At 32.1% G+C, this 288358-nt stretch overlaps 1 protein-coding gene, 1 long non-coding RNA gene and 1 other non-coding gene across 7 annotated transcripts; 1 reads left to right on the plus strand and 2 right to left on the minus strand.

The window, feature by feature from the left end:
* Positions 1-36152: 36152 nt before the first annotated feature.
* On the plus strand, positions 36153-209540 carry Vps15 (vacuolar protein sorting 15). Of its 5 annotated transcripts, XM_075353770.1 has the most exons (29): positions 36153-36370; positions 46405-46559; positions 60805-60985; positions 77578-77727; positions 82981-83153; positions 88310-88414; positions 92557-92683; positions 105951-106126; positions 108667-108789; positions 110005-110110; positions 116787-116936; positions 118960-119036; positions 129721-129920; positions 145528-145676; positions 147717-147869; positions 148804-148923; positions 153981-154175; positions 155241-155372; positions 159343-159443; positions 167459-167569; positions 179653-179750; positions 181846-182038; positions 183703-183921; positions 185161-185363; positions 189239-189364; positions 190600-190757; positions 195244-195419; positions 204459-204676; positions 209266-209540. In XM_075353770.1, the coding sequence occupies exons 2-28, from the start codon at positions 46447-46449 to the stop codon at positions 204673-204675; spliced, it is 4032 nt and encodes a 1343-aa protein (XP_075209885.1). In that variant the 5' UTR covers positions 36153-36370; positions 46405-46446; the 3' UTR covers position 204676; positions 209266-209540. The 5 variants fall into 5 exon arrangements, with proteins under 5 accessions (XP_075209885.1, XP_075209889.1, XP_075209884.1 ...); XM_075353769.1 differs by lacking the exon at positions 209266-209540 and having other exon boundaries at positions 36154-36370; positions 204459-208257; XM_075353773.1 differs by lacking the exon at positions 209266-209540 and having other exon boundaries at positions 36154-36370; positions 46405-46538; positions 204459-208257.
* Positions 209541-218596: 9056 nt separating this feature from the next.
* Positions 218597-218714, minus strand: LOC142318595 (U5 spliceosomal RNA). Its single transcript, XR_012754971.1, has one exon. It is a non-coding gene; the product is annotated as a U5 spliceosomal RNA (small nuclear RNA).
* Positions 218715-255376: 36662 nt separating this feature from the next.
* LOC142318460 (uncharacterized) lies at positions 255377-257610 on the minus strand. Its single transcript, XR_012754920.1, has 2 exons — positions 257426-257610; positions 255377-255738 (listed from the first exon to the last, which is right to left on the minus strand). It is a non-coding gene; the product is annotated as an uncharacterized LOC142318460 (long non-coding RNA).
* Positions 257611-288358: the final 30748 nt, after the last annotated feature.

A 288358-nucleotide genomic window follows, 5' to 3' on the forward strand; every position in this document is an offset into this window, starting at 1 on the left:
CGGTCTGGTGGCCTGGCTCTTGGCCTTTGAGGCTCTCTTAGACTCCACTCAAGGACTGCCTTTGTCCACCTTCCATCACATCTTCTCGCGATGTGCCCCGCCCATTGCCATTTCAGAGCTTTCACTGTTTCCATTATGTCGTGTACTCTCGTTATGGCTCTTATGTCTTCCACTCTTTTCCGGTCCCTCCTTGTATAGCCTAGCATTGACCTTTCCATGCCTCTTTGTGCTGTCTGAAGCTTTCCTTTCACGAAATCATTTGAAGTCCAGGTCTTGCATCCGTAGGTGAGTACTGGAAAACACACTGATCAAACACGGTCTTTTTCAAGACTACTGCACGTTAGATTTGAACAATGTTGAATGATTTCCAGCCCATCCTGATTCTCTGGAAAATTTCAGGTCTGATATTCCCTCTGGTGTTTATTAGCTGCCCCAGGTAGACTTGTTGTATTCTTCCACATTCTCTAGGATGTTGTCGTCAACTACTATCTCTCCTGCAGCAGCCCATATGTTGTATATTACTTTTGTTTTGGTCAAATTCATTTTCAGACCCACTTCTCCACATTTTTCTGCTAGATCCTCGTTCGCAGTTCATCAACATCCTTAGCCAAAAGTACAATATCATCTGCAAACCGCAAGTTTTTCAGTTTCCAATCATTCACCTTGATACCTCTTTTAGACCATTCAGTTTTGGACATAGCCATCTCAAGGACCACTGTGAATAATTTAGGAGATATGGGGGTCTCCTTGTTTAACTCCCTTTCCGATAGAAAATTCTTTTGTTGGTTTGCCAATGCTGTCGAAGTTTCATAGATATTGTGTAGCATTTTTACGTATCTTTGGTCTATTCCTAGTTTAATTACAGCTTCCATGACTGCAAGATGACTCACAGAATCGAATGCCTTTTCAAAATTGATAAATGCTTTTTGTTATTAGTTTCTTATTTATTGTAACACTAATTATTATGTATAATATAATATGTAGGTTTACAGATACTCATTTTAAATGTGGTATCGTTGGGATATCAAACTTATGTGTTGTATTTGAAATTGTTACTGAAATTGAAAATTTCATTTAATAACAAAATTAAGTTAGCTGCTGTAATAGTAGAAAAACAGTTAACTTTTCAAACATGCCATTAAGATATTTGATTGTACTCAAAAGTTGAGGAAAGGTTCTTCTTTCTTCTAACCTTGTCTTGTGTATGAGATCCCAGTGAGACACATTTAAAAATGAACATCCTGTTTATATGTACAACGGGTGTCTCAATAATAACCGGTATTTTAATTTTAAAAAACTCAATTTTTGTCGACAATATTTAATACTTTTGTTTTTTATAATGTAAAGTACGATGTAGGAGGTTAAATATGGAATAATATGTCAGCCAAGTGTTCCATAGGTCTGTTGGCAGTGTCCATTCTTTTTAAAAATTTTTCAACCACATATTCACATGTCTGTCACAAGGTGTTAGATCACATGATCTTGCCAGCCAGTTCTAATATCCAAAACAAAAAATTACACGACTTGGGAATTTGGTCTGCTGCAATTGGATGGTTTCATATATTTTGCGCATAGTCTTGTTGGAATCATAACTTCCATATCCAAATCTGACAAAAAATTCACAAGCATTGCGCAATAACGAACAGCATTAACCATAATAGTAACACTAGTGTTGTTCTCAACTGTTCAACTTGAACACTGTTGAACAACTTGAACAACACTGTTCAACTGTTGAACTGTGAACTGTTGAAGTTCAAGAAAAGAGCCCGATCACTACACCAACCCAAATTTGCTTACCATATCATCATTTTGTGAATACATGAACACATTTGAACAGCTTTTGGCTTTTCACTTGCCCAAATTCGACAATTTTGTTTATTCATGATATGAACAAGGTGGAAATAAGCCTCATAACTAAAAACTTTTTCGTTGAAATTTTTAATTCACTTGGATGATGTATAATTTGTTTTTATTTCAGCAAAAATCTCTCTCTCATAATATTTATAAAAAGAAATATACAGGAGTAGTACACACTAATATATTTGGTTGATATTTACTTTATTTTTAATATACTCATAATATGATTCATTCAGTTAGATGAAAATTGGATTTTCTTCAGCAATTAATAAAATATTAATGATATGTTAATATTCTTATAATCAATAAATCTAATAAAAATGGTGGGGTTTATGTTTTTTTACTTTCTCACAAAAATGGATGATATATAATATTTTTTTTTTTTTTAAATGAATATCATGTTATGTATACAAATAAATAGACAGTTATATATTTAGATGCTATTTACTCATTTTTCATTAGAATAATGATGGATAAAAAGTTTGCTGGAAGATTAATTATCTCCAATAATACCACCAGTTTTATTCTATCAATGCAATATTAGTATTTCATAATCTTTACAATCTAATACATCAAAATAATAAAAAAAAGGGGTGATAGATTTTTTTAATACTTTTTTGCGAAAGTGGGTGATGTACACTGTGTATAATTCATTGTGGTAATTATTTAGAAAGATATGCACATTCAAGTCATTAATTTTTGTATATGTTGTTTTTTCAATGCTGATTTTAATTCTACAAAAAATCACTTTATTGTAGTTTTTGACTTTGAAGTTTTAAAATGAAAAATCAAAAAATTACTTATTCCCATAGCAGCTGAGAATAGTGATTTGGATTTGTTTGAATAATTTTGTGTTTATATTTTTTCCTTTTCGTGTGATCTATATCTAATGTTTATTATTTCTTTTTAAATAAACCACTGAAATTTGTATCAACTGATAGATTGTAAAGAACGTTATTAAATTAGTAAAAAGGGATTTTTTGCATAATATTTAATATTTCCACTACACTTATCATAATTGATTTGACTTATTTTCAGCCCTTCATTCTCAAAACTACTTTTAACACTCAGCTGCGAGTGCTAAAAATAATTTCAGAGGTACTCCAAAATGCGTAAACCACGATTATTAAGGTGACAATATTAGGAAGGGCAGGTAGAATCACTCAGATCAATTAGAGGGAGTTCAGCAAACATAATCTAAACATTCTATCGTCGTTGAAATTTACAACGCAATCGTCGAGTTAAATAATCGCAACACAGAAGTAAGTTTCTGTTGGGTCCCTAGCCACGTAGGGATTCCAGGTAATGAACATGCAGATTCAGCTGCCAAAGAAGCATGTAATCAGCCTCCTTTCACCACCCGAGTTGCTACTTCTGATTTTATTAATTATGTAAAACAATCACTAAGAGCAGGGTGGCAAGGTGACTGGACAGCTACCGTTGATAATAAACTCCGGCAGATTAAAGATTCTGTGTTGCCATGGAACTCCTCATGCCGAAAAACTCAGCGTGAGGAAGTAGTCCTCTGTCGATTGCGGATAGGACATACGAGGGTCACACACGAGTACCTGCTGTCAAGAGGACACACCCCTATGCACACGATGCAACTGCCGCATGACTGTGCGTCACACGCTCATAGATTGCACATGTTATGTGGCGTTGCGTCGTACATTTAATCTACCCAGAAACATCCGTGGTGTCTTGTGCAATGATAATAAAATTTTAACCCGGATGTTTCTATTTTTGCATAGTACCAGGTTACCGCAAAAATTTTAATATTCTTGCTTATATTTTTTATGCTGGAAGAGTTTTTTTAATAAATTTGTTTTTTTTATTTTATTTTTTAAATTTTACTTTAATTTTTTTTGGTTCTGTATTTTTGATTTTGTAATCCGATTAGGGAGCCTTTTACACTCCCTATCGGAATTTGTTAAATTTTATATAGTTTTTTTATTATTTTTGCTTTTAAGTTTTAAAGACTGTCTGTGATATTAGTTGTAAGATTTTAGTGATATTAGTTTTAAGTTTTATTTCACTTTTTTAATTTTTGTTTTTAACCTAGTTTTAATTATATAATTTGTGTTAGTTTTAAGTTTTATTTAATTTTGTTACTTTAGTTTTTAACCTAGTTTTAATTTTTATGTCAGATCCTATATGGTTTTTAGTTTTCTTTTAGTATCTTTTTTATTCGAGAATGGACCCTTTACATCCATCTCGGACTTTGTAAAATTCTATTTACTTTTGGTTTTATTTTAGATTTTATCTGTGATATTAGTTGTAAGTTTCATTAATCATTTAAATTAGCTTTAATTTCTTTTATTTTTTTATTAAAAAAAAACCGGGCGATTATAACGCGCAGGCGTTTTCGCCCTCAAAAAAAAAAATTGTTTTACATATTCCAAATGTTGACTGCCTGCACAGTTTTTTCGTTCTACCTGTCCATCTAATATTAAAGCGACTATTCCAGGATGCCTTAATATGTGGCCTATAAGTCTGTCTGTTATTTAAACTATATTTTTCCAAATGCTTCTTTCTTTATCGATTTGCCGCAACACCTCTTCATTTGTCACTTTTTCCATCCGTTTGATTTTTAACATTCTCCTATAGCACCGCGTTTCAAAAGTTTCTAATCTTTTATTCTCGAGTACTGCGATCGTCCAAGTTTCATCTCCATATAAAGCGACACTCCAAACATATTGTCAAAAATCTTTTCTTGTCGTTTAAATTAATTTGTTATGCAAACAAATTACACCAAAATGGACTCCTGCTTCGTCCATCTTTAGTAATTGTACTTCCCAAATAACAAAACTGTTCTACCTCCATAATTTTTTTCTTCCTATTATTACATTCAGTGGTTCATCTTCGTTATTTCTACTACATTTCATTATTTTCGTTTTGTTCTTGTTTATTTTCATGCAGTAGTTCTTGCGTAAGAATTCATTCATGCCGTTAATTGTTCCTTCTAAATCGTTTTTACTCTCGGCTAGAATTACTATATCATCAGCAAATCGTAGCATCTTTTTCTTTTCACCTTGTACTGTTACTCCGGATTTAAATTGTTCTTTAACATCATTAACTGCTAATTCTATGTAAATATTAAAGAGTAACAGGGATAGGGAACATCATTGTCGGTCTGCCTTTCTTATTACGGCTTCTTTCTTGTGTTCTTCAATTATTACCGTTGCTGTTTGATTCCTGTAAATGTTAGCAATCGTTCTCCTATCTCTGTATTTGAAACCTAATTTTTTTAAAATGCTAAACATTTAATTCCAATCTACATTATCGAATCCCTTTTCTAGGTCTATAAATGTCAAGTATGTCGGTTTGTTTTTCTTTACTTTTCCTTCTATTATTAATCTGAGGCCTAAAATTGCTTCCCTTGTTCCTCCTATACTTTTCCTGAAACCAAATTGGTCTTCTCCTAACACTTCTTCCACTCTCCTCTTAATTCTTCTGTACAGAATTCTAGTTAAGATTTTTGATGCACAGCTAGTTAAGCTAATTGCTCTGTATTCTTCATATTTATCTGTTCCTGCTTTCTTTGGTATCATGACTATAACACTCTTTCAAGACTGACAGAACTTCCCCTTTTTCATAAATATTACACACCAGTTGCTTCCTCACCTACACTGTACAGTAATTCTATAGGTATTCCGTCTATTCCAGGAGCCTTTCTGCCATTGAAATCTTTTAATGCTCTCTTAAATTCAGATTTCAGTATTGTTTCTCATCTTTCATCCTCATCGACTTCCTCTTCAACACCATTTTCTAAATCATTCCCTCCATATAACTCTTCAATATATTCCACCCAACTATTGACTTGGCCTTTCATATTATATATCGGTGTACCATCCTTGTTTAACACATTATTAAATTTTAATTTATGTACCCCAAAATTTTCCTTAACTTTCATGTATGCTCCGTCTATAAAAAAATTGATAATTATTACAAAAAAAAAGATTGTAACATTTAAAAACTACTGTAGAGAGACCCATTTTTCTTGTTTATTGATAATAACCATGATGATTATAACAACACATGCCAAGTCTATTGACTTTTGAATGCGCATCATTCGTCTAAATAATTGTTATGATTTTTCTCTTCAACAAAAATTGTTGTCATTGATCTGTGTCGTATTACATATACAGATACACATGAGAACTATTGTAGTATAAATATAAACATGTTTTACACCAAATTAATGTTCAATTTCAACAGTATGATAGTACAGAGGGTTTTAAATTTGGATGGTATGATAACATTATACAAAATGTATATTCAAAAAATTGTCATTTAAATATTTTTTTTTTTAATTTCTGTACAAAAATCCCATGATCTTGTAACTTGGTTGCCCAAAGGAATTAAGCACGTATTAGGTCTCTTAAAAGAGATAGTAAGCGCCAACAAGTATTGCTTTGTCGAAGTGAAGGTTAATTCCAAGAATATATATTAAATTTATAATGTATTTATTAAGAATATGTATTAAATTTAAAGGATTTTTAATTTGAAAGCATGCAGATATTAATATATCTGCATGCAGATATAAGAAATATGACGAGTGAAAAATCACATAATATAATCACGGCATAAAATTATTTTATTCTGTCTTTAATAAACGAGTAGAATTTTTGCTTTTGCATAACTAAATGCTAATTCTCTTATAACATCATATCAGTAGATTAGCTTGCTACAAGTACTTTTAAAGGTTTTCAAAGAAATTTGTACAAAAGATTGACCCTTTTTACGACAAAACATTTGCCTACCGGTTCGGCTTTCAAACAGATCATAGTACCATCCAACAGATTCATCAAATTTTCCCTTATATTCAGACAGCTTCAGACAAAAAGTCTGCTCTGCTTGTTGTTCTTGATATCTGCCAAGTCAAAAGAAGTGTAACATGCTGGCCTTTTTAAAATTAATCGACATCTACATTATCAGTTTTTTAACATTTTCAATTCTTTTTTAAGTAATAGATATTTCAAGATTACATTCAAGACTGAATTATCTCTAATATTTTCCGTAACTGTAGGCACTGCTCAAGGAAGTGTATTCTACATGCACTTCCAATATGCTTGTTCTCACAACACTACAATAGCATTTTTTAAGCGACTTGCTTGTAGTGTGTAAAAGTAATTCACAAGTTCACAGCACCTTCAAGAAGAGTTAAACAACACTGAAGCGTGGCAGAAGTTGTGACAAATAAAGTCTAATGAAAATTAAAAGTACACATTTTAGTTATGCATTTTCAAAGCAACAACTAAAGTGTTCACCAAAGCATTTTAGTGAATACCAAAAAAATTGCTTTGGTATTTACCTTGACAAAAGGCTCACATTTGGAAAAAAGGGAACAACTGAATACTACTAAATTTTGTCAAATGTACTGGATTCTAAATTGAAACTCAAAATTATCTCTGAATAACATTATTATTTACAAAGCCATCGAAAATTTGATCTGGACTTACGGCAGAAATATTAACAGAATCTAATATAATTATATTATGTATACAATACAAAATTTTACACATCATCACATTACAATAAACCACCTAATAATGTCATTGGCACCGATGAGAAACAGCTGTGAGGTAGACTTTATTTCCTTACAAATTTGAACAATACGAATAACAATGTACATGATTCAAGATACCTATAGTTACAGAAGAAATCTCAATTTGTTAACCAAAACTCAACAGTCATCCAAATGTTCTGACAGTTAATCTTTGACATTTATATCCAATTGACCTTTTTTTAAAATTCAAGATCTTTAAGAAGTAAATCCTTTTATGAGAAGTATGATGTAAATAAGAGTTAACTTTTGCTGTTGAGGTTTCTCCTTCAAGACAGTTGTAAACATTTATTCATTGTCCTGAACAAACGGATTATAGGTATCTACTTGCATTAAAAAAAAAAGAGTTTATACAGTTGTTATTTATTTCAACTACATTCTAAAATATGTTAATACGATTTAAAAAAATAAACCGCCTAATAATGTCATTTGGAACCAATGAGAAACAGCTGTGAGGTAGACTTATTTCCTTACTCAGTTACTGTCATGTCGTAACTGCTTCATGTCGTATCTGTACCAGCGAGTACGATTTGTTCTCGTATCGTGATGTCCTTGATGATGTCAAGCAGATGATCTGATACGCTGAGAGGGAGAAAATAAAAATGGTGTTGTCACAGACAACGGCAAAAGCTCAAAGTGGACCTGCTCAGAGCGTCAGGTTGATGATGCCAGCAGTTTCTGGCAGTAGCACGCTAATAATAAGATCCGCGGGAAGGATCACATGCTGACCTTCTTCGCACTGTAAAACAATGTGTTACAAGAGAAGAGTGTGGAGATGTCCTGGCATTATGTATGGGTGCTGATGAGCAATTATGAATTCGAGTCAAGGGTCATACGAATGCAGAGGATTTAAAAAACGTACTCAGAGACAGAGCCGCAGACCTACAGATTGATTTAAAACAAGAGGCAGTCGCAGGACTGTGGTCCAGCTCAGAGACTTGGACTGCGACACAACTGAGAATGAATTAAGAAATGTGGTGGCTCAAGTCATCGGTGATAAGGATGAATTTAAAATATCATCGATAAGACCCGCTTACGGTAGTATGCAAAATGCATCACTTATCACAACACACAGAACGGCAATGAAATTTATACAGGCGAGAATTTGCATATAATGGGTACTTTATAGAGTTCAGATAAGAATCTGATACTCATTACTTTAGATGCTGGGAGATGGGTCACATCTCCTCTCAATGTTACAGGCCTGATCGCACTGGTCGGTTATAACTGCGGCAGACAAGGCCATAAGAAAAGAGACTGTACGGAGTCTTCAAGGTGCCTGAAATGTAATAACGCTGGCATCAGACTGACAGCGGGGCCTGCAAGAAGACCGACTGATGAAACTGATGCAAGTCAATGCAAACCGTAGCACCTTTGCGCACGACGTGATTTGGAGAATGGCCATTGAGGAAAACATTGACTTTCTAGCGGTTTCAGAACCTAATATGAGGAGGGTGACTGCCTACACTTGGGAGGCTGATGCAGCTATTCTGAACGTATCAGGTCGGTATGCACAGATAGTTGTCTCTAGACATAATGGATTTGTTGCTGTGGAGTTGATTGAACATATACTAATATCTGCATATATCTCCCCCAACTCGGGGATGGCAATGTTTTCTGAATTTATAAGAGGACATCGCAAACCCATTGTATTAATGGGCAATCTGAATTCTGAATGTCGTGATCTGGATGATAGGATCTCGACAAGACGCGGATAAGTCATGCCCAGCATGTTTGCAGCAGTAGGGCTTGTGGCATGTAACAAGAATTGTGTCCCCACATACATTAGACGGGGTCATGACTCGATGGTAGACATAATGATGGCAACAGAAAGCATAATTCCAACTGACTGGCGTGTGCGACAGGAGGAACTTGCTACTGATCACAACGCCATCACATTTTCTGTGGCTTGCACATGGCCGGGATATACCAGAACTCCATGCTGGAAGCCAACGGATTACGAAGCCGGAAACGTGGCAGATGAGGTCTCGCAAATGTTCGACGGAAATATACAAATAACCCCAGTACGTCTTTCTGAATACTTGCAAAACGCCTGCAGACATGCAGGACAGCAGGATGAACCATGTAGATGCTGGGTATACTGGTGGTCCCCAGCAATTGCAGAAATATGAGCATCAGTACTCGTATTGAGGAGAAAAATGCAGCGGGGCATGCGTAGAACTGGTCGAATGAATGAGGGAAAGAGAAAAGAATACAGTTTAGCAAGAAAGCCATTAACTGATGCGATCAGAGAAGCTAAGATAAATGCATGGGAGACATTCATTTCTGATCTTGACGCTGACTCTTGGGGGGGAGCCTACAAGGCTGTGATGGACTTATTTGGTAGACATGTCCCCCCTCCTCTTCCTGGTGAAATGGCGATTGAGAAGATGAAGCGATTATTTCCAGTTGTAGAGACCGAATGGAGGGAGATAGTAGTAGTGCTTGATGAGCTTAAATCTACGGTAACCACCTTATATCCCAACAAGTGTCCGGGGCCTGACTTGGTTCCAGGCAGCAATTTTCATAGGCAGCCCATTACTGCCTTTGAAAATTTGCCACCATAGACAACAGCCTAGCTACCATATTTAGAAATCCACCACTGCTCAAACCCCCATGGTTGGAACAATAAAATTTTAAATAGAAAGAGTAAGGTTGCATGCACATCATATTTAAATGATGTCGATATAAAAAAATTTCGAAATATTAAACAGACAGGTTGACAAATATTTGCAGGCACTTATAAATAAAAAATTCAAAATCAACCTCAGATTCAAACCCCCAAACCTGTAGACACACATTAGTACCACTTTCAGTATGCAGGTTGGGAAGATTTGATTTAGTGTTTATCATCATAACTATTACAAGATAAATAATAAACTTGCATCCAGTCCGCACTAAAATACAATTGATTTGCTTTTATGGAAAGAAATGGTATACGATTAAAATAAAGAAACAACCTGTTTCTGTGTAACTTTGTTTATTAGATTAAAAAATAAATAATTTGTAATGTACATTTGGAAATTAATCAATAATCAATCTGCTTAAATATTTAAGTGGATGTTATAGTACATAATTCTGAAATTGTTTACATTAAGAACAAAATGTTATTTATTTATACCACATAAAAATCACAATTTATGTATTATAAACATATTTCACAAAGAATACTTAAAAACACAATTGAAAAAGTGAAAAACACAATTATCTATTTCTTACAACTATTCGATTATCTATTTCCTATCAATTCGTCAAACGTTTGACGAATTGATTCATCAGTCAAATCAAAAAAAAAGAATAATAAAATCATATATACAAATCTATTAAAATATATTGAATATATCAGAATATACCGGTGGCAACAGAGTATTTTTTTTTATTTTAGATTCTTAATTTTTTTAGGGAGGTTTTTACCTTGGGCAAAAAAAAGACAAGCAAGCAGTAATCAACTGACAGGAATTTCTATCAACCATCGGTAGTTACAAATAATGTATAGTAATTTAAACTGTCTGTTCTAAAACCAAACATGGTGTTGGATGCCTAATATATGTAAATGGAAAAGTCCATTAATGGAAACTGCCAAACATGGTTAGTGTTTAAACGGCAGAAGTTATTGCCATACAGCAATCTGTTCACTACTCTGAACATTTCTGCGAAGAGATGGTGCTTATATGTTCCGTTTCGTTAAGTGCACTTACTGCAATTCGGAACAAGAACATTAACCCACCTGAGTTGGTCTAGTGGTGAACACATCTTCCTATATCAGCTGGTTTGTTAGTAGAGGGTTCCAGCGTTCAAGTCCTAGTAAAGTCGTTATTCTTACACGGACTTGTATATTAGATCGTGGATACCAGTGTTCTTTGGTGGTTGGATTTCAATTAACCACACACCTCAGGAATGGTCAAATTGAGACTGTACAAAACTACTCTTCATTTACACTCGTACATATCATCCTCATTCATCCTCTGAAGTATTATCTGAATGGTAATTACTGGAGGCTAAACAGGGACAAGAACATTAAGGATGTCCTTATTGCAAACATCCTGTCCATTTTATATATTATAAATCGATGAGGACAGCGATGTGTATTTGTATGAACTTCAGGAAATGCTGGCATTGCCAGAAATGAATGCGCAGATGAAGCTGCCAGTACAGCAATAGTCTGTGATAACTTGGATATATTTCCTGTACGAGTGGCCGATGTTAAAAATTGTCTAATACTATAGGAAACAGGTAGAGTAATAAATAGAGAAGATTAAATACAAAACTAAATGCAGTTAAAACTTTTTTATATAAATGGAAGAGTGACGTTAAGTAAAACTCGCCGAGAACAAGAGGTGGTGACCAGACTTACAATTGGTCAAACACGAATAAGAAATTTATATTTGTTAACCGGCAAAGAAAGACCAATGTGCAGTGTTTGTAATAAAGCACTTATAGTCAAGCATCTAATGGAAGAGCATACCATATATGAGAACCTCAGTAAAGGGTTCGGTTTAAGAACTAATTTTGCTGCTGATTTGGAAGATGGAAATGAAGAAAAAATAGTTGCGTATCTGCATGCCAATTGGGAACTGATCCCATTTCGATTATTTAGACGCGGCTAGCTTTCATTTATTGCTGACATAATGGAGCAGAGTGGCCCGAGTGGACAGGGAGTGACTGGACTTCCACCACGTAAAGATACTGACCAGAAAGGACAAAAACGAATCAGACAATCGTCTTCAGAGGAGGAAATACACTCCAATAGTTTGAAGGAAATAACTAATAGGCTAGGTCAGGCAATGATACGGCATAAACAGCATTTCGGCAAGGCTATGCTCACATATATGCATGAACACGAAAGAGAGCTTAGGAGCATTTACACTGCTCTCAAGCAGCTGCAGGAAGAGACCACTGTGTGGTCTAGACTGCTACACAAGCCACTCAAACTGAATACAAGTTGGTTCCCGTGGAACCAGACATACTGAGTCTCGATTTATCAGATGAGGAGTTGATCGAACTTCTCCCACAACGATGGAACATGACGATGGTCATGAGTAAAGTAAATACAGTGACCCTCCCTGTAGAAAGACAGGCTGACACATGTCAGTTTATAGATGTTGTCAAATCCAAGAGAGCCAAGTCTGAGGGGAAAAAAGCAGGCATGATTGCCCTGGACACATCATCCATGATGGAAGATGCTGATGACAAGACATCTCACGTAAGAAGGTTTACATTTTTATACGACACAACTGACGATGAGAAACAAGCTGCTAGCTGTGCTTTGAACGCAATACACAGGGTCCTTAAAAAATCGCCGAAAGCGACCTTTATTTTGCCCAGTGGACCGTATGGCAATATTATACGGAAAATACTGATATACCTGCATAGGTCCTGTGAGGAACCTGTCTCAGTCGTGGTACCAAGGACAGACACGAGTCGTGCTTCTGCTCGTCGATCGACGCCGCCGGTCGAGGGAAGTAAAACCGTTGTCATTAAAGCACAAGGTAAATCCTATGCCGAGTTACTTAGAGTTATGAAAGATAAAGTATTCAAAGAAGAAGCAGGAGAATTCCTTTCCCTAAGAAAGGGCAGGAACAACGAACTTGAAGTAAGAATTAAAGGCGAAGAATGTGCTACCCAATTCACGTCTGTACTCCGAGAAAGGGCTGCGGAGCTTCAGGTAGACATGAGAACAAGAGGAGATAGGCGTGCAGTTGTGCACATAAAAGATCTTGAGCCTGATGTAACTGAACGTGATATACAAGAAGCAATAGTCGAGATAGTTGGAGGAGCCAAGACCTTCAAGGTCTCCTCCATAAGGCAAGCTTATGATAACACACAAAATGCCACTATAATCACCAATTATAGGGCTGCGGTGAAATTGGTGGCGAATAGAATAAAAGTGGGATGGGTGCACTGCCGTGCATACATCCGAACTGAATACGAGAGATGTCATAGGTGCTGGTCGACTGGGCACAAGAGTATAGACTGCAGGGGACCTGATAGGACTATGCTGTGCTACAACTGTGGCAGGAAAGGACATCTCATCCGCGATTGCAGAGAGCTGATGAAGTGTTTAGATTGCAACAGCGTAGAACACCGCACTGGGGGCACGATGTGAGGACGAAGATCTGATGCCTAGATTCCTATTAACAAATGCTAACCGGAGCATTCTTTCCCATGATTTAGTGGGGAAAATTGCTGAAGAGGCGGAGGTGGACTTTATTGTATCCACTGAACCTAATTACAATACAGCTGCTAGACAGGATTGGTGGGCAGACACCGCTGGCGATGTTGCCGTTATGAATGTTAGCAATAAATACGGGTGGCAATTCCATTATCGGGGTGAAGGTATGATAGCTGTAGTGTTACCGGGTATGGTTTTGATTGCTGGTTACGTTAGCCCTAATGTTGGCCTGGATATTTATGAACAATACATTAATGAGCTCCACGTTAGTCCTGTATGGTAAACCTAATAGTAATGTATTTGGTAAAGTATCAGTCACCGTGATTATTGATGTCTGGAACACTACGTCGAGAATATTCTTTATATGAATTAGGTCCGCTATCGGTCCGCCTGGTAAGAAAGACACTAACCATGTGGACACTTCCGTCATCTCGACTTGAATGAAGTGGTCTGTTGCATAACTGTCTTTTAACAAACCCTACCCCCACCATAACCAATACGATGTCTACACATACCATCAACAGTGTCTATCTTCAAACTATCGAGATATTTTTGCAACCGACTGTGAATTTCATCATAGGTCGCGTTATACGTGAACACCAATCTAACCGTATTGAAACGATCTAAATCAATAGTCGTACTCAAAGCGTGCGGAAATGCCGTGTTTATAATTTTAGTCAGATGTCGCAACGTCCTTACACGACGATAGGAGAAATAACGAACTAATCACACTGATGCGGCTATATCAATATTTCAATTGTACCTATTTACCAGTTGCATTTCCACACCACCCTGGAAGTAGCAACCGCAGTGCGTTTTTTTTTACATGAGTGAAATCTCTCCCCTAGATGCCTACTATAAAACACTCAAACCGGTTTTTATATAGTTTCTTTTCTTGCGGATGATTTTATGTGATCCACAAAGCAAGCATAAATAATATTCCCGGCATTAAGCCAAGATGGAAGGCTACAACTACAGTTGAGACCTCCAAAGATGTGGTTTGGTCAGCAGACTGAACTCTACAGCGACAGCACTCTTCGAGGTACGATAGACTCTAATGACAGGATGTTTACCTCGATGCAATTCCTTCATTGTGGTAAATTGTGCGTGTTAATCGATTCATTGCACCAATACCATCTTATGCACAAATCGTTTTTGCGCGTAAAAACCGTTCTTGGCCAATTCTTCTTTGTTGTTTACGTTTGTATTTTCAAACGATATCAAACAATCCGCTTCTCTGACCACATCCAACGGCTTTTTACACAATTTCAACCACTCCATGTAGAAACATCCGGTTTGTAACGCACATTTTCCTCTTTGATTTAGTTTATGGTACGGACAGGTAACGATGTAATTTGAATTCGGCTTTGGTGCTTCCTCTTGTATCATTCGAACATCGTTATGATATCGACGCAAAAATTCAGATTTCTCAAACCCCTTTGTGTATATTGTAGAGAACTGTGAACAATGTTTCTTCATAACATCATCGCTGTATACAACGTCACCGTACTCCCAATCTATTTTGTGATAATTTCTTTCTAACCAAGCGGCCATCCGCCTGTATTTCGATTTCAATTCAGCGCGCGGGTACGGTGAACGAAAATATATCATCATGTAACATCCGCTATAACCGACAACAGCGAGTTCTTTAACTATAAACTCACCTCGATTGCCGAGGAAGCCGTGATACTCGATAACTCCTTTCATGACCGTTGCTCAACTGAGAATGCGAGGTCAAAGATCTTAGTCCCCTTTATTATATCAGTGTAGACGTGGTGGGTGTAACCCCCTCCACCTTTTATTGTACAAATCCATCACCATCATAATTATGTACATGTAACGTTATGTTAGGTATTGGTAGTGTTTACTATTTTTATCACTGTTACCGTCGCTGAAGGTAATGCTGATGATGATGATGTAACATTCACTACTGTTTTCTTCAATGCGGTTTTGTCAATATCATCATTTAATGTTAAGTTAGGTAATGATAAACTCGTATTAGCGACGTTAACCATTGCTTTTTCTGAAGGTAATGATACTGTGGTGTTGCTAACATTGCCAGCAGACTTAATTTTTGATGATGATGATGTCGATAGCTCCTTCCATGATCGTTGCTCAACTGCGAATGTGTGGTCAAAGATAACTTCCTTAGTCCCCTTCTTATATCACTGTAGATGTGGTAGGGGTAACCCCCTCCACTTTTTTCTTCTACAAATCCACCATCATTATGTAAATTTAACGTTATAGTAACGTTAACGTTATGTTAACTTAGTAACATCAGTCATTATCATGTATATGTAACGTTATGTTAACATAGTAACATTAGTCACCTTCATATGTACATGTAAAGTTATGTTAACATAACGTTAACGTTAACGGCTGATGGGGGTGGTGTAGGTGTGTGTAGGTAGGTAGGAAGGTTAAATAGGTTGGCTAAATAGGTGTGTGTAGGTAGGTGTGTGTGTGTATGTGTGTTAGTGTACAGACTGATGTGACGTTAAGATTCACAGCTTATGTAGAACATTTTTCTCTCATTACATCAGGGAGCCACTGCAGCCGATTGGTTTAAGTCGTCAGTCAGTCGCGTCCCGTCATGACCGGGTTCGAGTCCTAGCCGACCAAGTTTTTTTCACTTCAAATATTATTTATTTATTTATTTCAAACCGACCGGTAATCAACAGCGGTACCAACCTTTGAATTAATTATTATAAATAATATTCAAAGCGACTATATTACTCAAGTTGGTATCCCTGCAAAATTTCAAATATCCTGCAAAGGGAAAAGGGAAATTCCAAGATGGCGTACGGCGCCATATTGGATTGTAGCGCCGTATGCCTATTTCCACACTACTGGAAATCATTTTTGAAGCCTAGCATTAAATGGAAGTGAAACTTATCTAAGTATCTAAGAAAAGATTAGAAGTTTTTGAAATATGATGTAATAGGAGAATGTTAAAAATCAGGTGGCTGGATAAAGTGACAAATGAAAAGGTGTTGCAGCAAATTGATGAAGAAAGAAGCATTTGAAAAAAATATAGCTAAAAGAAGAGACAGACTTATAGATATCTTAAGGCATCCTGGAATAGTCGCTTTGATATTGGAGGAACAGGTAGATGGGAAAAATTGCGCATGCAGGCAATATTTTAAAATATGTATGTAAAACAAATTGTTAGGGATGTAGGGTGTATACAGAAATAAAAAAACTGGCACTACTTGGAATAATATTCCAACATAGGGAAACTTGGAGAGTTGCATCAAACTAGTCAAATGACTGAAGACAAAAAAAAAATTAATGACTACCCTGTTAAAGATATTCTGCTTTTTATTTTTTTATTAATGGGTTAACACAAAACAACAAGTAATAGTGTGGAGAAAAATGAGATACATTATTAAACAGAGATGAGAAATTCTGATTAATTTCTTGAAATAGTAGCCTAAATTGAAATTTTTCACCTCTTCAAGTTCTTATGCCAAAAAATTACTTTTCTATGTTTATAAATAAAAATATAATTAATAATTTACTGGATCAAACCAATTGATTTTCTGTCCAATGTTAAGGTGTAAGTATAAAAAAAATACTTAATAATTGTAGATGTTGAATCATCAAAATCCTTTTTTTAAGGATGTACTAGAGTGAAAATATCAGATATCATGTCCAGGAATCAGTTTTAAACTCTATACATTAGCAATTTCAATAACAGTACTTACATTACCGATGTGAATAATTCAAATCATGAAAAGTTATTCATGATTTGGCCACAATTGACTGACTGAGAAAACATGAAGTAACTGATGTGAAAACAATACAATAAAATGTATTACAGAATAACGTAACTATTAAAATATGTAAAAATCTTTGCTATTGCCTCAGTTAATGCATAGTTATTGATTTAAAATTTATGTTTATAAATGTAATATTAAAGAAAAACAAACCAACATACTTGGCGTTTATAGACCTACAAAAGGCATTCGATAACGTAGACTGGAATAAAATGTTCAGCAATTTAAAAAAGTTAGGGTTCAAATACAGAGATAGAAGAACAATTGCTAACTTGTACAGGAACCAAACAGCAACAGTAACAATTGAAGAACATAAGAAAGAAGCGGTAATAAGAAAGGGAGTCCGACAAGGATGTTCCCTATCTCCGTTACTTTTTAATCTTTACATGGAACTAGCAGTTAATGAGGTTACAACTGCTGATAAACAAAATTTTGGGTTGGAGGCTTTCAGGGATACCAATATAACATCTAGAAATTTCCCTACAATCTTCCTATGAATTACTAAAACCGCATCATTCTTTTATGATAACCCTGTATTTATGTAACAAAGTTATTTATTCAACTTTCTTGGTTCACCCAGACTAGTGAACAAATATGAAACATTTTCAGAATAGTACAGATCAGGTAAAGATTAACAGGAGAGTATAAAATAACTAAGCCAAAGCCAAATTTTTTGCTTTGGTTTAGTTAAATCAACATGTAAATATAGAAAAATATTGCATATATAAATACAAACTTTCAGTTTGTTTAGGGAGACAGTCTTATAAAAAATACAACAGATAGAAGCACTCATATAATAATGCAATATGCAATTTTCATTATTTTAATATTTTTAATACGCAGTTTAATTAAATATTTCAATCAGACTGAGCATGTGTGATCTGCGAAAGTACTTTCACAGTAAAATTAAGGTAAGATATGTCATCTCAATTTCTGTACTACGCAGTTTATATTAATAGAATCCTCCTCTATGAATCATGAGACCTTGCTGTTGGTGAGGGGGCTTGAGTGCTCAGGGATACCGAGTAGCTGGATCGAAGGTGCAACCATATCGGAGAGGTATCTGTTGAGAGCCAGACTAAGGAATGATTCCTGAAAGAGGGCAGCAGCTCTTTCAGTAGTTGTTAGGGGCGTGAGTCACAATGACTTAAACGGCCATATCAACATCACTCAGTCCTCTGAGTACTGCACAGCTGAAAGCAATGGAAAACTACAGCTGTTTTTTTTCCAAGAAAATGTAGCTCTCTGCATTTTCACATAACAATAATGGAGGCGCCTTCCTTGGTAAAATATTCCGGAGGTAAAATAGTCCCTCGTTCGGATCTCTGGGTGGGGACTACTAAGGAGGGGGTCACCAGAAAACTAAAAAATAACATTCTACGAGTCGGAGCGTGGAATGTTAGAACCTTAAAAAAGGTTGGTAGGGTAGAAAATTTAAAAAGGGAAATGGATAGGGTAAATGTGGATATAGTAGGAATTAGTGAGGTTCGATGGGAAGAGGAAGGCGACTTTTGGTCAGATGATTTTAGAGTAATTAACTCAGCGTCAAATAATGGGCAGGCAGGAGTAGGTTTCGTGATGAACAAGAAGATAGGGAGGAGAGTGTAGTATTTCAAGACGCATAGCGATAGAATCATTGTAATAAGGATAAAATCAAAACCTAAACCGACAACAATTGTTAACGTCTATATGCCTACAAGCGCCCATGATGACGATACTGCAAGGTATCAGATAGATTATATAATGGTTAAGCAAAGATTTAGAAATCAACTCGTTGACTGCAAAACTTACCCTGGAGCAGACATTGATAGCGACCATAATTTGGTGATAATGAAATGTAGATTGGGGTTTAAAAACCTGAAGAAAAGGTGTCAGATGAATCGGTGGAATTTAGAGAAGCTTGAGGAAGAGGAGGTAAAGAAGATTTTTGAGGAGGACATCGCAAGAGGTCTGAGTAAAAAAAAAGGTAGAAAATGTAGAAGAAGAATGGGAGAATGTTAAAAAGGAAATTCTTAAATCAGCAGAAGCAAGCTTAGGCGGAATAAAGAGAACTGGTAGAAAACCTTGGGTTAAAGAACAATTTAGATTCGGAGTAACAGTACAAGGTGAAAAGATAAAGATGCTACGATTTGCTGATTATATAGTAATTCTAGCCGAGAGTAAAAAGGATTTAGAAGAAAGAATGAACGGCACAGATGAAGTCCTACGCAAGAACTATCGTGTGAAAATAAACAAGAACAAAACAACAGTAATGAGATGTAGTAGAAATAACAAAGATGGACCACTGAATGTGAAAATAGGAGGAGAAAAGATTATGGAGGTAGAAGAATTTTGTTATTTGGGAGATAGAATTACTAAAGATGGACGAAGCAGGAGCGATATAAAATGCCGAATAGCACAAGCTAAACGAGCCTTCAGTAAGAAATATAATTTGTTTAAATCAAAAATTAATTTAAATGTAAGGGAAAGATTTTTGAAAGTGTATGTTTGGAGTGTCGCTTTATATGGAAGTGAAACTTGGACGATCGGAGTATCTGAGAAGAAATGATTAGAAGCTTTTGAAATGTGGTGCAATAGGAGAATGTTAAAAATCAGATGTATGGATAAAGTGACAAATGAAGAGGTATTGCGGCAAATAGATGAAGAAAGAAGCATTTGGAAAAACATAGTTAAAAGAAGAGAGAGACTTATAGGCCACATACTAAGGCATCCTGGAATAGTCGCTTTAATATTGGAAGGACAGGTAGAAGGGAAAAATTGTGTAGGCAGGCCACGTTTGGAATATGTAAAAGAAATTGTTAGGGATGTAGAGGGTATACTGAAATGAAATGACTAGCACTAGATAGGGAATCTTGGAGAGCTGCATCAAACCAGTCAAATCACTGAAGACAAAAAAAAAAATAATATAATACTATATGGCCAGAAATTAGAGTAAATTTGAGTTGTAGAAATTTTTTAGTTATAGGTATTAGAGTTATAGGAATTTGACTGTAAGTACCTTTCTAACAAATGTGGTAATTAGTGTTTCTAGATGATTAAATGAAATTAACTTTGTTAAAGTGAAGTTGAAGTTAACACCATTTCATAATGGTGTTAACTTCATCATCCCTTTCACTCCATTTAGTTTTTTATACCCATTTATATGGATTTGAATACTAGATCATGGATACTGATGTTCTGTGGTGGTTGGTTTTCAATTAACCACACATCTTAGGAATGGTTGAACTGAGACTGTACAAGACTACATTTCATTTACACTCATACATATCACCCTCTGAAATAATACCTGAACGGTAATTACCAGAGACTAAACAGGAAAAAGAAAAAAAGTCTTTCATACCCCATCAAGTGCATTTTGTACGAATAACATCTGTTTTATTGTTTGTCAGATCATTTCCTAGTCAAAACTTACACTCTTCTTCAACATTTTCTTCAATAAATACATCTTCATTTTTAATAAAAGCAATAATTCTTTTTTAGAAGCATTATCGCCTTGTTCAATCTTTTTCATCTGATATATCTTCAGTCCAGGTATATTCTGACCTCTAACTTTTCTTTTAAATCTTGATGTGAATTTTGTTTTCTGAAAATACCATATATTTCAAAACAGCTGTCTTTTTATTAAGTATTATATGAGCCAAAATTAATTTTTCATTTTATAAACTACACAATATTAGATATAATATTTAAAGATTTACTAGAATTTTTTTCAATTTGACAACCTCTAATGTAATTAACCTTTCTAAGTAAAAGAATGATTTGTTAGGATAACAATATTTCTTATACACATCTGTTGCAACCTCATCAATGACATAGATTATTAGTATAAATAATATATTTACTAATAAAACAATTTGAGTTGTGTAATACACAACATGTTTATTTACATTATCTATATATAAAAATGTTAAGATCGTTTGTGTACGCTACAAAAACTCAAAATGTTCTGCACCGATTGAGCTCAAATTTTAGCACGATATTTAACCCGCATCAAAGATTGTTTTCATCCATTTTTAATAAATCTATCTATCTATTTTTAATTTGGAAATGTAAACAAAGAAAAACCAACCAGATCAATGCAACATGGCTGCTGTCAAACACAATGACCAAATTTCTTTGAATTATATTTAACAGCTAAAACATCTGTATTTTATTTTTAAAAAAACACCAAAACAAAAAGAAAAGCCACCAAGAAGGATGATTTACAGTAAATAAATTAAAACACCCAAATTTCTTATAGCCCAGATAGACTTAAGACTATGCAAACAAAAAAAAGTCGAAATAACCAAAGACACAGAAAATAATATCCCTACATAATGACCAAAAAATCCTTTGCTAGGTTAAATATTCACTTTTGTCTGAATTTACAGAAGGCATTTACAACGAAGCATTGATAAATATTGAAGACAAGTGCTTAGCTAATGCAAATAAAGTTCTTAGTCAATTGGGAATGCCAGCACCCACCCGAGCTGCGATTGCTTCATTTGATGTGGATTTACGCCGTGAACAGAGTTACAACATTGGTGATCTTCAGTCATATGTCCAATCAAAAATTCCCAAATTAACGCGTGAACAGAAAGGCATTTATGATCGCATAATGCAAATGATAAATGACGGAGTTGGGGGAACCTTCTTCTTGGATGCGCCAGGAGGAACGGGGAAAACATTCCTCATTAGATTGATTCTAGCAACGGTTCGATCAAAAAATGACATAACTTTAGCTCTTGCTTCGTCTGGAATAGCTGCGACATTGTTACCAGGTGGAAGGACTGCGCATTCAGCTCTGAAGTTGCCATTAAACATGCAAATCATCGAGACTCCCACGTGCAATATTTCCAAAGCATCGTGTATGGGAAAAATATTACAAAAATGTAAACTCATTGTTTGGGATGAATGCACGATGGCACATAAAAAATCGCTTAAAGCTCTTGATCGATCGTTACGAGATTTGCGTGGAAACGTTCAACCGTTCGGGAATACTTTGATATTGCTCGCAGGAGATTTTAGGCAAACACTGCTTGTAATTTCTCGATCGACACCAGCAGACAAAATAAATGCTTGCCTGAAATATTCAACACTGTGGCGACACGTACGTACATTGCAGTCGACTACGAATATGCGTGTCCAGTTGCAGAATGATCCATCAGCTGAGGTATTCTCACGACAGTTACTGGACATTGGAAACGGACAGCTGCCAGTCGATGAGACGTCTAGACGAATATCATTTCCTGATAATTTTTGTTGCTTAGTAACATCGAAAGAGGAACCGATCGAAAAAGTATTTCCTGATATTCAAATTAATCATAGAAATCACGATTGACTCAGTGAACGAGCTAAACTTGCCGCAAAGAATAAAGCTGTCTATCAACTTAATAATGTTATTCAATCCAGCATTCAAAGTGAGGAAATTACATATAAGTCGATATACACCGTTGTGGAAGTAGATGAAATAGTTAATTATACAACGGAATTTTTAAACTCACTTGATCTGCCAGGGATGCCACCACACATATTAAAATTGAAAATAGGTGTGCCAATTACCCTGTTGCGGAATATTTATCAGCCAAAACTCTGTAACGGCACGCGACTTGCAGTTAAGAAATTGATGAATAACGTAGTGGAAGCAACGATTTTAACGGGGCCTTTCAAAAGTGAAGATGTCCTCATTCCTCGAATACCCATGATCCCGACCGATACACCATTTCAATTTAAAAGATTGCAATTCCCAATTCGATTGGCATTTTAAATCACAACAATAAAGCTCAAGGTCAATCTTTAGAATTGTGTGGTTTAGATTTAGATGCGGATTGCTTCTCACATGGACAACTGTATGTGCGTGTTCCCGAATCGGCAAACCAGATAGCCTTTATATCTACGCAGACAGTGGAAAAACAAAAAATATTGTATATCCACAAGTATTGCAAAATTAAACTTCTATGAAACGTATGCTTTGTTTTGTTTCTCATCTCTCATCCATGCAACCACAATGTGCCACAGCGAAGCGTGGCGGGTACAGCTAGTTATTTATAAAACTCATTTCAGTAATTTTCTTTCATGAAATACTACATCAAATACTAGGTTTTTTTCCATGCCAGGTACGTGAAGGAATTCTTGAAACAAATATGGATTTACATTGCATTCAGTAATTCAATGTATGAGTTTTAATGTAAACCATGTAAATTGAACCATGCTTCATTGAAATAAATAATATTATATACATAAGTATTTTTTTTTTAAATTATTAAAACCAGTTGATTAATTCATTTAGTTTAATCTGGTGCTTTTTTTTTATCTAAATAGCTTAATCAAATTCTTGAAAAACACTGATTTTGTATGGTCAAAATTTTAAACTTCAACTGGCTCTTAAAACTAATGTTTTAGTAATTCTGAGCAGAAAAGATAGTTAGTTACACAATGATTTTCCAAGAGATTAGGAGTCTAGGTTGTGACTAAATCAACAACTTCAACCAACAGCCCTGTAGGACTATCAGAGTGCACATTATCCTCTCTATTTTTGGAGGTGAACAATTTTATACTCAACTTATTCAGTAGACTTGTGTCACAAAACATACCATAAAATAATTTTTATGTCTGCTTAAAAAATTTCATTTGCAGATAAAGTTCTAAATAAAAACTTACTATTCTAGAGAAAGATTCATTTTACATTTCTGTAAACAAACATTTTACGAAACAAGTATATCCTATTGTATTTACTAATACATATATTAAGAAAAAAATTCAGTTTTATCGTAGCATAACTAACTTTCTTACATATTTTTTTTGGTAAGAGATCAATTTTAGAATTCTAAGTTGTAATATTTTTGGATTACATTTGGAACTTTCAAACAACTATAATAAACTTAAAAAATTTAATAATAGCAATTTTCATTCTTAACAACAAGCTCTCCATGCCATACTAATGATAGTAAGAAATGAAGTTTTTTTTTTTATTTTTTTTATTTTTAGGGCGAAAAACGCTTGCGCGTTATCATCGCCCGGAATCTTTTATTTTTATAAAAAATAAACGGATTTAAAACTATTCTAAAAGATAAATAAAACTTACGACTAATATCACAGGTAAAAGCTAATATAAAATCAAGATTAAATAGAATTTTACAAAGTCCAAGATGGGTGTAAAGGGCCCATTCTTGGATAACTAAAAACTATAAATGGTCTAATATAAAACTTAAAACTAGGTTAAAAACTAAAATAACAAAATTAAGTAAAACTTAAAACTAACATTAATTATATAATTAAAACTAGGTTAAAAATAAAAATTAAAAAGGAGAAATAAAGCATAAAACTAACATTAATAAAATCTTACAACTAATATCACAGTCTTTAAAAAATATAAAAAAAAAAATATCTATGTAAAATTTAACAAATTCCGATAAGGAGTGTAAAGGGCTCCTAATCGGATAAAAAAAAAAAAAAAAAAAAAATCAAAAACTCAGAAAAAACTTATTTAAAAACTAAAAGCATTAAAAAATATAAGCAACGAGATTAATTTTTTTGCATTAACCCAGCACTACGCAGAAATACAAACATCCTGGTTAAAATTTCATTATCATTGCACAAGACACCACGGATGTTTCTGGGTAGATTAAATTTACGACGCAACGCCGCATAACATATGCAATCCACGAGTATGTGGTGCACAGTCATGGGGCAGTTGCATCGTGCGCATAGGGGTGCTTGTCCTCTTATCATCAGGTAATCGTGTGTGATCCTCGTGTGTCCTATCCGCAATCGACAAAGGACTACTTCCTCACGCCTGGGTTTTCTGTATGAGGAGTCCCATGGTAACACAGAATCTTTAATCCGTCGGAGTTTATTATCAACGGTAGCAGTCCAGTCACCTTGCCACCACGCTCTCAGTGATTGTTTTACACAATTAATAAAATCAGAGGTAGCAATTCGGTTGGTGAAAGGAGGCTGGTTACATGCTTCTTTGGCTGCGGAATCTGCATGTTCATGGAATCTGGAAACCTGGAATCCCTACGTGGCTAGGGACCCAGCAAAAACTTAATTCTGTGTTGCGATTATTCAACTCAGCGATTGCGTTATAAATTTCAATGACGATAGGATGTTTAGAGTAAAAGTTTTTTAAGGCTTGGAGAGCACTACACGAGTCACTGCAAATAAGAATTTTTCTATATTTAGGGTTAATGATGTTTAGAGCCTTATTTATAGCGTATAGTTCAGCGGTAAACACACTCGTAATACCGGGTAGACCAAACATATAAGTTCTCTCATTGACAACAAAAGCACACCCAACTGTATCGTTTTGTTTAGATCCATCAGTGTATACAACCGCGTCTGGTTTCATCTTGGAGAGAACACACTGAAACATCTGCTGAAAGACAATAGATGGTGTTGATTGTTTATTATATGTAGTCAGGTCAAAATTAAAATTTATGAGGTTTATTCTCCATGGAGGATATGAGCAAGGGTACGTAGGAAAGAATGACGGTGTGTCAACATTTATATGCTGCAGCAGACGCCAGGTACGGACACCTGCAGGCGCAGTACGACGTGGATGATCCTCATACTTTCCTAGATTAGGATTTTTAAAGACTGACTCAAGAACCGGGTGATTTGGCTGTCCTCTGAGACGAGCAAAATAAGATAATAAGAGCTGGTCTCGTCTATCCCAAAGTGATGGTTCACCACAGTCTACAAGTAAGCTTGCGACAGGACTTGATCTAAACGCGCCTGTGGCAAGCCGAAGGAAAGCATGATGTACACTATCCAGCATTTTAAGTACGGTTTGACGAGCTGAAGAGTAGGCGACACAACCATAATCTAAACGGGAGCGAACAAAGGAATAGTAAAAACGTATCATACATGATCTATCGGCTCCCCAGTTGGTGTTAGTAAGGACTCGCATCATATCTAGAATTTTGGAACATTTTGTTTTCAATTCTTTTAAATGTTTGACCCAAGTAAGACGGCTATCAAAAAATAAACCTAAAAACTTGACGTAAGTAGAGATAGTAATAGTCTCTCCGTTCAGAAAAAATTGCGGAATAGAAGGGTTTCGTAGCCGAGAAAAAACTACACATTTTGTTTTTTCGGATGAAAATGTGAAACCAGTAATCCTGGACCAAGCTTCAAGGTGAGATATAGTGTTCTGCAGTAGTCTCTCTGCTGTAGGTGCCGAACGGCTTGCAATGTAGATAGCAAAGTCGTCAGCAAATAGAGAGCATGAGACAGGAGCCTGAACACATTTGGTAATATCGTTTATGGCTACAGAAAATAAGGTGGCACTTAATACACTACCTTGGGGCACTCCATTCTCCAAGATGACACTATCTGAGAGCGAATCATCCACACGAACACGAGCCGTTCGGTGATTTAAGAATCCCCGGATAAAAGCAAGCATATTGCCCTTGATTCCCCATTTTTTGAGAGTGTTAAGAATACCACGTCGCCAGGCTGTGTCATACGCCTTTTTTATATCGAAAAAGATAGCGACGAGGTGCTGCCGATTTAGGAAAGCGTTTTGTATGGCTGTTTCCAGTGACACTAAATGGTCAATAGAAGATTGTCCTTGTCGAAAACCACACTGTTCTGGAGATAGAAAGCCATGTTTCTCCAAGTACCATGTAAGTCTGCGGTTTACCATTCTCTCCATTATTTTACACAAAACACTTGTTAATGATATAGGGCGATAGCTTGAGGGGTTCGTCTGGTCTTTACCAGGTTTTAGTACTGGTATAATAACTGCTTCTGACCATCCGGGTGGGAAGACTTGTTCGGAAAATAAACCGTTGAAAATATTCAAAAGTTGTTGTAGTGCCGAATTAGGAAGGTGTGAAAGCATGGAAAGGCGAATGTTGTCCGGTCCAGGGGAAGTGTCCCGTGAATTTTTAAGTGCATGTAACAATTCTTTAAATACGAATGGAGTGTTTAATTCACCAACCGAATCACCAATGTTTAACGATAATACTACTATTTGTATCTTGTACCGTTGAAAATCGTTATTATATGATGAGGTGAGAGACACCGAGCGGAAAGATTTTGCTAGACTATTTGCCACTTCCGAGGATGATGAAAGGAGTTCTCCTTCATCAATAAGACCAAGAATAGATTGTTTCGGTGATCCGAAGATTGCACGAATTTTCTTCCATACAGTAGACGTGGAAGTAGTGCGTGAGATAGTGCTCACGTATTTCGTCCATGAATTCCTCTTAGCGTCCAAGAATACTCGACGGTACACCGCTCTAGCCCTGCGATATAAATTTAGATGTTCTGTTGTAGGCCTACGATTAAATTTACGTAGTGCCTGCCGTCGATTCCTAATAGCATTTTTGCAATCATCGTTCCACCATGGAACGAAAGGACGTCTAAGATTACCCGATGTTTGTGGGATATATCTGTTGGCATTCTCAAGTATCATGGACGTAAAAGAAGAATACTGGTCGAGGATGTTCGCTCCATCGTCATACTGAGATTGGAATGCTTTATGGTATCCGTTCCAATCTGCCTTTTCGACAATCCATCTCCGTGGCCTTCTTTTAATCTCGCAGTCTACACCGAAACTAATAATAATTGGTCTATGATCACTGCCGTGAAAGTCATCACAAACCGACCAATTAAAATGAGGGAGTACATTCGGTGAGCATATGGAAAGATCAAGGTTAGATACAGTACCAGTTGATAAGGACATAAATGTGTGTGATCCATTATTCAGTAGGCAAAGGTCAAAATCTTGTCTCAATCTGTTTATCATATTTCCTCGAGTGGAGCAGAAGGTTGAGCCCCAGGAAATATGATGGGCATTGAAGTCTCCTACTATTAACGATGGAGATGGTATTTGTGTGAGGAGATTTGAGACATCTAAAGCACTGAACTCAGTGTTCGGTGAGAGATACAGATTGCAGATATGCAATTTGAAGGGAATAGAGATCTTTACTGCAATAGCAGGAATGGCGGTAGTTAGTTGAATTCTTGTAGCTGACACCCCATTCTTCATGAAAATCGCTACTCCACCACTCTCCCTACTGTCTACTAGGCAAGCGTATCTCTCGCAGAAGTATCCTCTAAGTGTAATTCGGTCATGTTGTAGAAGGTGAGTTTCTTGGAAACACATGATTAGTGGATCATGTGTGTGCGCTAGTACTCTAATATCTTCAATGCGGGACCGAATCCCTCTAACATTCCACTGAATAATGTTCATAAGTATAAAAAATAAATAAAAAAATAAATTTCGGAAATTATATAAAAATTAGTTGTATGTGATTCGGTTTTTCTTTTTTGTATTTTTTATTTTAAAGAACTCCGATGCCCTAGGGTCGGGTGGTTCTTCAACCATATCCTCCAGTATATGAGGTGATGGTGGAGGAGATTTATTTGAATGGGATGCTGTAGTTGACATCCCAGAAGAGATAGTTATGTGGGTTCCCTTTATGGGGAGCTTATTAGGTGGCTTACTGCCAGCTGTGATAGTCGCTATTCGTGGCGGTACGACTTTGGGAATAGGAACTTTCGTATGTATCATACTGTTTGATTCACTAGCTGCGACGGAGGACTTTTTATTCATTTTTGTCAGCTCTGAGGTAGTGGCTGTAAGTGAAGCTACTTGATCAGATAGCATCTGAACAAGTTTTTTAAGCTCATTGCAGGATCCGCACTGCTGATTATTAGCATTTGTAGGAATTTGTTTAGTTGTAGCGGTGGCAAAAGATACGTCTGGTTTAACCAGGTTCCGTGAATTGTTTATCTTTTTATATTCTCTACGTGCAGCCGGAAAAGACAGTTTTTGCTCCGTATAGATTTTGAGAATTGCCTTTTCTTCTTTAAAAGTTGGGCAATCTCGGGAGCGGGCTGTGTGTGGACCAATGCAGTTTGAGCATTTTTCACTTTCTTCGCAGTTAGTGTCATTGTGACCTTCTTTAGAACATCGAGCACAGATCTCCGTTTTTGTACAAGATGTTGTAGTATGACCAAAACCTTGGCATCTGAAACATCGCCGTGGGTTGGGTATGAATGGTCGTACCCGAACCGAGAGGTAACCCACTTTAATCTTCTCTGGTGGAACAGGGAGATTGAATGTTAATATAAGAGACGGTGTCGGTTCTTCTGTTCCGTTCTGCCGTTTCATTATACGTTTTACTTCAACAACATCTTGGTGGCAAAGCTCATCAACTATTTCAGAGATATCTATATCTAGAAGGTCTCTACAAAAAATTACACCCCGGCTCGTATTTAGCGTTTTGTGGCATTCTGCACTTATATTTATGCCACCCATATTACGGAGACGTAAGATAGATCGACTCTGTTCATCGTTGAATGTTTCAACCAGAATCGATCCGTCACGCAATTTCCTGATATTCTTAGGGGAGCCACTTGCACCTGTTATGGTTTTGTTAATTAAGAAAGGTGAAACCTTTTGAAGGGAGCCACCTTCCTGACTATTTCTGAGAACAATGAATCTCATATTTTTATATTTCGATTTTAAGAAATTCCCTTCAGTAGGACTTTTATCCTCGTCAGACGAAGCTGATCGAGGTCTCTTCGCAAGACTTAAATTGGTGGTTTTTTCAGATGGACCACCAACCATCATTGTGTTTGTTATTGGAACTGAAATTTTGGTCCCACGAGTACCGGCGAAAAATGGACCACTCCAGCAGAGGGCACGCGTACTGGAGCTAGAGCTAAATACATCTGGGTTCGCCCTGGTGCCCAGAGGACATCGTTCGAGACTCACTACGTAGAGCCATTCACCCATCGGCACGATTTGTTCCCACCTTGGGTTACGGTTGCGTTTCGTAAGATGTCGCAACACCACCGAGTGTAAATGTAAGAAATATCAGTGTAGGTTATTGTTGTGTAATTGTGTATGTGTGTATGTTGTAATTTATATAGTGTTCTTGGTGTAGTATATGTGTAAAATGTAAAGTGTTCCGCAGCTCATTGTATAGTGGGAAGAAAAGCTGCGGAGGCTAGGCCCGTGGGGACGCCAACCCCCAAAGTCTTAAAGAATAAGACTCCCCGTCGGGGAAGAAATGAAGTGGTTTCCTTATGCTTCTTCAGTAAATACATTGTTGCATAGCAACATGCCAAGCCCATGAAATGTAGATAATATTCAGCCCTACAAGTGACACTTTCAATTTTCTGTACATGCATCTTTATTATAAAAAACTCTTGTGAGCATTGATGTGAAATACTAAATGGCAATTAATTAATTACGCAATTAATTTATGATTATTTAATATAATTAATTAATTTATATTACTCTTTCTTTAATAAATGTGCATTTTACTCACTGAGTACATTCAGTAAGATAAAATAGTAACACATATCAAACAAAGATTTGTAAATATAAGTAGTAAAATGTAAGAGTATCCAAAAATTAAAAATAAATAAATACAGTAAAATAAAATTTTATACAAGCAAAATGGTTTATTTAAATGCCTGACTAATGTTTATATACATCCACCTTATTACAAGATGCAAGGATAAATTTTTCATTCAGTCATTTGACATTTATAGGATTGCATCATTTAGATCAGTGTTTGTGAAAAGTTTTTTTTATTTACCACTCATGTGAATTACAGATCAGTAGTGTAGCACTCAACTTAAAATATGTAATCTTATTATTATTATTATGCTTTTTACGGCCAACATGGGACCACTTAAGTCAATTTTAGTTGGATCTTTTCTGAGAAAAGCATGTTATTTTACTCTTCCGAGCTGCCCAGTATTTCTTCATCCGTTCAGATCTTGCTTTCTTTTCTTCATCCGTAAACACCCTCTTCATTGTATTTTGTCGTTTGTCTGTCTTTTGTTTAAATCTAATGCTTTTGTCTTTTAGCTTTGTAATTTTTCCAGTTTTATTCTGTAGGTCAGTCAGGGAAATTCCCAGTTCTTTCATATCTTCTCTAATTTCTTTGATCCATCCTACTTCTAGCTTTTGGAACCAGAGCTTTTCAATGATATTTCTTGACAGTCTTGTTTCCAGTGTCCTTATGAGATGACCAAAGAAAGAGTTTTTTTTTTCCGCATAGTATCAGTAACAGGTTCTATTTCTCGATATACCACCTCATTTGGCACAATCCACCATCGGCCTTTTGTTTGGTGTTTTTTATTGATACACGTTCTGACAATTCTCCTCTCTATTTTCAGAATTTTTTTGGTTTTTCTGAGTGATTTTGAAAAGGGTCTCGCTTCCGTAGGTGACTTCTGGCTGTACTACAGTTTTATAATGTTTAAGTTTTGTTTTAGCAGAAAGGCATTTTTTGTTATATGTTGACCAAGTTAATTTTTGGGATTTAATCATTTTATTTGTCCTGTTTTGCCATGTCACTTTTTCATTTAAATTATAAGTTATTATTTTCCCTAGATATTTAAATTGTTTTACTATTTTAATTTTCTGATTGTTTACTGTAATGTGCTCTATTACCAGAGGATCTATAGCCATTAGTTCAGTTTTTTCGAAAGAGATATGAAGCCCTATCTTTTGTGCTAGGTTTTGAAGGCTCATGATTTGTGTTTTGGCTTCTTGAATATTATTTGCTAAAAGAGCGAGGTCATCTGCAAATCCTAGGCAATTTAGTGTGATGGAGTTTTATGTAATCTTATATAAATATATAAAAATGAATGTTTGTTTATGTTCCTACACCATGCATCCAATTGCGATGAAAGTTTGGTGAGTTGCTGTGTCATGCCCATGAAGGTTTCTGAATTAGTTTGAACCTGCTAGTTGGCACTGGGGTAGAGATATTTCAAAAAATAGTATTTATGGTTTGATTTGGCTTATATTCAGAATATATATTAGTTATGTGAAAAGAAATATTTTTGAAAATAATGACCCCACTAGGTGGTGCCGGTGTCAAGATATTTACGAAACAAACAAATATACAAATAGATTTCTTCTTCTATATATATAAAAGGCAATGTTCATATGTGTGTTTGCTACAGACTAAAAAGCTAATGGATCAATTTACACTCGGAGGAAAAAGAAAAATGGGAAAAGGGGAAGAGTGAAAAGGAAAAAAGTGAAAGGTTAAATTTTGTGAAGTTCTGTAATGCTCAGTTTTTTCATGTTTTAATAAACTTTCAATTGTGTTCATTTAACCTACATATATATATATATATATATATATATATATATATATATACTCAAATCTAGCAATAGCAAAGTATTGCAGTGTCTGCTAGTATGTAATAAGAGTTACATCAGAATGGTAAAGCAGTACAGAAATTGTATTTTTTTTGAAAGAATCTATTTATTGTATAAAACAATCACGCATTAAAATTTTCTTATTTAATGCAGATTGTTTAATCATTTTATACAAAAATATTTATTTACTTTACAAACAAATGTTACATTATGCATTTATTTACATTACTGATTGTAATATTCTTGAACACTACAAATTCAGTGGGAAGGATGGTGCTGCATACTTGAAACAACTGAACAGATCTGGTTCAATTGAACTTAATTATATGCACAAATTTGGATAAAGATTCAGTTTATTACAGAGTTATTTTTTACTGTCACTGTAGCAGAAAATCCATTTTCACAAAGATATTTGTAGAAAATTGAATTAAAAATAATAATGCTTTTTTGGATAGCAATGGATATCATTCTGTATTTTTTTTTGTTTTTTTTTTAACCTTTAGCCAAAATTCACATAACTGTAATTCAGTAAATTCCATTTTCAAATCTCCATTGCAAGATAGTTCTATCAAATATTTTGTTTAATTGTTAGTTATGGTTCCAGGAATGATATCCAATATGAAAAGGTTTCGTATCCATTGAAATTCAGAATAGTCTTCTTTAAAATATTCTTCAAAAGTTTCAGCAAGGTCAAATGATTAATCATTTGACATTTTTTGATAAATCTCTTTGTTTTGTCATATCTGTAAATCGATTTCTGTTTTATCTTACAAACTTAAATTTAAATCATTAAGGCAACAGCTTGTCTGTCAATCAGTTACTCAGTTCTATTCATTAGGAATACCTGACCTCTGAATGAAGGTCAAATAACCTGCTTAGCACTTGTTTTTTTTAGCCATCTCACCTTTGTGTGGAGCAGCATCTGAATGTGGTCGCTGCCTATTTCAAAAAACAGTTTCAAAAATAAACAAAGGTTTAAAGCCCAAGATTTAATAAAATTGACCACTTTGATGGTCTCCTGGAGAACATGTTTAAATTGTTCAAGTATCTATTTTACTGCAAATGCTTTTCTGTGAAAGCTGCAGTGAGTGATGGTACCAGCTTGGTACCAAATACCACAGATGGTATTTGTGTAATTGATTCTTTTTTTTTTTTTTTTTGCTGGCAATACCTCTCTATTTTCCTGCTGTAGAAAAAGCATTATTAGAATAGAAACTAATGTGCTGCTTTCAGTCTAATCCATTTTCTGCAAAGAAGTCATTCAGCTATTTAAATATTTTATCAGTGGTAGTTTGTACTGATAGCTCATCATAAAGGCGTTTTTACATCTGTGCCCTCATTGAGTTGTATAATGGAAAAATGACTGCTTTTGACTGGAGTTATTAAGTTCTCTTTTATGTTTATTACCGTGCTTCCAATTCTGCGGTGCAAAGTATCATTTGACAGTAATATAGTAACTAGCTCACCATATTTTTTGCAGCAGGTAGTAAAAGCTCTTCAGCAATTGTATGTGCTTTTCCACACTTAGCTATTCTTAAGCTCATTAAGAAATACGTCTTAACTGCTTTTTGATTTCTACCTGTACAAGAAAACATAATCTTCTTTGTGCATTTCATCTCAGACAATTTTCTTAGATTTGCTTTAAACATTGAATATTTTGTACTATGGTACCATTTCCATAATTAGGATTTCATGTTTTGATTTGAAAGAGTTTAAAAGCAGATTACTCAATGAAGTCATGACTCATTGTTCACATCTCTGGTAGTAAAATATTAAAAAAACAAAAAACCCATGACACCTCAGTGTAGCTTAATTGGTAAGTTGTTGGACTGAATCAGCTGATTCCACAAATGTTGAGGTCCTGGGTTCAATTTAGCTAATTCAGTCTGATACCTTAGCATCTGAGCTACACCGAGGTGTCATTTCTTATATATTCATTGCTGATTTTATATTTATTTTTTATAGGTTATACAGATGTGACAGTAAATGTATGCTATGGCTAATATCCTTTCTCTCCAAGTAAGTCTTAACTTTTCAAAATCTTATAAACCCTACCATATGTCTCAAATTAAAATGCAATAGTCATCAGTACTGTAATCCAAGTATTCTCAATAGCTACCTTAAAAATAAATAAGTGTTAACATATTCATTTATGATAGTTCTTGTTTTGATTCAACTAAAAATAAGACATTCTGGAAAAACTCTAAATAACTATTATAAGTTAAGTAAACAATGATTAAATTATAAATTTACTTATTGCAATAAGAGAACATTTAATTTTTAAGGAATAATTTTGTTTTATTCAATTTTTCATAAATACTTAAAATGTTATAAGTAAGAAGTTAATACATTTTTTATTCAATAGATCCATTGAATTTATGTGAATTTTTGAAAAGTTTCCCATAGTTTATGCACAGAAGTTTCAAAACCACCAGATCTGTAAATTACTATCAATATCAACTTTAGACTTGGACGCTGAATTGCACAGCATTCAAAATTAATTCCCTCTGCGATTAAACGATAGCTTTCAATTTTATTAAATAGATAATCATTATCAAAAATTCAGACTAAATTTTTGTTCCATTGTATAAAAACTTCAATATTCTATTAAAAATTACGATATGGGGAAAGAAAATTGTGAACTGAAGTGATTAGAATAGGCAAAATTCAGTCTGAATTTGCAAATCGTTATTTCTTAAGATTTTCACCTTCTCAATTATAAAGAACCCACACGCATATTAACATCTGAAAACACTGACTTCCACTACCGATAGTTAAAAAAAGATTAAGGAAGATCCTTGTATAAGTTTATAATGGATCTGGGGGGATGGTATGCCTCAAGCTCGTTTTTAAGGGCAACAGGTGCCCAGGAGCACAACAACCACGCTAACTTGAACAAATATATGTTTCATTTCTGCCTGGCAGCTGATGAGTTGTGTGTCTGTGGGGAGGTCCAGTCAAATGAACACCTGATGGTTTGACTGCCCGCTCTTGGAGGGGCCAGAACACAGACCATCCTGGAACTTAGAGGTCAAGGGGAAAATTGGCCACTTATAAGCGACAAGTCAATGTGGCGAGAGCCGCATTGTCAGACCGTGTGAGAGTTCTTAGATGCGGTTGCTTTGTTCAACCGGCATCCGTAGTTTGCTTAAGGGAAAGACTCTTACCGTATTGCCATGGGAAGCTAACCCTGAGTATGGCTGACCACCAGCCAACTATTATGGCTCCAAGCACTATAAAATGGTGGACAGATACTTGGGCATTCAGCGACCTAGGCGTGATATCGAATTGCTGCCTAGACGAAATAAATTTTATTATGTATGTCATTTATATTTTTAATAGTTGTAGGGGTGCCCTTACCCATTTTAGCAAATATATGACAAGTGAGCAGTTGGGACACGTAAGCCGACGGTGTATGGCACCACGCTTAGTCAGCTTACGTTGTTAGGTAAGCTCTAGGAGCTATGTTAGTATACTGGTCGCTAAAGTTTTCGAGGTTCAGTTGCCGTTTGTGACACAGACATTCGGTCTAATACTTTAGGGCGGCAGAATGGGATGGTGGCGGGAGAAACGCCAAGCAAACCAATCGATAGTTAAAAATTTTTATAGAGAAATCGATACTATAAAAATCGAAATATCTACATCGACTGATACTTTTGACAGTGAATATTGTGTCGAATTTAACTGTTTTCCTGAAAAATTATCATAGTGTCTTGCTTTTGTTTAAATTAGAATGTTTGTGTAATGATATAAGAGCGATTGTAACTATTTAACTTTTACTTCGGTGTGTTTACAAAATGTAGTTTGTTTAAAATGATGTAAAATTTTGCTTTGTTGTCGTATTATATTGCATCTAACGTAACTTAAAGGTACGGTATGTTTTAGGATTCTTGGTGTTTTTATCACGAAGACTTGGGTTAATATAGTTTTGGTAGTAGATTTATTTTTATCACATATTTATTTTTTTTTACTGCTGTGGTATACTAATTAGTGAATGAATGATGTGAATTAGTTGTTTGATGTTATATATGGTGCTATAATTTGCAAAATGAGGTTTACTTTGTTAAAAGTATTAAACCAGCTTTATGAATTCGCATTAATCTGAGCAAGTATAGGTAATTTGAGTATTGCTGTTATAAACGTTTGTTCATATGTGTCTGTTTAAATGTAAGGATTTTTAGAAACAATTTTGTGTTTTTATCAGTTAGTATTCTTCATAATAGTTGTTTAATTGTCAGTCACTTTATCAACTGTCAATCTTTAATGATAAATGTTTTTATTGGTGTAATTAATATGCGTGTTAGTTGCTGTAACCAAACATTGTAAGCACCGTGATTGGAGTTGCTCCTGAAAATACTATAGCTATTTCAAGTAATGTATGCTATGAAAAATTAAGCCCAAAATGGCCTTAACCATGTTGTTTTTCTTTACTGAACCCTATAAACAGTTTTTTAAAGTTATTTTTTACGACCAATCTCACTATCTGTATGATTAACAGCAAATATAATTGCAGGACACCTACTAATAACACTGTTACATTGAAGTCATTAACTAATTAAATAGTAAATGAAAGTTAAAATTTATCAAATTTTAAGCCTGAACTTGGAATGAAGGTGCTTTATTTCAAAATTCAAGGCATTTTAGAGGAAACCACTAAACTTAACCAGAGCAGTACAGAAATTACACTGGATTTTAGAGGAAGAAAAATTTAGGTAGTCTAGAATAGTGTAGATTAGCGATGAAGGTGAAGCCAAACTCTACAAAACCTAGCAGAACATAACATAGTTTAGATAAGTTTTGTTTTCTGTGTGAACTGGGCTTTAAATGAGTATCTGAATAAAATAAATATGATTTGTAAGAAAAATAAATGTTACTTAGAAGTGTTTAATATGAACTTAATTATATATTAAATAGTGCTCATTTCTTATAAGAAAACATTCTCATTACTCATAGATGACTGTGCATCTGAGTTATAATTTGACCGATTTATTGCAGCAATGATTTTAATATGATTATTACATCTTGATGAAAAAAATAAACTTAGTGTAAATAGTAATTTTGACTCCTTGAACAATGACTCCCTGAATTACTGTAGTACCAGTTAACAAGGTATTACAGTAGCTGAAAAAAAGGTTTGAGAATCATTACTTTAACTGCACTGGAAGTGATTGATTAGCTTTCTGTAATGTATGAATACCCCTGAAACTGTTAAACAAATACCTCCAAAACATTTACATACAGTTAAATCAAGTTAACTTTGTACAGGAACAAAGAAATTCACAAAGAACTGTTTTTCTAGGAATTACAGCCTGTCAAACTGACAGGTCTAACATTTGCAGATTTTTTTTTTTTAAATTTGCCCTCAAAACTTGGAGGGTCTTACAATCAAGCGGGTCTTATTTTCAAATTTTTTTGTCTTCAGTCATTTGACTGGTTTGATGCAGCTCTCCAAGATTCCCCATCTAGTGCCAATCTTTTCATGTCGGTATACCCCCTACATTGTACATCCCTAACAATTTGTTTTACATATTTCAAACGTTCTTGCATGCACAATTTTTCCCTTCTAACTATCCCTCTAATATCATCTATTGCTTGTAAATCAGAAAAAATTGCCCTAGCAAATTGGGGAAGTAACCCCCGTTACGATATTTTAATTTTCATGAAAATTGTTTGTGATTCTGGGCTTTTAATTTTGTCTATTATAATGTCTACTAAAAATTTAAGACTGATTTACAGTTAACATGACTTCACTTGAAATACCCCAATATTGCTGCCTTAAATTTATTTTTCCGTGTAGTTTTTAGAGCTCTTTTCCCAATATCTGGTAACTTTGCCACAACCTTTCTTGTTGCATTTGACGAATATCAGTCCAACTTCCATTGCCGCATAGAATTCAATAACTAATTTAAATCTATCAATCAATTAATTGTTGAGCCTTGTTGATATTCAGAGTGTTTTCCATGGTTTATGCTCTGCAAAAAGTAAAAAAAAAGATTCGAGAATAATTTCACATATGATATACATTTAAGAAATCAGTTCCAACATATAATACACATTCTTCTGACCCTTGGAAAAAGATTATGGATGTAAAATCATGGAATGTAAAACACATGTGATGTAAAAATTTCTTATATGAGAGGTTCAAAAAATTCCTGAATTACATTTATTTTATAAAAATTTTACATTAGAAAATTTTGTATTATCATACCTCAAAGTAGTGTCCCTCAATAGATGTGTACTCTGCTTTCTTTTCTGTTTAGCCTCCGGAACCACTGTAAGGTATTACTTCAGAATTTGAATGAGGATGATATATAAATGAAGTGTAGTCTTTTACAGTCTCAGGTCAATCGTTCCTGAGATGTGTGGTAAATTGAAACCCAACCCCCAAAGAACATCAGTCTCCACAATCTAATATTCAGATCTGTATAAAAATATTAACTGCCTTAACTAGAATTAAACCTTAGAATTCTCGACTTCAAAATCAGCTGATTTGCGATGATGAATTCACCAATAGACCAACCTGGTGGATTAGAATGTGTACTCTTGGAATTATTCATGTGAAGGTTGAATCCCAACTGGAATCCATATCTCTTGTAATAAGAAAAAAAATTGCATAAATTATATAAATTTTCCAACATTCCTTCCTTCATATTTTAAATACAGGTATATAAAAACTTTTAAAGAAATATATCTGTACTGCTAAAAAGTATTTTTATGTCGCAGAATTAATGCTCAAGTAAAGGACTAAAGCTACTTGAATTTTGTTAAGGATATAACGAATTATGAAATTTTTCAATTACTGCTGATGGACAAACCTCTTATTGTGAATTTTTTATATCCATTTGCAACCTAAAACCAATACTGATCTTGTATAAGAACTTCTTTCCAAATTAGAAAAAACAAATTAATTATATTAGCTTCTTTCAAACTTCAGCTTCTTTCTGATTCTGAAGTGTTAACATAATTTCCCACATAAGTTTGTCAGGGACTCTTAACAATGATGATATTCCTCCATTTCTTATAAAAAGATATACTAAATTTATAACAAATTTATAACAAGTCAAGTGTTTTAATTGCTTATTAATAAACACTACATTTAAAACAGGAGTTCTTCACATTATTTCAAGTATAGTAAATTAATTCTAGTAAATAAATCTAGTATTCATCATGTCTTTATCTTTAAAGAGGAAAATTGGTTCTCAGTTAGAATTAAAAAATTACCATCCCATATCAATTTTATCATTTTCATGAATTATTTAAAGCAATTAGGAAGTTGATCACTTAGAAGATAATAAAGGAAGTTGATCGCTTAGAAGATAATAAATTATTGTCTGATAGCCAGTTTTAGTTTTTGTGAAAGTAGAAGTACCATTAATGACTTTATATCTTGTGTTGTTAGTGCCTTGGGCAGGCCTTGAAGGGGTCATAGGGTTATTTTGTGATTTCAGTAAGTCCTTTGATGTGTTAAGCATTTTTTCCTGATTTAGAAACATGCATTATGGGGTGATTGGTTTAGTGCTGAGATGATTGTAGTATTGTCTGAAAGATAGAACGCAGAGGGTGGTTACTGGTTTAATGAATTGCTCAAGCAGGTTTGGTTAGGTTGTTGATGGAATACCACAGGGACCAATTTTAGGAACTTCTCTCTTACTTGTTTATATAAATGAACTGTCTTATTCAATTCTGAAGACACAGCAGATTAATTTTTCTGTTGACATCACGGTTTGTATTACTTGGCCAGCGAATTTAGATGTGGATTAATATTTCAGTAGGGATCTAAAGATCATAAAGAATTTGTTTAAATGCAGTGGTTTGGTGATTAACTTAATTATGATTAATAAATTTTCACTTAAATCATAATGATGGTAAATCTTTTTCTGGATTACCAATAGATCTCGATTTGGTACCAGAGATTTCCTTCCTTGGTATTGTTGTAGATGAACGACTAATGTGGAAGAAACATACAGCCCAACTTATAACACAGATCAAAAAAAAAAAAATAATTTGAAACTGAGATAAAAGTAGGTGAATTAGAATGTATTTTTATGCTGAATCTTAAAATGAGATCAGTTTTTCTTCATCACCCTCAGATTTTTACTTATGGCACTTTAAAATATTGAAAAACTTTTTAAATAATAGAATACAAAAATAATAATTACAATTGAAATTCCTACCCTTATTTTGCAGTCATCGTGATGAAAACTTTCTCCTTGTTCATCACTGATGTCATCCAAGTTTAAGAAGAAAAAGTCCAAATGAGAATGTAAAAAATGAATTTTCAATGACATTCTGCAGTCTAAATTTTTGTAGTTCACTAAGTTAATTTATAAGCTGATCGTGGTTTTCAGCTTTTTTGTTTCCAAGAAAATCAGTAATGAATCTTTGAACGACTTCCATGCTGCTAGTTCTTTAGGATTCAGTTTGCTGTCAAATATATTTTTACAAATTAATTTTCTTATTTGTTATTCAATGAATATTCCCTCTTTTAATTTGACTTTACTTAATGTGCAAAAACCTCAGCTAAATTGTTAATCTCCATCTTTATCTAATGCTTTTTACAAAATTCTTCGTCAGGTATAGTTTTATGTGTAGAGGTGGTAAAATAATACAATCTGCTTTGACAAGGGGAATATTGACAATATTTTCCTTTCGTGGGGTAAACTGATTTCTTTTAACCAGTCTTTAACCATGTAGTGTTTAGCCTGAATATCCTGCAAACATAAGAAACACATATATTTTGTAAAGCTACTCGGGAGACTGAGAAGAAGCTCTATCACTTTCAGGTCAGCAATGATTTGCTATGAATGTTTATCATATTTAATGGCTTTAAAATTTTTTATATACTTTAATATGTTTCTCTCATTCCTACAGCCTGTGCTACCTGGTACCGTAATAGAAGAAAATTTATTCGAGTTATGCAACAACACTGCCTTTAAGCTTCTTTTTTATGAGTCTATAAACAAATGCCAATCATGAATGACATATTCAGTGACCAGTTCAGACATTAGCCCTTAAACATCATGTCAGGAACAAATTAAACCATCTCTTCTAAAGTATTTCAGTAAATTTTCATTTCGGTTTCTATATTCTGAAATTTTTGTTTAGTATCCTTGTTTAATAAATTCCATTCTTTAAGACATGAATCTAGGAGTTCTGAATGTTGTTTTGACAAATACAAGTCACATATTAGGTTGCTCAGTTCTGCTTGTGTAATGAGGTTAGGTTTAGTATTTGATTCTTCTGGATTGTAATTAATATCTGTTGAAGTTGAATATTCATCAGTTGAGCCTTCTGGAGAATCAGAAATTTCTTTCCAAGAAGTTGGAGCAATTGGTATCAGTAAATCAACACCATAAACTACTGGTCTCATAGCTGAACAAACATTTGGGTATGCTATACTGCTTTTATTATTTGAATTGAAACCAGTAACATTTGTTAAGCAAAATTAGGAGTCATCATAATAGTTAGTAGGCTATCACCAAATCATAGGTACGCCAAAAGGCAAATGCTCTTTTTTTCCTTTTAACCACTGGGTTAGTTTAACGTAGCACTTGATGCATGCTACATGTGGAGCCCATGGTTTATCTTGGTCTCCCAAGAAACAGTGAAAATAATGTTCAGCAGATTTGATACTGGTTTTCCTTGACTTTTCACGGTGAATTCTCCGCAAACGTAACAAAAAATATTTGGAGAACTTTTACAAGCTCAATTTTTATTCATTGTAAAATTCAAAATATTTTTTTATTAAATGTAAGTAAACCAAAATATTACAGAAATACTTACTTAATTATAAATATAAATAAGTTTTAATTTACAAATTCTTAATTACTTCATAAAATTGTTATACCATGGAGTCCAATAAAACACACATGTGCACGCGCACGAGCAGCCACACATACACACACTACTTAACATATCTTGAGGTTCAATAAAATAATACCAAAAGTTGTTCTGACAAAAATCTTTCTCTAAATTTATGGCACTCATCACTTATGAAACAATCTTATTATAAACCCACTACCACAGCTAAAGAACACAGCAAGTCATACCAAGAGCAGAACTTGTACTGAAGAAAATTTCATCACGTTGAATTACTCATTGCTTGACTCACTGACATGTCTATACTTCTCTGGCGTGACATGAAATGACATCATTCGACTATCATATATCAAATATAGGTCTACAGGACAGGATGCATCACAATATAAATCAGAAATTAATAAGCAAACGTACAAACGAACTAACTTATTGTATTGTTTGTTCCATGAATTATGGAACAAATAAATTTAAGGGGTTGTAACTTAAGAACATTACACGATGGGTTGGTTTGGAATACATATTCAGATTCATCATATAAAATACTACAAAGAACACCTACTTCCTTTTCAGTTCCAAATTTTATGTTGACCAGTTTAATGGGACTGAATAAGGCTTATTTTGTAATTTATGGATATGTATATTCATCGTTGGCCTGTGGAGTCATCTTTTAGGGTTTATCCACAGACTCAGAAATTATTCAGAATACAAAAAAAGACAGTCGACGCCATTAATCATGCCTATACATGTTATTCATGCAAGCTCAGCTATAGTCACTAAAACGTACTAACATTTCCTTATATTTATTTATATAATTTGGTTATATTTTGTAAAAACCCAATCTATTTAAATAAATATCTTGATTTGGAAATCAAAAATACAATACCTGCATAGAGATAAATTTTTATTTCCACTGCACCGAACTGCTGCTTTTAAAAAACTCCCTTGTTATGCAGATAATTTTGTAATAAACTTGCTCTAATTTTCAGAAAATCTAATACCATCAACAGTTTCAAAAAGCATCTGTTGAAATTTTTTCAGTAGAAAAACTATTCTAAAATAAATGAATGACTGACAATAACAGTTATAATTGCTGTTCTTAAAATTAATATGTACCTAGTTGGTTGGTTTGCTTGGCATTTCTCCCTCCGCCACCCCATTCGGTCGCCCTAAAGCATAAGACCGAATGTCGGTACAACAAACGGCTACTGAACCATGAAACAGTTTAGCAAACTCCTAGTCTAGCGAGCTAGCTCCTTTAGCTAACCTAAAAGCGTGATACTATACACCACTCGATTGCGTGTCCAATCGCCCACTTGTCATATATCACTAAAATCGGTATGCGCACCCCGTCAGCTGCTAAAATATATGTGACTATTAGTAAATAATTTATTTCGTCAAAGACAGCAATTAGCTGCCACGCCTAGGCCGCTGAATGCCAGCAAGTATCTGTCCACCATTAAAGTGCTTGGAGCCTTAATCTGGCTGGTAGCCAGCCATATCTTTTGGTTAGCTTCCTACAGCAGCTCGGTTGGAGTCTTTTCCCTTAGGTAAACTACTGATGTCGGTTGAACAAAGCAACCGCATCAAGGAACTCCCATACGGTCCGACAATGTGGCTCGCCGCTTGTGAGTGCCAATTTTCCCCTTGACCTCTAAGTTCCAGGGTGGCCTGAGTTTTGGCCCCCCAAGAGCTGAGCAGTCGAAAATTATGTGTTGATTCGACTGGACCTCCACGCAGACGCACAGTTCATCAGCTGCCAGGTGGAACCGAAACAAATATTGGTTTAAATTTACATGGTTGGATAGCACTCGGGCTCCCGTTGCCCTTAAAAGCAAAGGAGAGGCATACCATAACCCCCAGATCCTGTATAAATCTATACAAGGACCTTCCCTTAGTCGTGGCGTGCCATTCTTGTTGCCATGCTTCCATCGCGAGGCTGTAAAGCTTCCTCCGCAGGCGGGAGATGGGCAACTGTTCGAAATATGGAACCGGTGCATTGAGATCACCGTTCCGCTCCTTTACAGGGCCGGCTCGAAACCGTATCCAAATACCTCGGCCTCCCCTCCTCTTCGCAGTTTCCATATGACCGCCCGAACTTTCACCACTAAATCGATTGGGTGAGCCTTTTCCAATACAGTGGTAGCCTCGTAGGAGGTAGTGTTAAAAACACCAGTGCATACAATTTAGGCTCTGCGCTGGGCACTCCTTAAATTTTGAATAAGTGCTCGATTTCTTTCCAACCTATGCGCCAAACGGACGCCGCGTAAGAGGTCATACTTTCGAAGACACTTTCGAGCAATCCTCTTAAGTTTGTGCATCACAGAGACGACGTCCGCCGCTACTTGCCTAATGCGGTTGCTAAACAGCAAACTCTCATCATACAAAACACCTAGGTACTGATCAACTGGAACTCGGCTGCCTACTTACACAGCCTTTCTACTTAAAATAGGGGTTACAACTGTATGATAATTTGTTTGCATAAACTTCGTCTTGGGTACAGAAATCCTTAAATTTGAATGTCCATCCAGCCCTCTGCGGTTGACAAAGCCGCTTGCGCTCGGTCTTCTAGCTGCGGTCGTGAATTATCACGAACTAACAGGAGACAGTCATCGGCGAAAGCCTGGGCCGTGACCCCTTACGGGAATGTCAGTCCCAAAAATCCGTCGAATACCAGGTTTCACAGCAACGGATCGAGAACGGAGCCCTGCGGGCTTCCCCTGGTGACACGTTTCCACCACTAGGTGCGCACCCTTAAACAGAGCCGTGTGATCTGACAAGTAGTCTCGTACTACGGCCTGCAGGGCTACAGGAACATTGCGGCGTTACAACTCATAGAGGACAGAACTAAAATATAAGGAAGGAAATGCTGCCTCTATGTCAATAAAAAATTGCCAAAACATATTTACAGTCGGCGCTTTCCATCTCGGCACTGGCGCTTAAGGAAGGAAATGCTGCCTCTATGTCAATAAAAATTGCCAAAACATATTTACAGTCGGCGCTTTCCTTCTCGGCACTGGCGCTTTCCACCTCGGCAAGAGCATTTAAGATGCAATCCTCGGTGCGAACCCTTTTCATGAAGCCATACTGGCCTCGGTTTAGAAATGAGTTCATATCGATGCTTTCCCAGAGCCGTTCCACAACCAGCCTTTCAAGAAACTTTCCGATTACCGGCAAGAGGCTGATGGGTCGATAACTGCTGACCTCACTCCGATCCTTTCCTGATTTTAAGAGGACCCTTACCAGATTGTATTTATTTTATTGCTATTGTATGAATTTATATATTGTATTTCAACTGCTTGTAAACTTTGTCATGTTGCCTAATGTCCACCCATTTGTAACCTTACAGAATTTCTTGTGCCATTCAAGAACTTGGTTTTTTCAATATTTCTAATTGGTAATGTTTGTTTTTTTTTTTTTAAGCAAAACTAGACATCTGTACTGCTCAGTGATAGACATTTTGAACTGTGATACCTTTGTGTATGTCACATGAGTATATTTTTATACATTCTATAACAATTACATATTTTTATTTATGTAACGGAAATAAGATCATAATGCTGACCAAATTTTTGGTGTCATGAATAATGCCTTTTAACTTAATAAACAATAATTTTCTTATTACAATTACTTTTTTAAACAGAAGGTGTTGCTAGGAGGAACTTTCATAAATCACCTCTATACATTAATGAAACTGAGTGAAATTTGGCCCCCGCTACAAAATGGTTTGCATCTATTGTGTGATATGATGAAACCCAGTAATATGTTATACTTATTATTATTTATTACAGCAATTAAATTGCATTCAACAGATGCTCTTTACTGCATTAATTATTGACATATTAAGTCCACGTTAATTATTTGTAAATAGTAATTCTTACAGTTTTTCAGCTAATATTTTCATGTAATGGATTATTATATTGTTTATTAATATAATGTAATCTTATATGGAACAAAAAAAGAAAATTTTATCGTAAAATTGATTTTAAGTAAGTCAAATTTGTTTTAAAAGTAAAGTAACTTGTAAGCAAAGAAAAAATAGGAATTAAATACATTTTCTTAAATAATTATGTTTTTTTTTTTTCAGTTCCAAATTTAAAACACAGAGTTAATTAAAACACAGAATTAAATGGGGAATCAACTGGTGGGAATTGCTCCATCCCAGATTTTTCCGGTTGAACATTATCTAACAGATTTACGTGACTTTCAGTTTGATAAAAAGTATGTACATTACTTTTACAAGTAAGTTCTTTGCTTTGTTATCATTTACTGTACTGCTTATTTTATTTCTTTAAAATATGCCTTTGGTTTATTAAATATATCTGGGACACTTGAACTGAGTTGTTAATGATAATCTTATGGTGTAAACTAATAATTAGGGTAATATCAGTTGATGTTGGTGTCAGATATGAGTATGTTTGTAATTTGTACTCGCACTGTTTATGAAATATGTACAATATTTTGTAGCATTTCATCAGTAAACATTTTGAATAAAATATCAATAAAATTTACATATTACTTGTATATATGGCCCTTTCTATTACAGATACATTGTTGTTCGGTTCCTTATCACTTAATTGTGATTTGTATAGTGATTTAATAAACAAATTTGTTATTAAAATTCAACTACATTTCTTCTTTTTTTTCATTAATTTTTTTAACATTCACAAGCTGTATGAACAGCTTTACCAAATGTAGATTACATTGTTGTTATCTAGGTAATAACGTGGGATCTGGGTGAAAGGTTTATACTTCAGTTGGACACTTCACATGTCGCACAATTCCGGGATTGGAGAAGAGTAAGGTAGTCTGAGCCTTTTTCTCTTGAAGTTTCTACTTGTGACTTTTTAGTACCTTGAATGAACACAGTTTGTCCAGATTAGTAGAAGATTTTTTGAAGTAATAAATGCAAAATCAGTAATATACTGCTCACATCCTGAGGATGTACGTATGTAATTTAGGAAGGATAAGGAGACCTGAGTTTACCCAATAAGCACCTCAGTTCCATATTTTGGTCTTTGGATAGATCCATAGGAAAAATAGCTCCCACAGAGCAATTGCAAAATGAAGAAAATAAGTTCATTTAGAAGAGTGCTTTAAAATTCTTTCTAGGTAGTGGATATCCATTCTGCCAAAATTCCTTCGGGAGATTGGAAATCTTTATCCAGAACAGGAGGAACACAATAAATAATTTGTGATTATGTGTCGGCTATCCCAAAAATTTATTTTAATAAATAGGTTTTCCTTTAGGTATTAAAAAGCCACCAGAGAACAGAAGCCAGACTCTTGTGTTATGCCAAAATTGTCATTCTGCCAAAATTCCTTCGGGAGATTGGAAATCTTTATCCAGAACAGGAGGAACACAATAAATAATTTGTGATTATGTGTCGGCTATCCCAAAAATTTATTTTAATAAATAGGTTTTCCTTTAGGTATTAAAAAGCCACCAGAGAACAGAAGCCAGACTCTTGTGTTATGTAAACTGACTTGAACTTTCTTTAGTTGCACCTCTTCTCTATAGTGAGCATAAATACCCTGATCTACTAGAAATTGTGGTAGAGTGAAGAACTACTACTTTGATGGAATCTGAAGCTTACCTTTGGATCTGTTTGTCTCATTTTCTGTATTTTAATATATCTATATGTAGTTCATTTTGTTTAGATTATATCCATCTGTTTTTCTATATCCTAAATCCTTTCTTTCTGATGATGTTCTGTGAATTTTAGTTAGATGCCACTGAATCTATCATAAGAAAACAAAGCTCTGTAAATTGCCCTTAGTATTTCTGTTCTGTTGGAAGTGGGCTTTTCCTTATAGACCTGTCTGGGAAATTTTGTTTTATATCCATGACTGTACAATAGCACAACCTGGACTTGTGGCTTTGATAATTATTGAGTAAAGTTAGTTCTCATCAATTCTAATACGTACACCTTTTTGAATGTGATTGATTATATATAGCCTGTTGAGGCATAGACAATGCATAGAAAATTGAAATATTTACAAAAGCATTATCTATAATAAAAAATCTTGACCTACTTACAATTGCTATTACTGTAAGCTTGGTTGGTGCTATTCTTGATCATCATTCAAAGTTTGCAAAAAAAGTAGGATTTTTTTTAAAGATAGACTATAAATTGTTGATTTTAAAAATAACTTCACCAAAACACAGTAACAGAATAACCTAAAAAACTAATGCCAGTAGTTGACTTTTGTGGATCCCACATTATCAGTCAGTACACAATACTATAATTACATCAAACAAATAATAAAAAACTTAAAGATTTTAAAACATAAATGCATTAATAACAAAAAAAACCTTTTGAATACTTTCAAGAGTTAGAAAGTATTCAAAGTAGATAACATCCATGGTGCTTGTAAAACTCCATCTGAAGTTAGGTGATTACAGATAGACAGAAATTAGGAAACATGAAGGATTGCTATCCTTATTTACTCTTCGGCTCATAGATGACTCTGCCTATTTAATGATATCATTAATAATAATGCTTTAACAATTAATCATTTTGGATTCTGTATAGAGGATGGAGACACCATTAGTTTTAAAGAGCTTCAAATGATAATATTTTTGTAATATTTAGATGATTTTTGTAAGTTAGTAATTGTGAACAACTCATTTTTATACAAATGTTGCTAAAACATTGTAACATATAAAGATATAAGTTTTGCTTAAATGATATGCAATCATAATCTGCCTTTATGGTACATTATCTAAGCCTTTGTCTACTGATTAAGGTTGTTTATTATTATTTTGTTTAAAAAAATCCCTTTTTGGATGCAGGAAGGCGGAGGTAGATTTCGCCAGTGATGAGTAAAAAGGATAAAGAGGATAAGCAGGGGATTTCCATCTTAAAGTTAAGAAAAACTTCAAATTTACTCTATATGATAATGGTTGCATGTGAAAAACGTTTCACATGTTTAGCATTCAACAAGCCCCATCTTCTTACAATTCCAGCAACATTTTGGTCATCCCTTGCTGTAAGGGTTGTTAATATCAAAAATTGTGCCAGACAAAACTTTTAGGTAATGTTTAGAGGACTAACGACCACTTTAAACCGATTTGATACTGTGCCTATTAAGGAAGGTATGATTTTTATGTTTTCGAAACCCCATTTTTTCCACCCACTGGGCCAATGGTTGGTGATATCAAAAAACTTTACTCAGATAAATTTTAGGCTCTTATCCAAAGAATAGTAGAAACTTTAACCTTTTCAGATCATGTAGCCATTAAACTGGCTATGTACGGCGTCAGTTTTAAAACGCTGTTACAAAATCATTTTATATGGCATCTAAGTCGGTTATTTTGTTTTATATTCACAAAGGAATCAGTTTTATTATACAATTTGAACGACGTTTATACGATGTAAAATGTTTATTTTTAGACTAGAAAGAATATGACCATTTTTTTCTCAGAAATGTGCTTGTGTGTGTGCGTGTGTGTGTGTATGTGTATGTGTGACTTGCGTATTATAATTGCTATGAGGATTACGGATTTATTTATTATTTACAAAAATAGCTTATCTTACTAGCAACATATCGATGTATTGAAACACATAATAAATTATCATATACGGCATACAAAAAAAAAGGAATTTGTGGTCATAAATACGTCACTTTTACTTGAGGTCTATAAATATCTTTTCTGACAAATGATATCGGTAAACATGTAACACATCGATTCGTAATGAATAACAGTATACAGTAAAAATGGTTTTTTTGTCAATCTGAGTAGCCTTTTCAGTGGTGGGAATTTTTATAAAACGTAGTTTTCTGAATCTACTTTCACTTATACTAGCATGTTACTAATCTGTGATTTATGACACGAGTTTTTCATCATATTTTGCCCAATTTTCAGCCATATTTGTTTGAAAGTATTATTTTTAAAATCAGGAAACTATGCTTCATAAACACAAAGCAAAAAAAAAAAATTTTGCTAATAAAAAACACGGTAAAAATGTGAGAAAAAAAATTCTGCAATTAAATTATCGTAATTTTTGTACTGTTTCAATTTTTTTTTTGGTAGAGGCATAAAAAATATCCAATCGTAATGGTTTTTTTGTCAAAATCTGTTAAATCTCTTTAATATACTGTAATTTTTTGAAATATTTTCACAAGAAGGTAGCATAAGACTATGAAGGGAGGCAATCAGATACCAACATATTTTCGCAGAGCGCTAATCAACCGCGGATCATTGTGATGGGAAAAGGTTAAACAAATTCAATATTTTACTTAATAATAAAATTATAGCGATATTTTGTTTTTTCGAAAAAGCCTCCCATTTCTACCCTCATGGTCTGATTTTGCCCATTAACGAACTCAACCAAGATTTTGGATTGTTATATTTTATGTAACAATTTGAAAGTGATTGTGCAAAATTATGGCAGTTATCATGTCCACAAGAAAGTGATATATATATATATATATATATATATATATATAAATTTATATATTTCACTTTAAATGTATATATAAACTTTTGAACTGATCGTGGTTTTGATGTCTGGGGAATGTGAAACATGAAGATATGTCAAAATTTTCCAGACGTTAAAGAACAGTTGAAGGTTAGTTAAAATATTTTTTTGTTCAATAATTTTGAGCGTTGTGTGGTTTTTTAAGACTATTTTGGTGTATGTTTCTTGTTTATTTCTTTCTGTGATTCCATTCAAGCCAACTACATCTAAATCCATATATTAATTACAGCAATACTTGAATGTTAACAACATTCAAGCCAATTCCATCTAATCTGTTAAAATTTCTTTTGTATTTATAAAAAATATGAATGTTTTTATTGTATCATTTTATCCTTATAAGGGAGTAGATAAATTAACACTTTCAAACTTTTTTTTTTTGAGGAACAAGTCAATTTGAGCAAGGAATTAATATTATTATGTATATTATTATATTCTTCTGTTGAAGATGAAATGATTAATTATTCATTACTTCGAACTTTTTTCAGAATTTTTAAAGGATTCGATTATTATTGTATTATTATTATCATTATGGCTGTTAATCATTATCACATTCCTGACTGTAATGAGCAACAGAAAGAAACTATTGGTACATTAAAAAATGACCATCTGGATTTTTTTTATGCCAAAGAGATCTCAAAATATCAAGAATTTTTATCTTTCTCTCTCTCTCTCTCTCTGTGTATGTGTATGTGTATGTGTATGTGTATGTGGTGTGTGTGTGTGTGTGTGTGTGTGTGTGTGTGTGTGTGTGTGTGTGTGTGTGTGTGTGTGTGTGTGTTTGTTTGTTTGTTTGTTGGCTTCTGTTTGGCATTATATTGAGAAAGGTTTAATCTACAATCATGAAAGATTATGTATGAGGGACAATCAGAAAGTAAGTTACATCCCCTATATGAAACAAACACATATTTATAACACAATTTTTTTTTTTTATTGAATAAACAACTACATATTTTTATCTATTTTTTGATATAATCACAAAGTTTTTCTAAACACTTTTCATACCTTGTGACAAGTTTTTCAATTCCACTCTCATAAAAATTTCATCCAATTTCCTTCAACCACTGAAGAATCGCTTCCTTCAATTTGTTCATTAGCAAAACACTCCCCTCCCAGGTCTCACTTGAGACAACCAAACAGGTGGTAGTCGCAGGGTGCTAGGTCAAGGCTGTAAGGTGGTTGAGACTTCACTTCCCACTTAAATTTTTGCAGTAACTCCTTTGTCACATGAGCTGAATGAGTAGTATTGTAGAAAATCGACCCCATCGCTCAATCTTCTGAGTTTGATCTTTAATGGCTTTATACAATTTTTTTTAAAGACTCACAGTAAGAGTCGGTATTGATTGTTGTTCTTCATGGCATAAACTCACCGTAAACAACTCCCTCAGAATTGAAAAAGACTGTCAGCATAACTTTTCGAACATGTGAAAATGTTTTCACTTTTTTAGCTGTGGCAAATTTTTGTGTCTCCATTCATGTGATGCTCGTTTAGTCCCAGGAGTGTAATGAACCGCCCAGCTCTCATCCCTGGATGATTTGTTTCAAAAACTGTGGACCAGTTAGGAAATAATGTTGTAGAAAAGAAAGAGCACACACAGAATGTTGATGTCTGTGGTTGTCGGTCAACAGATGTGGTACTCATTGTGCACACATCTTTTGCTAACCATGCTGATTGTGGATAATCACAAACACACTGCCATAACTGATGTTAAGTTCACTTACAATTAATGCACCTGTTACTCAAGATCATTTCATTCACATATTCTGCATTACCTGTCGCATTTGCAGTTGAAGGACACCCAGCATACGTAGTTCGTCATTCACATTTGTTATTCCCTTTTTGAACATTTGGCACCATTTTATGATCATGGGATGTGACATTCCATTCTTACGATATACCTCAACAATTTGGTGTTGAATTTCACAACAATTGTAATTTTTTGCCCACAAAAATTGGAATTGAACACACTTCTATGCTGGATGATACCTCAAGAGGACATGCCACATTGACAATGACACTACACACATACTGAATATCTTATAGAATTGCTGCTGGGGGAGTCTGAAGACAACACAACCAGTGCTGCCTCCACAAGACATTAATATATCCCTTTTAGTTCAAGAACACGGCAAGGGTGTAATTTATTTTTTGATCCACCTCTCGTTGTTTATATATTATGATAAATTGATTTTTTATGTTTTTAACAAAACCTAAGATTTGATTAGGGTGAGTTGATTGTCAGAGTGCTACATCTGAAAGATGGTGGTCTGAATAAAATACTACTGGTAGATTTTAGAGCGAGGTTGGACTATGGTCATAGGTGATGAATGAAGGCAGCGCCTTCTTGCTTGTTGAATAATGAATGGTTAATTGAATTGTCGTCTTGACAGTTAATGAAATGAATTGTAACATAATATATAACTTGACATATAAAAATATAAAATATAAAATTAAATAAAACATTAAAGCTAACGTTCATCTGAACAAAGAATGGAGTCCATCCGGACTAAGAGTATGATGTGACCGCCTTGGATCAGATTCGAGCGCCGAAAACTTACGAGTTTAACTATCCGGTGAGTGCTAGCACCCACTAGATCGCAGCACTGGACGGGTTAAGCTCGTAAGTATTCGATGTTAGAATCACAACCAGAGCAGTCATGTTTCGTTTCAGTCCAGATAGACGCTTAGATTAGATATTCTTGGTAACGTTCAAGAATATGTTAAGTTCAAGTCTTGATAATGTTCAAGTATAATAATGTATATAGAGAAATTAAATGCAACAATTCATCAAAGGCAACAAGGAGTTTTTTTTTAATTATCAACATCATCTACAGTCCATACTCGCTCTAAAATCTACCATCGTTTCATGATTCGGTCCAGAGGACCATTCCTTCTTCTCGTACTATAAATCTAAGTGCTAAAATTGCTCCCCTTATCCCTATACTTTTCCTGAAACCAAATTGTTCTTCTCCTAACACTTTTTCCACTCTCCTCTCAACTCTTCTGTACAGAATTCTAGATAAAATTTTTGATGCGAGAGTAGTTCAGGTAATTGTTCTGTATTCTTCACATTTATCTGCTTCACCTTTCTTTCTTTGGTATCATGGCAGTAACACTCTTTTTGAAGTCTGACAGAACTTCCCCTTTTTTGTAAATATTATATACCAGTTTGTATAATCTATCACTTCCTTACCTGCACTGCACAGTAATTCTGCAGGTATCCCTTCTATCCCAGGAGTCTTTCTGCCATTCAAATATTTTAATGCTGTATTAAATTCAGATCTTAGTATTGTATCTTTCTTTTCATCCTCTTCGACTTCCTCATCTTCCTATATTGAATCAGAAACACAGTTTCTAATTCAATATATTACACTCACCTATAGACCTCTTCTTTCATATTATAAATTGGTGTACCATCTTTATTTAATACATTATTAGATTTTAATTTATGTACCACAAAATTCTACTTAACTTTCCTTATGCTCCATCTGTTTTACCAATGATCATCATTTCTCTTTCCACTTCTGAACACTTTTACTAATTTACATTTCCTCTTTATAGTATTGCTTAATTGTTGATAGTTCCTTTTACCTTCTTCACCACTAGCATTCTTATACTTTCTATGTTTATCCACCAGCTGCAATATATCCTCGTGATATCCAAGATTTTCTACCAGTTCTCTTTGTTCCACCTAAGTTCGGTTATGCTGATTTAAGATTTTATTTTTTTATATTCTTCTTCTATATTTTCTACCTTATCGTTTTTACTCAGACCTCTTGCGATGTCCTCAAAAATCTTCTTTGCCTCTTCTTTCACAAGCTTTAGATTGCACTGATTCATCTGACATCTTTTCTTCAGATTTTTAAACCCCAATCTACATTTCATTATCACTAAATTATGGTCGCTATCAATGTCTGCTCCTGGATATGCTTTTCAGTCAACAAGGTAATGTCTAAATCTTTGTTAACCATGATATATTCTATCTGATACCTTGCAGTATCACCAGGCTTTTTTCATGTGGATATTCTTCTATACGATTTTTAAACCGGGGTTTGGAAATTACTAAATTACTCAATAAGTCAGTCCCCCTCTTTCATTCCTTTGCCCAGTCCGTATTCACCCACAATATTTCTTTCCTTGCCTTTTCTGAAGCTTGCATTTCAATCTCCAACTATTATTAAATCTTCATCCCCTTTTATGTGTTTAGTTGCTTTGTCAATTTATTCATATACACACTCTACCTCATCATCATCATGGGCACTTGTAGGTATATAGATGTTAACAATCATTGTCGGTTTAGGTTTTGATTTTATCCTAATTACAATGATTCTATCACTACGCTTTTTGAAATACTCTACTATCTTCCCTATTTTCTTGTTTATTACGAAACCTACACCTGCCCTTTATTTGACGCTGAGTTAATTATTCTAAAATCACCTAACCAGAAGTCATTTTCCTCTTCCCACCAATCCTTGTTAATTCGTACTACATCAACATTTAACCTATCCATTTCCCTCTTTAAATTTTCTAACCTACCAACCTTTTTTGGACTTCTAACATTCCACGCTCCAACTTGTAGAATGTTATTTTTTAACTTTCTGGTGACCTTTTCCTTAGTAGTCCTCACCCAGAGATCCAAATAGGGGCTAGTTTATCTCCAGAATATTTTACCAAGGAAGGCGCCTCCATCTTTGTTACATGAAAATGCAGAGAGCTAGATTTTCTTGGAAAAAATACAGCCATAGTTTTCCATTGCTTTCAGCTTCATAGTGCTCAGAAGATTGGGTGATGTTGCTATTGCTATTTAAGTCCTTGTGACCTACGCTCTTAACAATTACTGAAAGAAGTGCTACCCTCTTTGCAGAATCATTTCTTAGTCTAACTCTCAAACAGATACCTCTCCAATATGGTTGCACCTTCAGTCCAGATTCTCTGTATCACTGAGCATTCAAGCCCCCCTTACCTTCAGCAAGGTCTCACGATTCATAGAGGGAGATTAGGGAAGACATATACTTAAATGTTCAAAAAGTGTATTGTGTTTGAATTGAAGTATTCATTCAGTATATCATTTTTTGTTTGCCCACTTATTTTAAGTTGAGTTGTAAGGTAGTTATTGAAGAAATTGCCTCCCTAATTCATTGATTCTTTATTGGATTAATCAAGGTGTTTATTGTCTGAGCAATATTCCTCTAGTCTGTAGGCTTGAATGTTTTCTTCAATTGCAATCAATGTAATGCTGCCATTACATTGAATCACACTTGATCTAGATTGATATTAATGTAAACAAAATTTGATCCTAGTTATAGTGGTATTAAATGTGCCTCCTTTTTTTAGTTTTCTTTGAATTGCAGCCCAAACATCAATAGTACTTCAGAGTATGATATAGCTTTTACATTATGACTTCAGCATTACAAATCATGTAATAAGCATAACTTTAAGCACGCATGAAAGAAAAAACATTGCATTGAAATGAAGCGTTCTGTCATTTAGATTTATTTTCATGCACTTATTTAGAAACTATTTTTTAGTTACTCATTGTCGGTTTTAAACTTCTTTGCTGACTTTTTTTGTATAAATATAACAGTATTGTTTAATAAAACTTAATAATAAATGTAAAAAATGTTTAATGATTTAATGTTTTGTAGTAGTTGTGTATCTGAAAAATTCAATGATGATTTCATGCTATAGTATCATGTGCGTAACATAAAACTGCTCTTTATTTTCATTGAGATAGATAAAAATATCTTCATGAACTCCTGCAAAGATCTTGTTGGGTAAGTGACACCATGGTGTCACCATTACAATCCAATCTCTTTGATATGATAAGCCAATCTGATCTGATTTAAACTGTTATCGACCAATTTATTGTAATCAGGTTTGAATATACGCCTGCCTTTTCAAGATCTTTATATCATCATATGTAGCCTAATAAAGCTATTCAGTTATTAGGTTATTTTATCCCACCTATTGTAAAAATTAATACTAGCTTGACTTGCACTTTAGAATTCCAAATCATCTTTATTTTTTAATAAATACTTCAACCAAAAATAACAAATCATACAAGGGTGAATCAAATATGAATGGTAATTTTGTTTAATAAATTTATTGTTTAATAATATATACAGTTCATACCTTCATCATTAACTATATAGTCCCTGCACAATTTACCCACCTTTGCCAATGATTTGAAAGCTTGAATATTCCTTGTTCATAAAAACTTTGAGGACGAGTTGTCAATCAATTGCACACGCACTCCTACAAGTGCGTGTATCTTCATTGTTTTCAAATTGTTTCCCTCCAAGTGATTCTTTCAAGGGCACAAACAAAAAATAGTCACAAGGGGACAAATCTGGACTGTCGGGAGGGCAGTCAAGGGTTTCTTAGTGCATTTTTTCCAATTTATCCCTTGTCAAAATTGCGGTGTGCGACCTGGCACTGTCATGGAGAAATATGACATCTCTGATAGACATACCCTGTCTTGTTTCGGTAGGTGGCTTTTGTTGATTGTAGCAGCTGGCAATAGTAAGCCGCATTCACCGTTCATTGATTGTGTAGAAAATCGATGAGTAAAACTCACCTTGAGTTAAAAATAAATAGTTGCAAGAACTTTTCCGGCTGACAGATAGGTGTTGGTCTTCACTGGGCAGTCCTCATCCTCCTTCGCCACTCCTTACTCACCATTTTTGACCCCCGGAGTATAATGATGGTCCTGCGTCTCATCACATGTGACAGTGCATCTGAAAAAAATCGTCCTGTTCTTGCCAAAATTGATTCAGAAGTCTCTTACAGATCTTCAGCCTGACCTGTTTTTGATTTTTGGTGAACAACCTCGAAACCCATTGAGCACTAATTTTTCTAAAACCAAGATGATTAGGGATAATGGTTTGAGCACTCCCATAGCTGATACCAACTTCTGATGCAGTTCTGTTCAACAGTGAACTGGCGATCACCTTCGATAAGCTCTTGAATGGCTTGATGTTGTTAGCTGAGAAACTTGACCTTGGGTGTCAGTCATAACTTTCATTTTCTACACTTTCTCGCTTGCCTTAAATTGTCTCACTCACATATACACTCAGCTCTGGGACAGTGTAGCATCCCCAAACTGTACCTTTAAATGAGTTAGATTTCTGCGGGTTTAACACCTTCATTTGTTAAAAACTTTCTATCTAATTATACATTGTGCAAATTGGGGACAGAACCTCTTGCTTTTTCATAACTGTACTGACAACAGAACAGAGTGGAGAAGCTAACCAAGCTGGTTCTCTTCTCTAACACACTGAACATTAACCCCCCATTCCATCATCCAGCTCTGTACTGCTTGCTGTGTAGAATAGCAAAATTACTGTTTAAATCTGATTCACCCTTGTAACATACCTGGCTGTAAAAATGTTTACTTCTTCTTTGTTTTGTGAATTTCCTTGAAATACAGAATAAGGCACATGTTGAAAAATGCATGATAATGAAACAGTCTCATTGGCAGGCTGTCAGATGTTTTAAAATTGTCAGGTATATGTTAAGGCAGATATCAATTAGTTCTCCATCTTTGTGCTCTTCTTTAGCCGAACATAACTTCTTCATCTCGTTGTGTCTGATAACATACTAGTTCTTTTTCTTTCTCATCTTCTTGACCCTTCTGTGATTCTTTTATCATGTAGTCCCTTCTAAATATATCCCCGATCAATGATATTTTCCTTTTTGTAATAACTTTCAACATACTTCTTTATTTCTCACTCTCCAAGTACCTTTCCAGTTCTTTCACTTTTACTCCATTTTATTTTCTCCATTTTTTACCATAACTTTTCAAAACTTTCAAGATATTGCTATTATTTTTTTTGTTGATCCGTGCTTCTCCTCTGCAAATCACCTTCCACAAAACATATGAACCTTAACTACAGGGTCAATTAAAAAAAACTCCAAAAGTGAAATTTCGCCGTTTTTCATGTTCAACTTTGTTGGTTAAATTTAATTGGATCGGTGAATAAACCGCTGGACCAGTCTTTTACCTTGAGAAAATCTGAATAAATTGCTTTTTGTTTCATCCAGTAGGTTTTTAATGTTAACGCTTATAAAGACAAAAATAGGTGTGCGCACCATAAATAAATGGCTGCCACAGGTATACTGCTTAAATAAAAATAAAAAAAAATAATAATTTTTTTAAAAAACAAAACTGAAACAAGTGGGTAGTAAGTTTCAATATTTTTTTTGAATTGGTTAAGCTACCTGCTTATGTTTTTTGAGACACTTCAAATGGATTGACCCTTATTAGAAATATCATTACCCAAAATTCATTTATGGTCATGAAATAGGACTACATTAAAAGAAAAAATTTTTGAGAATTTTCATTAATCACCATTATTAACTCAGTATCAAAATTTATAGTTTAAAGTAATTTTTAGGCTAATCTGTTTAAGTAAATGTATCTTAAAACTAAAGTTATATTTCGTCTTTTAACCCAGTTATCTCCAATCTTATTTGATTGCTTACCCCCTAAGACAAAAATAATTATAAGTTGTACCCCATTTAATATAATGTAATATATTTTTCCAAAGTCAATACCCACATTCCTTGTACTAATATACAAATTAAATTTTTAACTTCTGTGTTATTTATATCTTAAAAAGTTTTAATTTTTAAAAATAGAAAAAAAAAGAATTTTATAAATTTGAATGTATTTAAATGTGGAATGTAGTTTGATACAAACAGTTTAAAGTAAAATAAATGCAACTGAAGATGTGGGATTCCACAAAATCCTTTTTTATAAAATATGAAATAAGGTGTCATCTTATTTAATCTATATTTCTGTACTTGTGTGGATCAATTTGGTTTATAACATGTGTCGTTCTGAGTACGCATGCGCTAGTCACAATCAAATTATTTATTTATTTTAAACAATATATATACATTTAAATTTAATTACAATTTAAATTTTGAATTAGAATTTAATGTGAGCAATGTGATTGTATTTGTTTAGTAATATCAGAAAAATCTGGTTTGATGCCCTCAGTTAATATGGAATTAGAAGATCTGGTTCTAATTATAATTTATTTTTGTATTTGGTTTTAATTGTCCTCAATACAGAAGATGTTATTTCACAATAGGTGTTTAGAACCAAATTTTAGGATTGCATTCATCGCTGTGCTTATTAAATCTGGATATTTGGTTTTCAATCCCATCCTCCTTCTATGAAGAGATTTTCCTTTAAATTTGGACTCATTTTTTTACTCTCATGTCAATTAACTGTTCTTGAGCTGGAATCAAAAGATGATCTACTTTTACATTTTCAGCAAATGGGTTCATGACCCATTCGAAACTCTTGTTTTAATACTTGGAATGTCTGTAAATAGGTTTCAAAATTCTCTATCTCCAAATTTTTTAAATGTGTAGATAAAAGACTTAATTTGTTTCACATTTAGTTCATTTTCAGTAGCAAAATCACACAATGATGGAAACATTTCTAAAGATCCCTTTTCTAAATTCTCCCTCTACATCATAATTTTCTTTTGAAATGCAGTTACTTTCTCAGTCATTGTTAAAATACAACCTTTTCCTTGAAGAGACAAATTGAGCATGTTTAGTTGTTTGAAAATATCAGCCAAGTAACATACTAACTACTAACAACAGCCATTTATCGTCACTGAAAAGTAAGCAAACTTTGAACTCTTATCTTTGTCCAAAAGAAAACTGTGTAATTCATCGTTTAGTTTGACAACTAGTTTTAGCACAGTCCCATGACATGTGCATGCGCTTTAAAGCTAGTGTGTTTATGATGAGCTCCCCAGGTACTAGTGAAACCAGACACAGCGATCAATGAGAGAACCTCGCACTCACATGATATACAATCATATACTTGCAAATAATCATGCCTACTTCTTTGGGTTACTCCCAAGAATCATTTTGTATAACCACTTTGGTAACCACTGTTTTAACCTGTACATTATTTTGTATATGATTTATTTTAAAATTTTATAATTATGGTATTAATCGTATTTTTATTTTGTTTTAGTTTGGGTAGTACAAGATTTTTTAAGGTAGCTCGTGCGAAAAGTCAAGAAGGTTTGGTGGTTGTTAAAGTATTTGCAATACATGATCCAACTTTACCTCTTACTACGTATAAGGATCGTGTTGAAGAAATACGCTTGAAACTTGGCCCTGCAATTAACTGTTTGCCATTTCAGAAAGCTATTGTAAGAAGATTGATTTTCTAAAAATATTTTAATTTATTAATAATTTTTATGTTTTGTTCAGTGTATTCATGAAGTTTTAGCAAGAACTGTCAGTTTTTTCTATTATTCATTTTTACCCGTTATGAAGAAAAAATCTGAAACAAACATTTTTTAAAACACTTTTCTGATGATTCAATTTTGTTACCAATATTTACTAAATTGTTTATTTGTATTGGTAAAAATAAACTGTAATTTGGTAAATTTTTAGTTTGTATTTATTGAAAACCATTATAAGGCCAGGAATGTTAACAATATTTTGTTTTATACAAAAAAGAAGTGATTGAATGTTTTTAATTGATCTGAATTACAAAAAAAAAAAAATATTCATTTCATTTTTTGGGATACCAATAGTAAAATCAAGTAATACATTAGATTCCCAGTTATCCAAACCCAGCCTAACTAAGGCTCAGGTTGTGAAAAACAACTGAAAAAATAATTTAAAAAAATTATCTACATTGAAAAACGTTTTAACTTAAAAAATTCACTTGAAGGGATGAAATAGATAAAAACATGCTGGTATGGATTAATTTCTAATGATGAAGAACAGATGTTCACTAATCAGAAAGTAGTGGTTACTGTATTATGAAAAAAATAAGCAAAAAGTCGATACATTTGTGGATTTAAACATTCCAGATGATGACAATGGTGCTGAAGATGCGCTCAGAGGTAAGAGATTTCTGGTGTATTTTTGAAGAATTAAAGAAATTCATAAATTCTTAAGAAAGTTATTTAAAGAATTTCTTATCTCTTAAGATTAGCATTTTTTAAAAGATTTCTGGTATATTTAAAAAAAAATTCATTCTTTAAGACTGTGCTTTCCACATTTTAGTCCCAATTTAAATACTGCAGACTGGATTTCTCGGATCTGTACTTATTCTCATTTCAAGTTTGATTACAGTTCATTAAACAAAATTATATATCATCCTCTCATATTTTATTATAATTAAATGATGGCATGACATAGCTGCAACTATGGTGGAGAAGATCCAAAAAATATTTCCAGTTTTTGTTTTGCTTTTAAAAATTTTGAAATTATTAGAATAAAAATTATATTTTTGGTAGGCCTGATTATTATTACATTTAAGACTATAATGTCTGTTTATATACATGTAATAAATGGATTCCTCTATAAAAATGCTATTTCTTTATGAATTAACCTTATTCTGTATATTGGCTATAAATTAATTAATCTTGGTTATCTGAATTTGCTTTGTTCCCATCATTTTGATGTACTGGGAATTGACTGTATTTCAAATGTAATTTATTATAGTCACCATTTCTTCTGTTAAGGAATGCCAGTAGAAAAGTGTATTGAACCAAAAATATTAATCACTATTAAAACTAAAAAACAACACTAAAGAAAAGTTTATATTTTTATTAATGCAATCAGATATAAAAATCATAAAAGTGTTCAAAAAGTAATAAGAATTTTTGTTTTTTTGAAAGAATTTTATTTATGCATCTATATTAACATTATCCCCTTCAAAATAGTTCCCATTAGATATTATACACATATGCCAGCGCTTCTTCCAATCCCCGAAACACTTTTGGAATTCAGTCTTTGAAATAGTGTTTAGCTCTTTCAGCTATCCGCTTGTAATCTCATCTATGCTTGTAAAATGACTGCTCTTTAATGTTCTCTTTATTTTTGAGAATAGAAAAAAGTCACATGGGCCCATGTCTGGCGAATATGGAGGCTGGTGTATCATTACAGTGTTGTTTTTGGCTAAAAATTGACAAACAAGCAATGAAGTATGTGCAGGCGCATTATCATGATGCAAAAGCTGTGAGTTGTTTCACCACAAATCCGCGTGTTTTTTTCAGATTGCTTCACGCAAACGGTGTTGTTGAACTTGTAGGTAATACTCCTTATTGATCGTTTGACCTTGTTGCAAGAACTCATGATTCACTATGCTGTTAAAATCGCAGAACATGGTGAGCATAATCTTCACATTTGATTGTACTTGTCGAGCTTTTTTTTGGTCTTGGTGATCCAGAATGACTCCAATGGGACGATTGAGCCTTAGTTTTGACATCATATCTGTAAACCCATGTTTCATCACCTGTTATGATATATTTCAGTAGTTCTGCATTGTTGTTGGCTTCATTTAGCGACTCCTGAGCAACTTCCATTCATCGCTAATTTTGTTCGAAATTCAATAATTTTGGAACAGATTTTGCTGTCACATGTTTTATACCCAAAACATCCGAAAAGATTTCATGGCAGAGCCAATTGATATCTCAACATCATCAGTGACTTCTCTGATTGTGATTCGGCGATCATTCATAATCATTTCTTTCACTGTTTCCACGTTTTCATAGATTGTTGATGTGCTGGAACATCCAGGGCGCTCGTCATCTCCAACATCTTCACAACCTTCTTGAAAATGCTTATACCATTCGTAAGTCCTTGCTTTACTCATAGCAGACTCACCAAAAGCAATATTTAACATTTTTAAAACATTGTTACATTTTATTCCATTTTTATTCCACAAATAAAATATCGCCGATTGTACCAAAACACGTGTTATCCTTTTGACAGCTGACAACAGACTAAACTTCCAATATGGCTAAAAATATGTAGATACTTTTCAGACATGTTTACCGATTCAACAACGAAAAAATCTCAAGAATCGGGCTAATACAACCCGCAGAATTTCAAAATTCTCATTACTTTTTGAACACATCTCTTAAACAACAGTAATCAAAACTGTGAAGTCTCATTGAATTCATTTAATGCTGTCAAATTCTGTTTCTATAAAATAATATTTAATTTAAAGTTTGTTTTAAGTAACATTACATTATCAGTTTATAATATTTTTATTTTATATTCACTGAGCAGTTTAGTATAACTATATTTTTATTTTTGAAGTGATTTCAAAGATAAAATTTACTCTCAAATATATATTATTATTATTATCTTTTATGACTGCATAGGATCACTTTAGTTAGTCCATTATCGAAGTCTCTTATGGGACTGTTTAGGGCCTTGTGGTCTCCCAGTACTTTTTCATACATTCCAATCTTTGTGCCCTTTCTAGTGTTGAAAATGTTCGTGTTGTGAGTGTGAGAGCAAGTGTTTCTGTTCTTGATTAATTTTATCTTATTTGTGGTGTCTTCTGGTGTAAGCCAATTTCTTTCAGATCCTCTTTTATTTCTCTGATCCATCTGCATCCTGTCTTGGTGTTTTTGAGTCAAGATTGTACTGTACTAGCTGTTTCAGAAGGTTTGAATCCTGTATCCTCATGATATGTCCAAAGAATCCTAGTCTCCTCTTACACATGGTGTCAGATAGGTTCTAATTGTATATTACTTTGTTGGGCACAATCTTCCACTGCCCGTTTTTCTGGTACCTTTTATTAATGTAGGTTCTTCCAATTCTTCTTTCGATTTTCTGGAGTCTGTCTCTCTTTGATTTTTCGTTCAGGTGGAAGAGTTTTTCTGCTGCATATGTGGCTTCTGGTTTTATAACTGTGTTGTAGTGTCTTATTTTTGCGTTTCATAATAGGTATTTTTTATTGTAAGTGTACCGGGTTCATTTTTGAGCCTTAGTAAGTTTGTTTCTTCTTATTTGGAATGAGGGTTTTTCATTAAGCTTATTATTTCCTGAAAGTATTTAAATTGTGTTACTATTTTGATTTTATGTTGGTTTTTGGAGCATAATTTCTGTCTTTTCAAATGATATTTTTAGGCCAGTTTTATGTGCAATTTTTTGAAGTTTTGATACGTGTGATTTAGCTTTGTCAATGTCATTTGCTAACAGTGCCAAGTCGTCGCGAAACCAAAACAGTTTGTTTTGATTTTTAAGGCTATTTTTACTTTTGGGAGACATTTTTTGTGCCATTACCTCACTACCATTTCTAGAATGCTGTGATATATAATAATAATAATAATAATAATAGCGGTGAGAGGCCGTCGCCTTGGGACAGTTCTGTTTTGATCTCAAATGGTTCGAAGAGCTCGCCTCTGAATTTTACCTGTGACTTATTGTTTGTGAGGGTCAGTTTTATCATGTTTATTAATTTGGTATGTAGTCTGAGGTATCCAAGAATTTTTAGTAGGGATTCTCTGTGGATGTTGTCATAAGCTTTCTTGAAATTTACAAATATTATCACTGTGCTTCTGTTTCTTTTTCTGTTGTAATCCATTATTAGCTTGAGACTCATGATCTGGTCTGGACAGCTCCTCCAGGGTCTGAAACCTCCCTGGTATTCACCTAGTTCCTTCTCGAGTTGTGAATCAATCCTGTTGAGGATTATTCTTGAAAGAATTTTATATATTGTCTCTAGGAGTGAAATAATTGTTACAGTCTGTTTTGTTTCTTTTTTTATGTAGCGAATGGTTGATGGCTGTCATCCAGTGTTCTAGTAGTTTTTCTTTGATCTAGATGTTAACAAGCTTTTGAAGAAGGGCAGTTTTTGCTGATCCTCCTGCTTGTTTCCAGTTGTTTAGTAAAAGTCTGATCTTCTCCTGCTGGTTTGTAATTCTTCATCTCACCCAGTGCTTGGTAGACTTCTTTTATTGTGGGAGGGTTGATGTTTTCTGGTGGTGTTGTTGTTGGAGTGATGGTGTTTAAATTTTGGAGTTCTGTCGGTTCTTCTCAATATAGGAATTTGTTGAAATATTTAACTAGGATTTCCATTGTCTTTATTGTTATGGGCTTGTTTACTGTTCATTCTTTATTAGTAGGGTTGGGGGTTCGTATTTTTGGAGCTGATTTTTTAAGGTTTTGTAGTAGTCTCAAGTGTGCCTAATTGAATTTTTCTTTTATTGACTACTTCTTTTATGGTGTCTTTTTATTCTCCTTAGGGTTTGGATGGTATCTTTTCTTTTGTTTTACTAGATTCTGTAAGGATTTTTTGATTTTTGGGATTGGTGAAATAGCCATACTTGATGTCGTTTCTCCACTGTTTTGTCACATTCACTGTTCCTCCATTGATGTTTTTTACAGGATTTTATTGGGGCTAATTCTGCAATTTGTTTAAGGTTGTTGACTATATCTTTGAGTTTATCTGTGATTGTTATTTTTTCAGTTGCTTTTTGGTAATTTTCATTCTTGTTTATTTGGGTGGAATCCATTTACCTTTATTTTTAGGTCTTGGTTTTTTTTGCTTTTTTTGGGGAGTAAATTTAATTTTAATTTTGACTACATAGTGATCTGAGCCTGTCTACTTTTACATTATAGATCTTCTTGTGGTGGTGTTTGTCTATGAAGATATCGTCTAGTTTATCATTTTCCTTTAGTGTAGTCAGGGTGTTACCAGGTTTTGAAGTTTCTCTTGAAATATGTAGATTTGGAGATTAGGTTGTGTTTTCTGCAGAGATTGATGAGTCTGTCGTTTTTGTTTGTTTTCTTTTGGGCGGGCCATTTTTCAATGATGTCACAGTATCTTTTTCTGTACCTAGTTGAGCATTGAAGTCTCCAATTAATTAACATGGTTTTTCAGGATGTTTAGGATGTAGTCAGGTCAAGTAGATCCCAGAACTTTTCTCTCTCTTTATAGTCTTTAAGAAGTTATCTTTTTTATTAGTGGGTGCATGGGCGTTTATTATAGTGTAGATTTTATTAGATGCCTCTATAGTGTTGAGATTCTTGGGAATTGTTGCATGAATTTTTGTATGGAGTTTATTATTTTGAGGCTGACTAAAAAGCCGTTCCAAGCTGTGAGATATTTTTCATCATTCTTTCCAGGTAAACCTTTGTAGAGCCTATAGATTCTATGGCACCTGGTCGGTATTTCTTATTTCTTGCAGACCCATGATGAGAATTTTGTATTGATCTATTAGGCCAGTTATTATTTCTGGTCTATCAGTCTGCATTAGCGAGTTTACATTGTGTGTGGAAATGTAGGTGATTTGCTTTGGTTTGATTTCTGACTTTGTATTTGTCTTGTTCGTATGTATAGTGTTAGGGCATACCAATGATTCTGATCACATGTTATCTTCTAAATGGCAGCCCACCGTATCTGAATGCTGTCTTCTCTGAACTCTGGTGTTTCTTGGTTCAGCTGGTGGCGTATTCCTTAAAATACCTTTCATGGTTGACTGTCAAGGGGTCACCTGTGGTGGTACTAGGTCTTTAGTTACAATTTTAGATGTGATCTAGTGAGATGAGGTTTGATGATAAATGTAGCTGTGAAGTTTATTTAGATTCAGTTCACGGGACAAATTTCTCACATTTTTTCCTGTTATATCTAGGCGCTCCTTGTGGATGCTCAATATGACTTTTGATATATTTTGGAGAAAAGTTACATAGTCTGATCTTAAACATTACGCCCTGAAATATATATATATATATATATATATATATATATATATATATATATGTACATGTAACTCTTTGAAAATTCAAAAAATTCATCAAAATATTGACCACTGTGCTAATTAAATTTTTAAAAAAAACAATTACCAGACACAGTAACTGAAAAGACCTAAAAAAAAAATACTAATAGTCGACTTTCACAGGATCCCGCATCATCAGTTGGTACGTAATTCTACAATTACATAAAAAAATGACAAAAACAAAAAAGAAATAAAAAATTTAAAACATAAACCCTATCAAAATAATAAATTTGTAACTCCACTGTCATTACAGGAATTATGTAAATTTTAAACATTATACAAATATGTTCGTTAACATTTTTGCCAACTGCTACAACTCACTATATCTTTAATTAAAACATCATCCATCTTCAAATACAACTTGTTGGTTAATCATTTCATTCTTTTGTTTAAATTTATAAATATAGTATTTTTCAAGTATCTTCATTTTTTTATTGTTATTAAAAATTTCTAAATTAATCAGCAATACCATATTTACATTGCAAAAAATGATCGTCCACGTCTCTCTTTCCATCTCTGTAAGTATTATAATGTTCCATAAACCTCTTTTTAAAGGATATGTTAGTTTTACCAATATAAATGTTATTAATTCATTACATATAATTTAATATATTCCCCTTAAATTCTCTCCATCATTATTATTATTATTTTTATTACTCTTCCTTAAATATTTTATAATATGATTATTTAGTTTATATGATTTTTTACTTTTATCATAAACATTAGTAATTTTTTCTATTATTTTATGTGTATAATTGTATTCTAAGAAAAAAATGTTACTAATTTTCATGTTTTTTCTTGTTGAAATTTTGTAAAACTATCATGGTTTTTATACTGTGTTTTTTATATACTTTTTCTACAATTCATTGAAATCATTAAATACTGCTTTGTTTTATACTTATATTTCTTTTTTGAGATTATTTTCATTGTTCTTCATATAATGTACAGTTCTAAAAATAGGTTTTTATACGTACCAATTTTTTGTGACCTGGGTAATTAGAATTTACATGTATTGTAATACTATTCATTTTGGGTTTTCTATAAATTGATTGTTTCTATGATATTGCTTCTGTTTATTTCAGTCTCAATATCTACAAAATTTATTTTACTGTTCTTATCCATTTCGCATGTAAATTTTAAATTTTCATTATAATTATTAAGTTTATTTAAAATGATCAAATGTTCATTATTTATAACTGGATTATATATGATTAAAATATCATCTACATATCTTATCCATAATAGTACTTGGTGTGTACTCAATATACCATGAACTATAATATTTTCAAAATATTGTATAAAAATCTCAGACATAATTCCAGGAATAGGTGAACCCATAGGTAATCCTTTTGTTTGTGAAAAACGTTCATTCTTATATTCAAAATAATTTTGAAAACAAATATTCCTCACAATGGTGATCAATGCATTAGTATATTCTGGGGGTTTCCTTTAAATTATTTTTTATTATTTTGGTTGTTTTATCAACTGGTATTACTGACCACTTTAGTGTCAGAGATAGCTTTAATAGAATTTAACTTATCTATGACTTTGTAACCATTTTTAACGCAATGTTTATTCAATGAAATTTTCAAGTTTTCTAATTCTTTTTTGTTTTTGTTAATTTTTTATGTAATTGTAGAATTATGTATTGACTGTTGATGCAGAATCCTGCGAAAGTTGACTATTAGTAATAGTTTTTTTAGGTCTTTTCTGTTCTGTGTTTGGTTAAGTTGTTTTTTGAATATATATGTATATGTATTGTGGTTTCATAATATGAAAGGATTGTATGACAAATCAAGACATTATTGTTAAAAAAAATAATTTTATTTGAGAATATATTTTGAATATGTAATTATTTGTATGATTTTGTTCTTTTCTGAGAGGAAAGCACTCTTCAACATTTTTTTCATTTTCCCAATAGTATGTCATACTTAAGTTATTTATTAATTTGTGTTCAGATGCATGTGAGCAATCTATAAACTGTTGTAATTAGTGGTTGGGTTAAACACTTAAAAGTAATACCAACTGATGACAACTTGCATGTTAAATAGTAGCAAAACATGGAACATTATGATCGGGCCAAGAGGACCTTAAAAAACAATTATTTAAACAACTATAGCCAGCCTGTCTAGTCAGATCTTGGACCCTTGGTGCTCCGGTCAGCCCAGGCAAATCCCAGAGCTAACTCAGGGCTCCTTGGGAACAAGGGGCCTACCCCATGGCCACAGAGCTCACTGTCACTATTCCCATCTACCCAGAGGGCTCCATTCCCTGGACCTCCACACTGTATATTATCCTCATGGTTGTGAGAATAATATTGATAAATAACAATTATTGTATTCTGGCTTTATAGAAACCCGAAAAAGAAACTATATTACAAAATATAGAATAATTGTAACTTATTTTTTTTAACCTCCGTATCCGCAGTTAAGCAATTTTTTCCGCAGAGAATGAGATGATGCTTTGTAGCATGTGTGAAAAATGCCATGCCTGACCGGGATTCAAACCCAGGATCTCCGGGTGAAAGACTGAGACACTACCACTCACGTAACAGAGGCGGCTAGAATAATAGTAATTATGGTAACTAAATTACACACACCTCTGATAACGAAAAATTCGTAACTTATTTCTTTGCCATGGTGGCAGAAATATAATAATGAACTAAAAGAATTAATCTGTTTTTCCCTAATGAATATCTTTAATTGATAACTTCACCCTCCTTGGGGATGAAGTTATAATGAATATTTTTAATATCTTAACCTTTAATGGATCTAGGGCCTCGCTCAATGGCTTAAAACCTTCCCTGGGATAACATGAATGTATCCTGCAAACTTGAAAGTAATCATCCAATTGGTTCTCACGTGATGCAATAACAAACAAAGATAAACTTTATATATGAGGGCTCTCTCTCTTTTTCCTGTTTAGCCTCCGGTAACTACCGTTTAGATAATTCTTCAGAGGATGAATGAGGATGATATGTATGAGTGTAAATGAAGTGTAGTCTTGTACATTCTCAGTTCGACCATTCCTGAGATGTGTGGTTAATTGAAACCCAACCACCAAAGAACACCGGTTTCCACGATCTAGTATTCAAAACCGTGTAAAAATAACTGGCTTTAGTAGGACTTGAACGCTGTAACTCTTGACTTTCCGAATCAGCTGATTTGGGAAGACGCGTTAACCACTAGACCAACCTGATGGGTTTTATATATGAGGGCTATTCAGAAAGTAAGGAACGTTTCCACCTGACGCCGCCAGGCGCATGCCAATCGCGAATATATTGGTGTGCTCGTGCTCGGCACCTCAGTCAGCGTCTAGCTGTGACAACGGGAATATCTCCGCACTGCCCATTTTTTTTATATACAAATTTGAAATGTGTGCTGCAATCGAAAATCCTGCCAGTTGTGAGGTGCGGTCTGTGATTCAGTTTTTGTTGGCAAAAAACTTAAAACCAATAGAAATTCATCGGGAACTGTGTGAAGTGTACGGGAACAACGTAATGAGTGAAAGTTCTGTCAGGAAGTGGTGCATTCAGTTTAAAAATGGCCGAACAAACGTTCACGATAAAAATATGAGTGGACGTCTGAGCATTGTGACTGACGATCTGGTCTCCAAAGTTGACGAAAAGATTCGTGAAAACCGCTGTTTCACAATTACTGAGCTTTCTCCATGTTTCCCAGAAGTTTCACGGACTTTATTGTTTGAAATTGTTTCACAGAAGCTAGGCTACCACAAATTTTGTGCAAGATGGGTACCAAAAATGCTTACAGATCACCATAAAGAACAACGAATGGGGACAGCTTTGACGTTTTTGGAGGCCTACACAGTCAAGGAGATGCACTACTGGATCGAATCGTAACAGGAGACGAAACTGGGTGAAACATGTGAATTGTGAGACAAAATTACAGTCCATGGAGGGGGGGCACACAATTTCCCCCAAAAAACCAAGGATATGTCTGCAAACTTTGTCGGCAAGGAAGATCATGGCAACAGTGTTCTGAGACAGGCAAGGTGTTCTTCTTATTGATTTTCTCGAGCATGGTGCAACAATAAACTCTGAACGGTACTGCCAGACATTGCAAAACCTTAGGAGAGCTGTCCAAAACAGGCGCCGAGGAAAATTGTCATCCAAAATTTTGCTTTTGCATGACAATGCCCGACCTCACATGGCAAACCGTACGCAAGAACTCTTGAACTCGTTAAACTGGGAAGTTTTCCTCATCCCCCCTACAGTCCAGATCTTGCTGCAAGTGATTTTCACTTGTTCCCGAAAATGAAGACCTGGCTAGCAACACAGCGTTTTGATGACGATGAGGAGCTTCAAGTACGCGTCACTGAGTGGTTGAGATCACAGGCGGCAGAATTCTATGACACAGGAATTTCAAAGCGTGTCCACTGCTATGATAAGTGTCTGAATTTGTATGGTGATTATGTTGAAAAGTTGTATTTTAGTCCCTCTTTCACATGTATATAATAAAAAGTTTTTCTTGTGCTTGGTTTTTTAAAATTACAAAACGTTCCTTACTTTCTGAATAGCCCTCGTATATCCATTTCAAATAACTGTGATCTGTTAGATCGAGAATATACTTGATGCATGCAAAAGTTAGTCTTCAACTACTAACAAATACCGTGTTTGAATTTTGAAAATTGGACAATTGTTTGCAGAGATATTATAAGAGCAAAAGCACCTCATTGTACCTCCCAAAACAGCGCCTCAGGGGCACCTCATTTCTTACCAGTTGATGATGATTGGTCTCCCAATCCCATGAGGTGCTCGCATACTTCACACGCAATCCCCACGAAAAGCCCATTATTGTTAAACAGACATTTTCTTATTTTATTTAATGTAAATTTAATTTATTATTTTTGTAATATTATACATTTGATTGATTCAAATAATTCAGTTCAAACCCAGCTCACATAGTGATAAGAGACTCATAGTTCATCAATTCAATTCATTAAAGTTTGTGCTTCAATTGGAAAATTTCCACTACTACATATTTAAATACAATGAAATCTGTACAAAATTGAAATCAACAAGATCAGATTTTTTTTCCATTTTGTACAGATTTCCGTTTTATCCAGTTACGACGGTAATGATGCACATACTGTGTACTGTTTGTGCCAAGTAATAATGTGCTATGCTAAGAATACACAGCAATTTACCTATGCTGTAATCTACTACAATAATGTATACAATTTATTAAAATAAATCAATTGGTAGGCTTATCAGATATTTTTATTATACAATTAACATTACATTAATTAACTATAAAAATACAATTTTTGAAAAGTAGAGTATGTATGAGTAAGTTACATTTTTATCATGATTATTTGTGTGATTTCCACATGACAACCGATGTTTCCTTTTTCTTTCTTTTTCTGTTTAACCTCTGGAAATTACCGTTCAGATATTACTTCAGAGGATGATATGTATGAGTGTAAATGAAGTGTAGTCTTGTACAGTCTCAGTTCGACCATTCCTAAGATTTGTGGTTAATTGAAACCCAACCACCAAAGAACACCAGTATCCACTATCTAGTATTCAAATCCGTATAAAAGTAACTGTCTTTACTAAGACTTGAATGCTGGAACTCTCAACTTCCAAATCAGCTGATTTGTGAAGACGCGTTCACCACTAGATCAGCCCGGCGACAATGTTACCTGCTTTGTCTTTTCTTTAACAGCACGTTGTTAGAAAGAAATATATGCTGTACAGAAATATTCCAACATAGACAAATTGTGACATAGTAAACAGTGACATTATTTTTGTAGAATGTGTATGGCGCCACTGCAGCTGTTCCCTGCTTGTGTGTTCAACCGCCAATTTATGTACATCTGTTGTAGCTTTCTTATAGACTACTGTCATTTTTAATCACCTTTTAAAAATTGTGAAACAATAGCTAATTTTCCTTCTGTAATATTCATAGTTTATGTATTATTTATACAATATATTTTCCATGTTCTGTCTTGGGCTCTGGTAGTCCTTTCTCAGTCTTCCTCATAGATTATGGAGAACGTGCACATGTTTTTTTTTTTTCATTTAATACCAGGCTATTTTCAGTGCAGTATGTTTTGGTTGTGTTGTAGAGATGCTTGCATATCAGTATTTAGCTGGGATATTTTCTTGTTACCTTATGTTAAGACTGTATCATCAGTGTACATGACCACCTGATACAGATTTTTCAGACAGTGTGGTTGGTCATTTGTGAGGAGAAAGATGGCCACTCTAAGCAGAACTTTGTGGCAGTCTGTTGACTGATAGACATTATGACTGCACTTTAAGTAGTATTTTATTCGCTGTGTGTTTCATTTCTACGAGCTGCCTCCTGTCAGTAAGGTTTGCTGCTCTTCCTGTGATTCCAAATTCCCTAATTTTGTTTTATCCACAGGCCATGATCTATGCATTCAAAGGCCTTACTAAGGTCCAGGAATAAACTTGTAACATTGCATCCTTCTGCTATATGTTTATGTCTACTCTATAAGCTGAGTGATTGCAGTCGATGCTGATCTACCTTTTATGAAGCTGTGTTGTTGATCAGTAAGCAAGCAGTTGTTTCCCAAGTGGGCCAGAAGTCTTATCAGAACTATTTTTTTCTTCTGTTTTTGAGAACGTAGGAATGAAAGAGATGGTAGCTGTTTGCATCTGTAGTTGGGCCACTTTTGTATTTAGGGTGTACTTTTGAAATTTTTAGTTGTGTTCGGAAGTTATTTTTACATGAATTTGATTACTAGATCGCGGATACCGGTGTTCTTTGGTGGTTGGGTTTCAATTAACCACACATTTCAGGAATGGTCGAACTGAGAATGTACAAGACTACACTTCATTTACACTCATACATATCATCCTCATTCATCCTCTGAAGAATTATCTAAACGGTAGTTACCGGAGGCTAAACAGGAAAAAGAAAGAAAGAAAGAAATAAAAGTTGTGTTTGGAATAGACTTTGCTTGAAAAATTTGTTTACTATTTTTGTCAGTGGTTTGATGATGATTTCTTCTCTGCAAGTTTTTGTCATGTTTGTGGAGATGTAGTCTACACTAGTAGAGATTTTAAGCTTGAGACTGAATAATTTTTCGTACTTCTGGGGTGGTGGATTATAGTTTAAGGTAATGCCTGGCAGTAGGCTGTTGGTTTTGCCTGAACTGGAGTTGGCCTGGTGCTATGGATCCTTGGTTTGCATCCCTCAAACTACTGTTAGCAGTTTTAGTAAAAAACATATTTAGGTGATTTGCTACTGCTTCAGGATCTAAGCAATGCCCCTCTTCTCTGAAGGATGAGTCCTCTGATAAAGTTACCCTTTGCCTTCTGTTCTGTATTTATAATGGCTACAATGCTTTGGACTTGTTTTCAACTTTTTCTATGTGTATTATTTGTTCCCTTATTAGTTTTTTCACCTTTGAGTCATATGCCTTTTTCTTTATTGCAGCTCTTCTTTTGTCTTTTACACTACCTGTGTACTGTTCTTATTCTAGTGCCTGGATTATGTATGCCTTAATGACTCACTTTCCTCATCCTAGCTGTTTTTGTAAAGTTTTTCTTTATGAGCATTTTGTACCAAGGTGGGATTGAAAGCAAATTGAAAAATATTTACAAGATATTGTGGCCAAGGTCAACAGATTTTGCATTTTTTACCTCCTGCTACTCTTCTTTCTTAAAAACAACCTTTCTCAGGTGTTCCACAGTATGATTGTTGATGTGCCTTTTTTTCTTTATAGTTTATTTATGTCTTTTTATGGACTGTAATCATCTGGGCAGTGTGGTCAGATTGGTCTGTGCAGAGTACTTCTACTTCTGTATTATTTTGTCCAGAATTTGTGCATACCCAGTCTATAGATTTTTGTTATGTGCTTGTGACCATTTTTGGTAGTATGCTCAGTCTCATAATATCATAACTGAGCAGGTTTTCCAGAAGTTTAGTACTGTCATGGTTTTTTTTTTGGCTTACATTGTCAATGTATATATATATTTTATGTTTTAATGTGAATATATGTTTATTTGTTATTGTAACTCTAATAAAAATTAACAAATTTTATTTTTCATAAACTTGTGTGCAAGTTGGTGTTTTTATTCAATAAAGTGAAATTGAAAAAAAATTAATTATCATTGAATCTTTTCTAGATAAAGTAAATAAAAACTTAACTAAAAGTTTTTTTGTTATATAATAATATCCTCAAAGTTAATTGGTAAATTATATACTCATACGGCTGAGATTTATTGTAAACAATGGAAGATAGTTTCTTTATATTACATATTAAAACATTTGTTTAGAACAATCTATATAATATGCTGTATAATATGTAATGTAATATATAATTATGTAATATACTACATATTATGTTATATAATATGCTGCTTGATTTTGTATTCTTATGCGTGTCATCATGAACAGATATGTCATCAACAACTGAAAACACCTTAGCTGTCTCTGTGACTAAAGGAAGGTTGTCTAAGAAAAGAACAAGACTCAAATAGTTTCTTTTCACTGTCTCATATCTGACATTCAAGGGTATATTTATGTAGTATTTAAAATCAGCAGAAATTATTTGTTATGTTTTGGTTTAATCATTTCTACAGTGAACTCAATCCACTTATGATGTCAGCAGGGCTTTTTTTCTTTGGAAAGTTAAATTTTCATCACAACAGAGCAATTTAAAAACCCTCGGTTTAATACTGTAGTATACATTATCATTAGCAGTTATAGTTGCAGAACTGTAATTACCAATATTCAGCATTCTAGAGCTGTAATGTTGTGTTGCAGGGATTTTGTGAAAAATGCCAGAGAACTAATGTAACATCATCTTTTGTTTTCTATAACTTGTAATCAGTTCTCGTACTTTAATATTATTTTTACAAAATTTTTAGCTTTTATTTTGTTATAGTAAATTAAAACTTTTTTAAGTAGTATTAGGTTTTACAAGCTTGATGAGAAGAAATATTTTTTTCTACAGCTCTTAGTGTTATTTTGTTTATTACTCTGACTGTTATCATGAATGAAGTAATTGGAAATGATGCAACTTTGGATGAATTCTGTAAAGAATGAAGTGATGAGAATCTGAACTTGTTGAAGGTGTTAATGAAGAAGGATTCCAAAATAGACAGATTACAAATTATATTGTTACTTTATTATTTTACAACTTGTCAAAAAGTTTATTTTTTATTTCTTATGTACAAATAAGAACAAATAATGGATGTACATTAATTCAAATATCTTGGGTTAATGCATATGTTGTGTTGTTATATAAATTTAAAAAAGAAGTTTTAAAACTTAAATTCTGAATAAATATTGTATTTTTAACTAATATTTAGTATAATATATAGTTAATATATAGTTTTTAACAATGATGTTTTTAACTTTATGAGTTAGAAGTGTGAACAAAGTGTCTTGTAGTTCTTCATACATGACGTTTTGTTGTTATTCAAACATATAGTATATGTTTCATTCATACACTCTTACTTTGATTTCTACTCCATTAACAATCTCTGTCAGAAAATTTTCCCTTTTAATTTGAGCTTAATCAATTTATTTTCATTCTATCAAAATGCAATATTACATAATAATCCACATATAGTAACTTATATTCACACATATAGTAACTTTTTAATGTTCATTACATGATTTTGGCTATGATATATTGTAAAATACTACAGTACATTTTCATTCTTATGGTAGAATTGGAAAGAAAAGAATAAATAAAAATATTTCTGGATACAACAATAAACAAATACATACAGAAAATGAACATCATCCAAATCATACCTTTTAAAATCTGCACTGTAAATAAGATTGTTTTTAAAAGTGAAGATCTTTAGTAATGTAACATATACCCTGTCAAAATATTTCATTTTTATTTATTTTGCAACCGTGTAAAGAACAGTTCATAAAAATATTTCTAGGTGATTAGATGACCTCCTCTGACAGAGCATTGTAGCCTATATAGAATATGGTATAACACCATGGCAAAAGTTTTCCATCCGTAACAGCTGCACAGACTGATGTTGAATGTGGTTCTCATCAATGGCATCTTATTGTTAGTTCAGATCCTTTTATTTTTAAATACCATTCCATATGATTGAAATGTCTTACTATAAATTTGTAAGAAGTGCAGAATATTGTCTTGTATATATATTCTTATGTATAATTGTCATTTATTCTTTTGTGTAATTGTAATTTAATTTTATTAACTAAGTTGATAATGATTTTTTTCAGTTGACTGATCGGGCTGGTTATCTCTTACGTGAGTATATAAAGTATAGCTTGTATGACCGCATTTCCACTCGTCCATTTCTTCTTCCTTTAGAAAAAAAGTGGATTGCTTTTCAACTTCTTTATGGTCTTCTACAATCACATAAATTTGGTGTAAGTTATTTTGATAATATATTTATTATGTTAGTTTCATAATATGTTTAATTGATTATTTATTAAATGAAAGTACTGATTAATATAAATTTTCTTTTTTCATAGGTATGATTAAATGATTTTTTTTTTTTTAATTTAAGGTAATAGTGCCTCATAAAAGGCTGTTAGACTGATTGCAAAAAATCAGTTGTTTTTGTTCAGTCTTAAATATTAACATTAAGGAAACATCAGTGCTTTCAGAGTTGGACGACTATATATCATAGTGGATGGTAGTGATAATTTACTATATTTGTTATTCTACTGTATTTTTTTTAATCAGTATATAATAAGCTAAAATATATAATGTTACTATGAGTACCAGTTTTTACTTATTACTCAAAAGAGAACATTTATTTAAAATTCCAAATAATGTTTCTTGCAAAACGTTTTTCTAATTTTATCTGATTTCTTGTTATACATATTCTTCTCTGTAATGCATCTCCACTGAGTAAATCTCAAAAAAATTGTTGCAATAGAACTGGTATTGACTTAATTCTTGCAATAGAATCCAGCAAGGATTGAATTCCTTATTGAAAGATTTATTTATTAAAATACAGTGGACCTCCACTAATGACCTATTAGGTTCCTGAAGAGTGTAGATTGTAGGTTGTAGATTTGTTTAAGTTCCTGGGTTGTAAATAGTGCCTTCAGCATCGCACAACCATATTTTTGCATGTCTTAGGTTTGATTTTCAGCAAGGTCAACATTTTTTCATTTAACAATTTTACAAACAAATCTTTCTCATTAAAATTTGTGTAAAATCATGTCTGAGACTAGATTATAAGATCGTCTATCATTGAATTTTATTTTAGGTGAAATTAAATTACTGTATTTTAATTGAACAATCAAATACTATATTGTGCTTTACTGTATAAAAATGTGTTTCTTCACGATGAAACCAATTTTCCTTTTTTCTTCCTCTGGTATAACGTCCATGTCGTATAATTTTTCTAGTAGAGGCCTACTTCATGGACAGTAATTAACAAATGAGCTGAGTTTACATTTAAGTTTTTAATGATGTACAATTTAAATTGCCTTTTAAATCCATTAAACCACCCTTTGTTGACATGAAGATTTCTTCCATTTCAGAAGTCTCTTTAACATTTGAAATAAAAACATTGATTTTATAGTGATAGTTGCTTATTTAAGAAACACACCATTTGTAGGCATACCTCCAGTTCTCATAAAATAACCAGTTTCAGTATTATGTTAACACATCTGTACTTTTAATCACTTTTAATATTTTTGTAATTGTAAACATCAATTCATCGCTCATAATTGAGATTTAGTTAAAAGAAAAACTAAATATAAATTATAATTTCCTTGGATGACTGATTGTACATGGGGGCTTACAAAGAACTGTGTATTCTACGTGCGGAGAGCCAGATGCTATCACTTGCGGTTTCCATCTACAGTTCATATATACTGGATTAGTTGTAGATGTGATTTGAGACCCACACAATATTTAAATTATCTTGCATAGAAAAGTCATTTCAATGTAATTTTCTTTTACATTTGTCCCCCTGAAATCTTTTGCGTAATGCTTTTTCTATGAAAAAATATTTTCTCTAGAAAGAACTGTAATTTTTGTTATTTTTATAAAAATTGATCGTGCCAAAGATTGAATTTTATCAAAAGAGGGTGGTTCTTTAATTTAAAAATGTTTAAGTTAAAATTAGCCAACACCGCTAGGATTTAAGTTTTGCAAATTAAACATAGTACATAATTAAACATTTAAAATTAAACATAATAATCACATTTGGTTTTTAACAAGATTGCAACATTTAAAAAACAGTTATAAAAAAACCAGTCATTTGCATTTGGATAAAGAGTAAATAGAGTGTCAGTTGTATTAAACTAGCAAGATACTTCACATTGTTAGAAGATAGAGAGAATGAGATGTAAAAATTTTTCATAACTTTAGTTCAAGGGGCTGGACAAAAGAAAGTTGTATGTGCATTGCACCTGAAATTATTCTAAGCAATATCATTTTTTTGTTTCTAATATATAAACCGTAACAAACATACTGAATAACAGCAAGGATCAGTAATCTATTAATCAAATACAAGCTAATGAGTTATTGTATAAATTAAATTTCCATTACCAACAATTTAAAAAGTGTAAATCGTAGTACTTTCAGAGCTGTAACTCCATCTTCAGAGATTTATTAAAAGATGTTAATTTAAATTCAGATTAATAACCATTTTTAAATTAAACTATTATGTTCATAATAGTTGCACACACACACACACACACAGACACAGACACAGACACAGACACAGACACAGACACACACACAGACACAGATACAGACACACACACACACACACACACACACACACACACAGTGAGTACTTGACTTACCAGCTAGAACACAAAATTTAGGTCTTAAATCAACAAATTTTGATAAACCAATTTTTAAATTACGTTTTTCTCTCTGAAGGCTGTGTACAATTCTTATAAGTTACATAAAATGAGCCGTTTTTTGATTATTAATTTTCTTCCTCTCAGCTTGTCTTACAGAGACACAAGAGACACAATCCTTCTTGCCTGGCATCATTCGACTGTGCTCATCAAAATACTGAAGATCTATTGTAAGTCAATTTGTGACATACTGTTTCAGGGTGAATGCCAGTTGAACACTCCATAATCCGTTTTTATAAAATGCAAGGGTTCTTACAATAACAATACTACAGTTAGTATAAATTATAAAATTATCAATTGCACCTCACTTTGTGTTATCCCAGTTTCTCAACAGATAAAATAAAAATTTTTCTAATAAATAATATTAAAAATAAAAGATATTGCATAAAAGAGAAGTTTGCTGCTAATAAGATTACTTTATAAACAAGTGTACATTACCTAACCACAGGATTAACACTAGCAACAATACAACATATCATATTGAAATCAACACAATAATTGAGCCTTCTACAATGTTTACATTCAGGATTACGCAAACATTCATGTCCATGCATGTCTATTCACTTGCGTGTTTAAACATGAATTTGTGTGTATAAGCCATACTTTAAGGAAAAACTATCTAGAATATAAGCTACCTCTTTATACTCATATCAAAATATTTTGTATAGTAGGCCTACATTATTATCTGAAAAAATACATACTGTGAATTTTTTGGATTCATTGTTCACGATTAGAAGGAACAGTGTTTTTAGTGGTATTGATGACTTCATTACTCATTAACCCCTTCGAGTAACAAAATAAATTTTATTTGGTTTTAAAGTACACAAAAAGTACTACTGTAAACATTTCAGATTTTTGCCACCTGTCCCACATATGGTTTTTGGGCCCCAAAAACGAGACATTTTCAAAATCTTACAATTTGGCGGCCATTTTTTTAAATGAAGGACACTCAGTAACAGTCAAATTTTGTTTTATAAGTATTACTAGTACCTAAGAGTTAAAAGGTAGAAAACAGGCCTGTTACCATAAGCCCTTCATTATTTATTTTGGGCCCAAAATTTGAAAAAAACAACAATTTGTAAACATAACTTCAGTAAACATTACAAGATTTGGTTATAGAAAAAAATGAATTTTGAGTACACTAAGATGAAGTTTCATTTTTACTTTTTCCAAAAAGCCTTTTTTCACCCTCTGTACAATATAAAATAAGAATGCTACAGCTCATGGGAAAAGTAATGAAAATGGCTGTTTTTATCTGTTGCCAAGTTAGAAAATTTTTTTTTAGAAATATTAAAAAATATTTTTTGGCCACTACAAGGTTGTCATATACAAAATATCAAAATCAAAAATAGTAATGCAATAAAAGTTTTGAAAATTTGTTGAATTAAAATGGAATATCTGTAATGTGAGAAGTTGCATCAGCAGTTATCAGTTATGAGTGTATTGCTGAAAGGTTGTTACATTGTGGCATAGCAACTGGTGAGTTACCAGAAATTGGAAGATAGATTATGGAAAGCTTAAGATGAATTCTTTGAAAGATGTCTGGAAAAATTCTTACAAGAGAGCTGGAAAATCATCAAAGACAACAGTGATAAACAGGATTGAAAAAACTAGGTTGATACCTAAGAAATTGAATTATAATTAGCAAAACACATATATTATCAAACTATTTTCAGACACTTAAAACTTGTGGGGTTAAAGCCCTTTCATGAATATTATTTCTGAGTATAAATTGTTTTTAAATTTATGAATTAGCATTAAAATACTAAGGATTAGGTGTCTTAATTTCTTAAGAATCTGGGTTAAAGTGGACTTCAAGCATCCATGAACCTATCAAGTGAGAAGTTCATTATGTGGAGATTAAATTATCAAAGAGATAGGGTTCGATTACTCTTTAAAATAATATATAGCATGATGAGAAAATTTCATTTTAATTTACCTCTCAGTAAAGAAATGATGTTAATTATCATGAAGTGGGATTATCAAACAACGAAATGGAGCTTTCATGAAAGTGGCAAATATGTTTTTTTCAGAAAACATAATTCCACTTTTACTAGATGTCAGTTATACTGATTCAAGAAACCCTTACATTTCAAGGTGAATGCCATTACCTCACAAGAACCATTGCAGAAGAGTGATATTAAATCAGAAAATTTTGAATGTTTAGTTGGATCTCCTGATCTGAATTTAGCTTAGTATTTAAGGGTTTTCTCAAGAGTGCTATTGAATCTGATGATTGCAGAATGGGCCAACCAGTATTTTAACAATACCCTTATGTCACATTACATAACTACTTGTCATGCTGTAGTGGGATGCAGACACATTTCATTTCTTTGATAAAAGATTCTTGCTTTCAGGAAGTCAATGGTGTGGCATAACTTAAATAAATACATTATAACAAGTTAGTAAAGTTAAACACAGTTGCAGTCACATTATGTCTTGTGTTTTTTTTTTAGATCCCTGGACAAAGGTTATGGATGATACCGTGTAATAAACGAAGATAATAATTGATAAAATGTCAGATGTGATTAATGAAACCATAAGATGTCATCCATATTGGGCCAAAGCATACACATATTAAACACTAACAGTGAAAGTTCATAATACAGTCTTAATTTTTAACATAGTCATTGTTTAGCTTATTGTGTAGGGAATGGTATAAAAAATAGTTATGCAAATCTGGACAAACTTTGATTTTTTTCCAATTTTTTTCTTTTGGAGAAGTTTATTTTTTTAGTTATAAAAGAAATTTATTTGATGTTGGATTTTGATAGTAAGTTTTTTTTCTAGATTTGTCATGGAGATATTAAGTTGGAAAATATACTTGTTACATCATGGCACTGGGTTATGTTATCAGATTTTGCATCTTTTAAACCGACACATCTGCCTGAAGATAATCCTGCTGATTTCTCATACTTTTTTGATACATCTCGACGTCGTACTTGCTATATAGCACCAGAAAGGTAAATCTTTTTGGGAAATCAGTCAATTATATTTTAAATGTTATTGGTATAGTTTTATTATTTCTTTCTTCTTTCATTTTTAGCAGTTTCTTTTTAGGTCGTTTTGCCTTTGACCTACTTCATTCAGAACTGACTGGTCGGTGGTCTGTCATTACAAGTCTCAGGTTAAGAGATAAGAGAGACAGTGATAAGCTAGTATTGTGTTAGCATCAGTAAATTCCCAATAGACACTAAATAATTGGTTTTGCTTAGTGTAATGCATTTAATTATGTAACCTCAAGTTCTTTTTTAACTTAATGTCTAAGCAACATTCATTCATAGTTCATCAATATTTAAGTAAGAATTCGTCTGCAAAAATAAACTAATTTATTATTCTTTGTGGCTTTCCATTCTAAAGTTATTATGTTATTTTTAAATAATGCTATAAAATAATGAAAATAATAATAAAATAATGAATAATTAAATAATGAAAATTATAAAAACCATTTTTCCTTCAAGACTAAACTATCAAGACCAAATTTTGAATCAAAGAATATAACAATCTACTGTTTAGATAGACTAAAGAACATCTCGATAAGACTGCATGTTACATATAGGAATTCCATACAAACAATATACATATGAATAATGTGCATTATGTACGAGTATTTGACATAAAATTGTATAAAAAAAAAAACATTTTAAACAATCAGTATTTTTGAAAAAAAATATTTCCTATTTGTTGCTGGTATAGAAATTATACGCATTAGAGTCTGAAGACAAATAAACAAATTACTACCCAACTTCCAAACAACTTTTATTAAAACTTACATAATGTTATTTTTTAAAGTATGTGTGTGCTGTGTGACTGGAAAAAACATTTTCTTAGTCCTATGTCACATAACTTGATCTTAATCCTATGACCCTAAAGAACTTTTGTACTAATTTCACTCATTATATTAACTTATCACCTTTTAAATGTCAGTTCTTTACCTTTAACGATTTATGAACTGTTATTCAATTTATAAAAACATTTTATCTTTGGAACTATATGACGTAGAAAAGGAATCTGAGCTCTGTGTCTTCATTTGTGGAAAATTGGGAAGAACATTGGATATCGATTTAAAAAACTCATTAAAAACAATACTGTTTCAGTCTATAAATAATGCAAAAATTCATCACAGTTTCCTCAGAAGAATATGCATCTTGTTAGCTTCCAATTAGAAAATATTTTATATAGATGAGACATGGTGTAATTAATAATACATTATGTCATATGAATGGCTGGAGGACACTGTAAATGTTCTAAAAGACAACTTTGGCAATTACACTTTATACTGTGGTTTTATATAGGAAGCATACTGATGGAGAAGAGTATTTCAGGTGCAGGGCAATGAGTTATTATTTACGTATTGGAAATAATACTATAAATTTGTGTATTTTTATTTTATACTATGAAATACTTATATTTTATTTTATACACTATTTGTTGTATTAAACACATTAGAAATGTACTGTACTTACTATTGTATGTGTGGCTAGCCACTTGAAATATTTTATTTTAATTTTTTGACTACATATTTTTATAATGCGACAGTTTTAAAGTTTTGAGTTTAATGTGTGATTTTAAAAAGTTTTTATTAACTGACAATGAGGGAAACCCTCGAAAATGTTCTTAAAATGGAAAAACAATAAGCATAAGGTTAGAGGCTTTATTAAATTCTGTACGGTTGGTGGAAAACTGTGTTGTACTTTTGTCTTTGATATATATATATATATGGGTGCAGCAGAATGGAGTCTCACATTTCACAAGTTAATGAAAGAAAAGTTGTAAAAGATATGAAAAAACCTTTTATTTTCTGAAAAGCACATATAAGAAGTTTTATTTACTTAGGTATTAAAATTTATGGTGGCCGTCTGCGAGCTTACTTCCAAATTAAAAAAAATGAAAATTTTTAATTTGAAAAGCTCAACTGATTCGATATAAAGTAAAAGCTCAATCACAAAACAATTCAAATCAAGGGGGGAACAACGAAAAAATGACCTAGGGCTATGTAGTCTGATCACATGTATATTATTAAAATTAAAAAAATAATTAACATTAACAATACGAAAAATAATTTTTTTAACATAATAGAACATATTAAGCATATCAAAATTATTTGAAATCATATTTTGAATCATATATATGGAATCATAGAAAACACATTTCCACACAACTCGTCTGTCATATTTAAAATAAAATATAAAATAAAGTATAATTACTTTATTAATTAATTTATTGTTAATGTTAATTCATTAACAATACAAGAAAATAATTTTTTTAACATTAGTTAAACATATTTATATCAGAATTATATGGAATCATATATTTTGATTCATATCATTAATTTTACTCTTCATATACATAAGGATACTTTCCTGCACATATAAAAAATAATGATGACCTCGCATTGAAAATTTACCCAGTCTCACTGTCCTGTCTCATCAAACCAAGAACACATCACCACTTCCGTGCGAGTCAACTCAAAACACGTCTCCACTCCATGACTGCTAAATTCACACTAGCCCCGAAACAAAGAATGTCAGTCTGGCTTCCCCCCCCCCCCCAGACGCCCGTTCGTATTTATGCACGTACACACTTTTTTCTGAGAATGTATATGCTCACACCAGTCCACGATGACATCACCGTCTGGCTATCCAGACCATGTCAGACATAAAAAAACAAAGTTATGTAATACAATTTCTTATCAAACTAATTACGTTTATTTAACTATTAAAATAATATAATACTATTGCCTATTTTCTGTTTTTAATATCAGCTAAGCCAAATGAATATTAACTACTTTTGAAAATATTGAAACTTCTTTCTTTATGACATAATATATATATCGTTCGTAAACAACAAAATTTAGAATGGTTACATGTCATGAGCAACATATATTCGAAGCTGTTCCTGGAAGTTTTGTGCCACTTTCTAACATATGTCAAGGAATAACAGTGATAACTTCTCTTATTGCATCCTGAAGTTGTTCAAGGGTTTGGGAATGATGTTTGTAGAGCTCACATTTCAGATACCCTACAAAAAAAAAATTGCAGGAGCTTAGATCAGGATAGGAATGTGGCCACTGAATATTGCCCGTAATAAAATCAGATGTCCTGGAAACATTTCTTGCGGAATGGCTCGAGAGCAATGAATAGTGTTAGTTGTGGTCCCATCCTGTTGAAACCAGAAGTCCTCTGAATCATCTTCATAAAATTCTGTCAATTGGGGCTGGAGGACATTTTCCATGTCACAGTAACAATGACGCCACTCTCTTCAAAAAAAGTATGGCCCCACAGTGAAGAGAGTGCACCATACAGTCACTTTCAGGCTGTGAAGAGGTCTTTGGTGAAGCTGTTGGGAATTTCTGATGCACAGTACAAAACATTTTTCTTGTTTTTGTTGCCTGAAAGATGAAAATGAGGTTCACCACTGTTCTACAACAGACTTTCGGGCATACTTGAAAGGATTCCCTGATATAAAGTTCTCTGCCTTTCCCAGTCTTGCTCATTTAATTCCAGTGCAAGCATCATCTTGTACAGATGCAGATTCAGTATAGTTTTCCAATTTGGAAGGGCCGTACTTGCCGTTAAATGGAAACTTGTACAAAATGCTCTTTGAAGCCAGTGTACTTCCACTTATATGTGATTAACTTATATGATAATTACATATCTTATAAGATTTAAATGAAAAATGAAAATAGATGATGGTTACAATTAATCAAGATCTGGAAGATACTGTTTTTAAATTGTTTATGCAGAAATGCCCCTTTGGAGTGAATATCTGTGAAATGGAAATTCAGATGCATCAAAAATGTTTGTTGATCATTTAGGGCTGGTAAATTTTGTGGAAAGTGACATATGGTACTGCTGATTTTAAAGTTGACATGACTTGAAAATAATTCATTGTGAAGCTGCTTTTGTATTTTGGAAAGAAATAAAGCTGTTTAAAGCTGAGTTAAATAAATTCATGTCTGAATAATCATTAATAAAGTTTGTTATTGTTGAAAAAACTGCTCGTCCATCTACTTTAAAAAACATCTTATTGCAGATTATTATAGTTCCAAGATAGCCTGGTTTAATTTACATTTTTGTAATGGCTGTTTTTTCTTTTTTCTTTTTAATTAACACTGCTATGAATTAATTTCAAAAAGATATCCTAAAAATTCTTGCTGACAAATGAAGGGTTTTCTAATTTTGGGTAATGCACTCACACACTTTCTTTCTGGTAAACTTAGTTTTATTAGCAGTAAAAGATACTTGTTATTGTCACCTAATGTAACATCACTTTCTCCAGATATTAGATAAGATCAGAGGGTGATTCTGGTATTCAAACGGTTGTATTAATGAAAGTATACAAATAATCTTTATTGTATTAGAAGAGGAAGTCAGTTTAATTTATTAAAGGTAGCTGAGAAGGAAAAATGTTATTAATTATAAAAATTACTTTTATCAAACCTGCAATTTTTAATTTAAACAATATTTGGAATTCAGTAAAAAATATGACCCTGGTAAATGTATGGAAGAATTTGTTTGTTAAGTGATGAAATAGAAAATAAATTACAAAAAATATTTATGTGAAGCAAGTCACCAGACTTTTGTGTAATTTTCTAAAGAAGATGAGAAATTTATGGTATATATGTGCAAAATTGGTTAGAAGATTATTTGATATTAATAGATTGTGCTATTCATATTGAAGTATATTTTAAAATGATTTTGTGTTTGGATATTGTGATTGATCTGCTTTTTATAATAAATTTGTTGTTAAATTTCCTTTTTTTATACTGCTTATATATCTATACTAAATTTTTTTAAAATATTGGATAGTATTTTTCTTTCATTTTTCAAGCTATTAACTAATTGATTTGAACTTTGTACAGTAGTTGGTTTCATGTTTGTATATATGAAGTATTATCAGAGCAGTGGTACAAGATTAGAGTGAGCAATGAATTTAGTTAGAAATATTGTTGGCGGTCAGCTTTATTTGAAATAGCTCTTAATAGTAATAATCTTATAATTTTACATTCATTATTTTATTAAAAACTTGAAATGGTTCATTTTATTTAGTTTGTAATGTATTGAACAAAAATTGAATAATTATTTTTTATATAGGTTTATATTATTGTCTTTTACAGGTTTATTAAGAGTTTACCATCTGAAACAAGTAGCCAACTTCTTCTGGCTGAAGAAAATTTAAAAAAAGGGGACCTTACTCCTGCAATGGATATCTTTTCTGCTGGGTAAGGTATTTTTTTAATTTTATTCTAATTATTATTTGAAATAGTAGTAGTATTTTACAAGCTTTTTGACAGTCTTATTGGTTGTTAATATTATATTTTATATAAATTATAATACAATATAAAATTTTGAGAATGACACACACATAAAATGTCAAATTTATTGATTATTTAAAAAATATTTTAATTCACATAGATTGCCTACTTAAAGTTACAAAGTTCTAAATAAAGTATAATACAGGGGAGGGGGTTAATTCTCTCTGAGTAGTCAATGAATTTAGAAATCCCAAATAGCAGAACTATAAAGAAACAAAAAAAAAGGTTGATAGATTATTTAAAACATAAAATGGTTCTAATTGTCACTAAGATTTAGTTCCAGAAAAATAAATTTGGTTCTTATCAACAGTTTGATTCTGTATTTCACATCATTCTCTTTAATAGAATAACTAACATGTTTACCTTAAAATGCTTACACTCATTACAAAAACTTTTAATTTATTCTTTTTATTTAGCTTGTATTACTTAGAATGTTTATAATTTGAAAAAAAGTGAATATAAAAAAGATGTACAAGTTGGCTGAATTGCTAAGAGCACATGTCTGAGTTTGCATATTTGTTAATAAACAACTGCATGCCATAGCAGAACGATAATCTTCAATACACTCGATGTAATAATATTAAGAGTAGGCTACAAAAACATAAGTAGTGCATTACTCCATACATGTGTTGCTAGCACGAATAATATAATAAAAACTGCAATAAAATTAATGTAATTTTATCTGTATAAATATTTAGTCTGCTTGTGCATGGTTGGTAGTTAGTATGAAACCTTGTCAATATAAAACCTTTGCTAAATGTGAAAAAAGCTTAGTTTCTGTTTAAAAGTGGTACTGTTGTTGCATCAATACAAGACTGTATCTGTTTCATCTGTCTAGTAGACATCAATCTCTTTTTGGTAACTGAGGTCTGTGACTTATTTTACACTACTCAGAAATAGCTTCAAATTTTTGTTAAATTATATTTTGTTATTCTTGTATATGTGACCAGTAGAAATCGTATCTCCTTTCTGAATTTAATGTTTCATTCCATAGACCCAAATAATTTCAGACTTTGGTATTTTAACCTTTTTGTCTAATAAAAATATTTCACAATTTAAAAAATATTTAAAACTTCATAATGAATTTTGATCTAAGTGCACTGTTCTCATCTTCATTTTTAAACTTAAAATCACCTGATTGCTGCATTCCTCTGAATCTTGCATTGTGATTCCATCTGTTTTAGTTACAATATCCCTTAATATTGTAAAGTTAATCAATATCAAAGGTTATTGTTAATGTTGTGCTAGGGTGATAATTCATTATCATTGAATCTACTTGGTTCCATTATTCTGTTAATGTTCATGTTTTCAAAAAGAATGTGGAGCGAATGATAATTTAACTGAATTATTTATATTGTGCAATCTGCCAACATTTTGACTCCAGTAAAGTTTTACACTAGTTTACTATTATGTTTTATGTTAGCAGCACTTCTTTAAACTCTTAATTGGCTTCTTGTACTGATTTGGAGGTTCCATTGATAAACTGATAGAGGAATCCAATTTTAAATATTACAAATCAGATTTTTCTTTTATTCTGTTTATTACTATTATATTATGCATTAAGAAAGAAAAAGGTTGTCTTTGAAGAATTATACCATATGAATCACAAATTACTTGAAAAATAAAAATTGAGTATTTACTGTACATTAAAACTTTAATGTACATCATTGAACTTTTAGTGTTTTATAACTTTGAAAGATTATATGAAAAATTTAAGTTATGTATATATTAAAGAACAGAGCATATTTTTATTTAAGTATTTGAAAAAAAAACATTTTATGGTCAGTTTCATTACGGCAAATACTTTCAAAAGAATCCTATTTCAGCTTTCAGTAAAGAGAGTAAATTCATTTTTTTTTGCATTGAACCATATGTTTTACCAACATAGTACATACACAGTTTTATAATTTAATTTAACAGTAGGACTGAAAGATGATTGTGAAGGAAATTATTTCCTTCACAAACGGGAAATTCCTTCAGAACTGCTGAGAATATCAGTTATCTGTTTGAAAAGAGTCTGTTGTTTCACACAAGCATAAAATAGATTACAGACCTCATGCTTGTCTGTATAGATATTTTGCTGCGTAGTAGGGTGAAGTAACATCAGAATCCTTTTTTCATCCTGTTGTTAATTGATGTTATGAAACTATGTACATAACATAATAGTGTTAATGTACATGATTAACTACAAAAATAGATTTGTTACATTTACTGAGAACCAAAATAGAACTAACACCAAAAAAAATAGCTTCCATATTATAATTCACTGTCATATTTTATTTTAAAGGACTTTCTCTAATTAGCCTAGTGGATTGGACGTTCTGGTTGCTGAGATTGGCTAAGCTGTTAGTGTTGATTTGTTTCATTCACATTTTTTATATGTGCTTAGTAACAGATGTACAATTATATAAGGAAGTAATGTAATTTTCTGTAAATATAAATATATATATATATATATATATATATATATATATATATGTATGGTTACTTGTTATTTATTATTTTTTAGATATATTTGTATCATGCATTATTATATCATCTGTATTTTGTTTAATTTGGCACACTTCTACACAACAGTATATTATTTGGTTAAGTGTGATGTTTTAAGTCATCTACATCAGCCGGAAGGGAGGGGCAAAAGCTTTGACTTTTATAAAATCCTACAAAAAATAGTAACAAGGCATTAAGTTAGTGTATAAACATGTGAAGGCATATTTTGTTTCTCACTTTCTCTTGCAACACTGGTACAAGAAGCTTATTATTCTCGAAAGGGACTGTAAAAGAGCTTGGAAGTTGATTGGGTTTCATGAGGTACCAACAGTCAGTTTGTTATGGCATCTAACAAGTAGACATAGAAAAAATGTCAGTATATAAACAATATAAATAAATTATAACATGAAATTATATGAAATATACTCTTTCATATACAAATGAAATAGTATTTTGAAGATTGCAAAAATATTTATTTTTGGAATATACGGATTAGAATTACTACAATTACACTTATACAACCATATACAATTACTTGCATGGTTTTACAGCAAATTTTAAAAAGTTTGTATCTCTAAGTGTTCTGTCTGTACATTGTGAGTCACACAACTGTTATCAATATAGTAGTCCAATTCATCCCAAACGTGTGAAAGCTTATCCCACTCAACTCTAGCAGAGTGTATGGTATATTGTTTTAAGTCATCTGCATCAATAGTTAGGGAGGAATAAAAACTCTTGACTTTTATAAAACCTCACAAAAAATAGTCACAAGATAATTAAGTGTGTACTTCTTGGTTGGCTAATGTTTGAACACCATGATTTTATCTGTTGCATGATCATTCTAACATCTTAAAGGTGTTTGTCCAGATATTTTCAAACCTTTACATATTAATGAAATGGGATTCCATCTTGTTTGAAAATTATATTCTTGATGTCTTCCTCAAGTTTAGGCATTAGCCATTCACCAAACATGTCAAAATAAATTTCTCTAGTCATTCTTTATGAAAAGAACGATCTTTACACCTTTCCTTGGGATATAGCTTAAATTTAATCTTAATCCTACAACTACCTTACTTAATCCTTAGTTACAACTTATATTGGGCAAAGAAAGAAATTCATTAATGGAGTAAAAACATTTTTCAGTTAAAAACTGTTTTAGCCTTTCTATAAGAATCTTTTTTATGATCAAAGTATTTGTAATAATTTCTTTTCAAGAATTTTGGCTGTTTGTAAGGTAGCTCACATTGAAATAATGGACATGTATGATTTCAAAAGAAAAAGCTTTTTATGCAAATTATAAATATACCCTCATATTATGCAGTTATGCCATAATGGCTTGTATAACAGCGCCTGCATATAAGAAGATTGTTTTACTTTCAGTTTTATACAGTCAGATATAAAATCTGAAATTATTTTGATCTGTTTTTTCTTATTTGCAATTAAAAAAAAAAAATATTTATATATTTTTATGTTATTTTCTTATATATTATCATTATTTATTATTGTTATGATAAAAATTTTTATTTTTATATATTCTTTCATACTTTATGAAATTTCAGATGTGCTCTTGCTGAACTTTTCTCTGATGGTCACCCACCATTTGACTTCTCACAACTTCTAGCTTACAGATGTCGTGAATATAGTGTTGACAAACACTTGGAAAAAGTAGAAGATGAAGGAGTTCGGGTTGGCAATATTTTACATATTTTTTTTCTAAACTCTTTCATTTAATTTACTTATATTGTTTTTGGACAGTATTGAAATATTTTACTGATATTGATTCAAATTGATCTTAATTTTTTATTATCTGCTTCCATATGAATTTGCTCTAATACTTCTATAGAGCATAAGTTTTAAGTGTGTATGATACAATATTGCCTTGAGTTTCTACAGTCCGTTTTATTTCGCCATTTAGTGAAGTTTCTTTAATATTGTTTTTATTATTAGAATATATTGAATAATGACTACAGCAGTCATTTTTTAATGAAATTAAAAAATAACATGCAGTTTAGATTAATCCATGCCCTACCACATGCAAAGATCATTTCAGTGGTTTTATTTGTATACTTATAAGTTATACAGCTACAATCCATTCAACAAATAATTTTTTAAACTGTTAGTACTTAATTTTATTAAAATTTTTATGATGAGTTAACAACCAGTGAAGTTGAAAAAATTGCTTAACTGCGGTGATCAAACAAGAATCAGTGTATTCAGTGTGGTATGGCCGTTGACTGAAAAAAGTACTGTAACACTGAATAATAAGAAAAAATATTTATGTATCATAATTTTAACAAATTAATATTTTTGAATAAATGCAGAAGAGAAAGCCATGAAAGCACAAAAACCTCTTCAAGCCATGATACATTTAACCAGAGAAAATGGGTAGTAAGAAGTTGTAAAGGACCCCCTGCTGATAAGAAAAAACAAACAAATCAATATAAATAGTTTATCACTTCTTTTTTCTTTTTATCCTTTATCCATTGTCAATGGTTTGGCAGTGCATCAGTGATAACCATCTTCTTCTTACCCCACCATTTTTTCTCTATCACCCTTTCTGCCTCTTCAAATCTCTTGTCAGTATCCTCCTTCACCTTGTCCATCCAACGCCTTTCTTCTTTCACTTACACTCAGTGGTGTTGTGACACCTTATAAAACACAACCATAACTCAAGGTGGAAACTATTGTGCCATTGTGTGGACAGCTGTATGTAGTAAGTTGCAAATGATGTCCTCTGGGTACTAGGGTAAGCAGTTGTATGCAGCCCTAGCTCCAGTATTTTTGTGCAATTTAATGGAGTGACCCATTAAATTGCCTGTGTTCATGGAAACAAAATATAAGTTAAGTCCCAATGAAAAATCATTCGATGGTTGTTGGTCCACTTGCAAAAACCAAAATAAATGGAGGTTTGAAAAGATTTCCACTAATGTTGTCAGCCGAAGATATGTCAAGTACAAAACAGATAAGTAATGTGCTAAGTCATCTGATATAAGATTTCTTATAATGAAATATAAGGTAGGAGGTAAATCATTTTCTAAAGTGTTTCCCGTTTTAATAAATAAAATGTGAAGTAACAGCTTTTGGCTCACCAAAATCAATTAAAAAGCTTAGGCGTAACGCTCTGTTGATTGAGGTGAATAATAATGAAAGCTCTTAGCCCTTAAGTACATAGAGAAGGATGAACTGATAGTGGAACCACATAATACGCTAAATTCCAGCAAGGGAGTAATCCTTACAATAACTTGGCTGGTATAGAATTATAAGCGATCTCGGAGGAGCTATCACAGTTGGTGACTTCTGGATGGAGGATCATGAGGAAGGAGAATGGTGTTGATGAGCCTACATTCTCACTTATCCTTTTTTTCCCCCTGCTCTTCCCCCTAGGACTGACACCCTGCTCTGATAGCATTACTCAGTTCTAAGGGTGCCATAGCCTCAAACCTGGCATAACCAGGGCCAGCACATATGCTGGCCCTGGTTATGCCATTCCCAGCGCAGGGTACCACTTGGTCAGCCAAGACTGGGTTTTCTCTTCATTGCCTTGCCTCTAAGTGGCCGGCCCCCTAGAGAGGGTCTTCCACCTGGGACTCATCCCAGGACCCATCTTATGGACCCCAGGAGTCCCTGTTTACTCATTGAAGTGGGACGCCGGAGCATCACCTCCCTCCTGAACAGGACTGTTTGCCCATCCCTAATCTACCCCAAATTGCGATCATCTTCCTCCTCCATGAATTTACGATACAGTATTCTGCTCACCATAGCGCTTATTACATTCCAATTCTGCAGGTTAAATAACATAGCGCCCACACAATTATTTGGCGTCAGTCACCCAATGAGCTGCTCCACCTCCAACCTGTCATAATCCCAATTCGCACACCTAAGTATGGTATGCTCCACAGAATCTACCTCTTCACAATAAATGCATCAGTCAGAAGCACACCTATGCATCTGGTGCAGATACTCATTTTAACTACCATGGCCGGTAAGAAACTGTGTGAGCTCAAAACTCAACTCACCGTATTTTCTACAGACCCACGGCTTCACCTGAGGATCAAGCTTTTAGTCCAACTGTCCGGCCTGACACCATCCCACTTCTGCTGCCTCTTGTTCAGCAAATCCTTGCGGGTAAGACCCTTGGCTTTCCCCATGGCCTCCTCTGCCAACAACTCCATTGGAGGAACAGATGCCACCACAAAAATCACCTCTCTAGCCATAGTACGATAAACACCAGCCATACCTGCAGCTACTCTATGCTGTGGACGCTCCAATTTTTGCACCACCGTACTCTACATCAAAACTCTAAACCGTACAGGAACAGTGTATAACATCACGGCCTGTGCAACTGAAATGAGCACTTTCCTTTTAGACTTTTAGATGTGTGCGGCCTGCCCACCCTACTCATAAGCCGAAGGACTACAGCCACTGTTTGCTTGGCCTTGACAAGCACCTTCTCTTGGTGCGGCTTGAAAGAGCACCTTCTGTCAAGCCAAACACCTAAGTACTTGGCTTGACTAACTGGCTAGATAGGTACCCCTCTCACTGTAAACCCAATTGATCGCAACTTCCATCTACCAGCCATAACTAAGACCTGGGTTTTCTCCACAGCCAAAGAAGCCCCCTTGCTGCCAACCATCCATTGACAAGATGAATTGCTGCATCACCTTTCTCAACAACCTCCTCCGTCTTTGTGGCCACCACCAACAGATCATCAGCAAAGCTGGTGACTGACACCCTCTCTGGATACTCCAAATTTAACACATCATACGCTACATTCCATAAAAGGGGGCTGATCACTGACTCCTGTGATAATCCACACTTCATCAGCACGGTCGCTCTACCAGCACCCTTTCCAGCTGCCTACATCCTGTTGGTGAAATAATCTTGCATCACTCGTAATAAATATGGCCTCACTCCTCTTCTCTCAAAGACCGCCAGTACACATGGAAACAGCAGTAAGTTGAATGCATTTTTCACATCCAACATCACCGCCACCAGAATCACATTTCACATGCACCACATTCTACCAGTCGCTCCATTACCCGTGCGATTGCACTAGCAGTGGAGACCCCTTTCCTAAAGCCGAACTGATTCAGACTGAGGCCTCCACTTCGCACCACTTCTTCTTCAAGGCATGCTACCAAAAGTCTCTCAAATAACTTGTCAACACAACTCAACATGCAAAGAAGCAGTTACCAGCTGGATCCGCCTTGTCTCTTCCACCTTTATGTAGCAGAACAAGCCTGGTCTCCTTCCACGCCTGCGAAATAGTCCCTCTCCTGAGCACATGGTTAAAAGAAGATAATATTTGGACCAGTACACACTCTACTGCTTTGTCAAAAACACCATCAAGACCCAGACTCTTCCCTCTTCTGAAACAACTTGCCGCAGCCACCAACTCTGCCATATCAAATGGCGGGATCTCAACAGCAGCAGTTTCCGTGATAGTCACCGTCATAGTTTCCGTCATAGAATATGATGCACAGACACATCATATCCTCAGAGAGGGCCGGCAAAACTCTGCCAATCCTTCCTTGTACAGTTTTAAACACCTTGTCCCATGTATCTACATCAAGATCCTTGCAAAGGTCTAGCCACTTCCTTCTTTTCGAGCCCAAAATGGTCATTCTATATCGTTTCCTAGCCGCTCTCAGATCTCTTACAGCCTGCTCAACTACCGCCGAATCCCTTCTCCTACGTGATCTCTGAACATGTCAACAAGCTCTCAAACAAAGACTCTAACCTCTGACACTTCTGCCATCTACCATAAACGGTTCTCCTCTGCAGGTCCATGGTCTGGAAGGACGCTACACAGGCCTGGACCATCACCTCCATTACAAAAGTGGGCGACACCGAATCAAGATGCCGCAGCCGCTGCAACACCATAGTCCTAAAGGAACACCAATCCACGCTGGGTAACATGCCTTCTGGCCTGACCAACTGGCCTGAAGTCTCTAGTCTTGAACTGGTTCGCCTGATGATCACTTAGCGTCTCATCACTCATCACCTCCCATTGTCTCACTTCTCTAGCATTTCTCTCCGTAACGAAAGCGATGTCAATGAAGGAGCTGCCACTTCCCCTCACTAACGTTGACTCCCTCCCATCATTGAGACAGGTGAGCTGCAATCCAGCCATCACCTCGTCAAGCAACCTTCCTCTGGCATTCGTGATACCCCCCCGGCCACACATTTGGCATTAAAATTGTGCCTGCAATTAGCATATCCTTTCTGGCTCCAAGCACCACATTCTTTATACTATCCAAAGCAGCCTCAAACTCCTCCATAGAATATATAGAAGATGCAGAAACAACAAATAAGAATGGTGGGCAGCTCTGTCCACACATAACCATCCCCAGATCCGTGCAAAAACATGTGAATGGGATACAATTTAATGATTGTTGCATTGGATCCTCTGTCTTGAAGCCAACCAGCCTCCATTACCTTCTGCACATTTGGCTCTGATACCAAAAGCATCTCCACACATTTTCGCAAGGCAGTCTCAAGTATTGCATCATGAGACACAACACTCCTGTTTTCATTAATTTAAATGAATCAAAAAAAAAAAAAATGGTGTTCACAGGCTTGCAACCACCACTGCCCGTCCTATACCCAACCCCGCTGCAAGTTAGGCATACCAGCTTCTCTCTACACTATACTGCCTTGTGGTTCACAGTGCAACAATTGAAACACTCATACCTATCGGGTCTAGTACATCTTGAGGCAATGTGCCCTCCCTCCAAGTAACAAAAACATTTGAGCTCCTCCTCCCACAGAGACCCCCTACATAACACCCAGCCAATTTGCAGCCTCACCTTCACCACCATACGGGACACCACAACATGCCGCAACACAACTGTGGTGTACTTCATATCACCGAAAGCAGGCCTTGTTGACATCACCTTCATTTCTACATCAGGGTCTTCTATCCTCTTCTTAACCACAGCAACAATTTCACCTTCCATCGTATCCTTCTCTATATCCTTAATAAGGATATATGCTGGTTTATCCCTTACCATACAGGTAACATTCACACCTGCCAATTACCCTGCACCTGCTGGTTGATCCCATCTTAACTTCTCCATCTGCTCTTTAACACAGATATGGAGAGCCTCACCTGGCCCCTTCTTGATCAAGAGAATATCTCCCAATTCCTCCTTCGCCACTTCTTCTTTAACCTTCTTTAAATTGGCATATGTAGTGCCCTCAGTCTTAAGCACAATGCCTCAATTGTGCATCAGTACAATAAGTTTTGACAATGGAGTGGTTCCGAAACATGTCAACAAGAGATAAAAGAATAAAGCTAAGAAAGATAAGCAGTACTAAACATAGAAAATGTCCGTTTAAGTTCAAGTTTGAATGATGGTATCTGAAAATTTTACACTAAAAACCGGAATACCACAGGAAAGTGTCCTAAGTATTACCTTGTTTGCTGTAGCCATAAATAATATAACAAACTGCATGTGGAAACCAGTTGTGTTCGTTATTCAGAGATGATTTTTCAATTTATGTTGCATCAATAAATTTAGCTACTGTTGAGAGGCTGCTCCAAAACACAGTAACCTGTTTGGAATCATGGTGTAAAACAGTTGGATTCATGTTTTCTCTTGAGAAAATGAAATGCACTTGCTTTTCCTGCTTCAGGGAACATGTTGACCCTCACCTGTTTTTGCGTGGTGAACTAGTTGAAACATGCACATGGGTTAGATTTTTGGGATCAGGGTTTGTCCCAAAAATTAACATGATTAACACATTTAAAGGAGCAGAAGTAAAATGTCTAAAACTGATATGCTGAGAGTTCTATCTAATACTAACTGGAAAGCTGATCAAGTATGCATGTTGCACTTTTACTGAGCTCTGGTTTGTTCCCACTTGGACTACAGCTGCGAGGCTTATTCTTCCACATGGGCCACTGCTCGATGAAGTCCATCATTCATTTATCCATCTTGCTACAGGAGCATTTCTTTCAAGTCCTGTGGTAAGTCTACTAGTGGACAGTGATGAGCCTTCTCTTTGTTATAGACGAAACCAAATAATTGCTCATATGTAGCTCAAATTAATGCACAACCCAATCATCTGACCTGTGATGTGGTGTTCTTTAGACCACGTCTGAATCCATGTCAGGAACAGCCAAGATCTGCTCAGCTAGGCATTAAAGCTCGGAGCTTTTTCTTATCTCTAAATGTACAATTACCTCCAGTTCTTACTGTTACACAATGTTATTATCTCCCTTGGTGGCCTTCTGTTATAAATTATTGCTTTGGTCTTTATAGATATTGTAAAAACTACATGAATCTGGTTACCTTACAAGAAGAATTTTATAATATTATAAACAGCGTCAAATAATGGGCAGGCAGGAGTAGGTTTTGTGATGAACAAGAAGATAGGGAGGAGAGTGGAGTATTTCAAGACGCATAGCGATAGAATCATTGTAATAAGGATAAAATCAAAACCTAAACCGACAACGATTGTTAACGTCTATATGCCTACAAGCGCCCATGATGATGATGAGGTAGAGTGTGTATACGAAGAGATTGATGAAGCAATTAAACACGTAAAAGGAGATGAAAATTTAATAATAGTTGGAGATTGGAATGCAAGCATTGGAAAAGGCAAGGAAGGAAATATAGTGGGGGAATACGGGCTGGGCAAAAGGAATGAAAGAGGGGACCGACTTATAGAGTTTTGCACGAGGTATAATTTAGTAACTGCCAACACCCAATTTAAAAATCATAATAGAAGAATATACACTTGGAAAAAGCCAGGCGATACTGCAAGGTATCAGATAGATTATATCATGGTTAAGCAAAGATTTAGAAATCAACTCGTTGACTGCAAAACTTACCCTGGAGCAGACATTGATAGCGACCATAATTTGGTGTTAATGAAATGTAGATTGGGGTTTAAAAACCTGAAGAAAAGGTGTCAGATGAATCGGTGGAATTTAGAGAAGCTTGAGAAAGAGGAGGTAAAGAAGATTTTTGAGGAGGACATCGCAAGAGGTCTGAGTAAAAAAGATAAGGTAGAAAATGTAGAAGAAGAATGGGAGAATGTTAAAAAGGAAATTCTTAAATCAGCAGAAGCAAACTTAGGCGGAATAAAGAGAACTGGTAGAAAACCTTGGGTTTCAGAGGATATATTGCAGCCGATGGATGAACGTAGAAAATTTAAGAATGTTAGTGATGAAGAAAGTAAAAGGAATATCGGCAATTAAGAAATGCTATAAACAGGAAGTGCAAACTGGCGAAAGAAGAGTGGATTAAAGAAAAGTGTTCAGAAGTGGAAAGAGAAATGAACATTGGTAAAATAGACAGAGGATACAGGAAAGTTAAGGGAAATTTTGGGGTACATAAATTAAAATGTAATAATGTGTTAAACAAAGATGGTACACCAATATATAATACAAAAGGTAAAGTCGATAGATGGGTGGAATATATTGAAGAGTTATACGGAGGAAATGAATTAGAAAATGGTGTTATAGAGGAAGAAGAGGAAGTTGAGGAAGATGAAATGGGAGAAACAATACTGAGATCTGAATTTAAGAGAGCATTAAAAGATTTAAATGGCAGAAAGGCTCCTGGAATAGACGGAATACCTGTAGAATTACTGCGCAGTGCAGGTGAGGAAGCGATTGATAGATTATACAAACTGGTGTGTAATATTTATGAAAAAGGGGAATTTCCATCAGACTTCAAAAAAAGTGTTATAGTAATGATACCAAAGAAAGCAGGGGCAGATGAATGTGAAGAATACAGAACAATTAGTTTAACTAGTCATGCATCAAAAATCTTAACTAGAATTCTATACAGAAGAATTGAGAGGAGAGTGGAAGAAGTGTTAGGAGAAGACCAATTTGGTTTCAGGAAAAGTATAGGGACAAGGGAAGCAATTTTAGGCCTCAGATTAATAGTAGAAGGAAGATTAAAGAAAAACAAACCAACATACTTGGCGTTTATAAACCTAGAAAAGGCATTCGATAACGTAGACTGGAATAAAATGTTCAGCATTTTAAAAAAATTAGGGTTCAAATACAGAGATAGAAGAACAATTGCTAACATGTACAGGAACCAAACAGCAACAGTAACAATTGAAGAACATAAGAAACAAACCGTAATAAGAAAGGGAGTCCGACAAGGATGTTCCCTATCTCCGTTACTTTTTAATCTTTACATGGAACTAGCAGTTAATGATGTTAAAGAACAATTTAGATTCGGAGTAACAGTACAAGGTGAAAAGATAAAGATGCTACGATTTGCTGATGATATAGTAATTCTAGCCGAGAGTAAAAAGGATTTAGGAGAAACAATGAACGGCATAGATGAAGTCCTACGCAAGAACTATCGCATGAAAATAAACAAGAACAAAACAAAAGTAATGAAATGTAGTAGAAATAACAAAGATGGACCACTGAATGTGAAAATAGGAGGAGAAAAGATTATGGAGGTAGAAGAATTTTGTTATTTGGGAAGTAGAATTACTAAAGATGGACGAAGCAGGAGCGATATAAAATGCCAAATAGCACAAGCGAAACGAGCCTTCAGTAAGAAATATAATTTGTTCACATCAAAAATTAATTTAAATGTCAGGAAAAGATTTTTGACAGTGTATGTTTGGAGTGTCGCTTTTATATGGAAGTGAAACTTGGACGATCGGAGTATCTGAGAAGAAAAGATTAGAAGCTTTTGAAATGTGGTGCTATAGGAGAATGTTAAAAATCAGATGGGTGGATAAAGTGACAAATGAAGATAGAAGCTTTTGAAATGTGGTGCTATAGGAGAATGTTAAAAATCAGATGGGTGGATAAAGTGACAAATGAAGAAGAGGTATTGCGGCAAATAGATGAAGAAAGAAGCATTTGGAAAAATATAGTTAAGAGAAGAGACAGACTTATAGGCCACGTACTAAGGCATCCTGGAATAGTCGCTTTAATATTGGAAGGACAGGTAGAAGGGAAAAATTGTGTAGGCAGGCCACATTTGGAATATGTAAAACAAATTGTTAGGGATGTAGGATGTAGAGGGTTTACTGGAATGAAACGACTAGCACTAGATAGGGAATCTTGGAGAGCTGCATCAAACCAGTCAAATGACTGAAGACAAAAAAAAATAAACAGCATGAATCCTGATGCTAGAGTTATACAGATGGCTCTGAGCATGATAACTCTGTTGGTTATCCTTTTGTAGCAATAGAACATACATATTTGGCGTAACTGGCATCGTCAGTGTTTTCATTGTGGAGCTGTATGCTATTAATAAGGCCTTAAATATGATTAGACCAACATATTGACTCATACTGTCTGTTCAGATTACATGAGTACCTGCAAGGCACTCATATAATCTGAACATTATATGCTACTAATTTGCTTGAAAGGATCAAGGGAAACTATTTTAAAACGTTGACATAAAACATGTAATTAATTATAAAAACCAAACTTGAAGTGGTTAAAATCCTTATTAATACACATAATGTATAATACACTATATATATGTATTATAATATATATAATACGGGATGTCTCTAAAGTAAAGACTGCTGGAAAATTTCTCACCTTAGGTTGGTGAACCTGTGTCACTCATGACCATGCTAATAATGTACACACTGCATTGTTATCTGTAGTTATTGCGTTGTAGTATCTTTGATTACATGTTAGTTATTACATTATAGAATGAATAGGAAAATCGATGTTGCCGTCGACTTTGAAATAACGTGGAGTCACGTTTTTTAAACCATCAAAACATTAAGCCGACCGAAATTCATAGGGAGTTGTTGTGTACAGTGATAATGTAATGAATGAAAGAAATGTCCGAAAATGGTGTGAAAGGTTTAGAAATAACAAAACCGATGGCATCGACCTGCTGCACGATAATGCACATCCATATGTTGTGGGTTGGACATGTGATTTACTGAAAACATTTGGATGGGAAATTTACGATCACCCACCATATAGATTGGGTTTCGCTCCTTCTGATTTTCATTTGTTTGGGAAGTTGAAAGAATTTTTGAGTAGTAAGCACTTCACGGGTGACGATGAACTTAAAAATGCTGTTAATCAGTGGCTAAATGGACTGGTGGCAGAAGAATACGACGAGGGTATATTGAAGCTGGTGTATTGCTATGATAAATGTTTTAATTCACATGGCAATTATATAGAGAAGTACTATAAGGTATGTAGTTTAAGACAAATAAAAAATATTTATAAATTTTTTTACATTGAAACATTCTTTACTTTAGAGATAACCTCTCGTACATACATGGAATTTAAAGAACACATGTAGAAATACTCCCTAAATAAAATTTATGTTAAAAAAATAACAATTTAGGAGTTAATGTAAATTATTTGAACTCCAATTATTTTTACAGATTAAATAGATACCATATGGTTCAAATTTAAGATGCACCTTTTTTTTCCAGATTAAAGGGTGAAAATGTCAGGTGTGTCTTCAATTGGAGGTCTAACACCATTTGACATAAATGCATAGATAATAGGTGTAAAGCTAAAGTTTTTGAATCCATACACCTGTTCAACATTGAATGGAGACCAGATAGGAAACGTGAAAGAACATTGTCATTATGTATAAAACATACACAGCATGCATTTTTGCATGTACTGTATGCATGATGACAAACATTTCTGTCTAACCTCCATTTGGTATTAAACAAGCGTACAGTATATTATTGTAGTTGTAAATCAGTTTATTTTTTCATAACCGTTCTTTTTTACCCATTTATTATATTTTTTCTAACCATTTTTTCATCATGGAAAAGTGTTTCACATATGACACAGTTTTATGTAAGATTATTTTACATGCTGAACAGATCAGAAATTGTGCTGCCAGTAAATAGTTCTTGGTAAACACCGAACATTAAAATTAAACAAGGGTCAGCAGTTATAATTGTAGAATGGATTTCAAAAGCTTGGAATTATTTACCATCATAAATAGTTAAAAAGTCATTCTTGAAGTACTGATAATAACTGAGAATTTGTAATCTACTTAACTGATTTTTGATTTATTGCTGCATGTTTAAACATATATATATATATATTAATTTTATTAAATAGACTACCTAATATAGAATATTGAGTTAAGACATATCTTGCCTTAATTTTTCATGCAAGTACTTTAATGGGATCTTCACTCATGATTGAAATAATTCTTTTATTGCATAACAAAAATTTAAAAATAGAAATACTGAAATACTTAAATAATGAAAATTGTATATTAATTTGTTAGATGTGTGCTGTCACCTGTTGCAGTTTTTATGAGACCATCCCCATCAAACACTGATGGTTCATCAAATTGAAATTTTAAGATATCTCGTACCCTAATATTCTGCACTAGTTGTTTATTTAATTGAATTTAAACATAATTTAACAGTAAAAAGGAATAAGATTAACCTTCAAAAATTTTTTTTTGTCTTCAGTCATTTGACTGGTTTGGTATAACTCTCCAATATATTCCACCCATCTATCGAATTTACCTTTCGTATTATATATCGGTGTACCATCTTTGTTTAACACATTATTAGATTTTAATTTATGTACCCCAAAATTTTCCTTAACTTTCCTTATGCTCTGTCTATTTTACCAATGTTCATTTCTCTTTCCACTTCTGAACACTTTTCTTTAATCCACTCTTCTTTCGCCAGTTTGCACTTCCTGTTTATAGCATTTCTTAATTGCCGATAGTTCCTTTTACTTTCTTCATCACTAGCATTCTTATATTTTCTACGTTCATCCATCAGCTGCAATATATCATCTGAATTCTACTGGTCCTCTTTATTCCGCGTAAGTTTGCTTCTGCTGATTTAAGAATTTCCTTTTTAACATTCTCCCATTCTTCTTCTACATTTTCTACCTTATCTTTTTTACTCAGACCTCTTGCGATGTCCTCCTCAAAAATCTTCTTTACCTCCTCTTCCTCAAGCTTCTCTAAATTCCACCGATTCATCTGACACCTTTTCTTCAGGTTTTTAAACCCCAATCTACATTTCATTATCACCAAATTATGGTCGCTATCAATGTCTGCTCCAGGGTAAGTTTTGCAGTCAACGAGTTGATTTCTAAATCTTTGCTTAACCATGATATAATCTATCTGATACCTTGCAGTATCGCCTGGCTTTTTCCAAGTGTATATTCTTCTATTATGATTTTTAAATTGGGTGTTGGCAGTTACTAAATTATACTTCGTGCAAAACTCTTTAAGTTGGTCCCCTCTTTCATTCCTTTTGCCCAGCCCGTATTCCCCCACTATATTTCCTTCCTTGCCTTTTCCAATGCTTGCATTCCAATCTCCAACTATTATTAAATTTTCATCTCCTTTTACGTGTTTAATTGCTTCATCAATCTCTTCATATACACACTCTACCTCATCATCATCATGGGCGCTTGTAGGCATATAGACGTTAACAATCGTTGTCGGTTTAGGTTTTGATTTTATCCTTATTACAATGATTCTATCGCTATGCGTTTTGAAAATTCAAAAATTAATTTCAGTAAAATAATATACATATATATGAAACATTTGTTTTAAAATTTATTATTTTAATACTAAACCTTTCTTTAATATTTTTATATTATTCTCCATCTTTTGTATATTATAAAGTTGTTTTTAAAATTAATATCACTTAATGAAGGTATTCTTTTATTTTTAAATTACTACCTGTTGGTGTGGTTTGAAAATCATAAAATGTATTTTTAAAATTATATGACGATTTTTTTAATGTTTTAATGGTACTTTTTATTCTTTAATTAAAATTTTTAATAATAAGAAAGCTGTTTATAGTAGGATTTTTTGAATTTTGAATTTTTTGTTTTGTTTACAAATGGAAAATATTAGTTTCCAGTATTGAAGATATCTGAAATTAGATATCCTCAATAGTTAAATACTAATTGTTTGTATTTAAATACAATACTTGTAATTCATTTTACAATATTTCTTATTTATATTTTTATTTTCAGGAATTATTGAGAGTTATGATGCAGAGAGATGCTGCTAAAAGGCAAACAGCTGAAATACTTTTAGCTCAAGAACGGGATAGAGTCTTCCCAAATTATTTTTATAGCTTTCTTCATCCTTATATTAATATATTTTCTGGAAGTCATCCGATGCTTTCTGCTGATGAGAAAATTGAGAAGTATTAGTTTTATTTTTGCTTTTATCATTAGTAATTTAAAGTTACATATTTTATAAGAATTAATACTTTATTTTTGATGTAGTTGTTATTATTTTCTGTGTATTATATTAATAATAAAGATAGTTTTTCTGAACATTGACTATTCTGATCCGTTTTCTCAATCAGTTCTATTGAAGTTCATAAAAACTGTTGATTTAAAAACATTAGAATATTACAAGAGACTTTCATAAATAAGCTGTCTATGCATATCGACTGCATACTGGAGATGTTAAGATTTCATGTGTGTACTTATTTACTTCCACTCAAAAATGAAGTAAACTGGTCAACTTTTTTGTTTAGCTCTATTTTGAATATCAGTTCAAATAATGTTATGATGCTTAAACCAGTCAACTCACCAGTTATGAAATATGGTCTGTAATCAGGTTTACTATCAAATTTGTGAAACTACAGATTAAATGTGATAGGTTATTATGAAAATAGGTTTGGATGTTTAATAAAGGAAGGAAGGACATTCATGCAAGAACCATAGTCACTGTGTCCATCTCTAGTGAGTGAAGTTGGGCTACATAATGTTGAGAAGATTTGTTCTGAAAGATTATTGACAATCTCTGATTTGTCTCTCAATTTCTTGAAATTTCAAGATCTTTGTTCCGTTATACTGTGACTAAACACTTCCACTACAAAAATTGTGTTCAAGTTGGATGTTAGTAGACATTCACTAAACAAAATGTATGGAAGTAGTCTTGGAATATTTTTAGTGATATGAACTGGTAAGAAGTTGCTGTTTTAATAAAAGGGTTGTCAAAGGGAATGAAGTGTTCTAGATTTGCCTGGATAGCAGTAGAAAGAGAAATAATAATACTGCAATGGTGGCATACTAGTTTCTAAAAGTCAAGAAATTGAGAGCAACTCTTTCTGCTAGAAAAATCATATTCATGTTTGCTGGGACACTCAGAGAAATTTTTTTAATGATATTTATGCAACAAGGCCCAGTAATCAATATTGAAGTGTACTGTCACACTATGGAAAGGTAGTAATGTATGATTCAAAATCAAAGACCTGCCCTCTTAAGTTCTGGAATTATGTAACTGCATAGCAGTACTTAACTGTACGTCACACACATGAAATTTCTCACGGCAGCAGAAATTTCTTGCTGCCAGCAAGTTCAGCACTAATGATGAAACAAAGTAGAATGTCTAGAAAGGATGACTGGAAATCAAATTTCATGAATAAATTGTCTTCACACTAGTTTAAGATAAGTGAAATAGAACTATAATAAAATATACATTAAGGTAATAAAATTTCTGGTTTTTTCCAATTGTCTAATTTTTTAATAGCCAAACAGTGCTTATTTTTTGGATGGGCTTAGTGATTTCTTTAAAAATCATATTTTGTAACTGTTGAAGATTGGTTCAAATGAGAGTCAGCCTTTATCCACTTAAGGAATAGTGCGATATATATATATATATATATATATGTACTAAACATTGAAGAATTTTCTTAATGGAATTTAAGCCACAAGGCCCAACAATAAGCACAGAACTGTACTGTCAAACTATGAAAAAGTAACAGTTTATCATACAAAACAGATATGTGTTTTTATTTATTACAGGTATCTTAAGAAAAATTTAGTTCAGGAAACTACCCCATTATTAAATACTTTTTATCATGACAAATTTTGATTTTGTGCCATTGTTACTAATAGTTCTGTGATGAGCCTTGGTACTTGCTCATGTGATGCTGAATTTAATAAATTGACCTCTACTATGAAATTGAATAATAAAATTGAAAATTAAAAAAAAAATACAAATTATAATTGTTGATTGAAATTGATTATAGACAGTTTAGCCTGTGTTAAATATAAATTTATTCTATTAACAATATGTAAACACCATTTCTGGGACCTTTATATCAGTGACTAGTCGGAGGAATGTCCATAGTATATTCTGTTTTTATCATTTATATATCTGTAAATAGTGAAAATTAAATTCAAGAAACTTCATTAGGCTATCTTCAAATTATAATTTTTTAAGTACCATTCTAGATGTCTTATTTCAGTTTGTAATGAATTTTGGGACCATTCTGTACATTCTTCATCATGTACATATATGATGCATTTTAATGCAAATGTTCTAGGCATCAAAATTAAAACATGTAGAGTTTTAAATAACATTTCAAATATTTTTTTTTGAAATTTCAAATTGGGGTTCTGTTTTTCTTCTGCAGAAATAGTTTTTTTTTTATGATAGTTTTATTCAATGAATTTTATTAAAAAAAGGAAAACTTAAAGATAGTAAGTATTGAAATGGCTATAATAGGATAGGAAACATTTTTTCAGAATATTAACTTAGTTTTACCTTTCAAATAATAAATTGCAATTAATGCTACAGTTTTTTTCTAATTCTATTTACCTAGTTTTGATAAATCGGATTTTATAAATTTTTCTGTTTATTGATTGAAGTGTTAACAAATTTTTATTTAGGGGTATTTTTTTTGTAATCTATTTATTAAATTTTATATATGTTTCTTACTCTTGGCAGATTGAGAAAGGATATTTCTGATGTAATAGAAATGTTATCTAAATGCAAAGATGATAAAGGGGAAGAGAAACCGTGTTATGAAGCTTTAATAATTATAACATCACTTGTTACTTCATGCGCAAGGTATGGATTTTTTATTTATTTCTTTGATTGATTTTTTACTGCTGTTTGATATTGAAGTTTGTAACTTTTCAAGTCTACTTATATTTGAAAATTAATATTGTACTTAATAAGTCTGCTACACCTGAACTGGTTCCCACTTGAACAACTAATTTGAGTAACATCAGACATGATTGGTACATGGATGTTAAATATGTGATTGTTGCATTTTGGCATTAGTGAAGAAATTTAGCTTTAAAATCCTAGCCAAATTTCTTACCTAAATTTGCCAAAAATAACCATTAAAAGACTCCAAGAAAAAAAAAAATTAAGTTGTATATGACGTAATTTATTGTCAATAGTTTTTGCTTCACTTACTGTAATATGTACGTCTACGTATTTGAAAAATAGAACCCTGAGATTAATTATTCTGACCTTGCTAGTTCCCACTACATCTACATTTAACCTATCCATTTCCCTCTTTAAATTTTCTAACTGACCAACCATTTTTACACTTCTAACATTCCATGCTTCGACTCATAGAATGTTATTTTTTAATATTCTGGTGACCCCTTCCTTAATAGTCCCCACCCGGAGATCTGAACGGAGAACTAGTTTACCTCTAGAATATTTTACCAAGGAAGGCGCCTCCATCTTTGTTACATGAAAATTCAGAGTGCTACATTTTCTTGGGAAAAAAAAAGCCATAGTTGCTACACAGCTTTCAGCTGCATTTCTTTCAGCTGCACAGTACTCAGAAGATTGTGTGATCTTTATATGGCTGTTTAAGTCCTCCTGACGTAAGCCCTTTATAACTACTGAAAGAGCTGCTGCCCTCTTTCAGGAATCATTCCTTACTATGGCTCTCAACAGATACCTCTCTGATATGGTTGCACATTCGGTCCAGCTACACTGTATCACTGAGCACTCGAGCCCCCTCACCATCAACAAGGTCTCATGATTCGTAGAGGGAGTCTTATGTAGAATGTCAAATAAATTACTGTGACTAGTTGACCTTGGTTTGGCCAAAACCATTGACCTATGTGGTAGCAATGTGTAAATAGATAGTAGTTTTTTGCAATGTTTATAAAATTGTGACTTTTTGATTATATTAGCTGTAAATTTAAATTTATCTTTTGATGGCAAATTCTATCGCAGAAATTTTTTTAAAACAGTTTTAAATTTTATCTTGAAAACAGTAATTTAATGTTGATGAATTATTTTACTTTTTTTTTACAGAGGCTTGCATCTTTCCAACTCAAAATTGCAGTGTCTTGAACTATTATTGGAAATTGCATCTTACCTACCTGCAGAAATTATTCTTGATAGAATTATACCATATATAGTTAGTATTATTTTAAAAAATCTGTTATATATGTTATAGTAGTACTTATTAAGTATTTAACCAATTTGCATGGGAAATTAGAAGATTAAAAGTAAGGTGGATCCGATATTGAAAAAAGATGATATTTTAGAAAAGCAAAGTCAGAATTTGATTTTGTACTTTTCAGTATGATGAAGTACTAATAGGTAACAAAATAGCTCAATGTGTAGTAACAACATCTGTTGTGTTTTATTGGGAAGGTTACTGGGTGTTCAGTCCTTGTAATTTTTCAAATTTATTGATTCCATCTCAAAAACAGTATAGCAATGTAATTTAGCATCAACCTATATTTACTTGATTGAGAGTTAATAAATTTATAAAAATAAATCTAGAAGAACTATGTCAGCAAAAATGTATTTATATATTCTTTTTATGAAACTGGTTACCATGAGCTCATTTGTATTAGTTAAAATGAAAGTAATATATCAATGCTGACCTTTATGAAATAGGATAGAGTTTTTGCATTCTTCTGGAAGGATCTGGAGTTCAAATCTTCATCAAACTTGGCATTTTTTATATACTAAAAATTCATTTAACATACCAGGTAGGGAGTACAGGTTTCCCTAATTAAGGAAATTTCAGGAAACTATAATTAGGGAATACAGGTTTTTTCTTAAATACATGTATAGGTGATATAGTTTCATCCACTGTGTTTGTGGCTTTCTTCTTATATCAATATATTATTTATATATTTAAATCTGATGTTTACTTATTAATACAACGCAGATTTAACCCCAGATATAAATATTTACCATGTTATGAATATTAAAATGTACATATTTGTACAGTGAAGTAACAAAAAAAATTAATGATGAAAAGAAAAACTTTTGTAATACTGATACTATTCATCAACAAATTTTCCAATAGGTTTTTAAAAAGGAGAACAAGCTATTGTTGAAAAAAATGAATTTTATCTTTAAGTTCAATTTTAAAATAACATATGTTGATTATAATGGTTTTTATTTGAGTAGTTTTATTGGCCTTTTGTGAAATAACCTGCTAACTTTGTATAATGATGTAGATAGATGTAATCCAAAAAATAAGTAAATTTAGGGATATCGATCACATTGTTCATTATTTTGAATAGAAACTTGAGATTTAAGTACTTTCTATATGACTGTTGAGATATAAATTTAGTAAAGTACTGATATAAGATTCTTTTGTTCAATTCAGTTTGTCTTTAATGAAGTAGACATTAGAAAAGTCTTCTTACTATATTAATTAAGGAAATAATATTTTCTAATCAGAGGACAAAATTTTGAAAGCAAATGGGTAAAGTTAAAATCTAGGAGAACAGGCATTAGATATAACATTAACAATAGGTAGAAAACTATAGATGCAAGAAATTTATTTATACTAATGAATGAAAACAGAAAAGGTAATGAAGAAAATTGTATCAGTATATGAAAAATGAAATTAATAGATAGTGTTAAAGTAGGAAAGTAAGAATGGTTAAAGAAGAGGTATCCTGAGATAGAGAAAATTATGAATACTGGAAGAAAAGATGTTATATGTAGAAAAATACAGGAAAATCAAGCCCGAATTAACATCTGAGGTGCAAATGGAAAAAGATTGTTAAGAGAGTTAAGATAGATGTTAGATCACAATAACAGAAATATATAGAAGGACTGTGCAATGAGAAAAATGTCTGATTGTACTAGAGGAGGAAGAGGAAGAAGTTGATGATTTCAGAGTAAACTCTGATTACAATCTGAATTTGATAGGGCTCTGAAAGATTAATCAAGAATAAAGCAGTAGGGAATGATTGTATACCATCTGAATTACTATGCTGCCTACAGAAGAAGGAGAATAAGCTTTTTGAATTAGTATACACAATTTATAAAACTGGAGAAATATCAGCATATTTTATGAATATAATTTTTACTATATTAAAAAAAAAAAAACAGGAGAAGATTTACGTGAGAACTCGCATAACTTCAGCTTAATATTATTGTATAAATTAAAGTTCCACTTACCAATAATTTTTAATTTATATATCTGAGTACTTTTGGAACCATTACTCCATCATCACAGATTTTCCAAACGATGTTAATTCAAATTATAATTATAATTGTATTTAAATTAAAATTGTTACATTCATAATAGTTGTTACGAGACTATTATGAACGTAACAATTTTAATTTAAATACAATTATACATTTGAATTAACATCTTTTGGTAAATCCCTGATGATGGGGTAATGGCTCCAAAAGTATTTGGATATATACTTTTAAAATTGTTGAGTGGAACTTTAATTTATACAATTGTATTAATACCAACGGTGCCAAATCCTTAGTAAATTAAATCAGCTTAATACCTTATGCATTGGAAATACTTGCTAGAATAGTTTTCATTTGAATGGAATATTTGATAAAAAGTATGTTAAATGAAGATAAGATTGGTTTTAGAAGAAAAAAAACATAGATTAAAGAGAGACCATTCTGATCCTCAGGTTAAGTTTGGAAGGTTGATTTAAAAATATTAAAGCCACCTACATGCCACTATCATTTTCCATGACATAGATATGGAGAAGACATTTGGTCATACAGAATGGAACAAAATTTTAATAGTTTAAAAAAATTAGAAAGAAATGAAATATGATAAAAGGAAGGTAAGACCAATTAAATAATAATGTAGGTGAATATAAACAAATGGCAGAATTTTTCTATTTAGAATTACACTGGATGGATGAAGTGCTGCAGATATCAAAAGTAGACAGGCACAAACAAGGAAAGCATTCATTAAAAAAAAGTCTATTAGTATCAAATATAGATTTAAGAATTCTAGGCCAAAATAGTCCGATGGATGTTAAACTTGAAAATATCTATTTGTGTTGGGTGTAGTTCTTTATGACTATGAAACATGAAAAAATAAATAGGAAAAGAGTAGAGGCCTTTGAATCGATGTGATGAATCAGTAAAATTTGAAATAAAAAAATCTTTGATGGATAAGAGAAAGTTTTGGCAGAATCTTATAAATGAGAAGAACTGTGTTGGTGAGCCATATCTCTGACATCCAGTTGATAATAAAGAGACGTTTAGAAGATAAAACTTTGAGGGAGAGAAATATTGGAATATGTAAAACAGATATATATTTAGAATGTAGGATAAAATTTAAATAGTAAAAACTTAAGCATAGAACAGAAAGAATAGAAAATAGCTTCATACCAGGCAAATGATTGATTTGTTTTTATGATTCAAAACAAAATTAACAATCTTAATTATGTGTTACTTAATATAGAAAGGGTTGTTACAATTAATCATGGAACTATTTTTCCCAGACAGATTATAATATATTTATTAGAAATACAATTGTCTTATTTTAGTTTATTTGTAATCTATATATATATTTTTTTTTTTTTCTAAAATGAATATACTATTTTAATAATAATGAAAAAATAATAATCTTCTTCTTGCGTCTGAATCTTTCTGTGATTATATTTTTGTTTTGACATAATTTTTGCAACATAGAAATTAAAGGATTGTGTTATTCTTAAAACGAGTAATAAGTATACAGAACTTAATGTTTTATTACTTTATAATGCTACTAGCATCTCGTCGTGGCTTCACCCAAACTATGTGCTACAAGAATTTGCTTTTCCCTTTGCGGTCTTGTCGGTTAAGGCTTGTTTGCTCACCCTTCCCTTCTAGCAAGGGGCTGTGCTTCCTTGATTTCCTGTTCATTAATTTCACGCTTTTGAGAATAATAATGATAAATAGAAATTAAAATCTGTTCAGTTTATAAAAAATATCAGTATTGTAATTTGTTCAGAGCTACAGTTAGGTCGGTACATGACCAATTAATTGGTTTTTAGATTTCCTGTCACGGCTTCACTCATGAAATAAATAATCAGAATTCCAAACATTAATTACCATCACAATTTACTTAATCTCATAAAAATTGATCGTAGCATAAAACTGTGAAAATGTAAAAAACAATTTAAGTTTTTTACCTCTTAATACATTAAAATTTAAAAAAAAGCTGTATGATTTTTAGATATTTATCTGAAGAGTATTTTCAAGACCAAATTGTTTGAATATCTCGTTTAGTATAGTTGGAAATGGGGAAAATTTCCTATCATTGTTCAAAATTTTTTTACCTTTCTTCACTCCTTTCAAGGTCTAATTTCAAAGAATCTAGAAATTGATTTTTAGATACTTACATGAAGATTATACACACCAAAAATCAAGTTGACATCTTTATTTAAGAATTAAAAATATCTAGAAATTGCTTTTTAGATATTTACATGAAGATTGTACACACCAAAAACAAAGTTGATATCTTCATTTGTTACCAAAAAATTCTAAAAATAGCAAATTTCATTATTACCCCATTTTAACCCTTTAAACTCGAAATTTCAAAAACTCCTTTCCTAATGTGCATTTACACTATAAGAAGAATATGTATACAAATTTTCATCAATTTATCTGAAATAGTTTTTGTTGGGTGTTGATTAAGAATAGCTCAAAACATATTCTTTTATTATACGGATATATAGATTATCAAGGTAAAGTTATGTTGATGTTTTGTCCATTAGGTAGTTATTCTTACACATACACTATTAAATATATAGTGGTTATTCTGACAGTTGTCACTGCAATAGTTATCTGATGTAATATTTCTCCACTTTCTGGTACAGTTTTGTTGTCATTCCTTTGACTTTTTTTATGTTGTTTGAGTATAGTTATAGCACATTATTTTCCACATCATTGTAAAAGTAAACTCATTGGTTGTTGGTAGCTTAGTGTGTTTTGCAACTGATTGATATACTGAAATCCAAGATGTAATTTTTGGCTTGCTTGGGATCAGCAATTTTTTTTTCACTCACCATTGATATAATCCCTACATTCAAGCAAATGTTTTTGTAAGAATGATTATGAGCAAAGGTTTGAGAACTACTTGCATACAGGGTTCCATAAGTTTCTGTACATAGAATACATCAAAATAAATAATAAATTTATAAAAATATATATTATATATAATTATATATATAGAAAATATTTATGAGACAGTGCTCTCAATTGGTGGTCATAACTGTATAGACTGCATTTTCAGTTGATTTGTGAGTGTTTCATTATTTTGGTGTTTGTTCATTCTAAGTTAGATTTTCCTACAGCATTTTTATGTCACATGCTTCATTTATAGTTTTATGGTTAGTGGTATTTCATTTATTGGGAAATATGTTATCAGAATATTTTAATGGATCTGTGGATTGTAGTAGGTATTTTGTCAGGCAAGAATCACAATTGAAATGAAAAGTCATCAGCTTTTTAATAATTGAAAAAATAAATAAATTTCCTTATACCTTTTAGGAGTTAGATTAATGTTAAAATTTTACTGGAAAATAATATGGGCTTTAGTATTTTCTATGACTAAGCTTTCCTCTTGTTGAGGTTGTTTGTCTTGTACTATAGAACGTGACGGTTGATTGCCCTTGTCCTTGATTCATTCATCCCTGGTTTTGATTCCCTCTGTGTAGGTATGACCCTACAATTCCAAGCTGCAGATGCCAGCATGGACCTGTAGAATCAATGCATTCTTAGTGCGATTTAGTTGGAGTTTACCTATGGTTTGTGCTGAGAACTCTTGTTTACTATTCAGTACTGTACTATAAGCCACCAGTTAGGCTGTATTGCCTATGAAGTAAAGTCTTTTTCCTCCTAAAATGTTTTAATTAAATAACCAAAAGTATTCCAGAAATGAGTCTGCATCTACACAAATAGTGAGTTGATCCAAAATTAACCCTTCAGGCAGGTAGCACGTGAATGTCACGCACATGTTAAGTTGTATGTATCGGCAGGTGGACGTGACAGTCTTGCAGTGCACAGTGCTTGCTTCAAAACTTCATAACACTGCCATCTCGTAATGTTTATTTGAACAACTGGCTCTGTGTTATCACGAGGCTTTGTTCTTCCCCTCCGTGTATTTATAACTGCGTAGGATTGCATATCAGTGATGAAATACGATTTTGTTCTACGAAGTTGAATGCTCTTCTTTCAATCAGTTGTGTCAGCTGTGAGTAAATGAAAATGGCTGGTAAATGAAAATGAAAATGAAAATCAAGCACATCGCGTAATCTTACATCGGAACAAATTATTGATTGTTTAGATGAGACGTGTGACAGTAACATTAGAATATTTGATATTGGTAGTGAATTTGTTAGTGACGAAAGTGATAAAGATTTTGTGCCAGAAAATTGTAATGACAATAAAGAAGATCCTGAACAAAGTAGTGGCGATAGTGATGACAATATTGATATACAAGTGAAGCGTACAAGAAAAGACATAGATTGGTGATGGGAAAAAGTGGATGATTCTTCTGCTGAAAATTTGGTTTAAATTGATGTAATAGTTTTGAAGCTATAATTTTTTACTTTTAGTACTGTAATACAGCTGCTGGTTGGGCATTTAAATTACCGGCAGTAGGGTAGGGCGTAAAAATTTAAACACCGGCTTGAAGGGTTAACAAAAAGATTATGTTTGTTCTTAAATTAAAAATAAATGAAAATCTTTTCATGCTGAACTGTTTCATGGAATTAATTTTATTGCATTCTTTTATTATGATTTTTGTTAAATATGTTATATTCTGTTTGTAAATGTTGTGCATTTTTATCATTTTAAATTAATTTGTGTTACAGTTTTACTTTGTACATGATTCAGTTCCTAGAGTTAAAATATTAGCAATTCATACTCTGACACAGTGCCTTTCATTAGAATCATTGATTCATAATATTCCACCAAGTGATACTAACATATTTCCAGAATACGTTCTTCCTGGACTTAATTCTGTAAGTAATACTACAATATATTTTGATTCTTTTTTATGATTAGTTATTTATTACTTATTAAGTAATGCTTGTTTGCTATCAAATTTGAAAATGCTTTCTTTAGTCATATTTAAATTACTTTTTACACTCGTAGTAGATTTATTATTTTACATTTGCATATATATATATATATATATATGAATTAAACTTAAAAAATTTATTGTTTTAAAAAAATTAATTAAATGTTAACTTTTCTACAAGAAATTTTTAAATATTCCATATAAATATTATTATGGAAAAAAGATCCAGGTTATTATTATATTACTAATTATTAAAAGGTGTCACAGGCACCTTCTATAGCATTTTGTAGATTGTTGAAATAGATGAGAAATGCAACTGTGTAGAGTTGCCTTATAATTTATATTTCTGAATAATAGATATTTATACTGTTGTTAGCTTTCTCTTCTTATGTATTCAGAAACACATATTTATATTTATACATTTTTTTGTTGTTGAAGCAGCTTAATGGATAGCATGACTTATCACTCAATAAAATTTTAAATTTACTGTAAATCTTAGCAAATTTATCTATCTTAGAAATATATTTTAAAAGCAGTGATTTAGGTTATACCTAGACACTATGGGTCCTGTTTGTATTCTTCTGATGATATTATTTCTTTAAGCTTTCTGAAACTTGATTTTTCTTGTACTGATTGAAGATTTTGTAACAACGCAGTATTTTGTACAGTAAAATGTATTATGCATTAATCTAATGCTTTGCAATGCATCTCCCTATGTTTGTTTATGTCTTTTTTAGAATTTTCTTCATTAATGTTTTATTTTACATCATTGAAAATGTAAGTTAGAATTTTTAGAATTATGTATTGTGCAAAGTTCAGCAATTCAGTAATTACCAATTACCAACTTAATTTACTATTTATTTATTTTTTATTTTACTAATATTAATATTTTGTTTTTTATGTAATTATTTTTATTTAACCATTTTAATTCTTTTTTTTTAGTGTTTTATTATATATGGTTAATTTAATTACTGTTAAGATATTACATTTACAGTACTGTACAATCTGCTGCATATTCTGATACGTATAAATTCACTGAGGAGGTATGAATATTGTGCATCATTTTGTCATAAGATTCAGTATTAATGATCATAAAATAGGTAGGAATCAATAATTTAATTTGCCTTTAATCAGCCATTTTATTTACCGTATAATGTGCCTTTTGCTTTGCACTACATACGATTTTATTTTAAAACTTTGACTGAAAAGTGAGAATAAAAATGAATTAACTGGGGAAAAGAAGCAAAAAATTTTGAAGGTACTTAGTTTGACAATTGTGTAGTCAGACAGGCTTGCTTACCTGCTTTATGCAGTTTTAAAAATTCCACCTGTTATTGCAAAAGATAATTTTCTTTTTAAATTTTCTGGATAAAAATAAAGGGATATTTGTTGTGAATATTTAGAATAAAGAAAGTAGATAAAAATTTTATTTTTATATTATAGTTAAAATTATTTTAGGGTATAATCTTAGGAATTATTCTAATATTCTGATTTTTTTCTTGTATTAGTCTGATAATAACCTGTTTAATAATTGCCAAAAAAAGAGCTTGATTAACATTGTCACATCTATGTCATGGATGTCAAAAGACTTAACTTTTTTAGATTTTTTCCAGTGCTGATAGTATTCTTGAAGCAACAGATCTTAATGAAGAATTAAAATATCTTTATTGTTTTTCATGTTATTTATTCTGCCACTGGTTAAGTACACCAAAAACATTTGATAGCATCGTAATGAGGCTGTAAAAAAGCTAATAATCTATGATGTAGAAAGACCTTAATAAAGGAAGCTGTTCTTTTTTTTTAGAGAAAGAAAGGCATAAAAATTTGTTGTGTTTAGATAAGAGTATAACAGTCCATAATTCAATTAACTGTTTTGTTTACTTGTGGTAATCTGTAGTTTATTAAAAAAAAAATTTATAATACATTTTTTACTTTGTTTGAAATTGTATTTATTTTTTTTAAAGGTTGCTCACGATGAAGCTGTTATTGTTAGAACTGCATTTGCAGAGGATATTGCACAACTTGCTGAAACTGCTCTCAGGTAATTAATTTTCCTTTCTTATATCTTTTGTGTATAATCTCTATTTATGTATATAATCCATATTTATAAATTTAATTACTATTTTTACTTGCAAAGATAATTATTTAACTTTCTAGTTCCAGAGACCTAATTAACCTGATCTGAGAAACTGCTTGGAACTGCCATGAGCCAACTAGATTAATTCTTCCTTTTTTTAGTTGATTAATTTGCCTATGTAAGTTTGAAACTTGTGTGAAGGAATAGTACATAATTTTGTAGCACAATGAAAAATTCCAAGCCTGACCAGGATATGAAACCTGATCCCTTCCAGATGAAAGGCTTAGACACTATCACTCCATCACAGAAGCTGGTAGAATATCTTTTATAAACTTAACAATAGTTATTGTTACTGTTTGTAACTTTTCAGCCATGTTTCTACGCTGGTCTGCAGCTTGATGTCTGTGCCAAAATGTTGTCCTCCTAGCCAGCATTTCATGTGAGCAAAGCTGTAAATTGGATGGAGCCAAGTCCGGGCTGTATGGTGGGTGATCAAACACTTCCCAACGAAAACGTTGCAGGAGCTTCTTTGTTACAGCTGCAGTGTGCGGCCGAGCATTGTCATGGAGAAAGACAATGCCTGATGACAACATTCCTCTCCGCTTATTCTGAATTGCCCTTCGTAGACGTTGAAGAGTCACGCAGTATGAGGCTGCAGTGATGGTCGTGCCACGTTCCATGAATTCCACCAAGAAAACTCCATTCCGGTCTCAGAACACAGGAGCCATACACTTTCTGTTGGAAAAGGTTCACTTGAACTTCTTTGGTTTACTGGGAGAATGAGAATGCATCCACTGTTTGGATTGTTCTTTTGTTTCTTCAGTTTCAAAATGGACCCATGTCTCGTCCACTGTGACAATTTTGTTCAAAAAATCTTCTCCTTCATTGTAGTAGTGCTGGAGAAATATTAGGGAGGCGTCCATTCTCATTGTTTTGTGATGGTCGGACAGCATCTTGGGTACCCATCTCACACACACTTTGCGGTACAGAAGTCTTTCACTCACAATGGTGTAGAGAGCTGACCTTGAAATTTCAGGAAACTAATCACTCAATACAGAAATTGTGAACCGATGATTATCTTGAATTGCCTCATCCACTCGCTCAACAAGATCATCGGTTGACACTTGCTTCCTTCCCTGACCGCCTGCATCATGAACATCTGTACGTCCTGCTTTAAAGTTTCTGCACCATTGTCGCACTTTGCTGTCACTCATTGAAGTTTCACCGTATACATTACTTATTCGTCGATGAATTTCAGCTGCATTAGACCCCTCAGCCTGAAGAAATCGAATTACCGCACGCACTTCACACTTGACGGGAAATGCTATTCTTGTAGACATGTTTACGTGCTAGCTGCGTGTTCAGAACTAAATGAAGTGATGCGACGAATTTGAAGGCCATACTAGAGACGCTATGCAACACATATTCGTAATGGTTCATCTGATGTTTCCGTGGGTTTTTATTTCGTGTCCGATCGGACCTTGAAAAAAAATAACCCTCGTATTTACTTCCTGTTTTATTATTACTGATAATGTTAATGTTTTGGTTAGTTGGTCAATTTAGGAATTGTAAGCAGTTAAAGTTAAAATGGAAGTGTTTATAAAGAGTTAGTTTCAAAATACAATGTTATCTTTGATGCTAAATTCAAAATTTCAGAGATTATTAGATTGGTTAATCTGTTCATTTAATTCTATTCCTTTTTACAGCATTGGAATATTGTGCAGAGAGATTTCAAAACAAACTCACTTAAAATTTTATAATAAAACTTGTTGTATGAGTTAAAACATGTTTATTTAAATTTAAAAAAAAATAATGAATATTTTTATTAACATTTCATCACAAGTGTTCAAAACAACCAGTATTACTGTCTATACAGGAATGAACCTGCTTACAGAAGTATCAAAATAAACTTATAAAAAAATTGTGTTGAATTCATCATTACACCTTTTCAAATCTCATAGATTGTTCAGACTCTATTGGTATACCTTAATCTTCAGAGCACCACAAAAGAAAAATCTGCCTTAAAGTTTTTGACTGTAGGATGACCACCAGCTTGAGGAAATCTCTTATTCTCTGCAAAACCTCTTTGAGTAATGAGTAAATTCTTCTATGTTTATGTAATTTACAGATGTATGTAATCTTGTTGAGGGTAGGGTAATAATACTTCTTTGAATTGTCTTATTAGAAAACAAAATAAAAAATAATATTTTTATATACAAGGTGTGAGAGAAAAGTAATGAGATTCGTAACACTGCAAGCGATCTGGCAATGCTGTGTCTACCGGTCTGTGCTAGACCAGTTTGTTCATCCCTTCCACATGCTCAGTACGAGTTTCAACTCTGTTCAGCCAACACATTATTTTTGACAGCGCCATCAGTAAAGGTGTGTTTTTGTTGTATGTTATGAAAATGGAGCATCACAATTTAGAGCAACGTTGTGCAATCAAGTTTTGTGTTAAACTTGGGGAATCCGCAAGTGTGGCCTTTGAAAAGTTGAAACAGGCTTATGGGAAACATTGCTTATCAGGAGCATAAGTTTTCCGCTGGCACAAATCATTTTTGGTAGGCTGAGAACATGTTGAAGATCAGTCTCGCTCAGGGAGACCTTCAACTTCAAAATCTGATGAAAACATTGAGCGTGTGAGGGTTCTTGTGAGATCAGACCGTCGTTTAACAATAAGGATGGTGAGTGAACAGTTACATCTAAACACTCTCATCGTACATCAAATTTTGACAGACGATTTGGACATGTGAAAGGTTTGTGCGAAATTGGTGCCAAAAAACCTCACAATGGAACGGGACAATCAAAGAAACATGTACGTTGATCTTCTTGAGAGGATTGACAATGACCAAGAATTCTTCAATTGTGTGATCACAAGTGATGAATCCTGGATATTTGAGTACAATCCTGTAACAAAGCTGCAAAGTGAAGAGTGGCACACTCCGTCATCTTCTCTACCAAAATAATGTCGAATGAGCAAATCAAAGATTTAAACCATGCTGATTTCCTTTTTTGACAGTAGGAGTATTGTGCATGAAGAATTTGTTCCTTCAGGACAAACTGTCACCCAAGTTACAAAGGTGTCCTTGAAAGGCTCAGGAAAAGAGTGATTCGCGTGAGACCAGATACTGCAGACAAGTGGATGCTTCATCATGACAATGCCCCGTGTCACACGGCCATTTCCATCAGGGAATTTTTGACCTCAAAACGCATTCCTATGGTTCCTCAACCCCCTATTCACCAGATTTGATTTTGAGTCCTTGTAAATTTTTCCTTTTCCCAAAATTGAAACATGTCTTAAAAGGACGTCATTTTGGAACTCTGAAGAACATTCAAAAGACCGTGACTGACCAGTTAAAAACCCTTCCAGTTGGCCTTCCAGCGCTGCTACCAGGAGTGGGAACAACGACTCTGCCAGTGTATAGCTGCCTAAGGGAACTACTTTGAAGGGGATAATATTGTTGTTTGAAAAAAATAAAAACTTTGATAAGTAAAAAGTCAGTCTCACTACTTTTCTCATACACCTTGTAATTCTGCTGCACTTGTGTTTTTAAGATTATTGCAGCAATGATTTGGCTTTTCAACAGTGCATACCACTCGCCAACTTTTTGTGGGTGTAATGATGTAGCATAGTACTTATTAGATTTTCAGCTGACCATTTTTGTGCTTAGTTGTAATATTGTGGCTAAAATTATGGAGCCATTAGAAAGTCTACACATTTCTTATAGTCAAGAAGTTTTATTGCAGAAGGATTAGACCATTTGTTCTCAGAGGGGGCAATAACACCTTCTTGTGGGCGTTGGAGGCCTTCAGGAGGGGCAGTAGAAGGCCCACAAAAAATTGGGGGCATGCAGGCTGTCTAGGAAGGTGATGGCTGATTAAAAAACAAGGCAAAAATTATGCTTTCCTAATATTTCAAACTAAAATTAAATACCTACTATACTAATGCAAAAAATTAAAGGGACACCTATATTTTATGATAAAAAATTATTGTATTCAAACTACTTTAACTTTGCAACCCAAGAGGCTTAGAGATGAATAAAAAAACATGAAAGCGTGAATACTCTAACAGTATACTTCAGATTTCGAAAATCATCAAAAAAAAATCAGCAAGAAGAAAAGTTTTAAAAATTTGAAAGTTTTTCTTTGTGTTTGATCAAGCGCATGGGAGAAACTAATTTTTATCAGTAAACTACATTAAAATCGTTTAAAAGCTTAAGACTTTAGCTTTAATTTCTTTTTTTTGTATGTCTTGCTATGATTTTTATGAACTGACATATTCCACCTTACCAAGAATTGGCCAATTTTTCTTAAAGAGAAAACAATTTTAATAAAAATACTTGCAAAAATGATTAAATATGTGTTTTAATTTCTCTCATTTAAAATGTAAGTTTCAAGTCAGAAATAGGATATGCCACTTTCAAAACAATAATTGCAATTGCTGTTTTTAAGAACGCATCTTAACACCAGCAATTGCAGTTATTATTATATAATTTAACAGATGGTAAGTTTAAAAATTTTGGAGGTGCTAGAAAATGTTTGATTCTCAATATGAACGAAAAAGTTTGAGAATCAATGGAACTAATGATCTCTTATATTTAATTTATCACATTGTTTCTGCAAATATTTATAGAATATTTCTATATTCTCTCTCTGACCATCTTCTGGGGCTTATATTCCTACAATAGTTAGGTGAACTCTATCAATTTGGAATCGTGCTAACACCAGTCTCTCATAAACAAACTCATAACTCTGCAGCGTTTGTTTCCACTTCCTGTTATTTAATATTGTTACTCCACAGCAAGCTCTTCTACTCTGGTTACATTACTGTAAATTATAGTATAATCCCCACATTCTTCAGTTCTCTGAAGTTTTTTTTTTTTGTTTCAGTAACCGCTGTAATATTAACTTTTCAACATTTCAGTTAGTTAACCTTCTTTATTCCCAAATCATATACATACCACGTAATTAATTTTAATTTATCTGCTTTCTCTAATCTCTTGTTTTTATGTTTGTGGTTATTGTTTTTGCCATTATTGTTATCCTTTCCTGATTTTCTGCTTGAAGATTGTGAGTAAGAAAAAAGTTCCCCTAAAAATGCTACCAATGCTTTGCAGAGTAAGACCAGTGGTGGAGCTGCCACCTAAGAGCTTGCTGCAGAATTTTATGCAGTTGCTACTCTTCATTATTATGCACAAAATTAAAATGCAACATGCATTAGATAATTTTTGAAACTAACTTCATAGAATTATATTATTACTTTTAAAAGAAAAAGATCAACTTCTAAATAATCTCTAAATTGTTTTATTCTAATTCTGATTATTGTTTTTAAATAATTTAGAAAAAGAAAATGCTTTTCATGTAGAAAAATGAAATACTTCCTTTTCCACTTAACTCTGCTTCCTAAACTTTCTGTTTCTTGAGAATTAATATTTTTATAATTTCTGAATATTAATTAGTTCCAGTCTTATTAATTACACATATGCCTTAAAGTATCAGGGTTCTCACCAAATTTTAAGATACATTTTTACTAACTTTTCTTGACCAATTTTGTTAAAAATTTCCTGACTTGTAATATTATGATACTGCCGTTGACTCTACAAAATATATATATTTTATTTTTTTGCAGCCTCCACCATGCCCATAGCTGCCCAACCCACGCCTTTTTTTATTATTTATTACTACCCTTCATTTTTAAAGTTTATTTTTTAATGATTTTTTACAATAAACATTTAAAATTAGGCTATTTTTTGTAATAAATTGTTTCAGTAAACTAGATTGGAAAGTACAAAAAAAAAAAAAAAATATTTAATAAATTTCTTGCATGAAAATGAATGTCATGGTAACTAAAAGTAACACTGATAAGAAATAAAAACTAACTAATTAAAGCAATTTTTAAAAATAATTGGCTCATACCTAAGATTGCTTAAAAATTTTTCACAAAAACTAGATTTCGATTTAACAAAGAGTATGTGTATGATCACAACATAAAAAACTAAAATCACTGAAACTAAAAGTAATACAGATAAGAAAACTACAACAGAATACCTTCTTTTTTTCAGAAAGGAAACATTATTAACATTTACTTGAAAAATATTTTGTCATTCTCATTCTAATGTACACCAAAATATATATATATATAAAAAAGTAATGGTATCTCAGTACATATGTATTATTATGTACGTATGTATAAAACACATGGCAATTTTTCAATATCTTTCTTAATGATTTGCCCTTTTCTAAAAGTTTCATTTTAGCGGCTATCTGTTCTTCTGCCAAAATTGTAGCTCTCAACTTCTTACTTTCTTCCTCCAGATTTTTAATTTCTGTTTGCATATTCCTTTTCAGGGCTTTATTCTTTTCTTCTTGAAAAAAGTTTTTTCATTTTTCTGCAAGACATTCTTCATATCATCTTATAGAGTTTCTCACTGCAGTGAGCATTTATTTGGTAATGAAAACACTATCCTTGCCCCCAGCATCTACAATTGCATAAAAACTTTTCATTGATAAATTATTGTCTCTTCATGCAAATTCTACACAAGAAGAGATTTGTTAATGGAAAAACCATCTTCGACTGTTGTGTTTCCATGTGAAAAAATTAGGCATAGTTTTACTAATTCCTGCAGGTCCACATGTTTTGGAGTCTGCTAAAATAAATGAAAATGATTTATCCAACTTCTTATCTTTCAATTCTTTACTGTCATCATCTTCAGTATCTGATGAAAATATTTTTAACTCACTATTCAGAGCTCCTTTAGCATCCATGCAAAGCAAAGAATATTTTTCTTAGCTTTTTCAGATATAATTTCAGTAAATTTATTAGCTTCATATAATGCTACCAACAAAGACTTCATTTTGTCACAACCAAGTTCAGGCTCATGAAGGATCACTGCTGATCTAATGATGATATACCCTCACAACTTTATATTTTAAAGGACTTCCTTCAACTGACTTTGAGATGAGTCTAATTAATAAAGTTTGGCCCTCTTTATGAAACCTCTTTTCATCATTTCTGATGTTTTTATTTCTTTCAGATCTTTAGTAGTTTGAAATCCAAAATCAGTTTTTAATTCACATATATTTTCTAAGTCAGTAAGATCAATTGAAGTAAGTTTTGAAGCGTGTATACAACACCTACATTACTTTATTTAATTACATGGCTAAGAAGTGTTTTTAGATCATTAAGATGTGAAAATAAATAAGGAGCAAGAGTATCTGGGCTGCCTGAAAAGGAGTCACAGTCAGATGAAATCATTTTGTAAAATGCCAATTTACATTTTTGGAATTTATCTTTACAATGGTGTATGGCTTAGAGTGAAGTTTCTTTGACTTGCCAATAAATTTCTTTACATCATCCAAAATTAGCAGTGCTGGTTTTAAGCATTTTACATTATCTAACCATCTAGTCATGCAGTATTTTAAAAGAAATTTATTATTTCCTGTGATTGAGGTAAATTCAGCACACCGTGCTGGGCTATCATTAAGTAAAGATCTTTTAAAAAGGAATGAATATTCCATTTTACAGATTCAGTTCCTGTTTTCAGGGTTCCATTTACAACATGTAAACCACAAACACCAATATTCACCAAACACTTTCCTTCAGGGCATTCCTCTATCAGCTTATAGAGGATTTTTAAAAAGCTTAAATTCACATTTGGTTCATCCATAGATATTTATAATACTTTTTTTTTTATGTAGAAGATAGATATCTTCTATGAAACCATTGAGAAGATGTTGAGCAGTTAACTTACCCAAAAATATACCGCTATAATACCTTGTTTGAACTATTTAATGTTTCTTAAAAAACAAAGCATACCACATAATTAACACAAGAAGGCAACTGATTTTGCAGAATGCCATCAAAGGTATGGTGCCAAGCCATGACTGATGACATGAGAATATTAAGTAGCTCCAAGCTGTAATTTTGATGCTATACAACTATCAGGAAACGTAATTTTAAAAGTTGGACCAGTATATTCACATGAACTTAAGGATAACTTATTTTGTACAACATTAAGAACCCACATAATCTCCACCCATTTTGCATAAATGAAGTCAGGGATTCAAATGCATCATTTGCTGCTGAAATGCTATTACTGTGACCAGAAGATCCAGACAAAGAACACACAGATGTATCACAACCACCATTCTCACTACTGTTGATCAAAGTTTTAGTCTGCTGTGTTAAAGTATCACTGGGAGATAAAAATGTTTCAGTGCAGGCTGAGAATTCCATATCTTAATTATTTCATTATGTTGCTTTCCTTTACTATGAAAATTCACTCTGCCTTTCAGCCCATATTGCCCAGTCCAAAGTGGTTTTTACACACATCACGATAAGCATGATACACATTTCTACCTCTTCTCAACCAACTGAATTGTGGGTGTAAGTTTATATCTAACCAGTTAACACCTATAAATTTTTCAGCGGCAACTTTTTGTTAAAATTTCACCATTGAAAAATTAACTTTGAATACTCCTCCTTTGATATAAAAAATTAATTAGGGAATGTAAGAACAGGATATGTTAGTGGCTCTTGATGCACGTAATTGCAATGTGCTGGGCAATGGGGTAGTCAATTCTAGAAGCCAGGAAAGGTATATCAAATATATTTTGACATTACTTAAAAAATAATTTATTAACGAAATAATAATACTTATTAAACTTAATTCGGTAACAAAAATGTAATTCTCTGAAATTTTTTGCAATTTTTTCTAACTAACTCTGACTTTTATATTACCTGACTTTTTCTGCATGTAGGAACCATGAATATGTCACTTAATATTATTCAACATTTAATCATACAACATGATTATTCAAATCGCATATTTCCTGCTGGTTTAGTTGAATTTGTTCATTGTTTAAAGCTATCTTATGTTAGGCCTTGTAGAACATGTTGCCAGTTAACCTGATTTAATTATATGTATTCAGTATTTCAACTGCTTCATAGAAACAGATAAAAAATAAATGAATATTAATTATGACTAAGCTGTTCATTACTTTTCTGCTAATGGAATTCGAATTTAAAGTAATTTTCTACCAAATTATTAAATGAAATTATGAAATAAGTAGTACAAACAATGATGATATTACATGGTAATTTATGAAGGCCAAAAATCATGAATTGGTGCTGAAATTGCTTAAATGTTAACATCACATGAACTCTATTAGATTTAATTCTAAGTGTTACATAGCTGATCCAGGATTATTTTTATATCTTCATCTTGCCAATCCTCACAACATCTCTGTATTTTGAGTGTTCACAGGTTTGTACCTTGATGAAATTGAAGAAGTTCGATAAAAGTTTTATTTCTTTGTTTTATCAATCCTCAAATCTCTTTATATTTTGAGTGTTCATAGGTTTGTGGCTTGATGAAATTTTACTAATGGTTAACTTTAAATTTTTCAAAACTTTCCCTTTCAAGCTTTGTTATACATACAACTCCTGCTGTCAGAGTATGTTATTTAACAGTTTTCACTAAATGAAATGAAAACTTCTTGCAAGTAATTGTTTGAGTTGACAGAAATGTTGTGGTTCATTCTCTAATTGTTTTTCATAACATGTAACCAATGACAGCTTTTCCAAACATCTGTACAGAAATTCAGTAATGGTGGTAAAATAAAGAAAGACAAGATTTCTGAAACCTATCATTTCCATCCAAGTTATGTTTACTCAAGATGATTTTTTTTCCTTACGTGACTTTATTCAGTCACCAAAGTGTAAAGTCATACTGCATCCATTATCAGAAACCATTCCATTGGAAGTAGACATTTGTTGTACAAATGTGACCAAGGCTTCCGTATTGTTTGGAAGAAACTAAATTTGCACAATTTTAAATAATAAATGTAATCTGTAATCTAAAACGATTATAACAGAAAGAGAAAATATTTCTAGTTTTACTGTGTTATTATGTTTATAATATTACACATTCTACTTGAAAAAAAAAAAATTATTTACAATAATGATATTATTACAGGTTTTGGAATATTATTTTAGAATAGATAAAATTACTTAACTCAGTATCAGTAAATATTTTATTCTGGGATTCTGTTGAAAGAAATATGTTTTATATAATACAGAAAAGGGCTACATTTTAACACATGTGAACAGTACATCATAATACACATGACAGTGATAAAAGTAATGGATAGACACAGATTTTACACTGCATCCTAAATATGTAATTATAAATTATTGCCAGTAATAAATTACAGGCTGTTCACTTGTTCACTGTGTAGATTACCTGTCCATTTTGAAATATTGTGACCAGTAAAAAAAAACTTATGGTTTATGTTTTGTTTGGTTTAATACAAACAATCATTTTATGTAATTCTCTCTGCCACTAAAATTAATAGTTAAAATTTGTGAACTAATAATTTTGCTTCTATGGAAATTGTTTAGATTTGAAAATTTGCAGAAATACATTTTCTTCCTTTTTGTGTATGTGCATCCACTCGAGGTATCTTGATCCTTAATTTTCTGTTACATACTTATCTAAGTGTATAAGATAAAAATCTTGTATTTATAATGCACAAAGTACATGTCAATATTTTTAATTGATTTTTGTACATTATTATTTCTTTTAATTACTTTAAATAGAATTGCTTTTGTATTAGTAGTTATTTTCTGATAATTTTTTTGTTTCAGATTTTTAGAACATAGTCAAGTAGCAACATTAAAATCAAATGAAACACCTCGACATAGCTATGAAAGTGAGTTGGCTACATTACATGAGATGATACAACAGGCTGTTTCTACACTTCTTACTGACCCACAGAATGTTGTTAAACAAACTTTAATTGAAAATGGAATCACAAAACTTTGTGTGTTTTTTGGGAAACAAAAAGGTTTGTACTTAAATTTGTAAATTTACTTAATAAGTAAATAATATATACGAGGTGCTACCCAAAAGTTCAGGGAATTTTACCATAAAAATAAAATAGCTTACCATAACTTATAATTTCCACTGTCTCCTTCAAAGTAATCCCCTTGGGCATTGATACAGTGATCCCAGCATTTTTCCCATGATTCCATGCATCCCTGGAAGTCTGCAGGTGTAAGTGTTCGAAGCACGTTCTGCTTTTCTTCCTGAATCTCCTCAATTGTGTTAAAACAATAGCCTTTAATATGAAACTTTATTTTCAGAAAGAGAATAAAAGTCATACGTGGCAAGGTGAGGCGAATAGGGTGGGTGGGGAATCACTACCTTCTTTTTGGAAGCCAAGAAATTCCGAACGGCTAGCAATGTGTGCGCGGGCGTGTTGTCATGGTGCAGAACCCAGCTGTTGTTACCCCGCAGATCTGAACGTTTGCGCCTAATGCTTTCACGTAATCGCTCCAAAACTTCACAATAGAACATCCCATTGACAGTTTGACCAAGAGAAACAAATTCCTTATGGATAATGCCTTTGATGTCAAAAAAAAACAATCATCATGGACTTCACGTTGCTGCGAACTTGGCGTGCTTTTTTTGGCCGTGGTGAACTTGGCGATTTCCACTGTGATGACTGCTGCTTAGTTTCAGGGTCATACCCGTACACCCAAGTCTCATCACCGGTTATGATGTTGGAGATGAAGTTACGGTCATCTCTTGCTGAATTTTTCAATTCACTACACACAGCTACATGATTTTGTTTCTGGTCGCTGTTCAACAGTCTCGGTACTAATTTTGCAGCAATGTGTCTCATGTTCAAATTGTCCAACAAGATGCATTGCACTGACCCATATGATGTTTGTACAATTGCACAAACATCACACCTCTCGCATTTTCACGATGTTTTCCGGTGTTGCGCTTGCTGGTCTTCCAGAACGCCCATCATCATCGACTGTCGTTCGTCCACTTTTGAATCGTTTGTACCACAAAAAAGTTTTACTTTTACTCATAGCATTGTCACCAAATGCTTCCACAAGCATGCGATGGGTTTCTGCACCAGTTTTTTTAAGCATGAAACAAAATTTGATGCAGGTTCTTTGCTCTTTAAAATCTGCCATTTAGAGCTTCGCCGAAGCAGTAAAACACAACCGCATGAAAGTCAACAATGCAGCCTCTCACCGTCACAGCTGTTGGTACACTGATTCACAAAGAGTACTGTTAGCCACATCTAGCGGCAGCAGGTCGTACCAGCAATGGTTCGTGTGCAAAATTCAACTTTCCTGAACTTTTGGGTAGCACCTCGTGTATATATATATATATATATATATATATATATATATTAAATTCTATAATATAAACCACCTAGTACAGAATATTGAGAAAGAGTATCTTACCTTAATTTTATAATTAAAGTGCTTTCACGGGATCCTGCATTCTCAATGGATTGAATTATTTATAATTAAACTGCATATTAAGAATTAAAAATATTAAAATGAAATATGTACATAGTGTAATGTTTGTTACTTTACTGTAATATTAAATTGAAAATTGCATATTAATTTATTGCTTGAGTGCTGTTATGAGTTACAATTTTTTTTTGTTTGAGGGAGACATTCTTATAAAAACTGCAGTAGGCACTTTATTACACTCATGTAATAAAGTAATACGCAATTTTATTGACTTACAGGTATAAAAACCCTGACAGGCGACTTGAGTTTATGCAATTTTATATAAAATATACTGATAATAAATAAGTTTAAAAAATTTTTTTAAACAATGGTTTTCTTTTAAAACGAAATTGCTCTAAAAAGTAGAAAGTAATTTTTCAGTGATTATATGTGCAAAATAATCAAAATAATTCTCAACATTTGTAAAAAGAAAACCATTGTACACTCATAAAATATTATCTTGTCTAATCATTTTAATTTATGTTCACATTTTTATCTTTATCTTTGTGGATGTTCACAAACACCTATTTGAATTCGTCAGTAATATTTTATGAGCACATAATGGTTTTCTTTTTACAAATGTTGAAAATTATTTTGATTATCTTATAATCAATGAAAAATTATTTTCTACTTCTTAGAGCAATTTTGTTTTAAAAGAATATCTTTGTTTTCAATTTTTATTTAAATTATTTATTATTTACTCTTTAGTCCCCTGGCTGCACTGTTCATTCAAATCTCATCAATTCATTCACATTGGTTTATAATTTTTTCTCATTCTATCTAACTCAACTGCATTATTGCGTGGTTTTTTCCAGTAAGCTTCATGTTATCAAATTCTTCAATCCTTAAATCATCAAGTGAGTAAACCCAACTACAGCAACGTATACGTTTAAAACTTTTTTGGTCAATGTTTAGTTCCTTACGAATATTACAACTGCTACTGTGCTGGTTTTTCTCAATTTTTTGCATGATTATATCAACATTTTGAATCATTAGCTGACCAGAGCAAGGTGCATCATCATTGATGTTAAAATTTTCAAATTGAAAACACATGAACCAGTTGTGACACCATTTCATATCTATAAACATCACAATTTTTTTTGGCAGCCTTAGTCGCATTCTTCCTTTTTTTGTAGCAAACTTTCAAAATTCATTGAACTTATTTACAAAAAATGATTTTGTTAAAATAACAAAAAAAAAGGATGACAAATGATTTTGTTATAGTAACAGAATTCATTTACTTATTATAACAAATCGGTTTGTCATCATAACAAAATCAGATAACTTACAGTAACAAATCAGTAACTATAGGTTATAGTAACAAATTCATTTTGTTATCTTAACAAAATCATTTCGCTGCTATAACAAACCCTTAGGTACCAAAACATATGATTTGTTATCCCTATGTAAACAAATAAATATATTTTCACAATGTACGCCATATTGGATTTAGAAGGATATTAAATATTCTATTGTATTGTCATCAGAACCAAAGTTGTGTGTAAAATTTCAGCTTGATTGGATAATGGGAAGTGTCATCAAATTTCAATTACTAAATTTGTTGACCTATAGAGGATTTCAAACATAGAAAACCATTGAAAAAGACAGTAAATAATAAATAATTTGTTGTCAGAAGAACAAAGGAGCCATGACTTAATTATTTAGAAAACATTCTACACAAATGGTTCCTGAATTTATCAGTTGTTCTTTAATGTGAACTTTATCTCAGAACATTGTTTAGCCTTCATTCAGTTCAGTAGTAAGAATTGATGTAGTTTACTTTTACCTGTACTTTTTTTTTTTGAATAACCATTTTAGAGGGTAAAATAAATCAACTTTGGTTATGCTTCCTTTGTGACCATACTTCTTTTATCCATTGAAAGTGACTTTCCTTGTAGTGTCCTCTTCCTTTCCTAAACTTGCTTTCTGAATTACCTGTCTAAAATGTATCTTGTCATTTACTATGTCTGTGTTGATTCTAATGTTCATCATGTCTTTTTCTGTTTCTGGAAACTATTGGGGGGCTAGGATTTGTAACTTCTTAGCAAGTCAAAGATCTGTTTAGTTAATCTCTTATCACCCAACCTAAGAAAAAATATATATATATGTTTAAAGAATTGTAATTGTCTTTTCCTCATAACATCTGTCAGCTTTTCAACTTTCGATTATAGTTCTTCATTTGGTCATAATTTGAATTCACTGTTACTTTTAAGTTCTAGTACTTTCCTGAGAATTCTCCTTTCGTTCTTTTGTAATTTTTCAAAATCTCCAATTCCAATTAGTTTAAGTGTTTCTGCTGCGCAAATTATTTTGGGTCTAACCACTGTTCGATAATGTCTCAGTTTTAGGTAAATTGCTGTATGCTTTTTTTGCAATTTTGTGATTTTTTTCTTGGGCATTTTCAAATGGATCTGTTATTAATGCCATATCTGCAAAAGCTAGGTAATCCACTCTGACCTTTTTTGAGTTCCTTCCAAGTTGTATGCCCATAATATTTATGGCTTTTTTTTTCAAATAACCCTTTTAGAGGGTACAATAAATTAACTTTGGTTTTGCTTCCTTTTTGCCCATACTTCTTTCACCCTTCGAGAATGTCATTCCTTCTCTTCTTGTGTCCATATTCTTCCACTGGTTGATCTTTTCCTTTCTTGAAAACCTGATTTCTGAATTTCCTGTCTAAAAAGTGTATATATGACTTTTCATCGTTCTCTAACTTCCTTTTCTAATGCCCAATAGTAAAAGAGGGGTGATAAACCATCTTCCTATCTTACACCTGATGTTATTTCAAAATTTTCTTAGAGTTCCCCATAAATTTTGCCTTAGATGTTGTGTTTCTTAAGCTTTAATTACTGATAAACATAATTTTTATTTCCTAACATGCAATATGATTTTAATCTGTTTTTTTATGCTGAAAACGAATGTGAACTCAGAATCTTTCTATAACCCACCATTTTTGAAAAAGTTTTAAATTTTAATTAAAGCATTTTTCAACATATAGTTACCATTTTAAGCTCCTATATTGTATTTTGTTAGCTCATTTTTTTATTGTTTAGCTTTGTTAACATAATTTGTAAGCTATAAATAAACAATACTAGACAAAAAATTAAATCATATCATAGTCACATATTATGATATCATATGTAATACTAAAGAGTGAGCCTTCATGGATAAGATTAATCATGTCTGTGCAAGTCAAAACATGTAGCTGAGAACATAGCTGTGTATTTTGAATTAAGCACTGGGTTTAGGAATGAATTACTCTTGTTCAGTCTTATTGCTTTCTTAAGTTTGTTAACAGTGCAGTGTCATAATGCCTCGAAATTGTGTAAATGATGTGGATGCCTTTTGTTATGTATGTGGTGAGTTTACTGTAAAATCAAATAGAAAAAACATTATACCTTTAATTAAAAAAGCATACCATTTGTACTTTCAGTGTAAAGTTGGTGATCAGGATAAGATGTGGCCTGCTCATATAGTATGCACTATATATGTTCTGTATATTTATGAGGATGGCTGAAAAGTACACTGAAGGCTTTGCCATTTTGTGTACCTATGGTTTGGCATGAACCAAAGGATCATCTAACATCGATTTTTACTTTTGTTTAACACGTGTGTCTGGAATTTCTAAAAAATCTAAAAATTTCTATCATTGCAATCTGCAATCAGGCCTGTACCTTACAGTGAAATTATTCCACTTCCTGAGCCACCTGTGAATGTTTCAAAAACAGTGATAAAGAATCAGGCAGTACTGATTTTGATTTTGAATTATCTTCCAATAAGCCATATCTTATACCACAAGGTGAATTACCTTGTGATATAAGATTTAAATGTAAGGGATTTAAATTTATCAAAAAAATCAAACTGAACTGTTAAGATCAAGACTACAAGGTTGGAATTTACTTAAAAAATTCTGGGCTTTTGAAGCCAACAAAAAGAACTTTCACAGCACCTTATTGATGAAAATAATTTGGTTTACTGCGCAAATATTGATGAGCGTATGTTGCACTTAGGACAAGTTCATAAACCTGAGGACTGGCGCCTTTTCATAGATTCGTCCAAGTATCGTAAAAGTGGTTCTACTACACAACGGTAATGAATATCCTTTGATACCAATTGCTTATGGTATTAATTTGAAAGAGACATACAATGTGATGAAAGACATGCTTGAAAAAATAAATTATAAAAAACATAGCTGGAACGTATGTTGTGATTTGAAAGTTATAGTTATTTTTTTTAGGCATGCAGTTAGGCTATACTAAGTACATGTGTTTTCTTTGCGAATGGGACAGCCGAGCTAGGGATATACATTATGTTACCAAAGAGTAGAAAAAACAGAGACAACTTAACTCCAAATAGAAAAAATATTCCTCATGAGCCCTTAGTTCAACCCAAAAAAAAATTTTATATTTTGTCATATCCATATCAAGCTAGGACTAATGAAAAATTTTGTAAAAGCAATGAAGAAGGATAGTCCCGGACTTTTGTGCATCAGGCAGAAATTTCAAAATGTAAGTGAAGGAAAAACTAGATGGAATATTTGTTGGTCCTCAAGTAAGAGAGTTGGTCAAACATGATCTATTTAACTCACTGTTAAATAATGTTGAAAGTGCAGCTTGGGCTTCATTTAAAGACGTTTGCAAAATGTTTCTTGGCAAACAAAATCCAACAATTACCACGATATTGTTAATCAACTTCTTACGAAAATACATTTCCTCCACTCAAATCTGGATTTTTTGCCGGGCAACCTTGTAGACGTAAGTGACGAACACAGTGAACGTTTCCACCAAGACATATCAGTGATGGCATTTGTCCACCTTGATGATAGAGTATTTGTTTCCCAGATTTCTTATTCCTGTCAGACCCTTTATCACATTCTCACTAGAATATTTCTATTGCTCCGCAGTTACATTGTCTTCTCTAGATGCTTTGTTAGTTTTAATTTTGTTTATGATTTCTTGAATTTTATCAGAAGTTGGTAGCTTTTAATCTGCTTGGCTTAGAATGGTGTTTTCAAAATTAAAGTTTTCTTGTGTGGGGTTGCAGTTGTTCAGTTTTTGAAGTATTTTGCAAGCATTTTCTGTCTTAGTATATGCCATTTTGAGTGTTTCTGGATCTCTAAAATGTAAAACTTGGCAGTGTGTATTGTATTAAGTTAGTTTTGAATGTTTTTTAAAAGTTCCTTGTATTGTTCTTTGTATTGTTTTTCTTAAACTCCAATTCTATTGAAGTTAGTTGATTTTTTAGATCTAGTCTGACTCTTGCATGTTAAGACCCTTAGATGTTACTTTCTATAAAGTCTTTCCTGTTCTTATTTTTATTTGCACTTCAGATGTACCAGGCTTTTTGTCTTGTGAGAACTAGTTCATTACATTCTACCATGCATGTTTATGTTTTTTTTTTTTAAGGAGAATGGTGTCTTCTGTTGTCTTTATTATGTGTTTTTGGAATTCTTCCCAATTTTTGGACATTCTTTTTCCAAAAGGGATCTAAAACTATTTTCCTTAGTTAATTTTTGTGTGACAAACTTTTTAGGGTGGTATTGAATTATTTTCCTACTTATTGGTATAATTTTGAACTTAATTATTGAAATGACTAAATGATGTTAGTCTAAACTGGCACTTTTAGCAACTTTGAGATTGAGTATCTCCATTGCAGAGTGTTTGTAGCCACATGATCAAGTTGTTTTTCATCACAGACTAGGTTTAGTAATACCCATGTAGTTTGTATCCTGGGGAATTGGGGAATGTTTTAAAGAACGTAAATTTTAGTTCTATGCCATGTTCTTTATACAGGCCTAGCAGTCATTCCCCATTCATATTAATTCTTTTATGTGCAGGGGACCTGCCTACTATTACCTATGTTGACATTCTTTACCGATTTGTGCATTAAAGTCCTCAAGTAGTACAGGATTATCATAAAAGATTGGTGCAGTTTTGAACATGGTTTAAATTAAAACAGAATTACTTACAGTTTATGTTTTTTATTTTTCAAATTTGTTGTCTCAAACATTTTTTACATAATTAATAAATTTCAATATGTGCGCCCTTAGTCGCTCGACAAATGTCCAAACGATACTCAACTTCTCTCCAAACATTAGTTAACATTTCTTCATTAATCAGTTGTTATTGCTTCATTAATCCTGTTTTTTAAGTGGTTTAGGTCGCAAATTTTTTGTCTATAAACAACGCTTTTGATGTACCTCCACAAGAAAAAGTCACAAGGTGTCAGGTCTGGACTCCTTGGGGGCCAAAGTATGGGTCCTTGCCGACCTATCTACCGATCTCCAAATTTTTCGTTCAAAGCGTCCGTGACCAATGCATTGAAGTGCGGGGGAGCACCATCTTGTTGGAAATGAAGTTGATGAATGTTTTCGAGTTCATCCAGCTGAGGAAAGCAATAATCGGTTAACATGTCAAGATACACAACTCCATTAATTGTTTTTTCAGCAAAGAAGAAAGGCCCTATTACACGATTTTTCATCACACCACACCAAACATTAATTTTAGGCAAATCGCGTTGTTTCTCAATAATTGCGTGTGGGTTTTCAGAGCCCCATATTCATGAATTGTGTCTGTTAACACATCCATTCACGTGGAATGTAGCTTCGTCCGTAAAAATTATATCGTCAAAAAATGATTCATTTTCACTTATTCTGTCCAACATTTCAACAGCGAAATTGTAACATTTTACACCATCATCGGGTTTCAATTTCTGCAATATCTGGATTTTATAAGCGTGTAATTTCAGTTTTTTACGTAAAACTTTCTGAACTGTTGATTTTGGAATAAATAAATTTGACGCTTCGACGGGGGATGGACCTCCCAGGACTTCTAATTGCCGATTGTCTAATTAGTTCAACCATTTCGTCTGGTACACTTGGTCTGCTGGTTGTTTCTGTTTCTTAACCGATCCAGTTTCTTCGAATTGTTTGAACCAACGTGTTATGTTATTTTTGTGTAGCGGATCTCTTCCGAATTCACGTCGAAACGCACGTAATTAAAATTACGGATTTTAATTCAGCCATCAATAAAAAACACTTTGCTTTGTCTTTATCCGAGAACATAGTAACTCACTAAACTCACCGCAACAACAATACAAGAACTGACGTTGTGGTTACAACTTCTAATAAACAAACTTTTGGGTTGGAGGTTTTCAGGGATACCAATATAACATCTAGAAATTTCCCTACAATCTTCCTATGAATTACTGAAACCGCACCATTCTTTTATGATAACCCTGTATAATGGTATTTTTAGATGGAACTTGGTCTAAAGTATTTCTGAGTATTTGCCAAAACTTTTCTATTTGTTCATTTTGCGTTCTGTTCTTGTTCATTGATACTTTTTTATTTACAATAGTATAAATTTTCTTAATTGATTTAAAGGTTAGTATAGAAAGTCTGTCATTAATGGATTTAAATTCTATTGTTGATTTTAATATGCTTTTATTTAAAATGAATCCTGTTCCAAATTGTGATACATTCTTCATTATTCTCTTTCCTGGTTTTCTTTTAAGGATCCTAAATCCTTCAGAATCAAAAAGGTGTTCATCCATATATCTTATTTCTTGAAGTGCAGTTATCATAATACTTTTCTTTCTTAGGAAATCTGTTTAAGTTTTATATTTATTTCCTGCTTTTAAGAGTGAGTTTTCATTAAAAGTGGCTAGGTAGTTTATGTTTTTGTGATTAATTTTATACAGTTGTTAAATGCAGGCTTCCAAATGCTCTGATTCATGCTTGGCACATTGTTGTTGGCCCCCAGAATCCAAATGCCTGCTTTTCATTTCCTTGGAAATAGCAAATTGACTACTGCCTGGAGTAAAATCTCTAACAAAGTGCACATCCGTATTGATTTTTTGTTTGGTTAGAGGAACAAGTCCCCTAAAGATGCATCTTGAGATTGTTATCTCTGAGGAGAAATTTCCAGCTGCACCTCTGGTGAACAGACGCTAACACTTTGCTGCTTGCTGCGAATCAGATGTAAAGTGAATTTGAGGCGTTGTTTTGGTTCCTGGTGGTATTTTATTTCCCACCTACCCTGCATATTTGCTGGGCATTCCCCTATCGCCAAATGGGGATGCACCAGATGGGTGATGAAAACCCCTCACTGGTCTGTACTTTTTATTATAAAAATATACATGTGTGTATGAGCATGTGCATGCTTATCCTTTTTCTATAAGGAAAGAAGCACCCATATATAAAATTTCCCCAACATTTTTTTAGAAAAGAAGTTTACCTTCACTATCACAACACTACCAAAAACAGAAAAAGAACTATCAAAAACACACTGATTAGACAGTATTTCAAAGCTTTGAAATCATCTGTAGAAACAGAACTTCCTAAAAAAATATTAACCTAAACATTGCAAATTTTCCTTATAGCATATAAAAATCAAGAGCTAAGCTTCAGTTGAATTATTTAAAATTTACGCTTGCGCTAGACATGATGAAAATGACATAATAAATGTAGTGCAGATTAACTGATCACATAAGCTATTTGATCACATATGAAAGGGTTTTTATAACCACACTAACATTTACTAAAACCAGTATCACGAGTAACTTCACCTTTTTTTTTAAAATTAATTCACCATATAATTTCAAAGCTTTTGTATGGGAATACAAAATGGAAATTTTATAATACATGAAAAATGCCATGGCTGATCAAGATTTGAACCCAGGATCTTTAGGATGAAAGGCTGAGACACTACCTTTCGATCATAGAAATTGGCACTTCTAAAGAAACTATTTAATTAACTTCAGAAAAAAATCTTTCAGTAAGCACTGTTTTACATAATTTGAAAGTTAGTCGATAATAACTTTTAAAAAGTGTTCACATTTTGTCACGCCAGTCAATGAATATCATAATACTATTAATGAAATGAATGTTAAGAAAAGTTAAATGAAAGTGAACAAGTTAAAACTGTTATAGGATGTTGTCATATTTTTGCAAGAGGTAGTAAAAATAATTACTCAGCATTCACATTATACAGAGATCAGTGACATATAGTTTTCTGTTTGTTTTTTTTTTAAGTAGATTGCATTGACCTCTGAGCACTTAACCCATTGTGTCCACCAGTCCTGGAAAACATGCTGGAATACATTTTTTGATATTGTCTTCAGGACTACCTCCACCTTCTTCAGAATAGATATTGAGAATCCATTGATACGCTTCCTGTAGGTAGAAGAAAGCAAATCAGGGTGTTTTTGTCATGTATTCAGACAGTGTTCAAAAATTTCTCATAGTACTCTCCAATAACTGTTTTATGCAGGGCACTTCATATTGGTAAACTATTCCATAATAGTAGAAGAAGAAAATCTCATTTATCCTGCAACAGGTTAACTTTGGGTTTCTTTAACAACATTGGAGTTGCTCTCCAGTTTGTATTTGCCTTTTTGCTTTAGCGATCGTAATAGTGAAGCCAATTCCTTTATCAGTAATGATAAAATTAGCTGGTTACCACATGTTGAAGCTCTTCATCACCTCCACTTCATAAGTAAGCTTCTTTTCAGAAATTATCAGCCTCAGTAACTATTTACCAGGCACATTTCTTGTTCAATTATCAAGCAGAATGGTGAAGGTACTATCATGAGATATGTATAACATGTTTCCTAGTCCATCTATTGTTATGTAACCATTTCTCTGAACAACCTGCGATAATCAGGCTTTCTTTCATTATGACAGCTGTAGTACCTGGACTTCCTGGACTACTTTGCATTGTGATTGAAACACTCCCTCCTTCTGAAACTGTTTAAACTGAAATGCAATTGATTGTGGAAGAAATTCTTCACCATGTCTGTTGTAACATTTTATATGTTAATGATCCAGCAGCGGCTAATAGGTGCAAAGATTGACAGGAGGACAATCAGACCTCTGACTGCCTGTATCTCACTATGAGCAGTTGTCACATTTAAGGGCTTGCCCAACCAAGTAGTAGATATCAGCAAGTAAGTAGATAGATTAGCTTAGCTTATCTTATTTACTTAGGGAAGTATTGGCGAAGATGTCAATTGTAGATTCTGGAGAGTCTAAGGGAAAACCCAGGCAGATTAGAAATGAAGAGGTCATATGTTTCAAGGGGAGTGGAGGATGTTGCTCTCTTTTCCACCAATGTCAAAAGCCAAGCTACTTCGCCCACCCTGCTTATCTTTAAGCAGGGTGACCACCTTGCAGGTACGACCACTTGGGTACCAAAAAGTAGTCTGATTAGTGATTTCATTAAGGCTGGTAGTTTTGTCTCTTTAGTAGCACAATTTGAGGAATAATTTGATCAGCTGCTTGGTTTCTTGAAGGCCCTTGAAGCACTTTTGCAGTAATTCACAGATGAGATCCCAAGATTTAATGAATTTAAGACAATGTTCTCTGCTTTGGTAAACAGATTTGAGGCGCTTGCCTTAAGCCTAGTGAAGTTAGAGGTAGTTTCTGTACTGATACCAGTGCTTGTACCTGTTAGGGCAGAAACGCTATGCTGAGGTGCTTAAAGGCAAGCACAAGGCCAGGTTAACCCACAAGGAGCCAGTGGTCATCTTCCTGAACAGGAAGGAGGACTCTACAAAAACAATTAAGGAAATTAGAGAGAAATTTCAGATTGTCCTTCTATGCAAGAGGTCAAATTTGAGAATTAAGAACATAAAGGATACTAGGAAAGGTCTGGTAGCGGATGAGAAAGAGATAGTTGAGTCATTTCAGAATCTGTTGCTAGTAAAACATTGGAGGCCAAGGTGTAACAGAGACATAAAAGGAGGCCTCAAGTAATTGTGTGTATGTTATAAATTGTCACCTGCCTGAGGAGGTGTCCTTGTATCTCATACAGAAGCAAAACAACTTTGATGAGGTGACATTCAAGTCTGAGTGGAGGTTTTTGTTCAAAACTGGTAAAAGAGATACCCAAAGGTATCATAGTGTATTTGAAGTTGGGTCTACTCACATACGGTCAACACATACGGGGTGCTACCCAAAAGTTTGGGGAATTTGAATTTCACACGCGGACCATTGCTGGTACGACCTGCTGCTACTAGATGTAGCTAACAGTACTCTTTGTGAATCAATGTTCTAACAGCTGTGACTGTGAGAGGCTGCATTGTTGACTTTCATGCGGTTGTGTTTTACTGCTTCGGCAAAGTTCTAAATGGCAGATTTTAAAGAGCAAAGAACCTGCATCAAATTTTGCTTCACGCTTAAAAAAACTGGTGCAGAAACCCATCGCATGCTTGTGGAAGCATTTGGTGACAATGCAATGAGTAAAAGTAAAACGTTTTTGTGGTACAAATGATTTAAAGATGGACGAACGGCAGTTGATGACGATGAGCGTTCAGGAAAACCATCAATAAGCACAACATCGGAAAACATCGCAAAAGTGCGAGAGGCTATTGTTGCAGATCATAGACAAACAATCCATGATGTTTGTGCAATCGTACAAATGTCATATGAGTCTGTGCAACGCATCTTGTTGGACAATTTGAACATGAGACGCATTGCTGCAAAATTCATACCGAGACTGTTGAACAGCGACCAGAAACAAAATCGCGTAGCTGTCTGTAGTGAATTGAAAAATTCAACCAAAAAATTCCCCACCCACCCTATTCGCCTGACCTTGCCCTGTACGACTTTTTTCTCTTTCCGAAAATAAAATTTCAATTGAAAGGCTGTCGTTTTAACACAATTGAGGAGATTCAGGAAGAAGCATAGAATGTGCTTCGAACACTTACACCTGCAGACTTCCAGGAATCATGGGAAAAACGCTGGGATCACTGTATTAATGCCCAAGGGGATTATTACTTTGAAGGAGACAGTGGAAATTATAAGTTATGGTAAGCTATTTTATTTTTATGGTAAAATTCCCCGAACCTTTGGGTAGCACCTCGTATGTCACTAAGGATAGGTTGTTTGTGAATTTCTCTTCTTGTAGAGTCAGACAATACATTGATGTTCAGAGATGTTTAAAGTGTTGTAGATTTGGTCATAGGACAAAATTCGGTCAATATGCTTCACTCTGTGCACATTGTGAGGACAAGGTCATAAGCATGAAGAGTGACCTAAAAAGCTCCTACTTGTGTAAATTGCAGAAGGTTGCTCAAGAGTTGCAAGTGCTCCATCTATAGTAAGGACTGTGGACTGAATCAATTCAGGTGGACTGAATCTAATGGCCATTACACACATGGTATTTTTCCTGATGTGAGAAGTATGCAGGTTATTAGGTGGATTTCCCCCAGTCAGCACATTACACAATTTTTTTTTGGAAATGGTGCTTTTCAAGATAAGTTGGCTAGATTTGATGGAGATTAATTCTGTCCATAGTGTAGGACCATTCATGATGTGAGCTATGTCTTATTTGTTTGCCTCAGGTACGAAGCTGAACATACCAAAGTAGTTAGAGAGCTTGCAAGGATTAACTCTTGTTTTGACCTGCAAGTTACTTAGAAAACTGAAAGTGAATGGAACATAGTTGCTGGCTTCCTGAAATTCTTAGCCCTGCAGAAGATGGCTGAGCGGGTCTGTTGCTGTTATAGATGTATAGATAGAAAAGCAACCTGGGTGCTTACTTTGCCAAGATAGGTCATTAAGCCCCAGTTAGCTGAGATATTCGCTGTTAGGATGAGAGTGGATGTGTGGAGAACTCTGTGTTGGAGCTGCAGTGTTGAAGGGTCCTAGGCACCTTGACCTTGCTTCAGAAAGTGGACTAGTGCAGAAAGTGATAGAGTGTGTTTTTATTAGAAGCATAGTAAATTTGTGAATTTGGTCTTGATTTTTAAGTAAACCAAGAGAACTTAGAGTAAATTGAATTTAGAACAAAATTGTTGTGATCAACACTTGTTTTGTTGGTATGAAAATAGTATTTTTGGTGTTTTAAAGACTCAATCAGGTAATGATCTGAATGCCTCTGTCAAGGGGTTTGCATCAGTGGGATCTTGACAGAGGCTAAACTGATGACTGTGATGTATTAATCAGGTTTAGAGGGTCGAAAAGATGACCTCTGGTAAAGCCAATCAGGACTAGAAATGGAAGGGGTGGTGTGACAGCTGGAATCATCACAGGGTATCTTTCCCTTCGGGGGTCAGAATGTAAAATTTTGTAAGCTTCTGTGGTGGCTTTCTTCAGACAGACTCAAAACATAAGCTACAAACAGCTGAACATCTTGAACAGATTCAATTTTCTATTTGTAACTGTCAACGACTATTATTTTTGGTATTATACTGCTGTCAGACACATGCACTTAAATCTTTCTTAAGATGCGTGCACTTTTCCACAAGAACTGGCTTTCTTATTATTTCTTGGCTTTCTCATCCTTTCTCAATCAAGTGATTGAGAGTACAATTTGCATACAACTCGATCAATAGTTGTATACTAATTGTTACACACTGTTGATTTCATCCAAGCCTAACAACAAAGAGCAAAATGTTTGTTTTAAGTTTTAATTTAACTATTTTGAGGGAATAAATGGTAATAAGCATTGAAATTTCTTGTTTGTGCTATGATTAAGCAATAGAGTGTGTTCAGTTTGATCAACTCAAACCTTTCTCTGTTCTAAAAATATCACAAATTATCACACTTTTCCTATCATCAAATGGTTATCTGTTCTGAGGGCAGGTTTGTTGCCCCATATCTGTGTCATTCATTCCTAGTTAATCTTTTAATCCCCCCCCCATACTCTGAAGAGGGAGCTATCTTTTATAGCTCCCTCTTCCTTGTAGATTGTATATAATTTGTACTCTTTTCTAGCCTTTTCTTTGCACTTTCCACTGTTTTAATCAGCTCTCCTCCTGTCACAAAATATCTCAGCCAGTTAAGTTATCCTATTCTTTATTTCTATAATTAAGCTTCATTCTCTCCTCTTCATTTTTGCTTTTCAGTCTTTCTGATCATGTAATTTTCTCCACTCCCCTTTATTACCACATTTCTAATAATAACTCCAGCCTCTCTTTTTTCCTACTCTGTGTTACACACCCGTATAGATATATACTCCTCGCATAATGTTTCGCAAGACTCTTATTCAGTCTTACCGCATAATAACATTTTGTATTTAATGTTTCCTTATTACTTTTGTTTTTCTAATTTATTTTCCTATGTTTTTTAATAAGCTATATTATTTTATTACTGTATAAATTGTATTTATTCTTTGTTATATATTACAGCTAATGATATATTATTATCACATATGATAACATTCCTTAATGATAAAGAAGATAAAAATTTGAGAAGTTCATTCTTTGACTGTATTGTGGGCGTTGCAGCATATATTGGTGTACACAGTTCTCCTATCTTGACACCTCTGTTACAACAGGTTATTCTAATTTTAATTTATTCTTTAGTTTTTTGTAGTGTATTTATCTATTTTTGTTTATTATTTGTTTGTTTCTAGGTTTTAATATATTGCATGTCACATGCTGCCTTAACTATCTGAAATTTATGTCTCTTTAAAAAGAGATAGCTTATTTGGTTTTTATTAATTTAATTTTAGAAAAAATTCTCCTTTTAATAAAATAGGATCTCTGATCTTACTAAAATTTGTATGGTTTTTTTATTGCAAAGAAGTATCTAAAAAAATAACTATATAATTTTTCAAAACTTTCACACCAATACAAATCCGTTATTTATAAAGCTAAGAATGTGTTTTATAAAAAGATAATGATCATTATAATAGTTATTAATTTTTATGAACTTTGACTTGCACATATACAGAATATATATAAGCTTTGGTATATTTATAAATTGTTTCTGACAGTAACATCTCTATTGCTTTCTTATTGTTCATTATCAAGGAAAGAAACACGCCCAAGAGGCTTACCAAGAAAGTGGTTTGATTTCACATATGCTCAGGATTCTTTTGAAAACTTTGAACAGATGTAAAAAAAAATTGAAACAGAAAAATCCAAGTGGATTCAGGAGGCAAAGAGACACAAGCAATGAGTTTTAAAAGATAAAGATTTAAGTTGTTAAAAGATAAAGGAATAGATGTATGGTTATAAATATAGACAAAGCAACAAATTGAATAAGCTAATGGAAATAAAATAAGATTTCTCTTATTCAGAATAATGGGGAACACATATACTTAAAGATTTAGGGTACAGAAAAATTCAGAACATGAGAAAAATATATTTTTTTCTCATTAGTGTGTATATTTATTTTACATTACTTTAAATTACATCACAATGTATGTGATGTATAGTTAATTAATTGCGCTCCACCTAAATAAAGCTTACTGTCTGGTACTGCAGTGAGATTTCCAACAACAAGAGGGTATCAAAACATTTTGAGACTATCTTTGTTGATAAAAAACTACTTTATTTATCTACATGTACACACTGTCACTTTCAAAGTAGTTTCTTTGCACAGCAATACAGAATTTCCAATGTTCTTGCCTCTTCTGGAATATGTCCTGGAAGTCCACATCTCGAAGTGTGCAAGGATTTTCTGCAATTTGTACTGGATCTTCACAGTGGTGTCAAAACAGCGTCCTTTAAGCTGGAATTTCAATTGCAGGAAGAGGGTGAAATCTACAGTAGCAAAATCTGGAGAGTGTAGCACGTGCAGAAGTGAGATCATGTTGTGTCTTGCAAGAAACTCATGTATGAGAAGAGAACGGTGACAGGGTGCATTGTCGTCATGGAGTATCCAATTTTTTGCTTGCCGCAGTGCAGCTCTTTTCAACAGTTTGACAAACTCAAAATTCACAAATTATAAAAACAATTTACTTTAATGTAATTATAGAATCAAATACCAACTAAAGATGTGGGATCCCATGAAAATCGATTTTTGGAATTAATATTTACTGTGTCTTGGTGGTTTAAATTTCATTTAATATTATATATATACACTCGTATACTACCATATTATAATATGACAGTGTTATATCTTATCAGGCCAAGATGCTGTGGTTAGTTGATCTTATTGATGCTACTGCCATATGATCATTTTATATTGGAATATTTTTTTCTTTCTTGTACTTTAGTGGCTTCAATTGTAATGCTGATTTGTCAGTAGTAAATACCAATATCATATAATGAAACCATACCAGACTTTTAAGTTTAGTGATTTATGAGAACCAGTTTATTAAACATGATTTTGGTTCTACTGGAATATATCCTTACTTTGTCATGCTTCAGTTTCTAAGTTGCAATTTCTACTTGAGATGTTCCAAGAGTTTCAATCTATCAGGTTGTGAAAGATGCAATTTATTATCTTGTTCAACATCAAATTGGATTATACATGGTGCATTAATCATTAGCAGTTAAAGTATTAATTGAAGCTTTTGTAGTAATTAGTATTATTTATTTTTCAAAACATTTGTTGTAATGTATCAGTTAAATGTATATATTTACAGGGTTTAACAGATCCAGAAGAATTTGTGGTGAGAAAAGCAATAAATGCAATGTCAGCATTAACTGAATTAAGTCTTCTGCATAAATCAGCATTGTATGAACTGCTTGAAGAAACTGCTTGTCTTTTAGTGCATCCTAACCTTTGGATTAGACAGGTAATAATAATACTAACTTCTATTTGTACTGGGATCTTATCTGTAGATTAGATTAGATTTTATTAGGGATAGACGGCCTGACTTTAACCTTCATCCCGGCCACTATTTTGCCATTTCTATAACTCCTGGGTAGGAAGCAAAGTTCTTGAATAGTTTCATAAGAATAATAGAGAGAGTTATCACCTCACTGAACACCAATAAGGAGTAGGAATTTTGCTGACTACTAGACAGTACCAACAAGAAGACAGGTAGAACTATGATGTCAATGAACCTAAGTATGATGGTACTCCTCCAAGGATGAAGAAAGAAATAATAAAGAAAGGAGAGGGAAGAGAAGGACAATCAACCCATTCAGTCTCTGATTGTGGTCAGTAAGATTTATTTATAATTATAATTGCTTTCTGAAAACAGTATCGCTAAGAGAACTATTTCACTAAAAGAAATAAATTCAAAGCACTGTTTACTTTTGTTTATTTTCAATTTACACTATTTACATTTTTTTTCAAATGTCTATTTTTGAAGTTGAAGTTTCTGAGATTCAGATCCTAGTAAAAGTTAGTTGCTTTTATATAGATTTGAGTACTTGACAGTATATATTGGTGTACTTTGGTGGTTGGGGTTCAATTAACTACATGTCTCAGGAATGGTTGCCTTTGGTCTGTACAAGACACCTCATTTACATTTTATACACATCATCCTCAACTCGCTAGGCAACAGAAGAGTTGCTTATTGTTCCCTAGTTAAACAGACTGCAACGTACACATTAAGAAAAATAATAAAAAAAGTATGTTTGAATTCTTTTAATTCTAAACTTTCTCTATATTGATAAATTAAAATCAATTTTTGTTGTTTATTAAGGATGTTTTTACTTTTATTTTATTACTATTTTTTTAATACTCCTCATTTGTTACTAAGATGTGCATTTATTTTACAGGCAATAGTTGGTTTTATAAGCGCTCTAGCTCGTACACTTAACATAGTAGATGTTCAATGTAAAGTCATGGTCGTTATTGAACCTTATCTAAAGTCTTCTGTGATACAAGTTGAAAAAGAGGTATGTAATAATGTTGAAATTTTTTTTTGTGTATATTGTAATATTTAGATACATTTTCAGAGTGGGCTAGTTTATGAATTCAGTGTTCAAAATGATTGGTGCTCTACTGTATTTGTTGCAAGATTTACTTATAATGAAGAGCTCTAATTGATGCATTTGGATTAGACATAGTCAAACATTTAGACACAAGTTATTAACCTCTTTTACCTAGGCTTCAGTCTATAATTCATAATTTACAAAACAAAGCTGATAATATGTTGGAAAGTAGTGCTTATTTACTAATCTTGTTCATTACAATCTTATGGACTGTTAATTATGTAATAATACAGAACAAATTTGAACTGACTTGAATTGAACAAATTTTAAGAGGTGATGAAAATACAAGTATTATAAATTATTTGAAGTTTTAAATTAGCTTGTTTGAAGATTTAGATAAGATTATATAAAGGAGGTAAGAAAAAAATAGAAAGGCTGCTGAAATGGAATGGATAATTACTGAACTTTTTAAATACAACAAGAAGTTTTTAAAATTAAGACTACATTTTAACAATATGTACTGAAAAAGAAGAGTGTTTGTGGATTTCTCATCTTGTAGGTTGAAGAAATATATAGATGTCCAGCAATGTTTTAAGTGCTGTCATTATAGTCACAGGGCAAAGTTCTGCCACTGTTTGCCCATTGTGGAGAGGAAGGGCACAAGCAAGAAGATTGTCCCAAGAAGAATGAGAGATTGTTTTGTGTTAACTGTAAGAAGCTGCGCAAATAGCACAAGCACTCTCTGGACAGTAAGAATTGTGGGTCTTACTTGAGAGCTGTCAAGATGTACGTCAATTCATTGAATGATTAATTTCGGGCAGTTAAATGCTCAGGGTGCTTACATTGTGCAGATTGAATTATGTGAGGTCATAGATTGAAGGAATCTGTATGTGGTTTTTTGCAGCATTCTTATACTGTGACAGGTGGTCTACCAGGTTTTAGTGGCTGGCAGAAGTTTCTGTGTCGTCTTACTAGTATGTCTGCTATTCTGTGCAGGAGGCATTTGGATTTTATCTTTGTTTGACAGCTGATTTTTCACCATGTGAAGCTGGTAGTCAGGGACTTGCAAGTTTGTATTTTCAATATAGGGACTCTTGTTGAGGCTAGGACCCTGTCATTTAGAGAGATGGGACAGGATTTTCCGTTTTGTTGGCGGCTGCCCTATTCTGATTGGTGCAGATATCAGAGATAAAGTTTTTATGATGGCACAGTAAGTACTTTGATGGATGAGAAAGGGGGAGTTGGTGGAGAATTTCATTGTACAAAAATTTCCAGGTTTATAAGGTTTTGGGTAAGTTGCTAACCTTCACAGGAATTGTGGGTGGTAGAAGGTTGTTTGCTGACACAAATATAGATGTGACAATTGGAAGGAATGTTCCTGGGACTGTTTGTCGATGAACAGTATTGATGACTGTTCCAGTGATAAAGATTTGATTGTGTTTTAGATTGTGAATGTCTGTGGTGAGGTGTACCGATATAATGTTCCCATTTAGCAGAGACGTTTCCTGTACAGGAGGACAGATTAGCAAAATTTGTTGATATAATATCGGCTAAACTTCATGTCTTGGGCCAGTGTTTGGAAGTTATGGATTTGGAGGAGTTGGTGGAGAGGCTTTTTCTTGCTTAGGTGGATGCTGCAGAACACTCTGTCCCTTGTAGTTTTGGTTGGGAGAGAATTTCTCCATGGTGGACGAGAGATTTTTCTATCTTAAGCAGTTAGGCGAGCTTCTCAACATGAGGGTAACCCTGAGCGTCAAGTGGAAATCGCTTCCAAGTTTAGGGATTTAAAGACTCAGTATTTTCGTATGATTTGAACAGCAAAAACAGATTCTTGGCATTCTTTCATGCAGAATCATAGTTACAAGGATCCCTGGGTGTCATTTATAGGATTTTGGGACATAAGCAATAGAAACATATTCTTCTGACTGTTCTCTTGACCTAGCAAGGTATACTACTGACAGGACAGAAATATTGCACACTTTGTTGAATGATTTACTGCCAGGTGATGATGATGTGGATGTTGACTTAGTATTATCTGTGTGAGGTCGCTTCTTTTCATTTGGGTATGGCAGCTTTGAAGATTATTGAGGCTGAGGTGTGGCAGGTTGTTTGCTGTTTGGCAAGACAATAAGGCCCCTGGGTATGACGGAATCACTGTGGAACTTCTTGTTCATTCGTTGGGCATAATCATAGCGACAATGACAGAAGTTCTGATTAGAATGCTTTTTGCTGGCTATTTTCCACTTTGTTGGAAAAGAGGTGTGATTAAGCTTCTTTGTAAAGGTGGTGACAAGGATCCTACGGTGAGTTCATTGTACAGCAGGCCTCTGATGTTTCTGCCAGTCCTTTGTGAAGTGTTTGAGAAGGTGCTGTATTTATGGATTAATGGAAAGTTGGCTTCTTACAATCTCTGGATGGAGGACCACTATAATATGGTTTTTGACTGGGGATAGGTACAGAGGATGCAGTTTTAAAAGTAATTGACATCGTTACTAACTCCAACTCTGTGTATGTCCTGGGTATATTTTTAGATTTATTCAGGGCATATAACAACTTGTGGAGGCCTTCTGCCTTGTATTAGTTAGAACGGCAGGCATGAACTTGTGAAAAGATCGGAGTGCTACAAAGTTACTTTTGTAACCAATATGTAGTGCTTCGTAGGTGGTACCTAAGTGAGTAAGTTGCTGTCCAAGGAGTGTTCCCGAGGCAGTATGCTGGGCCCTCTGCTTTGGATTGTGGAGTTTGACTCTCTCATGCGGTTGAGTTGAGGTTGCCGAGTGAATGTCATGTTATTGTTTATGCTGATGATGGGCTTCTGCTAGTGAAAGGAGACTCGTGAAACGAGGTCGAATTCCAGGCAACTCAAGCTTGTAGTACCAGAGGTGTGGAGCAATCACTATAAAATAGTATTTAGCCCTCAGAAGACCACCATGATGCTGCTGAAGAGCTGTTTGGAGGCAACCCCGTGTTTCAATGACCAGCCTTCCTATTCGTTATGTCTTGTTGCAACAGCATTTGGGTATACTCCCTGATGAGAATTTCAGATTGAAGGAGCACTTTCAGAAGTGCTAAGAAGGCATGCTGCCTTCTTTGGCATTTGTGGGATGGTCCACCCCAATTGGAGTCTAAATTTTAAAACAATGAAATATTTGTATAAAGGTGTATGCGAGGTGATTATTCTTTACACAGCAGCTGTTTGAGAAAACAGAATGCGGTATAAAAGCTACCATGATATTCTGTTGAGGGGTCAGCATCTCCTGTTACCGTGACAGGGGGCTATAGGACTACTTCGCGTGAGGCAAAATTATTGTAGGGTACTAATTATGATATATGAAGTCTGAAATGGTTTTAGGAGCAATAGTTCATGTATGGATAATGTTTTTTCAATTGAATAAATAGTAGAAAAAAGTCACATACATAATTTAGAGATGCATATAAGTTTCAAAGACTGCACTGAAGCATTTGATTCCTTAAAAACAATAAATTATAACAATTTTCGAAGAATATTGATGTTCTTAACCATTAATCAGGGCTCTTGACAGTGTTATTGATTTATTCAGGAGAAATGTGTTCAAAATACCATAGCAGTTCTTGAAAGAGAATTTCAAGTTTTGCCACCATCAGAACGAAATAAGACTGTCTATCTCCAGAATGACGTGCATCAATCTAAAATAAATCTTTTGGAAGAAATATCCCCTCTATCCTCAGAACCTATTGTAAAATATTCTACAGTCTGATTAAATTTTTATTATTTGTTGATATTTTAGGTACTATGTCTTTGAACAAGAGAATACGTTTTCTACATAATAATCTACATTGATTGTAAATCCAAAGTCTGGCAGTACCAATTACATTTGATTTTATGGTCTTTGAAAGAATAATAAAATCCTTAAACACTGTTAAGAATCTTCATTGTGATAGCTAAATCATAATTAAAATGGTAAATGGTCATCACTAAAGTTTCAGATCAATAAAGGACTTAGATAAGGATGTAGCTTATCTCTATCATTGTGCAATTTATTTGTCGGTCCATTTGCTGATGATCACATGCACAACAGAAGACAGACAATTTATTGTTTTCCATTTTTAAGATGATTACAATCTGCAATGAAGATTTTGTCATAAAACTCGTACCACCTGTGAATTAAACCAGCTAGTAACATCATTATTCAACTCCTCATCATTTTCAAAATGCTGTGTCACTAACCATTTCTTCATTTTCTTGAAAATGTGATAATCACTAGAGTCAAATCAGAGCTGCATGAAGGATGGTTAAATAGCTCCCATTTGAAACTTGATTTGATGTTGAGTGCGTACTGCACTCAACTTCACAAAGTTTCAGCATTGATTGGTATGACTTTTTCCATAAAATCAACCAAGATCACATCTTTATGGTCCCAAAAAACCGAGGAGTTGAAAAATAGTATTACTACCTGGATTAATTCCCAGACGACAGCTTTTATGATGAGGATATTCAAAAGCTTATTTGCAGATATGAAAAGTGCCTTAATTTGGATGGCAGTTACGTAGAAAAGTAACTATGAGATATATATAATAAGTTTCTTTTTTTATCAGTTGGTGTTTTTTTTTAATAACATCAGAAGTTACTTTCTGAAATAGATCTTGTATTCATTGCTTTATATTATATCTTTCCCAGTCTTGTGGCTGCGATGCTTTTAAAGTGCCTAAGAGCCAATGGTCAGAGTTGCTTTTGTGAGAGTAATTATGTGCATTTTATAGTCAATCCTTTTAGTGGACAGAGTGAAAGTTAATTGTAGGTTTGGATATCACATGTATTTTCATAGCTTGAAATACTTACCCTAAATTAAGCTTATTGAAAAAGACAACAGGATAATACTTCACTCCTTAGTTTATTGACACAAGATATTATTCTTGAGAGTGGTTATGAAATTTTCAGGAATAACTTACGATTCATATCATATTATTTACATCCAATAGTTATGACACCAGTTAAACAAATTATGTTTATATATTTCAACTGATTTTATGGGTTTTTTTAGGTTCTAATTTTGAATGCATTAAAACCCTGTATTCCGAGGGTTGTATACAATACTGCTGTTAGGTGTTCAGATTTGGACCTCTTTTTACATACACTTTCTGAACGTCAGCGTGCTCGAGGCTTTGCCGTATCTGGTCATGCTCCTTCAACACTTTCTATTTCTACATCACCTAAACAGAATAATGCACTTAGGAATGTAAGTATCATTAGTCTTGCTAAAAAGAAATATTAAATGATCTGTGAAAATTTGCTCTGAACATTGTTACTAGTTTCATTGTTTGTTTTTTTACAGTGCTTTCTCCTGTATGATTAATTCATTAATATCACTTGTTTTTAATTGTTTGGTAATAATCATTATATAAAAATCATAATACCCATGTTTTGAGCAAGTTTTCAATGTAAACTCAGGTTAATAAAAATTATTCTTTTACTAATATATTTATTGTATTTTAAGGAGGGTTATAGTCACATGTTTACCAGATACATTGCTACCTGGTGAGCAGCTAGCTTGAGGTAAGGATGTCATATTTTACACTATATTTTTTTCATGTTATTGTTTTGAGTTAAATAAATTATACTACTTTTGAAAGAGATAGTTATATATTAATGGAACATAGAAATTAGGCTGAATTTTATTTTTCAAAATCAGATAAACTGTTCATGTAGTATCAGAGCTTTAGTAGAAAATGTTATTATTTCACAATTTTTTTTTACACGGTAAAGGTGTAATTTTTTATTAGAAATTCAATTTAATATATTACAAATTGTGAATACCTTGTAAGAAGATATATTTTTCAACAAATAACCTCTTTTCATGTATTACGTTAAATAGACATTTTATTTGTGTTACTTTAAGAAAAAGATTTTGTTTTAAATTTTTCAAGTAAAATTGATTGAACGGTGTGCTTTAAATCAAGAGATTTAAAATCATCTTTACCTATGCTCTTCATACAGAACTGAAACAACTAGCCATTATTTCAATTTGTGGCCTTAATCATGTTTATCCATTACTTTAATTAGTGTCTGATTTTCTGTTAATATATCAAACAGCAAAACCCACAGATTTTTGGTATTTGTCTGAATGAATTTTGGAACACAAAGCTTTGACTGAGGGGGTTCCATTCTAACTGATAGATTTGAAATGGTACCTTGATAAATACCAGTTGATCCGGCTTATAAGTTTTTAAATTCCTATTGTACCTATTCTTATTATAAATTAATAAAATAAATATAAAATTTTACCTGTGTTTTTTTTTTTCAGCTGTTCAGTAGATTAAGTTCTGAAGGTATGACAGAAGCTGTTGAAGATCAGTTAGTTGCAATTTCTAAACACCTTCGAAAAATTCATAAAAATTATGCTGCTTTATCTTCTAAATCTGCTGTTACTGGAAAAGTAAGTTAAAATATTGTTATGTGAAAAAACTAGTACGTATTAAAAATCACTATTTATTTAGATTTTTTTCTTATAACATCATCCAAGCATTAACAACAGAATATTTTTCTTCCATATATATATATAATGTTCTTATTAAGTTGAATTTTCTGGAAAAACAAAAAGTCTGGTAAGTGCAAACCATCTTACCTACATATATTAAATACAAAAATACTTATGTTGATGATTGGTATTTTCAGCATAGTCAAGTCCTAAAAAAACATGAACATTTTATAAAAATAACATAATAAATAAAAAGCAACTCAATTAATTGTACCTTGTCATCCAGCATTTGATGCAGTGTTCTCTATCAACAACTGATTCGATATCAAGAACAGCCAAGATCTACTGCTCCACTAGGCATCAAAGCTCACCACATTTTCTCAGCTGTAAATATATAATTACCTCCAGTCCTTATTGTTGCTCCATGTATTACCTTCCTTGGCAGCCTTCTCTCGTTAATTACTGCTTTGATTTTTGTTAGTATAATAAAAAGAACACAAATCTTACAAAATGAATTTCATAATATTATAAATAGCATGAATCCTAATGTTACAGTTTCTACAGATGGCTTTAGAAACGTTAATTCTGTTTGTTGTGGTTGACAATAGAACATACATATTTGGCCTTCCCAGCATCACCAGTATTTTTGTTGCAGAACTGTATATCATTAATAAAGCTTTGCATATTTTAGCCCAAAATTTTGACATGTTCTTGTTTGTTCTGATTCCATGAGTGCCTTACAGACGATCAATAACATGTTCTCCAGACACCCTTTTGTCTGTGAGATTCATTGCGTCATTTCGTAAATGAATCACCATAATACAACATCTCGATTCCCCCCCCCCCCCCCCCCGAGGGGAGAAGATCCCACCTCGTAGCGTGTCCGGTCGCTACACCACCATTCCTAGCCAGTAGTGGCTTTAACGGAGGACATCTTCTCGCCCTCAAACTGATTGCTCACCACAGCTTTCAGTTCAGGCCCCGCACAGATTCCACCGATGCACCGATAAAGTTCACCCCGAGATAGTTTTATGTGTTTATGCCTTCAGAAAGAAGACAACGGACACCTGCAGCTACCACGTCGCCCTCAGGAACTAAGCTAGAAGCCTAACCGCGGAATGAAGACCCCACGCCTAGCACTTACTATTAATGAGCCAACTTACTGAAAGTCTCAGATCTGAGAAACTACCACTTCAACAAAACTTCCCACTAAAGTTTTTACACAGTGAAATTTGGTCCTAGCTCCCTTAAAGAACCCCGCTTAATAACTCAATGAGTTCAATTTATCTGACTCTGCTTCGGTCTGCCCGGGAGAGGAGAGCGAAAGTCTACTCCCACGCAGCTCCATCGCAGAGTCCCACGTGACATTCACCATCTTTCGTAACCGCCGTCAAAACGCCACTGCCTACCACCGAAGCGGCACACAGCCATGTCCCGCCGACAGTACATCATTAATTGAATCATAATTATGATTTATTCATTAGATAATTCAATGATTTTTTTTTTAAAGAATGCTTATTGAAAAACTGGTTTTAAAAGTTTGCATTCATTTTTTTATCTCAAACATAAATTTGTACAATTCTTCTATTGCTATAATTTTTTAACTCTCTGTCTCATATTTCAAACTATTGAGATTCTACTTAATTAAAAAAACCTTTATCTTTCATTTTCCATTATAATACGTAACATTACTAAAAGGCGCACCCATTGTTAAATAGTTTTTAGTGGTAATTGGTTTTATTACATGTAGTAGAAGTGCATATTATAGCCTTACTAGCTGATTTTTCTGTGGATATTTCTTCTTGATAGTTAACAGTAAATAGTGTTGACTGTGTAATAATGAACTGCATTGAATTTTATCAATGTATTTAATAGTATTTCGTAGCCTAACAAAATATTATTAATAATTAATTATAAACAATAATATAGCAAAGCTTTCTTACCATTTATTTTTTAAATAGATTCATTAGTGAGGCTACTATTAAGCCTTTAAATATTTATTGTTTTTATTACAGCATTTCAAAGTACAAACATCTTGAATTTTAATTAATGGGTTCTTATTACTTAGCCATGATTACCAAATAAATTCCACTAAATAACCTACTAAAACTTGTCAGAATATACCAAGCCTTTTCTTATTGCCCCCCATTTCTGAACCTCACAATTATTCAATTTATTGGGTAACCACTAACATTTTGAGATGTACAAAGTACAGCGTGTAGTTAACTGTAAAATGTTGAAAACTGTGATCAGAGTGGTGTCTGTAAAATTTATAACTAACTGTCTGATGCAATTGTTGAATCAGGCCGAATTTTTTGTCAATTATTCAGGAGTTCCTACTAACTAATCAGCCAATTCCAGCATTAAACAATTATTTGTCTCATGACATGAACCACTAAACACCCATTTCTACAATAATATTCTGCAGTATTATGTTTGCAACATGGTCCCCCCACCATTCTCAATCATTAATCTGTTAACCACTAATTTGGGTATTGTTTTGTTGAATGTTATACATACAACCCTTTTTAATTAATTGATCCAGTCAATTAATTAAGTTTCCAGTCACTTTTCCTCACATGTTTAGTTCTTTATCCCAAAACTCCATTGAAAGAAATTCTCAGGGCAATAGTAAATAAAACATAGAGTTGTGTACTTGGGAATTTAGTGACATCAGTAATACAGTATGACCAGGAAGTCACCGTACCCCTAAGGTTAATGTAAAATACGAGTTAGGATATGTATTTAGAACATACAGTATTTTCATTGGCGACGGTTGGCAACAGTTTTTTATGTCACATACTAAGTAAAAGATAGTTATGCTAAAATGGCTGACACAAGTAGTTACAGCGTCACTTATCATTATACAATGACAAGTGTATAACAACAACATACGAATCAAACAATGAAACTAATTAGTGATATGCGATATCGGCAACGCATTAGTAAGCCACCACCACAAAAAGTAACAATGTTGGCTTGGGAAAAACGTGTGTTTGAATTAGGCAGTCTTAAAGATAGGCTGTGAATTGGATGAAATTTAACATGGTTAGAAACACGTGCTGCTGTTGCAGTTTCCATTGAACAACCCCCAATGAAATCAACTCATAAATGGTCAGCTGAATTTCATATACTACAACAATGTAAGACCATATGAAAAAGGACTTGAAAAGTTAGGCCATTTCATCAGATGTTCATCAATGAACTGTCAGATTCAGACATGAAACGTCGCACTGCATCCAGCCAGGCTTTAATAGAAAAATTCTCCGCCCCACTGTATTGTGGAAAAGAAAATTTTTACTCATGTGCAATCTATCGCACTTTGCATGCCAGAAATTTGTTATTTTGGCTGAAAGAAAATCCGTATTATACGACAGAATTGGAAAGAAATCCACCGCACATCATGATTTGGGCTGGAATGACAGCTCGTCATTTGTTTGGTCCCACTGGACCATTAAAGTTAATACTATGTAGCAAGTGAGTAAATAAAGTAATTCATTATTACATTACATTTTTCATTTATAACTCATTACAAATTTTTTTATATAACTTTAGTGGGTATGGCGACTTCCCAGCCACTCTGTAGAACTTGTAATTCCATTTTCTTTCCTATATTGTCTACTCCAACATAGTTTTTTGTCGCTATAAAACTGTTAACTCATGTCCATTTTCAAACAATTTTTCTTTTTCAATTAATAAGTAGTCTTAAATAAATATTCCAACATCCTCATTACCAGTAACAGCCAACAAATAATGTACCACATAAATCAATATTATCTCACATTGTTATTTAATATTAAACAAAAATATATTTAAATAATCATTTAGTATGCTATAGTGTGCACGCAACCCTGTATTTGATTAATTTTGTGTTATGTATTAATTTTTTAATATCCTTATTTCTAAAATTGTTTGTTTTTATTGCTAGATAGATGCTGGGAGCTTGAGAAATCCAGTACAATGTCATGCTATTACTTTGGTTGGACCAGAATACAATAAGACTGATAACAGTGGAATGTCATTAAATAGGTACAATTTTTATATTTTTAATCTATTTTTCTTATTTATATAGTTTTAAAAAACATCCTAAATTTTTAGAGCTGTTTTCCAACAGAATTATTCATAGATTGAAGTTATAAAGGTAATAAAAAGGAAAAATAGAATATTATTTATAAAATTAAAAAATAAACCTCATTATAATTTAAGATACCTTATTTACTTTTTAATATAAACAGCATATTTAATAAGAAAATTTTTGAAACAGTGTGGTTTGTGTTTCTTGGTGTCATATGAGGCATGTTTTTTCAGGGCATGATACTGCTATAAAAAAAGAAACAATGTTTCTGTTGAAATTCCCTAGAAACCTTTTTAGGTTTATGGGAAGAGTTAAATTTTATGACTGAAAGTAATGTTTGACAATGTTATTATTTGTTTAATACTATTAGCTTTATTTTTGTATCTGATATGTAGATTATCAAATAAATGCTGTCCTCCTTTAATAATGTATTGCCGCAGTTCTCAAACTTTTATTTATCACTCGTGTAATTAAGATTAGCAACTTACCACTAAACTATTAATGTGTAATATATCATTAGGATTGCAATAGAGTTGTATCTCAGAAGGGTGAAGCAATAAAAAATTACAATCTTCTTTGAACAATCAACTTTTTTTTATAAAAAAGCCATATATTACTATTTTTTTATTTATTAAAATTTTTTAACAATTGTTTTACAACATTTAATTACTTTACAAAGAAATGTCAGATTATACATTCACTTACATTAATGGTTACAGTATTCTTGAAAACTAAAAATTCATTGAGAAGATTGGTGCTGATGTATGCTTGTAACAAGTAAAGAGGTATCTGGTTTATTTTCTACTGTCACCATAGCAGAAAATCCAGTTTCACAAAGGTATCTGGTAAAAAGTGGAATTAAATATAACAGTGATTTTCTGGGTAGTGATGGATATTCATTTTTAAATTTTAACCAAAATTCTCATAACTAATTAAATTTTCAAACCTCCATTGCAAAATAGTTCTATCAAAGATTCTATTTCATTGTTAAGGGTTCCATAATATCCAGTTTAAAAGGGTTTCATATACTTAGGAATTCAGATTAGCCTTCTTTAAAATAATCTTCAAAGTTTCAACAAACATTAGACAAAGATGATTTATATTATTGATGAGATTATCTTTAATTTTAATTTTGTGTACCGTCACAAAATTTTCTGTATTTGGAAAAGACTGAAGGTTTTCATTTGAAACACTATTATCCATTCAGTATTAGTCAGTGAATATGTTATTCAGTGATTATTAGTCATTGAGGCAATTGAAAATATATGATAAAAAGGCTGGTCTTGTGATCCACAGCCCATCTATCATGCAATTTAAAATCGATATCCATAAGGAATACCTGCATCTCTGAATGTAGGTCACGTAACCTGTTACCATTTTTCCTTTAGAAAGCCATCTCTACTCTGTGTGTAGCAGTATGGTCAGTGCTCATTTCAGAATACAGGTTCAAAAATAAATGATATTTGAAAGTCATAAAATTGATCACCTTGTTCCTGAAGAACATGTTTAAATTGTTCAGTCATCCATTTTACTGCTAATTCTTCTCTGTGAAAGCTGCAATGAATGGAGAGTACAATTTTACTTTGGCGGCAACATCTTCATATTTTCCTGTCATGGCTCAAGCACCTCAGAACAGAAGCCACTGCATGCTTCCAGTCCAGTCCATTTTCAGCAAAGAAGTCATCCAACTTTTTGAATATTTCATTGGCGGTATTTCATGTTGATAGCTCATCTCAAATAATCCTCTTTAGTTGAACACATCCCCTTTAGCAAATACATACTTCAGTAAAATACATACTTTAGTAAATACATTCTTTAGTGAATCCTCTTTAGTTTGAAATACATACTCAATGTTAATCATAGTTGAGCATAGTTTCTTACATTTGTGCTCTCATCAAATTGTATGGTGAAAAAATAATTTTGATTTGAGCCATTAAATTCTCTTTAATATTTAATGCCATGCTTTTAATTCTGCAGTGCACGATATCATTTGACAGTGATATTATATCTAGCTGTTTAGCTGACGATTCACCCAACATATCAGTCACCATGTCTTTTGCAGCTCTTCACCAGTTGCATGACCTTTTTCACACTTTGTTGTTCTTAAGCTCACCAAGAAAGATGCCTCAACTGCTTTTTGAGTACTGCCTGTAAAAAAATGACATAATCTTCTTCATTTTATTTCTGATAATTTTTGAGCAAAGTAATCCTTAGGTTTGTTTTCTAACATTGAATATTTAATGCTAAGGTGCCAGTTCAGTAATGAGAGTTTCCTGCTTTGGTTTGGAAGAATTTTAAAGAGATTGCACATTGTGGTTGTGATTCATTGTTTACATCCATGACAGCAAATGCAGTATTAATGTACTCAGGATCATATTTTTTTACAGCTTTTTATATTTTAATAGGAAAAATATGTTGATTCACTACAAATTCTTATTCTGAAGTAATGATGGTACAAAATATTTAGGCTGACTATGATTTGTCTTTCGTTGTAACAAACAAAACTTATTCAAACAAAATAAGTATGTATGTAAGAGAAAATTCTCTTTCAAGATATATTTCCCAACACTGGCACTTGAATTTTATCAAAAAAAAAAGTAACACAATAACAATATTTTCAAATCAGATTGTGATAGTGTGTGTAAACACCAGAAACAGCTTATCCTTCATCTGTAGAATAACCACAACTGACTTGCTTAACCGATAGAAAGTACAGCAATCCTTTTATTGTGGCCATTAAAAAACATTTTTATATATGTATATGCCATGTATGTATATGTACATACACATACAATGCACAAGTCAGACAGTCAAGCAATCAGCAAGTGAACTGTGGCATATAACATCCCATTGGCATCCGGTCTTCATTCTTGCAAGCTGAATAACTGATATTCTTATTGTCGTTATAAACAAATTTAATCAAATTAAGGGAAAAGGAAGTACATGTTAAATACTTTCATATTATATGTCAAAATAGTTTGAGAACCCTTATCCACTGTATTAATAATAATAATAATAAATAAATGCTACCTATAGTAAATATCTGTTGTACTGATAATTTTGCATTATAATACAAAATGTTCATATCATAATAGATTTTTTTTAATATTGTTGTATCTATTTGTGTACCACCTTGAGGAGCTCTGCATAACATCAATATGTATGTCTGTTACAGTTTGAAAACTGCCGATGTATTGGACATCTTATATGTTTTCAAAATGTTTAATTTTTACATATGACTTACATTCATACTCTCTCAGGAATCGGACTTTTGTTATAATATTATTATATGATATTTGAGAAAGCACAATAATACAGCAATTTTCAGTTATTCTACCTTGTTTATTTTTATTTATTATTTATGATCATGTCTGTATTGAACATTGTCAATCTCATCTGGGCATTTATTATTTTGTCTACAGGTTTCTAGAATATAATCTAGAAACCTATTGGCTTAAAAATTCATTCATGAAATTCTCCATCAGCCTGGATCTTAGAAAATGATTTTTCCTTGAATATTACTTGAAAACAAATTCTGCCCTGGGTGTCTCACCACATGTGTAAATTAATGCAGCTTCTTCTTCTGTTTACAAACATAACTCCTGTGCTAGTATCCAACCTTTTAATACATCCTCATTTTGAACCATATCTCCAGTTCATCAATTTTCAGTAACTGTCAATAGACTCACATTGCCAATGCTTCAGTTATCTTCAGTAATTTTGATTAAGTCCAAGACTCAATATTGCTGTGTAACAGCAAAGAAGACACTTAATCATAGCAGCACTTAATCGTAACTTTTTCTTAAACTTAAATTAAGTTTTGACTCCATAGGACATTCCTCATTTGCAGAAAATTAATTGGTTTTCTACTCTTTATTTTTCAGATTCGCAGAGTGATCCCAATTTTCATATTAGTAATCTCATGTTTTGGCAGTTTTTACAGACATTTAGCCATCATTTCCTTCCTTGTGTTGGAGTTCTGTCCTCTATGAGTTAGGATGCTGTAATGTTCCCGTAGCCCTGCAGGCTGTAGTATGTAACTATTTGTCTAATCATAAGGCTCTGTTTAAAGATGCGCACCTAGTTGTGGAAAAATCTGTTACCAGGGGAAGCTCACAGGGTTCTGTTCTCAATCCCCTGCTGTGGAACTCGGTATTCGGCTGATTTCTGGGATTGACATTTCCTGAAGGGGTCACGGGCCCAGGCTTTGGCTGATGAGTATCTCCTTTTAGTTCATGGTAATTCACGACCACAACTATAAGACCGGTTACAGGTGGCCTTGTCAAAAGCAGAGGGCTGAATGGACATACAAAATTTTAAGATTTCTGTACTCAAGATGAAGTACATGCTTCTCAAGGGTGTAGACAAATTATCGTACAGTTGTAACCCCCATATATTAAATATAAAGGCTGTGTAATCAGCCAAGTTAGAGTTCATAAGTACCTAGGTGTTTTGTTTGATGAAAAGTTGCTGTTTAGTGATCACATTAGGCAAGTAATGGTGGACGCCATCTCAGTGATGCACAAACTTTAGGAGGATTGCTCAGAAAGCCTGTGGGTTGTCGGGCCGTCAAATGTACATGGTATAGTGAGGTGTCTTCGAAAGCATGACCTCTTCCACAATACAGCACCCATTTGGCGCATAGGTTGGATATGAATAGAGAGAGCACTTCAAAATTTAAGGAGTGCCCAGTGAAGAGCTTTTATTGTATTCACTGGTGTTTTTAGAACAACCTCCTACAAGGCTCCTACCATTTTGGGAAAGGCTCTCCCAATCAATTTAGTGGTGAAAATTCAGGCAGCCATGTGAAGATTGCAAAGAGGCTGAGAGGCCGAGGTATTTGGAATATAATTTCAAGCCAAGCCAGTACCGGAGCAGAACGGTGATCACAATACACCAGATCTAAATTTCATTCAGTTGCCCATCTCCTGCCTGCAGAGCTTTGCGATGAAAGCATGGCAGCCGGAATGGAACACCATGACTAAGAGAAAATCCTAATATAAGTTTATGGAGGGATGGTATGTCTCGATCTTGTTTTTAACGGCAACGGGTGTCCAGGTACTTGCTGGCATTCAGCGACCTAGACGTGGTAGTGAATTGCTGCCTAGACGAAACAAATTTTATTTATTGATGTCATATACATTTTTAGTAGTTGACAGGATGCGCCTACCCATTTTAGCAAATATATGACAAATGAGCGGTTGGGACACAAGCCAGTGTTGTATGGCACCATGATTAGTCCGCTCATGCTGTTAGGTAAGCTCTAGGAGCTATTTTAGGATACTGGTCACTAAACTGTTCGAGGCTCAGTTGCTGTTTGTGGCACAGACATTTGGTCTTTTGCTTTAGGATGACCGAAATGCCAAGCAAACCAATAAGTAATCTCTCTAGTGTATAAAATTTTATTCTTATCCAAGAGTAATGTTACCAACAAGAAGGCCAGTTGTCATGCAGTTTTCATAATTTAATATTCAGTTGTAATCCATAACAGCCATTCACTTCTTTTAGTCAATAACAATTAGAGTTGTTTCAATCTATCACCCGGCAATACTGTCATCCCATGTTGTTAAATTACTGTATTTATGATAACATCATTTCTTGTAATCCCTACTGAAACATCATCCAAAGTTTCTCAGAAATCTGCTTTAAGTAAATATTTAAAAGAATGAAATATAAAATACTACCTTGTCAAACTCTTTGTGAATGTCATCAAATATATCAAACCACCTTCTGAATATTTAGTTTCTGATTCCAATATAGGTTTGCTATAAAACAAAGATTTCTGTTATCTATTCTCACTCTCCTCAATACTTCTAACATATTATGGTTGATCCTGATATGATACTATGCTGTCAAGAACTTGACACTCTTTAATAGTCTCTGACACTCGTAAGAATCTCTGCTGGTTTCTCAGCTGAGCCTTGGCTTTTCTCTCTTTTACTTCCAAATAGCAACATTGAATTCAATCTCACACAGTTCCATTTTCCCCATCCATATCATATATTTCCACACTTTCATCTGCAAAAGTTCCTCTTCCAGTTATTTCTTCCATCTAAGGTAGACAATCAAGTCATTACTCCCATCTTCTAGTCTAGCTCTTTTATCTTATCCTGGATAAGTTTTGACCAGTTTAAAAATATCTTCAAGTATATCTGTTACTGCATCATAGTCAATTTGGTTGCATACAGTGCTTTCTTTTGAGTTTCCAGGAGACTTCCAAGATCTGGCCTTCTGTGTGTTAACCTGAAAAATGTTTTCATAACAATTTTTTTCTTTTAAACTATGTTCTCATTCATTATTCTCTGCAAGAACAAAACTCAAAACAAACCTTTTCTTCTGAGTTTTTCTTATATAGCATTTAGGTCACCCCTCACTATATATCATTTGACTTTAATTTTGTATAAAAATCGTTCAAATATTGCTTAAATATAATCTCTTCCTTTCTAGTCATTACTATTAAACTTAGTATTACTTAGTACATGTATTTTTATGATTTTGAGTTGGCCTTGTTTCTAACGTCATCAAAACGATTCCATCAGAAAAGTACATAATTTTTATTGCATTCATTCAATTCCTTAGAAAAAAATTATTGCAACTCCATTCCATTTTATTTTGATAAAATCTTCTGGAGCTAATCTATCTCACTTCATTTATTCCAAGATTGCAGAATCAAGTCTTCATTTCTGTTATAGTGTTGTGTATCTTGCCAGCTAACATACTTCATTCATTCCAAATTCCTATTCTGAATATATTTATTCTCAGAATCAAGAGCAAATTTCCCCCAGCTTCATTCATAGTATTTCTCATTTTGGAGATCTGAATGAGGGAATAGAAACTCTAATCCATTTTGTAATGAACTTTTCCATGATGATTATTAACAGTAGCTCTATTGTCTTTAATATATTGATTTATTGTTGCCTTTATAATTTCATTCCAAGGACAAGAGTGTCCTTAATCTCTGTATTTCATTCTCTCCTCTACTATCTAAAGAGGTCGTTGGTAATTACTAATAGAACAGTCATATTATTCAGGAGTAATTCAGCTGGCTGATTATAGTGCCAAGACATTGGCAGTGGGGTTCCCACATCCCAGGGCCACATAAACTTACTACTTTATTTTCCTCATTTTTTTACAGTTTTGAAAATATACAATGTCTAATGAGTTTATGTATTATTGTAATAATAGTTTGCATATATTAAGAATCAAATATGATTTGAGTCATTACGCAAATCAAAAAATTTGCAAAAAATTTACTCAAATTGCAAAAATTTCATATCCTAATCATTATGTGGATATGAAATTTTTGCAATACCAGTAAATAACTACTCTTATTAGAATTTAAAAGAGTTCTTATTATTTAAAAGAATTAAATTAAAAGCTATAAGTCATTAATGCATTCATAACTTAAATACATGTATTATCTACATATTGTAAGTACAAATTTCAAAATAAAAGTAGATGACAGCATTTATTTTAATTAATTTACAACTATATTAAATCTAAGAATTGAAGTGGAATCCTTAAAATTCATCTCAAGTTTCAAAATGTTATGTTGGTAATCAAACATCCACAAAAAGTGTGTATTGGTCGATTGTTGTTGAAAAAATAATAATTTTATAAAAACTGAACTTGATTTTTGAAAAACCATTGTTTCATAATTCTTGAATTGCCTATTGGATTTACAGAAGTTTCCCATTCAGTAATTTTTTAGCATTTGGCACCAAAACTTAAGTTTTGAATTTTATCAGAATTTATACAAAAATCTAAATTAGGTTTGCTCATTAACAAGACATATTTCATATAAGGTAATACTTCAGAAGCTGAATATTTATGTTTATTGTTAGCAAAATTATATTCTGGTTGCAAGAATTAAGCTAAAGATTAGTATTTGACAGTTTTAATAAACTAACTGTTTATCTTTAAAGTAATGAACTAATATGTTTATTGCTAATATATTTGTTCATTTTAGCAAGGTAAGAGAAGATTCACTAAGCAATCACATGAATGAGGAATGGAGACACATGTTTGGTGGAGCAGAAACAATCATTCCTTCAAAACTGAATGAAAATCAGAGCCGTGTGTAAGATATTCTCATTGATTTTTTGCAGTTTACTAATACAATCTATATAAAGACAATCATCTTATTTCATTAAGGAAAAGATTATTCATTTAGTGAAAGTTTATTTGTTTAAAATTATAGAATTTGACCTAAAAATAAAATAAACACAGCTGTTAAAGAGAATTTCTGTAGGTATGCATGATTAAACAACTATAAAAATCACAAGCTCAGCCAGTTTCTCCAGAGAGAGATATAGTTTCTTCAGTATAAAAGGAGAGAAGGTTAAAGCATCAGATTGTTGTAGCATATGTTATTGATTGCATTAGAGCTATAGGAATGACTGAAAAAGTACCAGAATTTTCAGTTTAAGCATTTTTTTTCCAGTTACGTGTATAGATATGAATGCAGCAAAGTTATGTATTGAATTGTAGCTTTTAAACATAATTTTTTAACATAATAATGCATAATATTTTGATAAAAATGCAGCCTTTTAATTTTTTTTTTTCATAAAAAAAAGAATAAACATAAACAAATTCATAACCAAGAGATAAATATTAGAAATTAAAAACACAACTGCCAAAAAAAAAAAAAACATTGCTGACATATATTGCTCTTTAATATAGAATAATTAAAAAGCGTGCAGGTGACAGTTTTGTATATCTTTTTTTCAAATGTTATAAATCTGTTTAAACACATAAATATATAGCTCCCCATTACAGCTTCACATATGCTATATGGTTACTTGTATTTCCCGTAGCAGTCAATCTTTTATTTCATCTTTGGTTGCAATTGATTGGGTAGTTTTAGACTGCTAGAAGCAGTCTGTTGTTAATTAATTTACAGATTATTTAATTTAATTTCTAAGCATAGATTATTTTTATTTATATTTGAATTTTTATTTATTAATTTTATTAATAAAAGAAAGGGATTATTAGTAATAAAGCAGTAAAAAGAACATGCTTGAATGATCAAACTGTCAAAAAATCATAAGATTTTTTCCTTAAATGTTAAATAACAGTAATAATAATTATAAAATAAATTAATAAATTTACTACCATAATCCATTCATTCAATATCGTAGCAGATCTTAGTACACAACTATTTTCAATAAAAATTAATCTATACTGAAAATACTATCAATTATCAATTTAGAATCATATATATATAATTTTTTGTGGCCTTTTAATTACAATTAAACATATATATATATATATATACATATTTGTATAGCCTATGACACTCTCTTTAACGTAAGGATTTTAACGCGGAATCATACATCTAAATCAGTTTGGTCATTGAGCTGCTATGGTGGAACCGTACATACATGCACTCTAAACACATTACACTCCTTTTTGGGCAGTTGTATAAAAGAAATATTATTAAGAGATTTACATCTAGAAGTCACCATACTCTGATATAATTAAATTAGTTACATTAATACAAAATAAAATTGCTAAAAGTTTTTGAAAAAATAATTCAAATGTGTGCAGTTATGTCTAGTAAATTTTTATTAATTGTTGCATTTTTCTTTCAGGTTTTCAATAGGTTTAAAAAAAAATAGTAATCTCCCCTGATACTTTGATAAATGAAGTGAGATTTTGATACATACCTTCTGCAATTTTTGTTTTAAGTTTAAATCTGTTCATCTCTTCTATAGCACCAACTTTTTGATTCAACTCAAATTTTAAGATTTTTGAGGTTAATCCTGTCTCAAACTGTCTTTTAACTTTTCCATTCTTTCACTACCGTTAATAGTATCCATATTAATAATCTGGTTTCTTTCAAAGCTAGACTTTTATCCTTCAATTAATTCTCTTCTTTTTTTAGAATTACTAAAATGTCATTTCTCTAATTTACCATATCAAGGTATATCCTGGATTATGAAATAAGCATATTCATGTTTTACCAAACTGCTTTTCAATACTTAAAAATTCTTTTGTAATTGCAAGGGTCATTCAAATAAAAACTGGAATTTTGCCATGCAGATTGAAGAAGGGAGCAACTAGCCAGCCACATTCGAAGGTCACATTCCCACATCAGTAGCAGTCTGTTGCTCAGTGAATTATAATCTGATTTCTTGCTAACAAAGGTGTCAAATTCTCTGAAATTTTGACTCAACTCCAGGCATAGTTTGGAGGTGCTACCATTACCCTGTCAAAAACTCAAGTGTTTGATTGGGCCAAAAAGTTTGAAGTGGTCATGATGGAGAACGAAAGTCACAAACATCCGTGGACAAGCTTCATTATTGACAACATTCCAGCCATTTGTGAACTTCTGGAAGGTGACCACTGCATAACTGCCGCTGAAATTGCATCAGAGATTAGCATAAGTGTTGAGAGTCTACGTACAATGTTGTCAGACACTCATGTATACAGAGAAATGTTGGTAAGGTAGGTTCCACTTCTCATTGAGGCACAGAGAAATGTCCAGAAAGACTTTTGTCAGTGGCTTTTGAATCACTTTGAGGAAGAAGGGAAGGCATTTTTGGACTGTATTATCATCTGTGGCAAAATCACCGCCCTGGAAAGCAAGATAACAAATATTGAGTGGAGTAAAGAATTGGCCTTTATCAGTAGTCCGATCAAGGCCAAGAAATGCTTGTCAGCTAGAAAAAAGTTCTGGCAACTTGAACTGAAAAGTTGTGCTGCTGATTGATTTTCTGCACGAATGAAGGACAATAAATGCAGCATACTACTGCCTGCTGTTGCATGATTTCAGGGCTGCTTATCACAACGAACGATTCTGGCAACTGATACACAACGTTCTCGTACATGACAATGCAGCAGCATACAGCAGCTCATTTGCAGTAAATTCGCTAAAATTCATTGGACACCTCTTGAGCCGCCACATAGTTGAGACTTGTCACTGTGTGATTTCCACATATTTGGTTTGCTGAAAGAAACTTAAGGAGGGGAAGTTAAAGACAATGCCACAGTCGAGCATTATATGTTGGCATTGGTTGTTGGGTAGGCCATCTTGTTCATTTGATGAGGGGGATCAGGAAGCTACTTATCTGGTAGAGTTAAGTATTTCTACTGAAGGAATCTGTGTATAAAAGGAAGTAGATATATTTGTAATTCTATCTAATATCAGTAAAGCTATGTAAACAAGTTCCGGTTTATATGTGAATGACCCTTCTATAAATGCTGGCAGTAAGTCGAATTTCATTTTGATGAGGGTCTTGAGTGATTAACAAGATACCTGTCATGTAAATTAATGAGAGATCTGACATATAATCAAATTATAATTATAATTATATAATTATAATTATAATTATAATCAAATTATTGTATTATCTGACATATTATCAAAGTATGTGATAATAGGTCATAGCAAAGAATATCTTATCTAGCAGTTTCTAACCCTAGTCTTCTATAAAATAGTCTGATAGTGACTACACACACATCCAGTAGTCCTTCGATTATTGAAAACATCTTTTGTATTCCTCTTTAGGAATGGATACCAGTGTCATGTTTGTCATATTTTCATCTAAATCTGAGATTGGAACCTTTTCAGTGGTATCCATCTTCAGCTTGGAGAAATACCAGAAACACAAAGAACTATATCTAATGAGTAATAACCCTGGCAGACACAAAATTAACGGGTGGTTCGTTACTGTGTTGCAACTGCCATTCATGTGATTTCCACAGATCTGATCCCTTGTACCAAACAACATCAATGAAGATGACACAGATCCTTTAGACAGTACTGTTTATATAGACAGTGTGGCCTTGTGATGCTTATTGGTCATGTACAACTTCATATTAGTCTAAAAAAAGAAACATCTGCATCGTTTTCTCTTTGCTTCTCACTTGTATTGCATTCTTTGGTTTTGGTTATAGTGATTTCTACTGTGATGACTGATTTTTCATTTCTAGGTACACCTCATACCCTAAATTTATCATCTACATCATGGTCATCCAGGATTCTATCTGCCATCACCGTATCATGCCTTTTTTTTAACATTCATTGTTATAGTTATACCCTTAAGAAGCTCTCGGTAATATTAAACGTTTCATTTTTTTATATGACCGTTAGGAATAACTAAATTGTTAAACTGTTCTGATCAATAAAGCTTACACAGCATAATATTCATCCACTTTTCTTTACTTTCCTAGGAACTTCTTCTTTTAAGAACTAACGTTTGATCACTACCAGAATTCTCTTTGTTAAATCTTCACAAATCATAATACTTGATTGATTCAGACAACTGTCAACAATAGAATTATGATGTATCTGACTGAAATTTGGTGTATGCTTCTAATGGAGTTGTGGGAAATTAAGAATGACTTCAACAATGTACACTATAGGCACCATCTTGACTTTGCATGGACTAATCAAACACCCCTTTATTATAATTTAGTATTTTTAATATACTAATTTATATATATAATAATTGAAAACTTTCAATTATTCACTGATTATTTATTAATCCCTGATTTATTATTATCTCTGATTTTGTAATTCCATTTTAGGTTTCAAAATGTTGATATCACATTCAGATTCAGGTCATGTTTTTTAAATATGCATTATTTTAATCTTCAAATTAAAAATTGTAGTATTTTTCAATTATATATTTACACATACCATCACATTTTATTTTCTCTTCAAACCTTACTGCTACTTATTCATAAAATATTCAATATCTGCTCTTTTTCCTTATTAAAATTACCGTAATTCTAACCATGCATTTCCTTTTGATTTTTCTGATGCTTATTTACAATTGAATCAGCAAAAATCAACTTTTTTTTATCAAAAATAGTTTAGAAAAAGTATTGAACAGATGTTAAAATATATCTATAAATGGAAAGCATTTAAATAAAGCATCTCTACATTTTTAAACAGTAGGCATTTTAAGTTTTTAACAGTCAAATAAATACTGGGGAGTCAGTAAAGATAAACATTTATTTAAATAATACTCTGACATTTCATATATAGTTATTGTTTTCTGATTTACTAACACAATTACCAATCAACAACATATTTTTATAATACATTAACTTCATAGTTACCCAATTCAGTTTATTTGTATATATATATTACACACTTTGAGGAGGGACAGACACCATTTTGTGTAAGTGTTTTGCAAGAAGGTACCTATGGCCTATAATCTTTTAAATATTGCCTTGTACACCTTTTTGATATTCAGAAAGCATTTTCTTGAGCTCTAATAACACGGCCATCTTTTTTCCTTACCTTGCATCATCAGATGTTCATAATTTTCTTTGTAAATTTGTTGCTATATCATTTGATGTAATGATGTGATTTGTGTTCCTTCTTTGCTAGAGCAGTCATCTCATTACTGTATATCGATGTATGTGGTAAAATTCACTAACTAACTAACTAACTAACTTGTTTCTGTCTGCAACTATGGAGAAGATGTAAGATCTTATTTCCTTCATGCTAGATGTTAAGTATTGAACCAATGTTATTGCTTGGAGAGCAAAAACAGAATCACAAAATATGACAATCCTTTTGTGCTCGTGTTTGATTAAACCTTGTTTTAATATTAGATCTGTTGCTTCTAATTCATCATTAAAATGCAAACAGTACCTTCTTAGAGATTTATAGAAGCAGAAAATTTCTCAGAATGAATAATAAAAATATGTAGTTAAAAAATATTATTTACTAAATATTTGCTATAAATTAATTAATAACCAATACTCGTGATAAATAAACAATTAATACTAACAAAAATAATATTTCTATTATTAAATAAAAAATATTGTTGAATAAATTTCTGATTTTTTTTTTACATGCATTTCTTCAACTTAACAATGGTTCAACTGTGTCCATAGATCTTGCAACAAGTTCATCTCCAACAAGTTGTTGGAGATGAAAAGGAACATCTTGAGGAAGGGAGCTTAATCTATAAGATGTAGCTATTGATCTGACTGATTTTGATTCAAGTGGCTGTTGAAGTGTATTTTAATATAACTAGTGCAAATTTACCTTCTAAAATTTATATTTGTTAATCATTTGATTTATTGTAACTGGTAGCATTTATAATGGAAACTAATTTTCCAGGTTATAATATAGAATAAAACTGCATTAATTTATTTTTTTGTTTGTTAAAGAGTTAAAATAGCTATTAGTAAAAACTTACTTGTTGGTTTAAATACTTATACAACTATAAAAAAAACCTGGTAAAATTAACACTACAAAGAGATTTTGTAACTTTATCTACTCATAAAAATAATGTTTATCCATTATTTTTATGAGTAGATAAAGTTACAGAACATCATAATATAAACATATGTCCTAAAATGCTTCGTTTCCAAGTTACGGCTAGTGAAAGATCTCACTCAGATTTCAGCTAAGCTGATGAAATGAGATCATACTGAAATTTTTAGGGCAATAATTAAGGAGCAGAATTAGTGATTTCTTATGGTTTTTGACCGGAAGATCGAATAAAATAGAACTGTATCTTCAGTAGTTTTTGAGAAATCTGGGATGAAAACAAATAAATTGAGGTAAAAAACCCAGTTTTTTTAATGTTTGACTTTGTTAAATGGGTAATGAATACATAAAACTTTTAAACAAAACTTGTAGAGCAAATAATTGTGAAAAGAATGGTTTAAGATAAGTTGAATAAAACAAAGAAAAGTTAGAAAAATTCAAATTTTATTTAGAAACAGTACATTGAATACTTGTTGTAAGAATACTTGTTTTATATAAACAAAAACCAAATTCTTTTTTGGTACTGTAAAAAATTTGTTGTTAAAAATTGCTGTTAAAAATTTTTTTTAAATTTGAAATTATACAAATATTGTAAAATAAAAAAACAAAAATTACATAAATATAATTTTTTTATTAATGACAGAAATATAATAAATTATTTGAAAATAATTATTTTAAAGTTGGCAATAAAACAACAGCTGATCAACAATGTTCAAACTGTATTAGTGTATCATCATTCTATAAGATATATTAAATGTATCAGGTGCTGTGAAGTCAGCTGTTGTTAGCAAAGGTTTTCTATGAATTTTAGTTTGACTGTAATTTGTCTACCACTGAAGTAATCTTGTACTTAATTTACAACAGGAATACCATATCAGGGTATTCATTTTGGATGTGTGTAATAGTAATGCTACAAATTGCAATTTTCTACACTAGAATATGAAATACATTTTCTGAATCGCAGGATTCCAATTCCCGAAACAATTAGCGCAACTTTTTGCAATCTTTGGGAAACAGGTTCACTACCTAATATTTGTACCACCTATGTCCAATACAATGCTGTTATTGAAGAAATTATTATGCATCCAGTCCAGGCATCAATCTAAGCAAATCAGTTTCGCATTCAATGGTTTGGAGGACACTTGAAACAAAACAAGTTTTATCCATACCATAAACAGCCAGTTCAACATGTATATCCACTTCGCTTGGAATGCTATAACTGGTAGAATACAAATCAACAGGAAGAATTGAGAGGAGACTGGAAGAAGAGTTAGGAGAAGATCAATTTGGTTTCAGAAAAAGTATAGGGACAAAGGAAGCAATTTTAGGCCTCAGATTAATATCTGGAGATGGATGAAAAATATTGTGTACAAAACAAAAATAGATTCTCATGAGGAATTAATTGTACGCATTATGGATGCAGATGAGCAACTTAGGACACCCCTAAAGAACTAAAAAAGCAACAAATCAGTACAGAAGCATGCCAAGATATGTGTCAAAAATAGTGAGCTGATTTTACATAATTTATTATATAAACTTGTATGTATTATCCGCTTTCTAGTGTATATATTAGTAAATTGTTCTGTTTAAAATTGCATCAGTTTTCCAATTCAGTTAGTGTATTTTGTTTTTCATTAAAGTTAAACTTCTCAAATTTTTGTTTAATTTTAATAAATGTTATTTACATCAATTTTCTCGGAATTAAATTATCTATGAAGTTAACTAGAACTTTTATTTGTAAATTAACAAAGTTATTTTATTCCAAACCTAAAAAAGTATATTTTCCAACAAAACTTTTTCATGTTTTACCCTGTTTTTCTTAAAACCTAAATGAGATAGAGATCTGAACTACTTTATTCAATTTCTTAGATAAAAAAAACCATTAGACAGCACCAAATTTATCACGATTTTTACCCCAAGAATTTTAGTACAGTTTAATTTCACAGAGGGAGCAGAAAGCAGGGCTGAACTTTTTTCTTACTTTTAGCTGTAGTATCATCTCCCGAGAGAGTGCCATGCAATTGGGATTCCACACGCGACTCCAAATTGCACAGCAATCTCTCAGGAGATGATACTACAGCTAAAAATAATAAAGTGTGTATATATCCCACAAAGAAACTGAGAAACTTTTAGGACATATTCTACTGGTAAAAATAATGAAAAAGATTCATATAAACATAGGTCTGGAAACGGTTTGTTTTCGAGTTACAGCTAGCAAAAGATTTCACCCAGATTTCAGGTCTTCTAAATAAAAAGAAGTCCTGTTGTAATTTTTTGGACCCAAATTTAGGAGAGAAGTTAGTGGTTTGTAATTTGAGCTGGAAAATAGGATAAAACAGGTCCCAGAACTGTAACTCAGTAGTTTTTAAGGTATCAGACATAAAACAAAATTTGGTGTCGAATAACAAGTTTTTTTTTTTAGGTTTGTAGTACAATAGCTTTGTTAAATGATTAATAAATGCGTAAGAGTTAATAAAAAAACTTGTAGAGAATTTAATTTTGAGAAATTAATCTAAATGCTGCTAATAAAAAGTAAAGCAAAACTTATAAAAATTGGTTTTTTACTGAAGTTAAACAGACGAAAAATAGACAGAAAATTGTACTATTCTTTCTGTACCTAATACATTGTTTTTAATATAGCAAAACAAAAAAATTAAATACATTAAATGATAAATGTTAACAGAATAACAAATCTCTGTTACTGTAATTGTTCAATATTAATTCCCTTCTTCCCTACATTGGGGGGCAGCACTCTGCCCAATGTAAAATAGTTCTGGTGGATTTCCATATCATCTCAGGATCATTTCATATAAATTCAATAGCATTTCATATTTTAATGAGTAACTCTTCTTTTATATTAACGTTTTGTTGGTACACTTATCATTTTCATATGGGCCCAAATGAAGTAATCTAATGGTATTAAGTCATGGTGGCCAATTAATTGGTCATCCAATTCAGTTTAGTATTTCAGTGATTACTAGCAACTAAAGAAAAATGTGGTGTTGCACCATCATGCTGGAAAATCATTTGCAGTCTAGTTTGTAAAAGTACATCTTCCAAAAGAGCTGGCAAATTATTTTTCAAAAAATGAATGTGTGCATCTCTCGTAAGTGTTCATCAAAAATAAATGGTCCCAGAATTTTGTCATAAATAATGCCATAGCAAACAGTAATGTGAAATAATGTTGGAAACTGGTTTCCACAGTACCATTTGGATTGTCTTCGCTCCATAAATGACTGTTTTTAGAATTGAAGATTTTGTTTCTCGTAAAAGTGTCTTCAGTAAATAAAATTGAATTTACCTTTACCCCTGCTTTCTTTGGTATCATGACTATAACACTTTTTGAAGTTTGATGGAAGTTCCCCTTCTTCATAAATATTACACACCAGTTTGTAAAATCTATCAGTCGCTTCCTCACCTGCACTGCGCAGTAATTCTACAGGTATTCCGTCTACTCCAGGAGCCTTTCTGCCATTCAAATCTTTTAATGCTCTCTTAAATTCAGATCTCAGTATTGTTTCTCCCCTTTCATCCCCTTCGACTACCTCTTCTTCCTCTATAACACTATTTTCTAATTCATTTCCTCCGTATAATTCTTCATTATATTCCACCCACCTAACGACTTTGCCATTTGTATTATAAATCGGTGTACCATCTTTGTTTAACACATTATTAGATTTTAATTTATGTACCCCAAAATTTTCCTTAATTTATGTTCCAAAACTTTTGTGTATGCTCAGTCTATTTTAGCAATGTTCATTTCTCTTTCCACTTCTGAACACTTGTCTTTAATCCATTCTTCTTTCGCTATTTTGCACTTCCTGTTTATAGTATTTCTTAATTGTCTATAGTTCCTTTTACTTTTTTCATCACTAGCATGCTTAAATTTCTACGTTCAGCTGCAATATATTGTCTGAAATCCAAGGTTTTCTACCAGTTCTCTTTGTTCCGCCTAAGTTCACTTCTGCTGATTTAAGAATTTCCTTTTTAACATTATCCCATTCTTCTTCTACTTTTTCTACTTTATCTTTTTTATTCAGAAAAAAATATATAATTTTTTTTTGAAAAGTAATTTTGTTGGTAATTTAATTATTTATGTATTTATTATAATAGTTGTGTGAACATACTGGACAATCCCAAAATGTTTTCCTCATCAACACTGCATTAATAATAACTGTAGTATTAATAATAGCAATAGTATTAATATTAATGATTTTTTTTTTAAATACATACCAGTAAAATTTATTGTATAATAAAGTACTCATACAATCAATAGTAGAAAGAAAGAAATGCAATAAAAAAGAGATGTTTGCAAAACTTTTTATGACTATTTAACCCCATCTTCTGTCCCTGGATTTTGAAATAAGGAATATTCTGTTTAATAGTATTTCAGAAAAAACAGACTATCAATAAATAATAAAACAAGGATTATTCCCTTTCCTCCTGTTGACCCAATGTAAACCATAATCCTATTCTCAAACCACAATCATGCCACGTTAAGAATTTAAAACCGTAATTATTTAAGTTTTGTTATAAATCAATTTTTGTTTTGGAATTAGGGTAATTTATTTTATTTTTTTTACTGTAAACTGATAATCTCCAAAATTCCCCAGTGAATATTTTACTAAAATATATATACTTTGAAATAGTAATCATGGAGATATTAGTCATGAATGGGTAACTATTCCACTCCTTGACCAAATTTTGCCAAATTTCATGATTACATGCCCCCTCTCACCTCAGATATTAAACAAAGCAGATCCCAACACGTACACATACATATTCATACAGAAGTCCATTCAATGTTTTGTTGAAACTTGGACCCAAAGGACTTTAAAATATAAACCAGGTCCTAGAATTTTGATCCATTACAATACTTTTTGCTTATTTTAGTATTTTTTTTATACTGTAATAGCTTTGAAGTTATAAAAAAAGTTAAAAATCAATTCATTTTATGTTGAAGTTTATTAAAAGTTTTCTTAAAACTTTATTAAGTTTTATTAAAAGATAAAATTATAATATTTAAAATGATAATGTTGAATTAAAAATTATACAAAATTAATGTTGAATTCCAATGGAGTTCTTATGAAATTCAGTACAGGTCAATTCAAATTTTTTTGATGAAATTATATACTTCCATTTGGAATGGTACAATGTACAATGTTGTTAACCAGCCTGTACAATGTTGTTAACCAGCCAATGTTGTTGTGTAAGCATCGGTTAATGATGTGAACTTTTTGTTTTGCTTCGAGTGTTATATAAATATACTTCTCTTTGTGTTAATAAAAAATTATTATTCTGCGAGAACATTAAGTAAAGAACTTAAGTGATGTACTCATTTAAAGATGAACCTTTTCTTTTATGAAATGTACATTACAGTTGTCTCCATTGTACATAATTGGGAAAAATTTTCTATAATTCTATTCCTTACAGCAATTTTGTTTGGGTCTGTCATAGTTGTAGAGTATATTTATTAAAATGATATTCCACTACATTTAACTGTAAGTAACTCGAAACTGTGGATTGAGAAGACATGAAAAAACTAAATGAGAAGTGGTCATAACTGGTTAAACCATAGCTTTAGAGTTTTATAAGCAAGGTAAAACTCTTGCAACAAACCCATAACTGAAATATAAGTCACTTCAAATGCTGTCTTGCTTTCAATGGCTCTATTCAATCTGTCTTAGATTGTTTTACTAAAAACAACTAGGCAAGTAGTCTTATATATTACATAAACTTTTATTACTTTGCATCAGTTCTGTATACCCTCTAAATCAGTGCAGCAGCATCTGATTTGGATAAAAAACCTAAACTCAATTCTATTACATTTTGAATAAGAACTTTTTAGTGAGATACTTGCATATTCTCAAAACATATCCAGTTGTAAACAATGGTACTAAACAGATATGTATTTTCATTTTCAGCTCTCCTATTGGATTGTGCTTTAGTACAGAAGGTCAAATTTCTCCTCAAAGAAGTCTTGATATAGATTATAGTATACAAGAACGTTCTTACATACAATGTTAGTATATGATATATGTTAGTAACAGATTGAAGTTTATTAGATGTTAAGGAATATGTAAGGATATGTTTAAAGATGTATTAGAAGAATACCTTATAAATAAAAATAATTATTAATCGTATTAAAACTGAAACTGTTAATAATGGTTCAGCTGAATGAAACAAAAGTTCCTAGTAATACTTTTATTTATTGATTATCATCTAGTTTCAAAGCTATTTATCAGATAAATAGCTATATTAATTTATATAATTTTTTATAAATAACTTTATCAAAAATTATATAAACATGGTTAAAAAAGGTAATTCAGATGTTTAAATGCTAACCTTCAAATGAAAACCAGAATTTCAAATTACATCTTTTATAAGAAAACAAATTTGATTGATTTCCAGGATTATTTATCTATCTACAGATACTAAAGATGACATTGTGGTCAAAATTAACAAATTTTAAAGCCTAGAATATTTTAAATAGTAGCTGAAAATTGTTTATAAGAGTTGTATATTTGTCACCATTTTTGTAGATTATTTGGTTGTGCTAAAGAATCAGCTGGAGTATGCATTGTTTAATAACAGAAAGTGTAATTTGTTTATTTTAAATATAGCTTTTTTTTATTATATTTATATCTGAGATAGAAAAGTTGCACTAATTATGTTTTTTTTTTTTTTTTTTTTTTTTTTTTTATTCTATGAGAATAATAATTATCTTTTTTACCTTATATATGAGGTATGCTCATTAAGTTAAATTACAAATAGGAAAAGATTTATTTAAGCAATCTGTTATAATAGTGACTAGTGATGTTTAAGAATTAACCATCATTTAAGTTGTCACATTACTTTAGTTCCTTGTAGTTGCTTCATCTTTTTTTTTCACTCACATTTGAAAAGTCAAAATAGATCTTTGCATCAGTTGTCTCTTCTGCTACATGCCCTTTCAGCTTCCTCTAATTATCTTATTCACTTGGTGATGTATATTTTTTAAAGAGATGTAAAAAAAGAACTTTCCAATACGTCCTGTGTTATATATCTGTTACAACTACTGTTTAACATGGAGCTATGTAGATTCTTCCATTATCTGCAATAAATAGATTCCTTGTGTCATGATCCTATACAGTTTGTATTAAATCTCTTACTTTAATTTTTTTTCTTAAAATATGCCACATCATTTATTGTACCTTCTTGATGCTGGAAGGTGATAAGAAGAAGACTTTACTGTTCCAAAATCATTTTCATTATTTTCCTCCTGAACAATACATGTAAATTTTTTTTTGCTGACAGAAAAAGGCTAGGATGTTTACATCCAACTGTCACAGATAGTAAGGTTTATGGTGCAAATTTTCATCTTATCTCTTGTAGTCATGAATTTCAAAAGTATTTAATTAAAAATTTAGGTAGCAATTTTACATTGTTTAATAAATATTTTTATATTATCCATTGTACTGGGGATACACTTTTTTCTTTCTTAACGTTTTACTTTTTTCTTTCTTATTGAAAATGCTTTTGTACTACACATAATTAATTTAACAAAAACAGCGTGATGTATTATTTATTAAAAATCTTATACTTTAAACTTATATATTACATAATGTAATAAAATTTATAAATTAAATAATGTATTAAATGATAGGCAAAAAATTTGTAGAAAGTTCATTAATTTGACTGTGGAATTTTAGAAAGTGAAGGAGAAAATAGAAAAGGAATTGGTTGGTAATGAAAATTGTCAGTGGCTGGTAGAAAATAAGGAAATTTAATAATTATTAAATTATCTATATAAAAAGTGATATGATTGCTAGACTTAATTTTTTTTCTTTTTTTTAATGGATGGAGTAACAAAATTTAGCTATTCCTCATATCTACAGACTTCGTTAATATAAAGACTTTGAAATTTGGTAAAATTACTTTTATGTGTAGGATATTAACATCAATTAATGTTTATTGTGAAAATAACTTTTTGATAGTGTGGAGAAATTACCTGTGAAGTTATAACTTTATGCAGTTCATTGCTTTTTTTTAAATTAAACATGAAATATGATCTTATGCATTACAATTAATAGAAATGCAGTGATGATGATCCTGTGATCTACTTTTATTGTTTGCAGATAGATGTGCTCCATGTAGATTAGAATTGCGACAGCTGTTAAATAGAAAACAAGAAATTCATAGTACTGTAGTTCGAAACAGAGAATGGGTTGAACATAAAACTTGGTTATGCCCTCCATTGCCACCACCAGGTTGGCGGCTAAGGGGTGCCCTTGTTGCTCATTTGCATGAACATAAAGGAGCTGTTAACAGGTAATATATTATTTATTATTCACTCATATGATATTTTCACATATTGAATGTATATTCAATAATTTAACAAACATAAAGTGTAAACAAACAACCAATATTTATAAAATTAAATTCTACATTAATAAACAATATATATAAACCAATGATATCCCATCAATTAAACAAAAATAGCTGGTTTATTTAAAATTAAATTCTTTTTTATTATTATATTCTAATTATTTAATCCCTGTAATTCATACAAGTAAAATTAAGTAACTCAGATTTATCTTATTCTTGGCTTACCTATAAAAACAGAGTTTATTAACTGGGTTAACTGTGAATCTGCAACATACAACGAATGCTATTTTTTAATAATTATAAGCAAAAAAAAATCTGTAACCCTTCTTTAATAAAAATTCTTGTATAAATTTAAATAGTTGATTGGTTTCAGTACATGGAATTTTTTTCGGCTGTTTTAGAAATTAAAGTCTAAATACTACAATACTTGCATGAGCTCAATGAAAATATTAGAAGTCTGTTCAAAAAGTATTCTTTCTTTTTTTTTTTGATTATCAGCTAGAATCAATAAAACAGTGCTTTAGTTAACCTACTAGCACGTGTGTGTAAGGCTAAAAAAAAACCTTAACAATAGAATACGTTGATATCTGTAATTTTCATATCATATTAAATGCTTGTCATATTGCACACATCCATAGTGATGTACTAGCACCTGAGCCTTTCATCTAAAAAATCTTGGGTTCAAATCCGTGTCAACATTGGCTTTTGTTCACACATTAAAAAAAATCAATTTTTTATTACTTTGTTCTAGCTTTTAGTTTATGTGGTGAAATAATTGTAAAAAAAAAACAAAAAACAATGAATATGTTAATGACATATCATCATAAACGATATCATTATATCAGGTTTTGCCAAAATCTTTCAAAGATGAAATAAGATTTTTTAGGCATCTAGCAACAATCCATTGGATTTTACACAAACAGAAGAATGATATAATTGTTTCACAAACAGTCACATTTGATAAAACCTGATCATTGTCCTGGTAAATCATTAACATAATGAAATGTTTATATTATGGGAAGTCAAAATTAAATTGTGAAAGAGTGTCAATTGTCTGTCCAATAAATTGTTTTTAATATGATAATTTTAACAACAATTTGGGAATGTTCAGATTGGCTGATAACTCCCTATTCATTTCTTTTATCTAATCCTAAATTGTTCAATTAGATATATAATTTACCAGATTTGTCAAATATATTAATTTATAGATATTCCCTGTAAATTTTGAGTATTCCTGAAACTTAAATTGTGCTCTAAGTGTAATGATGTGTACCTAAGAAGATATTATGTAAAACATATGAATACATGCTTTCTAAAAATAATACTTTTTAAAATGTGTTTAGAAGGTTAGTTTTAGTTAAGGTGGATTATACTTACATACGGATGAAGTAGAACCAAATTGGTGGGATATTTTCATTTTAATGACTCAAGGTCAAATGTTGAACAGATTTCTTGTTTCATATTTTTTCTGCTGTTTTTGTGTTTTTTTTAAAGATTTTTATTATTATTATTATTTAACATTTAATTTTTGCAATATAATTTCTTGATATTTCCATTTAAAGTGAATTTTTCTGTCTTTTCTATTTTTAAATTCTTTGGCGTTTCAGAATGCTTGCTATACCAGAGACAGCTGGTTTATTTGCTAGTTGTTCATCTGATGGTTGCATTAGATTATGGGATTGTGCAAAAATGGAAGGAAGAAATATTGCAAATAGATCACGTCAGGTTTATAATACACATGCAGGGCCACTTACAGGATTTACATTGTGTTTAAATAATCAGTCAATTGCTGCAGCAAACGATTCTGGCTCTATATTTCTTCTTAGGTAAGTTATATTGTTATGACTGTTAATCGGACTTCAAAGAGGAGGAGGTTATAAATAACTGCATATGTTTTGTTTGTTTTTTTATTTCTGTTCACAGATTACTCAAGAATGGCTTGACCAGTTTTGGTTTTAACTGAAAGAGCATGGTCCTGTAATGTTTTGGGATGGTACGAGCCAGTATTGGTAACTTTTACAAGACATTTTGAATGAAAATCTTTATATTTCACTTTTAATGACTTTTTTGTAATATGTCAGAACTGGGTCTATGCTAGGCAATACTGGCCTCATTTTTCCAAAACATTTAAAGTTAAAAAAAAGAAGAAATTTATTAATTAATAGATTTAATACAGTTGACTCTAATAATGGAAAAGTATGTATCAGCATCATTAGTAGTACTATCATCAACAATACTCGTATCATCATTATTATTTCAAAGCATCATTGTTATATTTACGTAAGCAACATTAGAATAAATAGTTCACTCATTGTAACCCAGATTCATTCGATTCATTTGCAGTATATTTTAATTAGAAAAATGAAGTGATAAATTGGATATAATTGCATGAAATCAGTAGTGAGACATAGAATATTATTATGTAAAACAAGTATTTAAGTTAACATTATATACTGCTTATAATTAAATATACCTGTACCTAGTGTAACATAGTATAAACTTAGAATAATAAACTATAATTATTGTACAGGCTCACTGTACTTATGTATATACATATTTACTTAGTGAACGTATATGATTTAAAATGGAATTCTAGTTTTCAGAAAATTATATACAAATAAAAAACAAATAATTTTTGTAAAATTGTAAGATGATTTTTTTCATTTTAAAGCTCTTGGCATTTTTAAAGCCATTTTGAAAGTTGAAAGGCATTCATAATTTCATTGGAAGCTAATATTCAGTTTTAAATATTATGATTTATCAAAAGAAAATTATTAGAATCAGTGTAATAGACAGTTAAATGAGTAATGCTTGAGCACATGTACTAACTCTCTGTAGCATACTATTGAGAGGTTCTATCTAGATCACCTAAAATTACTTTTTTTTTTTAATTTACCATTCTCAAGAAAGTTATTTTTAATGATCTCATAATTATAAGATATACCCTTAATTGTAAATAGTGACAAAGTCTAAAAATTGAAGATTTGTTATTATCAGAATATTGCAGTAAATAGATTTTGTACTACAACTGTTTTTTAATCCATAATCTTTGTGTTATTTTACAGGATGGAAACAAGCAGTAATAAAATGTCACTTTTAAGCAGCAGACAACTTGATCTTCAAGAAGAAGGCACTGCTGTAGATATTGCTTATTTTAATTCTGGCTCAAATTCTGTTCTCGTTTATGCTACTATGTATGGTAATTTAATTGGCTGGGATCTTAGAAAACCTGGTGATGCATTCCGTCTTGATAATGATTTGAAACAAGGTTATTGTTAATTTTCATGTTCATTATAATTGTTAAATTATAAAAAAACATTCACTATTTCATCTAATTTTGTAAATGTTAAATCTGAAAACTAGATGAGTTGACTGACACATTCTTAAAAATTACTTATTTTAATATTTAAAAAGCATTACCAAAGTTTTTAGAAGTAACTAACCAAGATATTCATGTATGTTACTTTTTATGATTTTATTGTTTTGTGATTAATTGAAGACATTTCTGTTGTTGGAACACAAACAAGTAAGTACAATTTATAAAAATGTTTTGAATTAAGCTCAAATTGTTTGACAGAATATGCTGATAAGTTCAAGCTTATATGTTGGTGAGTTGTTGATGTGGATTGGTGATAATGAAAGTTGATGCTGTAGAATCCATGTTGAGTAAAAATTGGTGTCTATAAGAGCAGTAAAACTTGTTGAAATTCAAATGTTTGTATCTGCATATATTAACTATTTTAATAGATAAATAAAAATAAATCAACTAAAAAGTTGATTTTTTAAATAAAATCATATTTTTCTAATTCTAAACATGTGTCAAACATCGGTTAATTTTTTAAATAATTTTTTGTGTTTTTTTAATAGGAAAGTTCAGTTCTCTTATCACTTAGATAAATTCTTTGATTAGTTATAGTGTGGCAATATTTTCAAAGACATTGAATATTGTCTACTGCATTAAGTCACTTCACTGATCTCCAGAAGTTACCATATGGTAAAAGATGTGAAGAGAGTGATGGCCAGAGAGGTAGCTCTTGAAATGAGCCAATTCCCAAAAGTTTCTTGCAGAACACTGTGAAAGAAAGAGCAGTTAGCACAGTCTTTGTTTTCATTAAATTGTATGATTTTATTTTGGATCAATATTAATTTGTATGAAAAGAGGTCTTCAAAAAGGAAAAATTAAGCAGGTAGTCCTTTTTTCAAACAATTTCTCTTATACCCAAAATCTTCCGTATAAGAGGAGCCACATACATCTGTATAGAATATTTTCATTAAATATTTCAACTCTATTAACACAACATTTTTTATACCATTCATGTAAACTATTCTTTTTAAGTTTCTACTGATTTCAAATCTTAAATAGTGTCAGTCTCTATTGAAAATTTATATTTTTTCTGGTAGCTTTTTGTACAGATTCTTATGTCAATTTTCTAAGTGATTTTATTACATTGCACAATATATCTTATTAGAAATATTCAGTATCTGCTCTCAGACAAAATTCTGTATCAACAAAATTCTTACTGAGTTTGTAACAAAATCAGTATTCCATAATTTTATTGATTAAGTTACAATCAGTTACTATTTTTTCTACTTTGTCTCATTTATTTATAGTTCATTTTTTCACATGACATACAGATTCATAAAAAACATACAAATTTTGTTTCACCTCAGTACTAACAATAATAATGTTAAGAAAATCAGCTATGATCTATAAGTAGTGAATACACTGTTTAACAGATAGACTACATCAGATAAATCTTTTTATCATAGTATACAATGAATTTTATAAGTAGTAGAAGTCATAATTCACAGTTTTTGCTATCGAGATCCCAGTCCTATCTAAATAAAGAAACCTGCCTCAACATTTTTCCTCAAGAGAAACTGTGGTAAAACCTTGTTAGAGTAGAATTGCAAAATGATACAATTAATTCTTATATATAAAGCTGAAAGTTTGTTTGTTCTCGTATCACGTAAGAACCAACCCACAGATTCTAAAAAGCTTAAATACTTTAATTTTTATTTATTAGTATTATTCTCACAAATATTTATCAGTATTATTTTATCAAACTTTCTCACAGGGAAAGCTAAGTTTTCCCCTGCAGGATAATGAATCCTGCAGGGGTCTATGGGGTGGAGCCCTCTGACTAGACAAAAATGGCAAGAGAAGTGAACCCTGCAGGAGCTCTGTGGCCTAGCATGTCTCTGGATCGACTCTGGGGGTTCACCTGGGCCTCAGGGGTCCATGGGGTAGAGCCCCTGGCAAGACTACCTGGTTGGAGCTCACTTCACTCACCCGACTGGCTAGATATTAAATTAAATTATAGTTGTGATTAAAATCCATATTAACTATTTAAGATATAAATTAAATGGTATTAAGGTGAATATAGTAAACATAAATAACTACAGAATAATTCTTGATTCAAAAAGCATCAATAAAAATTGTTTTATTTTATGTACTTTGATTTAATTGTTTTATGTATAAAACTAGACCTATTATTTTTTATTAGAATTGTTGAAAAAGAATCATTGACAAAAGATATTTTTTTCTGTAAAAAGTTATCTGTAAATTTTATTTTAAATAGACTTGACTGAATGTATGTAGCAAATATTTTTAATGTACAGAAGTTCACACGGTTGGTGAACTTGAAATCTAAAAAATAAGTTATGAAATTCATCAATAGGGAATCATTTTTCATAAAGAAATTAATTTAAATATTTTACTACAGTTTTTTTTTTATCGCAAAAAAGGATATCTGGAACAATTTATAAATATTTCATTTCCTGCCTTAAACCTGATACCCATTTTCTTACCTTTGATTAACTCATAATCACTTTACCACATAATGCCTCTCTTATTTAACTATGAATTTCTACAATTAAACTTTTCTTGCATTTATAAACTAAATCTTACACAAAATTTCGTACAAGATGGGATTTTATATTTTTCAAATATATTTAAGGGAAAAAAACAATTATAAAATATATATCTGTTATCACAAAACTTGACTAGCATAGCTATTACAGTAAGGACTTACCTGGGAATTCGTCTGTATGACTGCTGTATTCTTGACATTCTTTACTTTGTTGATGGCTATTATATTTTAAATGGAAAATGAGATGAATGAAATGATACGTGAATAAAATTCTGATACTTGCTAGGAATGGAACCTGAGATCAGTTTATCTAGAACCTTATTGGCTTTAAAATTAAATCATATTGATCAAAGAAACTAGAAACTGTTTTTCAAAATATGAAAAAATGAGAAGCCCAACTGTAATTTGAACCCAAAACCTTATAAAGCAGAATTATCACCACTTATTCATTGATGTCAGCTTTAATATTTTTAATAATTTGCAAGTAGAAAAATACTATTATTATACATGTATTTGTGTATTTATGGAATTTTGTAACTCAACTAAAATTAGTCTACGTGAACCAATTTTAGTTTTAGTAGTTTAGTAAGTCTATTTTATTTTTTAGATTTACTTTTTTATTAAGTTTATGATGTAGAAAGTTAATATTCTCTTTCAGAAGTGATTATTGTTTGTTAATTGCTACTGTTTGATGTCTCTTTGAATAAAATAAAATTTTCACACCACAGTTCAGTACTTGTTAGTAAATTAAATGGAATTGTTATTTATGAACGAAAGTGTTTCAGTATTAGGAAATTAAACATGAGAATTTTAGTAAATTACTCTGTGTAACCTGTATAGACTGTAAATAGCCTTTATTTATTTGATCATTTATTATTATTTTTTTTTTTTTAGTAATTCTGTAATTCCTATTTTGTATGTTTAATTGCTCAATGACACAGTAATATTCATAATTATTTTCTCAGCAATCCTAGTATCATTAATTCTGAATCTGTGAAATCTTTTACTATATTAACTTTCTGTTAACTATAGTATATTGTATTAATATGATATAATAATAGTAAGACAATGGAGTTTGTGTGATGTTATTTTAAAATTCACAGAAGTATATGAAAATTATTTATAAACAGTTTAAAAGTACATTTTTTATAGCACAGTAAGTATGTAAAAATTATATTGTTTCTTTTTTAGAAAAATAATCTGTTTGATATTTTTCTTCATTGTTGTATTGTTTTCCCTGATATTTATGTCTTTTCTCATTTACTTTCAGGAGTTATTACTGCAATGTGTATTGATTCAAGGCAGTGTAGCTTATCTTTAGGTACTAGTAGCGGTTATATTACATGTTGGGATCTTCGTTTTCAGTTACCAGTAGCAACTATGGCTCACCCACAATGTATGTATTTTTTTTCTTCTTATTAGTCATTTGATTATTCTATGCACTTCTTCATTTTTTTCTATGCTAATGTTTTAATTTCAATGTATTTTGTTGCATGTAACCTTCCCCTGTTGAAGATAGGTTATACTCACATTACGTGAGATTTCTCATAGAAAGGAATGCGTTATTTTTGTTGTTTTTCATTATCTATCTGCATCCTTTTATGACTAATATTTGAAAATTATCTGAGATGCGAGGTGCAAGTGGTACTAGCAAGAGTTGTTGCCTCTGAGTATAATAATAATGTTTATTATAAAGCTAGTCCTGTAGTAGAGTGAAAATCTTGCTAGTAGGCCTTAATATTAGCTGAACTTTAGAGGTCTTGGCCTTTTGATTTGCAGCAGTTTATTTGGCTTACTGAAAAAGGCAATGAGAACTGTTTCATAGTTTTAGTAAAATGTTTCAGCCTGGCATAGGATGTTATTTTTTGCAGTGGCTCTAAACATAAGCTATAGTGGCTATAAACCATTCTCATAAATTATTTATTTATTTTTATTTATATTTCACATCAAATTACCCACATCATTAGATTAATGTATGCATTTTTACTTTTGTCTGTCCTTTACAGTTTTTACTTCCTTCCATTACTAAATTAACGAACTCAGTATATATACCAGTGGTTTTTTTCTTTGATTTATTTTAAAACATCATTTCAGACTTTTTAACCCAATTAATTTTCATCATTCTTGTATAACATTACACCCCAAAACTACTATTTTTTGCTTTCTAGCATTCCTTTATCTGCTTATTGCCTCTGTAAAGCATTATATTCCATTCAGATATTAAATATTTTTAAATTTATATTTTACAATATCAGATTTCATTTCTCCATACAGTCTCTACTTCTGTGTTCTAACTATCATTTATGAGTCAAAAATAACAAATATTTAAGATTTTCATTTGAATAGTAAACCATTCCTGAGGTGGTAAAATAGAGTTCAACACACACAATTCACACTTATGTACATATAAAACAATTTAACTTAGATTTTAACAGTTTTGAATTCAGGGGACCTCTTCTGTATGTTGTAAAAACCAAGAAAATAAACTTAAAAAATTCCAACTTATTTAAATATATAAACATCTTATTTTTAGAAGTAAATGAATTTGAATTCATTATTTTGAGAAATTAATGAAAAGAAATAGTGATGTCATAATTTATAAAACTGAATATAGAATATTTTTTGTTACAGCGCTTAGAGTAAGAAGGTTAGTTACTCATCCTACTGAACCATCATGGTTAATATCATCAGTACAAGGTAATAATGAAATAGGAATGTGGAATATTGAAAGCGGTTCAAGACAGTTAGTGCTATGGCCGAGCAATGCACCACCACTTTCTAATACTCAGGTATGAAATTTAATTATTACTTTTTTCTGATTTGTTATATATATAAGATTCAGATAAAGATAAAAATTTTATTGAAACTTGTTATTTTAAGACATCTGTCCATTGTACAATTAAATTTTTCTTTCAATTGTACCAAGATTTCGCTATCAGATTCAACTTGAGATGAAGTCTCAGAATTTTTACAAGCTACATTGAATATTTTTTTCCTCATTGACGACTCAATTTTTGCTATCTTTTGGCAGAATATGTTTTCCGTTGCTATTATTTACATTTTGCAGGTGATTCCCCAATACTCAATAGACTCTCATTGAGCCTGTCTAATGCATAATTCATTTCATCATAAAAAGCTTCTTCACCATCATCTGAAGCTTCTTCTTCTGAAGCTTTATTTCTAATTGAGGCAAGTTTTTCCTACACTTATCATAAATCTTCCAATCACTTTCTAAATTTGAATTTTTTTCTGTCATTCTTGGCAACACTTTTCTTAAATTCATAATAACATTATTATGACCTACTTGAAATAGATTGCATTTATTATTGTAAAAAGAACCTAACATTAAGAAAAAAACTAAGTAACTAAACCAATGCTTAGCAATCAGTAAACGAACACTGAATATCTTGACTTCAGGGCAGGCATATTAATGCAGTGCTCATGCTTTCTTACATCATGTTATTCCACAAATAAATCACATATTTTAGATCATATTTAATATTGTTTACACTAAAACAATGGACTCAGACTATGACTAAACTGATGATATAGTAAGCTTCAATACTTTTTGTCTTTAGATTTATATTAATTACACTGAGTCATCGCATTACATAATCATTGGTCATTTGATTGAGTTGAGTTTCTTATTACTAGACAAAACAAATGAGCAACATATTGCTTCATTATTTTTAGTTTCTCTTTCCAAGTCATTCTATATGATTTTGCAAGTTCAGCCAACAAAAATTTAAGTATTTGCCACCTCAAAACCTGACAAAAAAGGTTTTTTTGTTTAAACATTGATACACATTTTACTTTTTCCCCTTAATCCCAATGCAGTCCCAGTTTCAAATTTGCACAGCTGTTTTATAATATAATGATGAATAAAATATATTTTTCTTAAAAAAAAATGGAAGACCTGATTTTTCTGAATTCAAGGTCAAAAGTCAAAGGCCGATGACCTCAAATTCATCATTTGATCATGAAATAAGTCCAAGTTTATCATTCTACTATTATTTTTTTTTTTGTTATAGATGAGTCTGAGAAATGCCATTTACGCACCCCCATAAATTGGGGAGTGTCAGACTGGCACAGGTTCGGCTAGATGTTATTAAGAACCTATGTGTACCCGCATGCTACTGACTAAAATTCCTATCTCACTGTTTCTCCTCCTCCGGGATCGGTCCTGCAGTCAAACGTACAACGGCTCCACAGCGGGCTGTCCTTCACCCCTTCACTTTCTTCGCCTCAGTCTCAGGTCTTTTGTATGCAACTGTGATTCCTTGATGGGTGATCTTCAGACCTCTTACTGATCTGGGTCCTAAATCAGGCTCTATCCGATTCTCTAGCTTCTCTTGCTTTAGTTTTCAGGATACTTGTTGCTAGGTGTACTACCTTGTCCCATTCCGCTCTTCCTACCAACATGTGTGGAACTGTTTCTTCCGAAGAAAGTCAGCTTAACCCGACATCTTGTCTGACTACATCCCACCGCTGGCATTGGTAGACGGTGTACTCAACAGTATCTTCAAGATCGCAGTACCTGCATAGAGGAGATGCTCTCCTGCCAAAGCGATGCAGGTAGACTTCAAACTCACCATGTCCAGAAAGGAGCTGCGTTATATAGAAACCTACCTCACCCAGTCCTCTCTGCACCTAACTATACATCTATTCTCAGAATTAATTTACGTGTCCATCTACCAGTAGATGAGGTGTTCCAGGCCTCCTGCCACTTGGCCAGAAGTAAGTCCTTAGCCTTGGTCTTTGTCATACCAAGATAAACCTGCTGGAGCATCAATGCTCACAGCCGGATTGGTGGAATGATGGAGATGACCTCAGTAGCATTTTGCGAAACCGTGCGGTATGTGGCCGCAATGTTCAATGCAGCACATCTTTGAAGCGATGATATTTTATCTATATTCCTTTTCTTTTCAAGAGCTTCTACCACATGCAGGGACAGCATAAAATATGATTGAAGAAGCCACTGTCAGTATTATACATCGTCTAGAGGCACAAGGACCTCTGTGGTTACACATAAGCTTACCGAGATTATCAACAACTGTCTGAACATATGCCAAGGTCTGCTGAAAGTGGGCGTTGTAGTTTCAGAGTTTCAGCTCCTCTCCAACCACACGCCGAGGTACTTAACGCTTCCCGATGTGGGAATACTGGTCCCAGCAACATTAATTTGCATTTCTCGCAGTCTTCTTCTCCCAACCAACTCTACTACAGAGGTTTTATTAGGTACTAACTACAGACCAACAACAACTTCTCATTCTATCTTAATAAATAACAAAGTTCTGTTGACCTAACATTATTGCCGCAAGTCAAAATTTGCCATTTTCCAGCAGATTTGAAGGGCTCTGAAAACAAAATTGTTAATGAGATCTGAAATTCAGTATTTTCTCAAACTCTATCAACAGTTAATTCAAACCAAATTTCATGAAAATCCTAGTCACTCGGGTTGTGAATGGCTTGACTTGACACAAAATGATTCTATTAATACATGCTAATATCCAGCTATTGTCATAATTTTTTCCATATTCAGTACATACAGAAAAACTAAGCTATTTATAGTAATGTATTTCAGGGAATATAGCTCGCATACAAAAGAATCATAAGAAATTAAAACTTTTGTTGTCAATTCAAAACGTACATTGCAGATTGTAGTTTGTAAAACTAAAATTAGCAAATAAAATTCTACAAGTCTGATAAATAATATTAATATTAATGAAATTGTATATCTGAATAATTTGTGTTTTGATGTATTGTAATTTTAAAAATCATTAAATTTATTACAGTAAATTTAAAAAAATATATATTGGCTATATAATTTAACTATAAAATAATAAGAAAAAAAATATTGTACACAGCAGATTTTTCAGGTTAGATGCAAAAATGGACAATACTACATTTGTTATTTGTGTCTTTATATCTAATTTCAAATTTCTTGATTTTTTAATTTTGTTATTCAGTACATGAGTACACATCCTACAAAACAGTTATACTTAACAAAATGAAAGCACACTACTGATGTATAGTATGCTCTTTATAAACATGTTCTCTTTAAAGCATATATAAAAGATAGTTCTTCTTCATGTAAATCATTGATGAGTGACAACTTAATTCCCAGAATTTATCTGCAAAAAAACATAAGATTGAAACTGTTTTTAGTGACTTCTGTCACCTTCAAATTACAAATTCCTTGACATCTATACTCTACTTTAGACTGTGTTCCTGTCTCTGAAAGTGGGAATTCATTGCAGAATATTCTGATTTTTTGTTACATACCACTGGATATCAGAAAACAGAAAATCTTTGTCTTTTTAGCAAAGTCTAGTTATGAGAACAACCAGAAATCATAAGAAACTAAGGATGATATAATTCAGTAATTGATTTTTGGCCATTAACTTTCTTATTATCAGTCACAATTCCAATCTTTTGTTCAAGCAAAATTTCATAATTTTTTCAGCATCATCAATGTTTTCATCTGCCATTAATCACATACTTAATTGTTTTTCAGATGTACCACGCTTGCTGTATTGTCTTCACATTTGTTTCCATAATTTTTTTTTTTTTTTTTTTTTTTGCTGTTCTCTTCTGGGATCATCAATCACATCTTCACATTCACACCATTTGCTTTTCTACTACTAAGGCCATTAGTGGCCTTTGCATCCACATCATTTCCACTTTCAATAGCTCCAATGTTTCAGTAGCAGTTCTGTTGATTTTTCACCCAAAATTTGTTATCACAATGTTCTCAAATTCTATTGCTCATTTTTATACCAAAGTTTACACACAGATCTTTATAATTATTTTTTTGCAATAGACAATTAACAAATGGAGCTTGTAGCCTTGCATACACATTAATTAAAACATATACAAATTACTCATTTTATTCCAATCAAATCATCGCATAGGTAGTATTATACAGCTATTTCTGAGATTAAATTGCAGAATCTTAAATTTATGCCTGTAGAGATATTTTCATTTTGTTCATTGTTATTTACGTATGTGTTATTTTTTTCATGTGTTTTTTGAATTCAATAAAATTTGTTTAATATCAGCCCATTTTTTATTTTAAATGTTCATGGATTGAGTTAATTTAATTTTCAGCTTGTAATAAACAAATGAAGAGTTTACTTAAATCTGTATTGAGCATTTGTTGTTTTTATCTTTCATCTTTCTGATCAGAATCACTTAGTGGTTAAAACTCTTAATATTGATTCTTCATATATCAATTATTCCCTCATTGACTACTTTTATGAATTTTGTTAACAGCTGAACGATCAAAGTATGTTTGCACTATATGCTGCAAATGTAGACAGAACTCCATTTTTATTATCAGGTGGAACAGATCACAGGGTTCGATATTGGGTTTTAGATTCACCTAATGAATCATACATGGCTATTCATGGTGGTAGTGATACTCCTGGACAAACATCATTCTCTTATAAGTAAGTACTTATGTTTAGTTCATTTGACTTTTAACTATAGATCAGTTAAAATTTAAATTCTATTGTTATATATCAGATATTATCATAAATTTTTCAGATAAATATTTGTGTCCAATTTTTTGAATGAGATATTATGCGAATTGACCTCCTATAAAAATTTGATTAGCCTGTGAAATAAACAAGTCATTTAAATATTAGATCCCTGATATCTGCCAAAACCATGATGAAGCATTTCATGGGTTTGGCAGATATCAGGGATCTAATATTTAAATGACCTGTTTATTTCACAGGCTAATCAAATTTTTGTTGTAGATGATCTGTATTCAGTGTGACCAAGTACCAGCTAAATGGTAGAAAATGTTGAAAAAATCTGGGAAATTCAATTATGATCACATTTGCCTAATACAAATAAAATTAAAAATAGCATTTAGATCAGTTATAGAAGTGAGCAGAAACCCATTAAAAATGTTCAACATGCTTTGCATACTGCTAAGTTTATCCCGTGGCTTTTGATAAAAAATTAAAAGTACTGATGTATGGACATGTGCCATGACTCTTTTGACTAAACTGATTTTGATCCATCTTTCATCTTTAAGAGCAGTACACGAAAAGAGTAGTATTTATGGTTAAAATTCAAAAACTGAGATATAATCCATCCTTATCAAAACTAATGAGAGCTAGGCTAGCTCACAAAAGTTTAACAGAAAACATAATTTACTTTTGTTGATGTTAAATAAATTGTTTCCGCTGAATTTATCTCTCTTAATTAGGTGTCTCTGAATTTTATTGTGATGTGAGATACCCTTGAGAAAATCTGTTACAAAAAACTGGTTTAACTGCAGTTGGCTCTTTCATTGTGTTTTCTACATACCTACTCATATGTTTCTTAAAAGAAGTTGTATTTGATCCACTGCAATATGTTACTCATTCCCTATCCTTTCCATTAGTCAAACCTAGCCCATAATGATTTTGTTTTGCTTCCAAAATTCAATTGAAACTGACAGATTGGTTTTGAAGCAGTATTTTCTGATATTCAAAGGAAATTGAAGGTAAGTTTAATATTATTCAGGATCAACTTGCCAGGTGTAAAAAATGAATTGAATCACTGCCTGCATAATGAAGAAAATTATTTAGAAGTGGCAAATTTAAATAGGTTTAGCTAATTTTTTTTTCTCTTTGTAGATTTCTGATAATCCTACCTTCTTTTAATGTGTTGTAGTTAATTTATTAATTATAATTAATAAATTAATATTTTATTAAGTTTTTACTAACTTTATTTTGAAATTAACTGATAATTAAAAAATTCAGATAGTCTCTGTTTAGAAAATACCAATACCAATGCCAGTGCCAAGTCTTAAGATTATTTTGATTTTTACACTCTACATAAGTAACTTCTTTTGGTAGTTCTAATATTTATATTCTGAAATGTTGTACCAATTAATTTTTTTTGTGTTTATTTAATGTAGCAACATAATAAATAAATAACATGTGGAAATAAGAACCAAAAACATGTAAAAAAAATTATCCAGGTAATGTACAGAAAGAGTACATATGTTGGTATAAAAGTATATGTTGGTTTTTCTAACAATTTTATTGTTTAAAATGATTGGAGAAAAGTTATAAAAAATTTCTTTTATTACTATGTTAGATGACATCCATAAATAAACCTTGGTGAATACTGAAAAAGCATGGATGAGAACACTGTTATTTAATGATGGGTTAATAAGAAAAACATATGGGAGCTGCAAGATAGATAAATAGGATTGTTAAAAAATTAAACATTATAAAACCCCAAGCTACCAAGGCCATGTTGCCTTACTCACATGGATGAAAGAATCCTTCCAGCAAAGACGAAAACTGAAACTGGCAACATGACCGACTACTATATTCATATAGGGAGCTTCATCAAAATTCAATCCCATTAAAAACTAACAACATCAAAAGCAGTACACAATTTTGGATATTTAAAATCCTTCCTTAGGAAATAACAGATTATTTGAGAAAATTGCATTGAAATCTTAAAAATTTGTTCGGAAGTTACAGTTGAACAAAGAACATAGTTTTGAGTCAAAAAATGTTTACCCATCCCAGTAGTTGGTAGTATGGGGGGTAATGAGAAGATGGGCAATGTAAATAGATGTAAAGAAATATGAAATTGTTCTGTTGACAAGTTTGGAAAAGAATGAAAATACGAGACAGAGTACAAAAATTTTAGTTGCTCCGTGAAAAATGAAATATTACTTTCATTCTTGCATCTTCTATCTTTTACTTTGTTATTAAGAAAGAAATTACGTGTCTTTATCATCTAATGAGATAATTTATTTGAGCTTTTAATAATATAAATTAATGTGTCGTGGTATAAAATTGAGGAATTTTGGAAAATTCTAATAGTAAATGAATAAAAAAAGAATTTATGGTTAAAATGTTACAGAAATCAATTGATAATTAAATGTACAAGGTATAAGTAAGGGTCATATGGTTTATCATATTAAAAAAAATCTGATATGGACACCACATAACTTCCTTTATGGCCTATTAAATTATATATACACGTTTTTAAAAGTACATAAAATTTTATTTCACTAATAACTTCTGATTTATTTTCATTTTTTTTTTTTTATTGAATTATTTATTGTAAACATCTTTTTACAATCGGAGGTTAATAATTATTAATAAATCATATATTTAAATTTAAAAAAAAAGAAAATAAAGTCTGATTTGAACCGATGTGCCTTCCCCTTGTAAGATCGAAATATTTCATTAATTAAAATTTTATTTACCGATAATTCTGGAACCAATGAAAATACATATGTACATATAGACGTCACGCCGAAACTAATCAAAATGGATTCTGGGATGGTCAAAATGGATATTTCCATTGAAATCTGAAAACCAAAATTTTTCACGATTATAATACTTCCTTGTACTTTGTACAAGGAAATACTAAAATTAAGCTTCTTTTTATCCTGTGACATAAAAATCCACCACAGAAGATGTAAAGTCTGCTCTGTAAAGGGATGAAAAAAGTACTTGACTAATTATTAATTTTTCTGAGCAGTGGTTGAACATATTGCAAATGAGATCAATTCCTTATACCTGTATTCCCTGTCACCAGTTCCAAATGTTGACATGGGGCACATATTATTTTTTAAAGCACTTTTTCTGTAACTGTTGTCTGATACTTATTAAAATCCATGAAAAGGATATATTTTTGGTAAACATAAGTAATGCCACTACATAAATTATTTTGATTCAAAAATGACATAAAAAAATCCATATCTCATATCACCTCCATCCCAATATTAATGTTGGAAACATTTATAAAAGTAACAAGCCCTGCTTTACTCTGTATGAACTTCATCCACTAGTTTGGCTTGTTGTACAACATCAAAATAGGAAAAAGAGTTCTTGAACAGTTCTACAGGCATCTGCCTTTGAAAATTAAGCAGTCAGCTTCCCTGAGCTGTAACATTGCAGTCAGCATAATACATACAGGACCAGGGCAGCAGCTGACCCAATTTCCATGGTATTCATCCTAAAAAAAGAGAACGAAGGAAGGGGGCAGCCAACTCGATTATTACCTCAGAGCATGGTAATGTAGTGCCTTGTCCAGGCAATTACTGATTACTGCCTTAAAATAACTGATAAAGATATAAATTTACTAGTTTTCAACATGAAAGAAAAGAGCCGGCTTGAAATAATTATATATTAAAAGCCAGTTGTTAATGGAAAATATTAATTTTTACCATATTGAACACGGGTGAAAAGATTTCTTTTCTGTATTATTCTTGAGAGTTAAAATTTATTTGAAGAAAATGTTTTGGAATTATGGAAAAGTACCTGTATAAATACACTATTTAATTGTGTTCACGACATTCCATAACTTTACTAATAGTTATATAAAATATTAATTATTAGGATCGTTCGGTAATTAACAAGAGAAATTGATGTAGAGAAATAATGATTTATTCTGTGACAGTGAAATTTACACTACTTTTCAAATGGTCTCCAACAACATTTAGACAATTGTCCCACCGTTCTGTGAGCTTTCTGATTCCTGCAGCATAGAAGTCTTTACCTTGCTGTTAAAACCATTCGTGTACTGCTTTTTTAATTGCTTCATTGTCATCAGACTTCTTGCCACATAAAAAGTGGTTGAGCAGGCCGAACAAATGAAAATCAAAGGGACGAGGTCTGGGCTGTAAAAAGGATGTGGCAACACTTTCCAACCCAACTTCTCGAACATTTCTCCTGTTCTCTGAGCAATATAGGCGCATGCATTGTCATGCAAGAGAATCACACCTTCTGAGAGAGCACCCTGACATTTTCGCCTTATTGCAGGTCTCACCTTATTGTTAGAATAGTACTCTCTGTTCACAGTATGTTGTTGTTCTAAATAGTCACTAAATTGAGCCTTGCAAGTCCCAGAAGACCATCAACATCACTTTATCGGCTGACATGTGAGTTTTGAATTTTTTTTGGTGGGCGAATCCGGATGTTTCCACTCACGACTTTGCTGTTTGGATTCAGGCTTGAAATTGTATCCACATTTCACCACAGGTTTTTATACGATCTATAAAGTCATTACCTTCTGCTTCAAACCATTCTTTGAGCTCAAAGAAATCCAAGATGTCCAGATGTCTTTATGGGCTTGAGTCAACTCTCTTGGAACCCACCTCAAATGGTTTGTGATAATTCAGTACATCGTGAATGATTAAAGCACAATTCCAACACTAATATTACACAAACTAGCAGTTTGGGAATTTTTACTTGCTTGTCTTCATGGATAAGATCATATTTTTTTGCAATTTTGCAGCACAGTAGTCGAAACATTAGCCGGTCTTCCAGAATGATGGGAGATGTCACACTTGTTCTGGCCAAATTAAACTGTTCCACCCATTTTACTGTGATATAACCACTTTTCACCATACTGTTTCAACATTCTTGAGTAAATTTCCACCGGTTTCACACCTTCTGATGGCAAAAATCTTATCACCGAACATTGCTCTTCTGGTGTACATGTTTCAAGTGTAGCTGACATTCTGAAATCAACAAAAGAGATTAATTATGAACAGCTGATTAATGTGTTCCCAAAGTTGCCAACTTGACCCTCAAAAAGTTTCATTACCATTGAATGAATCATTTTTTTTCTACATAAATTTTTTTAATCGATTATTGAACCTCCCTCATATATAAATATATTAAAAAAGAAGAATTTTTTTTAAATGAACTGTCTTATAAACAACAGTACTATTATAGTCCACACTCAGTTACAAGAAATAGAAAAAGGATTGTGAAGGATAGAAGAATTCTCACAACAAAAGAAAAAACAAACTAATGATGAATGTTAGGAAATAACAGTCATTCTCATAAGCAAGAAATGTAGTTGTCTGTATAGTTCAGGCATTTTCTGTATGTGAAGTGATGATACTTAGTCTAAAACAGAAAGTCAAGATTGCCATCAATATTAATGGAAATTTTTTCCTACACATCTCCTTTCTAACCCCGTTGTTAATTAAAATTATGAAACTACATACATATTCTTATAAAAACAGTTGACAAAATTTTTTCTTGTCTACAGAAAGCCAAAGTAGCCATTATTATTTTTAAATAGTTGCCATATTAAAACGAACAATTAGAACATTTTTTTTAAATTTTAAGCGTAGAGAAAAAATTTTCATCTTAAATGTATTTACATTAATTTTTTATGTAGTTTATTATTAACCCTAGAATGGTGTTCCGTAGAATAGTAACGTTATTGGTATGCATTAGTAATTTTTATGACAAAATAAAAAACATTATAGTTTTGGTTTACAAGTAACATACTTGCAAGTGGTGCTATTTTTTTATAATTTCTATTGTTTATTATCTGTTATTTAAAACATTTAAGACAATATAAAAAGATTCTTATAATGATATAAATATAATATATAAAGTCATCAAAAAAGAAAAAAAATTAAAAAATTCGTTAAAATCGAAATGGAAAAAATATTTTAGAAAACATAACAAACTTTTTTGAATAAGCCCTAAAATAAAATCCTCTGTTCACTGAATCTTGCAGCGTGATGGGCTAGCTTTACTGGTTTTCAGTACAGTCTTTGTATATTTTTCCATAATAGTCTAAGCAAAATGGCTTCGAACATTTAACACCATAGTTTGTAGTCATTCCTCCTTTTTGAGAAAGCAAAAACAGCAAATGTTCTCTTTTTCTCAGTTACAGCTTCTGGCCGAGGTTCTCCTTTTCTCTTCAGAACTGATTAGTATAATATTCTTCCCAGCTGATGTAGGGATATTTGTTAAGCCGTTCTTCTAGCCATTTCCTTAATATACACTAGTCTGTTGTATAAACTACTCCTTGAAAGCTTTTCTGGTCATTGTATTGCCTCCTCTTACTCATTTTTCTATTTAAAATAACATAAGCGTAAGCATTAATAGTTGTCATGTTTAACATCCCAGAAAATAAACACAAAAGATCACCTCTTATTTTTTCTTGAGAGAAAAACTCTCAAGTTTCTCTTAGCATCATAACATGATGCTACACATTCGGTCAAAGCTGTTGACCTTTGTCTCATTTAATTTTGAATAATTGCAGCTTTCCAGTTACTTTGCTTTCATACATTCTTGACATCAGGCATACAACTTTAGTTGATTTTACTTTTGCTGACAAAAATCGACAGCACTTAATAACATGACAGGTGATCGACAGGTGTCAATAACGTTACTATTCTAAGACACATCATTCTAGGGATAATAAGCTACATAAAAAATTAATGTAAATACATTTAAGATGAAAATTTTTTTCTCTGGTGCTTAAAATTTAAAAAAAATGTTCTAATTGTTCGTTTTAATATGGTAACTATTTAAAAATAATAATGGCTACTTTGGCTTTCTGTAGACAAGAAAAAATTTTGTCAACTGTTTTCATAAGAATATGTATGTAGTTTCATAATTTTAATTAACAATGAGGTTAGAAAGGAGATGTGTAGGAAAAAATTTCCATTAATATTGATGGCAATCTTGACTTTCTATTTGAGACTAAGTATCATGTCTTATGTATCATGTTATTAACTATCTTATAAACAACAGTACTATTATAGTCCATACTCAGTTACATGATTTCAGTCAACAAAAAGATAGAAAAGAATTGTGAAGGATAGAAGAATTCTCACTACAAAAGAAAAAACAAACTAATGATGAATGTTAGGAAATAACAGTCACTTTTCATAAGCAAGAAATGTAGTTCAGGCATTTTCTCTGGTGTGATCGACAGGTACTTAATAACATATCTTATTAATTTTGTATCTCTAGCGCGCTTTCCTTTTTTACAACCACAAATAGTGGAGTTTCTGGTTTATCTAGTCTAAGTGTGCGAATAACTGTTACATTATTCAGCGTAGAGAGGTTTCTTTCAACTGATTAACTAGCAGAATACTTGTAAACCAATTGTCCATCGTTAAGTTCCTGTTTGATTCGTGAAAGGATGTTGTTAATTTTTTCACAAATTGCTCGCTAATAGGTATTCCTCTTTGAGTGGAATGTTTACCTAAATAGGATTCAGCAATTAGCATATATTTAGACCCAACATCACATATCATAATTATCTTAAGCCCATATTTTGCGGGTTTCTTGGAGTTGTACATCTTGAAGGGACTTTTTTTTATAAAAGATCACTTTTTGCAAGGCCAGACATTTCTGTTGCATTTAAGTCATTGTCTTTGTGAGTGGCACTAAAAATGATAAAGCCTAATAATATTACCTTAATTTCAAGAGAGTTAGACCAACTGAGAATTGCAGAGAGCTTTAGTTGCTCGGTTTATTTAATGTTTGGCATTGGTATGGGTTGTAGTTTTTATAATTTATAATGCCTTCAAACTTATGCAAATGAAGTGATTGCAAAGTTAGAAACTATAAAATTAAGTATTACCTTTTGGACATTGACCCTTCCTTGCCACAGCTCTTGTAGTATTGGAAGGAGGTTCTTTCATCCAGGAATACATGTTTTCATCTTTTATAATCCGAGGAACACATGTGCCATTTGCTGAAGTGGAGTGCTAGTCGAAACAGAAGTATCAACAGAAGCAGGGGCAGCTGCAGGAACTGAGGAACTGCTTACAGCTCAGGCATTAGCAAGACCAGGAACAGATGCAATAGAATCAGTACGATCAGGGACTTGAGATGATGTATTCTGTGGTCCAGATTCTTCGTGGGTTTCTAGGTTTTCCTTTAAATTTAAGAATCCTTGATACTTTACTCTTTTTCTTAGGGCAAATTTCATACTCATCAGAAGAAATTTCTTCACATGATGACTTGTAATTATCAGTATCAGAAGAAGCAAAAATGCCATCCTCTTCCTTACTACCACTACCATGATCAATATCACTTTCATCATAAAAAATTATTTTTTCTATTGCAGATGAGTGTAATTTTATTGTAAAAGACAGATTCTTTACAAAAAACCTGATATTATTTTACGTTTTGGAAAATAAAAATAATGCCAATTTGAAATTCTGAAAACTGTTAAAAATTTTTGCACTATTAACATTTTACACTTAAAACTATTAAAAAAGCCAGAAAAAACTGTACATAAAACAAATAATATTTGTTGTATAAAAGTTACATTACTGGTATGTTGTAAAACTCACAAAATACTGAAAAAGGTACATTAATGGTATTCCATTGTGAAAAACACAAAACAGGGTTGCTGTGAGCAAATAAAAACTTAACTGAGCAAATATAACTGTTCTTACAATGCACTAACCTAGGTAGGGTAGGGAGTGAAAAAAAATAGAAACACAAACTGTTATTAAAATATGATTTGGCTTAGAAAAATCACAACGGCTTAACATTCTAGGATTAATGATATCATAGATTGTTAAAATTGAATTACTAAAACAGGAAATTTTGTGTGTGTAATTTCCATAACCCTACAGGTTTTCTTCAAGTAAATTATAATGAAAGAAAAGAAAAAAAAAGAACTTTATATTCTATAACAATTACTATTGCAAATTTCATTCTATAATATTATAATTTTACCTTTAGGTCAAGACTTGTAGATGGAACCAACATAGTTCAAGAAGTACAATCGAGAGTTGGTTCTAGTCGTAGCGGAGGAAATAGTGAGGAACTGCCAAGAGCAGGACCTGACCCTCCACCTACTGGACACCATGATACCATTTCTGATATAGCACTTTGTCATGCATCCCAGTGTTTTCTATTAACTGGATCACGTGATGGCGTTATAAAAGTGTGGAAGTGAAGTGAGATTACTGTTTAATGGTCATAATATATCTTAAGTTAATTACTGCATAATATAAAAAAATATATAATTTATTTATAAGTGCCTCTTGTCTTTCTTAACTGTTATAAAAATTGTAATAATTGTAAATGCTATAATTAAATATACGTCTACTAAGATCAAACCCAGCAACCTCCAACAGAAGTATTTTTCAGAAGGTGTAAAAACTCATAATCTTCTCTTCACAATTTAAAAAATATATATATATTTATTATATAAAACGTTTATGTGTATATATATATATATATATATATACACACACACACATACTTATATTTGTGTGTTTTTTCATATGGTTAATGTTTAGATACATTTTAAATTGCGTATAGTTCAGGTTCTGTTTGTCTTTCTGGGAAAAGTTTCTTTGATGTGTTAAATTTCTTCTTTGACTTGTTCAGTTATTGGTATAATATACTATCTCTCTTGAAATATTTTTAACATTTTCATTTGATAGGGTTAAAATAAATTTTTTGCCAAGTAAGAGCTTAAAATGTATGTACTATTCAGTTTGAAGTATTCATCGACTTTGTTTTTTTTTAGTTCTAGATATTACAATTATTCTCTACTTCTATAAATGTTGAATGTTCCTTTATTATTTCTTCCTATGTATGTCTGGTTTTGCAGTTGAAAATCTCATTAAATTAATCCAAAAACATCCATTTATACGGGTAAATGAGTACCTTATACTGGTTATATTATTATTCTCAGGAATTGAAGGTACAAGCCATTTACTTCGCATCTTCACCAAAATTATTTTTTTACTTTGGCCCCCGCAAGAATCATTCATAAATCTTGTTTTTTTATTAGTGGACAAATTTAATCTGTTAAATCCATGGTGAAGGATTGATACTATCAGATAATTACGAATTTTCATGATATTATTTCTTGTGCAACAGAAGCTGAAGATTTTTTTAAGGGATTACTGGATATCAATAAATAGATAAATATTTTATTAAGATTAGTACGTAATTATATTTTATGTAGATCATGTGAAGAATGGATAGGAATGTGCTGCTCCATGGATAAGGAAAAAGAGCTGCTCCAACATTTTTGTCTAGATGTATAAAGGGTACCTTGAACCAATTTTTGCTTAATCATACTTAAAGATAAGTCTGTACCTTAATTACATTACACATAATACACTGTAACTATATGTAGGATGTGATAATAGTTCATATTAATACATAATACTAAAAAATATATGAAATAACATTGAAATGACTATGATAAAGCCAAATAAATAAAATAACAATATACTAATAATAACAATTTAAAAAGAATTAATGGAACTTTTGTGAGCTCAAATTATCTTTTATTGTTAGATTAAAGTACAGAAAATTGGCAGGTTTTTTGTTCAGATTTTTTAATTAGTGTAATTTAAAAACTACAATAGTGAAATTTTGAAAATATATTTGAATGCTGTAATAGGCCAAATGATCCATACTTTTGAAAGGTATGATTTTTTTCCCCGTCAAAAGAAAATATTAATACTTTTGCATCATTTTCTTTTAGCATTGAATAAAAACCCATAGTTCTCATTTCATATATTCATTTGGCAGCATGATTTTTTATGGAATTTTGTTCTTTTTTCAGTTTCCCTGCTTAAAATACAGACTGAACTAACATTGAATGATTTATGTATCTTTGATCTTTTGTATTTCCAGTCATTGTTAATATTTAGCAACATAATTTATTCATACACAAAATGTATGCAAAACATTCAAAAATGTGTTTTGAAAAAACATAGATTTCATATTTTTTTAACTCGTGTTTAAATTTCATTGTTTATATCCACATTTAAATCCTAACAGTTGTGCTGACAAGAAGAAAAATCTGAAAGGACCTGAAGAGTCTCCACAAATAAAAAATAAAACAGATAACTGATAACAAAGTATTTGAATTACTGATGTACCAGCAATTACTAATCTGCTTAGTTTTTGTTAACAGTGAGTTTAGTTTTTGCCAATAATGAGTTCTCTCAAATAGTTAAGTGCAACCGATAGCTATATAATATTTTAATCTAATCTGAGTACCAGTCACAAATGAAGTGTTTTTGGGATAAATTTTATTATGGAAATCTTTTTAATCTAGTGTGTATTTAGTGTATTAGTCTTTTTTAATAGGTGTAAAAGAGTTTACAGTTTGGTTCTGTAAATTTTGCCTTATATCTTCATATATTCATCTTGAATGTTTTAAATGTATACTCGAAATTTTCTTGCTTGCATTATGTAACTTTCTCTACTGGGTTAAAACAAAACATAACCCATAAATTGTACCAGGGGTGTCGTATGAGAAATGAGAGTTTGTAAAAATGTTTAACCTGATTGAATATACCATGTAAACAAGAAGGGCATCACAGACATAATCTCATCACGTAAATACATTGCAACTTAAGTCATTCTAGTGATTGTCTCATCATTTTATGGAGACCTGATTTGTTACATTGGAAACTGCTCACAACTCAAATGGAGCTTGTTGGGTTTGAAGTTGTAATTTTTACAATTAAAAATGGAATGGACTTTGTAGTTTTGGATTCTAATAAAACTTATAAAAATTATTCATTTTTATGGAAAAAAAAAATATATATATATATAAAATATCAGTTCACCAGAGGAAGATTGCTGGGGTTAATATTAGTAGTCTCATATACTTTTACATATATATATTTAATGTAAATAGCATATATAATTAATTGTATAATAAGAATGCATGTACTTAATACATAATATTATAGTGTAAAAAAAAAACATTTTAAAATATAAATTATATTTATAATACATAAATAAATATTTACAATTTTAACTGTTGCTTTTATTTTATTTATTTTTTTTTTAAATCCTTCTGTTGGAAGAAATAAGTTTTTATTAATTGTTCACTTTTGGAATTCCAGTTTTATTATTTTTTAAGATCAAGTCGTTCGGTAGAATGACATCGGCGAGAGTTTGTCCGAGGGTGGAAACACCAAAGACTGTTTACTCTTACCAATTCACAAATCGACATTTGAAAATTTTTTAAATATAAAAAAATTATTTTGATGAAATAAAGCTACATATCATTGCAGAAATAGATGTTCTTAATGAATATAGGTTTTTTTTTGATAAATGTCTGATAATCTTTGCAATTTCAAGTTTTTTTAATTTGAAAATGTTTTTTTTCTCCTAACCCATTACGAATCTCGTCGCTACATAGCAGTACTTGATAGTACTAGGTAGCATATAAAAACTTGATAATGTATACTTGAAATAATAAAATTTAAAAGAGATTATACTAGTTTTATTAAAAAAGGAATAAATAAAACAGAAATAAATTTGTAAATATTTTTGTTCTACAATTAGAACTATTTGGTGGCGCTGGGGATCGTAATATTTGGAAAAATTGTATTTATGGTTTGATTTAGCTCATATTCGGAATAGTTGCGTGAAGAAATTTTTGCAAAAAATGAAAAAAAGACTTTCATTCATAAAGATAGAGTGTTTTGTTTGATGAGAATTTTGAAGTTGTTTTTTTATAAAAATAAGAATGTTAAAAATTAACAGATGACTAGTTATTAACTTTTTTTTATGTTTAACCTCTGGCACCACCGTTAGGTATTATTTCGGTGGATGAGATTTGTAGCATGTGTGAAAATGCCATGCCGACCGGGATGGCTAATTATTGACTAGACTTAATACGTCGTCCAATCAACGAATCGCATGATTTCAGATTGAGTATATTCTTGCTGTTCTACTTGAATTGAATCTTGTTCTTTAAGTTAAATATTTTCACTGCATTTGGTAAAATCTTTTCAACTTACCATCAGCTACATAGTATTAGTTTAATAGCTAATCTGAATTATAATTCTGATGCTCTCATTCTTAACAATATTAACACAAAACAACAATACTTCTCAACAATAGCTTCAATGTAATATAACCTATCATTTGAAGTTTTTACCTTTGAATAAATAACTAAATTTTAACAATGAGTAATATTTAATGTTTTTTAATTAGGTCTTTATTACGTTATATGTACATTAGTATATGTCTAATTCATATTTTTTCAAGTAAAAACTTGATTAAAATTTTAAAAATCAATTTGGTGATCTAAGACTGAAACACATAACATAATTATAAAATGAAATACATTCTAGCAAATAACATAATTTTAACATGTTTTTAGTTATCAATAGGTATTATATATCATGGTTAAAAAAACATCAGAATATGATTGTAAATTTTACAATTGTAATGGTTTTATTTTTAATAAATAAAGTTTGATAAATGCATAAACATTTGATTACTTAAGTAACAATTTCGGAACACTTTCATGATATATTGTATAATAGAGAACACTAAAAATTTAATCTTCTCAAAACTTTATTGAAGATGAATTGACTATTTTCTGGTATATCGTAAGCTTTTGTTAGTCAAATCAATACAATAAAGTTTTTGATTTTTCTAATATTTTAATAAATAAAAATATGTTTGCGTCCAATTTCAAAATTAGAAAAGCTTTACTTCATCTGGAAAATTATATTTTGATTTCAATACTCATTTTCATTTTTTTTTTCAGCTCGCAGTATTAGCCACATTTTCGTTCCCAAGTACTTCGTACACTCATTCTGCAAAGCGGTCGTAAAACTTCTCGGTTTCTTATGCGAATTCTTGTTGAAGCATAACAATTGATGCTCCAAGATTTTCAGTAGATTTATGTTGATATTTTGCTCCGAATCTTCAAAATTGATTCTCGTTAAGCATTCAAATTGTTTAATTGTGCATTATTGAAGAATTAGATCCTAAAATTACCGAAAAATCATATATTACATACGTTACTTAAAAATGTATAAATAGAGCAAGCGTAGACATGATAGAAATAAAAAAATTTGTACATGAGAATTTCAGTATTCAACGACAGCAAGATGCTGTTGAATTTTTCACATATTTAATTGACAAATTTGAACCTTTCAAGAACAATATAGAATACACTATCCAATACACGATTATATGTCCAAATGATAATTGTAAGTATGCTTCAGAGCACAAAGAAAATAATTTAATTTTACATGTAGATATTAAAACTGATAGTTTAAAGAAAAATAACAATTTAAATTTCCAAGATTTAATTCATAATTTTAGTGAAAAAACTCATGTCGAAGGTATATGTACTTAATATGGAAACACAGATTTCATACATAGAATGGAAATTCATTATTTAAGAAAACTGTTGATCATTCAAATGAAATTATTGGAAAACGATGCAGTATGTTTACGCAAAGTAACTGAAACAAAAAGAATTAAAAAAGTGTCTAATGATGCTTGCAAACTATTCGGAAAAAAATATAAAGTTATAAGTGCAATATTTCATTACGGGCAGTCAATGAAAGAAGGACACTAGCATGATCACACTTGGGAAAAAGTGGATGATGCTAATGATTAATTAATTGCAAAAAAAAAGTTTGCACAAAATTCCAAAAACGTTTGTTTTAGTTTTAGAACAAATTTGATTTTTTAGTAGATACGTCAATACAATAGACGAAAGGTTACTAGCAACACATGACAGATACCAGAATTTTTATAAATATAAAAACAGTTTCATTTTAACAAATGAACAGAAAACAAAAACAGATGATATCCAAACTACAAAAACAATAAAACTGTTAAGGTTTCGGCGAGTGTTTGACATCAATTGAAAACATTAAAAATCAAAATTCAACAATTTATTAATTTACAGTTCTTCAAAAAGACATTGCCCTAATTAAAAAAGTGCAGATATGTATAAAAGGCGAGATAATAATTATTATATATTTTTCCTACTTCATTTTCTCAAACACAAAAATTTACACCGTTAAATATTTTCTTCCTGCTCTACTAATATTGTAACTAAATGATAGAAATTTTAAACTAAACAAATACGAAATCATCAAGAAATAATTGGAGATAAATACATTTTTTTATATCCTTGTATATATACTTAATAACACAAATCATATAATAAAAAATTTGTCAAATTCTCTCAGACATATTGATTGAAAATGCAAAAACTCTTGCCGGCCCGAATTCATACTTTAAACAACTTCATAAATCCTAATAATTCAAAATGCAAATAATATGAGTAATCATTCACTAGTTCTAAATTCATGACAGCGTCAAATTATTCAATCTTTGAAAAGAATTAATTAATTAACTAAAAAAATATTTACGGTTCGTAATTTTCTTTGTTTGAAACATTAATTTAATTCTAGAAAGAATGTTTTATAATAATTTCAAAATAGCAAAACAAAACGTAAATTTCGTTCACAAAATTGAAATATATTTTAATAATTTTTTTATTCAATAATTTTATTTTTTGCAAGCTAATTAATACATAATTAGAGACAGTTATGAGTGAAGGTGACATTAGAAATGATTTCATCACTTTGAATTTTCAAAATATCAAGGAAACATTTTATTAAAGATAAAATTGCACATGATTAATATTGTGACTTTTTAACCATTAGGAAAATATGATAAATATATCAATAGTAACCGACAAATGATAATTAATTCACATAATAAGGTGTGTAACATCACTTTAAATTGTTACAACGACCCGTACTGTTCCCTAATGTTGATCATTGATCAATACTTCATCTGTTCATTAAGTGATCTTTTTATTGAAATCAGAAATTTATTATTGTTCTTCATAGATTTTTTCACCGTAACGGAAAAAGATGACCTTATTGTAGAGATCGTAATGCATTTGAGTAGAACAATAAATAATAATGTTAAGCAAAATTAAATATTGAAGTTTCGTTCAAAATTTTATACTTCGTTAAAAGTATGAAATAGGGCCGGCAAGAGTTTTTGCATATTCAATCAATATATTTGACAATTTTTTTATTATATGATTTGTGTTAAGTATATAAAAAAAATACAATATTATTGTATACAATATTAGTAGAGCAGGAAGAAAATATTTAACGGTGTGTATTTTTGTATTTGAGAAAATGAAGTAGGAAAAATATATAACAGTTAATATGCCTTTCATACATATCTGCACTTTTTTAATTAGGACAATGTCTTTTTGAAGAACTATAAATAGATAAATTTTGATTTTCAATGTTTTCAATTGACGGCAAACTCTCGCTAAAACCTTAAAAATTTTATTGTTTTTGGAGTTGGATTTATTTTACATTAAAAATCTTACTTAATAGTTTCTAATAATATAGATTAAATCCATTTGTAATAGAAAACGAAGAGGAGAATAACGGAATGATAAGTGGAAAAAAGCAAAAAATGGTTCCGACTTGAAAGTTCAAGAAGAAAAAGAGGAGGAGGATATAAAGGCAAGGGTTGAAAAAAAGGTTATATGCTTTGTAAATATACTTGAAAAAAAGGTTATATGCTTTGTGCTTTAGGAATTAGGTGGAAGTTGACAGAACATTATCCAGATTAGAAGGAGCATGGTAGAATTGGAAGGAGGTACATACTATTTGTTAAATTACGAGAGGTTATCTCTAAAGTAAAGACCGTTTCATTGTAAAAATATTTATTCTGAAAACTTTATTAATATTCTTTTATTTCTCTTACATACCTTATACTACTTCTCTATACAATCGCCATATGAATTAAGACATTTACGTTAGTGATACACCAACTTCAATATACCTCGTCATATTCTTCTGGCGTCAGTCAGAATTTCCCAAACAAATGGTAATCAGAAGGAACTAAGTTCGAACTATATGGTGGATGATCGTAAATTTCCCCTCCAAATGTTCTCAGTAAATCACATGTCGGATCTGCAACATGTAGACGTTCATTACCGTGCAAGAGGATGACGCTGTCGGTCAGCCGCCCACATCCCTGATTTTGAATAACACACCATATCTTACGTAGAGTTTTGCAGTATGCTTCTGCATTTATAGTCATTCCACATGACATGAAGTCAGTCAGCAATATGCCAAACTGATACCAAAAGACTGTGACTGTCAGTTTGCGTCCAAATGACTGTGGCTTGACCTTTGTTGGTCTGGTTGATGATTGACGATGACGCCATTCACTTGACCGCCATTCACTTGACCGCCATTTTCTCCAGCGTACAATACGAAATCCATGTTTCATCGCCAGTAACAATTGAATTAAGTAAGGAACTCATCACCTTTTTTTGTGTAGTGCATCAAAAATTTCAAAGCAGATCCCATTCATTGTGATGTTCCATTAAGATCTGCGGCACCCAACTTGTACAAACCTTTTGAAGCCTAAACGGTCATGAACAATGCAACTAATAACAGCTCTTGAAACATGAGGAAGAAGAAGGGCCAGATTGAAAGTCGTTGAGCGACGACCTTTTTTGATTTCATCATCAACGTCTTTCAACAAGTCCTCGGTGATTATCGAGGGTCTCCCAGAACATTCTTCATCATGCACATTAATTATGCTATTTCTAAACATTTCACACATTTTCAAACGTTTTTTTTCATTTATTCACTGTACACAGGAACCAACTGCCTATGAATTTCAGTAGCTTAAAGTTTTGATGGTTTAAAAAAGGTATGACAACACGTATTTCACAGTCAGCGGCAACAATCTCCTATTCATTTTATAATGTAATAACTCACATGTAATCAAAAATATTATAATATGATAGCTTACAAACAACAATGCAGTTTGTACATTACTAGCGTGGCCATGAGTGACACAGGTTTGCCAACCTTAATGAGAGAAATTTCCCAGCGGTATTTACTTTAGAGATATCCCTTGTATATGAAATTTTATATACAGTTCAAGTACATGAAGGAGTAGAAGGAGAAATTCAGACTGCAGAAATGAAATTTTTAAGTATGAATGGTAAAACAATGAGTGAAAAATGAGAATGTTAGATAGCTGCTGTAGTAGGTAAATTGAGTGGTTAAATTGCTTAAAGTACACTTAATTGGGCAGGTAGCAAGAAGACAACCAAGAGGTAGACCATGGTTCAAGATTATCTTGAAACATGTGAGTGCTGATTCAACAGAGTGAAAGAGTACATAGAGAAGATAATGAGGAATGATTCAAGAGTATTTCAAAAATAGTTAAGGAAGGATAAAAGAAGTAAGTGGAGCTTGTTTCTAAAAGACCTTATCCATCAAATAGTTGGATAAAAGAGAAAAAAGTTTAAGGAGTTCAAAGCCTACAACACATTCATGCCAGATGTCATGGAATTGGTATTACTTTTATTCAAATGTTGGAAGTAGGTGTGTTGTCCCATTGCCTGTGCATCAAATTTTTTAAAGATTTACTATACTTAACAAAAAATGAATTTACGATCCCAACTGATAAAAAAAAAAACAGACAGATTAAAACATCTTTTAGTTTTAATCTTGGACTATAACAGCCAACAGAAAGATTTTTCTCAATACTTTGCTGAAGAAAATTACTTTGTTTACTGTAAAATGCTGATGAACTTTTGTTACTACTAGGTTGAATTAATGAAATCTGCAACCAGACACCCAGCAGTATGAGCTGCTGGGTGTATGGGGTTTTCTGCTGAAGACAGGGACCCACTAAAAACCCTCCCCCACTCATAGTGGTGATGGAACCACTGTTGGGTTTCACATCATCACCATCTGTGACCTCGGGTGCACCCAGTGTGATTGTCAAGAGGCAGCTTCCAGCGTCCCCTGAGTACATCCAGCAGTGATGATCCTGTTGGACCCCCTGCTGCCACCCCCAAGAGCTGGCCTTCCATCACCCCCCTGAAACCATACACCACCTATCTTACTTCTTCTTCCATTTTTTAAGAGAGGACTCCCGAGAACCAGCATACACATAGGTCCCAGCCCTCTTTCGAGCCTTTCATGATTCCCATTACTTCTTCAGGAGTGACTACCCAGTCAATGGTCTTTCAGATTCTCATCTGGGGCACCTTAAAAAAGTGTGCTTGATGATATCATCTGTTTCCTTGCAATATTGACAGCAAGGTAGCTCCTTGCCCCCTGAAGTGGAGATAGACATTGAACGACCCATGTCCCAAAAGCCATTGGGCCATCCAAAAATCAATCTCCCCATGTCCTCGGTCGAGCCAAGTCTTTATAATTGGGATCAACCTGTATGTTCATCTGCCTGTGGAGGTCGCATCTCATCTTTCTTGCCACCACTTAATCAGTGCAGTCCTGGTCTCTGAGAAGTCCTTGCCTTGGCATCTATCAGAGTGTTCCTTTGCCGTCAAATCTATTGGGGCCATACTGGCCAACACCAATACAGTCTCAAGTGAGACTGACTGGTATACTTGGACCACTCTAAACACCAGTCTGCAGTAGATACAAGCATCCTAACCCTATTTCTCTGAAACCTTAGGGCTTAGGCCCATACAGGAGCCACATGTAAGATAGTGGAGAGAACTGTGGAGGCAATCATTCTCCTCTTCAAAGTGTGGGGGCCCTCGATGTTCATTATTAATCTAGCGACTGCCGAGGACAACAGCGAGGTTGTCCGCATATGCCACCAGCTCAACACCATCAGGAACATCCCTACATAGAAGGCCGTCGTAGACAATGTTCCGCAATAGGGGGCCCAGGATTGACTCCTGGGGCACCCCTCTCCATGGCCACAACGACTTCCTGTCCACCCTCCGAAGTAATCTTCATCTCCTTACCTGACAGATATTCTTGTATCATTCTGATAAGGTACTGAATCATTTTCCTCTATGTCAATTGATCTATAATTGCATTCCATGTCACACACTATTAAATGCATTTTTAATATCCACCAGTATGACCAGCAGAATTCTCCTTGTATGTCACATTCCTGTGGCCATTCCTGATAGCTCATTTGCTATCCTTATAACCTTCGTGATTGCATCAGACGTCGACCTCCTCTTTCTAAAGTCATACTGCTTCTCCGACCAACCTCCCCACCGATTTAACTCCAACCCTAACCTCCTAGCTAGGAGGGCTTCAAATACCTTTCCTAAGATAAGGACAATAGTTCTGTAGCCTTATCCTTCTTTCAGTATCAGTACTAGACAAGATTCTTTCCAACTGCCAGGAATTCTTTCACACTGAATGACCAATCATCAGGTTGAACGTGACCAATAGTGTCAGGGGGTACATCTCTACAAACACTCTAAGGACATCCACCAAGATGCTATCCGGACCAGGACTTTTCCGTGGTCATAGTTTTGTCATCATGTACTCCAGTTCATCCCGCATGAATGGCGGAATTTCATCAGCCACCATCTCCTTTCTTCCCCAGTTGTTATTGGCTCGAAAGAGCTCGCACTAGGTGCACCTCAGCTTTGCCCCAGGTAGCTTGGGCAGCGACTTCCTGAATTTGCCTGTGTCTATTTTATAAGCATCTCCTAATGGGTTCCTCTCCAATTCACTACAGAGCTCTGCCCGTTTCACTGTCTTCAAGCTGATGATGTCTTTCTTCAACTCTTCTTCTTGCTTGTTAGTAGATGAGTTATATTCTCACCCACTGATGGTACTTCCTTGTTTTGCCTCACACTTCCTTGCTCATTTCAGACTTCTGCAAAGCCTGACACATTTATTCCTAAGCTCCTGTATTTGCATGGAGCGCCAATAAAGTGGCCTGCGTCTCACACCCCTATCTCACTCTCCAAGGACCTTCTTGCAGGATTGAAGTATAACTTCATGTAGCCTCTCAGACTCCAATATATCATGTCCACATAACTTCATTTCAAAGGTTGCTCTTAGTTTCAATATCAGTGCCGACTTCAACCGCCAGGGCCACACAGTGTCAACGTGGTAGATTCGTGGATGCTCAATGACCAATGATACATATCTGTGGTTGCTGATCATCTGCTCCTTCAGCACTCACCACCACACTACTGTGACTACCCAATAAAAGTTAGGTACAGGTGTGACCGTTGCCTGCCCTGTGAAATGTATGAACTCCAAATTCATTGATACCCACAGAGGCCATCATCTCTGCCAAGAGTCTGCCCCTCTCATTAGTTACTTCGTTGGCCAACTCTGGAGAAAAGTGCATTAAAATCTCCTCCTATCAGCACCAGTCCATCACAGTTTCCCACTGTTGTGGATAATTCTTCAACCATCTCAGTAAACTGCAGTATTAGTGTATTCAGTGAAAGATAGCAACTGAAAACCTTCCCTCCTTCACCTGAATTCATGAACCTGTTGAGTGGTGGCACCTTTTTATTGATTCCTCCAAGTATAGTTTAAACTGTTCTGCTTCATAACAGTAATAAATATATTTCTGTACCAAATTGTTGTGGAAGTAATATAAAAGAAATGTATGATGTTATGAAAACTGTTATTGAAAAATTAAATTATAAAAAGCATAGTTGGAACATGTGTGGAAATGTAAAAGAAATAGCGCTTATGCTAGGCATGTACTTAGGGTATACAAAATACTGTTGTTTTATTTTGTGAATGGAACAGGTGAATTAGGGATCAGCAGTACTATGCAATAAAAAAGAGTGAGAACTTAACTTTGGTTAAAAAGCATCATTATTCATGAGCCTCTAGTACAGTAGATTCATGTAAGACAGAAATTCCCAAAAGTAAGTGAAGCAAAAAAGAAGAAATTTTTGTGTAAATTAACTGAAAAATAATGATTAACTGTATTTAAAGATGTAAATTAACTGAGGTTATCTACAAAAGGAGAGTATCTGCTAAGAAGTTTTAATAATTTAAGTATATGACATCACATAATATTAACTTATACACAGACTTTTAATTTCCATTTCTATTAAACTAAAGGTGATAGAAAAAGTTTACATTCAGAGCTGTAATATACACAAAAAATCTATGCAGAGAAAGATATCACACATAAAAATCATTACAGAAATTTTATTTTGTATTTTACTTACAGTTGTGTACAAAACTGTTTGTAATGTGTTTATGATAAAAAAAATGTATTAGTCATTCTTTATAAGAACAAGGAATTTTATACCAGCTCTCTTCAATTTTTTATGGGAGAATAAGTAAGTAGGTTATTATCTTACATAAAAACACGAATACATTGTCACCGTCTACTGTCAGCATAAGTATGGCTGTCAATTAATTCTGTTAAAAATTCCAGAAAAATGACTAAAAAATAATTTTTAAGAACTATGACAATCTGCGAGTCCACTAGTTGACTCGCAGATCCAAGAACGAGTTTACTATCTCAAGTTCCCTACCAACTCTGGTACGCTCAGCTTCGTACCGCGGACATGGTCCGCGGTATATAGGACATGGTCTACCGTGTTATCGACCCTACATTCCGGACACAAGCCGGAGTCAACCAAACTAAACCTAGCAGACTGTCGACATAAATATGCCGACGTGTTTATTCCCCAATTGTTTGTGCAGAACTGATTCACCAGCGAAAAAGAACGTGAAATATTTTCCGTTCCTGGAAAATGAAGCATTACAAAGTGTGTGGCTACAAAAATGCGGAAAATCACGTGATAATATAAAAATTGTACATGTGGTAAGTTCAAAGGTGTGTTTTACTGAATTTAAATTTTGATGAAATAGATACGATTAAATTTCGAATTAAAATTCCCGTATAGGAAAAATGAAAAGAATATATTCTAATAAAATTAATAAGAATACATATATAATGGAATGAAATTTTCTCTGAACTTATTTTGACTTCATCTTCAATTATTATTAAATTTTACGTTCTAAAATTAATTAATCTAAAAAATTATACGATTTATACAAATTAAATGGTTGCATAGATGTCTTGCTTCTGTTTGTGCGCCAACCGCATAAACGAATTTAAATGGCGGGATAAGGATTTTGGGACGAGCCAACTGTTAATGTGCGAATCCTTCTTACTTTCATCACGAAGGTTCGGGTCGCAAGCGATTCTTTCTGAAAATATCTGGAATAACATAGTTAATAACAAGAGATAGTAATTAACGCACAGAATATATGCTCTGTATATAATTTTACTTGATTTTATTGGCCCGCCCCGCCGGGGCAGGCACTAACAAAAAATTAATTTAGACTCATCATTTGCCTCTTTCCACGGAAATCTTTAGTAAAAGGCGAAAGATTTATACGAAATGAAAAGAGACCAGAGTATCAAATAATGGTGGTGATACAAACACACATCTGAAGTACAACCACCTCACTTTTGAGAAGTTTCAAAATAATGCACAATAATTAACCGTAAGTATTAGATAATTGATATTAAAAAATAAAAAGTTAAAACAAAAACAGTTTCAATAGAAAATATAATAATTTCTGAGCAGAATCTTTAAAAAGTTATATTTAAACATAATTATTACTGAATCTATTTTAGTACAGTTCACGTCTATAGGTAGCACGAAAGTATTGATAAAATGTACTGCTAATAGTCAGGATGAAAATAGACAGTACGTTGTAATAATATTTCGGAGTAAAAATCTATTTTTTAGTACAATTTTTTTCAACATCACAAATATTCTGTTTATTAAAATAAAAAAAAAAAAAAATGTTACATATTTAGCAAACTAAATACTCTTTATATATGATTAAAGAAAATTCTAACTGGTTTTCAAGAAATATTTTTAACCTGTATGATGTTGAAGTCTAGAAAGTTCTTTAAACATTTGCAATTTTTTTTTTGTAGTATATTTTCTAAATGAAAACCTTACAACTTTGAAGCTTTTTTAAATTACTCTAATTTCACATAGTTGTAGAAAAGGGGAAGAGTCAGATAATTTTATTGGCTTAAAAAATCTCATTTTCTCATATACTTTGTATCTATTATCGTTTTCAATTATTTTTTTATTATTCATTTTTTTTTTTTTTTTGTCTTCAGTCATTTGACTGGTTTGATGCAGCTCTCCAAGATTCCCTATCTAGTGCTAGTCGTTTCATTTCAGTATACCCTCTACATCCTACATCCCCAACAATTTGTTTTACATACTCCAAACGTGGCCTGCCTACACAATTATTATTCATTATTATATATTATTCATTAAACAATGAATAAACATTCATTAAACAATGAATAAACGCTAATAGATGATAAATTTTTGGTACCAAATTTATAATTATCAAATTTAATCAAAATTGGGATAATGACTTTATAATCCCTGCTAATTTTATGAGTTTGTTTAATAAAAATATAATCTGACCGGTAAGAGATTTGTAACAAATTATTCTGTTTTTTGTTTATTATATGGAACATTTTTTATTATCTATTGTCTATTACATATATTTAACATGTCATTTTTTTTAAACAAAATTCTAAATTAATAACAGATTTTGATAATAGAAATGTAGTCTTCTTAAACTTTTTTGATATCAATATCATTTTGTTAAATTTTTGAGCAGAAGAAGTGATATCTTTCTTTCTTTTTCCTGTTTAGCCTCCGGGAATTACCATTGAGGTATTACATCAGAGGATGATATGTATGGGTGTAAATGAAGTATAGTCTTGTACAGTCTTATTTCGACCATTCCTGAGATGTGTGGTTGATAATTGAAACAAACCACCAGAGAACAACGGTACTCATGATCTAATATTCAAATCCGTATAAAAGTAACTTATATACCTTTACTAGGACTTGAACGCTGGAACTCTCACATTCTAAATCAGGTAATCTGGGAAGATCATCAACCCAGTGGGTTGGTCTAAGAAATGATTATTCATTTATCGTATTGTACCAAATCCACCTTCAGGAACTCAAAAACTTTTATATTAATCTTAAAATAAAAAATACTAAAACACATTCATCGTATGTAAAATGTAAAAATGTACAACAGCGGTCGTTATGTTTTAAAAAGTTATGTCGACTTAGCTTCCAGTCACATTAAACTTTTTCACCATATGGTAAAATTAAAAGCAAACGGCGTGGTCAGCCCACTCTATAGTTATAGTTCAGAACCCACCGTGTTGGTCTAGTGGTGAACGTGTCTTCCCAAATCAACTGATTTGGAAGTTGAGAGTTCCAGCGTTCAAGTCCTAGTAAACTAATAATTTAATTAGAGGCTAAAATGTTATGATTTCTTTAATCACAATTTACTTTAAGTTCATCTAAAATTAAATAAACTACTAAGCTACAGTTTCTTAATTTTAGATTAGTACTTAAAATTTAATAAGTTCTCATTTATTAAAAGGTCATTACAATAAACACTATTGATGTAGTTCTGACAACTTCACCATTCAATATTTCTATATAACTAATGAAAAAAACTAGTTTACATGTAATAATTTATATAAGTTCTGAATCGACTAGAGTAAGTACAACTTTGTCGGTTTATATTTGCAGGCTATCCCATCTCTCTTGTTTGTTACATCTTTGGATCACCGGCCCAGAATGTTTTTAATTAAAACTCAACAGAACTGTAGGACAAGATCTAGTATATGGGAGATAGTAATAATAAAATATAACTTAACCGACCTTCAAATGCTTATTTCCCAGACTGGAAAGCTACCCCTAATATTCTACACCACCCTGGTTTAGAAATTATTAAAAGTAAATAATCTCCCTTAGCTTATCGTCGATCTCCCTTGTGGAGTGGTAGCATCTTGGTCTTTCATCTGGGAATTCTGGCTTTGAATCCCGCTCAAGCATGGCATTTTCATACTCTTCATATTCCATTTCCATCCCGCGTTCAAGCTTCTTTGTAAGATTTCATGGTGAATTAATTCATCGAGTCAACAAAAATAAATAAATGAAATCGTAAAGAATTTTTTTCAGTCGGAAGTAATATTTAATTTGATTTTTTTATATCTACAATATTACGTTATGGAATGGAGAAGGAAATTTGCAGTACATATGTAGAACTTTTACAGGTTATCATTACCTGGTTAATAATTATAAAGATGCAAGACTAGACTAATTATTAAGACATTTACTGTTATTTGTTTACTATTGCAATGATGAGTTAGTTGTATTGACAAAAGTTTCAGGTGTTGCAATATATTTTTTCACACAAGGAATAGAAAATTTTTCCTGTTCTGCAGTGTACTGGATGCCCTTTTAGAAACTATTCACTCTTCATTTTCTCTAATAAGCCTGGTATGGAATTCTTCTTATGGTTAATGATTGTAATGCCATTTTTGGGAGTCATTCATGTCAGATTACCTATTTATTCTAGTTATGGCTCATACCAGTGGCTCAAATGATTGATTAATATACTACAGAAATACCAGTATACAAACTACAATGGCCAGGAAAAGCTGAATGTACTGTAATGGGCAGAATGTAAAAAACTAGTATATTTTGAAGAAACTAGTATATTTCACTAGATGCGCAGTTATTTTTTTGAAACAATATCTAGTTAGGTATTTAGGTCTGTGTATTTGCATAGCAATTTCAGCTAAAAACTAAGTATTTATGAGATTTGGGTTGTAAACAATTTTTTTATGATTTATTAAAAAATATTTATGAGCAATTATCCAGGTAGGTGTAAATTACCATGAAACTGACATCTAAATATTAAAACATGTAGCTCTTCCTGTTATGACCTTATAAAGGGTCTGAAATTCTTTAAAAGTTGACCATCAAGTCTACAGCTAGACCATAACACGTTGAACAGAGATGAATTTGAACATAAGGTTGCTGCTATGCAAAATATTTTCCCAATAGCAATTTTGTAGGATACATTATTTTTATCGACTTTGTGAAGTAAAGTTTAGTGTTGCTTTCAATTGCACGGTGGGGTTGAATTGAATTTTCTTTAGTTTTGAAATATGAGGAGTAAGAAAATACTATTAACTTAAAAAAATATATATATATATACAGGAGGCCTATGTATAAAATTTGTGGCTCAAAAATCTCCAAAACTGCTACATCAATTTCATTGAAATTTAGATATGCTTTAGTAGTATATCTGAAGTGTGTATTTGAAATTTTGGTGAACGCTCAATTTTAGATAACATAAACATGAAAAGTGTAGTGGTGTATTTTTCCATACACGCTCTTATGCTGTGAATCACAGTGGTGATAAGAGTTGAAGTTTGATGTTTGTCTAACTGTCATGTTTGTCATTTCTAACAGCAAAATATTGAGGACAGAAACAAAAATTCTGTCTTTTTTCTGCAGAACCTTGCAAGTTCTTTTAAAATTATTCAAAAAATATTCTGTATTTTTTATGACAGTATTACATATTATAGTTTCTGTCATTTACTGAGTCTCAAGGACCTATATGAAAAATTAACTTAAAATCACCTAATTTTTTTCAACAGATAAATAGAGCCCAAATAAATGTTATTTATTAATTGTATGAGATTAAATTAAAAATATAATGAGCTTAAAATGCTACATGAGCTTTTAAAATGGGTTACATGTATAGTTTTATGAATTTTCACTTATGAGGTATGTGGTTCCAACGCTTCCAATTTTGTAATATGTATTAAGATTGTAATTAACATGTTCACAGTTTAATGAATAAGAACAAAACATTTTATATTCTTTCTGTTCATTTTATTATAACTAAATTTTATCTGCAAATACATTTTTACCTTTGCCTTAAATGGGTGTTGCACGACTTGATGAGAGACCCTTATGATAAGGCACATGCATCATTCATCTGATGAACTATCACTTGCACGGGACGCCTGTGGTACCGTGCATAGTGCTATATATATATGTCCAGTGCAGAGGGGCTTAACTTATTGTCATGATTTTTGTTATTACTCTGATATAAATTTAAAAGTGTAATCTTAAAGAGTTGCCGATTCATGATCGCTTAGGTTACAGATTGCATCAAATGATAGAATTAGCTATTCTAATTCTTGTCATCAGTCTGGGAATCACCTCTTGCTAATTTTTATCTACAGATTTTAATTCTATAATTGCAGACAACTATGAACTGTATGCAGAGCTAAAACATGCATGCATTTGTAAGCCTAAAAATAAGTTTGGCTGTAAGCAAAAACTAATGTTTCCTTTAAACTTCATTCCATAATAAATTAAAATTAAAATAAACAAAAATTAACTAATTTAAATTACCATCTATATATTCCAATCTATATAATAAAACAAGGTGTGAGCATTTAATAACATAATATTTATACTAGATGATGAGATTAAGTTGTAGTCAGTAACAATTTTGCTACCAAGTTAAATTAACAACTGACTGGAATCTGTAAGACTGATATCTCAGATTTGTAGATTAAGCCATGTAATAGAAGATTAATTTTCCTCATGAATGAAATGTTTTTTTAAGAAACAATATTTAAATTTTAGAATTATGGAGAAATACTAGGCTCAATTAGTACATAATCTTTTACAATTCAGGACCTGGTCTCACTACAATATCAGTTGTTGTATAAAAAATGTTTTTCTTTCTTTTAAATGATCTACTGGTTAATAAAAATATATTAAATCAAAATTTGCTTAACTTTAAAAGAAATATTTGCAGATAATTATGTTTCAATGAAACAATTTTTTTTTAAAACTAATAAAATGTTATTTACAAGCTACTAATAAAACATAAAGTTTCACATTTTATTTATAATGCTTGTAAAAGCATTATATGCAAAAATACGCTCCTTGTGAGTCTATACACAACTGAAAGCATTGGAAAAATTGTACAAAACAATTCTGATACTCAACCTTTGAAATTGTTTGCAGTACCATGGTCATAGCCCTCTGTATATCTGAAATCGTGTCGAAATGATGAAATACTCAAAATATTGAAAACACCATGTTTCATCACCTGTTACGGTGCAAGACATGAAGTCTGGGTCCCTAGCGGCTGTTCTTTTCATATCTCCGCAGTGTTCCACTCTGCTGTCTTTTTGATAATCAGTGAGTGAGTGGGACACAAAGCGACAACAGATCTTCTTTTGGGCCAAATTTTCAGTTAGAATGTGATGCACAGTTGTTTTAGGACTTCCAGTGATCTCCTCAATTAACCTGGTAGACGCACAACAATCATTTCAAAGAATTTCGATCACTTTTTGAACATTTTGTTTGCACAATTCATGTTTATGTTCTTTCAGAACATAAAGTTTTGGTTATTACAAGCAGTCTATGCTACCAGCACTATTATATTTAAAACGGAATACCACGCTAGTTAATTCATGCATCAACTCACAAATCACATTAGTAGTTAATGCGGATATAAAATCAGTCACCTTTCCTGTGGGGCAGTCTGTGTATGTTCTGTTGCCAGCCACAAAATCACAACCAACAGAATTAACATTTTTACAGCTGTTCGTAAAAATATAGCATCTGGATTCACACTATTTATAATATTATAACTTTTTCGCATAAAATAACTGGACTTGTGTTCTTTTTGTATGATACTGATGAAGACTAAACCAGTAATTTACGAGAGAAGGCCACTAAGGGGGTAATAACATTCAGCAACATTAAGAACTGGAGATAATTGTACATTTAGAGCTAAGAAAAGGCAATGAGCTCTGATGCGTAGCAGAGCAGTAGATCTTGGCTGTTCCTGATATTAAGATGCAGATTAAGGAACACTGAATCAAAGGTTGGATGATTGGGTTGCGCTTTAATGCAAGCTACGTAGAGCAGATCACTTGGTTTCATCTATACCAAATAAATGGCTCACCACTTTCCACTAAAGGACTTACTATTGGATCAGAGCTCTGTAGAAATGCAACATGCATACTCAATCAGCTTCCCAGTTAGTATTAGGTAGAACTTTCAGCATGTCTAGCATTTTTAGAGATTTTACTTTCAGCTCTTTAAAATATTTAATCAAATTTAATCATTAGTCAAACCACAATCCCAGAAATGTAACTTGCAGGCATGGGTCATCTGGTTCACCTTGTTAAAACAATTGAGGGTCAACATGTTCCCTCAAGTGGGAAAAGCAGTTGTATTCTTCTTTCTCTGAGAAAAAGATGAATTCAACCCAGTTACACCATGATTCTATACAGGTTATTGTAATTTGGAGCAGCCTCTAAATAGTAGCTAAAGTTCTACAAGCAACATAAATTGCAAAATCATCTAAAAATAATGAACACATAATAGATTTTCCCACAGTTAGTTATGGCTTTGGCAAATAAGGAAACACTTAGGATAATTCTCTGTGGTATTGAGCTTTCTAGTATAAAACTTTTGGATATTATCATTCCAACTTGAAAGGACCAACTCTTAAGGAAACCCCTGATAAATGCAAGGAGATTCCCTTTTATTCCCCATTCATGCAGTGTATTAGGATTTCTCTCTTCCAAGCTATGTCATATGACCTTTGTGCATATCGATAAATACAGTAAACAGTTGTTGGCAAAGTAGGAAGGCATTTTGTATAACAGATTCCAGGGCAACTATAAGATCAATAGATATCTATCTACCTTGGTGGAAACCACATTGTTCGGGGGCAAATCGAGAGTTTTTCTCAAGTTACTACAATAGATGACAGTTTGACAGTTTAACAACTTGCACAAGGTACTGATCAAGAAGATAGGACAATAACTTAAGGAGCATGATTTATCTTTACCAAGTTTTAGTATGGGAATCACCATTGCTTCTGACCAAGAATCCAGAAAAACCTGGTCAGAAAATTTTTATTGTAAATTGACAAACGATGTTGTAGTGCAGTATCCAGGGATAACGTACTGAGCCTGATATTATCATTTCCAAGTATTTTATTCAAAGCATATCTTAACTCATCAAAAGAAAAGGGAATGTTCAATTCATCTTGTGAGTCTCCAGTAACAATGGAATACTTTATACCTGCAACTTATACCTAATAAACTCAGAATGATATGACAACGTAAGAGAAAGTGACATGAACTTATTTCTAATATGTTAGTCACGTCAATTGGCATGGTGACAAGAATGCCACTGTTTTATAGTCCAATTGGCTCGGCAGATTGCACTGTCTACGTATAGCCTGAACTTTTTTCTGTACTATTGGTGATGGTGTTTTCCAAGAAATTGTATCTGTATAATTCAGCCACTACTCCTTTTGGCACGCCAAAACACACAGTGGTATACAGCTCTCGCATTCCAGAAGTTGTAAACCATTTTTGTAATTGACCTTCGATTGAAATTATATAAATTGTGATGATCCCTTAATGCATTCTTAGTCTTTGTCCCACCAAGAAAAGATCCATGTTCTGTTTCATTTGATCAACCATCGTGCCTCAAGAAGAACATAATGATAAGCTCCACAAATTAGTGATTGGCATGGAAATCACCAATTATTAAGCAAGGAAAAAAATCTGTGAAAACAGATTATCCTCACTGATATCACAATTTCATGGAAGGTATAAGTTGCAGATTTTCATTTAAAATGGCACCAATATATTCACTGAGACTGCTGGAATGTTTGTTGCTAGTGGAATCCACATGGCTAATTTGAATGAATTCCTTCAGGTAAAAAGACATATCTTCACATCCTCTGCCCTTAATGTGATAGTCGTATCTTTCACAGATATCACCGCGAAAAAACAATCCATTCTGGGGGCGAAGGTGAATCTCGCGTTGACACTATTAAAGGATCTTCCTTTAGTAGGATTTCAATATCCCCACAATTAAAACGGAGAATGCAAACATCCACTGAATATTTGTACCCATAGAAAATACATTTTTGAAATATATAAAGTTCTGTGGGGAGATTAATCAAAACCATCTGATTTTTCTGTTTTGTATTTATAATTTTTAGGAAGTGCTTTGCTTTTTCAGGCACTGAAAAAGCAAATTAAGTCATTTTACCAGAAACCGTATACAGAGCAGAATATTTGGAATATTTTTCAAAAATTATGAGTAAATGCAACTTTTCATGTAACATATTGTTTATTACATAAAAAAGATATATTTCAGTACATAGAATAGACCACTTCAATTTCATTTAATGGTGTGTATTCTTTAGTTTCCATGTTCTAACTGCAAAAGTATTACCGTGTAATTTACAATATCATTCAGTACCTGTAAATCAATGAAATATTACAACAAACAATTACACTAAAATAATAATACTAAAATTTATTTCTAACAAATTATGCAAATACTCCTAGGAATGATTATATCTAGTACTGATATGGGAACATGAGACCAATATAGTATCTATCCAAATATCTACTGTACTGATGCAATAATTTTAACTGCAACAGTTTTCAAGATAAAAACTAAGAGATATAAAAATCTTTATATTCATGCATATATGAAAATTGTGTAAAAATCAATACTGGTCACTTTACTTCAAAGTGAAATTATTTAAAAATATCTCTGATCTATCAACATACCCATTGTTAAACTTCTTCAAGGATTCTTGATGGGAGTACTGAAGGTTGGGTCTTTTGAATTTCTTTGCTTTTATAAAGTTTGATTTAAAAGATCATTCTTCTTTACAGTGTTTTCAAAATGTATGAATCAACAGCGTTGTTATTCCAATAAGAATTTAAATTTTATTCGTCATTGTGTCACATAATTTTGAGAGTCTAGATTAGTTAGAAGATTTTCATGTTATATTTTATATTTGCATACGTGAAACCTTTTTCATTATTTGCTGAAACTGAAAGCTTTGTAGAATGTGTTTTTGTAATAGCATTTCAAATATCATACAATAAAATTTGTTTTGAAGGATTACAATTTAAAAACAAAATTAAAAAATACTCCAATATTTTACAATATAAAACTTTCCTTGTGTTTTTTTCTTCTTCTTCAACTGTTTAATTCTTGTACTGAAGAGGCTCTTACTTATGCCACATCATGGCATTGATATTATCCTTTGGATTTATTAAAATGTTAGACAAATACGTTCCACAATTTTGGTAATAATGGACATAATGTTTCCAGTTTATTCCATAATAACTTTTAGAATTTTTATCGCTAATACAATAAGGTTGCTTCTTATCACATAACATCTTCCTGTGTAGTAAAAATATGCTTACATATTCAGTAATCAAATAAAACAGAGAACTTTTCTATTTTTGACACAAGTTTGGATAAGTATTATCTAAATTATCTTCACATGATAAAATGAAATTTAAACCATATATTATCCTTACGGGAAGTGACTTAATTATTAATTATGGCTTAATTATTAATTCGGTGTAATTTGCATTGAAAACTTTCTATCCTAAATATCATACATTAAGATGTAATTATTTAATATAAATTACGAACATGTAGTTCTGAAAAAATAATAAAGACGTAAGAGAATTTGTTGTTAGGTATCTTATACTCAAAAATGGAGTTTTCATACGAAATCACATTAACACATATCCATTTATCAAAACACAGATAAAATCGATTTACTCATTATCCCTTTAAGTTTGTAATATATTAATGCCTTAAATATTGTTTCACTAATATGCAATCATTTTGTTTCATTGAACCTAAATCTCATAATCTCATAATAAAATCGATTTAATATTATACGTATATTGTTTACTTTATTTGAAAATTAAGTTATTAAAACAACAAACAATATTATAATAATATATGCCTGAATTAAAAGCAGTATATAAAATAAACCTGATTTTTATTATTTTATATTTTTTAGCTGGAAGATTTGTTTATTGATGGATTAACTAAATATTTTTAAATAAATAATTAATTTATTACCTTAATTATTATGCCACTATTTATGAAAAAGCTAAAACTACCACAAACATTAAATGGTACATTATTAAGTTGAGTTATGAATAAATACATCTGTAACAAAGTATAAAAGGAAGCCATTAAATATACAATTAAATTAAACAGTAAAAATATTTTAGAGTCTAATTATCAACATCATATTCAGACATTTACACATAGACACACTCAATCTCTTCTGCTGAATAGATTTAAAACAATTATATGTATATTATAACAGTACCTCATTATGTAATTCTTCATCGGCAAATGCTGTGTTCATTTTCAGTAAATCTTTTATCATTTCTCGTACCTTAAACAGAAATATTAAGTAAATGTTACGTAAAATTTATACCATGATATTATTGACTCTCAGGAAAATTATAAACAGATATAGATGTGTTTATATAAAAACAGCATTATCCCATGTAAAAAAAATTGATAAATGAATTAAAATCATAATAAAAAAGAATGACAAAAATAAAAAACTTTTTTTTTTAAAAGGAGGAGGAACCCCATTTACGGGCGCCTAAGCAGTGTCGAGCTCGCTAACACGTTCCGCCAGTTATAACAAAGGGCGTACGTATATCTGCGCACTACCGACTAAACCTACACCACTGGCTTCCCCCTTTCATGGGACTGCTTATAAAAACATTTCATCAGAAGAAGGTGGAATAGTCCGCATAGACAGTCATAACAAACCGACAAATGTCACACACCACTGGAAGGAACACATACAGCACGTCAAATACAAACACCGACAACATCACACAAGAACCCTGCAGAAAACAGGACAAAGTTTATAACATCCACAACACCTACGCGATACACACCCACACAGCAGTCAAGACAGAAATCTCAAATAGTCATACCACTTACCAGCGGCCACCATCGGACACACGAGTAGAATGTCCCCGGCCTCATCGCACCCAGGCGAACCCCACACGTACGGGGGATCCCCTAGGAACTCAGTCCGCCCCCGCGCCCGCCAGCGCCATTCTCCTCTGTGGGACTCCTCATATAATTGGAGCTTCCTTATGACTGTCCTGACGAATCTTTCCACAGTCTTCCGCTGTGCCTCACCTTGTTATAGGATTCGTAGGGTATCTTCAGGGCGAAATAAAATTAACTAATTAAATTATATTAATACACGTTTTGATCACAAATATATGTATATATATATATATATATATATATATATATATAGTGTGTGTGTGCTCGCGGTGTGTGTGTGGGTTTGTTTTACAAATGTCTGTCAAAGTCCTCTTCTTAGTTTTCTCTTTAACACTACGTGAAAAAACGTGAAAGGAATTATAACACTAATTCAAAGTGTTGTTATAACACTAATGCAAAGATGATATAAATATTAATCAAAACTAAAACCACATTTGTCATCACTGAAATTTTTCTAAAGCGGAAATGGGTTATTCTGATGGGTTACCTGCCTAGATAAAAAATTATTAATCCGTATCGTTAAAGCAAAATTTAAAAGATTTTCATGGTGGTATTCAGTTCAGATCGGCTTTGTCTGTTTAATAAGACGTTTGTGCATTTTTCCTTGATAATTTGTTCTCACGGTACAAAAAGTATTGCAAATATTACAAGGATAGAAGATATTCGGTAATGAGCTTCTAAAACTTTCCAAAATATCAGAAATGAAGAAGAGTTTTGAAGAAGAAACGGAGTTTTAAACTATTAATCACTGTAATGTTGAAATTCAAGTGCAAAATCAAAATTATTCAAAGCTGTTTAACGATATGCATATTCAGTTACTTTGGGTGAACGACCGAAAACTTTGGAATTCAGTAAAACTTTGGAATAAATCTGTTACATATAACCTAATATTAAACATTTTTATTATTTTCCCCTCTTCATTTTTTCAAGTGTTTCCTTCCTATTTCTCAAATAAGAGAGAATCAATCTCTTGACATGTTTTTAAAGTAGCCTAAAGGTCAAGTTTCAAATTTGTTAGGATTTTATCGCACTAAGTATATTTTTTTAAATCGACTTATACAGTTTGATGTAAATGTAAGGAATTGTTATTTGACCCACCGGATTGGTCTAGTGGTGAACGCATCTTCCCAAATGAGCTGATTTGGAAGTCAAGAGTTCCAGCGTTCAAGTCCTAATAAAGTCAGTTATTTTTACACGGATTTGAATTCTAGATCGTGGATAACGGTGTTCTTTGGTGGTTGGGTTTCAATTAACCACACATCTCAGGAATGGTCGAACTGAAACTGTTCAAGACTCTACACTCATACATTCAGCCTCTTAAGTAATATCTGAACGGTAATTCTCGGAGGGTAACAGGAAAATGAAAGAAAGGTATTGTTATTTACGGGTAAAAAAAGTAAAACTATCCTGACTGAATGATGGACGCAAAACTCAAATTTCTTAAAATTGTAACTTAATTTTGTTACATAGACTCTTTTTATGGCTCGTTAAAAAGTATTTTGTGAAATTCCTCCTATGAGAGAATGAAAAGGAAGAAGATTTTTTAATAAAGTAATAAATGTATTTCATGAAGGGATGGGGTTGCATTTTGATTTTTTTGGAAAAGAAAGCCGTAGTTTCTCGTATATTCAAACATCCAACTAATTTTTGATAGAAAATAAATGAATACCATTCATTATTATGAGTTTCCAATAAAAATGTTCATCTTCTGCGGACTCTAAAATCTGCACGTCAAAAATGTCTGTGGCGAACATATTTCCAGGATACACCTAACAATTTAACAATTGTATGAAAACAATTAACAAAAGTAAAATCCTTGCAAAAATAAATCTCTTATATAAAAGAGAATGTCCCGATTGATTCACTGACTCATAATCAACGTACAACCAAAACTATTACAGGTAGAGACTTGAAATTTTCAGGGTATCTTCGTATCTTTAAGTAGGCGTGCACTAAGAAAAGATTTTGCGAAATTTTGATTGTAAGGGGTTCAAATCGATAAAAAACTAAATTTGGTGTTAACAGCGCTATCTGTTGGACGTAAAAACAACATACGCTATACTACGAGGTGTGTGAGAAAAGTAATGAGATTGGTTCATCCTTTCCACATTCTCAGTACGAGTTTCAACTCCGTTCAGCCAACACACTATGTTTCACAGCGCCATCAGTGAAGTTGTGTTTTTGTTGTGTGTTACGAAAATGGAGCATCGAAATTTAGAGCAACGTTGTGCAATCCAGTTTTGTATTAAACTTGGGGAATCTGCGAGTGTGACCTTTGAATAGTTGAAACAAGCCTATTTTTTCTACTAATTTGAAGGGGATAATACTGTTTGAAAAAAATAAAAACTTTGGTAAGTAAAACGTCAGTCTCATTACTTTTCTCACACACCTCGTACGGTATACTAAATATTTTATGATTCCATTGCAATGTTTCCAATATGGGTGTTCGCTATAAACTAACAAACTACTGGACCGGTTTTATGCGCGGGGAAAAAGGGAGAAAGGGAAAAATCGGAAAAGGTAAAAGGGAAGAAGGTGAAAATGGAAAAAAGAAAAAAAGGGGAAAACGGGGAAGAGGAAATGGAAAGGGAAAAGAGAAAAAAGAAAAGACTAAAGAGGAAGGGGAAGGGTAAAAGGGAAATGGGGGAAGATGAAGGAAAAGGGAAGTAAGGGAAAGCGAAACGGGAGAAGGAAAGGGAAACGGGAGAAAACGGGAAAGGAGAGCGAAGCGTGCCATGACCCTCTGATCGGGACGGGAAGCGCAAGTAACCATAGATCACGGGCGATGCCGCGATGGGGATGCTAGATTTGGGATTATAATAAATGTTTTATTTATGTTTATTGGACTTTTATATTGAACTATTTTAATTCATTCAGAAAACGGATCGGTCTAACAAATATTGTTCAATTTTCTTATATTCCTTTTTTTGATTTCCTTTATTTAAGTTTTGGATACCAATTCATTGTTTATCGTATATTCCTTCAGTATTTTTCATAAAAATAATTATTTACCGTTTTATCAGGATTTAATGAAAATCTAAATATAAATATTGTCGATTAAATATTTTTTATTTATAAAAATATAAGTTTGCTATTAAAAAAGCATTACGGGTGAAACTACATTTATACTGTGGGCGAAGTAGCGACAGGGTACGCTAGTAGAATATATGGTAAGAAACACGTAAAAAATCAATTTAGAAAATTAAGGTTAAACGCCTAATATTCCTTTGAAAAAATTTTTTTAAGCACATATTTAAAATTCTTATAGTTAATCCAATTTCAAAAGCTGTTAAAATTATAAATTTTATTTATATAAATAAATAAAAACACCAATTCCAGTAATAAAAATCATTAAATGAGTATTTTAAGAGAAAAAATAATTCTTTTTAAAGTAGAGAAAACATATTACTTACCAGTTTCTGAGGTTTTTCCACCCATAAAATGAAACACAAATACCATATTGCATGATATGCTATCCAAAATGATCCAATAACCACGCTGTTCGATGCATCATCATCTTGCATTAATTCAATTATTAAATAACACATCAATGAATTGAAAATTATAAAAAAAATATTACGGTAAAACAAATAAGGACCGTATAAGTTGTTTAATGCTGAGTAAATCATGTGTAAATCATAGTGTAAAAGTCGTAATTTTTCAATATATTTTGCAGGCGTGTCATTTTTAAAGGAGCCATTCTTAATCTTTTTTACAAACTCTTTTATTAACCTATTTAGAACTTGTAACCTATAGTAGACACAATATATAACAGAAATAACAAATACAAAATTCAGGTGCTCCTGATACACTGAGGCTATATCTAATAATAACCAAAAGAATTTAGTAGAAAATCGTTTTAATCCCCCGTACATTATACGAATTAGACTATCTTTAATAGAAAAAGGTATTATAACAAGACCAAGAGCTAGAAACATGTATTTATAATGATGTTTTCTTAAGTAAAGATAAATACGCTGCGATCCAAAATATTTTACCAGATTTTTATCAAATATATCAAAATTAATAAAAATTTTGTAGATATTTTTATAAATAATAAAAAATGATACATGTTTAATAAGTGCATCTGTAAATCTAACAATCGTGAAAGAACTTATCATTTTTTGTTGATTTTTGTTTATAATCGAAAACGTTTGAAAAAAAAATGTAGCTGAAGAATATAAAAAAAATATTAATAAATTCGAGAAAAGAAATTGTTTACTTTTCCAGTCGCAAACAAAATAGCCGAATTCAGATGTTGTTTCCTTTAATGGAAGAATACCGATAAATTTAAATGTCTTAAAAAGAAGGTTAATCGAATCAAAAAAGCTAGGAATTTCTTTATTTCTACTCCTATTATGTTTATCGTTATTCATATTAATTTTATTTATTTTTTCCTAAAGTGAAATAATATTTTTTTAATTCTTTTCCAAAAATTTGAATAGCTTTCTCTTTACCATAATACTGGTTCTTTACAGTAATATTTTTATGGTGTAATGAAAATAAACTTTAGTTCCTCAATTTCTATCATCATGCACATATTGTAAAATATCACTGGTATCTGATTATTAATAAGGTATAGTTGTATTTTATTCTAATTTTTTTCAGTGTCATTAAGTTAAAAGCACTTACGAAAATTGAACCCCTATTAATAAGAATGGATATATTGCTCTTATAAATTTGTTAGATTATAAGAATATTTGTACGAGAAGTAAATTATCGACTAAATAATAAATTTAAATAATTTTTCAAAAATGATTATTCACTTTAGACTATAAATATTTGATATTAGTTCTTTACATAATTCTCTACATGCATTAGTTTTTTGTCATTTATTTACGGTATAATTATATAATTTCTTCTGAAAATTGCAGAGTAACAATAATTGTAACATTGAAGAAATAATAGGTAACGTGTACAACACAGTTATAATATTTTTTACCTTTCTTAACGTAAAATAACTTATTCCGTTTTGCAATAAGAAAACAGAATAAAATATGCAACTTAATTATTAAAATACCGGGTAAATTTTATTATTTATAAGAAAAACGTTTTTTCAGGGTTTACAAAAAATGATTTGATTTTTTTTTTTAAATTCTATCAAATGAATACAGAAAAGAAAGAAATAAACCCGTAAATTTTAACACATTTAAAATTTCAACGGTCTTTTCATTCCTTTACTGATATAAAATAAGACAATAAGATAATAAAGTAATAACACTGATATATTAATACAAATAATGGTTGTTAAATAAAAACCTGAAAAAAGCCTTAGATGTTGATTTTTTCTTGGAATCATCGTACGGGATAACTAAATAGAGTGAAGCATTCGATGTAATCCGTTACAATGTCCCGTGTATTTTTTACCTCGATATAATAATGAATGTCTTAGGTAGAGTTAGTTTGGTTATCTTTGGAGAGTTTCTAATTTTCTTACTTGGATCTTAAGCTAAAGGCCAACCTAGGAGCTTAAGCGTTCGTTAAGTAATGTTAAAATTTAACAACGCTAAATATTAAAAATATTATGTTTGTTAAAAACTCAATATTTATAATTTTTTTAACATAATTGTAGAACTTTCAGGTAATCTTCAGGCTATAACATACCATATACTTTTAAGGCTGTACTTGTACATTATATTATGTGGTCTAAAGTGGAATAAAAACTTGTTGCAATAAATAAGTAATTTTCTTTAACGGGTAAAATACAAAATAATTGCAGTTTATGATTGTTAATTCTATTCTGTTTATTATTATTATTACTACGATCCAAAGCAGAAATTACATTCTATTTATATCTTCGTCATTTTAAATTTCTCCAGGAATAAAATAAATTTTTTTATTTTGATAAAAGGCGTATGATTATGCTAGAATAAGATAATCTTTGCTTTCCCGTTCATTTAATATCACCTTATAAAAGTAACTTTTCTTTCTTAATGAATATGATTATAACCGATTACTTTTATGTTTATTTTGTCTTATAAATGTTTTTAAACTTTTCTACTTGCAGAAGTTACAAAATACATTATTTTATATTCTTTCCAAAATACCGTAAAACATTTGACATTTTGTTTCATAAATATTGAAGATGGTACACCAATATATAATACGAAAGGTAAAGTCGATAGATGGGTGGAATATATTGAACAGTTATACGGAGGAAATTAATTAGAAAATGGTGTTATAGAGGAAGAAGAGGAAGTTGAGGAGGATGAAATGGGAGAAACAATACTGAGATCTGAATTTAAGAGAGCATTAAAAGAATTAAATGGCAGAAAGGGTCCTGGAATAGACGGAACACCTGTAGAATTACTGCGCAGTTCAGGTGAGGAAGCGATTGATAGATTATACAAACTGGTGTGTAATATTTATGAAAAAGGAGAATTTCCGTCAGACTTCAAAAAAAGTGTTATAGTCATGATATCAAAGAAAGCAGGGGCAGATAAATGTGAAGGATACAGAACAATTAGTTTAACTAGTCATGCATCAAAAATCTTAACTAGAATTCTATACAGAAGAATTGAGAGGAGAGTGGAAGAAGTGTTAGGAGAAGACCAATTTGGTTTCAGGAATAACATAGGGACAAGGGAAGAAATTTTAGGTCTCAGATTAATAGAAGAAGGAAGATTAAAGAAAAACAAACCAACATACTTGGCGTTTATAGACCTAGAAAAGGCATTCGATAACGTAGACTGGAATAAAATGTTCAGCATTTTAAAAAAATTAGGGTTCAAATACAGAGATAAAAGAACAATTGCTAACATGTACAGGAACCAAACAGCAACAGTAAAAATTGAAGAACAAAAGAAAGAAGCCGTAATAAGAAAGGGAGTCCGACAAGGATGTTCCCTATCTCCGTTACTTTTTAATCTTTACATGGAACTAGCAGCTAATGATGTTAAAGAGCAATTTAGATTCGGAGTAACAGTACAAGGTGAAAAGATAAAGATGCTACGATTTGCTTATGATATAGTAATTCTAGCCGAGAGTAAAAAGGATTTAGAAGAAACAATGAACGGCATAGATGAAGTCCTACGCAAGAACTATCGAATGAAAATAAACAAGAACAAAACAAAAATAACGAAATGTAGTAGAAATAACTAAGATGGACCGCTGAATGTGAAAATAGGAGGAGAAAAGATAATGGAGGTAGAAGAATTTTGTTATTTGGGAAGTAGAATTACTAAAGATGGATGAAGCAGGAGCGATAGAAAATGCCCAATAGCACAAGCGAAACGAGCCTTCAGTAAGAAATATAATTTGTTTACATCAAAAATTAATTTAAATGTCAGGAAAATATTTTTGAAAGTGTATGTTTGGAGTGTCGCTTTATATGGAAATGAAACTTACACGATCGGAGTATCTGAGAAGAAAAGATTAGAAGCTTTTGAAATGCGGTGCTATAGGAGAATGTTAAAAATCAGACGGGTGGATAAGGTGACAAATGAAGAGGTATTGCGGCAAATAGATGAAGAAAGAAGCATTTGGAAAATATAGTTAAAAGAAGAGACAGACTAGGCCACATACTAAGGCATTATGGAATAGTAGCTTTAATATTGGAAGGACAGGTAGAAGGGAAAAATTGTGTAGGCAGGCCACGTTTGGAATATGTAAAACAAATTGTTAGGGATGTAGGATGTAGAGGGTATACTGAAATGAAAGGACTAGCACTAGATAGGGAATCTTGGGGAGCTGCATCAAACCAGTCAAATGACTGAAGACAAAAAAAATACATTGAAATGCGTTTTTAAAGAGTTTTATTTGAAGTTTTCTCAGTAAGTATTTTGTTAGTAAATTATTGATTAAAGTTAGTACAATATGTGCGTCAAAATATGGTGTTGAACTGTTGAACTGCACTAACAATAAAATCATATAATAGTGTAATCCAAAGCGACCTAGTTAAGTTTAACGATTGGTATATCGTAGATCTCTTTTTTTGTTTAGCCTCTTTTTTTTGTAAATTTTAAAAAGCAAAATTTATTTGTTCAAAAAAAAATTGTATGCGATATAATGAAATAACCTAAACAGTAAAATAAAAAAGGAAATAATGAACAACAAAAATAAGTGTAAAAAGGAAATTTCAATGCCGATTAAAAAAAGTAGTGTTAATACTTTTTTCTTAAATTAAATATTATATAATACCACCTTATGGTATTTAAATAGCACGTGATAAATTCTTACTTTGGCAGTCGTCTCTGTATTCGTCTATACACAACATTTGTTCCTAAAGGAAAGAATTGGTCTTTTCAACAGCTAACATTTCTTTTATGTCACCGTATTTTTGACTGATGTAAACTAATATCGAGATTTGGGCAGATTAATAATAAAATAATATATATCCATTAGGAAACTTAACAGCCGAATTTAATACATTTTAAGATTAATATTGTTGATATTGCTTAGCATTATCTTCCTTTTTACAATTACCAATCTCTTGGTTAAATTAACTGCTTCGTGTACCTATATTGTATTTCCATTTTATATTTCCACCTTTAGGTGAGTCTTTTCAAACATTATAGTAATATTATATGTATATATAAAAGAAACTGTGAAAGAATTTTAAATCTTAAATTATGAACAAAATCATCTTAAAAAGAGATTTTCGTTAATAAATGACTTGTTTTAATTTATTATCACGGTTTACCTAAAATATAATCTCCGACAACAGTATCAGCTAATAATGTGCAACAATTTGAACCAAGATTATCACCCCTGTTGAAAACATCTCTCAATTTGGTAATAGTAATAGTAGAGTAAATATCCTTTATAGGGTGAATAATAAGTTAAAAAACCTAATAAATTAACTACATTCAGTTATAAAAACAGAAATTACCTACTAAAATCTGATGTTATTTCTCAGTTATCATTTTCAATTTATATTATTTATCAATCATTACACTGTCTCGCTTATATTAAGAATAAAGTGCTCAAAAATGGTGTTTTACACATATATCTATTCTTTACTGAATATTAATGTGTAATTATGTTTGGTAAATATAGTGCGAGTCAAGGTTTATTTCTAATAAAGGAGAAATTAATCAAAATTGATACACAAACGTTTTTTAAATCCTTAAAACTAAGTTTCCAGTTTCTTCAACTGCTGAAACTTTTATCAGTTTAAGTCGGAAAATCTTTAGTATTTTCTAAAAATTCATCCGAATTTGTAGACGGAGACGTCTATAATTATTGAAGAGAATTGTGTGAATAATATCATGAAATAACAGGTATGATATTATTTCTTCTAAGTTAGAAAGAATTTCATATTACATTGGGTTTGAAAGTACGTATGAATCGGTTAGGCATCCTCTTAAAAGTCTAATGAGTTTCATGTAGGTGAGGTGTTGTTTTATTTGAAATTTAAAACGGTATAAAGTTTTTTATCGCTCCTGTTTCGCTCAAAATAATTTTTTTTAATTATACCTATTGACATGACCGATACTACTGTGAATTTTTATCTCATGGTGTTACGGGGCAACAGTGATTAAGATAAATAAAAAAATGTGTTTATTCTTCAGTCTGTATCTTTGATTATTATCTATTCTATATTGATTATTATCTATAAGAAAATAAATTTGATATGCGGCTGTTGTATAACATGACGCAGTACATTAATATTAGAAAGTTATTATTGGTTAGATACATAATATTGATGGAGTATTACACTATTCTTAATAAAAATAGGTCTTAATAATAATTCTATTCGTATGAGGTGAAGGTTACATCAGCAATTACTAATAACAGTTAATGTAACGGTAATTGTTGGAAGATAAGTAAATTACGAGGTGAAATGATAGGATCGATACATTGAGAAAATATTTGCGACTAATTTTCATAAATATTTTAACGAAATGATGTGCTTGAATCAAAAGCAGCTGTAGAAAAATTAATCATAAATTTAAGTAGTAATCGATAACCGATGATAATAATGTCGGGGTTAACAATATCATTTATATCAGTAGTGGTTTTTAGAAGAAAACTTAATTTCGTTCGTTTTATCGATAATTTAGTTTTAATGGAAAAGTAATTTTTTTCTTGGAACACATAAGAACTTTAAAAGAATGTTTACAATTTAACCTTTTTTATTAATTAAAAAATAACTCTTTACAATTTTAAACTATCTACAACCAATTATATTTAAGTAAAAAAAATAACTCAAAATGTTATGTAAAAATTATCTTATAATTTCGGTAAAAATAAAATACATTATGATATTTCTGCATATTTTTTTTGTAAAAATGGTTGAAAATAAAATTAAATTCTAATTTTTTATTGACTCCAGAACAGCATCTTTTTTTAAAAATAAATATTGATATGTTGATATGCCATACGTGTATTTCAGATCTGCTCTACAAATATTTGCGATTTTATATACCAGTACAAAAAAAAATTCCTGAATAATTTCCTTTCTTGCCAACAACTTGCTTTATGAAACTGGACTAGTATTTCATTTGCTTTTCATAGTAAAGTCATGAGGTTTTATGTAAAACTCTGCAAACTGCATTCGCTACCGTTCGGAACACTGTAGTCTGGCTCTCAATCAGCAAAAATTCAGAAACAATTGAGAATGATTGGCGGTAAGTTCATAAATGAAATCTGAGACATTTAAATCAAAGGGTAAATTCATTCGGTAAAAAACAGTCAATGCCAACTGACGTTTGTAAGAAACGTTACTGGAAAATTTGCGCTATCCCCGCTGCTGTTTTTCGTGTTTTACGAAAACCATTCCGGTTTGCTAAAAGACCAACTTTGATTTTATTGAAGAGAATCATAACTCTAAATGAGTGCAGGATCTACGGTCATGAAGCTTAGGAGAAGATACATTCATGTCAAAGGAAAACGCCCATCTTCGTGGGTGAAAGGCATAGCAATCGCAAAGCACCGTTTTATCGACCACCAGATCGCAACTTAACTTGAGAATATTTCTCAGACGACTATAGTTGTTATAAAGTGATGTATGTGTGTGTCTCTTTCGCGCACACACTCTTTTTTGTTTCTACGTAATAAGTTATAAACATAAGTGAGAAGATTTAAAGGCTGCATTTTGTTCATAATTGTCTTGAAAAATTCTTTTTTCTTGTAAGATATAATTCATCTGAATATTTTATTAAATTTTTACTACAATTCATCACGATCCAACTGGAAAATTAATATTAATTGATCTACGATCTCATTTAGAACCTATAACAAAACAAATCTTTTCAATTATCAGAAATAAAAACAGTAATAGTAAATTGTAATTATAAAATGTTTGGTTAAGAAATGCTTAATTTTATTGTACGTGGTATAATTGTAGAAAAATAACGAAAAGTATAGTCGGTAAACTATTTTTATAAATTTCTTTTATTTTTAACACAAAATGTTTCAAAATGAATATCGGGTTTTGAAAGGTGTTTAATATTTCTTAATTTTCATGTACATTGGTTAGTTATACATGAAATGAAAGAGCAACTTGAAACTGTTTTAGCTGGAAGCAAGCTCATAAACTGTGGCAAAAATCATAAATGCTCGTAGCAAACATGGCGACCCTCCTTCCCAACATAAAGCGTTCTGTGTTTTACAGTTTGCAAAGTTTAAATGTGTATTTATCGTTCAACGGGCGTTCCCTTTGAAATACATTTGTGATTCCCCCCAGTGACAATAACATTCGTAGATGGTATAAACAATCTGAATCCATCGGCTGTATTTGTAAATGGAAGAGTACTGGACTACCGAGCGTTTGCTAATACTATGTTGAACGTGTAAGAGTCCTATTGTGCTAGGAAATTCATTAGGAAGCCTAGCCTTAAATGGAAGGCTAACGAATTAGGTGTTCCAGTGACGTCTGTGTGGAGGGTTTTAATAAAACGCTTTCAAGTGCATTCATATCGTCTGCAGCTGTTCATCACAAAAGAGATGATGCACCGTGACGAAAACTTTCTTTATCGCGTCGTATCGATGACGAATCAACATTTCATGTTAACTGTAAAGTAAACGCACATAAAGTGAGTATCTGGGAATCAGAGAATCCTCAGTAAATATTGCTGTGTAAACGAGTTCCTCCAAAACCGAAGGTTTTTTGTGCCGTATCCCGACGACAAGTATACGAGCCGTTCTTTTTCTCGGAAGCAAGCGTGTCTGGAATGAACTAACTTCATATGCTACAACTATGGCTCTTTCTTGAACTGCAGTACGAACCACAGTAATTTATTTGGCAGTAAGATAGTGCTCCTCCTCATTGGCCAAACGCTATACGGGATCGGTTGAATGAAATTCTCTCCAAACTCTGAATCGGTCGCCGGAGACCAGAAGGGCTTGTTTGATGTTGCCTTGACGTTTGCCCGATCTGACTCCGTATGATATTTTTTCTTTGGGGGTTGATCAAGTGTATATGTCATCCTTACCGGCTGACATAACCGAGTTCAGACAAAGGATTGAGAAGGCAGCTGTAGCATCAATTACTACAGACTTGCTGATTAAAATATGGGATGAATTTCCTATCGGCTGGGTGTGTGCCGGGAGACGAATGATGCTCAAATTTAATATTTATTCAAAAAACTGATTAAGTTGTTCTTTCATTTTATTTATAATTTATCAATGTAAGTAAAACTTAGTGAATATAACATTAATACCCAGATATTCATTATGAAACATACATAGTATCTAAATTCCCCATGCCCTGTTATTCAACGGTTCTAGTGCTATTATTTTGCTCTTTGGTTTCATTTTTGTAAATGCCTAATTTATAATTGTTAAGGGTCCTGTTTACAGTAATTTATTTTACATTTTTTTATTCAGGTAGGTAGGAAATGTACGTACAAAAACCAAGGAATCGACTAGAGTTTGAATTTGCTAAAAATTCTGAACAAAAGTATCCTGTTGTCTATCGCTAATCGTAGGGGAAAAGTATGTAACGTAAAAAAATGTTTAATAGAAAATAGCAAATCGATTAAATTTAAGTATTTTTTTTGGTGTGGAAGATTTAAAGCTATCCTTTGTTCTGAAAACAAAAGTATTAAAATCATTATTATGATATATAAATATTCGATAAAAGCAGCAACAAAAATTTCATTGAAATCGAGATAAAAATTATAATAACGTTATTGAAATTAAGTTTTTCATTCATGTAACTCTTTAAACAACTCATATATTGGAGTTCATTACAACGCAATCAATTTATAACAAAAATTATTCCGCAAGAAAAAAGCAGGGAACATCAAGTAAAAATGTTATTTGCTAGTGACCGTGGTATTGTATTAGGAGTCAGGGATTACCTCATTTGCACTCAAGACAAAATATCATCTTTACAGCCAAGTAATTTTCGACAGATTCTTACATGTACGTAAGTAATGTTTTTCTTACAACTTCTCAATTATTAAGGAAGCAAATGAAGGAAAGAGTCCTCCGCATTACTGTAACTCAACCGCTAAACTTTTAGTTAAATCCACTTATGAAGTGAGTATAATAAATTAAAGAGTATAAAAAATAAAGAAAATATCCACAAATTTAGAGGTAAAATCAGACAAAGAAAAAACTACTATGCTCTTAAGAGCATAGTAGCAGAAGTGGCAGAACACTTAAGTGTTCTGCCACTTCACTGTAAGGAAAATCGTCCTTTAAGAATATGAATCTAAACGCATTTAATTGTAAGTGCATGTTACGCTTTTAGTGTGTGAAAATGAGATTCCGGTACCTTAATAATTATAGCGTTAGTAATAATAAGTCCGAACTTTCCACAAACATTAAATGCCGTTGAATGCAGCTGACTAATCAAGAAATAAATCTGTAACAAAAAAAAAATAAGAACTGCTAACAAATTGCATAAAATCAAAATAAACTTTTAAATGTTGAAGCCACATTTTTCCAGTTAATTTACCTAAAATTTATCATAACCTGTAACCACAGCATATAAAATATGGTTTCTCATTTCTCATCGAACATATCAAAAATTTATAGGGCTACTTCAACAGCTTTATCGTTGATTGAAATTCAACAAGCAGCAACTGCAAGAGCATTCCAGTAACTCTACCGTATGATTAATGTTCATATTCTTAATAAAGTCGAAATGATGATTTATTCATAAGAGGAATTTTTTTACATTGTGTTCATATTCGTATGTTCTATTTAAGCATTTTCAACGACACCCGTAGAAAATAAACCCTTTCGTGGTCCACAACTTGTAAAAAGGTCCTGAAATATAAATACGTAATTAATTATATATATTAATTATGGATATATCGCTTCAAAGGTTGTAAAACTTGAAGCTTGCATTTAAAAATTTCGAAACTCACATTCTGTTGCTTTTTGAACGATATTACTTAAGCGTTTACAAAGGACAGAAATATCAAAAATAAATGGGTTATTCTAGACAATATTGCTTTATTAGAACTTATGATAATTATTAGTACTGGAAGATATTTCCTGAACACACTGTCATCCAAAACTTTTACTTTTCTAATCTCACGTTTTTTTTTTCAAAATTTATATCGTTTTGGCCATGTACATTTTTCTATTGAGTGTGTACTATCCCAACACACAAATCTAAAACTAGTAAATTAAATTTTCAAGTTACAGGTGCATCAACTCGCAAACATCCACTCAAGATAAAAATTTATTTTTACCTCATCCTTTAAGTCGTCATCAATTAGAACCGTGTTCATTTTTAGTAAATCCTTTATCATAGCACGAACCTGAAAAAGATAAATTATGAGCATTATGAAAACTTTAAATGATTTTTAAAATAGCCATGTTCAACACAAAAATTACTACCGATATTAGGATAATTAAATTGTTACGATCCTAAATCAATATTTTTTTTTTTTGTTATCTAAATGCATCGTTTAAGTTCAAATATCAAATATTTGTGAAAATCAATTTATTGCAAGGTTTCACGCAAAACATTAATTAAGCATAATAAGATATCTGTTGAGGATAGCAGACGTTTTCGCCTTCTGATATCAAGCTTTGAGATTTTATTTAAACTCAGTTACGTTATTTATCTATTTTACAATAAAATTTCGCCGCGTATCTGTTAAACCTCAACATGTATTTATTCCAAGTCAGCTTACCAAAACATTTTTTATTCAGGAGGGAAGTATTGCATGGCTAATTATAAAAACAATTGTGTAGCTATAACTGCCTGACATTATATCGAACATAATTACGTTTTTAAAAACAAATAATTAAAATTTTTTTTTAAATCTGACCTACCATGTTGTTTGATCTGGTGGATAAAACAGCTACAATCACGTACACTAAAATATGATACGTAATCAATAATCCAGTTGGAACATGATCTTTTAATTTAAATGAAATAATTATCATCGGTGTAATTGCATATCTGGTATAAAAATGATTAAATAAACGTTCCCATCTGAATGCATTTTTTACTTCAGAATAATATTCATTTAAATCATAATGCAGCAATCTTATTTTTTCTATAAATTTTGATGGCGTATCATGTTCTAATGTGCCTCGTCTAATGTTTACTGTGAACGTAGTTAGTAAATGATGTAAAATTTTCATCCTTTTTTGTAGACATGATAAAAACACAACGTTAAGTACGAAACACATGTGCATTGGGCAAACCATTAAAAAAAGAAACAAAATTGTTAGAACCGCCACATTAATGTTCAAATTTATGCAGTCTAGGTAAACAGATACTAATATAACTGGGATGATGGTTACGAATAAAACAATATTAATGTATTTATCGCATTCGTTTTCAAAATATCTATTAAGATTGTAGGAGGGAAAGTCAGACTGCACACGTTTATCAAATCTTTCGATTTTTATAAAAATATTACAAATATTCTTAAACAACGGTATGAATGTCAGTTGTTGTAAAATTATATTCCACGAATAAAAATACATTAGAATATTTGCTATTTTAGAAGTTGTCCTGTAACTGGCGTATGTATTTATGCCGTGAAAATATACTGGAAGGCACAAGTAGGAATAACATATACCTAAAATTAAATACGAATACCAAAATTCATAACACTTCCAGTCGTAACTGAAGTACCCAAGTTCAGCTCTTGTTATTTTTAATGGAAGTAAACCAAAAAATTTAAAAATGTTTAATACTACTCGAACTGAATTATATAAAAACGAATGTGAGTTTGTCATCTTCTGTTATACCGATATTACAATTTATTGTGTTCTAGGATTAACGAAATAAAATTTATTACGTCGAAAGGATTGTTTTCCATATAACATATAGAAGCGTAAGTAATAAGTAATAAGTAGAATAAAGTATAAAATTACATATTCACACTATCCAATATACTTCATGATAAAAGAGCAATCTTATAATTTATCTTTTAATAAAACAGTTTTGTTAATGGGTTTAAAAGTGTATTGCTATGTAACTTAATAATTTAATGAATTTGAAATTTGTCTTGAACAATTATAAAACGTGAAAAGATATTTATAAATTATCTAAAAGTACTACACAAATGTTGAAAGGAGAGAAAATGGATTCAGTTCAAAAGGTATAAAAGAAAATTATTTATTTATTGCTGTAAGTGATGTAACAGGCTTTTATCCAATTTAAGGCCACTTATAAACCTAACGAAATATATTCTTATCATAAAAATTTATTTATGATAAAATATCTATCTGTAGATATATTTTTATGATAAAAATATATGAAATATTTTTATCATAAAAATATAAAAAAAATTTTTTTTTTTGTACTTGTACCACTGTAAGTATAATATGGTATTCTAAGTTACAGCAAGAATTGAGATCATCTGAAAATGCTGTAACTGTGTGAAGAAGAATTAATAAATTTTGCGTTAGTAACAAGCACATTGTGTTAAATATGTAGGTTTTGTTAAACCTCTTAAGTGAAATTCAAGCAGCTTTATTGAACGAACACTTAAGCCACTAGTTTGGTCTTAAGCGTAAGATCCAAGTAAGAAAACCAAGAAAGATGTTGCCCAAATACACCAGTCAAAACGTTTGGCTATGCCGTTGATTATTAGATCAAGATAGAAAGTTGTAACTATTCAAGAAAAAATGAATGGAAAGTGGCAATATAAGTAAGAAGAAAAATGAAGAACGCATCCACTAATCAACGAGTCTGGATCTGATCGGGGTTTGGGATTGAAAGGATGTAAAATTTAACTGCAATGTTGCTCACCAGATTTTACTCCGGGATTTTGCGTTAAAAATTCTTTCAGATGTACGTAAAAAAAACCAAACAAATGAAATGAACAAATAGAATGTTTCATTTGATTTCCTAAGAAAAAAATCGCACGAAAAAAGGAGAAAACTACCGTAAAGTAAATAATTAAATGAAGTAAGATTCAGAAAAATAATCTAATAACTACGTAAAAATATATTTATTATACATCAACGCAATATAAAATAAATTATTATATTACGAGAATATATGCAGGCATAAAACATATTTAATAAAAATAATGAAAAATTTAGCGTTCTATTACGACCTCGTTTTGATACAAAGGATCGATTTTATCCTGCCACTGAACTTGCTTACAAAACTTCCAGAAATTTCGCTTTGTGGGCAACAGAATAAACTTTATCATAAAGCGGGATTCTCTACACGCGAATAGTAATTTTACTTCTATCTGAGAAACGCGATTAAACTTTAAATACGGTTTTTTTACTATTTATTTCATTCTATAAATACAATATACTATCGATCCAGTCAATAATTATTTTGAGCTGCTATCGCAGTATTTTCCTTTCAGATAATTATCTTCCGATATAAAACAGTTTCTCCGTTTCCAAAAAAGTTCACCATAATGGCACAAGATTTTTTGGCAGGTCTTAATAAACGGTAAAAAATGAAGTAACACTTAACGTCTTCAAGTCACATTTTCTGAGGCACTTCGCTCTTTTCTGTCTGGAACAAAAGACGAATTTTACACGTTTTTCCTTAAAAAAAATAAAATTTCAACTGTTTGTTTACGGTTGGTAACGTATGACTTTAACCGATTATAAACTGCTCCTCGGATAACATATTGCTAATTTTTTTTCATCAGAAAGGATGTGCAACAAAGTCGATTGTTTACCTACAGAACTTTAAATATTCATACCACAAAGTGGAACGGCTGTCTGTTGACAACCATTTACTAAAGCCTTGCTGAAAGTTTGTTATTGTTAGACCTTTTCATGAAAACTGAAAGGCAAATTATCATATTTTTTGAGATACTATAGAAATTGGTCCATAATTTTTTTAATTAACTATCGAATCTTTCTTAAGTAAGGTAATAACAAAAGTATTAAGGTACATTGGAAATAGTTATTACTGAATAGATTCATTATTTAAGTTTGTAACGGATATTACGATATCTTCTAAGTCACCGAATATTTACTCTATGAATTTATTTTATTTATTTTTTTTTTGTTTAAATAATAAAAATACTGATTAATCAACAAAGTTTGCATTGATTAAAAAAAAAAAAAAATAAATCTAATTTTTAGTATTTTAGGGAGTGGGTAACTTTGTTATTTGGTAAGTAATTCCAGCCCCTTTTTTTTGTGGAATTATTTTAAAAAAATGTCGATGTGGTTATGAGCCGATTTTATTTTTTCTTGTAATGTACACAGACTCAGTGTCAAAAACTTCGGGTAACTGAAAATATTTTTTGTAATAGAATAGGTTAGCTTTTCGTTCAGACTGTGCAATCGCGCGAAATCGCTTGAAATTGAAATTGCAAAATTCGAAATCCCAGTTACATCTTACAATTATATAAAACGGTTGCGTAGTTTGCATTTCAACAAATAGGACATAATAAAATCATTTTACAACACTATGCGCTACATAACCCGTGCTCGTGATTCCACAGTAAGATTTTTTCACTGATAAATCAAAAGAAGTGGATGCAAGTAATTACCTCCATGACCAATAGCGATTGATTTTACCATTTTAGCCTTTAATATTTGGAATCTTGTAATGTGAAATATGTACGTCATATCGTTCAAATACATGTACTCCTTGATTCATCGGGTCATATAAGATATTCCACTCTCAACCGCTTATGTTATTGGCAGAATACGCAGCAAACGGGTTAACCTTATGATTGTAGAATCAAAAACGCAGTGCTCACTGAATCAAACAATCTATTAATGTGAATGTATTAAGTGAATGCGAGTTTAATGTCTCTACGAAGATTTTTTTTTCTTTCTTCTCTTCATAGTACTTTATTAATAATTGCAGTAACTTAAAATTTCCTCAGAATTTATGAGAATATTTGCTCTACCCGCCACGCTTCGCTGTGGCACATTGTGGTTGCATGGATGAGAAATGAGAAACAAAACAAAGCATACGTTTCATAGAAGTTTAATTTTGCAATACTTGTGGATATACAATATTTTTTGTTTTTCCACTGTCTGCGTAGATATAAATGCTATCTGGTTTGTATAATCGGGAACACGCAACATACAGTTGCCCACGTGAGAAGCAATCCGCATCTAAATCTAAACCACACAATTCTAAAGATTGACCTTGAGCTTTATCGATTGTGATTGCAAATGCCAATCGAATTGGGAATTGCAATCTTTTAAATTAATATGGTGTATCGGTCGGGATTATGGGTATTCGAGAAATGAGGACATCTTCACCTTTGAAAGGCCCCGTTAAAATCGTTGCTTTCACTACGTTATTCATCAATTTCTTAACTGCAAGTCGCGTGCCGTTGCAAAGTTTTGGCTGATTAATATTCCGCAACAGGATAATTGTCATTTTTTGATCGAACCGTTGCTAGAATCAATCTAATGAGGAATGTTTTCCCAGTTCCTCCTGGCGCATCCAAGAAGAAGGTCCCCCCAACTCCGTCATTTATCATTTGCATTATGCGATCATAAATGCCTTTCTGTTCACGCGTTAATTTGGGAATGTTTGATCGGACATATGACTGAAGATCACCAATGTTGTTACTCTGTTCACGGCGTAAATCCACATCAAATATAGCAATCGCAGCTCGGGTGGGTGCTGGCATTCCCAATCGACTAAGAACTTTATTTGCAATACCTAAGAACTTGTCTTCAATATTTATCAATCCTTCGTTGTAAATGCCTTCTGTAAATTCCATGGTCGTATTGGTATATTCTAGGCGTACTCTATGCAAAATATCCTCAGCCATATGCGATCGATATCTTTCCCATAACTCTGTGGGAGATGAAGGGAAGCAAGCGGTCAATATAATTGCGAATAATGCGCGAATTTGGTTTGGATGTGCAGTGTTGCACGCGTCATTAATTCATATATCCCACTGTTGGTCGTTTTCTAATAAATTCAGAGCTTGGCGAAAGGCGTAGCTCAATCACGACACGATCACACAAAAGTACCTCGATTAAAGTGAATATCTAATTCAGATTGTATAATAATCTGAATAAGATGCATGTGGATACGTTTTTTTTTTTGTTAATAAACATTGTAATTGGGAACAGGTATTGTTTCACATGTGACTGCGGTTGTCGTTAGCTAGTATGGCGAGTGTTCCCCTCGCTTCCGGCAGATGGCGCGATCATTGGCACACAGCTGACCGTTAAAAAAACTGTTTTCTCGCGGTCGCGGGTATGTGACTGATACGAAAAATAGATAAAAACAATCATTGATGCGGGTTATATATCGTGATAAAATTTGAGCTCAATCGGTGCAGAACATTTTGAGTTTTTGAAGCCGTACACAAATAATATATAAATATATCGTGTTTCATTTTAAAAAGCCCCAGGCGATTTTCTCGTAAACTGTACAAAATACAAAAAATAAAACGACCAAGACAAAAGTTACTAATATTGGAGGGGAATACCTCATGGTGACCTTGAATTTTACTTTGACCTTTATTTCAAGGTTAACAGGTTTTTTGAAATGGAATGATTTATTGTTGACCCCACCAATGAAAAGATCAGAAAATTTTACATTGGAATGTGTAGTCACATATATCATCTTAGACCTTTTTTGAAGATCATACAGCTAACCATCAGAGATAGTATTATACGGAGATAGTGTTGTACGAGTTACACGTTTTTGTTTTACAATATTCTTGGCGTATTTAGATTCCAACCATTTATCTCGCAAACTATGAGAAAGAGCATAAAAATGACTTAACATTACATCTGATGGTTAGCCATATGACCTTAAGAAAGGTCGAAGGCCATATAAGTAACTTGAAAGAAAAACAAACAACCTTATAAAAAAACCTTTTCCTTGACACTAAAAGGAACATAATCCTGTCCTCAGTACTGAGGGAGTCAGTCATTCTTTAGCTATGTTAGCTATAAAGATCCAGGATGCTGTAAAAGAAACCCCCTCGAATCCTGAGAATAATGCTGTAAACTGTTATATCTGAATTTCCCACAAAATATTAAATTGCACTGCATGCAGTTGACTAAACAGGAAATTGATCTGTAAATTTAAGAGATTTAAAAATTTGGATCACAGAAAAAACTTCTAAAAATATAGTCAGAATTTTTAATACTGATAAAATACTGAATGCTGAGTTTTAATATTTTTGGAGAAACGGGTCATTTCTGCGGTCATATTATATTTCAAAAAATGGTTAATTTTTAATATTTCAATAAATGTTAAAAATGTATAATGTTGTTATATTTTAATAAAATCTCTTACAAAAAAGGGTTATTAAATATTATGAAATTTTCTGCCGAATATCTTCTTTTCCGCAAGATAAAGTGCTAATTCTATTGGTACGAGTATATTTATATTAAAATTTAAACGTTACACAAATATTAGAAAATGATCGTACTTTTATGTTATAGAAATTCAAACGTTCAGATTCACAGTAACAGATTTTGAATAATTTATACAGTCACAAGGTAAAAATTATATTTCCTTCCCGGTGTTTCCTCTCCCTAAAACCGTTCTCATTGTTCTGACAGTTCAGATAAATAACACGTCTCATATCGTAACGTAAAAAAATTTTATTCTTAATTAATATTTTCTCTGTATTCAGTTATTTAAAATCTGCCAAAATCTAAAAATATTTGGGGAATTTTATTTAGTATTTCGACACTGTACATTTTACTAGTAACCGAGTGCTAGCCACCAACATTAAAATCGAGCATACAAAAACATCAAATCTTGTGAGAAAATCTGTTTTTACTTTATTCTTAAAGTAATAATAATTAATTAAAATTCTATTTATTGTTAATAAAACTTACTCAAATCTGAAATAAACACAATTGGGATATTTATAAAAGCAATCCACATATTTAAATTTCTTTTTTCATAAAAAACTTTACATGTGTTACTTTATCTAGGTATATTATTCGGCATAAAAATCGATTTTAATAACCGATTAATAAACGATTTTAATAACAAGGTTCAGTTCTGGGCCCATTACTATGGATCCTGGTCTTTGATGGCATACTTAGTTTAAGGTATCCAGTCGGGGTACAGGTTATTGCTTATGCTGATGATTTAGCTGTGCTCGTACAAGCTAAAACAATGAAAGAAGTTAAAGATAAGACAAGCCTATCACTAGAAATAGTAGCGAGATGGTTGCGTACAAGAGGGTTACAATTATCTGTGAATAAGTGTAAATTTGTCAATTTCACCGGACGTAGGGTACTAGAATCGGTTGATAGACACATCGATGGTCACAGAATAGAGGAAGTACAGATGCTAAAATATTTGGGAGTCACATTGCAGAAGAACTGTCGTTTTACAGAAGATGTTTTAAAAATATGTGATAGTGCAGAAAGAATGATGAGAAGTTTGAATGCGTTAATGTCAAAGAAGAAAGAACTAAGGGCTTCGAAGAGAAGACTTCTTGGGTCGACAGTGACTTCTGCATTGTTGTATGCCTTTCCGGCATGGTGGTCAGCATTCAATATTGGAAGGAATAGAGATAGAATGAAGAAGATACATAGAGGGGTACTCTTAGGAAATGTATCGGCCTACAGAACGGTCTCTTATGAGGCCCTCTGTGTCCTTTCTGGAGTTTTCCCTATAGATCTTATCGCAAAATACAGAATTGAGAAATACTTAGGCAGAACAGATAATGATGTAAAAGAAGAGATATATATTACTTATGGCAGCAAAGATGGCTGGATGCAGGGGTAGCTAACTGGACTAGATTATTAATACCTGACATATTAATATGGACAAGTAGGCGTCACGGTGAAATGGATTATTATGTTACACAATTTTTAACAGGGCATGGTTGTTTCAATGCATATCTTCATAAAATTGCCAAAAGAGATCAGCCTATGTGTATGTACTGTGAAGAACAAGATGATGTTGAGCATACCATTTTGAGGTGCCGCAAATGGCAGGAGTTAAGGCAGTATGCAGGTATTAGAGAAAAAACGCCGAAGGAAACAGTTGATTATATGCTTGATAGTGAGGTAAAATGGAAAAAGTTTGCTGATTACATAAGAACAGTTTTAAAGCAAAAGAGCATAGATGAAAGAAATATGGGGTACTAGTTTGTTAGGTGGGGTGGACAGCCTCAGCTGTGAGAGCCAGCATGCTGAGGTATGCTGGTTTCAATGATCTGCTGAGGACTCCTTGGGTGTGTTTGGTAGGAATAAAAAATAACAAAAGATCCATGGGCCACACCACGGCATTGAGGTATGGTGTGGTGCCATAAACGACAAAATGAAAGAAACATCAAAAAAGCCACCGGTTAGCCCGACCTGCCATGCCGGTATATTGCCGGTAGGTGAGGAGGGCTGATTAGAGTTACGGACACACTCCTCTGGGTGGCGTAATACCATCAAGTCGGTCCGACCCAGGGGGGGAAAAAAGTTCTTAATTAAGCGGATAGTATTTTTTCGAAATTAAGGAAGTTACGAAGGGGAATGACGGGATCGATATATTGAAAAAAATATTTGCCGGCTAATTCTCATGAGTAATTCAAATGAAATAGATGTGCTTGAACCGATAACAGGGCCTTTTAAATTTATCATAAATTCGAGTATTAAACAGTGACCGATATTAATAATATGGGAATAACGTTATCATTTGTATCTACATACGTGTAGTTCAGATCTTCAAGATCTTCACTACAAATACAGCATATGGTGTTCGCTTATGCTGTTCAGAAAAATCCATCAAAAAAGACGATTGTTGCATACAACATTACAGCAAAATTTGCGCTGAGGATTCTCACTCCTGTTTTTCGTGTTTCACGTGACATTCCGGGTTGTTAAAAGATCAACTTTGATTTATTGAAGAGAATCGTAGCTGTAAATGAATACCGGATCTACGGTTATGTTACTTAGGCGAAGACACAATCATATCAATGGATATGCCCATCTTGGTGGGTGAAAACATAGCAATCGCAATTAAATTTGATTAACGTATCAGTAGATTTCTTCGAACCGTAATTCCACTTGAGTATACTTCTCGATCGATCTCGGTTGTTGTAAAGCGGTGTCTAGGAGATTTATCTGAAATGTTCCCACCGGTTGATCAAGGTTCATTGACAATTTTTAGCGACAAATATTTTTGTACGAGTTTGACAGCCTCCCAAATGAAACCTATAACCTTTTGAAGATTTTTTCATTTCAACATATACGTATTTTAATACATCAGGATAATAAGGATGTCACATCTGGTTTTGAAGTATAATAAGTATTCAAATATTTTAGTAAGTTAATTTTTTCCTTGCTTCATAACTCATGCGTTTTGATCATATCTACATATACACTTTTGATGGATACGGTGTTTTAAAAGAAAGAGTTTGTATTATTGTCATCGGTCATCGGTGTTTACCTTTTGTTAATGTTTATTAGTAAAGGATACACTTAAGTTGTAATGTGAACCGTCATTTTCACAGGTATTAAAATTTAATTTAAGCCGGTTATGTTCTCTGCCGCATTATCGCTTGTGAATTACTGGCAGTGAAAAAAATAGCTCATTCTGCCTTTACCTTTACGTGTTATGTTGAGAATTTACTGTTAAAACATGGTATATATAATGTATGTTTAAATAGCGGAACAATTGCAAAAGAGAAATGTATCGATTTATAAGGGCCTATTTTGAAGAATAATAATAATAATTTTTATTCGTTTTATTAAGTTAAACTTTTCTTACTTCATTTCTAAAGCATTTTTATCAAATGTATATGTACACTTTTGGTTGATGTGCGCATATAAACTATGGCGTTTGTGTTATTATCACTGGTGTTCATCTGCGGTTCGTCTAAATGAAACGCTTAACTTTTACTATATACCATCTTCTTCAGCGATAATAAAATTTAATTTAAGCCAGATATGTTGTTCTCCGCAATACTGCTTGTAAATGACCGACTGTGAAAAAAATAGCTGATCCGGTCTCTACCTTTGCCTAGGGTTTTGGTAGAATAAATAAAGATAATTAATGATGAAAGAATAATTATTTTATTTAATTACATTTTGGTCATGATTTGTTGATGAACTCCATTAATATTTTTATTGTTTGGAGATGCTAATACTAAGATTATTTGTGTGTGTGCGTGTGCGCGCGCATTTTTTCATACAATATACGATAAAATCAAAAGTGAAATGAAGTTAATAGTCTTCAATAATATAAATCATAAAATTTTTAAGTCTTCATCTTGTTCTTTTTAATTGTCTTGAAAAATTGATTATTTTTTCTTTTAATTTATTTGGTCTGAACGTTTTATAAAATATGTATTACAATCCATCGTTATCCAACTGGAAAATTAATATTAGTTGATTTACAATCTCATTTAGAACCTATAAAAAGAAAGAAAAACTTTTATCAGTAAATAGATTATAAAAGTAGTAGTAAATTCTAATTTTTTAGTGTTTGGTTAAGAAATGCTAAATCCTTAATTTTATCGTAAAATATATAATTGTGTAAAAATAATGAAATATATAATACAATACTTTTTTTTTGTTTAGAACCCATTAATTTTTCAAGCAGTTTTATTCATCGGTTCTACTGCTACTCTTATGATCTGTGGTTTCATTTTTGTAAATATCTAACTTATAATTATTTAGGGTCCTGTTTACAGTAATGTATTTGAAATCTGTTTATTCAGATAGGTAAAAAATGTTCAAAAATAAAGGGGTGCGACTAGCACATAAATTTAATAAAAAACGTCTGAACAAACGTAATTTATATTCTTATAATAGTAGGTGAAAAAAATATGTTACATAAAAATATTTTAATAGAAAATAACGAATCAATTAATTTTAATTATTTGTTTTAAATACCTGAAAGATTTTGATGTTTTGTCTGGATATGTCCTGAACACAAAAAGTATTTTTTTTTTTACATTACGCTATACAACTATTTTTATTAGAGCAGTAACACAAATTTTACTGGAATGGAGATAAAAAAATACAATAACGTTAAGTAGATTTAGGCTTGATTGATGTAACTCTTTAAATAATGCATTTATTGCAGTTCAAAAAGCGCAATCATTTTATTATAAAATCAATTTACAAAAAATTTATTCTCCATTAAGAAAGAAAACAAGATCAAGAAAAATAATATTTGCTACCGATTGTGGTACTGTATTAGAAGTCAGGAATTTTCATATAAGCACCCGAGAAGCAGAATGTTCATTTTTGCAGCAGACTTATTGTCGACAGTTCCTTACGCGTACGTAAGTAATGTTTATCTCAACCTCGCAGATATAAAGAATGCAAATGAAGGAAAGAGTCCTCTGCATCGTTAGAATTCATCCAGTATTCATTTAACTAAAACCACTTCAGAATTGAGTATTAATAAATGAAAAACGTAATAGTAATAAACTGAGAATCCACAGCCTTAGACGCAGTAAACTTACAGCAGAGGAAAAACTATTATATTTTAAAGTGTTAGGCCTTTTCACTGTTAGAAAAATCATCCTGTCCTGAATAGCTTAGGAGTCAGTCATACCTGCATTTATTGTGAACGTGGCGTATTCTTAAGGAGCAACTTCATTTTCACTTTATTAGAAGTATAATATAGCAATGAGATTTTTTTAAATTTATTAACCGATTAAAACACTCGATAATTTCCGAATTATGAGAAGAAAACATCCAGCGATCCTAAAAATTTGTAGTTAAATGTGAAATATTAATTGGTCCCACGTACTGAAATTTAATACTGCTTAATTTTAAACCAAACATCAAGATAAACTAAGGTTAATTAAAAGTATTCTAAAGGTTTATTAGATAATATGTACAAAAAATATGATTCAAAACCAGGGTTATATAATTATTAATATACGTTTATACGTTATTACGCTTTTAATTATGTAAAAATAATATTCCGATACCTTAATAATTATAGCATTAGTAATAACAAGTCCGAATTTTGTGCAAGTATTAAACGGTGTCTCATGCAGCTGACTTATCAAAAAATATATCTGCAACAATAAGAGCTGTTAAAAAATTGCAAAAAATAAAATAATATTACTAAGGTACATACCAACTTTACAGTTATAATACAGAAGCCTTCTTTGTATCGCATCAAGTCGAGCTTCATTTTATAAAACTTAGTTTATCATTTCTTATCGAATATAATACATCCCGAATACAAAAGGCTACTTGCAGAACGATATCTCAGGTTGAAATTCAACAAGCGGTAACTGCAAGAGATCAATTTCAATAACCGTAGCGTGTGGATGTGAATATGAATATTCAATTCATAGTAAAGTCGAACGTGAATTATTCATTAGCGGAAATTTTTTTACATTTTATTTTTTCTGTAGATATGTGACTGAAATTCAAGAACGTTTCCTGCACGTATACCCGAACACTCCGCTCCTCTAATAAGAGATGTAACGAACTTAACAAAAATCACATACAGGTTATGTTTGCAACAAGGATTACTGAAAATTTTACAGCGATCCGTGAAGTAACGGTGACTAGGCATTTGTTTAGCGATGAAATGCTTCCAGGGATTAATCGCTTTAACTTTGTAGCGAAGTTTAATTTATATTCAACTGATTATTTCTACGAGATTTTCCATTTTATTGATATCAAATTACCCGTAAACACTGAGTGTGAAATACAGTAGCAGTACGTTTGGGTAATTTGTGTCGTTATAGGTACGTGTTTTGAACTGTAGACTTACCGCAAATTATGTACACAATATTTTTCGAAATATTGACGGTATAAATTTCCATTATATATAAAATATTTCTATTAATGAATCCGTTTGCCATGGGTTATAAGAAAAGTATTACCTAAGAAGATATTTATTAATTTACAATAATATTTTTTTCATTCCAATATTTTATTGTACAATGTGAAAGTATATTTTTTATATCACAATACGTTTTTATTATCGAAGAATTTCGTAGCTGAAATTATTTCAAAGTTAAAGTTGATATTTGAATAATATTCTAGTCTAGAATGTAAAAAATTAACAATAATAAAAAAAAATAACAATAACCAAAACAATTCCACAAGTTACTTTATAAAAATTGGTCCGGATGCAACGACTTCTAATATTTTTTTTTTTTGAGTTTTCAGTGAATTTGATCGAAAATAAAACCCTTCCCTGAGCATCCACTTGAAAAAAGCTCTTGAACTATCAATACGTATAATTTTGTATATATGACTTCAAAGCAAGTAAAAATTGAAGCTTTGTTTTAAAAATTTGGAAACTTAAATTTCATTGCTTTTTAAACAATATCTTACGAAGCGTCTGCACGGAAAAAATATTGTAAACGAATGGTTACACTTGACGAGATTGTTACACTAGTACTCGTGCAAATCATAAGTATTGTAAGATATTCCGTGAACAATCAGTCATCCAAATCTTGTAATTTTTTTAAATTTCCATTATTTTTTCTAAATGCTTGTCATTTTCTGCACGTACAAATTTTATGTTGAGTGTGTGCTGGCCTACTACACTAACCTAAAAGTAGTAAATAGAACTTTCAATTTTTAACTCATATGGATGCACGCATCCACATACACAAACATCTACTTATGATAAAAAAATTAAATAAAAATGAAAATATTTTTACCTCATCCTTTAAGTCGTCGTCAATAAGAACCGTGTTCATTTTTAATAAATCTTTTATCATAGCACGAACCTGAGAAAAGAAAATTATGAACATTATGAAACATTTTAATGCTTTATAAAATATCAGTGTTTAACACGAAAATAATTAAATATATAACTGCCGCTATTATCTTAATTAAAATATAACAACTTGAGTCAGAAGTTTTTTTTTTTACTTAAATTCATTTTTTAAGTTCAAATATCAACTATTCGTGACATTAACTCAATTTTAAATGTTAACAGAACATTTATTAGGCACAATAAAGTATTTATTGAGCATAACAGATGACAGTGCACAGCAAGCTTTAGAAGCTGTTTGGCAGGTCTTCAACCAACCGTTGAAGTCTTCACGGCCGGGTCCAGAGCTTCCTTCAGTATTTCAAACCGACGTAGCCATCAAGGACTCGGAGCCGTGCTTTACCACCAAGACAAGAACGAGAAGCGAAGAGTCATCTCGTCCGCCAGCACGAAGCTCTTAGAGGCAGAGAAGATATATCATTCCAGTGATCTTGAATGTCTCACCCTGGTGTGGGCAATCAACCGTACTTCACAGACCAAACTTTCATCCTCAGAACAGAAAATAAGGTTTTGATATGGCTAAGAAAATGAAGCGAATTCATCCTGATCGCAAGGAATCTTCACCATTTCTCTCTTTCAACAGGTGTGGGAGGCAAAAGAAGCCGATAAAGAGTGCCAACAATTACGCCATTATAAAAAATCTGTCTCGAGAATTCACCTAAGCGTGGGCGAAGACGTATGAACAGCATAACGTAGTGCATGATCCCAACCAGTGAGAGTGTACGTCTCACCCGGCAATCCCTCGGCTGTCATACTGCCTTAATACCACATACTCCAAAAGCCAGTCACCCCGGAGTAGAAGAAACCTGGCCCCCACCAGGCCCTGTAATCGTAGTATACGATTTGCAGGGTCTTATGAAGAACGTTCAGCAGTACATGGGGCAGTGCCGTACATGCGCCCGCATGGGCGCATGTACGGCACTGCCTCTAGCTGATACCTCTGCCTCTAGCATGTAAGGCCTGTTCCTCTAGCTGATACAGACACAATCTTTAGCTATATGAGCTAAAGATTGTGTAAAGCTATTCATAGCTTTAGCTACAGGAAGCGTTTTGCAGCTAAAGCTGGCGTACATCTCTGGTAACAGATAATGGGACTGCGCTCACAAGCGGCAAGCGTAAGAAGTTAGGGAGCACCATACTAGGAGGTCTACTGTGAAAAGATGTTCGTAGAAATCAGAAAACAACCGAAATTTATGATGGACGATCAAGTGTTCTTCAGACAACACGGCGGTCATGCAGGTGATGGTCGACATGCAGGATTCGAGGCTCCAAATTGCTGGTACACTGATCTTCAACGTACAGGGCGAGTTTATGAAAGGCATTCGGCTAAACGTACACGTCTCCAGGTTCCAACCTGGACACAACACCCTGACAACTGAAGTATAGCGAGATTCATCCGATCTGAATCCATATGGGCTCGCATAGACGAGAGGTACTTTTTTCCAGATACATGCTGAGCTTCATATCGGCTAGCTCGATGGTCGCCGTTCAGATGTCAGCGGTAGTACAGTACCTACGCACCTGTAGAGCATCACCTCCCCACAAGCTAGCTGACGCGCAATGTATCCTACCACAGCGGCACGGCTCCACTACGATCTGTCAGTTAAGTACGGTGTCAGTACTGCGAGAGCTAATTCGTCGCCGAACCTGGAGAAGAAGAAGATGGAAGACGAAAGAAGAAAATCACTGACCAGCCCAACCTGGGACCTCTTTGTGGATGTCAGCATCCACGCCGGAGAAGCAGACCTGGATGTCTCAGCAAGCGAGCTGTTGGGCACGGATTCTAATTTTCCGCCCAAATTCACCGGCTTTCAAGCTTCCTGGCCGGCAGGCCCATCAGCAAGAGCGGTCTAGGAGGTTCTCCGGGAGAACCGCCTTGGTCGTGGGGCGGAAGATGACCGAGGCCCACTCGAAACTTAGAGGGTGTGGGGCCATCACTGCCACGCTCTAGTGGGGATCGAACTTCCGCTGAAGAGAAGTTTGGTCCCATCCCAAAAGACGAGTAGTAATTTCAAGACTACAGCCGAGCCGACATCGCCGGATACCAGGTTCCGGACCCAACAAAACATTCCATTCCATCGCTAAACACATAAACGGATCTTTTCAGGACCACCGTTCCATATTCAGGGCTACCATACGGTTCTAACACATCCCGTCGAAGAAATTCGACGACAACGGAAAGCGATAAAAAATATTTACATATAAATACCGTACATTTTATCGAACATAATTTCGTTTTTACAAAACGGCTAATTCTAATTTTCAAACTTTTTTACTTACCATTATATTTGATCTGGAGGATAAAACGGCTACAACCACATATGTTGAAATGTAATAAAAAGCAAATACTGCTACTCGAGTGTGATATTTCATTTTTAATGAAAAAAGCATCGATGGTATAATTGCATATCTAGTATAAAAATGATTAAACAAACGTTCCCATTTGAATGCGTTTTTTACTTCAGAAAAATATTCATTCAAATCGTTATGTAGCGATCTTACTTTCCCTATAAATTGTGACGGTGTATCGTGCTCTAACGTGCCTCGTCTAATATTTACCGTGAACGTACTCAGTAAATGATGCAAAATTTTTATCCTTTTTTGTAAACCTGTTAAAAATACTACATTCAATATGAAACTCATGTGAGCTGGAAAAGTCAATAAAGAAAGAAACAAACCTTTTAGAAGCACGTAATAAATTTTAAAATGCATGTAGTCTAGGTAAGCGCATACTAATGTAAATGGAAAGATGATTGTTAATAAAGCGAAATTAAAACATTTATCGTATTTGTTCTCAAAAAATCTATTTACATTGTAGGAAGGAAAATACGATTGCACTTTTTTATCAAATATTTCGATTTTTATAAAAATATTATTAATATTCTTAAACAATGGTATAAGTGATAGCTGTTGTAAAATTATATTCAACGAATATAAATGCAATACAATATCTATTAATTTAGAATTCGGATTGTAATTGGTATGTTTATTTGTGCGGATGAAATATATTGGAAAGTACAAGTAGGAAAAAATTACACCTAAAACTAAATAGGAATACCAAAATTCGTAACACTTCCAGTCGTATCTGAAGAATCCGAATTCGGCTCTTGTAACTTTTAGCGGAAGGAAAGCAAAAAATCTAAAAAACTTCAATACTATTTGAACCGAGTTATATAAAAACGAATCTGAGTCGGTCATTTTCTACTGTCCGACATTACAATTTTTAATATTGTATAAAATAATTTGTATTTAAAATATTGTATAAAATTTTTAATAATGTATAAAAGATATTATGTTTTTAACATTGACGAAATAAAATGTATCTTTTGAAACGACTATATTCCATATATTCTGCAATCTCCAGCTTGAGTGTAACGTCTACTTGTCAAATAATAAAATACAGTATAAAATATAGAACTAATTATACTTTATAAAATATCCATTAAGGGGAAAGATCAATTATAAAATTTATCTTTTACGTTAAACCTTTTCGTTAATAATTTACATATTTATACTGTTATATAACTTAATGAAATGAATTGCAAATTTTTATAAATAAAGTAAAAAGAATTACATACAAATATTTGAAGATACTATACTCAAGCTGACAGGAAAGGATAATTCAGTTCAAATTGAATAAAAGAAAATCATTTATTTACTGAAGGTAAGTGGTGCGAAAAGTTTTTATCCCATTTTAAGACCACTTATAAAACTAATCAAATTTAATTTCATTCTCTTTGAAATATTTAGGTTATCTGCAAGTTCTGTAACCGTATAAAAGAATAAAAATATATGTAGTGTTGGTAAAAACACATTATTCTAAATATCTAGAGTTTGGTAAATTTCTTAATTACATTACTAGCATTTATCTAAACGGACACTTACGACGCTAGTTTGGTCTTTAGCATTAGATAAAAGTAAAACAATAAAAAAAAATTGTTTAGCGACTCAGCCAAGCAAAAAATCTGGCTGAAATATTAGTTGAAAGAATAAAATATTTTATTTAATATACTTCCCCTTTCAGAGAAAACACTGTATGAAACAAAGTTGAAATCTACCGTAAAGTAAATAAATAATAAATGAAATGAAGATTCAAGAATATATTCTGATCAGCACGTAAAATTTCATTTATTATAGATAAAGGCAATACAAGACAAAAAAAATATTTATATATATAAAACATTATTGAACACTAAAACAAGTTAAGGAATTTAATTTTTGGATGTAGTCTATGCGATTCATGTTTATGGACCCAGATAATAATTTTACAGCCTATTTTTTTATATTAAAACCTCGATCTGACTTTTGGAGGAAGTTCCAACATATGATATTATAATTTATACAAGAATATTACAGGCATGATATTATTTACTAAAAACGAAACATGCTTATCGTTTTTTTATGGAGCAAGTACTATAAAATTAAATCGAGGCAAACATCAAATTGATTACAAAGGTAACTGAATTGATCTTTCCAGGAGAACTTGTCATCTTATAAAACACCTAGAAACTTCGCTTTTTGGGAACAGAAAAAACAGCTTTATTATTGAAAGGAATTTTCTACATGCGAATAGAGAGGTTACGTCTACCTGAGAAGCCAGATTCAAATTTAAATATGATTGTATCCGTATTCAAAGTTAGATGTTCACAATCCATCCAGTGAATAAATTTTTGAGCTGTTATCGCAATATTTTCCATTCGTTTAAATAATATCTTTATGTATAATACAGTCTTTTCGTCTTCGAAAATGGTTGCAATCAATATTTACTCAATGTTTTCCCAACATTTCTTAGTTACGTCAAAGAAATTTCGACGACTAGTTTGCGACTTGTAATGGGTAATTTTAGGTGATTTTAAGTTGCTCCTGGGACACCATAATTGCAAATATTTTTCACCAGATAAGATATGAAACTAATTCGAATGCTTTAGTCAGATTGCAAAAAATTTTAAATGAATTTTTCTCATATCCACGAAATTTAAACTACTTATTCCAAGACTGGGACATAGCTGTCTGTTGATAGTTTTTCCCAATGCTTTGCTGAAATTTTGTTAGTACTCTTTTTTTCAAGGAGATTTAAAGGTTATTAATCATAACTTTACAAATACTTTAGAAAATGTGTAGTTAATGAAATTGGCTTACAATTTTGTAAATTGTCGAAACTTTCTGAAGTAGGCGAATAACCACAAAAATATTGGGCAGCCGGGAAATACTCTTTCCTGAAATATTCTTTATTCGCATTTGCAACTCAGGTTATTATAGCCACTAATAGTGCTTTTTATTCACTAGCAGGATTATAGTCAATACCCGCTGAATATTTGCTCTTTATATTTAAAAAACAATTTTTCCCTTCCTAGCTACAAAGAGGAAATACAAGTACCGATTCAACAAGAAAATCTGCTTCGATTAAAAAAATAAATCGACATTGTATTATTTAAAGAAATGGATTCGATTAATTCCAAAGGCTTTTATTCTTTTGCGAGGTGATTTTTTAAAACGATTTTAATGCTCTCTGGTCAAAAGCCAATTTTATTTATCCTGGTAATGTAATTAGACTCGATTTAAAGATTTAGATTACAGACAATTTGGATTATTTATAGAAAATGGATAGTAAATCTTACCGAAAATGGATTAACTGTCAAAATGAATAAATCTGTCAACTCCCCGCAGCAGTTCAGGTGGAAACTTTTATAGATCGGCCTTGTAGAAACGTTTAACAAGTGCTTGGAAAAAATAGGGATTACGATGTTATAACTGTACCCGACTCTTTAAATTCCGACCTACAGACGGGAGATATTTGCGTGTTCGGCATACCAGAGTTGTTAAAGGCTATGAATGCGGCTGTTTATAATTACTTAAAAATTACAAGCGAGTTAAATAACTGTAACGTAAAATGGTATAAATGCTTCGCGTCGTTGTGGAAAAGGCCATTATTACTTCAGAAGATGACCAAGAAATAACAACCAATATCCTACATTTCACAGCAGTTAACCGTGACATACTCAATGTTGCAAACAAGGAGCACGAGTAGAAAAAGCTGTACGAATCTGCGGTTGAACTTATAAATTATAATTTCCCACAGTGGATGGGCAGAAGTAACGGTTGACTGTTTTATTTTTTTGCTAGTTCTAAAACGTCTCAATACGATCCTATCTATGTCGGTTGTAATACGGAGCTGCCTCAAGCATTGAAACGTACAGTAATAAAGGGCAAATTAATAAGCAACTAAATAAGGATAAATGTTTTCAGCTGTCAATTCTCGCTTACCTTTATGACCCAACGGGTAATAGAAATTACAAAGACACTTGGCCGCAAAAATACGAACATGTTCTGAACATGGAGGGTATGAAATACCGATCTCCGTTTACGATATAGATAAATTTGAGCAGCAGAACCCGGATTTCGCAATATTTGTGTATTTTTACGATGTAGTTGGCATATACGATTACTAACCGGGTGGTCATATAGTCATAAAAGATATATTTCGAGCTAGAAGTGTGTACATTCATCGAAAGTCTGACGACCGCGAGATGAAACGTATTATAAATTTGATCCTGATTAATTTGTCTACACAACGCAGGCATTTCACACTGATAAATACAAAGTGCGGAATAAATGGCACGTCTAGATCGTCGAGTGGAGTGACAAAGTAACCGATGCCGTCGAATACTGTCCCTTCTGCATTCACAGATTCTGCTTCAATAATCACCGCGTAAATGTAAAAGCCAACCCGGCCAAACATATCGAATTTTGTCGGTAAATAAAGTACAACGCATATTGATGCCGCGACCATTCTACGTAACTAAGAGGGGCGGGTCGGTTAGAGAAGATGAAGTAGAATTTACAAAATATAATTCCACACTACTTCCCGTTTGCGATATATTTCAGAATATGGAAAAGTTCTACCTATCGGATACAGATTTATTTTTATCGACGAAAATGGGAAATATTACAAACGAGAGAGTAATCACTTTCAGCAAGGGGAGGTTCCATATGGAATAGCCTTTGTACATAGATTAAAGTGATAATGTGATCGAAAATCTTTATCACGTATTTGAGATCTAAAAAGCGAATTGGAACCGCGGATACTGAAAAATAAAAGCAACACGTTTACAAATGATCAGCTCACAAATTATTATATTTAAAATGAACGCGTACTGTTACACTGTACCCGTTACAGTCGAGGTTTACGTGGAGCGATTCGATATCTTTACCTATAGTAAAATAACATTAGGCGGTTTAGTTGGTTTTGACGTAATTTTGATTGTATTTACTTATTTTTGAGAAACAAGGTAGTCGTGTTTCTGAGTTTGTTCTACTCTTAACGTACCTATATTTTTCCATTTTGATCTGAATTTAAAAAAGTGAAATTCCGTTTTGAATTCTTTGTTTTGAAAAATGTCGGATCTCTTCACTCGTGCAGAATATGCCGATATGATTTTTAGTGTACACCATTTTCGGTGGAAGTGCTACAGTTGCGGTGGAAGGATACGGGTGTAGTTATCCTGTATGAGTATTTCCAAACTACAAAGCGTTTTGTAGAATGTTTTATAATATTCGTAAGAACGATACACTTCCCGGCGTTTATGTTTCATCAGAACGTCAACCGGTACGTGGTGATGAAAAGATTCTTCAGGTGGGACAATTTAGTCCTACACCGAGCAGGCGAAGAGTTTTTCACGACTCATTATTTTACAAAGTACCGTGTGGAGGTCGCTGCATGCTCACGGACTGCTTCCTTACCGCATTCATGAAGTTCAACCCCTCCTGCTAGGTGACCGTGACGCATGACTGCAGTTTTTTCAATAGGTTAATAATAATCACCTATAATTTTGTTCATACTATTTCGGCCGTAGATACTTCTTCTCGTAATGGCATAAACAACTCACGGAATTCGCATCGCTGGTCTGAAGAAGACTCACCTTCCTTGCTTGAATCCAGTTTCCGGCTACGATTTTCTGTTAACGTTTGATGTACCGAGGTCGACGACCAAATAATATGCCTTTCATGTTAGAACGATGACTCTTGGGGAGAAATTATCATTTTTTAATGATGAATTTCTTACAACCCCTGATGGAATCTCACTGATGAAACTAATTGAAATGTAGTAACGACTTGAGGGAGCAACAACACATTTAAGGAATGAAGGAAGACAACCTTTAGATGAAAGATTTATTAGTAAAAGAAATGGACGTACAGGGCCGGAAAATATTCCACGTAGATAATCGGACCTTACTCTTATTACAGTTTATGGGAATGGATGAAATGCTAGGGTAGATTGGCGAAAGAAATAGGAAACGAGGTGAAAAGGACATCGATGTCAGTGATGGAATTTTCGAACATTTGTTATAAAATAATACGCTATAATCTGTATTGATTATTCCTTTTTAAATCAATTATAATAAGTAAAATTTTCAAAGGTCTAACTTTATTATCCTTATAAAAAGCGGTTTTAAAACTTGCAAATTCGTAAGATTTTTCTGTTAAGTTTTATTCTGTTTTGTTATTAATAGTAGATGTTGAATTTTTTTGATTTTTTCTTAAACTTTATTACATCAATTTCCCGAAAATTAAGTTCTCTAAGATTTTGGAAATAACATTTTTCCGTTTATTAGTAATTTAATAAAATTTGTATTGTACTTCAAAACCGAAAAAAGTGTTTTTCGTCACCGAATTGTTCTAATTTTGATATCATGAAAATTAGGGAAGATACAATAGGCACGTGTTTTATTTGATCTCTGGAAATAAAAAATATAATAAGTCATAAAGCTCACCTCTTATAGAACGCCTAAAAGTTACGGATAACTCATTTCACCGGGTGAACTGAAATCCTGGCTAAATTTTTCTCCAGCAATAAATCGAAAACAAATCGCCTGCCGATATCTGTTTGTGTAATTTTTATAATGTATTACCCCATCCCTCGGAGCAGGACTACTGCTAGCCTCTAAATCGTTCTGCTTAATTTAGTCATTTATTAATACTAATGCTAGCACCCGCATTAAACTTGATATGATAATTTTATTATTCACTTCAATAGATAAATTAACAAAGATTGTTAATCGATCATTTTCTTTCTACTTTTAAGTCGGATAACTTAACTTGATGATTATTTTTCTCCAGACTGGTAACGACTATAAAATCTTATATTAAATATTTTGAAATAAATTTTTTATAATAATTGTTTTTTATATTGTATGTATGTTTTAACTGTATTTTATTTTATAAAATAAAATAAAATAGAGTCAACCGGCACAACGAGGTGGTTACTTAACCAAAAAAAAGCAGTGACGATAGTTTACCATCGATCGTTGAGAATTATAATTTTTTGAACGGAGAAATACACCTTAAAAATGTTTTTATTCAATTTTCACAATTGTAAAAATAATTTAACGATAAAACAACGAACATAAATCAATCTATACAAGTGAAAATTAAGCTACGCATACATATAGTTCTAATAATTAAATTTTACTAAAAAAAACCGTACTGAGCACAGCCAGTACTTACTTCTTATTGCTGGTGATATTACAAAAAGTTAATTATTTATTCATACTTTACGTTTAAGCTAAACATAGAATTAATTTGAGCTTTGTAAAGCGACTTGTTTATTTTCTTTAAGTTTTAATTTTTCTTACTATATTTACATTTTTTCGACTTGGTTTATTATACTGTATCAAAATAATTCTTCACGCTACACTATATATTTAAAAAAAAAAAGTTCATTTGACCAACGTAAATTTATCATTTGATATACCATAGCCATCGGAGCAGGACTGTCCCAATAACCACCAGAAGCCAACTTATTCATTTAATCATCTATCTTTTTTTTTAAATTTCAAAATTAAACATTTTTATAAATTTTTCTTTTAGTCTGAATATTAATGATTATAATTAAATGACTTTTTTAAAAATTCAACCAGTTTTATACACGATTTAATATCTGTTTATTATTATTCTTTTTTAATATCGTTAATTTTATGTCGTTTTGTTTGGGTAATATTTAATATTTATCATCAGCACAACAACCTATTTAAAAAAATTAAAAACAGGTTTTTAATTTTGAAAACTTATACTTGTGTTCAGTTTATACTAGAGAAATGTCATTTATTTTACGTCCTCCTGAAAGATGGATTTCAAATTTTATCGTAGGAAATATAGGGGCTATTTTTTTAGAAGCATGCCAAAGTAGCAATTAAATAAATCGTTCATTTGTTATTTTTTTCTTCCAGAAAAAAAAATATGTTAAATTCTGAAACCTAAACAAATGGTGGGAAAATACATAATAGAAATAGAAAAAGCAAGCTTGATTTCGTAAATCGAATAATACGGTTAAAAAATGATTAGAATTTTAAATTTTAATATAATCAAACAAGAATAGTTATATCTAATTTTAATAAACGATTTTTAAAGGTTAAAAGGTTATTCGGTAAAAGTAATGAAGAAATAAAATTTAAAACAAAAACTACTAATTAATAGATCGAGACAAAATATTTATAGATACAGAAAAGGTATTACACTGTTGAAAGCAATAATTGCAAAATTATTAAAAATATTAAAATTTACTTTAGCGCTAAAAAATATTATACATATTTCTCCCATCTACTTGTTGCAATTATAGTTCACTCTAATTTAATAATACTTTACTCGATATACATTTACTCGTTCATTACCATAATACTCCTTACAAAAGAAATTTGCATGGAGATTTAGTCAAGCAATTATATTTATATAAAAATGTCATACCTAATGTATTTTACACTTAATATTCTTTACAAATATTAAAGAGCGTTTTTTTAATATAAATGTGTTTTTACCGTCTTAAAAACGATGAACCATTTATTCCTAAATCGGCGTAATTCATAATTACGTATCGATAAATGAATGCTACATAAAATGTATATGTATATCTATAGTGGTTACGTATATATTATAGGTTAGACGTGATACAAGATAGAAAGAAAAAAAGGAAATATTTACGCGCATGATATAAATTACTAAATATATTATTAAAAAAATTATTTCTCGTATTCTCATTATCACGAACACATTTATTAAAGAAGATATGCATAATATGGCTACAGGAATAAAATCAAATGCGCCTTCGTATTTTTATAATTCAGTACAGTTTGTTATCAAAATGTATCAGATTACAGGTTTGCTTCCGTTAAAAGAAACTACATCTGAATTTGGATATTACACTTATGACATCAAATGCAAAAAATATATGTTTTCACACATTATCTGCTTAGTATTATACTGTTTAGTAATCGTTTACAATTATACACATCTAAAGGTACAAAATATTATATCGCCGGCTAACATTCTTAACTGGAGTAATTTGTTTCTTATATTTTTACTGCACACGACGTTAATCGCTTTTTATAGAAATTTTCATAAAATACTGATAAGTTTTGATTTGTTTGATAAGAATGTGATAACCGGTTTCCGGTTTAAACACTGTAAATATTTCGAAAATGAACAAAATAGAAACATCAATGGAACGTTAGGTTTTTTATTATTTCCTCTTCTTTTATTTTATTGCCCGCTATGGTACATTAAAACAGGCGTCGTCGGTACGATTTACTTTTTGTTAAATGGAATACTTGAACTTATTCCGTTTCATTTCAATTCGATATTGATAATTTCAATAATAAGAGGTATAACTAATCGAGTAAACATAATTCGTGATTTATCAAAACAATTTTCCATGGATATTAAATATGGAACGTTCAAAAACCATTCTCCTTCAAAGTTTATTGAGAAAATAAGACATTCCCATCGCGATTTAATACTTTGTCTAAGAGCAATGAATGACTCGTACTCACCGTTCAATTCGTTCATGGAATTTTTTATCACATTGGAAATAATTATTTCAATGTTTGCGATAATTACGTACGATTATACGTATGCAACATTATTATATACAATATCCTTGTTTTATAATACGACTGTATATTCAGTTATAGCGATTCTTGCTACGAAGCAAAAAAATACGGTAAGTACTTTGTTTCAGTTGTTATATTAATGTATTTTATTCCGCAGAGAATTGTAAAAATTGCCATGCGATTGAATTAGAACATTCAGAATACGGTGTTAAATAGTATTAAGTGAATAATAAAAACCACATGTAAATAGTAAAATAATTTCTATTTTATTAATATTAATAATACATTTTTTCTCGTTTTACCATGGAACCTTACTGAAATACTAAACTTTACTTGTATTTATTAATTTTGACTAAGCTAAATTTAAGTAATATGAATCAAAAATGACGTCAAAATGACAAAACATTTAATTTTATTTATGTCAATAAAACAATAATATAAGATAATTTAATCCAATGTTAAATCATTAAAATCCAATGTTTAATCATCCACTGTTTAATTGTTTAATTATCCAATGTTAAATCATCAATGTATCATTAAAAGATTTGTTATAAAAATGTAAAGTTAGTTTATCTATCCCAGTAAATCTTAAATAAGAAGTTCATTATAATATTTTTGTTTATCATTACAGGCTATAAATACAAATTGTTTTTTATATAACTGGAAAAAATGACTAGTTTTAACTGCAGACTAGATAATTAAAATTTTTTCCAGCTACAAAACGAACTGGAAGATAAATTAACAACAGAATATTGTTCAGAAAGAATGTATAAATTTCTAGAGTTTTCTTAATACCTCTGATAATAATAAATAATATTTTCACGTATCGATTTTGCTTTGTTAACACGATGCAATCAACATTATAAATAAAACAACTTCGAGAAGAATGATAGAACAGAGGGAAAGCTGAACGTAAATGAAAGAATATACGTAGGAAGTAAATATGTATTAAACAATAATTAATTTCAAAATTATGGATTATATATATTTTTGCTGAAGAGTAACTCCCGAAAATGTAATGAAAAAAAAATTGCTATCTTTTGACAAGTATGGGTTTGCTTTTTTATACATCTTTAAGTATTAGTAAAATTCAGTTTAAAATTTCATAAAATGAGATCTCAGAATTAATGTCACTTTTAATAATTACATTTTTCACAAACCAAAAAGGATTCGCATGTTTGAAATGAAATTGTTAATATTCAAAGAACTTAAGTCAAGTTTCTAAGATTTATTAAAATCTATTTTTATGTATAGTTCTACATTGATATCCTTTAAAGAAACCATCAGAATTTTGAAGTTTACGCATAAATAATAGTGAATTTAACCGTCGTATTGTTTTTATTTTTTACCTTAAGTTCCTTAAAGTACATTAATGGTTTGATATACGTATGCTGTGAAACGTTTTTAAAGAATCAAATTCGGAATTTTTTAATTTTTTGCTTATATCTGTGCATTAAACCAGATTTTCAATTTACCTTCATCGACATCAGTAATTTTTGTATTATTGTATAATTTTTTGATAAAATATATGCGGTTTAATAGATTTTATTTCGTATTTTGAATTTAGTATATAATTCTTAAAACAATTTTTAAAAAAAATTTAAATAATAAAATTTGACTGTTTTCTGTTGTTTGGGGTTCGAGAAATCATAAAAGATTTATTCAAAATGAACACCGCACTCATTGATCAAGACCTACACAATGAGGTAAATGTTTATCCGTGCTTTCTATAAAAATCGCTTAACTAATATTTCGTATTGGTTATGAATTTTTACATTTTTTACATGTAATTCTACGACTTCGTGGAATTTTCATCGTTCTAATACTTGGAAACAGCACTATCTTACACTTTCTTTTTAGGATCTTTTTTTGAATGGTTTCAACCGATCACATTCTACCTTTTTCAGACCCGAGTTTCTTCTTTAATTTAGTAATATCATTCATTCATAATGTCTGTAAGCATCCTCATCCTTCATCCTCACTACCCTCTTTTTCTTTCCATTATCCTGAATGAGTTTTATCTGCAAACAATATTTCAATAATGAATTCTCCAAGAAATATAATTTCCACTTTAATATCGTCTTCAAAAATGATCTGTTTTGTTGCCTATATTGGCATGAAGTATTCTGAAAAATTTTTGCTTAATAAGCATGAGGTATTCTGAAAAATTTTTGCTTCTCATCGTGAACGCTACGCGGCTGGACTTTATCGGATTTACCTTTATTCTCCATTGACGCAGCAAAACGCTGATGGTATCCAGCGGATATTGAATTTCTCCGAGCCTGTATTTGGGCTATCGTCTACCATCAATATCGCCGTCAAGATCTGCATATGACACAACTGTGACACTCTACGGATTAGGAGGTAAATAGTGTAGGCCAGGAATAGAACCGGTGCCAGGACTGAGCTCTGTGGAACTCCTGAGTTATAATCGAAAAATTTAAACATCTCTTGATTGTAGTTAACTCGTGAAAAGCAACCATCTAGATTGCAGCGTAGAATTAAATAGCATGGTTATGGCAAGCACGATTTTATTTTGAAAAGTATCCAAACTTTGTCAAATGCCTGTACTATGTCAAAAAGGCCGCCGAACACTACTTACAATACGAACTTCTCTGCTAGACACATGACGATGATACTTTTGTGGGCTAGTTCTACTGTTGACCACCTCTAAAGCCCACTTGATGGTCACGTGTGTCACTCCTTCACTTTCTAACACTCGCCATAATCTGCGCAGGAACAGTTTCTGAAACATTTTAGATAAAATAGGTAGTAGGTTTATAGGCCTCTACGAAGATACTTCCTGCAAAGGTTAGCCGGGTTTCAAGATCGTCTTTATCTGAGATATTTTCCATTCCGATGGGTAGTGAGTTGTTTTAAGGATCGCGTTAAATAGTTCCTCTATCTAATAAATAAATCTAGACGGTAGTAAAGATATAATTTTATGCGTAATGAAGTCAAACCCTGGAGCCTTTCGTAATTTCTCATTCCCTTAAAATAATTGCGTTATCTCCACCTTCGAGAAGGGCCTCAAAGAAAGACGTAAAGGAATCGGGATATTTAAGAAGTCATTAATTTTCTCTTCCGTACCTCCTTGCATCTCATGCGGCTGAAATACCTTGCCTAAGTGCTTAGCAAACAACTCGGCCTTTTGACGGTCTCTACAAGCCCAGCCATTAGCCGTCTTTAACGGTGGGAATGTTGTTGGTGATAGCTTTAATTTTTTCGTCGCCTTCCACCAAGGGAATATCATCTCTTCCCAGGGGAGATATATTTTCAACATATTCTTTAAACGATTCATTCGTGTGCTTACTTATTAGTACTACATATTTTGCATATTAGTACTAGTACTTCTTTAAAAGAAATTATAACAGGAAGAATATTAGAGGTAATTAGGAGTCTAATAAAACTGGTAGGTGAATGCAAAAGATACTTTAAAAATGATTCACCGGAATGAAATTCTTAGATTTTTAATCATAATTTAGTAATGAAATACGAGGTAGAAAATTTAAATACTTAGAAAATTTGAGAATTAAATATTTGGAATAAAGCGTTTTTCGAAATCTTTACAAGAATTTGAAAAGAGGATAATATGACGAAGGCAGCTGTGATTCACATAGGAGTGTGAAAAGAATGATGCTGTGAAAAATTATTGAATTATTGTATTCTTGACTCATTGTATTGTGCACTCTTTGGGTGAAACATAATAAAACAAATTTTTTTTTAAACATCACGTAAAGAAAACCAATTATTAAGTAAAATATGTGTTTACTATTTTAGCGATAGTTTACAGATTGTTCATTTTAAAACTTAAAAACTGAGGTTGTTTTGAAATTTCTCTTTCAGATATATATGCTGATCAGCCAGTTAAATAATAAACCTTTTATAATTATTGGGAGTTTTGACCTTGTCGTAAACAGTGGACTCATCATTAAGGTAACATTGAAAAGCAATCTTATTTATTTTCAGCTCTGCAACAGTAATACACCGTCATTTTTAATTTTTATAATGTATTCAAGGTATCATTGCAACGATTGTAGTTCATATGACGTAAGAAAATTCACTCGTTCTAATAACATTCTTTTATTATTTCATTTTTTAATATCTAAACGACATCAAGGTATACGTGTTTATGCTGCAGAAATCCATAACTTAGCGATAATGAAATAAATATTAGTCATCTATTTAGAAGATATAATTTTTTATAAACTAATCTTCTGTTGAAGTCACTTGAAAACAAAATAAAACAAGACGACTTGAGATACTGCCTCTTCAAAATAAAGAATGGTAACAATCATTCATTAACGTATAATTAGTGTTGACGTATATTTTCTAGTGTTCCTGTTAAAATTAGATTTTTGGTTTTGCATTAGATTTAATGAATCGAGCATAAAACCGGTATTAATTGAAAATAAATGTAAAAAAAAAATTATTTTTTTCATAGGAAAAGTACGTTTAAGATTCATTTCTTCTGAGGACTACTGACTACTTCAATTAGAAAAATGTTCATTATCTGATGAAATAAAATTCTTAAACGGCGATACCTTCAAGAACAAGTAAATCCTTAAATCTAAAACGACTAACAAGGTACATCACAGTTTGTTTCAAGCCCCTTAGTAATTAACAACTAAAAATATTGGCGTATCAGTTCGTCTTTTTTTCACAGTAACTGAAGTCCTTTAGCTCCAAATTAATAAGAACAGAAAGTCTGGATATTGCAACTGTGCAACTGTAGTTTAAAAACCGAATATTTTTTCTATATAACTTAAGAAAACTTATTCAAAAATTTACGTCGACCCTTGTCACTTCCAAGCCCTCAGCCACAATTCATTTAATGGAAGTAGTTTAATTCTGTTCGTCTATATATAAAGATGTTTCATAAACTAGACATTACCCATTAGGTTTATTATTTTTTTTAACCGATTACAATCAGGTTTACGAGTTATAAAATTAATTGAACTTCCAGGACAGCAGATTATTTTGAAGATTACTATGAATAATGTAATTAACATAATAACATAAAAGAATATAAAAAAAAAAAACAAATGAATTCTAGAATCGTTTTTTCTGTTAGCATATGCAGTTTCATTTCATTGTAATTGTTTTACAAGGAAAGTTTTTGAAATACTTCATATACAGATATTATTTAATTTTTAATTAAAATCATGCGTAAAACGCCCTAGAAGAATTAAAACAGTATTTATCGTAATACAAATCGTTTTACTCATTTTCATTGCTTAGTTTCAGTATTGTTAGAACACTGTTCTTAGCCAATTTTTCTAGTAACATATTCATAGTATTTCAAGTAACATAAAAATAAAAGCCTGATGAGTCAAAAAATAGGATGTAGATTTTTTTAATATGTTTTAGTTTGTTTATAAAATTTCTTTTATAAGCTGTAATTATGTTCGATGATTTATTTGAGAGATTTTGTGTAAAATGATGAATGACATGAAGTAAATTCTTATTTTGTGTAAATTCTTATGATGAATGACATGAAGAATAATTATTTATAAGCCATTTGTTATTTCGTTAATTTTTTGTACTTCAAAAGTTATCTTCTGCGTTAGTCTTCCTCTGATAGCCGACCGTTTTTTTTTTTTATATTTTAGAGTATTTGTGAATAATCTACGGCGTACGGCTTATTACGGCTATTTAAAAATATTTTTTCACGCGTTCTTTAAAGTGTATATTTGTAATATTTTTTCCCCTGTTCCCTCGCTTATTTTTTTTAGATTTTGTGTTCGCTTATTTTATTGGTTCACAGCGATAAGATCGCTGTGAACAAATAAAATAAGCGTACACAGATCATTTACCGCTTCACAATTATCAAATGAATTTCTAAACGTTTTGTATTAATCGGTTTAAAACAGTTTACAAAAGAACTAATACAGGCTCTATGTACGGCAAGGCCTTCCGAACACTTAACAACGAAAACGGTTCAAGTATTTTGGTGAACTGGCTGGGAAAACGTCGACCATCCCCACTCACACCGGAAATCACTTGTTCTAATTAACACCTTTTGATTATTACCTTATCCTTCATTTACAACATTAGCTTCTACGAAAAACGCTTGAAAAATAATAATGAACTTTATACGAAATAATTAGTTTAAATCGTAGACTTACTGGAAAAAATTTACCAGTTCGGAAAATAAGTTATATTATAACGGTATGATATAATTTTTGCAGTTAAAAAACGAAAACGTGAAAGACAAATTCATATAAATATTTTAGTTTATTTTAACGTAAATGTTTTTCTGTCACGTCTTTGTTTAAAATGTTAAAAAAACTGACCGATTTATTTGATGGGTTTCGTCGAATATTTCTTGCTTTCTACATCGGTAGTATCCGTTCTAATGTGTTCCTTAAGACGCTAATCTTATTAACTGTAAGAAATTACTATATAATTATTTTATTACTGCTCTATGATAATCTGTTATTGTTAGGTGAAAAATAATTTTTTTCTAGAGCGAGATCAAAAAACTTCTTTCATGTAATACCTGTTTACGTCTTTTTTTATTAGAAAAACGTTTAAAAAATTTTAAAAAAAGGTAATATTTACAAAACAAAGTATTTACCTTATAATTCAAAAAATTACCCGAAAAATCTCCTTTTTTGGATTGTAGAAATTTTATTGTTTTTAACATATAAAGTTGGATTTTGAAGATCGTTTACTATATATATCCGTACACTTTACAAATTTCAGTAATATTTTTTTATTACATCTAACTAACTGCTGCTTTGTTTTAATCTATACACTATAATTATTTTTGTTACAGCTGCTAAATGATGTATTAAACAACACTGCAATATTATTACAAATGAAAAATGAAAGTTAAAATACGTGAAAATATTCATGGAAAAAAATTGCCACTGCAGGTCATCGCAATACTTTCTATCAATTTTCAGTGTTAAATTTGAATTTCAACAAATGTGAAAATGTAAAATACATATTTTCAGTGATTGTGTAATTAGATATTTTATAATATATATACGATGTGAGTTATTTGTGATTCAATCGTACTTTAATTTTTTATTACTGCAACTATAAATGGAAGATCGTGAAAAACAGTGAATAAGAATCTTCTTCTCGATTCTTTTAGTAATTTTTCTGCTTCTTGAAATACTTCGTACTTAAAATGTGATACATTTATTTCGTACGAGTTCTTAAGAAATCTGAAAAAAAACCATTAAATATGAGAAATTGTGTTACCAAACTCAGAAGAGATTAAAGATGAAATACTGTAACTATATTGTCGTAAAATATTAAGACGATACCTTCTCGTTTCCAACTAAGACGATGAAATGCGAAGCAGTCAAATTATTTATTAATGAGTTTTTGAAACAGATAGAGACATGTAACATTGAAATTTATAAAAAATATTTAATTCAGCAATATGCAGCGTATTACTTACTCCAAGTTTTTTATTCTTTTAAATTTATAACACGTAAAATATTTGTACACAAGTAATCGTTATCAGAAAAGAAAAGGTAACTTCATACCCTGATGAGACATATCCTATGAGAATAGGATTACCATATTTTATGTTTAATTTCTTCTGAGTTTAGTAAAACTTTTTTACATATTTAATGTTTTATTGGAATTCCTAATAACAATTTCGAATAAATATATCAAAACTATAAATTAAACGATTATTTTTGTTAAGACACTTATCTCAGATATCTGTCTAAATAAGTATAAACTATTTGTAAATTCGTATTATTATATTAAATGTTGTAAGAGATTTTAGAGTTATATCTACACTGTCATAAAATATCTTACTGTTACAGAAACGATTTGAAATTATTAATTATAACATTAATGATTATTTAACTAACTTAGTAATGTACTATGTATTGTTCTCTATTTATCTTTAGCAATATTCTATGTTGGAGTATATACTATATTAAAAAAATTAAGTTAAGTTTTATTGATTAACAATAAGAAAAGTATTATATAATATTCAAGAATAAAAATATCGGTTATACTGGTTATAGTAGAGAAAGTTGTGCTTTTCATTCGTAACTTAACAGTGCCAGTTCCGTTGGTAGTATTACTATCACTGATCCTAATCATATATCAGCACTTCATAATTCAAACATTTTTATGTGTCTTATCAGATGAGAAATAAAAACCGTGTTGTCTTGGATGACCAGGTAATCAATATTCATTCGTACTATTTTGTTTTGAAGAATTTAATTTAATTTCAAAACATAGTAAATATTATTTAAGTTTATGTCCCTGTTTATTTTGTTTAAATTCTATATTATTAATCTGAACAAGTTAAGAAAGTCATGACGAGTTTTTAGAGTGCAAAACAATTTTACTATGGCCTCTTAGTGACTTTGGTTGTTTGATAAAAATAATTAGTGTCGTGTGTTAAGAAATAAAAAAAAAACTATATCGCTTACCGTGCGTTTATATTTCTTTCTCTTTGCTACTTTTTTAGAAAACAAAATATAGAAGCCGACTTCTATTAAGTTATTTCTATTAATTTTTTTCGTTCTCAAACCGCGATATTTTGGGCTAAGAGAAATAACGTTTTATATTTTAGTTTCTTCGCTTAATGAATGACCTATCGAAATAAATAGATCTACAAATCCGTTAATTCAAAATAAAATGATCAAAATTTCCTTTCGTAATTACAAATGTAATCGTAAATTTTTAAACATATTTAAAGTTAAAAAAAGAAGATAAGTAAATTTAAATTTTCACTTGCGTAAAATAACTCGCAACTAAAAACGTTCACAAATGTCAAAATTAACTTCCCAAAAGAATTTATTTTATATTGTTTTTATTTACAAATCTAATTTAATGTATTTTCAGACAAAAAAAATAAATTTTTAATTTTGTAATTCTGCTCCGATAACGGGATACTCGCACATTCTACTGGTCCTTTTAGGCCTAACTTTATATTAAAAACATATCTCGTTTATTTCACATGTAGAATATTACGCATACCTCACTGTCCTTCCTTGAACAAATTTTTTATCGTCTTATTTCTGTACTTATGTATCTGTTTATTAACACGACATAATGCAACATTGACGACATTGTTAAACAATTTTCACTATTTTCAACAAGCCTAGAAGCAAGCAGAGAAGTAAGTATACTTTACTATTGATTTTATATTTTTTAAATTTCTTTTCTCTATTTATTCATAATTGCTGTTCTCGTGAATAGGATAGGATAGAGTACATATAACAGGAATTAAATCGAATTTATCGATAAATTTTACTAATTACACTTAAATAACGATTGGAGAAATCTTCGATAAAAATTGTTTTTATGTAAAAACATATGGGGCATTGATGCATTTGCATTTTTAAACTTAAAAGGTCATGGCGGTGAGGCTGCAGGAGCAAGGTCACCCTCAGTAGCTAGAGATTTCAGGTAAATAAGGTCATATTTTTCTTGAACACATTTGCTAACAATTAAAAAATGACAATATTTGCAACAAAAAGTTTTGCAAAATCGCAACCGCAGCCCAAAAAATGCTGTTGTATGAAAAATTATTATATTTAAATAAAGGAATAATTTTTTTTAAATTAAGTTGTGTGTGTAAGATGTGCCTCAGAAACAACCCACAGTTGTAGGACTTGCTTTAGCCGCGTGAATTACCTTTTTATTTTTTATACAATAAACCAAAATGAAAAGCTCTTATTTTTCTCCCTTGAGCAATGAGTTTGGTTTTTTCAATTTATTTTATAAATATTATCTTAAACATAAATTTGATAAACGATTGGAAGGAAAATTTGTTACATATAGAATGATATCACTTTTTTGAAGTTAATTTTCTAGATCGAAAACCTGAATTTATTTTCATCACATTGATTGAATTTTATCATCTTCAATTTTTAATCTTTTTAACATTTCCTGCAAAAATGTTAATTTCAGTTAGAAGGTAAAAAATAAGAAAAGTAGCTTTCTTAGTACATTTTATTAAAATTAATTATATTCATATAGTCAGTCTCCGTTACTCAGTTGTAGTATCCCGGCCTTCCCGTATCCGGTGGTCCCTTGTTCGAATCCCGGTCAGGCATGGTATTTTTAATTCGCTACAAAATTATATTTCCATATTTATAAATACCGTACACGCTTTGAAAGCTTTCTGTAGTGAATTAATCATCAAGCAAAAAACTAATATTACACATTTGCAAGCATAATAAATTATTACTGAGTTTTTGCAATTATTTTAGAAAGTTACTCATGCTGTGTGCTTAACTTGGATTTTTTTTTTTTTTTAACTAAATTTTTACGGGCATCGACTGCTAAGGTCATTAGCCCTCGTCACATTCTTTAAAAGAAATTATTATCTCCATCAGGATCGTAAGGGTATAAACATTACATTTTATTTAAAAACACAAACTTCACAATAAACATTAAAACATAAAAGACAAGGACAATCACAAACACTTACGGGGTGTAAAGGGCCCCAATATTAAAATTTGAGATAGGTTCTCAAAAGACCATGAAATTAAAATTAAAATTAAACTTATCAATACCATATCTTTCTTTCTTTCTTCTACGAGTCTCGTTTATAGTTTGTTTAAGCACCCTCGGGGCGACCAGAACCGCCGTTGAGCAGTATATCAGTCGTGCCAGGGTGCCGTGGCAGTTGAATCCTTCTTATATCAGGCCATAGGCATGCACGGCGTACACCCATAACCTCGCGCCCTCAATCCACCCTTGAGGGTCCCCCATGCCATCATCGGACACACCCCGACTCACTGCTCTTGAATGCAGGTGAGCCAAAATGGCCTAGGCAAGAGGGCTACCTCCCGTCACTATACGTGCCACGCTTCGAGACTCCCTTATATGTATATATAAAACTACCGCTTAGAGTATCTTTTACCACAGCTTTAAACTTCCATTTTATAGACTTTTAAGAAGTCCACTGGCGTGTAAAAATGCAACTATATTTTCTTCATTTCCATTATCCAGATCAGCACTAATATTATTTGTAAGACGGAACCTCTTTCTGAGGTCCTCATATATGGTACACTCTTCTATTAGATGCTTGATTGTCAGTGTTTTATTACAAACACCGCACATTGGTCTCACTTCGCCGGTTAACAAATATAAATTTGTTAATCGCGTGTGACCGATTCTAAGTCTGGTCACCGCTACTTGTTCACGGCGAGTCAACTTAAAGTCGCTTTTCCATTTGTAAGGACAAGTTTTAACTGAGTTTAATTTTGTATTTAAACTCCTCCATTCAGCATTCCACTTGTTTTTTACAATGTTTGTTACACGGTCTTTAACATCTGCCACTCTTACAGGAAATGCATCCAAATCATCGCAGACTGTTGCCTTTCTGGCAGCTTCGTCTGCGATTTCATTACCTGTAATACCAGCATGCCCCGGAGTCCATACAAATACGCATCGCTGTCCTCGTTGTTTTAGTACGTATAAAATGGACAGGATGTTTGCAATTAGGACATCCTTAATGTTCTTGTTCCGAATTTCGACGAGTGCACTTAATGAATCGGAACATATTAGCACTCTCTCTTCGCAATAGTGTTCAGTGTAGCGAAGAGCTTGCTGAATTGCAGTGAGTTCTGCCGTGTAGACACTGGCCACATCTGGCAGTCTCCAAAAGTGGGCTTCTTCATTTACATATATCGAGCATCCAACACCATGTTCGGTTTTAGAACCGTCAGTGTAAATTCTAATATGTTCTTCGTAACTACTGACGGTTGCTAAAAATTCCTGGTGGATGATCACTGCTGGTTTCTTTTTTATTTCTCCTTGAGAGAGATCCAAACTTGTATTTACCGCTGGCAAGAGCCATGGCGGTATTTCTCTAGTAGAAATTGCTAGTGTCTCTGGTATATTATTTCATATTTTCTTCTTAATTCGTGGTACCTAATTCTGGTTGGTCTGGAATAGGTAGCACGATGTTCATATACTGCAGCCATAGGATGATTCGTAAACAATTTATTATTTATATGAGCAGGGAAAGCCCATACATTTGCTGCATATCTTAACAAAAGATCTCTCTTCTATAATGTAGTGGCATTATTCCGGCTTCAGACATCAGACTAGCCGCCGGACTTGTGCGGAAAGCACCTGTTGCGTATCTTATTCCGCTATTATGAACTACGTCTAACTTTCTTAAGTGCGACTTTCTAGCGGATTGAATATACGATACATCCGTAGTCTAGTTTAGATTGAACCAATGCTTTATACAATCTCAATTTGTCTAAGCCCCAATTTAAATTCGATAAACATTTTATAATGCTTAGGGCTCTTTTGCATCTATCACTCAAGTCCTGTATATGTAATCCCCATGTAAGGGATTTATCCAATACTAGTCCTAAATGTCTTACGCTATCTTTATATTGTATTGGATTATCGTCAATTGTCAACGCAGGACTTTGATGAGGAATTCTCTTCCTACAAAAGTGTACAAAGCACGTTTTCTCTGGTGATAATTGGAATCCGTTATTCCTTGCAACTTCATTTAGAGCATTGATCGCTCGTTGCAATTTGTACCTCACCATAGCAGTCTTGTTGCTGGCATACACAATTGCCAGATCATCAACATAGACGCTTTTGCTGATTTCTACTGGAATGGCTAGTATCAATTTATTAATGGCAATGGTAAACAAGGTACCGCTCAACGGCGAACCCTGCGGTATCCCATTTTCCAATATACTTTCACATGAATATTCATTGTTGACGCGTACTTGGAAGGTACGGTCATTCATGTAGTTGCTGAGCAGTATAGGCAGATTGCCACGAATGCCCCATTCATGTATCTGGAGCATTATACCATGACGCCAGGTCATATCGAAAGCCTTCTGAAGATCAAAGAAGACTCCGACACAATGTTTCCTTTTAATAAAGCTTTTATGTAAAGCTTTTAATAAGCTGTTATATATTACAAGCTTAACTTGTATTAAAATTGCTGTAACATATTTTTCAATAAAGACAAATTAACGCAAGACGTCTCATTTTACAGGAAATTTAATTATTTTTAATTGTATTTGTAATAGTTTACATATAAATCGCTGAAGAAACTCTATATAACAAATTTTTAAAAAAAGTTTTTTTTTAGGTTAAATAAGTTATGAACATTTTTCTGCTAAGTTTTGTTTTAAATAACATAAGTGACTTTTTTTTGTTCTTTCACAGGTTTTATTACAACAGTTTTCTTAGAGTTGAATTCTCTACAAGTTTTGGTGACAAAATTTACTCATTTAACAAAGCTGTAATTAAACCTAAAAAAAAGTGTTTCGTGAAAAATTTCTCTTCCTAAAAAAATTTTTGTTCCTATGATAACGGAATATTAAGTTTTAATGTATTTTTATGTTTAATTTTCAGGGAGTTATATCAACAGAGAGGAAACGCCGGAGAAGAGAATTCAGCGAGTTCTATCATCCCAACCCCCGCAGGGGAAGACGCCCACCTTGAGACGATTCTGGTCGCCACCACCCCCGTTCGTAGGCCTGATGGGCTTTAACATGGGAGTCATCTTATAGATATGGAGCATCAACTGATTACACCTCACAGTAATAAGCCAAGCCTCGGTTCGGATGCCACCGATTTAAATGCCTCGGTAGACATTTACATCGGTGATTCTTTAACTCAGATTTTGCCTTCCTGCAGACCCCATCCGGACATCTTGAATGTCCTACATCGTTGCGCTCTAATTTAGCTGAACGAGTACGTGGAAGCACGAAGCCCGCGCCTGATTCAACATTTTACAGAGCACAGTTACATTTTACAAATGTCACTTAGATTGAGGCAATAGTATTAGTAACATGCCACAAGCAATGTTGCTCGCAACAACGGAATTTACTCCTAGCTTTCTTAATGAACTCATTTTTAGTTCAAAACCCAGATTTAGAATAGTTGGACTCCGGTCTGGTCTACAAGGGAGGAGAGGCGGACAGACCGCCTACTCCCATTCAGCTCCATCGCAGAGACCCGCGAGACATTTACTTCACTTCATACTATCGAGATGTCGCAACATTCACAGCCGCATGTAATCCATGCCCCCGATTGCGCAGTCGTCATCCCGCCGACATCCCCCCTTTGTAGGGGAAGACACCCGCCTTGTGACGCATCCGGCTGACACCACCCCTCACCCTGTTCATAGGCCTGATGGGCTTCAGCGGGAGCAATCTCGCTGACAGTGATGTTTGGTCGTTTAAGATGCCCTCGATGAAATAATGCTACGCCACGGCTGAAAGGTCATACACACAACCGGTACCACAGATGCCGCTCCACCGACAGCAGTTTTTAAAGCAAATTCTATCAGCCGAGATGAAACCCTGCAGAAGGGAGTGTCGATCAGCGGGCTCTGTCAGTGAAGAGGAAACACCACAGGAGTTGAGATCAGCGGAGAGGAAACGTCGCAGAAGGGAGTGGTGATCAGCGGGTTCTGTCAGCGGAGATGAAACGTCGCGGAACAGGGTGGAGAGTCGTCGGTATGGAGACATTACACATCCGACGGGCGCCAGGAGAGTAGATGGGTAGAGGCCTTGAGTAGAATTAAGGCCTTGAGTGGGGGAAGCAGCTCATCCAAAGTGTGCTAGATGTGCTGTAGGGAGAGGGGAACGATGCCGAACGGGATGTTGGTTCTTTGGGATGAGGGTTGTACACGTCCGACGGGCGCCAGGAGGGTCCCTGGGTGGAAGGGCATTGGGTGTTGTATCGGTCGGAGCGTGTTAGATGGGATATCGGTCGGGGCACGTTGGGTGGGGGAAGCGGCTCATCCAAAGTGTGCTAAATGTGCTTTAGTGAGAGGGGAACGCTGTCGAACGGGATGGAGGTTCGTTGGGATGAGGGTTGTACACATCCGACGGGCGCCAGGAGGGCCGCTGGGTGGAACGGCGTTAAATGTGATATCGGTCGGGGTGCGTTAGGTGGGGTATTGATCTGGATGCAGATTGGAGCCGTTACTGTCTAGTCAAGTTCACCATACTCAGCCTACAGGAATCTCAAAATTCATCGTAAGTAACACTTATTTGCAATGAATATATTTACTTATATATTACCTCTAGACTTTCCGATTATCTTTACTGTTGAATATATCTTTCGGTTTCATCTCTTAAAAAATTATTTCTATTAAATATGGTAGTACAACTTCAAAATCTCACAACATGATTCCTTATTTATCCAAAATCACTTCTCCTAATTTTTTCAAGTGCTAATGGTACTCGATGTGTGAATTGGGAAATGATGGAAAAAGCCTAATAGCTATAAAAAATAGTACGCTGTAATGTCGAATAATAATAATAATAATAATCGTTGGTAAGTGAATTGTCTGTCATAAAGTACTTTGCAAAAAAATAAAATAAATAAATATTTGGTAAATTTTGTTGATTTTCTTCAGTTAAGACAGATTTGTTTTTTTAAATATCTACTTTAAAATATAAAGTCAAATCAGTCTCCATTATTTTATCCTTATCACACAGAATATCATTAGTGCCTGAAAAACTATAACAAGTGATTTTGGAAAACTTAACAATACTAATGTAACATTTTTCATGAACATGTTATGATAGGAAAAATATAAATTAAAAGTTAAATGTTTAAGCGCTTTAGTTTCCATTTTTTATATCGTTATGTATCTCCATCTACATGTGTAAATAATAATTTCACATCGGTTGTGAAAAATTACTTCTATATCGTATTCAGTATCATCATATCTAGTTTATAACTAAAAGAAATAGACTTCAGAAATAATTACTTATATTAAAATACATTTATTAGAAAATTCAATTAGAAATGGTATTTAGTTTATTGAACAAATGTAAATAAAAAGAAACGTTGCAGTTAAGTTTTGATGGTATTTTAACATTTATATTTATGTATCGTATATTAATTATTTATATATGTATGAACACACGACACGTTTAATAAAATAAAACAAAATGTGGAAATAAAAAAATATTATTAGAGTGGAGATGAACATGTAAAAAAAATAATATTACCGATTACAATATAATATTAATTGTTATAAAAATATTACTTAAAATATTTGTGTTATTAATAATTGATGTAATTGTGTAATAGTTTACAATTTTTTTTATGTAATATCAGAACTTTGTTTTCAAGTTATGAATATTCAAAAGCTAACAAACAATTGTTATGTCAGTAGAGTTTTGGTGTAATATTTCCCTTTACAACTTTTATAAATATATCTTTATTCATATTTATATTAATATAGATGTAATATTTCTATATGATCTTTCATATATATTAGCGATTTTCGTTGCAAATAGGAAAGACTTTTGGTTAGGTTATTTATTTATTAACTCAGTGTCAAATAAAGGGCTGGCAGGAGTAGGTTTTGTAATGAACAAAAAGATAGAGAAGAGCGCAGATTATTTCAAAAAGCTTAGCAATTGAATCACTGTAATCAGGATAAAATCAAAACCTAAGCCGACAATGATTATTAACATCTATTTGCTTACAAGTGCCCATAATGAAGAAATTGACAAAGCAATTAAACACATAGAAGGAAATGAAAATTTAATAATACTTGGAGATTGGAATACAAGCATTGGAAAAGGCAAGGAATGAAAGTATTGTGGGTGAATATGGGCTGGGCAAAAGGAATAAAGGGGACCGAATCATTCAGTTTTGCAAGAAGTATAATTTACTTCGTGCACCACACCATGTTTAAAAATCATAATAGAAGAGTAACCACTCTTGGTAAAAGCCGGGCGATACTACAAGGTATCAGGTAGATTAAATCATGGTTAAGCAAAACTTTAGAAAGAAACTCATTGACTACAAAGCATATCCAGGAGCAGACATTGATAGCAACCATAATTTAGTGATAATGAAATGTAGATTGGGGTTTAAAATCCTACAGAAAAGATTTCAGATGAATCGCTGAAATTTAGAGAAGCTTGAGGAAGAGGAGGTAAAGAAGATTTTTGAGGAGGACATCGCAAGAGGTCTGAGTAAAAAAGATAAAGTAGAAAATGTAGAAGAATGGGAGAATGTTAAAAAGGAAATTCTTAAATCAACAAAAACAAACCTAGAGGGATGATTGCAGCTGATGATTAACATAGAAAGGATAAGAATGCTAGTGATGGTGGTAAAAGGAACTATTGACAGTTAAGAAATATTATAATCAGGATGTGCAAATTATCAAAAGAATGGAACGGTGTTCAGAAGCGGAAAAAGAAATGATCATTGGTAAAATAGACAGAGCATACTGGGAAATAAAGGAGAATTTTTTGGTACATAAATTCTGTTAAATAAAGATAGTAAATCGATTTATTATACGAAAGGAAAGGTTAATAGGTGGGCGGAATATAATGAAGAGTTTTATGGAGGAAATGAATTAGAAACTGCTTTTATAGAGGAAGAAGAGGAAGTTGAAGAGGATGAAAAAGGAGTTGCAGTACTAAGATAT

The sequence above is a fragment of the Lycorma delicatula genome, chromosome 1 (genome assembly GCF_047948215.1).
Source record: "Lycorma delicatula isolate Av1 chromosome 1, ASM4794821v1, whole genome shotgun sequence".
Taxonomy (NCBI): Eukaryota; Metazoa; Arthropoda; class Insecta; order Hemiptera; family Fulgoridae; genus Lycorma; species Lycorma delicatula.

What these genes read in the sequence shown, in the direction of transcription:
- Vps15 (XM_075353770.1), top strand. Translation starts at nt 46,447, where the DNA reads ATGGGGAATCAACTGGTGGGAATTGCTCCATCCCAGATTTTTCCGGTT. An exon ending in TAGAAGATGAAGGAGTTCGG is followed by an intron (nt 92,684 to 105,950) that starts GTTGGCAATATT and finishes TTTTATTTTCAG; the next exon opens with GAATTATTGAGAGTTATGAT. An exon ending in CAAACATCATTCTCTTATAA is followed by an intron (nt 195,420 to 204,458) that starts GTAAGTACTTAT and finishes TTTTACCTTTAG; the next exon opens with GTCAAGACTTGTAGATGGAA.